Source organism: Malania oleifera, chromosome 5, assembly GCF_029873635.1.
Source record: "Malania oleifera isolate guangnan ecotype guangnan chromosome 5, ASM2987363v1, whole genome shotgun sequence".
In the NCBI taxonomy this organism is placed as follows: domain Eukaryota; kingdom Viridiplantae; phylum Streptophyta; class Magnoliopsida; order Santalales; family Ximeniaceae; genus Malania; species Malania oleifera.
Window position 1 is genome coordinate 112,238,354 of NC_080421.1, and position 243,148 is coordinate 112,481,501.

A 243,148-nucleotide genomic window follows, 5' to 3' on the forward strand; every position below is an offset into this window, starting at 1 on the left:
GATTTACAGCGGAAGCAAATAAACTCGATTCTTATTAAACCAGAGCGCTAATTATTCATGTTACAATCACTTATTTCAAAAGAAGGAAAATTACACAAACGTAAATATCTGAAATCATACTATATTTCTAATTAATCTTTATTTTTCTAATCCCCACCCGCATGCTTGCTAAGCCTGATTTCCGACATGTCCTTCAGAGTTATCTGAAATAAAATATGATTGGGGTGAGACGACGCTCAGTAAGTAAATAAGATTATTATTAGTGTGTGGCTAAAATGAGCTTTTAAAGAATTTCGTAAAACAATATTTAATAATATAACTTCAAGACTGCTTTTAGAATAAATATAAATTTAAAAATTTCTGCATAAAACTTTTGTCATCAATTTCAACAGTAAATTTTTATAATCATATATTATAACTGCTAAATTAAACTTTTAACTTTAAAACTGTAAAAACATTTAATGATAAACATACATATACTTTTCCTTATACGTTTTCCTTAGATCGTCATTTAAGCACCAGAATGATCCTTTTCACGTAAACTTATACTTTTCCTTCAAATCATCAGTAACTTGTATACGTAATTAAATATGTATAAACATATATTATAAAAACCACCCTTAGGCCTGTTTGCCGTAAGTCATGTTTACCCCCATGACTGGGTTGTGCGGTCCGAAGACTGGACTTAGCTGGCTGGCCGACCAAACTAAATCAACGTACGTAAACTTTAAGTGAGATTTTCCTTATTAAGTCCTGGACTTAAACCAGGTGTGCACTCAGGAGAAATCCACTAACATAATAACCACTCTGTAAACAGTGTGGGTGCACTCTGATCCGTATAAACTTTAAGCTGCGGTACCGAGCATCTGTAACTTTGAACTTTCGTTGCCATAAGGGGTTTGAAAATCATCTTATTATCATTTATGCAATTTAAAATAATATCGTGAAAATCTCATATTTACTCATATTTACATAAAAAAATGTAACGTAGAAATAAACTCATGTCACACAATTTTTGTGTTAAAAATATATATATAATTTTATTTTTGAATAGAAAGAAATGCTGAAAATTTACCCGAGAGGATTGGAACATTTCTTAACCTAAAAATAGATGCAAGTATATTAAAGATAGAACTGGTATAATTAAATATGCGTGAAAATAAACTCATGAAAATTTTGTGGAACTAATTGACATAATTAAAATTTACGTACAAAATAAACTCGGGTATGAATTTAAAATAAAAAGAAACTAACATAATCAAAATTTACTTACCTTCTTCTTTTACCGTGTGCTATGAACACAATAACTATCTTTAAGATATGAGATCGGAAAGAGTGGGTGAGTGAGAACTTACTCAAAATTCTCACTCCACCACAAATTCTTTCACTCACTAATCCTTCTCTTCCTTAGAAAATTGTTGTGAAAAATGAAGGTTGAGAGCTCCCTATTTATAGGAAAATTTTGGGGAAGAAATAGAATTTATAAAAGTGTGGGGAGATTGGTGAAATCATAATTTTAAAAATTAAAGAATGGGCAAGGTATGGGTTGAGTGGAGGCTATTTGGGAGTGCTTGCCACCATTCCCACTAAATAAATTTTTAATTAATTATTTACCTAATTAATTAATCCATTACCTAACTAAATATTTTATTATTTTATTATTTTTTTTAATCATTATTATCATTATTATTATCATTGTTATTAATTTTAAACTTGAGTGGAGGCCATTTGGGAGTGCTTGCCACCATTCTCACTAAATAAATTTTTAATTAATTACTTACCTTATTAATTAATCCATTACCTAACTAATTATTTTATTATTTTATTATTTTTCTTAATCATTATTATTATCATTGTTATTAATTTTAAACTATATTTAGTATTTATTTTATTTTATTTTATTTTTGAACAAGAATTAAATTTAAATTTTAAAAACTCATGTGGGCCCCACATGGTCTTGTGGGCCCCACGTAGTCTTGTGGGCCCCACACAATTTCGAGACCCAAATGGATCGTACGTAATTCCAATAACTCTTATACGATTTTATGCATCCTGCATAGTTTTGAGACTTGTGAAAACCTTGATACGGTTTCGGGACTCATGTGGGCCCCACACAGTCTTGTGGGCCCCGCATAGGATACCTATATTATTATTATTTTATCATATATTTCTTCAAATTATATCAGTTAAAACATTGTTTTATGTACTCATTTACGTATATAAACAGTGTCTTGTGGCTCCGGGACTCATGTGGACCCCACATAGTCTTGTGGGCCCCACATATGATACCTATATTATTATCATCTTATTATGTATTTCTACAAATTATGTCTGTCAAAACACTATTTTATGTATATATACTTATTTACGTGTATAAACAGTATCTATCCTGTTTATCCTATGAAATTCCATTTTGACCAGGCCGACCTCCAGGGAGCGACTGAGCCGCAATGGTCTCTGAGCACTCGCTAAGACAAGGTCTTTCTTAGGCATCAAACATGGAATCAAGGATCCTACAGAAAAACACTTCTGTATTGATATTAACTTAATGACTATTTTTATTATTTTATTATTATTGTACTTTAATCATATATATATATTTTTGGGTCATCACAGATAGGGTATATATTTGATGATATTTTGGGTTGTATATAAGTTATGTTTTATGTTTTAAGTCTTATGAGATATGGATGGTTGTGAAACATACTGGTGTTTGTGAATACTGAATGTTTTTGGAGATATGTGTATATATAAGAATACAGGTGATGAATAGTTATTTTGGATTATAGATAGAAATAGTAAACTCTAGTATTATATTTGTGGAGATTATATTTATGTTTTCCGTTGCGTACATGATATTAGTATGTGGATTATTAGGTAAATGAATGGATTAGTAGCACTTCGGCCCCACGTAGAGAGTCGGGGCGTTACACCTTAGGCGGAGAGTTTTACTTCGCCTTAATTAATTATTTTATTAACTTACACATATTCATTTCTATTTCCATTTCACTATCCAACACATGAGTATCCTTGGTACCAGTATCAACATCGCATTTGTAACTCATGGTTGCCCTGAGGATCTCTTTTTTACGCCATACTTTCCCCCATGGTCAAGATTGTGCATATCATATATCCCGCGTCTGTAGTATGACTTGCCGGCCTATGGTCCTGATCCAAACTCAGGGGGCACAACAACTCTACTAAACGGTTCAGTTGACTGCCATGCCACACGCTCTAAGAGTCCGTGTGGTTGCACTATCATCACTAGCAACGGTACCGTGCTCAATATCACAACTCATCATTAAGTTTTCCATAAACATCCGTCAGGGTTATCATTACCACAAACCCGCAATCATTATGTGGTATTGACATTTCATCAATTACATTTCAATGATCGCATTACAGCTTTCGCACATTGCAATGTTCACATTTCCCAGTATTTATAATCATTATTCTCAATTCAATCATTATATTTAAATTTCCATATTGCAGTATTCACGTTGCAATAATCTCATTTTCAATATTCATTTTCCAGTATACATATTTTAAAATTCACATTTCAAAATTCATTTCATAATAATACATGTATATATCTCATTTCACATTATTCAACATTTCCTAGTAAAACATTTCTATACTACATATTTCATCATTTTTCAAAAAATACTCTTTAATATATATCCTCGTTTCAATGTTTCTCAATAAAACAATTTTCATATCAGTATACTTTAATTCATCTCAATAAAAAATATTCTTATCATTTTCTGTGCTCATCTTATCATCTCATAATATCATGTTTCATTTTATCATCTCATAATAAAAAATATCATGTTTCACGTGTTTCAACATTTTTCAATAAAACATATCTTCATTTCATAATCATTTTCCTATAAACATATCAATGTTTCACATATCAGTATTTCTCAGAAAATACTCATTAATATTTATCACTTTTCATCACCTCTTGTATTTCAAATACCAAAACACCACAATTCAATATCATATGCCACACAATTTTATCTGATATTCATATAATAATAATTTCAATCAAAATATCATATACTCATTTTCACATATTAACTAAATCAGTAGTTCTCAAAATAACTGTAATAATTTATTCCCCTTACATGGTTTCCTGAATTATGTCAGCAGGGATCCCGAAATTATACGCTCGGCGCTCACCCGAACCTTGAATTCAATAACTCTAGTTCAACCCCAAAATGCTAAATATTCTAACATTTTCAAATCTACATTAATTAAAAAATAATTAATTTCTGAATAACCCTCTTGTTGTAGTTTTGGGGCTATGCCTACGACGACCCCACAAGAAATCCATTCTGTTAGACTTGTAAAGAATCATCCCTAGATTCTCGTGGTGGTGTCCGATCATCTATTTGACTTAATATTTAAGAAAAATTGAGGTAAGAGCGAGAATTTACCTTATCCCAAGAGATGTGCCTACGTCGCTCCTACGACAAATCCACTTCGGTAGAAATGTCGGTGGCAGAGAATGGAACCCAGGGGTACCTTCCGTTTTTCGATCAGCATTCATTTGATCTAGAAAAATCGAAGAGAGAGAGAGAGAGAGAGAGAGAGAGAGAGAGAGACAGGTGGAGATGAGAGAGAGAGATAGAGTATGAGAGACAAGTTGGGGGGGCTCTGGATTCTGTAGCAAATTTGATGAAACTTCAGGTTATCATTTAACTTTTATATATATTATAATATATTAAAATATTATTATATAAATTAATTAACTATTATTTATTTTTTTAATTATTTAATTATTTTTAAATTATATATATATATATATATATATATATATATATATATATATAAACATTCCCAAGTATATCATTTTCTAGGGCATTACATTCTCCCCTCTTTATAAAAATTTCGTCATCGAAATTTGTTGAATACAACTCCAAGTAAAATTCAAAGTTAATCTAACAAGTTTTGAGTTAATATTTTATACAACTCTATTAGAACTGGTAGCTAACATAAATTGATGAATTATACATTCTGTCCTAATACACCTTGCTTTAGCACTAGACACTAAACGAATTCAATTTCCATCTCCAGTCTTCCAAAGATTTAACCCCGTTATATCCTTAGAAGAATCAATACATAATTATCCTTTAATTATGATATGACCCAAAAATTTTATATTAGTTGTCCAGAACCCACATTTCCTGTTTAGCATACAATTGATACTCTCGTAATGTTTGTAAAATTAATCACAAATTGTTGGTCTTACAAGGCTTAAAATCTTGCTTTGATGATAGCAAATCAAAGAAACTTAACATACTTGGTTAAGTGATGATATTTCAGGACTAAAGTATGTGAATACAAGGTTAAGTACTCACAAGGATCATTGAAAGCTTATACTCCAAAGAAAGATGATCAAATGAAGCTTAAAGAATATTAAGGCATGAATTCAACGATGATCTAATAAAACTTGAAGATCTTGAGAGATTGAATATTAAAGAGAACTTCCTAAAAGCTTAAAGTATATTGAAACTTGAAAACAAGATGAAGTCATAGAAAGACAAGCATGAAGACTTAAGTGCTTAGAATATCAAAGTCTTAAGAAGTCTTTATATAAATACTTCAAACAATTTCAATATGGATGCATGAAACTCTTAAGTTAATTTCTTGGACCTAGATATCAAACACTGGTTCAATACTGTGGGGTCAATAATGACATGCTAGTTTGCCGGATAATGTTGAGGGTTGTGGAATGCCATTTCAATACCGTGGGTGTAGAGACCCAAAGAATTATGGTATTTAAATAATAAAAGAGGGAAAAAAAGGAAATTGTAAAGGGGGTCACAGCAGGTCCTCCTCGATGAATGCGAAGCTTATTGGCATCGTCGATGGGGACACGTGTCTCGTCGATGAGAGTTATCGAGAGGACTATTTTAGGGCCTGAAATTCGTTGACGAAGGTTATGAGTTCGTCGATGAACTCCTTTCTTGACCTCGTCGATGAAGTGACGTATGTCATTGACGAAGGCCAGTGTATAAGTATGTCAAATTCGGATTTAGTGCAGAAATTTCGCATGCAACCCTTTCTCTCTATAGATTTTCCTCCCCTCTACCTTCTCTCTAAGTTTCTGGCTTAAGTTTTCCTCCGTTCGACAATCCAAAGCCGCCACGCTACTCCTGGAAAGATTCTCTTCATATCTGCTAGAGTAGATCGTCGATTAGGTTAACTTGGTAACCATCCCAAAATTTGAGTAAGTTAGTTAATTTTGGTATTATTGAGTATTTGGTGTTTCTGAACTGAGTATAATATGTTAGGAAAGGAAATCATGAAGTTTTGTTGGGGAAAATGTTAATTTTAGGGTGTTGTCCTAGGAACACTACAGGTGAGGAATTGGGTATTTTGTGAGCTTCTTAGTAAGCAAGGTAAGGGGATAAACTAAGTCAGGTTTCTTATAAAAATGTATTTATTATTTTACAGCATTTAATTTTAGGTAAATATGTATATTGTAGAATTATGTTGGAAGTTATGTTGTTGATCAGAAATATGGTTTTCATGTATAATATCAGAAATATGATTTCAGAACAGGTTTTATGATCTAAATATTACCCATTTTGTGTGGCATGAGTAACATTTATCATGGAAATTATAATGATGAAATATTATGTTTTTAGCATAAGTACGTTATTACTGCTGATTACGCGCTTAAATAGCGTAATTAGGCGTTTTAATCCGAGCATTAGGACTTATATTTTAAATTAAATGCCTAATTACTCTCAATATTTTAACAAAGTACCCTATTTATAATTTCTGAGTTTCATTGAACAATTTATGAATTTTTGGTAATTTTTTATCGCAGAATAATTCTCGGGAGCCAAAACCGGCATCAATTCGTAATTCGCACATAACTTTTCCGTCTGAGCTCCGATTGAGACAATTTGAAATTTTGGAGAAAGATGAGAAAGAGATCTACAACTTTTGTTTTCAAGTTCTGAGAGCTACGAGCTTTAGTATGGTCTAAATTAGACTTGTTCGCTGGAGGATAGAAACCTAAAATGAAAGAAACAAATAAAAAATAAAATAAAATAGACTTGAAGTGACCCGGGTCCCTTTTGTTTTATTTTGGAGCTGAAGACCAGCATGGCTGAAGGGTTGAAAGGCTAAAGGGCTAAAGGGTTGAAAGGCTGAAGGGCTGGAAGGATGGAAAGATAAAATAAAAAATAAAAGAACCAAAGAGTAGAGCAGGCCATGCAAAGGCTAAGTGTAGCCATGTATGTGTGTGGGTTTTTATTGGCTGGCACACTGGAAAGCAGGGGCTGACAGTGGGCACATGAAGGGGAGTGAAGGCTGGCAGTGTGGCAGAAAAGAAAAAGGGAAAAGCCAAAAGAAAGGAGGAATGAGGAAAAAAGGAGGAGGATAGAGGCTAGGTTTTTTTTGTAGAGGGCTCTCTTGCCTGCGCACCGCAGCAAAGAAGAAACACAGCAGCATAGCTCCTATGCTGAAGCTCATCATGGCCTTCCATCTCCATTCCAACTCTCTTCTCTCTCCTTCTCTCATTCTCTCTCTTGTCCTTATATTTATTTACTTGTATTATGTTATTTTGATGTTATTTTAAATTTCTTATTGTCATCTAGTTGTAGTATTTTGGTTTAATGTCATTTTAAATTACTTTGTTGGAACTTCTTGTTTATTAATTTACTTCAATTTCATCTTGAGTTAACTTATTGTTAAATTTAGTTTAAAAATTCAACTGAGTTTATTTTTATTGTCAAATCCAAAAAATTTTTTTATCTTGGTTTCATTGTTAAGTTGAGTTATTTATTGTTTCACTCCATCTTTAGTTCTCTTGTTATGTTAATTAATTAGTTGTTTAGACTTCAATGCCATTTTAGTATTTAATGGAACTTAATATTGTTGGGTTAATTTCATTTTGTTTAAGCTTAGTTAATGTGGAATTAATATGTTTAAGTACTTGAGTGAGTGTCAGATTTTGTTTAAGTGTGGTTCATTTTTGCTTAAGATTTTATTTAGGTTGAATTCATTTTCGTTTTTTTTTTTTAGGTTTAGTTTATCCTTGTTAGGCCTTTGTTTAAGTTTAATTCACTTTTGTTTAGGCCCTTGTTTATTTTCATTTAATTGTTGAATGCCTTTATGAGATTAATGTTTGAGGAGTTGGTTATTTTGCTTGTTTGATTTGGTTATCGTTTATTTGGATAGTTGAATGGATTGCACTAGGTTAGCTTAGTAGTTTATGTTATGTTCTTATTTTAAGTTTTAATTTGTTTTAATTTTGCCACGAACTTTCAAAAAATCCTAAGATTTCGAATTTGAACCATGTTCAATGAGATTTGTTTTCTTATTTTCTTCTCCTATTTCGCGCTAGTTTAGAACTAATCTGCATTCCCCGTGGAGGCAATCTGGCCTTTTTTGGCTAATTATTACATGACGTAGCTCCTATACTTGGGATAACCCTAATGCTACTCATTTTTAGAAGTGAGTCAAGTTTTTGACGCCGTTGCTGGAGAGTGCCAGAATTAGTTTTAATCTTGTGTTTCTCCATTTATTTTGAGTTTTCTCATAATTTTAAAACACAAAAAAAAATATTTTCAAAAAACAAAAAAACAATTCTTTTTTATTTATCATGCTTGATTGCTGCTATGTTGGTGACTGTCTGCTATTTGGGTTGATGTTTGATGCCTTGAGTTAGAGACATTTCACATAGGCTATACAAACTATCACCTAATATAGGTAGTAGGCTTCCTATTTCTGTTGTAAGTGTGGACACTGAAATTGATTTGATTGATCTTTTTGAAGAGAATTTTGAGGAAACTATGGTTGAACATCCACCTACACCACGCACTCTAAAAGACTTTTTGCAGCCTACACCATCCTATATTGCTTTGCCAAATAATGTACCGAATTTCACCATTAAGCATGGTATGTTGTCAGTAATACCTCAATTCCACGGGATGGATTCTGAGAGCCTTATAAGCATCTGACCGATTTTGAGTTGGCATGTACTACCTTCATTATTAAAGCAAGAACTGATGAATACATTAAGTTTCGTTTATTTCCTTTTTCCTTGAAGGATAAAGCAAAGATCTAGTTTAATTCTCTAAGACCTAACTCTATTTCTGATTGGACTGACATGCAACGTGAGTTCTTACATAAATTTTTTCCTTTTCAGAGAACCCAGTTCCTATAGGAGCAAATCAGTCAGTTTATGCAGAGAGGCGATGAGACTTTCTAGGCTTGTTGGGAAAGGTTCAAAAGTAGGGTCAGTTGCCTACCGACTGACTTTACCACCAGCATTATTTAGAATTCACGACGTATTTCATATTTTCATGTTAAGGAAATACGTCCCAGATTCCTCCCATATCATCAGTTATGTTGAGTTAGAACTCAGTGATACTTTGGCTTATTAGGAGACTTCAGTGCAAATTCTGGACAGGAAGGAACATGAATTACGCAGTAAGAGGATTCCACTAGTAAAAGTCCCGTGGAGGAATCACGCAGTGGAAGAAGCTTCTTCGGAGTTCGATGAAGAGATACAACAGTAATACCCGCATTTGTTTTGTGGGGAATAGCAATAATCAGGAAGAGATACAAGTAGATATGTAATGTTTCTTTTATGCTGGTTAGTTAGTATATGTAATAACTTTCAGTTGTAGGTAGTATTTTGGTTTTGAGAGAATTTTATTTTATGTGTTTGTATTCTCTCAGAACCCTAAATGTAATCACGGTATTCCTCCGCGCACAAGTGAGGGTAAGTAATAAATAAGTAGCTCATTTCCTTTAAGGGATGGGAATCACATAAATAGTAAATTTCGAGAATGAAATTTTTATAAGGAAGGGAGAATGTAGAGACTCAAAGAATTATGGTATTTAAATAATAAAAGAGGGAGAAAAAGGAAATTGTAAATGGGGTCACAGCATGTTCTCTTCGGGTTCGTCAATGAAATGGCTTATTGGGATCGTCGATGGGGACACGTGTCTCGTCGACGAGGAGTTACTGAGAGGGCTATTTCAGGTCTGAAATTTGTCGACGAAAGTTATGAGTTCATCGATGAACTCCCTTCTTGACCTTGTCGACGAAGTGACATATCTCGTCGACGAAGGCCAATGTATAGGTATGTCAAATTTATATTTCAGCGCAGAAATTTCGCATGCAACCCTTTTTCTCTCTAGATTTTTGTCCCCTCTACCTCTCTCTAAGTTTTTGGCTCGGGTTTTCGCCGGTTCGACAATCCGAAGCCGCCACGCTACTCCTGGGAAGATTCTCTTCATATTTGTTGGAGTAAATCATTGGTTAGGCTAACTTAGGAACCATCCCAAAATTTAGGTAAGTTAGTTGATTTCAGTATCATTGGGTAATTGGTGTTTCTGGACTGAGTAGAATATGTTAGGAAAGGAAATACTGAAGTTTTGTTGGGAAAAATGTTAATTTCAGGGTATTGTGCTGGGAACACTACAGGTGAGCAATTGGGTATTTTATGAGCTTTTCAGTAAGCCAGATAAGGGGATAAACTAATTCAGGTTTCTTATGAAAATGTATTTATTATTTTAAAGCATTTAATTTCAGGTAAATATGTGTATTGTAGAATTATGTTGGAAGTTATGCTGTTGATCAGAAATATGGTTTTCATGTATAATATCAGAAATATAGTTTTAGAACAGGTTTTAAGATTTGAATATTGCCCCTTTTGTGTGGCATGAGTAACATTTATCATGGAAATTATGATAATGAAATATTATGTTTTCAGCATAAGTGTAACGTTTTGCTAATAAAATAAAATCTTTTTCCCTAATTTTAAATCCAATCATTAACCTAAACAGCAGAAGGCCAATCATATAAAATAAATCCATACATAATACAATACCAGAGTGTCAAATCAACCCACGATAAACAACCATCACTGATATTTCGAAACTACCTTTATTGATACCAAGGGTTTACAAAACATGCCACCATAAAAATAATCACTCTAAAAAAGGGCAATACAACAGCCCCTCTACCTGCGAGCCTGCTCCGCTCGCCTATCTGGTTCTCCTGAAAAACAATTCAACATTGGGATGAGTCAACACTCAGTAAGACAAAACATGCTATTACTAGTGTGTGGCCACTAAGATATAGTTTGGTAAAAATAATCGGACTTAAGAATAGTATGAATAATTGAATCTAAAAATGCTGATATTACATAACGTATAATAAAACCATTAACTACATAACTTAACATGCCTATTTGTATGAAATTACTTTTCATATTAATACTACTATTCCTGAAAGTCTGATAGTACTTATAATATCTGAGAAATTTCTCTAGATGACTGTATGTCATGATTTAATCCCTTATGACAGGGTTGTGCAGCCCGAAGGCGGGACCTATCCTGACTGGCCTACCAGGGTAAGTCAACTGAATTCCGACAGTTTGATCGGCCCCTTCAACCCATATTTGATGGAGAGCCTGTCCCGACGTAGGCACAATCGACCTCATACCACTTGCTATCTGAGTAAAGTTGTTGCACTCTGAACTGAATATTTGTAGCTACGGTACCGTGCTTTGCTGTTTGATCCATTAGGGTCTGATACTATATAGGTAACTGATATCTGTAATATACTGTTTTTACTGTGGTTTCTAAAATAACCATAACCCCATAGAATTTATCCGAAATTCTAAATAAACTGATTGAAAATCTGATTTCTGTATAACTGAACTGCTATCTGAATATCTGTATATTGGGGGGTTATAGTACTAATAAACGTGTTATTCTGAAATTACTAAAAATGCATATTTCTGAGTATACTGTATACTGAAAAATTCGTTATTCTATAAACATGCAAATATCATGGTATTTCTGTTAATAATTATAAACATGGTATTCACAAATTCTATAAATATAGTATTATTATCAACTCAAGCCACACAAATAAATATTAATATTATCAAGTTCTGGAAACTGTAAATATATATAATCGGAATAATAATTTTATAAAAATATATAGTTCGTATTGAAATCGTAAAAGGGTTCCCTAGCATAGCATATTTCCCTTACTTGACTACTGGAAAGCCCCTACTGAATATCTGTCCTACACCCGCAGGGTTTCCCACTCAACTCCCTGAAAACAACATTCATCAGAACAGAATATCATTATTTCTTTATCTCCATTATTTCCTACAACTGCCAGAAGGCAAAAAACTGAATAAAATGCCTTACCCTAATTCTAGGGAGAAATTCGACTCGATCCCACCAACGATCCGCCCCAACAGACTTGAAGAGAACTCTGCTAGGAGCGTCGTGGTGGCCTCAAATCTTCGATCCGATGAACAACGGGGCCGAAATTGAAGAGAGATGGAGGAGAGATCGTAGGAGAGAGAGAGGGGAAGATTTGCTTTGATTTCTGTGATTAAACCAAGTTTAGGGTTATTTATACTGCGGCCTTCGTCAATGAGCCACGTTATCTCGTCGACGAGCCTAATAGGCAATTCGTCGATAAACTCTCCCCTTCATCAACGAAGTTTAGAATCGCCCAAAACATTCTCTCGGTATCTTCTTATCGACGAAACATGCCCTCGTCGACGAGACCCTTTTGTTCCCTTGTCGACGAATCCCTTGTGTTTGTCGACGAAGTCTGCTGCCTCCTTCTATTTTTGTTTCCATTTCCCTCCCCCTTTATTATTTAAATAACATTATTCTTCGGGTCGTTACAATAAGTATGTTATTACTGCTTCCAGGAAAATATTAAAATGATACAGGGATTTTCAAACTAAGGATTTTATATAATATGCCGGCGTAAGGGCCGAAGATTTTATATGATATGCTGGCATAAGGGTCGAGAATTTTATATGATATGCCGGCGTAAGGGCCGAGGTTTTATATGATATATCAGAGTAAGGGTCGACGGTTTTTATAATATGTTATGCCGGCGTAAGGGCCGTAAACTTTATATGATATGTTATGCAAGGTTTTATGAAAATAATAACATGATAGATATTATTATGAAATAGCCATGTATCATTATTTGAAAATATATTATATGTTATCAGAACCTGTTGGCTTGGTTTAGGCCTTCACGAAACTCGGTACCGTAACTATATGATTACGATCATGTATATGTTAGTACTACCACTTGTCATAAGGGGTAGTGGGAGAACGACAGTCGAGGAGATTTTATGGTAGTGCAGGCATCCCTCTGGTGTCCGGATTAGGAGGGGCAGACCCATTGTACTTACAGACTTATGTTAATCTAACGTGGTCAGCCAACCATTGCTAGGTCCCGCCTTTGGGCCGCACAACCCAACCATGTGGGGGTAAGACATGACACCAACCAGCTATCCATCGAGGGTATTTTTCATGTACACTTATATGAGATAATTGATATGTATAGAAATTCAGTATGTTATACCATGTTATGATAAATTATGTTTTTCCCAGATATGATACAAACAATTTTATTAAATATGATTTATGTACTGTTATATGTATAACACGAAAATACTCATATTGTCACACACTGATATTAGTTCATTTTCCTTATTGAGAGGTGTCTCACCCTAGCTATATGAACATTTCAAGAGCCCTTGATAGAAGAGCGGATAGAGCTTCGCAGCGTTAGAGTTCGATTGTTCTACCATGTTTGAAGGGTAAGTCATTTTGCTAGGGTCTAAAGAATTTTTGGGTGGTGACCCTATGGTACTTTTTGGATATTCTGAGATGTGTGTATATATATGACAGTTGTAGTAAAAATATGGTATTGTGTTGGATGGATAATTTGATATGTATATGATTTTACGTTTCCCGCTGCTTAGGTGTTAGTGTTGTATTTCAGGTATATCTCTGGTACCTATGGGTCCACGTTAATTATTATTTGTCAGGATAATTATATTGATTATTATTATAGAAAAAAAATAAACGGTAAATTAGGCAGGTCGTTACAATGGGTCAATAATGACATGCCGGTTTGCCGGATTATACCGATGATTGTGAAATATACTGGAATTGTTTGTGAAAATATTAGAAATGTGAAATGCTTTGTTTCTTATTGGAATAACACTCATGTGCCCACACACTAATATAACTTGATTCTCCCTTACTGAGAAGTGTCTCACCCCAACAATGCAAATCTGTTTCAGGTCCTTCAGGTAGCTAGACCTAGCATTGTAGTGAGTTCTGGAGCATAGTATTCTATTAGTTTTTGTAAGTACTGTTGTGAGTACCGAACTGTAGCCGGGATGTCATTTTGGATTATGTTGGATACGTTGGGTTGATGTTTTGTATTATGATAGACTTAGTACTCTGGTATGAATGAATGTAATAGGTTGAAATATGTTCCGCTGTGTTATTTATGTGAATAGTGGTTGTGAGTAGGGTATCCGCGAGCCTTATTGGGTTGGACCCTCATTATTGGTATCATGGGTGTTTGTATGATACATATACATGTTAGGTTCTCATATCACACCCTGGGGCCCCCTTTCGGGGTTTGGTGCATGACAAGAAAAGACAATAGGGGCAAGTGACTGATTGGGTTTGGAGGAAGACAGAAGGGCAACTATGTTCTGCAATAATAAATACCTCATATGTTCTTAACATAGCTTTTATGTACATTTTTTTAATAGACATCATATTATCTCTCTCACATGTTTTGAACAATATTTTAAGCACAAAAATTAAGACACTACGTCAAAGAAAGTCGCTAAGTATGAGCATAACATGTACCTAGTTGGTTATTATTGAAAGTAAATTGTAACAAGTGAAAGTACATTTGTTTCAAATTTATTGAACTCGGATTCATCTTGGTTGTTAAATTCTTAAAATTCATGTTCGATTCAATTAAGTTTAATTTGATTATAAATTAATGCTAAATAAATGTACGAAATAGCAAAACTAAGAAGCTCAATTAGGTTCGCAAGGAGTACTGCAAAACTTAAACTCGGCTCGTTAAGCTTCTCAAATAGTTCGAATTCAACTTAAAATCGAATAGAATTGAATTAAGTGGAGTTAGAAAGCAAATTGAGTGCAAGTGTCTAGCAAGTAGGTTTAACTCACTTGCATCCTTATCTAGATTTTTTTTTAATAGAAAAAAAAAAGGGGATAGTTAGTAACCTAATAGTACATTACGAAAGTCATAAAATTTTTAGCATTCAGACTCCTCTCCATTATAGTTATACGTAAAAAGAAATACCAAAATTCCTTCTATTTCGCATGTATGGAGGGCATGCATCTGTTGAATTACAAACCTGGATGGGCCTTGCAGAAATTGTTCAGGACCATCTCAAATGAGGCCCAATTTCGAGGGGGCCCGGCCTGGCCCACATAATGGCCAGCACTAAGAGCTTTGGGCAGTTTGGTTGGGGGGGCTTAATCAAGTTGTTGTTGACCTAATTAACTGTAATGAGGATGTTGTTGACTAAATTAACTTTGGGCATGATCATACAGGGCGAAGGTCACCTCACTTAAACAGATCCATTGAATTTTGTACTAAAAAGGGAAAAGAATTAAAGTCGGCATTGGTCTTCTTTTTCATTTGCTGGAGTCCAAATCATTTTAATTTGAGAGAAGTGCATTTGCAAAAATGAGCTTACCAGTTTAGTCAGGATTTAACCTGAAGGGAAGGCAGGAGGAGGTAGGGTTAAATAAATAATTGAAGAACTGGGTACAGCCTCTTCTCTAAATAAACTTAATGAATTCTGAAAGTCAATTGTCGCTATAATTAACACAGTGCGTGTGTGTGTATGCTCTGACTAACTCCATGGATGAAAAAGCAAGCTAGGTAGCTTGGAGGCATGATGGAACAGAATGGGCTGTGTCTGGCGAATCATGATGATGGGGTTTGAGTGAGTTAATCAGAGCTTTAATTTGGGGCAACTCATAAGCTCCATCCTAGCTTGTTCATAATATAATATAAAAAAATAGTAATGCGAAGAATCAATTGAATTGTTATTATGAAATGAATATGAGATTGAGATTAACATGTGGTTTATGTTGCGTGCGCCTGTCAATTTCAATGGGGAATTTAAGATGAAAGTGGAATTATTATTAGTTAGTTAATTAATTAATAGACTAAAAAATACAGAGGGGGTCACCCCTCACATCACATTGAAAGGAGACTTTGTTTTGTGAGTGCGAGCTAGGGAGGCAGTCTCGTCCTTGGAGAGGAACACAACGTGGATTGTTTCCCTTCAGAAGATGTCCATATATATATATATATATATATATATATATATATATCACTAATTTTAATGAATATATTTAAGAAATACATATTATATAAAATTAAAAAAATTGTATTGATCTATTATTCATGTCCAAGTTTTTATTGTGAATATTTTAAATTGATATGTTGATTATTTGTAGTGACTTTAAAATTTTATTTAAAATTATTATTAGTTCAAAAATCAATTAATCAGATTTTGGTTAATTATTTTAAATGGTTTGGTGAAACTTTGATTGGGTACAATGGTTTGAGGGTAATGGCCCGAACCATGCCGCACCTAATCTCATTATACCCAATTAACCTAGGTAGCTAGCAACCTAATATATTGAGATGGTGGATGAACTTTCTTGTCAATTAGTTGTGGTCCTAGTTTTATATATATATATCCAAAAAAGCAAAAAATGATCTCCCTCTCTCCCTCCCTCCCCCCTCTCTCTCTCTCTCTCTCTCTCTCTCTCTCTCTCTCTCTCTCTCTCTCTCTCTCTCCATATTTCAAACAATCATTTGATTACAATCCTCTAAAATCTCATTCCCTTATCCTCCAATTTAGTCCTTATAGTCTTTCAAACTCATAAGGTTCAGTTTATTTCAAATGACTTCTTGTCACTAATGACTTGAAGGGTGGGTGAATATATACAAGTATAATTCTTTGTACATTTCTGTGGAGGAATAATTTTCATTCTTATGCTTGGATTGGATTTTACTACAGCTGCACTTTTATTTTAAATAAACAAATTTTGACATTCCATTCTTTATTTTTTAATTATTTTTTTGATCGAGGAACCGTAGGTTGTCGTGTTTATAAAATTATTTATGAAAGTTTCAAAATAGTGAATTAAAGGCTTTTTGATAATAGGAGTTCTTGGATTTGATTCAACACTAAGTTCAATTCTGGTTGGTCTCATTTTTCCCGAGTTTGATTTCACTTTGGATGAGTTGAAGGATTTGTCCAAGTTGGAGTTTCGAGTCCGAAAAAAAAAAAAAATTGTTTCATGTTAGGATTCCACTGAAAAATCTTCATCATATGTTTTTAAATAGTTGATCATATTATTTTTTGACTATTTTTCACCATTACTAGAATATTTTTTATTCACGATTATAATTTAAAAAAATTAATTTTTTTGTATTAATAAACTAGATAATTTAGTTAAAATTCAATGAAAATTATAATAAATATAAATATACCAAGAGTCTATTGGACTCAAGGATTTTTCTTAAAAAGAAAAATAAGAAGGGAACTGAATTTTTATTATATTTTCTCTTTATATTAAATTATTTTAAAAATACATATTTTGTTTAATATGATAATATTTTTTATTTTCTTTCGTACTTTCCTCAATAACAAAATATAAAAAAAATGAATTTCTTCAAAAAAGAATGTTAAAAGTAATATATTATTTAGGAGTATAAATTTTAGGTTTTAAATTTAAATTCTCATAAATTCAAAATAAAAGTTAATATAATTTAATATACATGCAAATTAAAAAGTAAGGTGAAAATATATACACTGGTTTCAAAGAAAAAATACATGTATAGAATGACTCGAGTGCATGCAAGGGGAACGCTAGGAGAGTGCTTGTGTAGGGGCCCCCAAGGGAGGTGTTTTTTTTTTTTTAAGTCCCAACTTGGCTAGTGCTAGCAATTATTAACTAAAATTCTTAAAAGTTTAGGTTCTATTTAGTATTATTATTACTTTCTATTTTTTGTTTCTATTTCTCCGTGATAAAAAAAAGATTATAAAATTATATTTGTTTATGTTTTCAGTTTTCTATTTCTATTACCGATTTTTAGCTATTTTTCAAAAAAATAAAAAGTGAAAAACTGAAAACTAGATTTTATGATTTTTAATTATTTTGACAACCTGAAATTTTAACATCCAGAAATATTTTTTTGAATTAAATTATTCATTTTATACACTTTTAAATAAAAATAAAAATAATAATGATAAATTTTATTTTATTATAGCAATTTATTTAATATGTTTCATTTTTAATTTTATTATTTTAATTATATTTTATAATATTATTTGATTTAAAGATGAAAAGGGATATTTGTAAATTTAAATTTCTATTAGTTTTATAAATATTAACCAAACAGGTTGGTGGTGTCTGGTTTTTTGTTTTTGTTTTTGATTTATTATTTTCATTTCTGCTTTTTTTCTTTAATTTTTGATAGTAATACCAAACGACTCCTTAGGTACAGGTTGATATTATTATTAAAAATTATATAAAAAAATAAAAAATGTTAAAACTGAAATAGAAACTAAAATAAGAAATTGTAACGTTACACTGGTTTAGTTAATATTTATAAAACTGAAATAAATTTAAAAATTAATAAAAAAAATATTCATTTTCATCTTTAAATAAGATAATATTATAAAAATATTATTTAATTTAAATATAGTTTTTATTTTATTTTATAAATAGTAGAAAATAAACAATAAAATAGAAAATTTAGATACATACAAATACATTTTTATAATTTATTTTTTCACTATACAAAAATAGAAATAAAAAATATATAGAAATGATAGCAAGCAAACCTTTACCCTATATTTGGAAAGATCTTAAATTTGAAATTATATTGGGTTAATTAATTGGTTGGTTCACCCCCTCGTCCCTTGCCCCCCCTCTCTCTCTCTCTCTCTAAGTGTGTGTAATTGCATCCATGAATATTAGTAACTATTAGATTCAGCTCCCCTTCCCCGTGAAGTTTCCCATCATCATCAACACTGTGCGATGCATCAATATTTGCAATCATGTTAAAGGCAAAGAAGATCTATACTTGTAATTGATATGTTTGGGGTGGTGGTGGTGGGGGCTTACTGTATGCAAATTGAAGAAATTATTACTGTTCAATTCATCACTCTTCTGCTTGCCCCCTCTCACTACTGATTATGCCTGTGATCTGTTTTGGATAATATACAACTTTTTAAACCTCCAAATCCACTCTTTGCATATACATCCCTCTTTATGCGATTTTACATCCAATCAACTATCCCCTCTCACTCTCTCTCTCTCTCTCTCTCACTCATCAAAATTCATAGATTTGGAGGAACCCAAGATAGCTATGAAACTTCATTTCATAGTTTGATGGTAGATATGAGTTTCAGGCTGAGTAGCTTGATTTCACAAGTAGTTTTATCGATCATAGTTATAAAAATTGACTTGATGGAGGTATTGATTCGACTCATTAGAAATTCTTATCACGAATGCTTGAGCCCTAAGGAATACTTTCATAAAATGATAAGGTAAATATTGAACTAGTTAGTTGCTTTGAGTAATTCTAATAAAGAAATTGTTTACAATTATCATTATTGGAGAGTTAGGAATGCTATTGTCACCGGATGCTGGGGCGGGTGATTAATGTATTTTGAAAAATCATACATGGCTTACTTAGCAATATGTATTTTGTGCACGAGCTATTAGTATATAATTAAAAAAAAAGAAAAGAAAAGCACTCTCGCTCTGTGTTGCATTGGCCCACGAAGGTTATGCCGCCGACAGCCTCCATTTGTCACAATAAAAAAAAATAATATATTTGTAGAGAAAACGCCATCCGAAAGATTCCTTCCATTACATTTCCTCTGATTAGTTTTCCTTATTAGCTCCATGAAAAAGCAAGAAGGAAAATTGGGGGATTAATTGAAGATAAAACTTATATATATTTTGCAGTAAAATATGCGACACACAGCATACGTGCATAGTTACATAGGTATATATTATATAATTGTATAATAGATGATGGCAGACAAAAAGGATTGGGTCCATCGTGGAACTATAAACGCCACTAAGGTCACAATATATATATATATATATATATATATATATATATATATATATATGTAGCTGAAATATATATATATATTAATTAGAACTATGCATGTATAAAGAAAAAAAGAGCAAAAGGTAGGGGTCGAAAAGACTGAGAAGATCGAAAGAAGAAGTAATTAAACTTACAGAAGAGAAGGGTGAAAAAGAAAGTGGTGGGGTGGAGTGGGGGTTTGCCGACAATCACTGTGTTAATGATGTCATGCTAATTTCATTATTTTAATTTAAGTTTGTCAACCACCGGCATTCCCATTCCCATTCCCATGCCCATGCCATGCATCTCTCTTCTACCCACGTACATATTTGTGTATATATATGTATGTATGTATGTATATTTGTCCCCGTCCCTCAACTTGTAAGACATTGGATGGGTCTGCTGTATGATCGAGGTTTCGAATCCGCTGCCCTTAAGATCATACGCATAATTTATTTGAAAACTGTTATGGGCCGGGCAGTCTTCTCATGTTTGGTGTTGCTTAGGGACTTCGAAAGGTTTATTTAAGGTTTCGGGTCATAAAAAATGAAAATAAATACATATGTACACATGCATATGTATTGAAGATGACGAGAGGGTCTCTCATAATAATAAAAATGAGAATGTTTTGATATTTTTCTTTTATTTTCCTAATATTTTTGTGAAGACAGCATAAGGTTGACTAAACCAAACAGCTCAGGTGCATGTCTCCAATGTGAGTGTGCATATATAATCCTTTATGCGCCTTTAATTAGTTAATATATCAATAATTAATCCATCGATAATTGGAAGTATGAATTGGGGCATTAATTGTTAAGGTCAAGGAGGCAACCATGATTATGACATTAATTATTGACATATTAATTAATAATTAATGATAATTAAGGAGACACCCCCTTCCCAAAGAAAAGAACAGGCAAACTTAGAGTTTATTCCCACTTAATTTATTGATAATCTGTTATCTTTTGGGAATTTTATTTTGGAGAGCTTTCAATTTTTTTTTTTTTTTTCTTGAAAGGGAGTTTAGGCGCAACGGTAAGGTTATCGTCTCGCAAAAATGTAAGATAAGACTGCATACTATAGACCCATTGTGATCTGCCCCTTCCTCAGCCACCGCATACGTGGGAGGTATTATAAATAAATAATAAGTTATGGAGAGGTTTTAAAAATTTAAAGATTTAAATTATTTTATTCACTTATTTCTTCATTCATAATTTTTAAATGTTAATTACAACTAAATGACTACTTGTAAAAGTAAAGATTTTTTGATAATAGTGAGAAAAAAATATTAATTAAGAACTAATGGCTCGTTTGATTCGGCGGAATAGTTATTTATTGAATTAGATGAAATATAATTTATATTTTAAAAATTAAGGGAATAGTTATTTATTATATATTTCTAATTATTTCATTCAACATGTGATAATTACTTGTCTATTTCTTATTATGAACTTATAAAATGTTTTATATTGTCATTTACTTTACACAACAACACGTTTTGTAGTATAATTAAACCTATTAAACTAGTCTATTCCTAAATATAAACGTCCCGCAAATCAAACATGACCTAAAATTTTCATTCACTAAGAGATATATAGTTTTAGTCTAATGAAAGTCTAAATTGATAGAGCAACATAACTGAAAGAAGCACTTCTACACCCCATCTATAATGTTTCCTATCTTTCTCAAAATTAAAACTTAAAATCAACAGCACTAGAAATATTATTACTAATGTCTTTTAGGGCTGTTTCATAATTAAAGTTTATAAAATTTTAAATTCTAAGGCATATGTTTGAAGAGGATTTCAATTTCGATTTGAATCAGACTTGGATAAGATGTAATATAAAATTATATTGAAATTTATCAAGTCTTTGCAAATTCAAATCCAAAATTTGAAATTCATAGTCCCAAATACAACGAAAGATTCAAAAAAAAAGAAGATATGCTATGTAGCCTAAACTAAATTAACAAAAATAAAAATAAAAATAGAGATACTGCTAATTGATAATATATGAGAGAGAGAGAGAGAGAGAGAGAGAGAGAGAGAGAGAGAGAGAGAGAGAGAGAGAGAGAGAGAGAGAGAGAGAGAGAGAGAGTTGGCATTGGCGTTGAAGATGCCCTTTGATGGCTTTGGTTGTCGGTAGCATGCATAGCTTGTGAACACCTCATGGAATATTTGCCACGTACTAGTTCCAACAAGAATACAACATTTTATTTGTTTGTTTATGTATTTATTTATGATTTTCTTAAATAAAGACCAACAGACAATGTAAGGAAAAAATAAAAAAGAAAAGAAAAAAAGAAAACATGGCATCAACCAAATCCATAGTAAAACAAGAAAATACCTAAAAGAGTATTATGCCTATCACAAAATTTGATAACCTTCTTAGCTCTATCTACAAGAATTACATAATGTTGAATTTTGACTCATTTCTAGAAAACTTACCATTATTGAACTTGAAATTGTCATGGAAGTCTTCAATGGTAGACTTGTTTTTCAATGGTAGGTAATGAGTTGTTGTAATAATATTATTCTCTAACCTATATAAATCCATCACTTCCATTTGTAAATTCATCCCCAAATTTGCCTACTTCTCTCTTAGGCATATTTTCTCTTCTCTCTCTCTTTTTGTAATATTTTTGCAATAGAGGAATATTAGTTGATAGTGTTCGAGTACGTAGGCACAATTAGCCAAACCTAGTTAAATTCTGGTGTTCTTCCTTTCATCTATTCAGTAGTTAGTTATTGTCAAGTATAGTTGTAGTAATATATTGTCCTAATTACACTTCTAAAGAAAATTATGTCTAGAAAAGTGGGACTTAAGTGGTCCGTTGTGACCCCCCACTTACCTGGGAATTTATCTGGTGTAATTTTGCACAATCATTCACTCTTTATTCACCTGTGTAATAGTAAACTAGGTGAAGTTAGGTGAAATAATCTTGAGTGTCACAACAATTGGTATTAGAGCCAAGGTTATTCTTAGTATGCTCTATGGTTGCAGCTTAGTTTGATCTTCCACATCAGAAAAGTTTTCCTTGGGCTATTGGCATTTCACATTGGTAGCTACTAAATAACATTTATGGCAGAGATGGTAGATAGCACAAAAACATCCACATCAAACTCGTCTATTCTGGAAAGAACTACTGTGACAAATGTCAGATTTGCAGTGGAGATTTTTTACGACACCAGTCATTTTGGTATGTGACAAAGCGAGGTTCTAAATGCTCTCTTTCAACAAGATCTAGACATTGCCATTGAAGAAGAGAAACCAGAAGATATTGAAAAGAAAGAATGGGGGACCATCAATCGGTTAGCATGTGGTACAATTCGATCGTGTCTTTCAAGAGAGCAGAAATATGCATTCTGTAAGAAAACTTCTGCAAATAAGTTGTGAAAGGCATTGGAGGAAAAGTTTTTGAAGAAAAGCTCTCAGAACAAACTCCATATGAAGAAGAGACTATTTCACTTCACTTATATCCCGGGTACCACTATGAATGATCATATCACCAACTTTAATAGGTTGGTTATTGATCTAGTTAATTTGGATGAGACTTTTAAAGATGAAAACCTGACTTTGATGTTGTTGGGCTCCCAACCTGAGGAGTTTGAGTTTCTTGAAGCTACTCTACTCCATGGAAAGGATAAAGTGTCTCTTAGCGAGGTTTGTACTGCTTTGTACAACTATGAATTAAGGAAGAAGGACAAGCTTGAAAGCACAAGTGGAGCCAATGAGGCTCTAGTAGTTCGAGGCCGTTCACAAAGCCAGAATAGAAGAAAGAAAGAGAGATCCAAGTTAAGGTCCAAACCAAACAAAATGAATGTGCCTTTTGTCCCGAAAAAGGGCACTGGAAGAAAGACTGTCCGAAGTTAAAGAATAAAGGCAAACCTGATAGAGGAAAGACCGTCTCAAATGTGGCTGGGTATGAAGATGGAAGCTCAAATCTTTCACTTGCTGTTATGCCGTCAACTAGTTCTTCAAGTATATGGCTACTAGATTCTGGGTGTAGCCATCATATGTGTCCCAATCGGGATTGGTTCTTTGATTTTAAAGAACTAGAAGGTGGAGTCATCTACACAGCAAATGATATCCCTCTTACCACACATGGGATTGGTTTAGTCTGCTTGAGGAATCAAGATGGATCAATCAAAATGTTGACAGACGTTGGATATGTACCAAGTTTGATGAAAAATCTTATTTCTGTGGGAACCTTAGAATCAAATGGGTTCAAAGTAACAGCAGAAAATGGAGTCATGAAGATCATCCCTGGTGCACTCATGGTAATCAAGGGAATTCGGAAGAACAATAACTTGTATCACTATCAAGGTCATACAATTATTGGGAGGGTAGTAACAGTTTCTACTGATGATAAGGAAATAGAAGCAACCAAGTTATGACATATACGCTTGGGGCATGCAGGTGAAAAATCTTTGAGACTTCTTACAAATCAAGGATTATTAAAGGGAGCAAAGACTTGCAAGCTATATTTTTGTGAACATTGCATCAAAGGGAAGCAAACAAGAGTGAAATTTGGTACTGCAATCCTTGATACCAAGGGTATTTTGGATTATGTTCACTCTGATGTGTGGGGACCTTCTAAGACAACTTCACCGGGAGGAAAACACTACTATGTGACCTTTGTTGACGATTTTTCTCGAAGAGTATGGGTGTATACTATGAAAACTAAGGATGAAGTGTTAGGAGTCTTCCTTAAACGAAAAAATATGGTGGAAACTCAAACAAGCAGAAGGGTCAAATGCCTTCGTACAGATAATGGTGATGGAAGTGATCCATTTCTTTTAAAGTCTACGAAGAAGAAGGTATTATACGACACCTCACAGTAAGAAGCACACCACAACAGAATGGAGTGGTAGAATGTATGAATCGAATATTGTTGGAGAAGGTTTGGTGTATGTTATCCAATACTGGGTTGGGTTGAGAATTTTGGGCCGAGACTGTAACATATGCCTGCCACCTCATCAACTGCCTACCATCTGCTGCTATTTGTGGTAAAACACCATTGGAGAAATGGTTTGGGAAGCCTGCTACAGATTATGATTCCTTAGATGTATTCGGTTCCACTGCCTACTATCATGTCAAGGAATCAAAGCTGGATCTGAGGGCTAAGAAAGCAATCTTTATGGGAATCACCTTTGGAGTAAAGGGATATAGTCTTTGGTGTCTAGAAACAAAAAAGATAATCTTTAGAAAGGATGTTACCTTTAATGAATCTACTTTTTTAAAAAAGGTGACAACAAAAAGTGTTGAGCAGAGAGATGGTGCTCCAAAACAGGTGGAGTTTGATAGAAGAATTGTTTTCCCAGAAAATGAAAAGATAAAAGACTCTCCTATAGTAGAAGAAGAGTCGCCTAAAGAAGAGGTTTCAACCCAAGAACCTCCAGAACAACATGAATCTATTGCATTGAGTAAGCCAAAAAGAAAAATTAGAAAACCTACTTGCTTTGTTGACAAGGTGGCTTATGCATCTCCAATTGCAAACGATGATACTCCTGTCACTTACAATGAAGCAATCCAAAGTTCAGAAGAAGAAAAGTGGAGGGGAGCCATGAATGAAGAAATGCAGTCCCTTTATAAGAATCGAACACGGAAACTTGTTAGTCTTCCGAAGGGAAAGAAGGCAAATGGGTGCAAATGGGTATATACAAAAAAAGATGGATTTCCTGACAAGAATAGTGTTCGCTACAAAGCAAGGTTGGTGGCTAAAGGCTACGCTCAAACGGAGGGAATTGATTACAATGAGGTATTTTCTACAATAGTAAAGCATTCCTCCATTAAAATCTTATTGGCTTTGGTAGCAAAATTGGATATGGAACTAGTTCAATTGGATATAAAAAACTGCATTTTTACATGGAGACTTGGAAGAGGAAATCTACATGACTCAGTTAGGAGGTTTCAAAGTTGTTGGAAAAGAAAATATGGTGTGCAAACTTGAAAAATCGTTGTATGAATTAAAGCAATCCCCAAGACAGTGGTACAAACGATTTGACAAGTTTATGATGTGTCAAAAGTACAGAAGAAGCAAATATGATCACTGTGTGTATTTTTGCAAGCTACAAGATAGATCTTACACATATCTTTTTCTTTATGTTGATGATATATTGATAGTCTCCAAGAGTCAAACATAAATTAACAAAATGAAGGCTCAGTTGAATAGGGAGTTTGAGATGAGTGATCTAGGCAAAGCAAAGAAGATTCTAGGTATGGAGATAAGTAGAGATAGGAAATTGGGGATGCTTTGTTTGACTCAAAAAAAATATTTGAGAAAAGTAATGAAGCGTTTTGGTATGAATGAGAAGTCAAAACCTGTTAGTACTCTACTTGCTCCTCATTTCGAGCTGAATGCATCTATGTCTCCAAAAACTGAAGTAGAACGAGAGTACATGTGAAAAGTATCATATTCAAGTGTTGTTGGTAGCTTGATGTATGTCATGGTGTGTACAAGGTCCGATATTTCACAAGATGTTGGAGTTGTGAGCTGGTATATGCATGATCCTGAAAAGGAACATTGGCAAGCTATGAAATGGATTCTATGATACATTCTGTATACGGTAGATGTTGGACTCATATTTGAGCAGGATAAGCAAGATGGTCATAGTATTGTTGGATACTATGATTCTGACAACGCTGGTGATTTGGATAAGTGTTGGCCAGCTACTGGCTATGTATTTACTTTTGCAAAAGTGCCGATTAGTTGGAGGTCTACCTTACAGTCAACAATTACTTTGTCTAATACAGAGGCAGAGTATATGGCAGTCACAGAGGCTGTGAAGGAAGCAATTTGGTTTCAAGGATTGATGAAATAATTGAGAATTGAATAGAAGCACATCAAGGTGTATTGTGATAGCCAAAGTGCTATCCATCTAGCAAAGAACCAAGTCTACCATTCAAGGACAAAGCACATCGACGTTCAATATCACTTTGTTTGAGAAATTCTAGAAGAAGGTGGAGTAGTAATCCAGAAGATTCGAACCACTGAGAATCCTGCTGATATGATGACAAAAGTGGTACTTGCGGTCAAGTTTCAACATTGCTTGAATTTGATCAACATTGTTGAAAATTGAAAGATTGGCGCTATAAGCGCGTTCGAAGACACTATGGAATCCATAAGAGATTTTAAGAAATAAAATTTCGCCAAGATAGAGATTTGTTGAATTATGATTCATTTCTAGAAGCTCACCATTGTTGAACTTGAAATTGCCATGGAAGTCTTCAATGGCGGGCTAGTTTTTCAATGGTAGGTGATGTGTTGTTGTAATAATGTTATTCTCTAACCTATATAAACTCATCACTTTCATTTGTAAATTCATCCCCAAATTTGCCTACTTCTCTCTTAGGCACATTCTCTCTTCTCTCTCTCTCTCTCTCTCTCTCTCTCTCTCTCTCTCTCTCTCTCGCTATCTCGCTCTCTCTCTCTCATTTTTTAATATTTCTGCAATAGAGTAATATTAGTTGATAGTGTCCGAGGACGTAGGCACAATTAGCCGAACCTCGTTAAATTCTAGTGTTCTTCCTTTCATCTATTCAATAGTTAACTATTGTCAGGTATAGTTGTAGTAATATATTGTGCTAATTACGTGTCTAAGGACAATTTTGTCTAGGAAAGTGCGACTTAAGCGGTCTGTTGTGACCCCCCACTTCCCTAGGAATTTACATGGTGTAATTTTGCACAATCATTGATTCTCTATTCACCTATGCAATAGTAAACTAGGTGAAGTTAGGTGGAATAATCCCGAGTGTCACAACACATAATAGCATGCATAAACATGTACACAACCCCATTTCTAAAAATAGATATAGTGTCAATAGCATATCCTAAAATTAAGTCGATGGGAGGAATTTAGGATTCGGGTGTAGAGAGAGAGAGAGAGAAAGAGAAAGAGAAAGAGAGAAAGGACAGAAGATGCACAAGTATTTTATAAGGAAAATACTGGTTAGTCTATATAATTAACTATTTGTTGTATTACATGTTTAATATGCATGTTCTGCTTTATAATATACTTAAAATCATTGAAAAAAAAAAAAATAGAGAAATGGGGAGTCAATGTACAAAGCTCTCGCCTATGTAAAGTCCGAAAAGAAAGCCAACTACGATGCCTTAATAGTAGCCAACCCAAAGAAAGAATGATTAGTTTTAGTCAATTCTATCAAAATTTCAGTCACTAGTATAGAAAAAATAAATAAAGTTAATAGTGTAAAAGAATCCTATGTGGGATGTCCTTATTGAAATATTTTCTAAAATAATGCTACGTGAGCTTGTCCCACATTGGAGAGAGTGGAAAAGGAAAAGTCATTAATAAATGATAAGGTGGAATAATCTCTTAAAATTGGTTAAGAGATAGTGCTAGTATGTACTCTAATGCACCATAGGATAGTGCTTCGCACCGTCCGCACATGCATGGGTTGTAGGACGCTAGTGGTGCATTTAGTTGGCACACAAACACTTAGCACTTGCATGCTTGCATCGTTACAAGATTGTGACCATTGATCATGATCGGATGACTTAAAATTAATCTTATATTTTTTAAAGATCAAGTGGCGCAACCAGGAGACCTTGGAAGTGCGTCCCGGTCGACGTGCCATTGATTGAACATGAATAAATAATTGATTTTCCAGAATGACTCAACCAGGGCGCGACCAGGTCAATGCCTGGTGCGACCAAGTCGAATCTGCTTCGCTAATGGCACAGATTCGAACATATATAACCTTTCAAAAAATGCATAATTCTGTCTATTTAAAGACAAAATTAACTCGAACAATAATAGAAAATTATCAATGATTTATCCCTTTCTCTTTCTCTCAACCTTTCACAAATTATATCTTCTTAAATCCGGGGTTTTATTTTCTGTAGAAATAGAATTTCAGAAATTTGTTTGGATTTTTCTAAAGGTATTTGTGATTAGTTTTTGTTTGTGTATAACGCAAATTGATATCAGATTAAATTCTAAGCTCTATTGTATTGTGGAAACATTTGCAGACTCAATACACACCAATCCGATGGACACAAATAATGTTTTAAGGAAAATAATATTGTAACGTGTCTTGAGGCGTTTTCTGTTTTGCAGCATTTCTCTATTTATTCTTAAGAGTCCTTGGATCGAAGCTGTGGGATTGGTTAGCAGATACATGTGAGGACTTGCATAAAAAATGAGATGAATAATTTTTAAGAGATAACATCACCTTCTTAGTCGTTGCTTCTATCAGTAGTATGTACCAATCAAGGAATCAGTAAGCTCAAACAGTGGAGTTTGTGAGAAACAGGAAGACGGCCAAAATATTTCAAGTGTAATGATGAAACTTTTCAAAGTGATCATGATTTAGAAGAATTACCCACAAAGCTCAAACAGTTGAAGAACCACCATACCTTTTTTTTTTTTTTCCTCTAAAGAGGGAGCTTCCTCTGTCTTCCTTCCTGCTCCTTTTTTCTTTTTTTAAATGTTGTATAACATGATATATGCATACCGTGCACTCTTACTGCTGCCGCTGCTACTACTACTACTACAGCTGTGGCTGCTCTGTCACTCTCGAATTGATTGCTTGAAGCCCAATAGAAAATTCCAGCACCCTATTGCGAAAGACGTTGCTTTGCCCGCGGATTGTCAACTTTATTTGTGTCACCAAAATGTATTACGAAGGCTTTTCATATATTTGCTTTTCTCCTGTGAACATTTTTTAACTTAGTTATAAGCATGTATGCTTCTCGACTTCTGTTCTTTTCCCCCCAAATAAAAATATAAATTTTGATGAGACATCAGCAACTGAGAGTGTTTTAGCTCCATTTTCTCCATTTCCTCACCTTGCAAAGAACTTCTTGCATTAAGAGAGAGAGAGAAGGGGTGGGGGGGGGGGGGGGGGACAAAGAATAAACTTACTGATTGTGACATTTGCTCTCTGTTTCTGAGGGCTCCTTATATTTAATTCCATTCCCTTTTCTCAGCAGCCACTTCATTCCTCTCTCTCTCTTTCACCTATATAAGCTTCAACATAACTTGCTGTTTTGGGAAAAAGGGATTTGCTGGGGGCGTTTTGACTCACAATGGGGAGGCATTCATGCTGCCACAAGCAAAAGCTAAGAAAAGGGCTGTGGTCTCCTGAGGAGGACGAGAAGCTTTTGAGGTATATTACCAAGTTTGGCCACGGATGTTGGAGCTCCGTCCCCAAGCAAGCTGGTACGTTCTACCCAGCCCCTTCATCCATCTTTCCAGCCTCCGAGCATGCATGTTATATACCTCAAGCCCAATTTACTTCTTAGAGCCTTTATTCCTGCATTAATTCTTCATGCAGGTTTGCAGAGATGCGGGAAGAGTTGCAGACTCAGGTGGATAAACTACTTGAGACCTGATCTGAAGCGAGGCACTTTCTCCCCACAGGAAGAGAGCCTCATTATTGACCTCCATGCTCTATTGGGTAACAGGTATATGCTTTCTTCTCTTAATTTCTTCTTCTAAACAAATAAAATGGTACCATTGTTTCTTGGGTTCAATTTGCATGGCTTCCTAATCACCAACAGGTGGTCGCAAATAGCAACACAATTGCCGGGAAGAACTGACAATGAAATTAAGAATCTGTGGAACTCATGCCTAAAGAAGAAGCTGAGACAGAGAGGCATTGATCCCAACACCCACAAGCCACTCTCCGAGGTGGAAAATATTGGAGAAGGCGGCAAGGTCTCAACAGCATCACCCAACGGCAGAGGGAAAAAAGTCTTCAGGGGGTCCAACCTTCTTCCCAAGGCAGTGCATAATTCAAAGCCAGAGGAGGAGATACCATCTTCACAGGTAGAACGAAACCATAACAATAAAGATGAGGAGAAGTTAATGTCGACACTTACAGCTACAGTGCCCAACCAGGTGGACTTGTTGGTTGATAGGTATGTTGATGTAAAATTCCCTTATGGCTACCAAAGCTCCAGCTCTGCTGCCAGCAGCCAGCAGCCTTCATCAAATCATACACCAGGACATTTTCCCCTTCTTCAGCAATTGAATTATTATGCCAATCAAAACCCAACTCTCCCCTGGTTTTCCCTCCTCCAATCAGCAGGAGGCTCCAAAGCACTCGGCGTGAATATTAATTCTTCTGAGATCAATATTATGAGCTCTGGGACTGATACTCCTCTAGCTGCTCTAAAGCCTAATTCCAATAATAATAATATTACTTTACCATCTCATGACATGAATCATCCTCCTTCAATGGGCGGTTCATTTGGTGGTATGAATAATACTAATAATACCACTGGGCCTTGTAACTGGGAAGCTGCTAGTGCTGGTGCTTCCAGCAACAGCAATAGCAGCAGTGGAAGCAGTAATGGCTCTTTCTTTGACCAGAACAGCCTCTTCAGCAATTGGGGCTTGGCAGCAGAAAACTGTAGGAGCACAGCCGACAGAGAGGCCCAAATGGAAACCCATCCAGAAGAAGAAGAAGAAGAAGAAGAAGAAGAAGAAGAAGAAGATAACATGATGATCAAGTGGCCTAATGAGTTCCTCCACAGCCCCTTCTTTATGGCGGCTGCTTTACAAAACCAAACCCCATCACCTTTCTTCAATGAGATTATAAAATCAGATACCCATTTCTTCACCAGTAGTCAGCAGCAACGGCAGCAGCAGCAGCAGCTGCCCCTTCAAACTCCCCATATATGCACCAAGGACATCCAGAGACTTACGGCTGTATTCGGCTATATTTAGCAAAACCATAGGAGGAGAGGCTTAAAACAGTTGCCGTTTCCAGTTATCATTTATCTTACAGGTGTGCGCCACATTTTTTTTACTCCTTGTATATAGGAGGTCTGATATAAACTTGTCTCCCCCTGTGTTTGGAATCTCTGCACTTTGTAAAACAATCCCCTTTTCTGTTGAATGGCTGTGGCAAAACAGCAGAATAAGATTTGTTGGCTCCGGCTTCTCTTTTGGCTTTATTCCCCACATTTCATTTGCATTGCTCTCTTGCAATTCTATCAGTTTTAACATTCGAAAATATTTAATTGCTTTAGATTCATCCATGCCAGTTGACATACATTCTCATTTTCATTTTTTTACCCCTACTGCTATCTCTCTTTATCTTCAAATTAAGGGGAAGTAATTTCATGCACAACCCTCCCATGTACACAATTGATTTGTATGCATGGCAATGCTCTCATAAGAAGCATTTTAAACTAAAGGCGAGAAACTTCCCAAGTCTAGAAGTTGCCCAAGTCTCAATCTAATGTGAAATTAGTGAGATCGCAGGACAGGTAATCTCCTGCACGTATTGTTAATCCAACAGGGCAATTGTAATATTGCATATTTTTTCCCCATGGATAGGTTAGGCAAGAACAGGAGCCTAAACTTCAAGGGGTCCTTTAAAAAACCAAAGTGCGCATTTTAACAAAGCATCTTGGTTGCTTTCTTTCTTTATTTATTTAAGGAGCTTCGAGGCATTTAAATTCACCAAGGCTATGCCCACAGAGAGAAAGAAAAGGAAATACAAAGGCTCTCACAAAATCTTAAAATGTTACCTATATTAGTGCATTTCAGATCATTGATTTGATGCTAAGAATTTGAAAATATAGAGTTATGGTAATTTTAAAGCATCCTCTAGTCCAATTTTGTAATATTCGAGTCCATGGACATGGTGGATGTGATGCAGACAGTAGCAGGAATTTTCTTTTCTTCTCATATCTTTTCTACAAGCATGACTTTTTCTAAAGTTCTATGTTTATTTTGACGAAATGATTGTAGAGAAAATAAATAAGAGTTAAAAGTTGTACACAAATTAGATTAGAAAAGCATTTATGATTAATTATAAGGGTGCTTTGGGGGGCTTTATGGAGTAGTTATGAGTAATTATAAGGGTGTTTTGGGATAATTATGGGTAGTTATAGGAGTGTTTTGAGTCGTTTAAAAACTAGATCAGAGGTACTCATTCTTTACTTTTTCTTTCCCCGGGAGAGACTACAGCAGAGTCTTTTGGGCATGGCATTCCACTCATCTAACCAGGACAAAAAGCACATGAAGCTTGTTGGTTTTGAGTCAAAAGGGCATATTTCTGTGCACTCACGTGCACCCACACAACCCATGTTCCTATGCTATATATACCATTGACCACTGACTTTCTCCCAAGTCACAAAATAGAGGTTACCCTCACAATTACAAAATGTCACCACACAAAAAAGCAAAATCCTTCAAGAAAAAACTGGACAAAGACTATGGCTTTTTAGCAGTAAAGCTATTTACCACTCACCAGACCTGATGATCACTTCCATTAGAACAGACTTGTTGTAGCAAAAATACTGCCTGTGCAACAACTAAAAAACAATACCATTGTCTTTGGGAACATGGAATTTTTGAGTCCTGAACTTGAAATTGCATGGAGTTTGGACTTTGTGCCAAAAATAGAACAAGCATATCAAAATTTCCCAACTAATACCTTAGATCCCTGTAGAGTAAATTTTCAGGGCAGGAATTAAATGTGGTATGATGATTCTATTTTTACTAATCAAAAACCATTACTTCACATTACATTAATCAGGTACAACGGAATTAAACAGTTTGGTTTGGTGTTGTAAAATTATTCAGTAACTTGGTGTTTTGGCTTGGCAAGACAGTGACGATAACTCCTCATATCTGGGACACACCAGTCCATACACAATGCATGTTACACTTAAAGCAAGGAAAATTAGAAAACTAACAAATAGAAACACCTAAAATACCAGGAAAATTGCAGCGAATATGGGCGAATCAAAGTTTCGACTCTCAAAAGATTTCCTTTTTTTTTTTTTTTTTGGGTAAAAGAGGGCGGCACCTCCTTTCTTTACTAGAAAACCTCTCGGCGGAGGAATATTGTGGTATCAAGACTTAACTAATTTATTCAAAACCAATAAACCAAAGACCAACAACCAAACAAATAAATAAGAACTAGACAACTCAAAAGATTTCATATACATCGGCCTTTGATCTGCTCATGAAATTGCAGTTTGGGAATTGCATATTTGTCTCTACTCCAGTGAAGCCAACTTCCATGGCAAATTTGATGATTTGCAGCAATCTCCAGCTTTGCCAAAGTTACAGGTACTAGGGCATCAGATATTGTAGTTGACATGTTGAACCGTTGAATCTCCAAGTTAACAGCTTAATAAAGCATCATATAAGAAGATCAGGACCCTCTCCAGGGAAATGCAACAGTAAGAGAAGAAAAAATCAGCACTGTATGCCACAGTCCTCAATATCAGGTCCTTGGAACCTGGTAGTAAAAGGATCAAGCCAAACCCACAGCAGAGAGAACATGGCAGCAATAAGTACAGACCAGATAATGACCACTGTAGGAATCTGGTGTTTCCTAACCAGTAGTCCCTTCAAGAAAGGGTGTAAGTGAACAACCACAAAAGAAGCAAAAAATAATTTTGCAAATAGGAGACCCAGGGACCCATAACCACGGGTGAAAAGTGAAGAGATTCCAGCAACCATACCCAACAAGTTGACGAGAATCACAGCTGTAGGCAATATAAGAAGTGATGTCCATTTGAATGCATAGAACTCCATAGCATTGTCTTCCCCAGAAATTTCTGTTCTCCAGCTTGAACTAGTACAAAAGCCTACTGCAACCTTGCCCAAACCCTGGAAAACAGCAAATAAATGGGGAGATAATCCAGAAATAACCCAAAACTGTTGATTTCTCCACCACTCTTGAATATTAATACCACTCCACCTCACTTCGAGAGCAACATTTACCAACACCGATAATAAAGTCAGTGCAACCCAAGTGCAAGCTTCATAAGTGATCTGCAAATTGTATGACAACGGAGAATGGTGAGACATAAGTATAAGGGCTTCCCAGATAGGAGATTCTGGGAGAATCATAAAAAGTTAAAAACTCTTAAGGAACTTCTCAGCAAGGAGATTCCTGGAGAATCATAGATGTGTTTTTGAGTGCAGCTCTTTGGGTTTCACAATAAAAAATCTGGAAATTTTAGAAGGGTAAATATCATAAACCTTCCCTGAATTTTTTACCTCATGTACAATGCACTGAAGATTAGGGCTTTCTACATCAGAACCTTGCGTCTGCAGGTCATAACGTCTACCTCTTGGGGAAAGTTTATCATACTTACCCTTAAATTGGAAACCTGCTGGAAGTGTACACACTAACAAGATAAAACTTGATATCAAGAGTAATGATAAATTTTCGGGTAAAAAAGAGGTATTCAAGACATTTGTTTCTATGGTTGGTTCATTGAACTATTGGAACCTACCGGAGTAATGATAAATTTTCCAGTAAGAAGGCAAATGGCTGGTAGAGTGCTGTACATAAGCATGGGAATGGAAGTAAGGGGGTACATTGTAGCATTTATGTAAGCAACTCTCTCTAATAGTTTGAGCTGGCCACCACATCCGTTCCAGATTGGGCAATGCCGACTGAGAAGAATTTCAATAGAGTCAGTGGCCCCCAAAAGCACCTGAGACAGTCGATCTGAAAGATGGCAAATCACAGTTCCTCTAAATGCAGCACAAGCTGGTGTATGATAGACCGATCTCCATCCTCGAGCATGCATCTTGAAACCAGTCAGAATATCCCCCATCTGAGAGCCATATATCCAACCAATCTATACATGTATCACATAAACAACGATTCCACAACTCAGCAAAAATAGCAAAGAGATCAAAGTGCTACTTTGATCCATATTAGCCAGAAAGACTAATGGGTGCAGCAAGCAGCTGACGAAATTGAAACATTTGATGGCCCCATGAAAACTTTGCTTTCAATGCAAGTTGATGTGAAATGACTGGCAAATGATGGGAAAATGTGTGAAGAAGTGCAGGATACACAAATGCAAACTGTTCTTATCACTGCACAAACAAAAAATAAGTGGTGGACATACATGATATTAGGACCTCAACTTTCACAATAAACATGCACAGAGTCCAACACCAGATTAGCATTCATCATGGTCATATTTTGGAAAGCTTATATAACAGACTTTACCAGCACATATAATAAAGCTGTCGGAAAAGACAGATCTAGGATTATAATAAGGAAAAATCACATCTCTGCCCTGCAGTTTTAGACATTAAGAAATTCAATGAATAACCCCTTTTTTCCAGGCATTTTAGGGAATGAGAATTGTTTTCTACAGGTTCTGCATGCATTTCAGAACTAAAAAATAACCATCCACAGATCTCCTTGGAAGCCAAGTCATATTCATTTCCCAAGCTCTCTAACTTCCAAATGACAATCTGTTACCTCTCTCCCCCATGCTGTGTTGTCCTCATAATCACAACTGATTACATGAATTGCCTCTCTTAGGATGTCGTCAGGAGTTGTGCTCCAAGAGAATCTATCATTTTGGTCAAGATTTGATGCAATTAGAGATGGTGATGAGCCATAACGTTTCTCCATGCTCAGAAAGCCAGAAGGAGACTCCTGTTCCTCCATAAGCAAACTTGGGCTGCTTTTATTGGCAACATAAGTAGAAGAATAAAAGGCATTGTTATCACTCAAAATTTTCTTCCCAGGACACCGCCTGCTTCTGTGATGCATCTTTGGTTCAGACATTGGATCATAACCATACAAAGCTTTTCGGTAGAAGAAGCAACCCGTGCCAATATAAAAAGGCCCTTGTATTCCATCAAGGCCCTTCAAGTTGATCTACATACAACAAAAAGAAACGATGACAAGTGGAAACCCTAATATCAAGCAAACAGAACTAGCACAAGGCATGATCATTACTCAGCCACTCCGAAATTATCAATGGTGAATAAAAATGAAGCTGATGATGATGAAAATTGTAATTTTCCCAAGGCATCAAGGAATTTCAGTCCTAAATAGAGAGGTGCAGCAGCAACAATGATTTGCCGGAAAAAGTTAGTCGCCAACAATGGAAGATCATAAATTTGTGCAGTCACATATACAATTGTAAATAATGCGATTTTATATGAAAAGATAACATGCACTTTATCATCACAAATTCCATTTGAAAGACCAAATGCATATTGTTAATGTAAGAAATTAAGCTTTCCATGGATAAATTCTGGGGAGGATCTTCAAGCTCCTTTTGAAGGATAAATTGGGTATACACTATACAGTTGTCTGATTCTGCAGAAAACAAAATTCAGCTTGGTAGTGGTAAAACTAAGGCGAAGAAGGGTCAGAGGGAACTAGAAAATTTGAAGTGTTCAAATTACAACGGGAAGGGCTTAAAGAGAGGTTTTTAAGGTTAACTTTGTTAAGACTAATTTTTTTCTTTTGGCTTTTCGTTTCTCTTGACTTGTTTTGATTTTTTTTTTTTTGAAGATTTTATATCCTCACTTAGGTTTAGTTTCACCTCTATCTCTTAATGTATCTTTTTTTTTTTAATTCCAAAAAAAACCTCTTAATACAAGAAAATATTATTTAGCCCTAGATTATGAAATTTGTCACGTTGAAATTTCTGCCTGCAATTATGAATTAATTGTTAACTATCTCATATTTGCACCCTTACAAGAGGTCAAGCTGGCAGCATGTGCACTAAGGCTTGGCAGGACACATGGCCGGATCCCCCCCAATCCTTGGGATGTTCTAGAGAATCTTGGCTTAGGGGCCTCATATCAAGCTTCTACTTGAGTGTCTTCCATCCTAACCATATGTCGCACTGCACTCATTGGTTGACATGGGATTCTTTTATCAGAACCCTAAAAATACCCAAACCGTTGCTCTCTCTCTCTCCCTCTTTCTGAATTCCCCTAACGTTTAGATTCCCTTTAGCTTACAGAATCCCTCAGCCATCATAATATTTTCACTACCACTATCCATGCTTAAGCTTGTTAGAACATCCATTTCTTCTTGTAAGCAAATTCTCATCCCTTCTTCAAGAAAGCCCTCTACACATGCCAAATGTTGAAGAAATCATCTCTTCTGCTTCGCTCAGATCAAACTAGGGCACTGAAACTACAACTTGCAGCTAAGAACACATGCATCGCCCATACAGTTGAAGCTAGGAAGTACATTAAGTATTACAAACTCACTTCATGTTTTTTCCTCTATTATTTATTTTAATTTTTTGATAGAAAACAGAAATGTATTAAGAAAGAAGAATGTACAAAGAGGATGAGGGTTCCTCCAAAAAAAAAAAAAATAATAAGAAGAATTCAAGAAGAGCCCAAGACTAAGTCAGAAAAGATCCATCAAGCAACTTTGAATGTCAGAAAAAATCATATTGCCAAAACAACCTATGGTAAACCCTCACATGGACATGAAAAACACATTCTATCTCAAATCAATTCCATAGAAGACCCAAAACTTGAAAAATCCCAGGCATTTCACTCTGCCCAGATAACCTAAATAACAGGAAAGATAGAATCACAAAATCCTTAGTTTTATGTCTTCCTAATCCTCTACAATCAACCATCAAGAAAGCCTCCAAAGATCAAGGACTCACCCAACATTCTGCTGACAAACCAAAAGTTTGTCCTTTAAACACCACAAAAACAGGGTTATGCAAAAATAAATGAGCATCAAACTACTATATGGCCTTCAAATTGTAAAGGATGGAGATCCACACAGCCTTACCTTTAAAGGAACTTTAGCTCTCCACAAAGTATTGGCAAGAGGAAGAGATTGAAAAGGCCTGTTTAGATGAGAATAGAACAATTTACAAGATAAAAAACCTGATTATCCGAATACCATAAACTAATATCCTTGTGATCTGAATAACCAAAAAGAATTGAGAAACTTCAGGAAGGAACAAAGTTCCTCAACCTCCTAATCAATAAAATGAGGACAAAACTGGAAATCCCAAGAAACCAGAGCCATCGAAAGAAAGAATAAATAGGAGCATCCATACATAAAGGGAGATGAAAAATGGATGGAAAACAACAGAAAAGCAAAGATCCCAAAGCCAAATATCATTCCAAAACTAAATCCTACACCCATCTCCCACTTTATACCTGCGAGATGAATTTCCGTGGGCTTACATGTGAAACTGTAGCAATTAAATTAGCATACCAATACCACCCATTCTCCTGCAAACTAAATTTACTTTCAATAACCCTATGCCAAAGAGAATCAGTTTCTAAATGGAACTGCCATTACCATTTACCCACTAAAGCAACATTTTTAGAAACCAAATTATCAAGACCCTAACCACCCCCCTCCCTAGACCTGGCAACTAACTCCCATATTACAAGATGATCCCTCTTTTCAGCCACCCCAAAGCAAAGACAATTATGCATAATACATCTGTCACATTTCTAGGGAATAAATTGGGAAATTCTATTTTTTGCAAATAAAATCAGAAATTACTATTTCAGATTCTAGTATTTTCTGTTTCCTGTTTTCTAGCCTAGAGATCTGCTGATTTTGTGGCCTTCTTAATTTGGTGGCCTTCCTCTACTGTTTAACTTGTAATCATGTCTCTTGAAATTTAATAAGAATGGTTATGCTTCTTCTCAAAAAACTTTCATGCTATCAGAGCCTTGTGCTCTTTTTCTATTTTGTTCTTTCTTCTGATGATGTCGTCTAAGTCGGCGATGACTGCTGCCCAAAGAACCCTACCAGCTCTTCCGGTACTTCTGAAACCATTCCGCTCAATCCCACTATTCCTCCCAAGCTTGTATCTGCCGATTACTATTCCTAGAATTCAGCCCTTTATCTCATGGTTACAAAACTCAATGGGCACAACTATCTCAAGTGGGCTCGGTCCGTAAAATTGGCGATCAATGGCAGAGGCAAAATAGGGCATTTGACTGGAGAAATATCAAAACCAGCTGCTGGTGACCCTAATCTAAAAAAATGGCAGTCCGAAAATTCTCTTATTATTGCTTGGCTCATCAATTCCATGGAACTTGCCATCGGAAAACCTCACCCATTTCTTCCCACTGCTAAAGACGTTTGGGAGGCCGTTCGAGATCTTTATTCCGACCTAGAGAATTCTTCTCAAATATTTGAATTGAAAACTCGACTTTAGAGATCCAAGCAGAATGATCGTGATGTTACTACTTATTACAACGAATTGGTAACGTTATGGCAGGAACTTGATCAATGTAATGATGATGTTTGGGAGAATTCGAATGACCACGCTCACCACAAGAAGAGAGAGGAAAACGACAAGGCTTACATATTTTTAGCCGGCCTTAATTGGAGTTTGGACGAGGCACGAGGCCGCATTCTCGGCAGGAAGCCATTGCCCTCTATTCAGGGAAGTTTTTTCTCAAGTTAGACGTGAGGAGTCAAGGAGAAAAATCATACTGCGCAACACCAAACCTGGTTTCAACCTAGAACCTGAGAGATCTGCTCGTGTCAAGAGGTGCTAATTTGGGCGTAAGAAACCGTGGTGCAAGCATTGCAAAAAACCACGGCATATGAAGGAGACGTGTTGGAAGCTTTATGGTAAACCAACAATTTGGAAGCCAAATCCAAATGTGACAGTCGCGTCTACCAAGCCACTGCTGAAGAGACTCAAGAGCCTTCTACCAACTCGGATGTTGTCCCTTTTACCAAGGAGCAATTAGAGCACTTGTACAAATTGTTTCAATCTCCAAAATAGTCCTTAACTCCGTCTTGTTCTTTGGTACATAAGGGTAACTCTCTTGCTACTGCATTTTTAGGTGTTATTCCTAACTCTGTTCATTCTTGGATAATTGATTCTGGTGCAACTGATCATATGACTAGCTGCTCCAAATTGTTCTCATCATATAGTCTGTGTGCTAGCAATAAAAAGGTCAAAATGCATATGGTTCACTCTTGGTAATTGCCGAGATAGGAACTATCAAACTCAATTCGTTGTTAACTCTCCATGATGTGTTCCATGTTCCCAATTCTTCTTGCAATTTGTTGTCCATCAGTAAAATTACCTTTGATCATCAATGTCAAGCTAATTTCTACTCTTATTATTGTGAGTTTCGGGAATTGACCACGGGGAGGATGATTGGCAGTGCTAAGGAAAAAGATGGACTCTTTTATTTTGACAATGGACCTAGCTCGAGTAGACAATGTCAAAGTACTTGCTTAAATTCTATTCCTGTTTTCAAAGATAATGATATCATGTTATGTCATTATAGGTTAGGCCATCCAAGTTTTAATTAAAATACTTGTTTCCCAATTTATTTTGGAATAAAAGTCTATCTTCTTTTCAATGTGAAGTTTGTCAATTTGCTAAACATCATCGGGCATCCTTTTCCACCCAACCCTACAAACAAACTACACCATGATTCATAATGATATCTAGGGCCCATGTAGAACATCTACATATTCTGGAAAAAAATGGTTTGTGACCTTTATTGATGATCACACGAGATTAAGTTGGGTTTATTTGATGAAGGAAAAATCTAAAGTGGAAACAATTTTCAAAAAATTTTACACCATGGTACAAAACCAATTTCAAAAAAATATTCAAATATTGCGGAGTGATAATGGTTGAGAATATTTCATAAAAAAATTGGGCCAATTTTTTCTTGAAAAAGGAATTGTTCATCAAAGCTCTTGTTTCGACACTCCGCAACAAAATGGTTTGGCTAAAAGAAAAAACAAACACTTATTGGAAGTAGCTCAGGCATTGCTTTTTACCAATTGGGTACCAAATATCTTTGAGGCGAAGCCATTCTTAGTGCTACATATCTCATAAATAGAATGCCTAATAAGGTTTTAAGCTTTGAAACAACTTTTTGTGTTTTTCATAAGTTTTTTCCAACAAATCGGCTTTCTTCTTCTTTACCACTAAAGATATTTGATTGTACTGCTTTTGTTCATATTCATAGTCATAATCGAGGAAAACTTGAACCCTGAGCCACAAAATGTGTGTTTGTTGGTTATGCTCCCACTCAGAAGGGGTATAAATGTTTTGAACCCATTTCCAAAAAAATGTTTGTTACCATGGATGTTACATTCTTTGAATTACATCCCTATTTTACGCCTCATCTTGAAGAGGGGGGGGGGGGGGGGAACCAAAACGAAGATTTGGCTATGTTTCATGATTTTTTCCAAACTAAAGACTAGCAAAATGATCCTTCTCCAACTTTGATTATTCAACCTGAAAACCCAAGCTTTATTATACCAGGAGAAAGTGAGTCGAGTTTTTTAGATGCTAAAAAGGCAGGTCTTCCTGCAGTGCCATCTCATGATGTTCATAATTATATAATGACTAACAAAGGAGAAACAGAAAAAAACACCACAGCGTGGGTACCATTTGACATTGTCTACTTGCGACAGAGGACAACTCGAAAGAAAGGGTCTTCCAATCCTTTACACAGTCCAGAATCCGTAAACCCTCCAGGTAATGTCCTCACCAAGCCTTTACCTCATGTTTAGTCCATTTCATCTTCGAGCTCTGAGTCCTCTAGTTCTGAACTCGAGTCTGGTTCCAATCTTGAGTTCGATCATTCTGAACTTCCCATTGCTGTCCGGAAGAGTGTGAGGTCTTGCACCCAACATCCATTGTCCAATTATGTGTCATATGAAAATATCTCACCTGCTTTTCATGCTTTTCCCTCACAATTGTCTTGTATGGAGATTCCTAATACTATGCAAGATGTTCTGAAAGCTACTGAGCGGAAGGAGGCTGTCTTCAAGGAGACGAAAGCTCTTGAAAAAAATGGTACGTGGGAGTTCGTTGATCTACCAAAAGGAAAGACAACTGTAGGGTGCAAATGGGTATTTACAGTCAAGTATAAATCTGATGGTTCTCTTGAATGGTATAAAGCTCGATCGGTCGCCAAGGGATTCGCTCAGACCTATGGCATTGATTACTTGGAGACTTTCCCCCAGTCACAAAACTAAACTTTGGTAAGAGTTCTTTTGTCACTTGTAGCTAATCGTGACTGGCCTCTACAACAGTTGGACGTAAAAAATGCATTTCTTAATGGAGACCTGGAGGAAGAAGTGTTCATGGATGCACCTCCAGGATTTGGTGAAAAGTTTGGCACAAAGGTGTGTAAACTGAAGAAGTCCTTATATGGGTTAAAACAGTCACCAAGAGCCTGGTTTGAGAAATTCACTCAGTTCGTTAAAAGTCAAGGGTATACTTAAGGGCAAGGTGATCATTTGATGGTTATAAGACATTCACAGGATGGGAAGATAGCGATACTGATTGTGTATGTAGACGATATAATTCCCACTAGAGATGACGTACTTGAGATGAACTGATTGAAGACTTCCCTCTCATCAACATTTGAGATCAAGGACTTAGGATCTTTGAGGTATTTCCTTGGAATGGAGGTTGCTTGGTCGAAGAAAGGGATTGTTGTTTCCCAACGGAAGTATGTCCTTGACCTCTTTAAGGAGACTAGGATGAGCGATTGTAGGTCAGCAGACACTCCAATAGATCCCAATCAAAAACTTGGAGATGACAAGGAAGGTGATCCAGTGAATACAACTTGGTATCAAAAGTTGGTGGGAAAGTTAATTTACTTATCACATACACGGCCCAATATTGTGTTTGCTCTAAGTTTGGTAAGCCAGTTTATGCATTCACCCTACGAGAAACATCTTGAAGCAGTTTATCGAATTCTAAGATACTTGAAAAGTACACTAGGCAAGGGTTTACTCTTCTAGAAGACCACACAACAGAACATAGAGACATACACTGATGCAAATTGGGCAAGCTCAGTTATTGACAGGAGATCCACGTCAGGATATTGTACTTATGTCCGGGGAAATAAGGTCACATGGCGAAGTAAGAAGCAAAATGTGGTTGCAAGGAGCAGTGCTGAGGTAGAATATAAGGCTATGGCTAATGGAGTTTGTGAGATGATATGGCTGAAGAGAATTCTTGAAGAGCTGTGGATGCTGGTGAACATGTCAATGAAGTTGTATTGTGACAACAAAGCTGCCATAAGTATTGCTAGCATGTAGAGATTGATAGACACTTCATAAAAGAGAAGATTGATAGTGGAGTTGTTTGCATGCCTTTTGTTCCTACTACTCAACAAATAGCCGATATCTTCACCAAAGAAAATTTCAGACCTAGTTTTGAGCTCTTTGTAAGCAAGTTGGGCATGATAGATATCTACGCTCCAACTTGAGGGAGGGGGGTGTTGGATTTCTAGGGAATAAATTAGGAAATTCTATTTTTTGCAAATAAAATCTGAAATTATAGTATTTTCAGATTCTAGTATTTTCTGTTTCCTGTTTTCTAGCCTAGAGATCTATTGATTTGATTTGCTGATTTTGTGGCCTTCCACTACTTTTTATCTTGTAATCGTGTCTCTTGAAATTTAATAAGAATGGTTATTCTTCTTCTCAAAAAACCTTCAACATCCTCCGAAGCTCATGAGCCATCCTCACAGGAATCTTTAATAAGGAAAGAAAATACCAAAGGGATCAAAGAGAGACATACTAGAATTAAAGTAATGCACCTCCCCCAAAACAACCCCCCTAGGTCAATCTTGACATATAGACACCTTTATCAAATCCCAAAACCTCGCAAACTGAGGATTCTGCCTAAAGGAACTTTTGAATAAACTAAATGAGATAAAAGCCACTGCAAATCCCACACCCTACAAGCGCAACCAATCTAGAAATCCCCTCAGAACTCAAACTAATAGTAGCTACACCACATTCACCTAAATTAGCCTTAAACCTTGAAGAACTCAAAGACCTAGAAAATAGAAAGATTATTGCAAAAAGGGCTCCTATCATCTGATAAGAAAAGAATTGCATCATTAGCTAACTTGTACGAGACACAATAACTCCATCCTTATTCCCAAACAACAAGAATGCTCAAGAAAAGACCCCTACGACATGATCATCCTATCAGCACAACAACAATAAATAAAAAGGAAGGAGATAAAAGGCTCCCTTGCCCCACATCCCTAGAAGCTGAAAACCAACTCTTAGGTTGATCATTGATAACCACAAAAAGGTAAGCAGAAGAAACTAATAAGACTGTCTGTAATCCAAATCCTTCATCTATCAGCAAAACCCTTCTTATCTAAGAAACTTCCAAGAACTGCCAACAAACCCCATCATAGGCTTTTATAAAATACAACTTAAAAAATTAAACCCTGTTCGATACACATCCTACTATCCTCCACAACCACATTAGCTACAAAGACAGCATCCGATATAGCTACCTCCCACAAAGGCCACTAAGAACTAGGAGGTACCCCCTGTCACCTCCTTAGTCCTATTAGCAAGAACCTTAACGATAATCTTATAGACAATTGTAGTCAAGCTGATGGGTCTAAAGTCATTAACTCAAAGAGAACAATACTATGGTATGACGGCCAGTAGCGTGAACGACGGCCATGGTTGGTGAATGACGGCTAGCAACGTGAACGACGACCACAGTTGGGGAATGACGGCCACCTACCATGGTAGGTGAGCCACCGCCAACTACCATGGTGGGTGAGCCACCACCACCTACCATGAGATCTTGCCACAAGCCAGAGGCTATAAATTGAGACCCGCCACCGAAGCTAAACTACACATCTCAACTGTAAGTTGTGTCCTCTTCTGTTTTTCCATTTTTTGTTCTCTGTGTACATGTTAAATAGGGACCCGAGTATGTAAAGAATACACAATTAAAAATATATGAGCTATTTTCCAATTTCCAAGCCTCAGGTCAGTCCGCTAATACTATGTCATCTGGCTCTTTAGCCCACAAAGGTACTTTTTTGACAGCCCTTAGTACCACTCCTCATTTTACCCCTTGGATTATTGACTCTGGTGCATTTGACCATATGACTGATGCTCATCATTTATTTCCAACATACTCACCTTGTGCCGGTAATTTAAAAGTCAAAATTGTAGATGGGACTCTATCCCCTATTGCTGGCAAAGGGAGTATTTGTATTTTTGAATCTATTACTCTTGAATTTGTCCTCCATGTTCCTAATTTATCATGCAATTTGCTGTCTATTAGTCAGTTAACCAAACAGTCTAATTGCTCAGCTAAATTCCTACCCTCCCATTGTGTCTTTCAGGACCTATCATTGAGGAAGACGATTGGCAATGCTAAGGAATGTGATGGGCTCTACTACTTCGACAAAGATAATGTGAATGGATCGTGTCCTCCTATTGTTGTAATTTTGCATCTTGTCCTAGGGAAAGTGAACTTTTGTTATGGCACAAAAGGATGCGACATCCTAGTTTTAAGTATTTGTAGCACTTATTTCCTTCAATATGTTCAAATAAAATTGCCTTGGATTTTCAGTGTGAAGTGTGTGAACTTGCCAAACACCATCGTACTACTTTTCCTAGATCTCAGTATAAACCATCCATGCCATTTAGTCTGATTCACAGTGATCTATGGGGACCTTCTCGTACTCCTAATAGGACCCATACAAAATGGTTTATTACTTTTATTGATGATCACACTCGTTTGTGTTGGGTATATTTATTGATTGATAAAATTGAGGTTCGATCAGTCTTCATGAATTTTCACTCTATGATACAAACCCAGTTACACACAAAAATTCAAATCCTTCGTACTAACAATGGTACTGAGTATTTCAATCACTCCTTGGGCACGTATCTTCAAGAGAATGGTATTATCCATCAAAGCTCTTGCGTTGACACCCCTCAACAAAATGGGGTTGCTGAACGGAAAAATCGACATATCCTTGAATTTGTTCGTGCCCTGTTGTTCACCTCTCACATGCCAACAAAATTTTGGGGTGACCCAATTTTGACAGCCACATACCTCATTAACCAAATGCCTAGTAGAGTCCTATCCCTTGCAACTCCGCTCCAAAAACTCCAAAAGATTTTTCCCAATTCTAGGCTCAGCTCATATCTTCTGCTTCATGTCTTTGGGTCCACTGTATTTGTCCACATTCACGCGCCCAAGCGAAACAAATTGGATCCCAGAGCACTTAAAATGTATCTTTCTTGGTTACTCTCCCACACAGAAGGGTTACAAATGCTATGATCCGATCTCCCAGAAACTCTATGTTAGCTTGGATGTCACCTTCTTCAAACACACCCCCATACTACTCGCTTCAAGGGGAATCCTTGAGTAAAGCTCGACCCTCAAACTCAGACTACTTCGATATTGCTGTTTTCAAGACCACTCCATACCCTATATCCGCTCCTTCACCTAGTACAGAAGGAAACTTGAGCTCAGGGGGAGATGCGGAAATACAAACAAATAAGGAAAAACTTGTCTACTCAAGGAGGCCAAAATCGAAGTCCAACGAGACACTCACTTCCAAAGCACCAAAAGAGTCAAAACTGGTGATAGTTCCAACTCCTCATGAGTCCGACTCCAATCCCGACTAGGTAAAACATGACTTACCCATTGCTCTTAGAATACAATGTCGTTCATGTACTCTCCACCCTATCTTAAAATTTGTATCTTACAATGCTCTTTCTGCCAAGTGTCATGCTTTTACTTCTAACCTTTATAGAATCCAGATTCCTAAAAACATTCAAGAAGCCTTGGAGATTTCAAAGTGGAGAGAGGCAGTGATGGAAGAGATAAGGGCACTAGAAGAGAATGGAACTTGGGAGGTGATGACTTTGCCAATGGAGAAGAAACCAGTGGGTTGTAAGTGGGTGTTCACAGTAAAGTACAAGGCAGATGGCACAATAGAATGATACAAAGCCCGCCATGTGGCAAAGGGGTTCACTTAGACATACGGTATTGACTACACCGAGACGTTTGCATCAGTAGCAAAGTTGAACACTATACGAGTTCTCTTGTCCCTAGCAGCAAACCTGGACTGGCCACTCCATCAGTTTGACATCAAGAATGCTTTTTCGAATGGTGAGCTAGAAGAAGAAGTGTTCATGACGCTACCACCAGGATTTTGCAAGGAGGGAGAAGAAACCAGAGAGTGTAAATTGAAGAAATCCCTGTATGGACTCAAGCAATAACCGAGGGCGTGGTTTGATAGATTTGCAAAGGTGATAAAGAATCAAGGATACCGACAGGGGCAGTCAGATCACACTATGTTCTTCAAACAATCCAATCAGGGAAGAAAGGTCATCCTGATTGTTTACGTCGATGACATTATTCTCACTAGACATGACACAGGAGAGCTGGAGAGATTGAAGAAGATCTTAGCCACAGAGTTTGAGGTAAAAGATCTGGGTCAAATGCGATATTTCCTGGGAATGGAGGTTGCCAGATCAAGGAAGGGAATTAGTGTCTCCCAGAGAAAGTATGTAATTGACCTTTTGACCGAGACTAGCATGCTTGGTTGTAAACCAAGCGATACTCCTTATCAAGGCAGGAAAAAAAACGGAAGGCGTAGCAAAGCCTGTGGATAGAGAGAGATATCAGAGACTAGTAGGTAGATTGATCTACCTCTCTCACACTAGACATGACATTGCTTGCGCTATAAGTGTAGTCAGTCAACACATGCACTCACCAAAGGATCACCTAGAAGTAGTATATAAGATTCTTAGATATCTGAAAGGCTCTCCAAAGCGAGGACTATACTTCAATAAAGGTGGCAAGTAAGAAGGTAGAGATCTACACAGATGCAGATTGGGCAAGATTAGCAGAAGACAAAGGTCTACTACTGGCTATTGTACCTATATTTGGGGAAATCTAGTAACATGGAGGAGTAAGGAGTAAGAAGCAGAGTGTGGTAGCCAAAAGTAGTGCTGAGGCTGAATTCAGAGCTGTTGCACAAAGGATGTGAGAAGGGCTATGGTTACAAAAACTTTTGGAAGAACTACACATCACAGTAGAGCTCCCCATCGCGACAACAAAGCCGCCATTAGTATTTCTCATAATCCTATTCAACACGACAGGACTAAACATATAGAAGTGGACAGGAATTTTATAAAGGAGAAAATTGAGAAGGGGACAATTTGCATGACCTATATCCCTACAAAAGAACAATTAGCAGATATTTTCACCAAGGGATTACAAAGATCTAGCTTTGAAGAGTTTATTTGCAAGTTGGACATGATCAATATCTATGATCCAACTTGAGGGGGAGTGTGGAATGACGGCCAGTAGTGTGAACGACGGCCACGGTTGGTGAATGACGGCCAGCAGTGTGAACCACGGCCACGACTGGTGAACCACGGCCACAGTTGGTGAATAACGGCCACCTACCATGGTGCGTGAGCCATCACCACCTACCATGAGATCTTGCCACAAGCCAGAGGCTATAAATTGAGACCCCCCACCAAAGCTAAACTACACATCTCAACTGCAAGTTGTGTCCTCTTCTGTTTTCCATGTTTTATTCTCTGTGTACATGTTAAATAGGGACCCAAGTATGTAAAGAATACACAATTGAATATACCATTGATTCATTCTCATTCTCTACAAATACCTTAGGTGATCAAAGTCGAACTCATACTCTTGGGGACCACCCCATTAGCATGAAATAACACATTTGCCCCAACCACATCCTAAGAATTTTGAAAAAAAAAAAAAAAAAAAAAAGCTAAGTAAACCCATTCAAACTTGGAGTTTTCTCCCCATCTCCCTTTCCATGGAAAACAAAGCCTGCTTAATCTCCGCCTACTCAAAAGGTCTCTCTAACCAACCAAAAAAATCATCAAAAATAAGACACAAATCCAACTCCTCAATAATAGGCCGTGATGCAAGGGCAACATCAAGGTTCAGCAGCCATGGAGAAATTAGAAGAGAGCAAGGAAGGGGAAGGGAGGAGACACTAGGGGAAAACTCACATTCAATTCCAATTCAAATTCATCAATAACTACCTACATCCTGGCTTTCACACACTAGTTATAAGAAAGCCTTTAAACACATGAAATTACACAAATACCCTTAAAACTACATTGCATTACTAGCATACCCCTAGTACACAATTACTACAAACAAGCCCCCAACATAAATAATCCTAGTACAAGCAAACTACACCCACATACTTAAACAACTGTCTTTGAAATAGCAGCTGGATCCTAACCACATCACCCACTATGGTTTCCTCTTAGCACTGGTAGTTTCACTTAGATTGTGTCTCAAAATAGACATGCCGCTTGATGTATTAATAGATTTCTATTCACCAATGCATGTGAAGACATTTTTCCATATGTACTGGAGGAATCCCTAGCAAGGATCAGACCGTTGTCCTGTGCTCTTAGATTACAACCCAATGCAATAAGACCTTACCCATTTTAGGTTTAAGAGCATGCCGATAACACACCCCTCATTTAGGGATAGTGTAAAGGATTGGTGGGGGAGTGTCAAATTCAAGGAGGAGAGGATCTTAAACTGATGAAAAAAAATGGAATAAAGTGTTTGAAAATGTTGAAGAGTGTTGAAACTGTAAGAATACTATTTCGTATATTAATTTTTAAAAACTGTACAATATGCCCTACTATATAACATGTAACTAGCAGCTAAGTTAAGGAAATAGAATCCTAGAATAAAGGAATATACAAGAATCACTGAAACCCCTATTGACCAGCACCCCTTCTGTACATGCCTAAAATAAGATAGTCAAGAATCATTCCTTAATTATAGAGATCAAGTATGACTCCCAAACTGTAGGGATTTCAACACTCCCCTTCAAGTTGGATCATAGATGTTGATCATATCCAACTTGCCAATGAAATCCTCTAAGAGTTGTCGAGGTAGTCACTTGGTGAATGTGTATGCAATCTGCTCCTTAGTAGGGACATATGTCGTGCAAATAGTTCCTTCTTCCACCTTTTCTTTAATGAAGTGTCTATCAACTTCCACATGTTTGGTTCTATCATGCTGGACAAGGTTAAGAGAGATACTGATAGTTGCCTTATTATCACAGTACAACTTGATAGGTAACTCTAACTCAGCATGTAGTTCTTCCAATAGCCTCCGCAGCCATAATCCTTCACATATTCCTAGAGCAACAACTCTAAATTCTGCCTTTGCACTGCTCCTTGCTACAACATTTTGTTTCTTGCTTCTCCAAGTGACCATATTTCCCCATACAAAGGTGCAATATCCAGTCGTAGATCTTCTATCCTCTGTAGAGCCAGCCCAATCAGCATCAGTGAATATTGCCACTTCCTTTTGTTCACTTCACTTGAACAAAAAGCCTTTCCCTGGAGATCCCTTTAGATATCTTAGGATCCTGAAGGCTACTTCATGGTGTGCTTCTTTTGGAGATTGCATATGTTGAATTGCTACACTTCTTGCGAAAGCTATGTCCGGTCTGGTATGTGATAAGTAGATTAGTTTGCTAACTAATCTTTGATATTTCTCCCTATCTACTGGTTTCCCAACATCTTCTGTTCTTTTTCCAACTTCAATAGGTGTGTTGCTTGGTTTGCAACCTAGCATGCTTGTTTCGGTCAGGAGATCAAGGGTGTATTTTCCTTGTGAAACACTAATTCCCTTCTTTGATCTAGCTACCTTTGTCCCTAGAAAGTATCGCATTTGCACCAAATCCTTCACTTCGAATTCTGTGGCTAGAACTTTCTTCAATCTTCCCATTTCCTCAATGTCATCTCTGGTGAGGATAATGTCGTCTACATACACAATCAGAATAGTCTTCTTCCTATTTTTTTGTTTGAAAAACATAGTATGGTCGAACTGTCCTTGACAGTATCCCTCTCCTTTTATCACCTTTGTAAATCTATCAAACCATGCCCTAGGAGATTGTTTGAGTCCATATAAGGACTTTCTCAGTTTACAAACTTTGTTTTCCTCGCCCCTTTTACTAAATCCAAGGGGTAAAGTCATGTACACTTCTTCTTCCAACTCACCATAATGCATTTTTTATGTCGACTTGTTGAAGTGGCCAATTAGATTGGTTGCCAAGGATAGGAGAACTCGGATAGTGTTCAACTTTGCCATGAGTGCAAAGGTTTCTGTGTAATCGATGCCATAGGTCTGAGTAAATCCATTTGCAACCAAGCGGGCCTTGTATCTTTGAACTGTCTCATCTGCTCGGTATTTTATAGTGAATACCCATTTGCAGCCTACTGGTCTCTTTCCTCGTGGCAAATTCATAACCTCCCATGTTCCATTCTTTTCCAATGCCCTTATCTCCTCCATTATAGCCTCACTCCATTCTGAAATTTCAAGTGCCTCCTCAATGTTCTTTGGAATTTTGACCCTGTCAAGGTTAGAAGTAAAGGCACGGTATCCCATGGACAAGGTATTATAGGACACAAATTTTTCAATTGGATGAAGGGTACATGAACGAGGATGTTTTCTGAGAGCAATGGGTAGATCAATATCATCAGATTTATTAGGAGTAGGTTCTATTACCTGTTCTGAGTTGTTGGGAGGTTCTTGGTTGGGCTCTTGGTTGCTCGAGCTGCCACCAGTTCTGAATCTCTTGGTGCTTCGGGTATGAGTTTTTCATTACCACTTGGCTTCGGCCTTCGTGAGTAGACTAGTGTCTCCTTATTATTTTGTTGTTCTATCTCTCCCCCTGAGTTTAAGTTTCCTTCTGTGACTGGAAATGAAGTGGAGGAGGATGGTAGCTTGGTGAGAGGAAAGTCAAGGAAAAACATGTCACCATTGCAATTATTCCGAGTCTGAGATTCGCTCACATTCTCCCCCTGAATAGAAGACTCGGGATAGAATGGAGTGGTCTCGAAAAGGTGACATCAAGGCTGATAAGAGACGACAAGAAATAGGGTCATGGCACTTGCAACCTTTTTGGGATGGAGAATACCCAAGGAAGACACACTTGGTGGCACGAGGATCCAGCTTGGTGTGCTGGTGAGGATGGACATGCACAAAGGCAGCGCAGCCAAATAAACGAAGAGGGAGATTGGAGTCCAGCTGAGAGGTAGGGAAAAATTCAAGAAGAGTGTCTCAAGGGGTGTAGCATAGGACAGAACACGATTGGGCATTCTATTGATAAGGTAAGTAGCAGTTAGAACAGCATCACCCCAAAACATTTTAGGCATGTGGGTAGTAAGCATTAAGGCTCGTGCTACCTCAAGAATGTTTCTATATTTGCGTTCGGCAACCCCATTTTGTTGAGGGGTGTCAACGCATGAGCTTTGATGAATTATCCCTTTTTCTTGAAGGAAGAGACCCAAGGAGTGGTTGAAATATTCCGTGCCATTGTCAGTACGCAAGATTTGAATCTTGGTGTGAAATCGTGTTTGGACCATGGCATAAAAGTTAATAAACGCCGAACGTACTTCAGACTTATCTTTTAACAAGTAGACCCAACAAGTATGAGTGTGATCATCAATGAATGTTACAAACCATTTTGTGTGAGTGCAATTAGAAATCCAGGAAGGTCCCCATACATCACTATGAATGATTGTGAAAGGTTTTGTGGGTTTGTATATGGATTTTGGGAATGAAGTTCTTCGGTGTTTTGCGAGTTCGCACACTTCACATTGAACATCAAGAGACATTTTATTCGAACATAGCAAAGGAAATAAATGACACATTTACTGAAAATTGGGGTGACCCAACTGAGAATGCCATAACATTAGGTCACTATTCTTAGGCGTAGAGATAGAATTACAAATAACACTTTGACACTGATCACTCATTTTGGCTTCCTTGAAGTAGTAGATTCCCTCATACTCCTTAGCACTGCCAATCATCGTCCCCGATGACAGGTCTTGAAAAACAAAATGGGATGAAATAAATTTAGCAGAGCAATTGGAGTGTTTAGTGAGTTGGCTGACAGACAAAATATTACAAGATAATTTTGGAACATGAAGAACAGACTCTAAAGTAATCGAGTCAAAAATACGAATACTCCCTTTTTTGAAAACAGGAGCAAGAGATCCATCAGCAATTTTGACTCTTAGATTACCAGCACATGGGGTATATGATAAGAAAAGGTGATAAGGGTCCGTCATATGGTCAGAGGCTCCAGAATCTATAATCCAGGGTGTATAATTATGAAAGGTGTATAGGGTTTGTGAGAAATTACCTTTGTGTGCCAAATTACTAGATGGAGTTTTTATGGTGACTGACCCGTGTTTGGAGAGCAGATAGCATCTCCATGATTTTCTGTAGTTGGTCATGGCTGGAGGTGTTGCTGCTGCCACTATCAGAATGGTTGCTCACCACTTGTTTCCTCTTGGATTGAGTCTCAGAACAAGCTTGATAGCATCTAGTTTTGGTGCTCTACCGTGGTTTCCAATCAGCTGGCTTGCCATGAATCTCCCAACAAGCTTTCGACAATGTTCACACTAGAGGCGGCCCTTTGGTTGCTTGGAATTTGGCCCACTATAGGTCCCACGAAATACAAATGCTGAGCCCTCTAGTACCGTGGTTGTAGCTTCCTTCAACATGACTCTGCAACTTGCCTCTTCGCGCCTCACTTCAGCAAACACTTCTCGAGTGGATGGTAGAGGTTTGCGGCTGAGAATCCTTCCTCGTACATCATTTAAATCTCGATTAAGGCCTGCAAGGAACTCAAAAACTCACTCCTTTTCCAATCTCTTCTTCAACAGCGCACTATCCTCAACACAGCACCAACATCTCCATGTAATAGTCTGTCACCTCCCTCTTGCCTTGTTTCATTTGCCATAGGCGTGTCTTAAGTTCAAAGACTTGGGAAACATTCTCCTCGTCAGAGTAGGTTTCTCGGACTGCATCCCACACCTCTTTTGCTGTGGGCAGGAACATGTATGTTTTCCCTATAGTTGGCTTCATGGAGTTGATAAGTGATTACGCGCTTAAATTGCGTAATTAGGTGCTTTAATTCATGCATTGCGAATAATATTTGTATTTAAATGCCTAATTACTCTCAATATTTTAAAATTATGTTCTATTTATAATATTTGAGTTTTATTAAGTAATTTATGAAATTTTGGTATTTTTTCTTGTAGGGCAACTATCGGAAGCCAAAAACCAACGACAATTCTTCATAATCTTGGCGTAACTCTCTCATCCAACCTCCGATTCAGATGATTCAGGATGCCATAGAAAGATAAGAAAATGTTCTACAATTTTCATGTTTTGCATTTTACGAAATAATGGATGCATCAAGATTGAAATCAGACGTGAAGTTAGCATATGCCGTTTTATGGATTATTTCAACAATTCTTTGTAATATTGGTGTAACTTTCTCATACGAGCTCCGATCGAGATGATTCAAAATTCTGGGAAAAGCTGAAAAAGAGCTCTACATCTTTTGTGTTTTAAGCTTTGAGAGTTACGATCTGTAAGAGGGTCGAAAGTGGACTTGAAAGAGGAGGGCAGTTCATGTACCTTTGTAAAAAAAAAAGAAAATAAAAATTAAAAAAAAAATGAGATGTGACCCAGCCATGCAGCCGGGTCATCTCATAAGGGCAGTGTGCGCTGGGTACATAGAATGGAAAGACAAAAGAATGGAAAGAAAAAAAAAAGAAAGGAAAGAAAAGCAAAAGGAAAGGATTGAAAAAGGAAAAGTCAGAGGAGGGTTTCCTTGGGGGAGTGCCATGTCCAAGAAGAGAGGAGGAGGGAGCAGCGTGCGCTGGGGGCTGAAGGGAGAGAAGGGAGAGGCCGCACCATAGGAAAAAAAAAAAAAAAGATTTTTCTTGGGAGACACACAAGGGAGTCCAAACCACAGAAAATTTCGTTGAAAAATTATTTTTTTGGGAGCTTTCTTGTGGTTTTCTTTTGGGGGTGCTACAAAGATACACATATAACCAGCAAAGGAGAGTTGGAAGCACGAAAAAAATACTATCTTTTCAGAATCGGAAGGCGGTGAAAAACGGCAGTGTTCGGGGTGTTCGTAACGCGTGACGGCGGTGCGGCGAGTGTTGATCTTTTCCGTACGCTCCAAATTGAAGAAAATATGGTGAAATCTGTTATGTTGGATTTAATTTTCGGAATGAACTAAATTTTTGAATTCTAGGAGAACGATGTAGCCAGTTTCGAACTATACTTGCTCTTTGATGCTAATCTGAAGTAGTTTTCATTAATGTTTGTTTGAGTTATTCTGTGCCTAATGCTTTTAATTAACTGGTCATTAATTAAATGATTTTAGTCTCGTGATTTGCTACCGAAAGGGGGGATTATAGGATAGATCTTGGATAATTCAGCGTAGGCAAATATAGAGATCGAAAGACTTGTATGAACCTACGTAGCATTAAAAATCGAGGGTCTTACTGCGTTCTTGCGTTATTAATTTGCATACTCTTATGTTAAATAATAAACAAGAATAGGTTCCGATTGACTATCGAAAGAGGCTTTTGGAAAAAATTGGCGATTTGCTAACAAACAGAGAAAATGAAGTTAAATTAGCTAAATGAGTAAAGCATAGTGCGAAACTAGGTGAAATCGGTTTCCTAGAAGTTTTCACCATCATCAATTTGACACGCGGTATCCAGTTTTAAATTCTATTGAATAGTTTATTTAAAGTAGCTTTGTTTAAATTTTGCAGTCTAAAATTATTAATTTTTCTAAATAAAATCAAGGTTAGTAAAATTTCAGTACTTGGTAAAATTAAGACATCAATCCCTGAGGACGATACTCTACACATCATTATATTATAAAACTACGATACTGTGCACTTGCAGTTTGCACCGGTCAATAAGCCATGAGGTAATCAAGAAATTCTCCAATCTCCATTGCTGGAGTGCCACAACATTCGTTGAATCAGGTTTCTTTGAGTCACTAGTAAGATACCTGAGCTTTCCTTTGCCGTCGACTGTGATTTTCACGGACTGCGCCCATTCTTGGAAATTCTTCCTGTTGAGTTTTTCTACCGATAGTTGGACAGAAGAGCCATCTAGTCCATTCGAACTGATGATGGCATTGGCTCGACTCTTTTGAGTCTTTGAGGTTGTCAACTCTCAACTGTTGATGGAGTTGTCCCCCATAGTTAGCTTGGTTTAGGAAAAAACCAGCTCTGATACCACGTTGAAACTGTAAGAATAATGTTTCGAATATTAATTTTTAAAAACGGTACAATATGCCCTACTATATAACATGTAACCAGCAGCTAAGTTCAGGAAATAAAATCCTAGAATAAAGGAATATACAAGAATCATGGAAATCCTTATTGACTAGCACCCCTTCTGTACATGCCTAAAATAAGACAATCACGAATCATTCCTTAATTATAGAGATCACGCATGACTCCTAAAATGTAGGGATTTCTACAAAGAGATTAAAAAATAACATCCTTGCTAAACTCATTGGGTTGAAAGAGTGTTGCTTTCTAGATGAAGAGGACATATCTAGAAGGTTGTGCCTTTGCAATGGCCTGGAGATGTTACTTAGGGAGGATATGAGTTTGTGTAATTGCAGCAAAAATCAAAGGTTGTTTTTGCTACTATGTGGACCTTATAGCTTGAGAGAAATGCAAGAATTTTCAAAGATTTAGCTACCTCTCCTTGTTTAGAGGTTAGTGAAAATTTTTGGTTAGGAGATGACCAAACGTACTAAGGCAAGTTTGGCAACTAGGGAGAATGTGTCCAAATAATCTAGACCATACACCTAAGTATATCCCTTAGCAACAATGCGGGCCTTCAATTGAACCACGAAACCATTTGGATTGACCTTCATGGTATACACCCAGCAACAAACAACCACAAACTTATTAGGAGGAAGAAGTACCAACTCCCAAGTATCATTAACCTATAGCGCATACATCTCTTCAATCGTTGCACTCCTCCAACTAGAATAGGATAGGGCTTCATAAATAAATTTTGGAAGATCAACAAAAGACAGAGTACTGACAAATAATAATATGAGGGTGACAAGAAGTCATAACAAAATTAGAGATTAGATGTTGGGTATAAGTGCATTTACCAATTTGAACAACAATAGGAAGATCAACAATTGGGAAATAGGATCATTTGACGAGGGAACTAGAGGCATAGAAAGGAAGCTAGAGGAGGCTCTCCTCCCTTGAGTTGCTGCATGTACACTTGCAAATTGGGATGATCCAAGCAACGAGAAGGAGTCAAACTAGATGAAGATGTAGGAGGATTGGGAAGAGATAATAGGTTAGGATCTGAAGGCTAGGCGGAGGAAGGGACTTCATTGATGTAAAGGAGGGCTACAAATTGATATCCCTTTTGAGTACAAGAATAGACCAAAAAGATACATTTGATAGCACGAGGATGGGACCCAACTTATCCGTTCCTAGAGCTAACTGATGGACAAAGGACACACGACCGAATATATGAAGAGGATATGAGAACAAAGGAGCCTTAGAGAAAATAACTTAAATATGAGATTTTACCACCAAGGATAGAGGATGGCAATTAAGAGCAAGCAGTGAGCATGACATCACTCCAAAAACTTTTGGGCCATGCTTGAGTTACTTCAAGAATATGTTTGTTTATTTGCTCTACAACTCCATTTTGTTGTGGAGTGTGGGCACAAGATGACTCATGGATCATACCAAAGTTGGTCATATAGGTAGTGAATTGAGTTCTGAAGTACTAATTAGTATTATAACTACGAAGTATCTTTATCACATATCAAACTATGTTCTTATTTGAGAATAGGAGGAAGAAAAGATATTAAACAACTCATAACAATCTTTCATTAAATACAACCATATCATTTTGGAGTAGTCATCGACAAAGGTAACAAAGTACTAAACCCCAACTTTGATGTGACATGACTAGGACCCTAAACATCGGAATGAAGTAACATGAAAGGGTTAGCAGCCTGTTTATTGACTTAAGAAGCATAGGGAACACGATGATGCTTTCCTAATTGACAAGACTCACACTCAAGATTAGACACAAAACTTAAAGTAGGAACTAGTTGTTTTAACTCGTCCAATGATGGATGACCAAGGCGACAGTGGATTTGATGTGGTGTAGCAGCATGGTATAGCATCGACAGTGCATGCAATAGGAGGAGAGAGCAACTCAAGGTAGTAAAGTCCAACAGCCTCATGTCTTGTGCCAATCGTCTTCCTTATCTTTAGACATTGAATAGCAATAGAATTAGGAAAGAAGGTCACAAAACAATTTAGTGATTTGTAATTAGGGAGATTTAAGAATGTACAAACCAAAAGAAAAAGAGATGGAAAGAATAGGATTTATTATTCCTATCCCCATAACTATAATAGTGGACCACTCGTAACTTTTGGTAGACCTGAATATTAGAGGGTAAAAAAGAAGTTGGTGACACTTGTCATATGGTTAGTAGTCGCGGAGTCGATAACCCAGGGACTAGTGGAAGAGATACTAGATGACATACATACTAAAGGATTGCTCTTCTGAGCAAAAGATGGTATGTGATGAGATGCTTGTTGGGATGCCTACTACTACAGGAACCTTGAATACTCTTCCTCTAAGACAATTATTGTACATTGTTCACCCAAGTGACTAGTGAGGGAAACAAACACTTGGGTTTTGGGGACTCCATTCCAACCAACCCACACACAACCTCAATACAACATCAAATAAAAAAACATCGCAAACAAACTTTTGAAAATTTACGAATTCCATCCAACACATACAACCTTCGACAACAAGAGCAAACAGCAAGCACATGATGAACGAATACACAGCAAACACCACTATTTCAGACCCCAATGAACTCAATAAACATTGACAATAGCTTCGGGGAGTATCAAACAATCATTCCCAGGGTGCCTCACAAGGTACTAAAAAAAGTGTGATCTTTGGACAAAAAACATAACCAAAAACTTCAATGACATGTTTATAGAGGAATTCAACCACAGCAGGAAAAATTCAGGCCAAAAACATGCCAAAAATAACCTTCACGTGCCGGTGCATGGGGTCGGCCTGCCTGCCTTCAATCGGTGCATGAGGGTGTGTGGGATGGCTCCGGTGATGGGATTTCAGTGAGAGGCAGATTCGCAATGTCTATGGGTGGCTATTGTGTCAATTATGCAAAATCAATAGGGTTTTTTGTGTTCCTGAACTGGCAATGTAGTTCAAGAAATTTCTGGCTACTGCTGTAACTTCTGGTAGTCACATATTTTAGTTTTGCAATATGTATAGATGCCTCTCTGCTCTCAGAAAGCAAATAGATAGGCTCCATCCCTTTTTGCAGAATCTTTCCAGGCACAAAAAACGGAACCTATCTGTTTGCAAGAAATTTGATGTGCATGAAGCCCCCAATCACCCTCAAGAGCAAAATCCCCGAGCTTGTATCCAGTCCACATGATCGAGAGCAAAATAAAATGTTTTGGGACCCACCATAATTCTTTCTTGTTCAGAACCAATAAGAAGATATGCCTTCCATAGAATTCAGAAAAGCATATGCGTAGGTCTGCCCATGAAGTCAGAAGCAATGCTGATTATTCTGTTCTAATTTGTTTATTTATTTCTTTATTTTTGGTAGAGTGGCAGTGCTATACTATTAAATAAATGTAGAACCAGTCTATCATCATGAAATAATGAGCACAAACAGATTGAAGCACATACACATGAACAATTCATCCATCAAACAAAAAACATAATTGTTTTATTCTTAAGTGTTGTCAGCAAAGAATATGCATCGTGTAGCTTTATCCTGTAAAATGTAACAGTAGAGTTACTCACATCATAAAAGATTGTATTGGGGCTTGTATATTGATCATTTGCATCAGTGCCATCAAACCGTTGAGGAAATTGAACATAACATATCTTCTTCTTGTTGATGGGGTCCATCATAAAGCACATAGCTTCAAGGAATGCTTTGCTGCTGTTTATATAGTGATTGCAGTTGAGATTTAGAACGTAAGCCCCATTTGTAAGAACAGCTGACACTCGGACCTAAAGATTCAAATAGTGAGAACCTTTTTCTGCTGTGAATCAATTTCTTACCAATAATCTAGAACTTCATAAAGTACCAGAGCATTCATGGCACCAGCCTTCTTGTTATGCTGGAAACCAGGGTGTTTTTCCCGAGATACATAAACCAGTTGGGGCAAACTTTCACCATCACTACCATAAGGTCCACTAGAGCCAATCAGTATCTGAAAAATTAAATTTAATTGTACAGTTTATAAGACAACTGCCACAATGCAGTACAGTATAATTAATTTTAAAAACTGTTAAGACATTGTTGGTCCACATCCTAACAGCTCAAGATTTTAGGTAAAGCGGTAATTTCACATGGTATCAGCGCCATGGTTGCCAAGAGGTCCTACCTTCTAGTGTTATTGCAAGTGTTTATTGTAAGTTTGTTAAAAAATTAAGTTCTTCCCAATAATGGGTGATATTCATTGTTTGTTTATCTCTCTACACATGCAATAGGGCTGCATCTGCTGAGGAGTGTTAAAGGTTTGACATAACAAAACAAAAAAGAGGATATGCATACTTGCACAAGCACACTGAGCAAAGTACCTGCATCATGCCTGGATGATTTCTGGGGTCATTTCCAGGCCATGGGGTGCCATCTTTCAGAGTCCAGCCTTCAGGGGGTGCATGCTGAAACTTAGTTACAAGGCCATTGAGTCCAATTTTAAACTCTTCATAATGCCTCTGCAAAAGAGTCATGAAGGCTGCCGATTGAAAAATTCTGACGTCTGTGTCTATACAGACAAGCAAGGCATAAATTTATGAGGAAGAACAATATGTGATAATTAAGTTTAAATTCTGGTTTGGTGTTTAGCATGTATGGCTAGCATCTAATAGAAGTGTTGCGTGCCTCACATGAAAATTTTTCATCTAATGCAACAACTGTAAAACCTGGCTTGTTACTGTTATATATGAAAATTTTCATGCATGGCTAAGCATTTAATAGAAGTGTTGTGCGCCTCGCATGAAAAAATTTTCATCTAATGCAACAATTGTAAAGCCTGGCCTGTTACTAACAATACATGACTGAGACTCAGACAGACATAAGATTGAAGGGGAACTTGGAACATACAAAACAGAAGAAAGAGAAACAGAGGAGGTGGGATTTATTGTCTCTATTCCCTTAATCACAATAATGGACCCATCAACAAGGGTGACACGAGGTAAGCTTTCAGAATACTGGAGAGACCTATTGTGTAGTCAATAGCGGTTGAATCTATAATCCAAGGACTAGTGCGAGAAATACTTGTTGACAGGAAAGCTAGGTTACAAGGAGATGCAATGGGAAGAGAAGCTTGTTGGGATGCTTGATACTACTGGAACTTGGAATACTCTTCTTCCAATGTCGATAAAGTACATTGCTCCCCACTTAAGTCTGAAAGTATGGAATCTGTGGTAGCTGCATTAGCGATGGCAGATTACCATAAAGATCCCTCCCACCACGACCACTTGAACCACCTACAGAACTTCTATGGCTATTAGGTTGAAAACTAAAATCAACGTGTGTAACAAAAGCAGCCTTCTCAGCGCCAAGGTTGAGTCACAGTATGCAAGGCCTAAAGAATGTGAGCTGGAGGAAACACAGAGAATGAGATAATAAACATCAGAAAAAGGATGGCAACTTTGCACCCCAAGGATCTGGGATTGGGCTACCTCAAATTCAGGTTTCCCACAAGGACCCAAAGAACTATCATCTGCTCCCTCTACTTTCGCATCCCATGAACATCAACAGTTATGGGTTGCATGATGTTTAAGTTCCTCGTTGATGAGCTTCATACTCCTATTTCCATGTTGTAACTAAAAGTACTCCAGGGATAAACTATAAATATGGATACGGACGGATAATCTTCCTAGATATAAGAGATTGACATGATCCCAAATCTTCTTGCATACATCCAGATGCATGGGCATGGGTTCCATTGAGTTCCATAATATGGAGACAACCAATGCATCTTCTTGAATCCATACTTCTTTGCTTTTGTGATCATAGGGCCTGGAGTTACCTCAGCTTGTCAAATAGATCTTGCCAGCCTTAGACTATTGCATGTAATTCTTTCCATCCAACTTTTCGATTGTTATATGCAGCAATGATGAAGGAAACATGCTTTGTGGGACTCATGGACCCTATCCCAACACTCACAAATGAGATCACTATAAACAAGGTTAATAGCTGAAGCAACCACAAACAAGGTGAACAACTCAAATGGCCACAAACAAGTTACAAACAAACTAAATGCTGCAAACCCAAGAAATTAACAGTGGCACGACCTCAAGAGACTAACCAACAACCCTAATAGTACCAAACAACCATTAACAAAGTGCCACGAGTGAAAGATCGAAAAATATTGGATTTGAACAAAATAAGGGACAAGGAACTTGATAGTATGGCGCATGGAAGTATTTAAGACACTAAAAGAAATTGTACCATAAACAGCCTTGAAGAACCTCACGCACTGGCGTTGTGGGTTGAATTACCATCTGTTCGTTGGCACGTGGGGGTCTTCCTCCAGTGATGAAACTTCACAACCAGATTGGAGGGTTCTATGGCTTATATGGGGTTGGTTTTGCAAAATCTGAAGGGGTTCTTGAGATTCTGAATAGCAACATGTTTCCCAGCAACTACTGGACTTGTTTCTAATCTCTAATCGTGCAGAACTGCAGATGATCCTCCTATAGTGGCAGGTTTGCATAGGATGATCAGGCTCAAAATTTTGGCAGTGGCTGGTTTAGGTTGGATCTTGCTTTGATACCATGTTGCAGTATAGACCTAATGACAATGGTAAGTCTCTCCCTCTATTTATAATATATGTCAAGTACATAACAATGACCATAATATCCTTACTAACTAACGCTTACTAACATAACAATAGCACATAGTAATAATGCTAAATGACCAAAATAACCAGTAACAGTCACTAGCGCTTATGCTCCTCAAATTGGCTCAGCGGAAAACCTCAAAATACAATTTTGGGGAGATATGGATAATATTATACAAGGGATACTAAGAAAATATTTAGAGGAGCGGATTTGAAGGATCACATCGGTCACTATTTTAATGACGTTCTTTGTTTATAAAAAAGAAAACTCAGTGTTTGGGTAGCATGCTTCATTTTAAAGTTTAATTTATGTTCTATTCTTATGGTGTAGGATACACACTTGTAGCAGTTTATAGAATGCGCCAATGAGCAAATACTTTTTGGACAAAAAAAAATCTTTGGTGTTTTAATTTCCTCTTATTGATGTCTATAGATTATATACCTTGTATTTATGGGATATGCGATAACAAGTACATCCTAGATAGAAACACTAATATAAGTGTGAGGCTCCTCCATAAAAGATTTGGGCTTAATCTACACAACACTCATGAAATCTAGGATGTAAGCACAGAGTCATAATGTGTATGCTGTTTAAACTTTATTTTACAATTGAAATGTAATACATGTACTAGACCCTGCTATTAAAACAGTCATGGTTTAAAGGTTAAGCTCAATTTCACTCTAATACAAGAGCGCTGGAACCATTAAATGAGGATTCAAAAGCAGTGTCATTTTCATTATGTGTGATATTCTATCTTTGCCAATTACCTAATTTTTATAAAAATAAGCGCCATTTCATTAAAATCATATGAACTTTTACCTTCACTTTGCTTGTCCTAATTGCTTTAGAAAGGGAGTAGAAATGAGTCATTATTATTATGTTCTCTTCTTTTTGAGAAGTTGAGCATTTGGGAGAATATACTCACACGAAAAGTAGGAGATAAAAGAGAGAGGAAGTCAGATTCTATTCCTGTATGCTAGTTACCACTACATAGATCCTCCTAGTTCCTTTGCTCCACTATGATCTATGTGTGTATGTACATGCATCATATGCACATTGCAGCATTGTTTTAATTTTTAATTTTTTTTTTGTTTTTATAATTTTTTATTAGAAAAAGAAAATTCATTGATAAATTAAAAATATGCAAACAGGAGTAGAAGACAACTCCTTAACAAAATCTAGGATGATCCAAACAAAAAATGAAGAAGACAAAAACAAAAGAAAACAAGTGCATGCTAACAATTCAGCCAAAAACAACAATCGCTAAATATCCGAAAAAGTCACCCCCTTAATGTTCCCTGGACCCACACACAAAACAGAAGCCAAATAATGACTCTTCTCCCAAACCAGCAATAGAATACTTTCTTCCCATAGAAAATACATGTAATGCACTAATATGGTCCAGCCAGACCCCAAAAAACTGCAAAAAAGGAACACTTACATAATGCTGCTCTTTCCTTTTACCTACCAAAACTCAAAAGAGACTGCCAAAAAAAATCCTCCACTGCCTCTGAACAAACCCAGCATTCCCCAAAATAATCAAATATCGTGTTCCAAACCTTCCAGGAAAAATCGCAATGCATAAAATGATTATATATAGAAAGAAAGGGGAAGATAAAAAAAGATAAAAGTTGGTAGGCTGCCAAGTTTTGACATTCTGGGTAGCCGGTGCCGACAAGGTTGAAATGGAGCAGCCACAGCAAAGATTGACGGAGGAGCAGCCGGCGCCAAAAAATGTTGAAGGAGCAGCAGCTGTCTACTCTTGACTGGGTATGGATCCATCAATTCTCCCCCTCCATACCCATAGGAGGAGAATAATATGTTAATCTTCAATTGACGTCCATCCCAACTATATCCCTATATAGCTGGAGCTTTTCATAAGTCACCCCCTTTGTTAACATGTCTGCCGGATTCTATTTAGTATGAATTTTGACTAGCTTTAACAGTTGTTGTTCCATCACTTCGCATATCCAATGATAGCGAATGTCAATATGTTTTGTTTAGGAATGGTACATTGAATTCTTGCTCAAGTCCAGAGCACTCTGACTATCACAATGTACCTTGTATTCTTCCTGTTTGACCCCTAACTCTTGAAGAAACCGCTTTAACCACAAAATCTCCTTCCCAGCTTCCGCTGCGGCAATATATTCTGCTTCTGTTGTGGATAGGGCAACACACTTTTGCAATTTTGACTGCCATGATACAGCTCCCCCCCATCAAGATCACCAGCCATGTCTGCATCAGTGTAACCCTCCAAGGTTGGTTCAACTTCCCCAAAACATAAGCATAATCCCGATGTACCTTTCAAGTACTTGAGAATCCATTTCACAACTTCCCAATGGTCTTTCCCTGGATTTGAAAGAAACATGCTCACAACGCCTACAGCGTGGGCAATGTCTGGTCTCGTACACACCATTGCGTACATCAAGCTTGCAACTGCTGATGAGTATGGGACTATTGACATTTCTTTCCTTGATGAGTGAGACAACTTCTTGCTTAGCTTGAAATGATTAGCCAATGGAGTATTTACTGGCTTAGCACTTTTCATGTTGAACTTTTTGATTACCCGTTCAATATACTTCTCTTTTGATAACCATACTTTTCTGGCTTTCCTATCGCGACTGATCCTGATGCCTAGGATCTAATGAGCTGGGCCTAAGTCTTCATTTCAAATGACTTAGACAACTCCATCTTTAACTTGTTGATCTTGCTTGCATCCTGACCAATGATCAACATGTCATCAACATAGAGTAGTAGTACGACAAAACTACCATAAGGAAATATCTGAACATATGCACACTGATCTGCTGCAGTCCTCTTGTATCCATGACTCACCATGAAAGAGTCAAATTTTCTATACCACTGTCTCAGTGCATGCTTAAGGCTGTAGAGACTTTTCTTCAACCTGCAGACTAGGTGTTCCTTCCTTCGAACTTCAAATTCTTCTGGTTGCTCCATGTAGATGTCTTCTTCCAAGTCTCCATGTAGGAAGGTTGTCTTCACATCCATTTGTTCAAACTCTAGATTTAACTTGGCTACTAATCTGAGTATGACTCGAATTGTTGTCATTTTCACTACTGGCGAAAATATCTCGTCAAAGTCGACGCCTTTCTTCTATTCGAAACCTTTGACAACCAATCTGGCTTTATGCGTCACTATTTGTCCACTACCATCTTTCTTAAGCTTGAACACCCATTTGTTCCTTAGTGCTCTCTTCCCTTTGCGAAGTCTTACCAGCTCATACGTGTGATTCTTATGTAAAGAATTCACCTCTGCTTTCATAGCTTCCATCCATTTGGTTTTGTCAGTATGAGACTGGACCTCTTGGAAACTTTCTGGCTCCCCCTCATCAGTGAGTAAAAGATATTCTCATTTTGGATATCTTCTCGACGGAATCAGAACACGACCTCTTTCAGATCTTCTGGGCTCAACTTCTTCTGGAGGAGGAGATACTTCATCATCTGACTGATGTGATGATTATGCAATTTCTGGTGAAGGGGGTTGTTGCTCCCCCTACTCAATACCGTCTACATTTGTTTCCAAAGGATCATCCTGCAATTCTCCATGGTTTGTGGGAGAATATGATGGTGTAGGATCTGTTACAATGATTGGAGCACTGGAACTAGGCTGGTTAGACTTTGTTTGTAGTTCAAAATCCTCAAACACCTAGTTTTCATTGAAAACCACATCTCTCGATCTGATGACCTGCTTCCTCTCTGGATCCCACAATTTATAGCTGAATTCATCATCTCCATAGCCAATAAAGATACATGGAATGGACTTCACATCGAGCTTTTGCCTCTGCTCATTAGATATATATGCAAAAGCTTTGCACCCAAACACTCTTAGATGAGTGTAAGAAATTTTTCTTCTAGTCCATTCTTTCTCTGGAATTCCAAAATTAAGTGGTGCTGACAGTGATCTGTTGATAAGGTAACATTTGGCACGAATAGCTTCCCCCCAGAATGGCTTAGGTAATTTAGCCATACTGATCATACTTCTAACTCTCTCTATAATGGTCCGATTCATTCTTTCAGCTACACTATTATGTTGTGGGGTACATGGGACCATCTTTTCATGCCTAATACCGCATTCAGTACAGTATATTCTAAACTCGTTGGAAGTATACTCGCCTCCATTGTCTGTCCGGAGGCACTTCAATTTCTTCCCTGTTTGCCTCTCTACCATAGCATGAAATTCCTTAAAATATTTAAAAACCTGGTTCTTTGTTTTCAGAAAATATACCCACACCTTCCTTGAAGCATCGTCAATAAAGGTAACAAAATACCTGTTGCCGCCGATTGATTCTACTTCAATGGGTCCGCATACGTCAGAGTGTACCAAACTCAATTGCTTTGACCTTCTCTTCATAGAGGAACTAAATGAAACTCTATGTTGTTTCCCAAATAAGCAATGATCACATGGGTTGGAGGCATTACCTTTTATGATTTTGATAAATGCCTTCTTCGCCAGTGTAAGGAGCCATTTTTCACCCACGTGTCCGAATCTCTTGTGCCATAAGTTTGGTGATGCTTCATCTTCCATTGCATTGATAGCATCAGTACAAATCTTCACTTGCGTCTTGTACAATGTGCAGCAAATATGTCCTCGTGCTATTGTCAAGGTACCTTTTGACAATTTCCAAGCGCCTTTCCCAAAGTAGCTTTCATAGCCCTGTTTATCAAGGGCTGCCCCATAAATAAGATTGAGCCGAAGGTCTGGGACATGTCGAACATCCTTTAGTGTTATGGTGCAACCAATATTGGTCACAATCTGCACGTCTCCAATTCCCACAATCTGAGAAGAACTGGTGTTCCCCATATTTACTATACCAAAGTCTCTAGATTTATACACCGTGAAGAACTCTTTGTGGGGAGTGGCATGGTAGGAAGCTGCTGTGTCTACCACCCATTCAGTGTCGTGGTTCCCAATATGACAACATGCATCTTCATCAATTGAAAATACTGATATATCTTGGGTTAAGGTGACCGAGTTCTCACCTTCCTCCTTCTTTTGTTGCTGGCTACTTTGACCATGATCCCGTCGAAATTTTCAACAATCTTTCTTCATGTGGCCTTCAATGCCACAATAGTAACAAGAGATTTTTCCTCTCTACCAATTTCTACCATCATTGGATCTACCGCGATCCTAGGACCTACCTCTAGATTTGCTTCTACCTCTGCCTCGACTTCTGGTACTGGTACTTCCTTGAGGTCGGTCTTTGGTTTCAGCAACAAAGGCTTGTGACTGATCTGCACCTGTCTCTTTTCTCCTGGCCTCCTCGTTGAATAAGGCATCTTTTACCATCGCCATGGTAAGTTTGCCGTCAGGAGCTGAATTGCTGAGAGTGATAACCAATGTCTCCCAGCTGTCCGGTAAGGAGCTAAGGAGCAGCAATGCTTCTACTTCATCGCCAAGATCCATCTTCGCAGATGAAAGCTGATTTACTAGGTTTTAGAACTCACTAGTATGTTCAGCTATAGAGGTCCCGCTCTTTAACTTCAGATGAACAAGCTGTCTCATTAACATGGCTTTGTTGTGAGCAGTCTTGGCCTAGTACATGTTTTCCAGCTTCTCCCAAAGATTATAAGCATCAGTCTCTTGTGTGACGTGATGATATACCTTATGGTCAATCCATTGTCTGATTCGACCAATGGTCTTCATATTCATTTTTCTCCAATCATCGTCTTTGACGGAATCTGGTTTCATACCTTTATAATCCAAAGGATCTGCCAGATCCTTACAATTAAGGAGATCCTCCATCCGAGACCTCCACAGAGTGTAATTAGAGGCCGTGAGTTTGATCATAGTACCCAAGTCTGACTCCTCCATTGATTTTAAGTAATTAAGCACTAACTTGCTCGCACAGAAAAATTAGGGCAGAATCTCGAGAAACCGAATGTATGGTTGCGTCCAAAACAGAAAACCCTAGAAATGGCTTAAGTCATTTGAAAAACAGACCTGAAATGGCTTCGAAAAGCTCGGTCAAAGTTCGGTAAAAAATGGTCAACTCTGGTCAACTATGCTGATGTGGCAGTGGGGCCCACCTAATGACGTGGAAGTGGGGCCCACTTGCTAACATGTCACTGTGAGGCCCACATATGCCGTGGACTGTACGGGCTGCTGACATGGCTGTGGGTCCCGGTTGCTGGCCTGACACTGTACGACTGCTGACGTGTCACCAGGCCCCTGCTGATGTGGCCACTGACTGTGCGGCTGACACGACGCTGACGTGGCGCGCTGATTATGCAGTTGAGACGACGCTGATGTGGCCTGACGCTGGCTGACGCGGCGCTGACTCAGCGCTTACATGGCCGCTGACGTCAGCGTCTTCAACCTCCTGATGACTCGCCGGTGCGTGACCGCGCGTGGAGTGCCTTGCCGACCCTTTGGTAGCGCGTGAAGGTGCGTGGGTGCGCGTGGAAACATCCCTTGGACGTTGGTGGCGGGTGTAGGCGCGTACGGCGTCTTCTGAAGTCGTTTGGAGCTCCGGTTGACACCGTTTGCTTCGTCTCGACGAGAGGAGTTTGATGGTGGCTTCAAAATTAAATTTTGAGCCACTGTACAAAGGCTCAAAATCCGGGAATTTTTCTCCGATTTGGCGATTCTACTCCAACCAAGCTCTAATACCACTTTGTTAAGTTTTACAGAGTAATTAATGGAAAAATAAACAAAGCACACACACACAAATATTGACACTAGAGTTACGTGGTTCGGCCAAATTCCGGCCTACGTCCACGGGAGCGATAAATTACTATGTACTGGGAAAAATTACAGAGGAGGAGGAGGATACAATAATCACTCAACTCTTACAGTTCTCACTCTACACAAATCTCTCCTCTCTCATGCACACTGATATATATATATATATAGAAAGAAAGGGGAGGATAAAAAAATATCAAAGTTGGTAGGCTACCAAGTTTTGACATTCTGGGTAGCAATTGATGGATCCATACCCAATCAAGAGCAGCCGGCTGCTGCTCCTTCAACATTTTTGGCGCCGGCTGCTCCTCCGTCAATCTTTTATGTGGCTGCTTTATTTCAACCTTGTCGGCACCGGCTACCCAGATTGTCAAAACTTGGCAGCCTACCAATTTTGATCTTTTTTGATCCTCCCCTTTCTTTCTATATATATATATATATATATATATATATATATATATATATCAGTGTGCATGAGAGGTGAGATGGTGTAAAGTGACAACTGTAAGAGAGCTGTAAGAGTTGAGTGATTATTGTATCCTCCTCCTCCTCTGTATTTTTCCCAGTACATAGTAATTTCTCGCTCCCGTGGACGTAGGCCGAAATTTGGCCAAACCACGTAACTCTGGTGTCAATATTTGTGTGTGTGTGCTTTGTTTATTTTTCCATTAATTACTCTGTAAAACCCAACAAAGTGGTGTCAGAGCTTGGTTGGAGTAGAATCGCCAGATCGAAAAAAAATTCCCAAATTTTGAGCCTCTGTCCTGTAGCTCAAAATTTAATTTTGAGGCCACCACCAAACTCCTCTCGTCGAGACGAAGCAAACTGTGTCAACCAGAGCTCCAAACGACTTTAGAAGACGCCGCACGCACCTACACGCGCTGCCAACGTCCAGGGGATGTTTCCACGCGCACCCATGCGCCGGCAGTGGGTCGGCAAGGCACTCCATGCGCCGGCGAACAACCGGCAAGTCATCAAGAGATTGAAGACGTTGACGTCAGCGGCCACGTAAGCGCTGAGTCAGCGCCGGGTCAGCCAGCGTCAGGCCACATCAGCGTGCCACGTCAGCGCCGTCTCAGCCACATAGTTAGCAGGGGTCCGGTGGCACTCAGTAGCCGTATAGTGCCATGTTAGCAGCCGAGACCCACAACCACGTCAGCAGTCCGTACAGTCCACGGCATTGGTGGGCCCCACAGTGACACGTCAGCATGTGGACCCCACTTCCACAATAGCAAGTGGGCCCCACCGCCACGTCAGCCTGACACGTCATCACTGCCACGTCAGCATAGTTGACCATTTTTCACCGAGCTTTTTGAAGCCATTTCAGATCCATTTTTTGAATGACTTAAGACATTAGTAGGGTTTTCGACCGTTCCGAATGCAACCATACATTCGGTTTCTCGAGATTCTGCCCCAATTTTTCTGTACGAGCAAGTTAGTGCTTAATTACTTAAAATCAATGGAGGAGTCAGACTCGGGTACTATGATCAAACTCACGGCCTCTAATTACACTCTGTGGAGGTCTCGGATGGAGGATCTCCTTAATTGTAAGGATCTGGCAGATCCTTTAGATTATAAAGGTATGAAACCAGATTTCGTCAAAGATGATGATTGGAGAAAAATGAATAGGAAAACCATTGGTCAAATCAGACAATGGATTGACCATAAGGTATATCATCACGTCGCACAAAAGACTGATGCTTATAATCTTTGGGAGAAGCTGGAAAACATGTACCAGGCCAAGACTGCCCGCAACAAAGCCATGTTAATGAGACGACTTGTTAATCTGAAGTTAAAGAGCGGGACCTCTATGGCTGAACATACTAGTGAGTTCTAAAACCTAGTAAATCAGCTTTCATTTATGAAGATGGATCTTGGCGATGAAGCAAAAGCATTGCTCCTCCTTAGCTCCTTACCGGACAACTGGGAGACATTGGTTATCACTCTTAGCAATTCAACTCCTAACGGCAAACTTACCAGGGCGATGGTAAAAGATGCCTTATTCAACGAGGAGGCTAGGAGAAAAGAGACAGGTGCAAATCAATCACAAGCCTTTGTTGCTGAAACTAGAGGCCAACCTCAAGGAAGTACCAGTACTAGAAGTCGAGGCAGAGGCAAAGGTAAAAGCAAATCTAGAGGAAGGTCCCAGGATCGCGGTAGATCCAATGATGGTAGAAATTGGTAGAGAGGAAAAATCTCTTGTTACTATTGTGGCATTGAAGGCCACATGAAGAAAGATTGTCGAAAATTTCGACGGGATCATGGTCAAAGTAGCCAGCAACAAAAGAAGGAGGAAGGTGAGAACTCGGTCACCTTAACCCAAGATATATCAGTATTTTCAATTGATGAAGATGCATGTTGTCATATTGGAAACCACGACACTGAATGGGTGGTAGACACAACAGCTTCCTACCATGCCACTCCCCACAAAAAGTTCTTCACGGTGTATAAATCTGGAGACTTTGGTACAGTAAAGATGGGGAACACCAGTTCTTCTCAGACCATGGGAATTGGAGACGTGCAGATTGTGACCAATATTGGTTGCACCATAACACTAAAGGACGTTCGACATGTCCCAAACCTTCGGCTCAATCTTATTTCTGGGGCAACCCTTGATAAACAGGGCTATGAAAGCTACTTTGGGAAAGGCGCTTGGAAATTGTCAAAAGGTACCTTGACAATAGCACGAGAACGTATTTGCTGCACATTGTACAAGACGCAAGTAAAAATTTGTACTGATGCTATCAATGCAATGGAAGATGAAGCATCACCAAACTTATGGCACAAGAGATTCGGACACGTGGGTGAAAAATGGCTCCTTACACTGGCGAAGAAGGCATTTATCAAAATCATAAAAGGTAATGCCTCCAACCCATGTGATCATTGCTTATTTGGGAAACAACATAGAGTTTCATTTAGTTCCTCTATGAAGAGAAGGTCAAAGCAATTGAGTTTGGTACACTCTGACGTATGCGGACCCATTGAAGTAGAATCAATCGGCGGCAACAGGTATTTTGTTACCTTTATTGAAGATGCTTCAAGGAAGGTGTGGGTATATTTTCTGAAAACAAAGGACCAGATTTTTAAATATTTTAAGGAATTTCATGCTATGGTAGAGAGGCAAACAGGGAAGAAATTGAAGTGCCTCCGGACAGACAATGAAGGCAAGTATACTTCCAACGAGTTTAGAATATACTATACTGAACGCGGTATTAGGCATGAAAAGATGGTCCCACGTACCCCACAACATAATGGTGTAGCTGAAAGAATGAATCGGACCATTATAGAGAGAGTTAGAAGTATGCTCAGTATGGCTAAATTACCTAAGCCATTCGGGGGGGAAGCTATTCGTGCCGCATGTTACCTTATCAACAGATCACCATCAGCACCACTTAATTTTGGAATTCCAGAGAAAGAATGGACCAGAAGAAAAGTTTCTTACACTCATCTAAGAGTGTTTGAGTGCAAAGCTTTTGCATATATATTTAATGAGCAGAGGCAAAAGCTCGACGTAAAGTCCATTCCATGTATCTTTATTGCCTATGGAGATGATGAATTCGGCTATAAATTGTGGGATCAGAGAGGAAGCAGGTTATCAAATCGAGAGATGTAGTTTTCCATGAAAACCAGGTGTTTGAGGACTTTGAACTACAAACAAAGTCTAATCAACCTAGTACCAGTGCTCCAATTATTGTAACGGATCCTATACCATCATATTCTCCCACAAACCATGGAGAATTGCAAGATGATCCTTTGGAAACAGATGTAGACGGTGTTGAGTAGGGGGAGCAACAACCCCCTTCACCAGAAATTGCAAAATCATCACATCAGTCAAATGATGAAGTATCTCCTCCTCCAAAAGAAGTTGAGCCCAGAAGATTTGAAAGAGGTCGTGTTCTGATTCCGTCGAGAAGATATCCAAAATTAGAATATCTTTTACTCACTGATGAGGGGGAGCCAGAAAGTTTCCAAGAGGTCCAGTCTCATACTGACAAAACCAAATGGATGGAAGCTATGAAAGCAGAGGTGAATTCTTTACATAAGAATCACACGTATGAGCCGGTAAGACTTCGCAAAGGGAAGAGAGCACTAAGGAACAAATGGGTGTTCAAGCTTAAGAAAGATGGTAGTGGACAAATAGTGACGCATAAAGCCAGATTGGTTGTCAAAGGTTTCGAATAGAAGAAAGGCGTCTACTTTGACGAGATATTTTCGCTAGTAGTGAAAATGACAACAATTCGAGTCATACTCGGATTAGTAGCCAAGTTAAATCTAGAACTTGAAAAAATGGATGTGAAGATAGCCTTCCTACATGGAGACTTGGAAGAAGACATCTACATGGAGCAACTAGAAGGATTTGAAGTTCCAAGGAAGGAACACCTAGTCTGCAGGTTGAAGAAAAGTCTCTATGGCCTTAAGCATGCACCGAGACAATGGTATAGAAAATTTGACTCTTTCATGGTGAGTCACGGGTACAAGAGGACTGCGGCAGATTAGTGTGCATATGTTCAGATATTTCCTTATGGTAGTCTTGTCCTACTACTACTCTATGTTGATGACATGTTGATCATTGGTCAGGATGCAAGCAAGATCAACAAGTTAAAGATGGAGTTGTCTAAGTCATTTGAAATGAAGGACTTAGGCCCAGCTCATTAGATCCTAGGCATCAGGATCAGTCGCGATAGGAAAGCCAAAAAATTATGGTTATCACAAGAGAAGTATATTGAACGGGTAATCAACAAGTTCAACATGGAAAGTGCTAAGCCAGTAAGTACTCCATTGGCTAATCATTTCAAGCTAAGCAAGAAGTTGTCTCACTCATCAAGGGAAGAAATGTCAATAGTCCCATACTCATTAGCAGTTGGAAGCTTGATGTAAGCAATGGTGTGTACGAGACCAGACATTGCCCACGCTGTAGGCATTGTGAGCAGGTTTCTTTCAAATCCAGGGAAAGACCATTGGGAAGCTGTGAAATGGATTCTCAAGTACTTGAAAGGAACATCGGGATTATGCTTATGTTTTGGGGAAGCTGAATCAACCTTGGAGGGTTACACTGATGCAGACATGGCTGGTGATCTTGATGGAAGAAAGTCCACATCAGGTTTTTTGTCCACCTTTGCAGGGGGAGCTGTATCATGGCAGTCAAAATTAAAAAAGTGTGTTGCCCTATCCACAACAGAAGCAGAATATATTGCCGCAACGGAAGCTAGGAAGGAGATGTTGTGGTTAAAGTGGTTTCTTCAAGAGTTAGGGGTCAAACATGAAGAATACAAGATACATTGCGATAGTCAGAGTGCTCTGGACTTGAGCAAGAATTCAATGTACCATTCCCGAACAAAACATATTGACATTCGCTATCATTGGATACGCGAAGTGATGGAACAACAACTGTTGAAGCTAGCCAAAATTCATACTAAAGAGAATCCGGCAGACATATTAACAAAGGGGGTCACTTATAAGAAGCTTCAACTATGTAGGGATATAGTTGGGATGGACATCAATTGAAGATTAACATATCATTCTCCTCCTATGGGTATGGAGGGGGAGAATTGATGGATCCATACCCAGTCAAGAGCAGCTGGCTGCTACTCCTTCAACATTTTTGGCGCCGGCTGCTCCTCCGTCAATCTTTGCTGTGGCTGCTTTATTTCAACCTTGTCGGCACCGGCTACCCAGATTGTCAAAACTTGGCAGCCTACCAACTTTGATCTTTTTTATCCTCCCCTTTCTTTCTATATATATATATATCAATGTGCATGAGAGAGGTGAGATGGTGTAGAGTGAGAACTATAAAAGAGCTGTAAGAGTTGAGTGAGAGTTAAGTGATTATTGTATCCTCCTCCTCCTCTGTATTTTTCCCAGTACATAGTAATTTCTCGCTCCCGTGGACGTAGGCTGGAATTTGGCCGAACCACGTAACTCTGGTGTCAATATTTGTGTGTGTGTGTGTGCTTTGTTTATTTTTCCCATTAATTACTCAGTAAAACCCAACAGCAAAGCAGTTTCAAAACTATTAAAACATAACACACACCTGGGGAGATAGCTTTTAAAGTTCAAAGGTCTCCTAATTGTTGATTCTATTAAGCACAACCAACTAGATAAAGGCCTTGATTTTCAGTGGGACTTTCGCCGTCCAAATGGGTTTATAAAGAGGAAAGGAAGAATCAATATAAACAAAAAAATCACAAAAATATATGCAAGACTAAACCTTCCAAGGAATCCAAAGACCAAGACCAACTATCTACTTCCAAAGAGAGCCAACAATTATTTAACAAGCCTAGCAAAGAGGATAACTCTTCTGTTTCCCTATCATTCAAGGACCTCCAAAACAGAAAATCCCAAAAAGGAAAAGGGCCACCCAAATCAATAATAATAGAAGAAACGGAATCATTCTTCCCTAAGCTCAAACCAAACAAATGAGAATAAGAGGTGAACAAAATAACATTTCCCAACCAAGGATCTTTACAAAAACAAATATTACACTCTATCCAATAGAAATTTAGTATGGGGAATAAAGAGATGTAAATCTGAGAGATAGCTTTCCATAGACTTTCGAAAAACATCTAGATCCCAAATTAGTATCCCACCCATTCTCATCAGGACCAAACTTGCTTTTAACAACTTTATGCCACAAGGAGGAAACCTGTAGCAGAAACAACCAAAGCCATTTGGCTAAGAGAGCCATGTTCTTAGACACCAAATTTCCAAGACCCGAACCACCCTCCTGTTTAGACCTACAAACCACCTCCTAGCTCACCAAATGATCCCTAAAGCCCCCCTACCTTCGAACACAAGAAATCCCTCATAATTCTCTCAATCTTGTCAATAACCCCCATAGGAATTTTCAAAATGTATAGAAAATACAACGGGATACTAGAAAGACAAGCCTAAATGAGAGTAATTCTACCTTCTAGAGAAAAAAAGCACCCTTCCACCCATCCAAACGCTTAGACACTCTTTCCACGATCGGATCCCAAAAACTAATAGATCTAGGATTACCCCCCAACGGAACCCCAAAACAGGCAATCCCTCACAATGCAAGCCACCTCTGTGGCCAAACCCTTGAGAAGCTTAACAAGTACATTAATTGCCTCTATACCACTTCCCCATGTTGATCTTAAGCCTTGAAATCTTTTCAAAAATGTGGAGAAGACCCAAAATGTGCAAAAAGGAAGGCCTATGATCCTCTAAGAAGAATATAGTGTCATCAGCATAGTGGAGGTGTGAAACCATCACCTCCTCCCTCCCCACTCCCAAATTATGTGAGGAGTAGAGGCATACTAACAGAAAATTCCAACAGAACTTCTGTACTCCTTGATGTGGCATGTTATCATGGGTTGTCAATTTATTTTAAGAAAGAAAATTAGGACCCACGACATAACACATCTTGCACCACATCAGGAGCATGAATTGAGCAATCATTCGAGTATGTATAACATTTCCTTCATGCAAAACAGATGCTTTTAATTACAAAGTAGGATTATGAAGGAAAAAGAAGAGAGATACCTTCATAGATCTTCTCTGCTTGCAAAATGTTGGACTTATATTATATTTCAAATTGTCAACCTTTCCTGAGAAATATATTTCAGGACAACGAGGCTCAATGTTGAACTTCTTGCAAAAAGGTACCCATTTTCTTGCAAATTCACATGTTTGAGATAGAGTTTCCAGCATCAGTAGAGCAGCCCCATCATCAGAAACATAGCATGAAACCTTCTCAGCAGGGTAGTCTACAGAAAGAACAGAAAGGACAGTGTTTGAAGTGACAAGAGGCGACTCTCTCAAAGGATCCACAGTATAAATAAAGACATCAATAGAAGCTAGCTCACTAGGTTTTCCTGGTTGATTATATCTGAAAAAATGAAGCACTAAATTTTCAGTTACAAATGAATCAAAAGATCAGGATTGGAAACAAAAGAAGATAGATGTTCAAAGTTGCAAATGAAAAATAAGTTAGAAAATTATTCAACTTCAGAATTGAATTCTTTAATAAGAAAGATAGAAGAAAATTCAAAGCAGTACATCACCATGGTGGCCAAAATAAATGATTTTTTAACACACAAAATTTTTAATGGATCCATGGATGGAATTTAGTTGATCACCCAGAACATGCACAACACGGAAAGCTGAGCAGATGGTTTCTACTTGTCATCCCCCTGGGCACAATATTTTCCTGAAAACAAGGAAAAGATTTTTAGAATGGCAATTTCTTCACCTCAAGCACAGGCGTTCAGGATATGTTTCCCTGTTTACAGGTTGCCACTTGAGGAGCTGGTCAAAAAACCATGATATAGAAAACCAGACTTCACAGAGTACTGAAGCCAGCCACAGCCCATGTGCATTATGAGCAGGATGGGTCAATCTATATCGGAGGAAAAAGACTAAAACAGCAAGGCGGAAGAAGATTGTGGCTCTATATGGATTGATCTTTGAAGGTGCAACTGGCACCTTCCTTGAAAGCAATCGTCGACTTTCATTATCTCTGCAAACAAAGAAAAAAATGGGTCCATATTAGATTATAAAGCCATAAACTGAAACTTCAAAAATTCTTGAGATGAAGTCTACAGAATAAGAGATTTCAGCCACAAGACTCCTACACTAGACCATACATTCAATTCGACCATATAAGCTTCTTACACAGAAAGCATAATTCCACATCTGTCGCAAAAGTCCAAAATTCGAGAATAATTATATTGACATTCATGACAGTGTTTACCAGATTGGTCAGTGAATCGCACAGCCAACTGGTTCATAGTTAACCAGCCCCATAAGCTTGGTTTATTGATATTTTAGATGCAATTTTGATACATAACTATGCAAAATAGAATAAGAAAGTTTTTTAGACTATTTTCAATAATAAAAAATACATAGAATATGTAGTATATGCTTTTTTTGAATGAAAATAATAAAATTTTAATGTAAAATATACTTTTTAATAAAAAGAATTACTTGCAAACCGGTCAAACAGACCAAAATTTTCACCAGTTTAACCACGTTTTGGCCAGTTTTTTTCCACTTTTAGGGGCATAACAGGACTGAAGGGCAACCTGGTTCCTAGCTTGACTGGTCCAACCAGCTGGTCCAGTCCAGTTCTGGAAACAGCAATCCATAACCTAAACAGAAAGATGAGTAGTTTAAGTAACCTATAGATCATATGCCGTATATGTCCCTCCCTGCTCATTGCATAGGCTGCAATGAGTAAGATCGTACAGCATTCTGGCCAATACACTAAAGCAACCGCATAAAATTCACAAGTGTGAGAAGACTAATCCTGCCATTCAAAATATATAGACCATAATTGGATGTTCTAGACTTTATTATGCATAAACTATATGCATGCTTTCAAACTTTCAAAAGACAAAAAGAGTCAAGTACTGTAAATAGCTTCAGCCCTCTTCCTCATGCAAGAGATGCTCAATTGATCCAGCATGTAAAATGTCTCAACCTTCTGCAAAACATGGGAATGCTAATGTATATATATATATATATATATATATATATATATATATATATGATACATTGATACCTAGACCCATAGACTGAAACTAAACCAATTTTATTAATATGAATGGCATGCAAACATTTACATTGGTGCCCAATATCAAAATAAAATAATAATAAAGAAACTTTCTGCTTCTCCTAGTTATTTTGACTACTAGCAGTGCACAAATTTTGATTCTCAATTTGTCATAAAGCATGTACTATTGCACATAAGAAATTGTCCCCCACCACCACACCCCCCCCCCCCCCCCCACAAAAAAAAAAAGCAAACAGTTAGATTACTGCTTAACCTAAAAGTTTAAGCTATTAAGTTGTAGACCAACAATGTATATCAAGCTTTAACACTCCCCGGCATGTGCAGCCCAAAAGCACATGAAGAGATAAACAAACAATAGATAACACCCATTGCAGGGAATTCAATATTTTTTAAACACCACATGACAAACGTGGGCAACAAAACTAGAACCCAGGACCTTCTAATAACCAGCTTTGATACCATGTCGGATTACCACTTTACCTAAAAGCTTAAGCCATTAGGTTGTGGGTAAATAATGTATATCAAGCTTTAACACAAACAAAAAACAAAGTGGGAGGACCCAATAAATTGGAGGGTACTAGCGTACTATAGCTGAACTAGGTAACTGTGATCTTACTGAAAAAAAAAGAAGAGTAACACGCAATAAGATGACTCCCACATCATCAGGGGGCTAGGGAGGACAAGGTGCATGCATTCTTACATTCATCTTGAGAGAGATTGTTTCTACGATTTAAGCATGTGACCTTAAGGTTTAGCTGTACACCCTTACCATCGAGTCAAGGCCTGCCCTTTCAATCTAATATTTAGAATTTCAATGATAAAGTTTAACTTTACCCCATTACTTCTCCATATATCATATACATATTGATAGCTTGAAAATTGAACCCTCACCCCCCAAAAAAAGATAAAAAGATAAAAAAAGAGTTGCAGCCAGTGCAAAACGGCCCCACCTATCACGAGTCAAGATTGTTCAGGACATTATGCTTGCCTACGACCGCTTGTGTGCATGAGATGGATTACCATCATAGTATAGGTTTTGTTCTTTGAGTGCATTTATATTTTAGTATAAAGTGGAAGTATGAATCCTCAAACAAGTTGATGTTTCCTAGTACCAAAGCTAAAATAGCATATAAAGCATTTTGGCGGAGGGTGAGTGGTCATCGGTCTTATAAAACTCAATAGCTTTTGCAAACATTTTTAACCTACTTCTCTCGCTAAACGCACGTTGCTTATAGAGGTGTTTATAAATAAATTATGTTGCTTCAATGTCTACTACTTGCTAGCCATTTGCTTTCATGAATTGCTTACTACTTTCGCTTACTTTACATTCAACTGTTGTGAATGTATTCTGTCAGTAAACCGTGGTAATCTTTGGTTGCCTAGCTAAACAATAGTGCTTTAGCTAGTGCCGGATGACCCTTCACAAGGTGTGAAATATTTGACCCATAATAGTTGGTATCAAAGCTTGGTTAATTGCTATGTGAATTTAGTTGCCTTCATTGTGGGATTCTATTAAGAATTGGTGAAAGACCATGTCGACCAATACTGAGAGAACTGAAGCGCTAGAGGTGCAGGCTAATACAACCAACAATGTGGCCGTGGAGATTATCAAACTTGCTGAATGTGTTGATGCTTTGGAGGGATCACAAAAACATCAACAGAGTTCTACGGTGGAAATGTTGGAGGACCTCCACCATATGGTAGAAACTTCACAAGCTTGGATGGTGGACTTGACTGCAAAGATAAACTTGATGGTTCTTGCTACAAGAAACTCCAATGCTACGGAGTATAGATGAATTAGGATGCAAGAACCCAAAATGTTTGGGGGCACTTCTTATTTTATATGGAGCAATACTTTTGTGCAATGAGGACCAAGTTAGAACAAGTGAAAGTAACCACTGCAATAATGTACTTAATTGATCACGCTAAGTTGTGGTGGCGTACCAAGTACAATGAAATTGAGAATGGGCATTGTGTAGTTGATTGTTGGGCAAACTTGAAGAGGGAGCTCAAGGCCCAATTTTTTCTTGAGAATGTTGAGCACAATGCTTGGCATAAACTAGGGCAGCATTGCCGTCCACAATGAGTGTCGTGGAGGGCATCCCTTGCACCTTGTATATGATTCTCATTTTGGGTGAGAATAAGCATTCCTCCCATATTTGGACAAGATGTCGATTCTCAGCTTTGGTGGGAAAGGGAATTTTAAGGGAAGTGGCATGGGCTACGTGGCATGGGCTACCTCAATATACCACATATGAAAAGCAAGGAATTATGTTCTCCTTGACAATGAGCCTTTTACTACTGAAAGTATTGTTTATAAAAACTTATTTGATTGCAAGCATAAATTTTCTAGTTCCAATGCTTTTGACAAACTTAAATTTTCTTCTTGATGCTTTGTTTCTTTTGTTGTTTTGGTATTTGTTCGACTTAGGCTTAGCTAAGTTGTTGTTCTCTATCTCTTCTTGTATGTCCCTCATGCTACTAATTTACTCCGTCTTATCTTCTGAAAAATAAAGAAAAAGAAAACTACAAACCCATGTTTGGAAGCTTGGAGTTCAAACTTTAGATTTCAAATTGTATGGACTATGGATTTGGATAAATGAAGTACAAAATTTTATTGAGCTTTATCCAGATCCATACAAATCCAAATTTAATAAGCCTGAGTTCACGCTCCCACACACAACTTAAAAACAACTTGATCACCATATTGTCCATAGAATGATGCCTTCTCAATAATAAGCATTGCACAATTTTACCTAATCAACCTATACTCATTTTCCTCATATATCAAACTCATTTTTATACTGAAAATAATATATATATATATATATATATATATATTTCATAATTAGACATACTCATTTTCTTCAAAGATGCCAAAATCTTCTCCATTAATTTCTTATCATCATGACAAAATGTCCTGAGTTCATAAAAAGCCTGTTTTGTGGGATCAATATATTCTAGGAGAAATAAGCATACAAGGAAAAACAAACAAAGAATCTTCAAATTATACTAAATCCTAGGACTCCCAGTTTATGCTGTAATTTTATCATTGCAAACACAATAGAGGCAGAGAGGAAAAAATCACGCATTGAAACATAAAAAATGCAGCTTTATGCTTTTATTTAGAATTACTTCAATTCAGTACTGAGTTCCTATATGTTCATGCCAGTGATTGGACACTTGGACTCTCTAAAAGAACCAGAACAGTCAAAAGTTAACAGATCATCACACTCAAACTCAATTTTTATCTCCCAGATATCAAAAAAATTCCATTTGCTCAGGACATCTAAAAACAGCTAACTACCTCCCCACTTTGCCTAGTACAGAAATTTAACTTGATTTCATTTGCCCAAATTTCATTTAAAGAAATAAACAGAAAGAAAAAAAAAGCAAAAACAAAAGACTCAGCATTTCATTTCCTTTTCTCTTTCTTTTCCTAAAGTTAATCGGCAAGCAAACACAGATTCAATCTTTTGAAAAAGAAAAGTTGTAGAGGGGTACAGAAAGCGCCTTTTTGTAGTGAAACTCAATGGTGTAAGATAGTAGCAGGGTGCTAATACCTCCGGCATCGGGTGGCGACAGAGACACGGTTGCTGCGTGTGGGAACTCATCGAAAATCAACGTGGGTTCAGGGCCTCGCCGGACTGAGTAAGAAGATGATGACATTGCCGGAGAAATTGCAATTGTCAGACTCGGTTGATAACCACGCACTATGAAGCACTTCGACAACATCAAATGAAACTAAGAAATCAATTTCTATCTACGTATATCACAAACACAGACTAGTTCAGTTGTGTAATCCTGAGGTTGAAATGGAAGTGCTTAGATTCACGACCGGGTTGAATGCAAAACAAGGGAAAACAACACAAACTAGGATCAATTAATTTTTTTTTAATGCAAAACGACCATGTTTTGAGAAGCAAGTGTTAGCGCTTAAATCATGGTCATTGATATTTAAAGTGTATAGGTGTCAACAAGTTGAGGATGTAGAGGAGGATGGTCTTCTGCTCCCCAGAAAGAAGAGGTGCCACAACTGCAAAGGAGTACAATGGGTGATGTGCTACCTTCTATTGTGTTGCCTAACTCAGTATTAGCTTCATATTAGCAAAAAGAAATAATCTAACATTTCTATAATTAAATCAAAATAACAAATAAAAATAATTTATCACAAGCAAATGGTCCTTTGCTATGGAGAGACTATTTGGAGTGCTTGTGAAATAACTTTTTCTTTATCTGAAAATTATAATTATATAGATCAAATGGATATGTACAAATACTCTGGGCATACCTAGGAGAGGAACCCAAAGCTTACACACAACCGGATAAGAGCATATACAACTCAAAGGCAACATAGGCCATCAACAAAGACTCCCAAATGCATCAAAACCTGGGCATTCCCAGGGTCTAGTAGCCACAATTAACTACAACTCAAATGCATAAGAAGGGGAATTTGTCATAAACTATTCTAAAAGTGTGGGTTTGGATCACTTTTACAATAGCTTTCGGAAGAGTGAAACATCCCTCAAATTCCTTTTGTTACGAAAATGCCACAAGCGATATACTGTAATGGCCACACAAGCTCTTTTAGCAACTGCCTGTACACTTGTGCCTTTGGCTTCCTTAATCAATGATTTCAAACTAGCTTTCACCGTAGACATGACTCTAGTCAAGCCCAGCCAATTTCTGATAGAGTTCCAAACTGTGCAAGATAATTTGCATTTGAAAAACAGATGATCAAGAGTTTCCGTCTCCAAACCACAAACCACACAAGTTCTGTCAATCCCATCCCCACTGATTTTATCACTAGTTAGCAGTTTCCCTTTAGCAGCAAGCTAGAGTACAAATGATTGCTTGGGAGCACACTCATTCTTCCAAATCATCTTGGGCCAAGGAACTCTCATCCATTTGTCTCTCCAAAAATTATAAGCTTCTGAACATTGGAACTGTTCACCCTTGTCCCATTGCTTCATCAGTTCTTCAGCCTTACTTTGAAGGCAAGAAAGGCCTCAGACAAGGAAATCCCCTTTCACCCTTATTGTTTGTAACTTGTATGGAATATTTGGTTAAATTGCTTAAATCTCTGGAGAACTGTCCAAAATATAAATTTCATCCAAAATGTGGACATTTAAAGATGACTCATTTAGCCTTTGCTGATGATTTGATCCTATTTTCTAGGGGTGATCCCTCCTCGGTAAAGAAGATAATGGACTGTTTGAAGATGTTTGCTGATTGTTCAGGGCTGAGAGCTAGTCTTCCAAAATCTAACCTATACTATGCAGGAATTAATGATAGTTCATTGGATACAATCAAAGAACTCACTGGATTTCCTATGGGTGATTTCCCATTTAGATATCTGGGCATTCCTTTGGCCTCTAGTAGGCTAAACTCGATGCGTTACTCCTCTCTCATTAACAGGATTGGCAACTTGATTGGCTCTTGGCCTAGACATTCATTATCCTATGCTGGTACATTGGAACTCATTAATTCACTGGTGCAGGGAGTTGAATGTTTTTGGTTGTCTATTTTGCCCATCCCTCACTCGGTGCTGAATCATGTGGCCAAACTATGTAAATCATTTTTATGGGGAGGTAGTAGAAGGCCTCTGGTTGCTTGGAAAGAGGTATGCTTACCAAAGAAGGAGGGTGGACTTGCGGTGTTTGCTCTCAGAAACTGGAACAGGGCTCTCCTCACAAGAACTTTATGGAACATCCATGACAAGAAGGACTCCCTGTGGTTCATGTGGGTGAGCCATATTTACTTGAGGGGGAAATTCTCTTTCTAGCGTACTTCCTGACCAGTTCTTGAACCAGATATATGTTCTCAATCATAGATCTTTGGCTAATGAAAGCTGACTGAGCCCTGTCCACCAAAATCTCCAGCCACGACTTCATCCTACTGGCTAGTATTTTAGCAATTGTTTTGTAAACCACATTGCAGCATGAGATGGGTCTATAATCATGTACTGAGCATGCATGTTGTGACTCTGCAATTAAGGCAATTGCAATTCTATTGATCTGCTTAAGTAACTTCCCATTAATAAAAAATTCTTTAACTTCCAAGGTGAATTCCTTCCCAATTATGTTCCAAGCCTTCTTAAAAAGGCATGATGTATAACCATCTGGACCTGGGGATCTTTGATCACCAATGCTAAACAAAGCTGATTTAATCTCCTCATCTAAGACCTCCTCCACCATTACCTTAGCTTGATCATCATTTAAGGTAGGACCCAAATTAATAACATTGGGATCTAAAGGAACATTATAATCTTCAGAACCCAGCAGCTTCTTAAAGAAATTCAAAAATTCCTCTGCCACCTGTAATTGAGATCTGGTACCAACTCCATCATCTTTAATGACTGCAGAAATATTATTCCTGGTTGTATGCTTTCTCATTAGAGAATGGAAGAAGCTTGTGCTCTTATCACTATTCTTTAAGTAGTGACATTTAGCTTGTTGTGCCAAGAAGCTCTTATTAGCTTCTTCCAGCTTCGCAACAAGTTCTCTTTTGCTTAACAACAGCCTTTGTAAACCATCATCTACAGGACTATCATGAAGGAATTGTTTAAGCTCCTTACAAGCTTTCTTAGCCCTAGTTGAAATATGCGAAAAGTGTAAATTGTTTAGCTCTTTCAGGGGACCTTTCAAATTTTGTAATTTCCTAGCCAATCTAAAAAGCTTGCATCCTTCAAATCTGGTGTTCCAAGCTGCTTTAACCACCTTCTGAAAGTTGTCATGTTTTACCCACATATTAAAAAATTTGAAAGGTCTTTTTCCCAATCCATCTTCTTTAAACATAGTCACAACACAAGACACATGGTCTAATAAGAGACCAAGAAGTTGGAAGACAGCGTGAGCTGCCCAGCCTTTTAGGATCCATTCATTATTAACAACAGCACGATCTAGCTTACACCAAGTTCTACCATTTGTCTAGGTTAAGAAACATCTAGAGGATCTCATATCTGACAGTTCATTCTCATAAAAGCATTCAATCATTTCTCTAACTTCATAAGCTGATATTGGATTCCCATTCTGCTTCTCTTTTTCCTGCATGACATACTTAAAATCACCCAGCAGCATCCAGGGAACCCTTCTGTTGAGCTAAGATAAGCTATGCCACAGGGACCTTCTTGAAACTGTGGCGTGGAGCCCATAAATAAAACTGACTTGAAAGCAATTTAACGAAGTAAGAGAAGTAATCAGACAATGTATTACCTGGGAGGTCTTGCTCACCACATGGACTTGAGCTTTATTAGGATTCCATACCACTAGAATTCTCCCAGCAACATGCTCTTCAAAATTGTTAACACAGCACCAGCTAGCCAGCTTCTTTCTCATAAATTCTTTCAATTTTGCTTCATTCAACTTCGTTTCCAGAATGCCAAAAACATCCACCCTATTCTTATTGATGAGGCTGAGAACCCCATTTTGCTTCAGGGGTTTTGATGTTCCAACAAGCTATCTTCATCTAGCTTTAGAAGGGGGCTTTAACCCCTTTCCAAAATTAGTGGATTGAACTGAGTTCCTTTACTTTTATTCTTCTTAACCAGCTGGAATTCTCCAACCTTCTCCTTCCCTTTGGCCTTATTTTTAATCTGGTCCTCAATGGAGATTAAGACTTTATCTTTGACAGTCCCACCTCTGCTTTCAATCCCCACTGATCCATTAACTTCATCTCCTTGTGCCTGAGTTTCACCTGTTTGCCCTCTAATATAAGTATTGGATATACCTTCGCTAGTCAATGGATCATCCTCTGAAGGGTCAAATAAACTGTCAATATTAGTAGCATCTCCTGTTTCTTTCAGTGCCCTTTCTGGGACCTCATCAGAATTCTAAGTTTGAGCAACCTGATTGCTGTTTTCAGCCTCCCTGGTTTCCCTTTCCTTTGTAACCAAAGTTTCTTTATCCCTTTTCAATCTCTGACCTTAGTTCATGAACAGGCTTCTTTGGTTTATACTGGATCCCCGAGGACTTTTTATACTCCTCCCTAGGTTTGAAAACCCCATCAGAGTGTCCGATTGTTTTACATTTATTGCAGAATCTCAATCTAGGAAACCCTTCATATAACAAAACCTTAACTCTGGGTTTGATTTCCTTAGCTACATCCACTTCCACCATGACCCTAGTGTAGGAGATTCTATCCTTGTTGGTAGTCAGCTTGTACATGTATAGTGGTTGCCCAATTTCAGAACATATCCTTCCAATAGCCATCGGTGTCCAAAGCTCCAGGGAAAGAACCTTCAACTGAATCCACACAAGTACAATGGTCCTATGTTCATAACCATACTGAAAATAACTCGACATTTTTTTCAGGAACAAAGTCCTTCCATAAATTGAATACGGGCCATTCTGAAGGATAGTATTAAGGTCCTCCTCCCTCCGGAACTTGAAAATGATCCACCCTTTATCATGCTGAATCGATTCTACTGGAACTTTCCAAGCACCAACCAGAGAGTTGAAGGCAGCCTTACCTGGAAACTTCCCTGTTAAATAGCCCGCTAGGTGTTTGCTTGCAATTCCCACTGAATCAATCAACTCAGCACTTGGAATTCGACCACCTTCACCAACGAGGGTGAATGACGGATGTAAAGATTCGAAAATTTTAATAGTTAAATAATAGAAAAGAAGGATAAATTTAAAGATGGTAAAGTAATGCTCATCGACGAATGTTCTAACTTTGTCGACGAACTCACTTTAAGATTTATAGACGAAGTTCAAGTTTCGTCGACAAAAAGATACCGATAGAGGGTTCTACAGACTCATAGGTTTGTCAACGAACTCTTTACCTTCGTCGACGAATTACCTTATTCACTTCGTTGACGAAGCCACGTGTCTCATCGATGAAGTCATGTGTCAAGACACCTATAAATATGTGAAAAATCAGATTTTGACAAGAATTCAGTTACATTTCCCTTTCTCTCTCTAGGAATTTGGTGCTCTCTCATTCTCTCTAGATTTTCGACTTCATTTCTCCTTGATTCGATGATCAGCAGTTACCACAGTGATCCTGAGGAGAATCTCTACAACCTAATCAAAACAAAATGTTTATTTGAAAAGTTTGTGCCCCATCCCAATTTTAGGGTAAGTAGATTATTTTGGTATTTCCAGTATTACTAGGTTTATCTGAACCCAAATTTTGTGTTGTATGAGAATATACTGGTGTTTTATGAAGTAAAATTAGGGTATTATGATTTCAAGGTTAGAGTGTTTTTGGAACCCTATAGGCATGGGTTGAGGACCTTAGCGGTTATTTTTCTAGGAACCCAGGTAAATTATAGTTTAGGTAGTTATGAATAGGCAGATTCAGAAAATGTGAGTATGATGCTTTTTTTTTTTTTGGGAAATTCAGTGTTTTACTGGGGAGTTTGTATATATGTAATTACAGGATCTTGAGATTGGTCTGCCGAGGCCATGAGGGTTGAATTGGAGGCAAACCTCCCAGTCAAATAGGTAAGGGAAATATGTTATGTTAGGAATTTTGGAATGTTTATCAGTAAATTATATGTTTTCTAGATTATTATTTAGTACGCAAATTATTTGTATATTAGAAGATACAATTTTCAGAATATGGAATATTTATTTATTTAGTTGTGTGGCATAAGGCATTATCATATTAGTACAGAAATCCTACAATTTTCAGATTATTATAATTTATAGTATTTATGCAGAAATATGTTTTAACAAATTTTACAGAATTATGAATTACAGTGTATATACAGACAAATATTTTATAGCATTTATAGATTACCATGATTCCCAGAAGTTTAAAGTCATAACACTATTATATTATAGTTTATACAGTTCAGATATTACATATCAGTTATTACAGCTATTACAGTTCAGATATTATAGTAGTTTTAGAACAGTTTTTGGTGTTATGGTTATTTTGGAATCATGATGAAACAGTAAGATGTATATATAGAAAATAGTATTCTACAGTATCAGACCCTGATGGATTAGTTTAGATATCAGCAGAGCACGGTACCATTGCTATTACAGATTAGAGTGCAACCACACATCTTAGATAGTGTGTGGAGGATTCCGTCAACCGTGCCTGAAGAGATTGCAGGCTCCCTAGAAGACTGGGTTGAGGTGGTCGGTTTGACGAGGTAGATACCAATACCGTGCCTTTGAGAGATTGCAGATGGTCAGACTAAGGATTGGTAGAGTTACAATTAACTTATCCTAGTAGGCCAACCAGAGTTAAGTCCCGCCTACGGGCCGCACAACCCTATCATGAGGGGTTAAATCATGACGTATAGTTTTCTAGGGTAAATATCACAGATATGTATATGTATATAGATTTACAGAATATCAACTGATATATTACAATACTAAAAGTATGAAAAAGTAGAAAATTGAAATATTACAGTTGTATATTAAACTATAATAGATGCAAGTTAAACTGTACATTGTTTACCAGTTTTTACAGTTTTGGATATTTATCAGTATAGCATTTATGGAACTCAGTCGCCACACACTTGTAATAACATATTTCCTCTTATTGAGCGTTGTCTTATCCTAGTGATTTAATATTTTTCAGGTGATCCGATTAGACGAGCGGATCATGTTCGCCGATGGAGGGATAATTGCATTGCCTTGGTTGTGGGGTAAGTGTTTTCAGGAATATGTGTTTTGGATAGTTTTCTAAGGTTTTTGGTGGATGTTACTGGGAGATGTGTTTTTGTGTATGTATATTTTGAGAAAATTTTTGAATTTTGGTATTGTAAATACAGATGTACAGTTTTATGTTTTCCCGCTACGTAGGTGTGCAATATGAACAGGATTTCCTCAGTGCTCATTTGGGGTCTAAGATGTTATAGTAGATAATCCAAGGGTATCAAAGTAAATTAAGTTTTCATATATAGTAAATTTTAATTGAAAAAAAAATGGTATAGATTTTTGGGGCGCTACACGAAAGTGAACCACAGTTCTCTGGGTTTCTGTTGTTTGTGAATAGCTCTACCCACGCCAACCTTCTATTGTTTCTCATAACCGTTTTACCTTCCTGGTTTTCCTGACAAGCTTGCTTATTCTCTCCTTGTTCAACCAAATTAAATATAGGTCTCTGTGCTTTCTCTCTGACCGAAGCAACTACATTGTTTGAGTCCTTCGAACCCATGGTTTCTAGTTCCTCAAGGTCTTCATCACCCCATAACTTCCTATTACTTGCAGATTTCCCATTATTTTCCCCTACCCTCTACTCGCAACTGCTTTCAGATAGCCCCATTTCTTCTATTAATTTCCCACTCACTGTCAGTGGAATCTCTTCCACCTTCATACCCAGTTGATTGCAGCAATTGGTTCCTCGCTCGAGCCAGAGGTGGAAGGATTGGTATGTATTCCCATTTACATCTATAGTTGTTCCATCAGATTCGCAGAGATTTGCCTCTCCTTCAACTCTTTCTGAGCAATATTCAACACCTCACCAGAGAGACGAGCAAACTCGACCATAATCTCGTGTCTCTTCTTTTTACTCCATACATCTTTTTTCCCTCCTTTAATTTCGATAAATCTCAGGGCATCTTCAAATAGTACTATATAAATGGTTCTCACTTTTAAAAGTACACTCACCCTATGTTTGGAAAGACCTTGAATTTGAAGTTGTATTGGATTTTAAAAAAAAATGTAGTATAAAATTATAGTGTAATTTGTCCAAATCCAAACCTAAAGTCCGAAATCCATGCTTTCAAATGCAATGCCAAATATAAGAATGAAATTAATTAATATGAATGTTGGAATCAAACATTTCATCTTAGTTTGCTCTGACATAACAAAAATGGCCCAAATTCATCCATGTAACATGGACTTGGATCAAAGTAGTTTCATTCTAAAATGGCAAAGACCATAAAAATGTAGACAAAGTAATTTCAGTAGCATCTTATATATTCCTGGACAACCCTAATAAGTTCAATTCACCATCTAAACTATGCATGGTTTTAAATCACAGTAGCGGGTAGCATAATGTAACGATAACAGGTGTAAAGGGAAGCGGGAGTAGCGGATGTTACATAACGAGAAGCGGGTGTAACGGCCATGAATTTTTTTGATACACGCACAACCTTGTGCATATTAGCGTACTTGCATGTTTTAAGTTTTTAGTCATTCTTAGAAAGAGTTTTTTTAATTTTGGATCCTTCAGTTCAAGTAACTACGTTATTCGGTAAGGGCAACAAGTTTACATTTATTTTAAACCACCATTGATAGAAAATTACTTGTGTGTATGTGTGTGTGTGTATTTATACTTCTCATTGTTCTTATCTTGGATAAATTCTTATGTGTACTAAATTAATTACTAAAACAAAATACATTATACACTCCATTAATCTATTAGACACATAAGTCATACGAATAATATAAATATAAAATAACTAGAAAAGAAAGAAGATTGAAGTTGAAAAATATCGAACATAAATATCACATTACTAATATTATCAAAAATATATATTTTCCTAACAAGTTAGTATTTTGAAATTGTTAATTAATGCATCTATTGTGAGTATTTAAAGAAATAGTAAATTTTGTATCCTTGTCATCCTCATTGTAATATTTTCCCCCTCTTGCCACTTGGTATATTGAGAATGATATATGAAAGAGAGAAAAAGTGAGAAGAAAAAGTAAAAAATAAAATATTTTTTGGGTGTAACAGTCCTGTAGGAGTTACATAACGGCCTTTACGTAACGGTCGCGGTCTGTAATGGCTGCTACGGCCGTGATTTTTCTTCCCACCGAATTTTGCAATGTGTAACGGTATTGGTAACCCAAAAAACCGTTACGTAACCGTGTTACATAACAGTCGCAGTCTTTATTTAAAACCATGAAACTATGTATCTTCGGAGTATGTGCTACTTGAGCAAATAAAGAATCAATGGAGAGCAAAACTTTGATCATACAGTATTTCGAGCCATTGAAGTTCCTCCTCCTCCACAGAATCAAAATCATCAACATGGTGGGAGGCATCAAGCAGATCCTGTTGGCTTTCATCAGTATTATGTGACAAATGAGATAGCTCCTCCCTTGCCAGCCTCCACCGCCAAAGCCTTTCCTTCCATGCAATAGACTTGAAGCTCATTGTACTCCTTCAACATGAAACAAATTAAATCTGCGGCATATATACATGCACCCACCAGGTTAGTTTCGGATCATCTCTATACTTTTTATCGTGCAAGCCTCAACCTCTCACATAAGCTAATAAATTGTGAAAAGAGAATGCAGTTCCCTATAACCAATGCAATAGTTCATGACAATAAAGCTGGAAGGCATTAGAAAAACATAACAAGATTTTAAGAAAGAATAGTTGCAGAACACATTTTGAATGTAAGATCCCTGAAAACACACATGTCTAGCTCCTTCCATTACTGCTACATTTTCAATTCTTTTTTTAAAATTTTTTATTGCTTGAGATTCAACTTCAATTTTCATAGATGCTGATAAATTTTTGAAAGAAATTGTGATTCCTATTGCATGCCAATGTAGCAGATTCATGACTATAAAAGAAGAAGGCAAAAGACAAATTAAATTTAACTATAGCATACCAACAAATAGTTAAGAGCACAAATGTTTTGAATGGGAAAAAATACAGAGTGAGGAAAGCGCAAAAAGAAAAAGAAGGGTTCAGTTTTCTTACAAGTTGAAGTTGGTAAGAAATGGATGATGGAGAATAAGGGAGGGTCCTCATAGTGAGGTTATGTAAGAAACATTCTATTGTGAGTGAGGTGAGGTGTCGAGAAACAATGTAAGTTGAGGTGACAACACGATTGGGTCGGTCTTCCGGCCCCTTCTCTTGCTCCTAACGTGGAGAGAGTCTCGGATAACCATACACTTAATTTTGCATGCATTCACTATAGTACATGTATATATAGGGAGAGAGAGAGAGAGAGAGAGAGAGAGAGAGAGAGAGAGAGAGAGAGAGAGAGAGAGATCAAACATCCTCTCAACAAAATCTAATGCCACCATTTTGATAACTTGGTTTTAGAAGCCACAAACTTGAATTAAAAAAGAAAAAAAAAATTGAAGGACCTATAAACAATAATGAAGAAAAGTCATAAAATCAAGCAAATTGTTATTAAAAAAAAACATTTATCTATTGGACGCTTGTCTATGGCATGCCATTTCAATTACAAACTCCTTCCTCTACTTTATTAATGTTTCTTCTTTTTTCGAAAAAATATCATATAAGATTCAACATATCTTAAACGCTAGTAAATTTTGGCAAGAGACTGTAATTTCTATAACAATGGAGCTCATTCTTGACAACATAACCAAAAGGCACAAGAAAAAAATCAACATATTAACCATGTGTGCAAAACACATTCTGAACCTAAAATATGTGGAAATATATAAGTCTGTCTATTAATGAATTAACAAACGGGCATAAAAATTCATAGCGCTATCACACATAAAAATAATTGATTATGTTGAAAATGAATAATAGCAAACAAAGCAACTATAAGACTTTATTTGGATCAAGGATTTTACCTATGAAAAGGAAATGAATGGAAAATAAAGAGAAAACTCATTTTTTCTTACATTTTCCTTCTCTGTTAAATATTATAAAAAATGAAAGTTTGCTTAATATGACTAAAAATTATGAAAACTTAATATTTAGTGATGCGTAAAATCAAAATTTTGCTTATAAATTTGATGTATTTTTCATTTTATTTCTCGTTTTTCTTGATAACCAAACATGAAAATGAGATTTCCTTAATATTTTCCTTTCATTTCTTTAATATTTTCTAAATTCCAAACATAATTTAAAATTAAAAAAAGAAAGAAAGAAAGGTTTAGCTTTTTTTACAAGTTGGTAAGAAATAAGGCATGAGATGACGAAGAATAAGGGAGGGTCATCGCGTGTTGTGAGGGTTATGTAAGAAGCCCACAATTGCAGGTAGACATTAGGCAATGGAGAAATAAAAAGTGTATATTAATATAGCCAAATAATTTTATTTGGCTATATTAAAAAGTAATTGTGCCATCTTAATGCATTATTTTTAAAAAGGCTGAAGTTTTCATTACTAATGTAAGAAATTCATAACAATAAAATAGAATATTTGCTTTCTCTATGTTGTTTATGAATAAGTTTTATACTAAAGAGTAGGAGAGAAGGGGGGTTGTTAGTGAAGATAGGTAGTCAATGAGCAAATTCAACGACTTGAGTACGGTTCATCTAGTCATCTCTATTAGGTGTAGCTAAAGAGACTTCGAGCACAAAAATTAAGTCACACATATTATGAAATAACAAATTTAATTGTTGAGGACATATTTAGTAACTATACTTTTATAACAAGAGGCGACAAAAAAAAATTGTATGTGTTGTCTTTTAGGAATAGTGTATATAATATATAACATGAGTGAAAAATGTAACTCTTCTTGTTATGTACTTAATGTGCTAATCTTCCCATACATGGCCAGTCCCAAGTCCGAGTAGATAAGGAGAGTCGCGTTAAGTAGCTGCCAGTTAACATAACACTTGTTAGATCATTTTTGACGCCCCGAACCCAGTGAGGTTCAAGGTGCGATTTTCTACAAATAAATTAATATATGTAGCGGAAGTAATTTAAAACCTCAAATATTTTAAATTAGAGTACCAAACAACCATATTTACATGAATATCATCAAATAACAATATTTACATCACGTGGAATATAAAAACATCTTTAACTAGTATTACACAAACATTTATTCTAAACTATATTCTCTAATCCCACCCAAATGTTCGCTATGCTTGATGTCCAGTACGTCCTGCATAGCTATCTGAAATATGAAATAATTATTGGGGTGAGATGATGCTCAGTAAGTAAAGACTAGATTATTACTAGTGTGTGGCTAAAATGAACTTTACAGTATAAAAATTTATTTAATAATTTAACTGTTAAAAACTATGTTTAAATAGTTGTAAATCATTTTTATTCAAATAGACGTATGCATATAACTATATATAGTTTCCTTTATACCTTTCTTTCACATCATCATTTAGGCCTACTAAACAGGCTTTGTTCACAAATATGTGTATACTCTCCTTTACTGAAAATCATCATGTAGATACTTTAAATATGAACATGTATAACTATATAACTATATATATATATATATATATATATATATAGCATATATATATATATATATATATATGCATACTTTTCCTTCAATCATTATTTAGGCCTAATAATTGGTCTTGATTACATAAATATATAAATATATATAAAAAAACTCCTTTGGCCTATGAGTGTCAGGTTTACCCATATGATTGGGTTGTGCAGTCCGAAAACTAGACTTAGTTGGTTAGCCAAATTAAATCAAACATTATGTTTGTAAGTGAAATTTTCCTATCACATCCTGATCCGGAACCAGGTACGCACTCAAGACAAATCCACTGTCATCCATCAACACTTACACAACAGTGTGGTTGCACTCATACATATCTGTAAGCTACGATACCAAGCATTCATCACATTCTAGCCATCGGGGTTCTTAAAACATACAATTATAATTTATGCAATAAAAACAGTATCATAAACATTCCATCATTTCTCAATATAAAACTCGTAATAATATCTCATTATTTTTCATGTAATAAATATATCATTGTAAAAATCACATACTTGCTCTTTATATAATAAGATAAACTCATGTCACACGATTTGCATGCTAATCATTATTATAATTTTATAAATTACTTGAGAAAATTCATAATATTTCGTAACAAAAATATACTCAGGTGTATTTAAATAAAAACCGGTAAGATCAAATACATGTATTTTAATTTGGCTCAAATATATTTAATAAAAACAGAGATGATCAAATCCACATACTTTAATTTAACTCAAGTATATATTTAAATAAGATAGAAATAATTAAATTCACGCACTTAATTTAAATCGGGTATATTTATGAAAAAAAATTTGACATAATTTAACCCACTTACCTTGATCCATTTCTCTAATGTGAATAAATAATAAATTCCTAAAATAAGTTTGGAAATAGTGGGAGAGTAAGAATTTAAGTGTACCAAAAATTTTCCGTCCACCACTAAATCTTTTTTCCCACTTTTTCCTTCAATTTCTTCTTGAAATTTCATATAAAAATAAACTTAAAATATGATCCTATTTATAAGGGAATTGAGGTAGGCATTTTTGTAATTTATTTGGATGCACATGCATGATGCAGAGAATGGAGGGAAAGAATCAAAGATATGCATGCAGTGGGGATTTAAAGCAAGAGGGCTGCCAAGTGCAAAAAGAGGGGGTGTTTTTGCATGACGTAGGGGTATGGGCTTGCATGGGCAATGGGAAATTTTTAATGCAATCAAACAAACAACCAAAAGTAAAATGAGGGGGGGTGTATGGGTGCAGGGGATGGATATGGGAAGGGGAAATGAGAAAGAAGAAAACGACAAAGGAAAGAGCCAGATAAAGACGGAGGTGTTGGGCTTTTGTGGAGCCTAGTTGTGTCTTAATTTGGATGCCGACCTGACCCCTATTTAATTAGAGATTTCTATTCTAAGGCTTAGTCCATGGAGCGAAGGCTTGGGCCGTAAGGGCCAAACGCCCCCGAGAAAAATTTTGAAGCCCATTCGGAACGGAACCTTAGGCGCAACATATAAAAAGGATTGCTTTCGGGTGATTAAGGTTTGTGTGGTTGTACTTGCGAGAGAGCGAGAAGGAGAGCATTGTATCGCTACACTCTCTGTGTTTTCTTCCTGATAATATTGAAATCCCTGCAACTCCGTGGACGTAGGCAAAATTGCCGAACCACGTAAATATTGTCTTGTGCGTGTGATTGATTTCTTTCTTTGGCGTTATTTTTCTCTATTTTGTTTCTCACAGGTTTTGGGAATTTGTTGTCTATTCCCAACAGGAGGAGGGGCTGTAGTGATTTAAAAAAAATAAAAATAAAATTAATTAAATAATATAATATAATATAAAATAATCATATATATATATATATACATCAAGAAGCATCATGATGAAATCGAATTTCAATTTCAACTAAGATCTTGAGAGGTCCCCTAGCGCCATCTCTTCTCTCTCTCTCTCTCTCTCTCTCACGCCACTCTCTCTCTCTCTCTCTCTCTCTCTCTCTCTCTCTCTCTCTCTCTCTCTCTCCTCGATTTTTGGACGAAACATGCGTCGATTGAAGAACGGAAAATATCCTTGAGTTCCATTTTTAGTCACCAACATTTTAATCGGAGCAGATCCATGGTTTGAGGATACTAGACACCACTCCAAAGTTAAGGTAAAGAAAATGAATTATGTTTGTCATTTTAGAATTTAACCGGTTAACGAGAGCGTGTGAGCCTAGGGATGTTAGCATAGTAATTATTCCAGGATTTAGCTTACTAAACTAAAATATATGATTACAGGATTTTGAGCTCCGAACGCCGCATGTATCGGTTTAGGATCCTTGCAGACACATTGTAATAACTCGAAAAAAAATTAATTAATTAAAATTATTAATCAATTAATTAGTTAAATATTATTAAATTAATGTATTAAATAAAAAAATAAAGGAAATAGAAAAAATTTTAAATTAAATTAAAATTATTTATTAGTAATTAATTAATTAAATATTATTAAATTGAATTAATTAAGTTAAGTAAAATGGGGATTTTATATATATATATATATATATATATATATATAAAATTTAAGTTAAAAGTAAGTTAAAAAAAAAAAAAGGAGATAAGGAAGAAGAGCCTTCACCTGCGAATTTCAGAGAGAGAGAGAGATGGATCCTGCGCTTCGTCACTCCTCCGTCTCCGCCTCTCTCTCTCCCCTCATTTCTCAATGAATATTCGATCGATTGGGAAATGGAAGGTGTTGTTGGGTTTCTAACTCCGCCATCGACATTTCTACTGGAGCAAATTTGTCGTGGGAGCGGCGTAAGCACCACTCCTGGGAAAAGGTATAATTCTCTTAATTTCTTAATTTCTTGTTAAATTTGCTATTAAATCGACGATTAGGCACCACCATAGGGTCCTAGTCGTGATCGTTGTCATTTTGACATAAGTAAAGTTCCAATTGGGGTTTTCTAAGCCCTACTCCAAAGCGAGAGTGAGATTTAAGAAATTTGATAATTTGGTTAAATTTAATGGTATATTAATTTATTTAGAATTTATGGCCATAGGAAATATTAAAATAATATTTATTTAGAGTTAATTTAATGGAATTAAAATTTTTGATTTAGGGTCCGGGTGAGCGCCGCAGGTATTTTTCGGGATCCCTGTTGGCGTAGTTCAAGAAATCAGGTATGGGGGGAATTTATATATTAAATCAGGTTTTTCATGAATTAAAAATAATTATGTGTTATTTATGTATATATGTTTTTATGTGGGTTTAAAATGTCAACCATGAAATTTATGTTTTTTGAGTTTAGGATTGTCGATATAGTTATGTAAATGTGAAAGTGAACGAATGAAAGTGAAAAAAATTTTCTGATGAATTAAATAAGAAATGAAATGAATTTTGAGCATATAAATGTTAAATATGGGTTGACTTATTTTATGAGAAATATGTATGAATTTTACTACTAAATTGTGTGGCATGAGAATCTGTGCAAATTATATGTTAAATGTATGAGATGCAGGTTAAGTAAGTAAAGCAATGAAAATATAAATATGATATGGACAATGTTACATGTGTATGTTAAATGCAACCATGTAAAGGTACGACAGCTGAAAGCCGGGTTAGCAGATTCTAGCGCATTTCTATGTGGACTAACTGTAGCAGATTCTAGTGCATTTCTATATGGACTAACTGATGACGGCTAAAGAGCGGTTGTAGTACAAAGGAATGAAATGAAAATGTCATGAAATTAAATGACAAGGAATGACAATGCAATGAAATGAAATGTGAAATGTGAATGATACAAATGGGAAAGAGTCACTTAAAGTGAAACACAAAGAAATGTTAAGTTATAAATATGAAAGGATTTGAATGATTGAATAATGATAGAAAGAATGGTGTATTATGATATTAGAAGTATTTATGTATGTAGAACATGTTACGTTTGGGCGGGGCGCACTCTTCTCCTGAGGGCTTGCTGAGTAAGGCGAGTGCACTAGTAGCTTCAGATGTGGCAGTAGCTGCATAACGTACTAGGGCAGAGGGAACCTACTTGTATAGGCGGGTAGATTTCCCTATCCTTAGGGCCTTTGCCGGTAAACTATTGTTGAACAGTGTGAATATGAGATCAATGTAACACTTGAGGGCTTACTAAGTAAGGTGAGTGTCCTAGTATGCTTTATTAGTAACTTTAGGGTTACCTAAATATCAGAGCAGAGGGGTGCTACTTGTATGGGCGGGTAATCACCCCTATCCTCGGGTAATCTTGTGGGTTAAATTTTTTTCATGTGTTTGATTAGGATCAGAGAATGGTTTCAAAAATTGTGTTAATGATTTTTAAATGCTAAATATTATGTTGTTATATACCTCATGTTAGCCACACACTGTGTTTAATATATTGTTTCTTCTCTTACTAAGATGTGTTTCACCCGAATATGAAATTATCTTTTTCAGGATTTTCTCGAGATCGAGCTTAGAGAGCTCAAGATTTTATAGCATTTTTGGTAAATAAAAAGAGAAAATAGTATATTTTTATGTTAATTTTGATATGTATACTTTATGTTTTATGATTTATGTTTTAAGTTTTATAAGATATGGATGGTTGTGAAACATACTGGTGTTTGTGGATAATGTTTTGGAGACATGTATATATTTGAATACAGGTGGATGATTAATTTATTATGGTTGGTAGTTAGAATTAGTAAACTCTGGTATTATGTTATATGGAGATTATGTTTATATTTTCCGCTACGTACATGTGGATTATGGATTATCAAGATTTTATTAGATATATTAATGTATTAAATAAACAAATAAAGGAAATAGAAAAAAATTAAATTAAATTAAAATTATTTATTAGTAATTAATTAATTAAATATTATTAAATTGAATTAATTAAGTTAAGTAAAATGCTGATTTTATATATATATATATATATATATATATATATATATATGTATAAAAGTTAAGTTAAAAGTAAGTTAAAAAAAAAAAAAGGAGATAAGGAAGAAGAACCTTCACCTGCGAATTTCAGAGAGAGAGAGAGAGGGATCCTGCGCTTCGTCACTCCTCTGTCTCCGCCTCTCTCTCTCCCCTCATTTCTTAACGAATATTCGACTGATCGGGAAACGGAAAGTGTCGTTGGGTTCCTAACTCCGCCACCGACATTTCTACTAGAGCAAATTTGTCGTGGGAGCAGCGTAAGAAACACTCCTAGGAAAAGTTATAATTTCCCTAATTTCTCAATTTCTTGTTAAATTTGCTATTAAATCGACGATCAGGCACCACCATGGGGTCCTAGTCGTGATCGTCGTCATTTTGATATAAGTAAAGTTCCAATTGGGGTTTTCTAGGCCCTACTCCAAAGCGAGAGTGAGATTTGAAAATTTTGGTAATTTGGCTAAATTTAATGGTATATTAATTTATTTATAATTTATGGCCCTATAAAATATTAAAATAATATTTATTTAAGGTTAATTTAATGGAATTAGGATTTTTTATTTTGGGCTCGGATGAGCGCCGCAATTATATTTCGGGATCCTTGTTGGCGTAGTTCGAGAAATCGGGTAAGGGGGAAATTTATATATTAAATCAGGTTTTTCATGAATTAAAAATGATTATGTGTTATTTATGTGTATATGTTTTTATGTGGATTTAAAATGTCAACCATGAAATTTATGTTTTTTGAGCTTAGGATTGTCGATATAGTTATGTATATGTGAAAGTGAACGAATGAAAGTGAAAAGAATTTTCTGATGAATTAAATAAGAAATGAAATGTATTTTGAGCATATAAATGTTAAATGTGGGTTGACTTATTTTATGAGAAATATGTATGAATTTTACTACTAAATTGTGTGGCATGAGAATCTGTACAAATTATATGTTAAATGTATGAGATGCAGGCTAAGTAAATAGAGCAATGAAAATAAAATATGATATAGACAATGTTGTCTGTGTATGTTAAATGTAACCATGTAAAGGTACGACAGCTGAAAACTGGGTTAGTAGATTCTAGCGCATTTCTATGTGGACTAACTGATGACCGTTAAAGAGCGGTTGTAGTACAAATGAATGAAATGAAAATGTTATGAAATGAAATGACAAGGAATGACAATGCAATGAAATGAAATGTAAAATGTGAATGATACAAATGGGAAAGAGTCACTTAAAGTGAAACACAATGAAATGTTAAGTTATGAACATGAAAGGATGTGAATGATTGAATAATGATAGAAAGAATGGTATATTATGATATTAGAAGTATTTATGTATGTAGAACATGTTACGTTTGGGCGGGGCGCACTCTTTGCCTGAGGGCTTGTTGAGTAAGGTGAGTGCACTAGTAGCTTTAGATGTGACAGTAGCTACATAACGTACTAGGGCAGAGGGAACCTACTTGTATGGGCGGGTAGATTTCCCTATCCTTAGGGCCTTTGCCGGTAAGCTATTATTGAACGGTGTGAGTACGAGATCAATCTAACACTTAAGGGCTTACTGAGTAAGGTGAGTGCCCTGGTATGCTTTATTAGTAACCTTAGGGTTACCTAAATATCAGAGCAGAGGGGTGCTACTTGTATGGGCGGGTAATCACCCCTATCCTCGGGTAATCTTATGGGTTAAATTTTTTTCATGTGTTTGATTAGGATCAGAGAATGGTTTCAAAAATTGTGTTAATGATTTTTAAATGCTAAATATTATGTTGTTATATACCTCATGTTAGTCACACGCTGTATTTAATATATTGTTTATTCCCTTACTGAGATGTGTCTCACATGAATATGAAATTATCTTTTTCAAGATTTCCTCGAGATCGAGCTTAGAGAGCTCGAGATTTTATAGCATTTTTGGTAACTAGAAAGAGAAAATGGTATATTTTTATGTTAATTTTGATATGTATATTTTATGTTTTATGATTTATGTTTTAAATTTTATAAGATATAGATGGTTGTGAAACATACTGGTATTTGTGAATAATGTTTTGGAGACGTGTATATATTTGAATACAGGTGGATGATTAATTTATTATGGTTGGTAGTTAGAATTAGTAAACTCTGGTATTATGTTATATGAAAATTATGTTTATATTTTTCGCTGCGTATATGTGGATTATGGATTATCAGGATTTTATGAGGTATAATGCGTCGGACCCGGGTTTAAGGGTTCGGGGCATTACACACATTCTCAATGAACAGGTAAGGGGAATAAATTTTGTCAGACATTTGGGAAATTAGTTGATTAATTTAAAACATGAGAATATGAAAATATTGTATATGATTTTCTAACTTATCAGGCGAATAAAAAATAGTGATTTTGGATTATCATATATTTTTATGGGCAATTATTATATTATGAAATATTACTTAAAATTTGTATGGCATGAGAAATGGTTTTGTTACTGTATAATAAACATGTGGGAATATTTTATGATGAAATGTGATTATACTGGTTTATGAGAAATATTGAAAATATGACAGATATTGTGAAATGATGAAATATGATTTTATATTAGAATATGTGATGACAGTTTTTATACTGAAATACAGACATAATATTTTTAATACTGAGATATGTGATGATGATATTATACTGAAAAATAAAATAACAAAAATGACAGTTTTTATATTGAGATGTGGAAATAAGAACCCTGATGGACTAGTGATATACATAAGAGCACGGTACCGTTGCCAGTGAATGAGTTAGTGCAACCACACTACTCAGGGAGAGTGTTGGTATTGGAAGTCGATTGGGCTTGTGGAAAGATGTTGACTGCCCCTGGGTCCGGACCAAGCTGCGGTAGGCCAATCGTACTACAGACACATACAATTTGACTTAAGTTGGTAGGCCAGCCATGGTTAAGTCCTGCCTTTGAGTTGTACAACTTGGTCATGTGGGGTTATTACATGATAGTGATATAAGAATGTCCACTCAGATTGGCTTCTCATTTCAAACATGATGATTCTACATTAACAGACATGTTGTGTTTCATATACAAAGAAACTAATTGAGTACAAGCATTTTTTTTGAGAAAAATATATGATTGCTAATGTGTGTGTCTATATATATATATATATATATATATATATATATATATATATGGTTATAAGTACAATTTTCATGATTTTTCAGTTAAATTAATTATTAAATGAATGTGTTATGATACATTAAAACTCATGTTGCCATATAGTGACAATAATTTATTTCGTTTTACTGAGAGGTGTCTCACTCCCATAATCTTAACATTTCAGGAAATACTAGAAATCAAGCCTAGGGAGCTCCAGGGCAAGATTTGGGAGGTGTTATTTAGAGTAAGTACTAGTGAGATACTATTATGTATATAGGCAGATATGTTTTGTCTTGAGGATATGTAAAAAATATTTTTGAGGAGTTATTTATGTCATTATGATGGTATTAGAATTCTGGTATTGTGTTTGTGATTATATGTATGTTTCCGCTGCTTAGTTTATCATGAGAGATGGACAGGTCAACCCGATACGCCATTTTGAGTTGGGTTGTGATTATGGTATGATATCAGAGATATATGAATATTATTAAAAAAAGAAAAAAGAAAAAAGAAAAGGGGGGGGGGGGGGGCGTTACAAGGGCGCTGCCTTCAAATTGAATTCTATCATATTCAATTTGAATTTGATCTCTTCCATCCATATATATATATATATGTGTGTGTGTGTGTGTGTGTGTGTGTGTGTGTGTGTGTATTATAATATCTGTTATATACATATCATTATCCTTATATATAAATATTAGATTAGATTAGATTATATTATCATTAATTAATTAATTAATAATAATAATAATAATAATAATTATTATTATTATTATTATTATTATTATTATTTTTCTGGATTATTATATTCTCCCCTCCTTATAATAATTTTTTCCTCGAAATTTGCAAACTTTAAACTTAATGGGAATCAATTGAATTATTTAAATAAGTACCTAGCTTAGTGTCGAACCTCGTCAAAAAGATGTAGGTATTTCTGACATATTTCTTCTTCAAATTCCCACGAGACTTCCTCAATGGTATAATTGTGTCAAAGTACCTTTACTAACGGAATCTTCTTGGTACGTAACTTCTAATCCTTTCTGTTAATCATCCCAGCCGAGAGTATGTAGTTTAGAGGGGGGTGAATAGACTCCTTTCTTGGAATGCGTATTTTTCTACAAAATAGAGTGCTTGACAAGATACAAGTAACTATATCACAATATATGAAATATAAATCACACATAAGACATAAATAAAAGAGTGAAGGCAAAGAAGAGCTTAACACAACGATATTAACGTGGTTCGGCACTAAGCCAAGGATTCCATAATCCACTATAGACATTTTTTCCCTGGCAAAGCAAGCCTTACAACTCGGGTACAAAAGCCTACAATTGGGAACAAATCCCTACACGCTCTCAAAGAGCCTTTACTTCGATTCACAAAGAACCTTCACCAAACCGGTTCACAAAGAACCTTACAAAGAGATGGAAGATTACAAATCGATCAATGCTCCTCAAATGAGCAAATATGAAAAATAATTCAAACCTCACACTGCTCTCTTAAGGAATGATTCAAACAAGATGAATGAGTAAGAGCGATTGAGCACTTTGTGAATGAATGACTAGAATGCAAGTGCAAAGTGCTTGGTTTTGGATTCAAAGATATTTTTCACTAAGTGCTTGTAATAAATAATCAAAACCATACTAAACAAGTCTATGGACTTGTATTTAAAGCCAAAAATCGAAGCTAACCATTATTGGACCGTTGGGAGTGAATCCCAAGTGAAACTAGCCATTTTCTAGCCGTTGGTGTTCTATCACCGTACAAAACCGTCGAATGTTTTTCTGGGCACTCTAAAATCGTTGACAGTATCTTGCATATGTCAATGATTACCCAAAATTAGAAAAAGTAATTAACATAAAAGTTGTGGAATTTTTTCTTAGCTTTCCAAAGACACTAGGATTGTCTTATTTGGACTTTTTTAGCAAAAGTTATGTCCCAAATACCGAAAGGTGTTTAGGACTCGAGGCTACACTACGTTAAACAATGATTGCTATGTTTTTCCTTGTCAAAAAGTCTTTTGATGAATTAAAACATTCTTGGACAAAAATATATGAAATATATTAAGTTTAATAAAGTTTAAACTTGTCTAAATGAATTTTCCTTTGAATATAAGATATCTTGTTAATAAAAACACATTTGAAAAATCATTTCTATATCTTATATGCTTAATATGTCCTTTATAAAATATTCTTGACTTTCTTAACACTTTAGGACATAAAGCTCATTTTGACACAAAGGGGACCAAGTATGAAAATGTTTATAAAATCAAGACGTTGAAAACTTATCCTTTTGAAAAACATATTTGAGTTTAGGATTCTTTTAACAAACACTTTGATTTTAACTTTGAAAACTATGAATTGGGTTTTTGACTTTTACTGTAATCCTATAAACTCAAGTGTCCTAATATGTATGCATTGGCTAAACTCTTGCTCAGAAATCATGTAAGAAACACACCCGCAAGAGTTACAAAATTTTTCTAACTCACACAATCTTCCGGTTTTGCTTAGGTCTTTTTCGAGTACGTGACCTTTTGATCTTTCCTATTTCAATCGTCAACTCAGTCCGATCTTTGCCTTTGATCCTATACTTCATGTATGAGTACCTGTACTAAACATAATCTTTAAAGATAGGAAAACACTAGTGTTGGCCTAACCAAGACTTATGACTCTTGATTTTGATGATAACAAAGTAAGGTTATCTAATGTTCTTCAAAGTTGTGATATTTCATATATTGAAACAAAAGCATTCTTCATGAACACAAGTGATTAATTCTGAAAGCTCAAGAGACCAACATGGAAAGACTCAAAGATCACAAGAACATTGAAAGCTCATATCAACGCAAGTGATCAAATGTGAAAGCTCAAAGGAAAAATAAAGCTTAGGACTTGAAAGAACTCAAAGCAACAAATTCATGAAGAATCTCAAAGAGTTCAAGAGTTGAAAAGAGTCAATAAGACATGTTTGTAAGTATTTCAAGTATATTTTGAGTATGAAATCTTTTTGAAGCTCATTAGGTATAAAGAGACTTAGATACCTTATTTTAAACCTTGGAACTTATTTTTCAAGAAAACAAATGAACATTCCAAGAATTCAGAAGCAAAGAGAGTTGATACAAAAATATTTTAAAAATCAGAATTTTATCTTGACAGGAGCCTAACTGAAGATAGTCAGTAGGCTGACAAATTAAGTGTTTTTTAAATACATAGACAGAAGGTTGTCAGGCTATTGCCTAGACCTTCACAGGCGCCTGACGAGGTTTTTTGAGAAGCCTGTTCAGGTTTTATTAGGCTACTGTCACCCTTCTGCCTGTTTATTAAAACTGAGAAATTCAGTGACAGATGCCTAACCCCAAATTGACAGGCGACCGCCACCCTACTGTCTGTGTATTTTAGCAGTGTAATTTATTGATAGGTGACTGACAAGAATCCCTCAGGCTACTGCCACGCGATAGATTTTAAATTTCATAACGGGCATATTTTTGAAAAATAGGTTGCTTGGGGCTCAAACTTGTTCAAAACTTGGACACTACTCTAAGTAAACTTGGGAATCAAGTTAAATACTTTTCTAACTTTATAAATACACCCAAGATCAATTAATTCAAAAAAAAAAAAAAAAGGAATCAAAATCAGCATACAAATTCTCTAAATTGCTCTCAACACTCAAAGGCTCTTTTACTCTCATCTTGTGTACGAAATTTGCTGAGGTTTTGCTCATTCTAAGTCACCAATCTTGTGCTACAAATCTAAATTCTTTCATCCATTGAAAGTATCATATGGTGATACACTCTTGGAGCTTCAATTTGAATTACTTTGAAGTATATAACTCTGAATTTGTACTAATCAGCTCTTTTGAGAGCATATCTTGTACACCTTCTTTTATCTTGTCTTGCAGTGATTTTTGACAATTCCAAGGTGTTTGGATTGTTGGTTAAGCGTGGGGTATCACTTAGAGAGGCGGGCTCTAGTCTAATTAAAGGAGTGACCGAGTGAGGGGATATCACTTAGAGAGGTGGGCTGCTCTAGCCTACTAAAGGAGTGTGTAACGGTGTTGTTCTGCATGACAAAGGAACTAGTTTAGTGAATATTTTGGTGGTTTGCCAAAGGTGAGGATGTAGGCTGAGGATAAGCCGAACCTCGTAAAAATCATAGTCTCACTCTCTCTTTCCCTTGCTTTTTATTTTCAACACATATATTAACTACGTGGATGTTTTAAATTCCGAAATCATATACACTACGTGGATTAGATATTAAATAAAGTTAAGCTTAATTCATTTTTAAGATTGCGGAAACCAAAAGGGAGTGCATTGGTTGATTCATACTTTGCGAAAATCATAAGGGAGTACGTTGATTGGTGAAACACCCAAAGACTCTTTAACTAAAAGTTTATTTAACATCTTAGCTGTTGAGAATAGTGTGGATGTTTTGTTGAAAATCAAATAAAGAAACAAATTACATTCTCTATAGGGCTTACAAATTCATATACGTAGGGCTGCAAACAAACTAACCATCTTGAATTCTTGAAAAAACTAAAAGAATTGCATTGCATATTTTGATTGAATATTTTATGGATTTGATTGATTAGTTGTGGTTGATTGATTGTTTAATTATGTTGTAGATTGTATAAAAATAATTAAGCTTTTATTGTGTGATTGCTAAATCAATAAATCAAGAATTCATTGAAAGAATTAATTTAAGTTAAAGAATTCATAAAAAGTTTTAAATGGAATTTTAATAACCCAATTCACCCCCCTCTTGGGATTATACCTTTGTTTTCAATTGGTATCAAAGCGGGGTTATAGTAAAATCTTAATTAGTAGCTATACAAAGATGTTAATGACACACTTAGGCGTAACTCCCTTTGGAGAAAGACAACCCTCAACTAGGCCTCCTATCTTTTGTGGTTTAAATTATACATTTTGAAAACAATGGATGAGAATTTACCTTCAAACTATGAATTGGAAAGCTTGGGAGGTTGTCATGTATGGTGACCTAATTCCCCTCAAACTAGTAGATGGAAAACAAGTCCTTAAGGAGGAAAAGGACATGACTGACTTAGATCACAAAATGCTGCAAGTTAATTCAAGTGCTATCAATGTTTTGTATTGCGCTCTAGATATTAATGAATTTAATAGAGTCATGGCCTGCAAAATAGCCAAAGAAATTTGGGATAAGTTAGAAGTAACCTATGAACGAACGGTAAATGTTAGAGACAATAGAATTGACATGCTAACTAGTGAATACGAAACTTTCAAAATGAATCCAAATGAATCAATCTCTAGTATGTATACTAGGTTCACCCATGTTATAAACTCCCTCAATGCCTTAGGAAAAACATATTCAATGTATGAAATGATTCCAAAAATTCTTAGAAGGCTACCACCAATATGGGAACCAAAAGCCACTGCAATAACCGAAGGAAGAAATTTGAAGAACACCTCTTTAGTTGAACTTATAGGTTCTCTCCTCACATATGAAATGTCAATGAATGAAAGGAATGGTAAAAACAAAGCCCAAAAATCTATAGCCTTCAAAGCTTCAAAAGAAAACTCTAGTAGTGAAGTAGAGATGGATGAAGATGAACTAGCCTTCATATCTAATAAACTTGCAAGAATACTAAGAAAGAAGAATAAATTCAAAAGAAGAAATACACGAAAATCAAAATTTGAATTAGATGAAGAAGAAGAAGAAGAAGAAATTAGCAAGAAGAAATCAAGAAATAAAATTCCTACATGTTATAATTGCAACAAAACTGGACATATAAAACCGGAATGTCCATCACTTAAGAAGGATTCCAAAAAGAAAAAGGTAATGAAAGCTACTACTTGGGATAGTTTGAGTACAAGTAGTTCAGAATGTGAATCAAGTGACCAAGAGGTTGCTTATACTTGCTTTATGGCTTGGGACGATGAGGGAAGCTCCTTATCCAAATCGGTTAATGGTTATAGTAGTGATTCATCTAATGAATCCAATGATGAAAACATGTCATCTTATGAAGAACTTCAAAATGATTTATTCAAAGTACATAAGATGTTAGTCAAAGTAACTAAACAATACACATCATTGAAAAAGAAGAATGATGGAGTGATGAAGAAGCTAGAATCAATTAAGATTGCTGCAAGTGAAAAAGATTTGAAAATCAAGAAATAGAATACAAGAATGAAAAGATGATGAAAGAAATAGAAGATCTAAAAATCCAAACTTCTATGGAAAATAAGAAAGCCAAATATATTTCTGAATTAGAGGATAAAATCAGAAAAAATGGCTCAAAAATTAGAGAAATCACAAGAGAATATTGATGGCAATAAAGATATTGAGACAAATGATCTCAAAAGTCAAATTTAAGATAAAGAAAAGATCATTTACAATTTCACAAAAGGAAAAGAAAATTTTGAGAAAATGATAGGATCACAAAGAATGACCTTAAATAAAGAAGGCATAGGACTCAATGGAGTTGAAAATACAAGAAAGAAAAACCTCTATATGGGGTACTTTACAAAAGCCTCCAAGGACTGTGCAAACACTTCTTCAAATGCTTACACTCACACCATATGCTAACTATGTAAGAAGAAGGGACATATAAAGTTTGAATGTCTATTTAAGAGAAAGGGTGTGAAAACTAAACATGTAACGCCCCAACTTGGGTCTTTCAGGGAGCACTATGTCTCTCTCCTCCACCTGGACCAAACAACAGGGGGCGGACCTTATCAGACTAATGACTGGCCTCACAAACCAACACGTGTCCTTTTCAGTGTGTTTTGTCCTCACTCACACACTTCCTGAGAAAACTTCCCAGGTGGTCACCTATCTCAAGATTGCTCCAAGCCAAACACGCTTAACTATGAAGTTCTTATGGGAAAGCTCCCGAAAAGAAAGGTACACCTTGTTGATATGGGTAGTAACATCTAATCCTTTTTAAGTCTTTCATCCATGGGGTATCACATTCTCCCCCACTTATAGAATGCAACGCCTATATTTCCAAACCCAGGCGATGTGAATCTCATCACACTTTCGGCTGGGTGTTGGCTCTGATACCATTTGTAACGCGCCAACCTGGGTCTGCCAGGGAGCACTGCGTCTCTCCTCCTCCACTTGGACCAGACAACAGGGGGCGGGCCTTATTAGACTAATGATTGGCCCCACAAACCAACACGTATCCTTTTCAGTGTGTTTTGTCCTCACTCACACACTTCTTGAGAAAACTTCCCAGGTGGTCACCCATCCCAAGATTGTTCCAAGCCAAGCACGCTTAACTATGGAGTTCTTATGAGAAAACTCCCGAAAAGAAAGGTGCACCTTGTTGATATGGGTAGTAACATCTAATCCTTTTTAAGTCTTTCATCCATGGGATATCACAAAACAAGTATGAGAAGTAAAGGAGACATCCCTTGTTAGACCAACTGGACCCAAGAAAGTGTGGGTACTAAGATAAAATACTATGACAAAATCCTTAAAATTCAATTGATATCAAATCTATGGAAAAACATATAAGGATATTGAACAAAATTGAAATAGAGAATAAGGATAAAAAATTTTCAAGCTTATTAAAGTTGATCTTATTGAAACTGATGAAACAAATTGTTGGCCTCAATTAATGAATAATTCATACAAACCTTAAATTAGAAAGTATTAAGTCTTAAAAAGAAATCTAAATATTGGGAATCCATATGAAAGAAAATGTAAAGCAAGCTTATTGTATGTTGATATTTGAGAATAAGAAACAACTTGAGCAAAATTGTAGTATAATGCAAATGATAATGATATGCTCCCTACTTATGTGATGTGCTGATATGCTATATGCTACATGAAAATGATTGATGATTTGTGGTTCACTATATATTGAAAACTTGAGCATGAAATTATTGAACTTGATTTTGAAGCATTAAATTTTGATATGATATCCATGAGCTATACATGATATAATATTAGCTTTGGTATTTATAAAGTATATTTGTATCCATGAATATTTTAATTGGTATCACAATTTAAAAGCTCAATTGATTTCACAATTTAAAAAGTTCAATTAGAATTTGAGCATGACTAGCATAATTGTATCTGTAACGACCTGCTACTTATATCATTTCCTGTTAGTTTCATTTCTCATTTTTTTTTTAAAAAATATATATATAACATATAACCAATCTATCTGAAATACTGCTGAAGATATCTCAGGCCAAAACGAGCACTGAGAAAACTTTATACACCATACATTCCTATGCAGCGGTTCACAAGAAACTATAAACATTTTTATACAATACCAGAGAACTATGATTCCAAAAATGCAAATATACATATCACAAAGTTCCCTGTGACATCTTCAAAAACCTAGGTCCTACCCCAAACTACTGATACCATAGAAACACCTACCCTTCCAGTAAGGGTAGCGTAAGCAGTCCTCGACCCGCGAGCCTGATCAGCTCGCCTAACTGGATCTCCTGAAAAATAGTAAGTCACTGGGATGAGACAACGCTCAGTAAGAGGAAATATGTTATTACTAGTGTGTGGCGGCTGAGTTACACATTTAATATACAGATATAATATTGATACTGTAAAATAAATATGCTGGTATGTTGTACAAAACTCTCATAATGTAATTTAAAATACAATTGTATATCTGAGTTTTCTATTCATACATACTACTAATATTATAGTATAACTGCTGCTGTGTGATATATTTGTATATAGGAACTTCTGCTAATACCCTGGGATCTATATGTCATGATTTAACCCCTCATGATAGGGTTGCGCAACCCGTAGGCTGGACTTACTCTGATTGGCCTACTAGGCAAGTCAATCTATATCTCTATCATCTGCCAATTTAGCCCACTGCAAAGAGCAACTCAGTAAATCAGGTAAGAGGAATAAATTATTATAGTTATTTTTTAGAATTACTGATTTAGGTAATACGTGAAAATGACAATATGTTATTTTGCCTGAAATTATTATTATATGAATATCAGATAAAATTGTGTGACATATAATTAATATTGAATTGTGGTGTTTTGGTATTTGAAATATAAGAGGTGATGAAAAGTGATAAATACTTATGAGTATTTTCTGAGAAATGTTGAAATACGTGAAACATGGTATATACTATTATGAGATGATGGAATGTGCACAAAAAATGATGAGAATATTTTTATTGAGATGAATTAAAATATACTGATATGAAAATTGTTTTATTGAAAAATGTTGAAACGAGGATATATAAATATATTGAAGAGTATTTTTCGAAAAATGATGAAATATGCAGTATAAAAATGTTTCACTGAGAAATGTTGAATAATATGAAATGAGATATATATGTATTATTATGAAATGAATTTTGAAGTGTGAATATTAAAAATGGGAATATTGCAATATAAATTCTGCAATATAAATATTGAAATGTGGAAATTGAAATGTGAACATTGTAAAGTGTGAAAGCTGCAATGGGATCATTAAATACTAGGAAATGTGAACATTGCAAAGTGCGAAAGCTGTAATAGGATCATTGAAATATGATTGATAAAATGTCAATACCGCATAATGATTGCGGGTATGTGGTAATGATAACCCTGAGGGATGGATATGGAAACCTTAATGATGGGTTGTGATATTGAGCACGATACTGTTACTAGTGGTGTTAGTGCAACCACACGGACTCGTGGAGCGTGTGGCGTGACAGTCGATTGAACTATTTAGTAGAGTTGTTGTGCCTCCTGAGTCCAGATCAGGGCTATAGGTCGGTCAGTTGTACTATAGATATGAGATATATGATATGATATTTTGGTCTAACCGGGTCGACCAACCACGGTTAGATCCAGCTTTCGGTGTAGTGACCCGAAGAATAATAGCATTTTAATAATAAGAGGGAGGGAAAATAGAACTAGAAATAGAAGGAGGCCGTAGACTTCGTCGATGAGAAAATACCGAGATACGGTTCGAGCTGCTCTGAATTTCGTCGACGAACACAAGGCCTCATCGACGAATTTTGTGAAGGGTTCGTCGACGAACACAGGGTCTCGTCAACGAACTTGGCCCTATAAATAGTGGAAACTTGGGATTTTATCACATTTCTCTCGCCCCTCTCTCTCTCTCCTCTCTCTCTCCTACGACTCCCTCTCCCTTCTCTCTTCATTTTCGGTCTCACCGGTCGCCAGATCGACGATCCGAAGCTACCACAACGCTCTTGGCGGAGTTCTCTACGCATCTACCGAAGCGGATCGTCGGGAAATCAGAGTTGGAAATCATCCCAAATTCAGGGTAAGGCCTTTTAGTCTCCTTTTGGCCTTGTGGCAGTTAGAGAAAATGTTATAGACGGAAAAATACTGATGTTTAGTTCTAAAAAATATTGGTTTCAAGGTGTTTTATAGGAGGCCTTGCGGGTATCGGACTAGAGTACAGTAGGGACTTTTCAGAGATAAGGTAAGGGATATATGCTATGCTAGGAAATTTCTAAAAATTATGCAGTGTATTTATTTACGAAAATTATGTATTACAAATGGTGTGGCTTGAGTATACGTATGTAATATGGGAGTATGTTTTATGAACCATAGCTTCATGATTTTATGTATTTCAGTGCTATGATTATGTGAATTACAGTACCATGATTTTACAGATTTTATTACCATGATTATACGAATTACAGATACAATATTATGATTATGTAATTCCAGTACTATGATTTATAGAGTTTAAAGCATGCCATGTTTTCTATTACCATAACATACAGAGTATACAGATAGAGCATTTACAGAGTATATATATAGACAGTTATACAGAGGTAGCATCGAGATGCTACAGTTACAGTATTTACAGAACAGAAAGAAAGCGTTATGGTAATTTTGAAAACATGATGAAAACAGTGAAAGAGTATATATGAATATGTATATAGTATTAGACCCTGTTGGACCATATAGTTTACAGAGCACAGTACTGTAACTACATGCAGTATATAGTTTACAGAGCGCAACCGCCTATTCAGATAATAGGCTGTAAGTCGATCGTATAGTGCCCTTGACGTGGATAGGCTCCCATCAGATATTGGTAGAGGTGGGCAGATCGACCGAGGGAGTATAGTGATTTACCTAGTCGGCTAGCCAGTGTAGATCCCACCTACGGGCTGCACAACCCTATCATGAGGGGTTAAATCATGACATACAGACATCCACAGGGGAAATTTTACAGTTATTATTATGTATATTATGATTTACAGAAACAAGAGAATTACTTATGTATGTTAGAAGTATTTTGAATATTAACTTAAATACAGATGTGTTAAATGACATGAAATTGGTAATGAATATCATGATTTATACTGTATTCATAGATCCAGATGTACATGATTATATGGAAACGGATTTTTATGATATGATGACTCACTTGCCACACACTAGTATTAGCATATATCGTCTTACTGAACGTTGGCTCATCCTAGTGTTGAAATATTTTTCAGGTGATTCGGGTAGGCGAGCAGATCAGGCTCGCAAATAGAGGGCATCTATAGTGCCCCATCAGAGAGTGAGTATCATTTTTTTTGGGAATGATTTTGTGTAGCTCTAGCTAGTTGAGGGCATTTTTAGGGATACAGTTATGTTGTATATATTGCAAAACATTTCAGAACTCTGTTATTGAATGTAATGGTTTAGGTTATGTTTATATGATTCTGCTTCTCGCTGCTTAGGTTAACACAATGGTATCAGAATATGTTAATTGCTATTATGGAAAAAAAAAATCATGTTAATTAAGCAGGTCGTTACATTCGGGCTGCATAACCTCGACCATGGGGGGGAAGCATGACATAGCGAATATCCTCAGGGCAACCATGAGTTACAGACATGGGTATATTGGTTACCAAGCACACTCATGAGTTAGATGAAAGCGAAAAGTAAATGAAAATGGGAATGAGAAAGAAAATGTGAAATGAAATTGTGTGAGTTAACATTATAAATAATTAAAGGGAAATAAAACTCATCGCCTAGGGGCTCATTGAGTAAGGTGAGTGGCCTGATAAGTATTAGTTGTGGCCAAACCCGAGTTATTCAGGTAAGAATACAAACGATATTAGAACAGAGGGAAGCTGCTTATATGGGCGGGTAAGCTTCTCTATTTTCAAGAATTTCGATGGTAAACATGAGTTGTGTACGAATGATTTTAGAGATGAAATTAAAAGTTTTTGAAAGCTTGTGTTGTATATCTATATGACTGTATATATGGAATGACATATTTTCTCAGAAAATACAATCACTAATATGTTTATGTATTATGATATAATGAAACTCATACTATCACACACTATAAATAATTTATTCCGTCTTACTGAAATGTGTCTCACCCGAATTATCCAAAATTTTCAGGAAATAGAGACAGACCAAGAGATAGATCTCTGAGATAGTGTGGAGCGGATACCTTGATATACAGGGTAAGTTTGGACTAGAGAGGGAGGTATAATCCCCTAGGGTTGTATTGTTTTTGGGTAAGATAGAAATGTGTGTATATGTATGTTGAAACTCTGGATATTGTATTCTGGATGGCATGTATATTATGTCTTCCGCTATTAGGTTGTGTATGTGAAATGCCGGTTTACCCGGTACCTAATGCGGGTCGGGTTATGTATGGTATCAGAATTGTTGACGTGCTTGATGTATGATTATTTAATATTTAAAAAAAAAAATTGGTATGAAATCGGGGCTTCACATTCTCGATGGACGAGATCGGAGATGGTAGAGGTGGAGATCACCATCTTGGCACGGTAGGCAGAAAGAGATGGCAGAGGTGTCGCCGCGGGTGGGAGTCTCTTCTAGGGATTGAGGGTTTTAACTACTAACTTGTTTTGAGCTCTTCAGTCTGTAATTCTTCTTATTATTCAAGCCTTTTTCCATAGTGGTCTCTTTGCTACTTCTACAAATTCAAGTCTCTAAATCCTCAAATCTTCAGACCTCTTTTCTTAACCCTAAGAATTCTTTCTCAACAATTCATTTTCTTTACATTCAGTCAATGTTTGTGTCTTAATATGACTTAATATGTTAATTTCAGTATTTGTCCACCATTTCACCTTTATTTTTGACTTTTTGTACTTTAAACCTATATATTTTAAGTTATCACATCAAAAAGGTTTTTTTCATTCATAGTTGGCTCACCTCTTGTTTGCTCTTAATTTTGATGAAGTAAAAATTAATTTCTTTGCTGTCAAGATTGAAGTTAATATCTGAATCACTATCCTTATAGGGTTTCTTATATTTTTCAAGAATATGGATATTCTCATGGCATCAAAAACAGTTTTATAACTTTAAAAAATTATGTGATTTTATTTAGTGATTTGATTGAATTTTTACTTTTAATTATAATTTTTTTTGGTAAAGATAAGAAGTGACAAAAGCGTCATGGTATTTGTGGTGGCAGTCTGATGAGTTGACAGCGGATGCTGCTGCAAATATAAGCATCCAACTTGGGAGAGGTGCTAGCTTAAATTAATCTTAAAGAAAAGGACGGGGAGCTTGAACACGTGTGCGCCTCAGAAGGAGCAACGTGGCCCTACCCACCGTCCTTTGGGGTCAAAGGGGTAAGTGTCCGCCGGTGGCCTCCTCATTTTCTTACTTTACTTTATATCCTATTTTGAGTGAGAGTCTGACTGACTGACACACTCATGGTTAAAGTTAATTGAAAACCTGTATTATACTAAACTAATATTGACCAAAACTCCTTAGAAACCGATTTAAATTTGAATTAAATATAAAAATTAAATATAATTATTAAATGATTATGTTAATATATGATTGGTATATTTAACATTTAAAAATCAAAATGGTCAATAGATTCTCAACAACCCTTGTAAAAAGTAATTGCTAAATATTTAAAAAATCCATTAAAAATAAAAAAAAATCATAAACAAATCGCCGAATGTTTAGTTCTCTAAGGGATGATATATTTGGTTCAGTTTCGATTTCGATTTGAGAAGACTAAAAGCTGCAAGGTTCGGTTTGGTGTTCGATTTGACTTATAAATGAACCGTAATAAACCGATTACACATCTACTCTCCCAAAAAACTATTATTTTTTATAAAATATAAGAAAAGAATTGTGTTTTTTTTTTTTTGACAAATTTTAGGTGAGATTTGTAAAATTCTTAAAAGTTCAGAGGAGATCTTGAAAATTTTTGAAATCTTACGGAAAATTGTGATCTTTTTGTCAAATTTTGAGGGAGATATGTTTTGTCGTAAATATATCTGCTATTTTCTCATTTTATATTTAAAAAGTGACATAAATATAGTTCATTCTTAAATTATCAGGTTTTTCTATAATTTTTATTTTACTTTTATATTTAATAAATATATTTGTGAAGAAAAAAATAATAAATAATTTTGTATTATTTTATTAAAAATAATTAAATCATGAGTGATGATAAATTAAGCTTACTCAGAATATAACTATCAATTAAATGCATTTACTCATAAAGTAGAAATTTAATTAAATTTATGAACCCAGACAAAATTTAAGTGACTTTTTGCATTAAAGAGACATATAGCATTCTACATTTTATAAAATTGTATCCAATAATAATTTATTTCTTATTTTTAAAATATTAAGTGAAAAACAAAAGATAATTTTTTTAATATTTATAGGGGAGAAATATCATTAGTATTATATCCTTTTACTATTACTTTCTAACTAAAAAAATAAAAATGTTAAATAAATGAGTAAATGAAAAGCACTAATGATATTTTTATAGTATTAATAATATTTTAACCAATCTTTTCTTTTTCTTTTTTTAATAAAAAAGAGATATTTGAAGACAAAAGCAAATTTTAATCTTGCATCAATCCACGTGGTGGTGTAAACTCATATCATTAATAAAGAATTGATTACTTAATAACATACCCGAAAGTCAAGTGATGATGTTGAACATAACATTTTACTAAAAAATTTCTCTCTCTCTCTCTCTCTCTCTCTCTCTCGGGAAGGATCATGAACCATTGCGACCGCGTAAAAGACGAGGACACTTGTCGCCACGATGAATCACCTTCTCTATATTTCGTCCTCTGCACTCTGCACTCTGCACCACCCTCCATCCCCCACCTCATCACCTCTGCCCTCTACTTTCAACTTCCGTGGTCTGTGCTTCCCTATATATTTTTTTAAAAATAATTTTCCCTTTGATAACTTTTTTATTTTTATTTGACAAAATATTATAATAGAAAGCGAGGAGCACGTCCTTGGCGCGGTCAAGTCCGCGGGTTTAGGTTCTTATTTAATTACTTTAATTTGTTCTTTCAATCAATGCACCCCCATTCATCTCTTTTTTTTGTTTTGTTTTTTTAAAAAATTCGGAACTGAAACTTGAACAAGTCCTTTAAATTCGCAATTCAGTGCTTAAGATACTATAATTTCTTAATTAAAGTGTTAGGACTCGAATTTTAGAGGGTTTTATTGAAATTATAACTGGGATATGTTATGTATGCATGACCCTCCTCCTTTTGTTGGTGGCCTGGTGGTGGGATGAACACGTTTGGATTAGATTGGTCAGTGTAAATCACTTGGCCTCCTCCTCCATCCCCTTCCCCACCTCTACCTGCTAGCTAGCTTAGCAATTGAAAGGGACAAGAGGGGCGTCCACTCTCTCCATCCATCCATGCACCATTGATTGAATTATTGTTGTAGGCTAATAAGCTAACCACACATACCAATTGAGGCTCAAATCCCTGGCCTTTCATTCCCCACCACCACCACCCCGGCAAAGTATCAAAATCTTTACCCTCCATTGTCTCCAAGTCCTTCAACATGAACATCCACTTCGATCTCTCCGTTCATAAGAACTTGTTCAAATTTGTGCTTAATCCTCAAGTTTCTTAATAAACTACACATCCAAGCTTGAACAAAGTCCAACTCTGCAACGCAATTATTTTGAAATATTTGATCAGCTGCTCATTCTATGGTTGTTTGTATATAGGCTCGAATGAACTGAATTAAGCCCAGTTAAAAACTTATCAGCTACTATACAAATTTAAAAGCCCAAAGAAAAACAGAGGTAATAAAAGATTTTGCTTTATAACTCACTTAATCTCACGCATTTAATTCTTTTCTCATTCCTAAACTAGTTTGACAAATCAAACACTAACCCTCTACTTTGGTGTGTAAAGTCATTCACCAGGAGAGGTTGTTATTATCATCAGTAGGAATGAAGGCCATTGATATGCCGACATGAATCAACCACACCACACCAATGCACTCTATATTTTTTTTTATACACATTCCTTTCATGAGTTTATCAAATAACTTTGCCATCAAATTCAACTCAAATGCAATTGATGCTTTAATGAACAATCTCGATTCAAATGTGAGTACTCAAGCTCAAGTTTTTTTTTTTAAAAAAATTATCCACTAGTTTAAGTTCGCCTTCTGATCTCTGTCCCTGTCCGTCTCTAACTTGAAACCATAAACATGGCGGAGCCGAAGGGGCAAAAAAGTAATCAGATGGCAGTACCACCGATATACATAAAGGTTGGTATATATAATTAAATAGGGGACCCGTCGTGTGGGGGCGAGGTGATCGAGGTCGAGGTCTCTCCGTTAAAAAAGAAACTGGCCTTATCATCATATGAAAAACGAATGATTCACAAAGCCCCAATAAGTCCACCTACGCACTCGTCATCCATCCCTCATTTATTATTACAGAGTGAGGAAAGCAGATAGCTAGCTAGCTCCCTATTAATTCATTCCCTCAATATCACTATTCTTCCTCCTCCTCCCTTCTTTCTTCTTCTGCATAGCCTATTAATTTTGTCTCTTAAATTAGTATGTGTTCAATTCGCTCCTCCCTTCTTTCTTCTTCTGCATAGCCTATTAATTTTGTCTCTTAAATTAGTATGTGTTCAATTCGCTCTTCTTCTATTAGTTTTGCAGGTCGTAATTAGACTAGAGACATCTATTTAGACGCACAGCCTCATATGGCGTTTGAACATGAAACCACAGCTACTACCCTTCTCTACTCTTCGTCAGTACTTATGCAGGAAGATGACGATGATCAGGAGTATTGCAGCAGTAGTGATCCACCAATTGCTAATCACTGTCGTCATCGCGATCATCACCAGCATCATCATCAGCAGCAGCAGTTGCTGGCAGGTTTGTACGAGTATGATAATGATCATCGTCACCTTCCTGATCACCCCCACATGTCCAGGCTATCAATCTGCAGTAACAGCAGTACTACAAATAATCCCATGTATTCTAATGGTGATTTGATCTGCCAAGACGACCAAGACGAAGAAGACGACGACGACAATAAGACTGTGGGGATGTGCATGTCCATGCTGTCCATCGAAAGCTTTGATGCTGATGACGAGGAATGCTCTGATGAAAAAGAGGGTGATATTAATATTAATGAGGGACTAGTTTTGTGGGACTCCGACGATGAATTACAAGTGGGCTTTTGCTCCTTGCCGGCGACGCCTCCACGACGAAGGCCAATAACCAGGGGAAGAGAAGGTAGCGGAGGAGGAGGAGGATACGTTATTAATTCGCAGCAGGTCAAAAAGGAGTATGGCAGCGAGAACGAAGGTGATCATCAGAAGTTGGGTGTTCTTCTCGGACAACAGGACGCAACTGCTAGGAAGAGGAGGAGGAGGAGGAGGAGGATCACGAGTGAAGGATGGGGCGTAGGAGGAGCTCATTTCATCATTAATAACAGTGGCGCTACTAGTACTTTTACAACTGCTAGTTATAAGGAGAAGAACGTGCATGGACGGCTGGATGAGAAAGAGAAAGAGGAAGAGGATGAAGATGATGATAAAATGGAGATAGGCAGTGGTGGTAGGAATATGATTAGTAATGGGTGCATGATGAGCAACAAGGAGGAGGATAACAAGGGCAGCAGCTGCTTTACTACTACTACTACTACTACTACTACTGGGACAGGGGAAGAGAGTACTGAAGGGGGTGGGGGATTGGTGGTGATAACCAGGCCTAAGGGAGGGAGGAGGTGTCTGTGCATGGACTTGGAGGAAGTGAAGGCCTGCAAGGATCTTGGGTTTGAGTTGGAACACGAGCCCATTGCTCGGTTTCCCACCGACCAATATCCTAGTCCCACTTCTGTCTCTGCCTCTGCTTCCCCAATCCACCAGCAGCAGCATCTGGAGTACTACCCCAACACCAGCAGTGGCGCCAATTCTCCAATCCTCTCTTGGCGCATGATCTCCAGCCCTGGTTAGCCATCCTCTTTATCTCCTACCTACATACCTTTCTGTCTACCTGCCTATTTCAATTCTCCATTCTAGTCTAGGTTGAACTAGATCGAATAGCTTTTTTAATTTTAAATATTGTTTATCAAACTCAGAAGGATGGTGAACAATTATGGAACAGCTTTATTGATTGGAATGAATACCATGCCCACTCTAAGAATTGATTAAAAATATGCATTCACACAAATTAGGAATATGGCATTGATTTGATGTATTCAATTCAATTTCAGGTGACGATCCACGAGATGTCAAGGCACGGCTGAAGGTATGGGCGCAGGCAGTGGCCCTTGCATCGACTTCTCGCCAAACCACCTAGAGGAGGATTGATTTACATTTGAAGATTAAGAGAACTTTTTTTCTGTTCTTTTCGTATATAATTTGGGAAAAAGAAAAAAAAAAAAGGTTCCTCTTCTGCATTTACGTTTCTTGCCCTTGTAAATGTATGGATATGATAGGCAGTAAGGAGACGTGCTTGGTGTAAACTTGTAAGACTGTTAAGAGTTCATTTTGGGAATGATTTTTGAGGGGTTCAGCATTCAACCTTTGTCCTCTCCATTGAAACAGCGTGACAAATTTAAAGCTCTCTCCCATTCTGTACATCAGCGCATGGCTGACCCTTTAGCTCGTATCTGTCCTGATGTATATTTTTGTGAGCTTGAGCTTTGGGTTTGAAATCAATATGAACTTGGACAAAATAGTATAAAATTGTATTGAATTTTGTCTAAATCCACAAAAATCAAAACACAACTGAACTGGATATTTGTTCCTACTTTTCAATTTTCATTCCAGGTTCTTGGTTTTTGTACCTAATTTTTGTTTTAAAAATTTTTTACACTGATAACAAACAGCTCCTTGGCTTCCTAAACAGTAACAGTAATTCTTGGATTTTTTCCCCCTTTTTTCATTTCCTTAGACAAGAAGACCATGCGTGAAAAGGATCCACATATAAACTGCATTGGCAAAGAACAAATCGGGGCAAGATGCTTTTAATGATGAGGTGCACTAGGCACAAGTAAATGATCTTATTATCTTTGTCAATGAGTGTTTTAAGTAACTTGAAATGAAAATTCAAAGGATACAGCAAGAGGATGCCACATGAGGGGCCAACGGATCAATTCTCACTTGAAGACTAGGTTATGGCAGGTGTTATCACAGGGGTATGGACAGTCGATGGCTTCAATAGGTGCTCGATCGAAGTACCAGTCTCCAACAGACTTTGCAATCCCCTGCAAGTTCATCATTTGGTCATACTATAATAACTAAAATCTATTTATAATTTTTCATGAAAAAAAGATGCAAGCAAAATACACAAGGTGAGAACTGCCCGCCTGGACCTCATATGTACAAACTTGTGGAGCATTTTTCATAATTGAACTACAGTTTTCATAAATTCTTCTATCCCAAAGGCATTCGCTGACTTACTGTTAATCCTTCTTTCAATGTTGAGTTTTTCCCTACACCCTTACTGCATGTACCTTCCAATCCACCAAAAGTCATCAAACTCACAAATCTAAGCACCATCCACATTTACAATCTTTCAAATGTCCTACATCCTTCTGAAATATAATTAAAAATTTGTCCACAAGCATCATGTCTAATTGCTTTATATGCTGCTCTGCATCCAGCCATGTGGTCTCCAATTATCCACTAACCCCATTCATGCATGGGAAATAAAAAAAGAAAGACAAATACTTTCTCATCTTCTCCTATACAGAAATCTACTCTCAATTGCATGACATAATAAACACAGTATTTATTGTTTGTTGAGTTTCTATTGCATTTAGTCTTATAATGGGATTAAATGTCACATTGCAAGTGGTCATTCTGCCTCAAACTGCAGATAGCATTGGATAATATTGTGTGACAACTATTTAATAACCATAAAATCCATTTATATAGAAATCAAGGAAATTGGATCACTTGTCAATAATCTATATTATATTTCTGATGGAGTCTGTTTCGAAACTACATGAATGTTAAATTTGAGTGTACCTCATTTTTAATACGAGGTGAATCATCAGAAAACCATGTGTCTTGTCTCTCCGTTTGGCAATGAGCAAAACATGAATTTATAAATAAACCATTCTGTTCAGATTGTGAGAAAACTTGTACAGCAGTGAGCATTTGACTCCTGAACTCTGCTTCACAGGACAAAAAGACCCTTACAAATTTATGTTTACATTTTACAAGTATGAGTAAAAATAGAAACCAAAGCATCACAATAATAGTAATAATAATAAGCATAAAATATCACCTTGGAGAAATTGGATCTGTGTTGCATTACAACGTGCATGGTTTGATTTGCATTCATTCCAATATCCATGAGGATCAGCTGATGATGGAGCCAAACTAGACTGGAGCTGATGACAATCAACATCCACCACTCATAACAAAACTCTATTATTCAGGAAATTTAGTGGATCAATCATAAAGTGAGAAAGAGACATGATAAAGCAGAGCTGAAATGAAGAAGGGGCCAAAATTTTCAACTTTTTTCTTTCCTAAGATGCCTTTACTGAGAAATATGGTAATATTAGTTTGCTGAGTCAAGATAATTTCTACAGAAGATTGGCTGCTTGAAAAGAGCCATGAGGAGACTGAGACAACAATGAATAGTATGGTTAATTGAACCTGTATAGCATGTTGGAATAATGCCAAGAAAACATAGAAGTTGTTCTGTATCATTCCAAAAATTAATTTTGGGAAGTCATATTCATTTTAGAAATATTTACTAATTTTAGACATTTTAGGAGGAATATTGGAGAAAAACATTAAACTTAATGGTCAAGAAATTCATAGCACTTAGTAGGTTTCAGTATCTTTGATGTACTACGCAAGCTAAAAGAAAAAATTGAAAAAGTAACGTGTAGAATTAAAGCATGTAGTGTAAAATGAGAAGAGCTTCAAGCATGTTGAGCCATTGTATAATACCGCTAAAACTAAAAGGAAAGTTGTGATGGCTATAAGACCATGCTATATGAATCAAAATGTTGGCAACTAAGAAGCAACATATCCAAAAATTAACAGACTGTTTGGGATCCATGTTGTTGCCAGTTTTCTGTGTTGGCTGTCACGTGATTTTGAAAGCAACTTGTTCGGCTTCATTTTCAATCTCTAAAAAAAATGTTCTGCCGCAACATGCCACAATTTTGAAAACCACAAAATGTGGTTTTCATCCGTCTTTGGGATCCCATCTCATTTGTCTTTTTCCTTTCTCGTCTGAAACAACTACAGGCGGTGATCTCAAATTGGCTGGCAGCAACCCCATTTTTTCTGGCAAAAGCTTGAGGTCTAATATCTTCTTTCCAAGTGGCTCAGATGGAGAGGGTGACAATGATGAACTTGAGAGTAGGTTGAGGTCACACACCACCTTCATGCCGCTGTATCTGTGCCACCAGCAATATTACTCTGCTGCACCGCTCCCCTGCTGCTGAGTTATCATTGTCACTCTCGATTGCGTTTTCTGCATGGTTAGGTTGAGTTTGACGTGAGCGGGAAAAGATTCTGATTCACCACCATCATCACAACGCTGTCCAAGAGATCCTAGAGCTTTTCCATCTTCCACTTGCTCTCTCTCTCTCTCTCTCTGAAGTGAACCCCCATCCTCTTTTTCACTTCACTTAGTCCAATCAAACAAGTTTCCAGTTTTGGTTTCTGTTTTTAAAAATTTTGACAATGTTGCCAAACACACCCTTTTAAAGTTGCAGAAATGATAATGATAATGCTCATGTAGATGAATTGGAAGATAAGGTAAGAGAAGGGCATTTAAGATGGTTTAGGCACTTGCAGTATAGGCTGGCTGGCTAAAAGTAAGGAGTAGTTCATTCTTGTTAGTGCAGTAAAAAAGGGGGGGGGGGGGGGGCACGTGCAGGGCCGGGAGAGGAGGAGGTTAGGCCTCTAATAAATTAGTCCAAGATATTGACTCAGAATTTGACAGAAATCCAACCTTGGGAGGATATTGCCCCTAAATTGCAATGGAGGAAGAGGATTCATGTGGCCGACCCCTCCTAGTGAGACTTGAGCCTTGGTTGACATTGTTGTTCTTGTATATTATTTTTCAGAAAATAAACACAATAAAATGCAGAAACATTCAGCTTTTATTTTTAATTTTTTTTTATAAATTCCATTTTCAGTTGGTGGATTGCAATATAGAAAATCCATAAATGACATTTATTTGTTTCCAAAATGTGATCTCTCATCATGAAAATTCTTGAAACAATTTTCAAATATGCTCTCCAACATATTTTGTGTTATTTAGTTTTTAAAGGAACTGGGGACTATAAAATCACAATGCCAACTCTTCCCAATTTACATAAGTAGGATAAAAATTTGACACAATGGATAAAAAACTTACCTGCCATGCATCATATGCTGCATTCAGAATAAAAAGTGGGGTCTTGACATTTGCAATCAAATTCTGAGGGAAAAAGCACTGAGAGAGAGAGAGAGAGGGAGAGCAAATTTTAAATTTCTTCACATAATAATAATGTGCTTAAATTACTAGAACGAAAAATCAAGAGCACAATTGGGTTACCGAAGTTGAATCAAGGTGGCTGGTACAAGAAGCTGGCAGATTCTTTTGCACTTCCTAAAATTTCATTCAAATATTTTCAAATCAAAATAGCAAAACATAGGAAGCAAGCAAAACCTTATCTACAAGCCGACAGTTTGACAATAGCTTGAAGAAACTGTTTTTACCACATTGATTCATAATTTAACCAAACTACAAGGATTCAGATGTTCAAACTCTTCTGCAAGAAGATAAATTTATTGAATATTTCAAGAAACTCAAAACTAAAGAACTTGTACATGTCATATGAATGCCAACAATAGATGCCCATATTCAAATTTTGGGATTCAGATATTCATATGCAATATGAGATTTTCTAATTGATCAATGCAGATCTGCATCATCCAATTTCATGAACTCATCATTGGTAACCTTAATATCAAAACTAAGGGATTTCTATCTTTAGGTAAATGGATCAGTGCATATGGTTCTTCAAAGGGTGAGGCTAGTTGATGAACAATTCCTACAACTAACTAAAACAAATAAGTCATTATCCAGATGGCAAGAACTGTGTAACAAGTTAGCATGGCTATCAATCTTGACAAAGGATCCATTGTAGTAACCCTACAGGTTTCAAGCACATAGAACACATAAAAGATGGTAAAAGAAATTCCAGAACAAGACTTTTGAAAAATTTAAAGCCCGTTGAAACTTGAAAGACCTTCCACAGGTCTGGATGAGCATATACTTAAGATACGTACTTCAGAACTAGAATGGATGCAGGTGATTATTGTTAATATTTGCAGCAAATCAATATAATCAAAACCATATAATTTAAAGACTAATGAAAGTTACCTGTAAGCTAATTACACCTTCAAACAAATTCCTCAGAGCGCGCCCGCCAGATACATCAACTCTAATTTACAAAATGAAAAAGGAAAAAAAAAAAGAAAAGGAAAGAATTAAATTTCAGCCAGAGAAATGCATCAATAGACTTCTTTTCCAACAATAAAGTATGATCAGTATTACGCATCAAGGAATAATCCAGCATCACTCAGGCATTTCACTTTAGTGGTTCGCGGAAACATATTGCGAAACTCATCACAGTGTAGTATGGATGCTAGGCCCCCCGCAGAGCATCCAGAAAGAAGAGCCTGAAATACTAACTAGTTAACAGGAGCTCTCAAAATTAACTGACCTAAATGAATTTGTATAGTGCGAGATCAAGAAACCTGGTTAGCAGTCTGCATGCCCTCTAACATTAATTCCTCCATACCAGCTAACCAGATCTTTTGTCCTCGAAAACTAAGTTCAGCAGCCTAAAATAACAAAAAAATCACCATATATAAATACAGCAATGAAAGTAATGTTAAAGATTTAGAAATTTGAACATAAAACCATTTCTCAATCCACTCCCTCCTTTCTTTACTCAACCAGAATAAAAGATAGTAATAGACTATCCTAGCCAGAAGAAAAGTTCAATAAAATTCTGTCAATATAATTTTTCTTTTTTTTAAACTTAGAAACTAGGATTTATGCATTTAGAAGTTGGAAAAAAAAGATCTAATTTGTCACTATGTCGGAAGTGCAAGTTCTTCTAATAAATTGTATTGGACTAACATTGGCGTACAACAACAACAACAACAACAACAACAACAAAAGCAAACCTTAGTCCCACTAAGTGGGGTTAGCTATATGAATCCTTTTCTGCCAATTTTTGCGATCATGAACCATTTCTTTTGATAGATTCAAGGATATTAAATCCTTACTCACTATCTCCTCCCAAGTTATTTTAGGTCTAGCCATTACCCCTTCTACTGCCCTCCACAGTAACTAAGTCACTCTTCCTTACAGGTGCACTATAAGGCCTACGTTACAAGTGTCCATACCATCTGAGTCGTCCCTCCCTTATCTTATCTTCTATAGGAGTTACACCTAACTTACCACGAACATGTTCATTCCTTAATTTATCTTTTAATGTTATACCACTCATCCATCTAAACATTCTCATCTCAGCAACTTTTACATTTTGGATATTATTTTCTTCATTGCCCAGGATTCCAATTCATATAGCATAACTGGTCTTATAGCTGTCCTATAAAACTTTCCTTTCAATTTTAAGGGTATTCTACGATCACATAGCACACTTGAAGCACTTCTCCATTTTACCCAACCTGCTTTAACTCTATGCATTACATCATCTTCAATTTCTCCTTCAGCTTGCATAATAGATCCAAGGTATCGAAATCTACAAGTGCTATTTATTTCTTCATCATCAAGTTTAACTTTGTCTCCAATATTCCTCCTATCATTACTAAAATTACATTTCATATATTCTGTTTTATTTCTACTTATCCTAAAGCCTTTAGATTCCAAAGATTCTCTCCATAATTCTAACTCAGCCTCTACTCCGTCCTTAGTTTCGTCAATTAATACAATATTATCTGCAAACAACATACACCATGGAACCTCCTTTTGAATACTCTTAGTCAATTAGTCCATCACTAAAGCAAAAAAATAAGGACTCAAAGCAGATCCTTGATGTACACCTATGGTAATTGGAAACATTGGCATACTAGGAAACAAAATAATAATGACCACTGAAAAATTAGTAAGTAGGCACAATAAAAAGGATCAAATGTTGGACATACATGCAAAAGATGAAATGTTAAGGCTACAAGTTTCATGACTATACTCGTCAGTCTCCATATTAGAAAGCTAAAGAAAACTAGATATGTTATGTAAAGAAATTTTTAACAGTAGGAAATGATAACTCATATTAAACACCAAATTCGTAAGCAAGTCAAAACAGTATTCTAAATTGAAAACCTAAATATGTCAAATATAATATTAATATAAAAATAAACTAACACTTATTCAGTGCTGATAATTTTAGAAATGAGGTCCTCTCTCTTTAAAGTTCAACCTAACAAAAACTCTTCAATAACTGGGAAATCTATTAAATCCTTGTACCCCATAAACAACAATTAAAAAAAAAATTTATCGGTAGGCAAAATTCCACTGGCCTCATTTTGATTGTCCCCACTGAACGATGCGCCATCACAGTAACGGAGCTTGACCCTGTTCCAGTTGAAAAAATCTGCAAGCAGAATATAAATATTATATACTGATGCACCAATGGAGATAAACAACCTAAAAAATTTTACCAGAGAATTTATATGATAGAGTACACAAGTATGCAGATTATGCAAACACCTGGATTTTCTTCGAATTTATTGCTTAGTATTCCTGTGAATGGTAGCTGCTTCTCCATATAGATTGATGAACCACGACGTGTTGTTTTCCGGTAAACACAATTTCTGATGGTATTACACCATCCCCCTCCCTGCATAAAGACACCATAAAGTGTAAATTCTGATGGCACCATATTTACTACATTAAAAATGCACAAGTAACCAGTTCGGTAGAAAATCAGAGTCACTACATTCTTAAAAACAGAGACATGAGAGGCAAACTACCCCAGGTACTTGTACACATAGGATCATATTGGCATGGTAGAATGAAGATTCTGAGCTGGAAAGTTGGAGGTTTGGGTGGTCTTGATAAACATTGTCAGATTAAAGATATTATAGTCAAGGCTGCCCTTGACATTGTTATGATCCAAGAATCTAAATTGGAGATGGTGGATGGTTTTCTTATTAGGAGCATCTGGGATTCTAAATTTAAAGACTGGGTGTGGTTAGCGTCTATTGGTTCCTCGGGGGGCATAGTTATTATTAGAGATACCAGATTTGCAAGCAAATTGGATGTTCTCATTGGTTCTTTTTGGGTCTTTTCACCAAGAAGTCATAGGTAAGGGTCAATGGTGGTTTACCTTAGTTTATGGTCCTAATGATCCTTGACTGAGAAATATATTTTGGGATGAGTTAGCTGTGGTTCATGGCATGCGTTCCCCTAGCTGGTGTTTGGGGGGCGATTTTAATGTCATTAGTTTTGAAAATGAAAAATTGGGAGGCTCTAGAATTGCTTCAAGCATGAGTGGTTTTGGTTATTTATAGGAATTGTGACTTGAGAGATATTGCTCTTTTAAATGCTCATTTTACTTGGTTTGCTGATGGCTCTAGATCTGTAGCTACTAGGATTGATAAGTTCTTGTTTACTACTCCAAGAAATACTTGGAATATTGAGACCTTTTTTTTTTTTATGTTAGATCTAGAAAAGATAATATTCTTGAGGAATTAAGGGCGACTGACAGACTATTGGGGGATGGTCTCATTTATGAGGACGTTGCTAGAAGACATATCCAGTTGTTCAATGAGTTTGAGCAGGTTGTTTTACGGGAGATGAGCTGAAATCTAGGATGCGTAGGGTTTGGAGGGGGATTGTAATTCTAGACTCTTCCATAGGGTGGCTAATGGCAAAAGAAGACAGAATTTAATTAAAGAGCCTTAGGATGATAGAGGAGAGTCTGAAAGGTTATTAGGAATTTGGATTGTATTGTGGGTTTGATTAGTGATTTCTATAGGAATCTCTTTTCAGAGGAGGATAAGGGAAGAGTTATGATCTAGGGGCTGGATTGACGTCCTATACCAGCTGATAAAGCAATCTGGCTAGAGAGATCCTTTGAAGAAGAAGAAGAGTTTAAAGTTTTGATCTTTGAAATCCATAGAGAGAAGACCCCTGGACCAGATGGATTTTACTATGGATTTCTTTCAAGATTGTTGGGATATTTTGAAGGGAAACCTTCTCAAAGTTTTTCGTGAATCTTTTGATAATGGGATAGTAGGAAGGAACATAAATTCTACTTTTATTACCCTAGTGCCTAAAAAGGATTGTGTAGTTAAAGTCATAGATTTTAGATCAATTAGCTTAGTCAAAAGTGTCTATATGATTTTCACTAAGGTGTTATCCGAGAGATTTTAGATCCTTGATGTTGCTTTGATAGCTAATGAAGTGGTTGAAGACGCTGTCCATAGAAAAAGAGGGGACTAGTGTAGAAATTGGATTTTGAAAAAGCCAATGATAGGGTGGATTGAAGTTTCTTGGACAAGGTTATGGATAGAAAAGGTTTCGGTTTGAGGTGGAGGAAATGGATTAGAGGGTGTTTATCTTCTACGACCTTCTCTGTGTTAGTTAATGATGAGGCTAGGTCTTGGTTTCATGCATCTAGGGTGTTGTGTTTTTGTGGCTCATATACTTGATGGAATGCATAAACAAGGAAGAAAACATAGTTGAAAGTCACTTGTGCTGAGGAGTAGTAGCAAACAGTAGACTGTTTGATCCAGAATTCAAACAATTACATTATGTTTGAAACAGTCGACTGATTAGCCCAATCAGTCGACTATTTGGCTTAGGGCAGCGAGGCTGATTTCAAAATTTGAATGTGAACGTTAACATGGTTGGGTGTTTGGAGGGAAACCTTCGAAGTGTTTATAAATATACCATTCTGAGTATATTTTGTAAGAAAAGAGAAGAAGATCATTGTGAATTGTATTGTATTGTGTACTTTGACATTTTCATAGTGAAAACCTTTGCCGATTGCTCCTGTGGATGTAGGCATTGCCAAACCACGTAAATCTTTGTGTTGTTGTTCTTGCTTTCAGATATACTGTGTGTGTGTTCCATATTTGTTCTTCATTATTGCTGCGTTTAAAATCTGTTGTGCAATTCTGAGTTCATTCACAACAAATTGGTATCAGAGCATTGTTGTTATGGCATCGGACATTTCATCTACAAAATTTTATGTTGTCAAATTTGATGGAATTGGAAAATTTGGTTTGTGGCAAACGAAAGTGAAAGATTTGCTTGTGCAGCAAGGGATGGTGAAGGCCTTGTATAGTGTTCAACTGGAAGGTATGGATGAGGCTAATTGAAGAGAATTAGAGGCAAAGGTTGTTGCTACAATACGATTATGTTTGGCCGACGAAGTACTCTATTACGTCATGGAGGAAGATTCTCCTACGGTTGTTTCGAAAAAGCTTGAAAGCGGGTACATGTCCAAATCCCTTACTAACAAATTATTTCTTAAGTAGCGTCTTTATTGGCTTAATATGGTAGATGGTTCAAACTTGAATCAACACATCAACGCATTTAATCAAATCAGAAGTGATATAATGCGTGTTGATGTAAAATTTGAAGAGGATGATAAGGCGTTGATGCTACTAAATTCCTTCCCAGCAACTCACACATATGAGAATCTAGTTACCAATCTTACATGGGGGAAAGAGACCCTAAACTTAGTGGCAAAGGGGTACTCACAGAAAAAGGGAATAAATTATGATGAAATCTTTTTACCTGTGGTCCGACATACTTCCATTAGGGTAGTGTTAGGATTGGTAGCTCATTATGATCTGCATTTGGAACAAGTGGATGTGAAGACGACATTTCTCCATGGTGACTTGGAGGAACAGATTTATATGATACAACCAGAGGGATTCAGTGAACCAGAGCAAGAATACTTGGTTTGCAAGTTAAAGAAGTCTCTTTATGAGCTGAAACAGTCTCCAAGGCAATGGTACAAAATATTTGATTCCTATATGATCAAGATTGGGTACAGAAGATGTGAGTATGATTGCTGCGTGTATGTAAATAAGCTTGATGATGGCTCTCTTGTTTTCTTATTGTTGTATGTCGATGACATGTTAATAGTTGTAAAAGATTTAACTGAGGTAAATCAGTTAAAGGAACTGTTGCACAAAGAGTTTGACATGAAGGATTTTGGTCCAACCAAGAAAATACTTGAAATGAAGATTCGTCGGGATAGAACTGTAGGGAGGTTGTAGTTATCTCAGGGCGGTTATGTGGAGAAGGTGTTGGAAAGGTTTAGCATGGCTGATGCTAAATCGGTATGTACACATCTAGCGAGTCACTTTAAATTGTCCATTGTTGAATTCCCAACTACGGATGATGATATCTGGGACATGTCAAAGGTCCCCTATACTAGCGCCGTGGGGAGTTTAATGTATGCCATAGTGTGTACAAGATCAGAATTAGTAGATGCAGCGAGTGTGGTGAGTAAGTTTCTTTCTAATCTGGATAGACAGCACTGGGAAGTTGTCAAATGGATTTTTAGATACTTATGGGATACTTGTAGTTATGGCAACATGTTCGGCAAGCAACAGGATAGTCCATTAGTTGTGGGGTTTGTTGATGCTGATTATGTAAGGGATATGGACGACAGAAAGTCTACAACGAGTTATGTCTTTACCCTTGTGGGAGGACCTATATGTTGGAGGTCCATGGTACAATCCTTGGTGGCATTGTCTACAACTGAATCTGAATATGTGGCAGTTGCCAAAACTGCAAAGGAAGCCTTTTGGTTTACCGGTTTGGTCAAATAGCTAGGTATACAACAAAGTGGGGTTGTGCTAAGTTGTGACAATCAAAGCGCTATCTACTTGGCGAAGAATCAAGTGTACCATGCTAGAACCAAGCATATTGATGTAAGGTTCCACAGGGTCTGGGAATTGATTACTTCAGGTGAACTTGCATTGGAGAAGGTTCACACAACTAAAAACGCAGCGGACATTTTAACAAAATCGGTTACTATTGAAAAGTTCAAGCATTGTTTGGACTTATTTCATGTCTTCAAGTGCTAGAAGGGAGACGATCCCAACCTAATGTTCCAAGGTCAAGGTGGAGTAACAAGCTATGTTTTCAGGTTCTCCTAAGGGGCGTATACTCACCAAGGTAGAGATTGTTGTGTTTTTGTGGCTCATATACTTGATGGAGTGCATAAACAAGGAAGAAAACATAGTTGAAAGTCACTTGTGCTAAGGAGCAGCAGCAAACAGTCGACTGATTGGTTGGAATAGTCGACTATTTGATCTAGAATTCAGACAATTACATTTTGTTTGGCTCAGGGGCAGTGAGGTTGATTTCAAAATTTGAATGTGAACGTTAATATGGTTGGGTGTTTGGAGGGAAACCTCTTAAGTGTTTATAAATATATCATTCTGGGTATATTCTGTAAGAAAAAGAGAAGAATATCATTGTGAATTGTATTGTATTGTGTACTTTGACATTTTCACAGTGAAAACCTTTGCTAATTGCTCCCGTGGATGTAGGCATTGCCAAACCACGTAAATCTTTGTGTTGTTCTTGATTTCAAATATATTGTGTGTGTGTTCCATATTTGTTCTTCATTATTGTTGCGTTTAAATTCCGCCGTGCACTTCTAAGTTCATTCACAACACAAGGGTCTTAGATAGCGGGATCCCCTCTCCCCTTTTCTCCTTACTATTGTAGTTTATGGTTTGAGAAGGATGATTGAGAGAGGAGTTGAAAAAGGTCTCGTTGAGGGGATTAAGGTAGGAAATCATGAGTGTGTCATTTTGCATCTCCAATTTGCAGATGATACTATTCTATTTCACACAGATAACATGGGTTGCTTCTCTAATTTCCTAATTATCCTTCAGGTTTTAGAGATATCTTCTGGTTTGAAGATTAACTTTTGCAAGAGTGGTCTGGTGGGACTTGGCATTAATGTTGACCCTTTTGTTAGGTTTGGGGGTTGTGACCAATTATCTATATAGGTGTTCCCATACAAGGTAATCCTAATGCTGATTTTTCTTATGGGATCCTGTTTTTGAGGGAGTGGCTAGGAGACTGGATGGGTGGATAGGAGCGTTCTTCACCTTAGGGGGTCAGATAACTCTTATCCATGCGTGTCTATCATCCATTTCGTTGTACTATCTCTCTTTTTCAGAATTCCTGTGAGAGTAGCGTGCAAGCTTGAGAAATTAATGAGGGATTTCTTGCAGTCCAGTGGGGTAGAGAGTCAAAAGAGATCACCTTGTAGGTTGGGAGACTATGAGTAGGTCTAAAAGGGAGAGAAGTCTAGGTCTTGGTAAGTTGGTGTCCAAGAAAATTAGTGGGGTAATGGTTATGTCACTTCCCTTTAGAATCTAATTCTCTGTCATAAGGTAATTCACAGTAAATTTGGTCTACCACATAATAGGTGGAATGCTAATGTTGGGGTTAATATTATTTAGGCAAGTCCTTGGAAGTTTATATCTTAGATTTATGATTATTTATTTTTTAAAATCCAGTACATGGTGGGTAATGGGGAGCAAATTCGTTTCTGGGAGGACCTTTGGACTGGGGAGATGCTGTTGGCTGTTGCTTGTTCCCTGTCTTTATTGAGTCTCTATTCTTCATGATAGTCCCTTTTTCAATGGGATAGTCTCTCTTGGAATTTCCATTTTAGGAGAAATTTCGATGATAGAGAGATTGATGAGTTGGCTCTTTTAACCAGCTTGCTTGATTCTTTTCACGCTCATTTAGGGAATGATAAAAGGTTTGGAGTTTAGATCCTTCTAGGGATTTCTCTTGTAAATATATTTTCTCTTATTTGACTTAAAACCCTGATGAGGATCCTTTTGGTTTGTACTCTTTGAATGGAAAGTTAAAGCTCCCTCAAAAGTAAAAGCATTTATTTACTCTGCAGCACTAGATAGAATTAATACTAATGATATGCTTTAGAAGAGAAGGCCTAGTAAGGCCCTGTCACGAATGTTTCTGTCCTTTATTTGAGCAGTAGGGAGGCTTGCTCATGCTTGTTTCTTCATTGCCCCTTTACTTGGGTTGTCTAGAATAAATTCTTTGGTATACACGGTGAAGACTGGATTTGTCCTTCCACTTCGAAGGATTTTTTCTCTATCACATTTAGAGGTTTTGGAAAAGGGAAGGATAGTAAGGCCATGCAGCGATGCACTATTATGGATGTTATTAGGAGTGTTCAGTTGGAGAGAAATGCCAGCATTTTCAATGGGGTGGCCACAGGTAAGAATTTGGTTTGGAGTAAGAGAAGTCTATCTTGCATCACTGCAGGTGTTGGCAAATGGCTGTTTTCATCATGTTTTCCCAGAAGGCCTGCAGCGGGACTGGTTGGCCCTGCTTCATTGATTTGGTGTTCAGATTTTTTTGATCCCCTGGTGTAATTTTTTGTTATTGTTGTAAAGGGAGGATTTATTATGCTCCCATTTTTTCTTTTCTATCGTACTTTTTTTCTTTTGTTGTACATTCTTATCTCTTCTAATAAATTTCTTTGTTATTCGAAAAAAGAGAATAAGCACATCATAGCCAAACACCAAACAGATGCATCATGGGAAGATGTTCAGAACCTTCCATTGGGATATATGACTCATCCCCTGCCTGTGCTATCTCAAGTGCATGGCAGGAAGCATCAAATTGAAGTAAATAAAATTGTTTAATGAGTTGAATTTACAATTCAGCATCAATATTGAGAGACTAAATTCAAATGCATCAGTGGCTGAGAATCAATCTCAATCAGAGTCATATACCTATAATGAATTTCCATACTTTCGTAGGTCAAAGAATAAATGCAAGTGAATAGAAATGGGAAATTTTCATTCCCCCCCCCCCCCCCTCCCCGGCATATAACAGGCATGGCCTCAGAAGTTCAACATCTTATATCCATATATTTTTGGGGAAACTTGAAAAAACACTTGAAATACAGATGATCACAGGAAAAAAAATGAATGAAAATCAATATGAGGGAAAGATATGTAGCACCATGATGCTGCAATCAATTCTTTAGACTGGAACAAAGGAGGAGAGAATTGTTTTGAGTGTAACAGGTCTGGCAACATCAGCAACATTCATCAATCAATTATTCAGACTACATTAAATTTTAAGGCTCCATTTTGACCTCAGTAGGCATGCTCCTTTCTGTTTCTAGATCCAAGCAGAGGCAAAAAGGCAAGTGTTTATAGAATATAAAACTAGCATCTATTTATACTCTAGAATCCCATTTGATTGAAGTTGTATCACAGACCTCCAATTGAATGAGCCAACTATTGGCACCTGATCCGTTCCCACGATCTAAATGGTAACCAGGCAACGTCCCATCCAAACAAACTGTAGCATTGGAATACATAAAATTGAGAATTGAATTAATTCTTGCAGTTTAAGTAACATATTGGCATATTGCTAAGAATCTAAACATTTGTTATTTAACTGACAAATATGCGCGTGCGCGAGATAAGGTCCGAGAACTACTAGAGATGAAGTACTAAGTAAATATTAACTTGTGAAATTGATCATTGACTTGATTGTGATTTATAACAAACAAAAGAATGAATATAACATGCAAATATGATCATTCTTGAATAAATCTCAGCCAACTAGGCAACTACAAGCAAATCAAGTCTAAGTCATGAATAATAATTGAATTAAAGAGATTCCAAAGAATGCTATCCACAAACAAGATCTCACTCGAAGAAACGAAGCCTGAAAGAGAAAGTCTACATAAAGAGCATCAATTGAATAAAATACGCGTGCTCTTTAATGATCACTTTTAAGTATAATCAAAATCTGAGACTAGCAATATCATCAACATTAACAATGATATGCAATGAAATAACAAATGCAAAGCTTTTCTGGAAAAACAAGCTTATAACAGAGTCAATAAGTTAATGAAACTGAGGAGTAGCCGGAAAATCCAAGACAGGCAGCATCATTGAAGCGCTATTTGTGACCGAACCAAACAGGCAATGCACAATAGATATGTGCATCAAATTCATGCATTATGTGTACTGAGAGAGGGAGAGAGAGAGACCAGCTCCTTTTGAAGCAGCTGCTTGAATAAGAGTGAGAGGAACCATGGAAGGTTTGGGAGCAGGTACTGTCGCATTCAAGCCATCTTCCGATCTCAAGATCGTCAGTTCTATGGAACTGCTGCTACACAAACACCAGGCCGCCGCCGCCGCCGCCGCCACCAGTACAGCCGTCGGCAGCTTCATTTCCTTTTTTTAGTTTGATTTTCCGGCTGCTCCGTCCCTGGCTCAGCCACTCATGGCTTTTTCCTACTTGCAACGCGTCTTTCTCTTCTCCGTCCTCTCTTTATTCCATTTTTCTTTTTTTCTTTTTTTTTAAAAAAATAATAATAATTTCTGCCTTTCAAGGAGAGAGAGTGGCTTCTGTTTCGTTCTTGAGGCTTTGATTCCGCGATTGTAGGGTGTGGCACAGCAATACATAATTGCATCTTTTTAACTGTCATTTTTCGTTTTAACTTAATGGTGAATTTCCCTGTTTATTATTTTAATGACAATTTTAAATTTATCAAACATTTGTTTATCAGAAGTCAAGTTTACTGTTTATTTAAATAATTTAAATTTTATCTAAATTTAATTAAACATTTTTTTTTTTGTAAATTGTTTTATTATTTAAATATAAAATATTTTTATTCACTAAATAATTTATTTTCAGGCTGCCTTTTCTTTCCTAAGTCTTCCTTAATTCTACAAGTTATTTTTAAATACAAGAATTAAAAGTCAAGAGTGTTTAGATAATTTTATTAAAATAATTTAAATTTTAAAATTTAAAGAACTTCCCATTATCTTCTCAACTCATTATTTTCTTAAAAATAGTAAAGTTAAAACCAGACGGTTCACACATGATATGATCATAAGTCATAACTATTTTCAATTTGTATTTTCTCTTTTTTTTTTTGGTCTACTATGCTTCAAAAATATCCATTCATGACTTAGTTTTTTGTCAAAAGTTGAGGAACATGTTCTTTGTACATGTTCACAATAGTATAATAATCTATGTGAAAGGCAAAACAAAAGACTTTGTCTTATAAACCCACATTGTTAATTACACTGACAAAAACTTACCAAAACATTCTGTTATTAGATAAAGAAAAAATATATTTGTCATAATAAACTTTATAATTTCATATATAGGTATTTATTGAGTTTTTTTCATAGATGAAACACATTTATGAAGTACGTGAATTTAAAATTATAAATTTTCATAAAATTCAATACAATTTATATCAAATTTTTTATCAAATTCATACAAATTTAAATCTAAACCTTAGAGTTTATATTTCCCAATACAACTTTAATAATAGCATAAATAAAATAAAATAAAATGAATAAAAAATCGCCTACTCCTTTTCTAGGGCTTAGGTGGAATGGAGCCCAATTCATATGAAAAATGGTGCTTACAAAATATCAACATGCTGCCAAAGCAGCTCCGGTTGAAACTCAATGAAGTCGACCTTCACTGCTTTCTTCTAGTAGGTGTGACAAAGGAGAGCCGCTGCTGAAAACACGATTCATGTAGCTTGCCTTTCGCCAAATTAAGCAAATTAAGCACCTCATGAATTTGTACACAGATTTCTTACTCGTATAAGTAAATGAAGTGATAAGAAAATATTACAAGGCATCATGATCATGAAACCAAGCCTCTTGACAAAACCTCCCCATCACTTTCACCAAATTGGTACTGCTCATATACTTGAAGCAACAATTCCCTACATGGCACAACTGCTCTGAGCTTGATGCAAGCCAAAAAAGCACCAGAAAGTTTTCGATGAAGACTGTAGGCCTCATCAGGTGGTGGAGTGAGCCTGTGCCTGAGCATCGTGGCCCCAAGGTTTGAAATGCTTTGAGTAATATTGGTGTGGCGAAAATCATACCCACCGGACTTTGAAAAGGGCAATCCCACAACAAAGCCAGCCTGAACATGAGCCTCTAGCATTATTTCTGATTCCATTCCGGTCAGAAATCCAAGCCTCCGAGACATCTCGATAACCGTATCTCTGTCGCTATTTGCGCATGCCTGGACCTGATAGCAAACACGCACAAAAGCTTTCAATACATGAAATTCAAAATCTGAACAAAGAGTCCCAACCCATGGTCAAAAGCTCACTTCCCCAATGCTACAGATAAATGTCATGATTTACAAAGCAATATCAGTTCAGGATTAATGATAATGAGGTAAAAAAATATTAGCCATTCAGAGTGATTCGAACAAGGATGGTAATATTTATTTAACCCCCCCCCCCCCCCCCCCAAAAAAAAAAAAAAAAAAAACTTCGATCAAAGAAAATAGAGGGAAAATGAAGAGTTCATCTTTTACAGCATCTATCTGCTCATGAACCAAGGAATATAGCATCCTTGATGACAAACATTCGTGAGCTGGCTACACCTACATAGTCCCTGTCTCATGTTTTGCTGCTTGTCGCATAAAACCTTACTATGACAAGGACTTCTTAATTATCCTCGATCTTAAAAAATTATGATTAGTTTCTTCGAAGACCCATGGATGTGAGATGGGCCAGATACTGGCACAATAGAATATATTCTAATTTCCAACCACATATACGCATAAAAAAACAAAGGAGAAAATATAATAATGTGGAAATTTGTAAATTCAGTCCTCCATAATCTTTACAAACATTCCAAACCAGAAGGATAAAAAACACTGAAAGAAAAAAGAGAACTGTATCTTTTTTTTCTCTGTCCCCGTTTTTATCATTTCTACAACTCCAGCCGAAACAATATCACTGCTTCGGTTGGCATTTCCGGCCATTGCAGCTCTTTACAAGGAGATTCCCCTCTCTGCATGTGTTTGCTCTCTCTCTCTCTCTCTCTGGTGGTGGTGGTTGGCCAAGGTGGACTCACCCCTCATTTCATTAAAATCGATAGACTACAAAGAGGATATAAACATATATGATGCATCTCTTAACCATTTTTAGTTCATATATTAGCATCATTGGAAAAGCCCAAAAATACAGAGTATAACAATATTATTTTCCCCTAAGACAGAATATGCCTTTTATTAAGCAGAAGATGGTGCTGTTTCAGTTTATAAAAAATGGAGGCTAAATGCAACTGAGGAGAAATGGTGTGGATTTCATCCCTAAAAATTAAGCAAGAGTTTAGAATAATGATACCGAATTTTATAAATTTATGAGACACAAGTTTATAGTGTGGGTTCATTAATGTGCATATACATGAAAGGAACAACATTTTATAAATTTATATCCAAGGAAGGAGCAATAGTGGAAGGGAATATACAAAATTAACACCATTAATAGGAAGAAAGAAGAATGAATATTGCTCAGTATGTTTTAAGTTTTTAGGAATTCATTTCCGTAGAAAAAATTTCTACTTCTCAGGTTGGCTGCTTCATTAGACAAGATGATCTTAAGCCTATTTGATGGCAACTAAAAAGTAAGAAGGAAAAAGTTTCACTGCATTTTGTCTAGAGTGAATAGAAGCATAGGTCATTTATGGCTCTTGTGTGTGAATCAAAAGCTTTATTATGCCTCCAACCCATTATATGATATTCCCTCAAATCCTCTTTGCACACGCTATGCAAATCTTTAAGGCTTTTTCTTTGTCATTGGTCACAAAGGAGAAAAAGAAAAATAATTGCAGATGTAAAATAATACATTCAGCGATTAGAGAAAGCAACCATCTGGTGGTGGAAGTGGTCATTTAATAATAGGTTTTACTATATACCTTTGTTAAGTCTGTGTGTAATATGTAAAAAAAGGCTAAACTTAAAAGAGTTTTTAAGGAAAAATAAGGCGAGAGAACAAAGGATCTTCCCTTACCCTTATTATAGTAAGGATAAGCTTAATTATTTTTAAATAATTTCCATTACATCAAATGGAATAAGCCTAATTATTCTCAATAAAGTGGATTCAATTTTAAACAAACACAATTTTTTCAACCTTAAGGTTATGTTCGTTCTGCGGATTCCGACAATAGAATGGAATAAGGTGAGGAAAGAATAGAAATTATTTAGGGATTTAATTATTCACAAGAAAATCACTCATGCAAAAGTTTGTCATTCCATCCGACATGGAGTACGATATGAATGGAGATTCCCATGGTGAAGTTTGTGAATAATCATTCCTTTTCTTTTCCATATGATGGACTGATAAAAAAAATTTTGTTGTCATTTGCTACATAATAACAATATCTTTGTTTTTGGTAAGCTATCGAATTTGTACACTCTGACCATTCTATTCCTTAGAATAGAAATTTGTTAACCAAATGTAACCCAGCCAAAATTTGATTGACAGGTTTTAGAACCCATAAAAATTTTATTAATTCAAAATCAAATTCAAACCCTAAATTTGGGACTCTATAAAGCAAAGAGACCTCACCATTCTTAAATAGTCATCAACAAAAATTTTAGGGTAATCACGAGCTGCTCCAAAGTCTATTAGATTAATTGATCCCGTGGCCTCATCGTACAAGAAATTACTCCAATTAGGATCAGTCTGCATTAGAAAGAAAAATTGAAACTGGACAATTAGAAGGCATAGCACGAATTCTTGAATACAACATTCATACAAGAAAAAGGCACAAAAAAAATGAAATGACTGTTAATGCTTGACCTACACTGTTGGTCCAAAACCAAACAGGATAAGCTTTTAGGTAAAGTGGTCAGCTTTGATATAACATACTTGCAATCCTTCTGGGTTCTAGTCATGTTGCCTGGATTTACTGTATGGTTGTTAAAAATTATCTATTCCCTATGAAACCAGGCGCACGTGCAAGGGAGTGTTAAAGGCTTGATATATACTGTTGGCCACAACTTAATGACATAAGATTTTGAGTAACGCGGTTATCAAACAATGATAATATGAAAAAGGTTAAAATCATGAATAAACAGGTCAGGTGTCTTCCTTAAAGAATGTCTCATCAATAATTATTGAAGTTAAGAAAACTGAATTAAGAACTTCCTCAATCGTATACTTGGTCAGCCAGTTAAAGCATAAACCTTGTTGATAAGGTATGTGACTAGAGCTAAAATCTGACTCTGGTGGTGCCAAGCCCACAAAAGAAATGGCTTTAGTCTGCTGCCTTATTTAAATAGTTGGGATTTGGTAAATCAAATCCAACCTGTCACAAACAGGTTCATTCAAGCAAGATGGGTGGTCCAACCAAAAACATCCTGTTATTTTTTTTTTCCTTCCGATAAAGCTTAGGTCCATGATGACACGGGCCCACATAGGAGGGCATCAGTGGGTGCAGCAATAGCCCACATCATATAGCACAACTCTTTTTCTTGATAACTGTGTAGCCACAGGCTGACAATCCATCGAATAAAATTATCATTTTATTTCCACTTTTACTGCAATAGTACAAAAAAGACCTTTAAGTCTACCGATCTTCTATAGTTTGGAAGAAGTACTTAGTAATTGAGCAAATTGCTGCACGTTATGGCTAACAGACAAAAGTAAACTGCTCTACCTTCAAGTGGCAATACACACACATGGAGGGAGAGAGAGAGTGACAGAGAAAGAAAGAGGATAGGCTTATGTTTTGCAGCAATGGGACAGCACAGAGATGCTATCCCCAGTCTACTCATGGGGATATTCACAAAAAGGAACAAAAACATTTCCATTACTTATGCCATGCATAAATGAAAATTGGTAAGAACAGGAGAAGGCATCAAAGGTATAAACAAATAATTGGCACACATGCCATTGTGTCACGAGCTAAGCTTGTTCAGGGAATTATGCTTGCCTGTAACCGCTTATCTCGTGTGCTTGGGGTGGGTTTCAATCTTGTAAATACTAGTGTAGGATTATTTTCTGCTAGTAGTTTATTTGTATGTCAAATAAGGCAGTATGACTCCTCGGTCACTTTGATGTTTCCTAGTGCCAGGATGATAATTACATAAAAACCTCTTTAGGGGAGGGTGAGTGTTCATCAGTCATTGTAAAACTCACTAGCTATTGTCAACGTGTTTAGCCTACTTGCCTCTCTCGCTAAACACACGATGTCAACGGAGGTGTTGTTAATGAATTATATAAATTCAATGTTTACTGCTTGCTTGCCACTAATTTCATGAATGCTTACTATTTCCACTGCAATTTGATTGAATGCTAATGAAAGTGTTTCGTGGATGAATGTAGATAAACGATAGGCTGGCTAGTTAAACAAGAGTGTTTTAACTAGCGCCGCACGACCCTTTCACAACAGTGTGAAAATAGTCGAACCGTGACACTTCGTATCAAAGCCCAAGGTTGAGTTGCTACGTGAATTTGATTGCCTTCGTTGTGGGGTTTGGAAAGCTTTGGTAAGTGACCATGGCACCAAACAATGTTGAGAGGATCAGCGCGCTTCAAGCACAGGTTGAGGCAACAACCAATACTGTGGCCGTGGAGGTGGCCCACATGAGAGAACTTGTTGATGAAGTGATGGGATCACAAAAACATCAAGCAAGTTTGATAGGCGACATGTCAGAAGACTTTCTTTATACAGTTGAAACTTTGCAGTCACAGATGGCTGATCTGGATGCAAAGGTCAATCTGTTGGTTCTTGCTATGGGGAACTCCAACACTCCGAGAGTTAGCAAGACCAAGGTACCAGAACCCAAGACGTATGGGGTGCCCGAGATGCCCAGGAGTTAGAGAACTTCTTGTTTGATGTGGAGCAGTACTTTCACGCTGTGAGGATGGCCTCAGAACAGGCAAAGGTGGATACAGCAACCATGTACTTGGTTGGTGATGCCAAACTATGGTGGTGTACCAAGTACAAAGAAATTGAAAATGGAAGCTGTGTAATCGATAGTTGGGTAGACTTGAACAGAGAGCTCAAGGCTTAATTCTTTCCTACGAATGTTGAGTATAATGCAAGGAGAAAGCTGAGAGATCTCAAGCATACGGGGTCAATCAAGGAATATGTGAAACAATTTTCTGCTTTGATGTTGGATATTCGGGATATGTTGGAGAAAAACAAGTTGTTCTATTTTCCATAGGGGATGAAATCGTGGGCAAGAACAGAACTTCATAGGCAAAGGGTTCAAGACTTGTCAATTGCACAAGCTGCTGCAGAACGCTTGACTAACTACGCTGGTGATGATACCTCTTCGTCTAAACGGTTTGGCGGAGAGGGAAACAGTGGAAAGTCTTTCAAGAAAGGCAAACTCAAGAGTGGGGGAGCCGACTCTAAATCATCAACCTCAAAGGAAGCTTCGCCGTCTCAAGGGTTCAAAACACCCAATGGAAAGGGGAAGAGTAAAATTTTGTGCTACTTGTGTGGTGGATCTCACAGAGTGAGTGAGTGTCAACACAAGGGATTACTCAATGCCTTACAAGCTTCCACTTCGGGACAAGTGGTGGAAAGCGAGGAGGAAGAAGATGATGCCCCGAGGGTAGGTTCAGTGTGGCTGGTGAGCGCATTGGAAAAGTAGGCAAAAGCACCGAAAGTTATACGAGCAAAAGGGCTAATGTTTGTGGACTTGAGGATCAATGGGAAGAGTACCCGCGCTATGGTGGATACGGGGGTTACTCACAATTTTGTTTCGTAGTTGGAAGCATGGAGACTCAACTTATCCTTAGAGAAGGATACAGGACGCATGAAAGCAGTTAATTCTGTAGCCCGGCCTACTCTGGGAGTAGCCAAGCAAGTGACTGTGAAGCTTGGACAGTGGGAGGTCATGCGAATTTCACAGCGGTGCCATTGGATGACTTTCCATTCATTCTAGGAATGGAGTTCCTAACGGGGATGAGGGCAGCGTTGATGCCTTTGGCTGGTTCCCTGTGTCTGATGGGAGATCACTCGTGCATGGTGCAAGTCGTTGCAACAAAAGGAGATGACGGGAGGTCCCTTTCAGCCCTACAACTCAATGAGGGATTGGGTCAGGGTAAGCAGACACGTCTAGCCACGGTGGTGGTAGACAAAGAAGTCGGCCAAAAGCTGGAGCCTACGACCATCCAAGCGGTGTTGGATGAGTACAAAGAGGTGTTGCCGGATAAGCTGCCTCACAATTTGCCTTCACGACGGACTGTGGAGCATGAGATCGAGTTGTTATCAAGAGTGAAATCACTGCTAAAGGGCCATGTCGGATCGCGCCTCTTGAGAGAGTAGAATTGGGGAAACAACTTGATGAATTGGAAGCGGGATGTGTTTGCCCTTCCAAAGCACTGTTGGGAGCATCGGTGATGTTTCAGAGGAAACATGAAGAGCATTTATGGAAGGTGTTCAACAGGCTGAGGGGAAACAGTCTGGATGTGAAGAAAGAGAAGTGCTTTTTCGCTCAGTGGAGCAACAAATTCCTTGGTCATGTGGTTGAATAAGGTCGTATCCGGAGGGGTATGGAGAAGGTAAGGATGATTTAAGAACGGAAGATCCCCACAACAGTGAAGGAGTTGCGTTCCTTTCTTGGCCTTACTAGATATTGCTGGAAGTTCGTTAAGGGGTATTCGCGGAGAATGACTCCAATGACCGAACTACTGGGGAGGTATTGTTGGCCGCACACGCGGGATGATGTGGTTGATTATACCAGAACTTGTCTCACTTGCCAACAAGTCAATGGGGAGCGGAAGAAGTATGGTACTTTCATGGCTGCACTAAAGTACTGTTCGGCAGAGGAGACGACACAATTGTTCCTTGTGACTATTATGAGATATTGGGGTGTTCCCCAAGTTATTGTTTGTGATCGAGACTTGATGTTCACTGACAACTTCTTGACAGAATTTTCAGGATATTCAGGTCACATCTTGGCATCTCTTCGAGTTATCACCGATAGACAGACGGACAAATGGAGAGATTCAGAGAGCTGCTAGATGAGTACTTACGCCATTTTGCCAACGACAACCAGAAGAATGACGTGACACTACTTGATGTGGCTCCATTCTGTGGCAATGCCCAAAGGAGCTCAACAATCAACAAAAGCACTTTTGAGCTTGTTACAGGCCAACAGCCATTGTTAGCTCACACAGTGGGCGAGCCGTACAGACGAAAAAGTCCCAAAGCATACATCTTCATCAGAGAATGGAGACAGAATGCAGAGTTTGCCCGAGCCTATCTGGAGAAAGCTTCTAAGCAGATGAAGAAGTGGGCAGATCAGGGGAGAAGACCGTTTCATGTCAGTTGCCTCAAGCCGTTCAATACCAACACCAATGACCTGAGCAGAAGTCAGTCCAACAGAGCAGAGTTGAAGACAGTGCAACCTGATAGACGTGAAGTTGAAGAGATCCTTGCAAACATAAAGTTCATATCCTCAAGGAAGAAGCGGCAGAAGTTCCTAGTGAAGTGGAAATGCCTTAATGACAAAGAAATCAGCTGGATTTCTGCGGAAGATATTCAACCCTTCGTAGACAAACTTGAAATGTACCTACCGCCAAAGTCTAAGAGGACATCGACCGCATAAGTGGGGGAGAATGACACTAGCTAAGCTTGTTGAGGGCATTATGCTTACTGTGACTGCTTATCTCGTGTGCTTGGGATCAGTTTCCATCATGTAAATACTAGTGTAGGATTATTTTCTGCTAGTAGTTTATTTGTATGCCAAACAAGGCAGTATGACTCCTCGGTTACTTTGATGTTTCTTAGTGTCAGGATGATAATTACATAAAAACCTCTTTAGGGGAGGGTGAGTATTCATCAGTTATTGTAAAACTCACCAGCTATTGTCAAAGTGTTTAGCCTACTTGCCTCCCTTGCTAAACACACGATGTCAACGGAGGTGTTGTTAATGAATTTCATAGATTCAATGTTTACTGCTTGCTTGCCATTGCTTTCATGAATGCTTACTGTTTCCACTGTCATTTGATTGAATGCTAATGAAAGTGTTTCGTGGATAAATGTCGGTAAACGATAGGCCAGCTAGTTAAACAAAAGTGTTTTACCTCGTTGTGTAAAAATAGTAGGACCGTGACACATTGCATATATATATATAAAGAGAGAGAGAGAGAGAGAGAGAGAGAGAGAGAGAGAGAGAGAGAGAGAGAGAGAGAGAGAGAGAACTACAAAACTATTGCAGAAAGCACCATAGCAAGAGAGAGAATGACAAGAAGCACAAAGATCAGAAGAGAAAGAAACTGGTTTTCAAAATCAAGAGCATGACATGCCTTCAAAACCCCACATTAGATCAGAGAGCGAGAGAGAGGAGAGCTATTATGGTTTTACGTGGGTCAAGTAATAAAATATGATCACATTATCTCAAACCTACTGCACTGCTATTTCTACCCAATAATCTTATCCTAGGGTAGCTTGCAAGTTGAACTATAATTAAACCTTTTTTTTTTTCTTATAGAAGGGGAAACATTATCAAAAAGCGAGTGGAGAAAAAGACACAAAAGGAGGAGAATAAAAAATTCTTTAACGAAGGAAAATAGAAATCAAACTACATCATCTTAATAAAGCACTCCAGTCTCTGGTCATATCTTGAAACAGTACCCCCTAAAACAGCCAGCACCATAAGACCAAAGTGAAGCCAACTAACAATATGAATCCCCCTGAAAAACTCTTCCCAAAAAAAATTCTAGCATTTCTCAGCTGAATTCCTCACCACTCAGCAGAAAGAGCACATGTCCACAACTTTTTAGCATCCTTCCCTTTTCCAAAACCAGCAAAAGCAACAACCATCAAATCTTCTACTTAGGAGAAAAACTCACATTTCACCAAGCACCCAAGAAAACAGAATTCTACGAATTCCAAGCAAAGGAATAATGAATAAACAAGTGAGACACATCCTCAAAACTTTTTCCACACATAAACATATCTAACAAAGCTTTAAAGGGCCTCCTACTCTGCAGTAGATAGGCGGTGTTAATTCCATTGAGCCATGTTAATTCCATTAAGAGCCACCAACCAAACAAATGCCTTTATCTTTAGAAGGAACTTTGGCCTCCCAAGCACCCTGATAGAGGGGAAAGATCACATCAATCTTAGTAAGATGAGAAAAGAAAGATTTACAAGAATATTACCCTAGAGTGTCCAAAGACCAAATTCTACCATCACTCCTACAGGAGTACTTACACCCTCCAGTAAAATGACTAAAGAAAACAGCTCCTCCACCTCTCTATCATTCAAATCCCTTCTATAAGTGAGAGCCTCAAGAAAAGCATCCGTCTCAACAGTAAAAATGAGGAAATCACATCATTACGAAGGGAAGTAAGGTGATATAACTGAGCAAAGGAAGAAGATAATGCTACCTCCCCATGCAAATTTCTTCCTAAAACCTAATACAATTATCTCTCCCCAAATAGAATTTTTTCAAAGGAAGAAAAATACAATAAACTTGAGAACTACACCTCAAAGGACTTTCAGAAGAGCTTCTAACACTCAAAATTAGCATACAACCCATTCTTTTGCAAGCCAAGTTTACTTTTTATTACTGTGTGCCAAAGAGAATTCACCTCCAAGGAAACCTCCAGCTGTTTAGCCAGCAAAGAAGGGTTTTTAGGCACCAAATTACCAAGTCCCAACCCACCTTAGACCTACACATCACCTCCCAATTAACCAAATGCAACCCCCCCTCCCCCACACTTGAGCAAATAAAATCCCTCATAATCTTCGCTATCCTTTGAACTACACCTTCCGGGATCCTAAAGACAAATAATACATCAGAATATTAGAAAAGGTGGTCTGAACAAGAGTAATTCTACCACCTGAAGAAAAGAAAGTTCCTTCCCAATCATCCAATCACTTTCAAACTTAGTTACCAACGGATCCCAAAAGGTTAAAGAACAAGGCTTTTCATGCCAAAGAACTTCTAAATAGATCAAAGCTGCCACTCTATAACACTACACCCAGCTAGGGAGGTCATCTCCAAAATCCTCCTAGGACTAACATCAATGGGCTTAACACCGCCTAGATTATTTCTAAGACTAGAGACTCAAAAATTTGCAAAATAGGGAGAATGTTAACAAAAGAGTCAAAATGGTCCTCCCAGAAAATCATGGCATCATCTGCAAATTGCCAATGACACACTACACCCCCTCCATACCCACCTTAATACCTCTACACCCCATATCTACAGCCCTATCTATCATTCTACTCAACTCATCCACCACAAAGGCAAAAAGAAGCAGGGATAACAAATCCCATTGCTTAGCTTCCCTAGAAGGAGAGAACCAATCTTTAGGCTGCTTATTGATGCACGCCAAAAAATAAGTACTAGACAGCCACCCTGTAATCACTGAAAAAATTTCCTTGTAAGCACCCTATACCCTAGCATAAGCCTTCACAAAATCTAATTTGAACACAATGCCACTCTTCCTATAACGAAGATCCTCCGCTACCTCATTAGCAATCAAGAAAGCATCCATGATCAGCTTCCCTCCCACAAAAGCACTTTGTGCTAGGGAAATAGTATAAGAACAGAACAAAACCTTTTAGTAAGCATCATAGCTATAATTTTACACAAACTAGATACTAAAGTAATTGGCCTAAAATAAGAAAACCTTAATGTACCTATTCTACTTCAACAGTAAAGAAATTAAGGTAGAATTCACACTCTTCCCCAGTTTACCATTCCCATGAAACTCATAAAAAACCTTCATTAAATCCCCCCTCCTCACCACACCCAACACTCCTAAAAGAAAACTATATTAAACTTGCCTTGCCCATGAGCCTTATCCCTCTCAAGGCTAAACACTACCACCCTAACCTCCTTAAAAGGCATCTCAAACCAAGACATCTAAACATCCGAGGCAGGGCTCCACTCCAACCCTCAATCATACGTCTTCCTAAACTTTATCCTATATATCTAAAAGAGGCGATGGAAAACTCGTGTGGCTGTTTCACTTTATCACCCATGTACATTTTATCCACCCATAATGTTTTTTGGTTGAGTTGAAAACCAAACCTGTAGAGATCCAAAGAATTATGGAATTTAAAATAATAAAAGGGGGAGAAAAGGAAATTTTAAAAGAGGTCACAGCAGGTTCTCGTCGACGGGGACATGTGTCTTGTCGACGAGGAATTACCGAGAGGGATATTTCAAGGCTTGAAATTCGTTGACGAAGGTTATGAGTTCGTCGACGAACTCCCTTCTCGACCTCATCAACGAAGTGACGTGTCTCGTCGACGAAGGTTAGTGTATAAGTATGCCAAATTCGGATTTCAGCGCAGAAAACTTGCATGCATCACTTTCTCTAGATTTTCGTCCCCTCTACCTTCTCTCTAACTTTCTGGCTCGGGTTTTCGCCGGTTCAACAATCCGAAGCCGTCACGCTACTCCTGGAAAGATTCTCTTCATACTTACTGGAGTAGATCGTCGATTAGGCTAACTTGGAAACCATCCCAAAATTTGGGTAAGTTAGTTAATTTCAATTTTATTAGGTTTTTGGTGTTTGTGGACTGAGGAGAATATGTTAGGTAAGATAACACTGAAATTTTGTTAGGAAAACATTAATTTCAAGATGTTGAACTGAGGAACACACGGGGGTGATTTTGGGTATTTTGTAGACTTTCCAGAAAGTTAGGTAAGAGGATAAACTAAGTCAGGTTTCTTATGAAAATGTATTTACTATTTTACAGCATTTAATTTCAGGTAAATATGCATATTGTAGAATTATGTTGGAAATTATATTGTTAATCAGAAATATGGTCTTTATGTATAATATCAGAAATATGATTTTAGAATAGGTTTTATGATCTGAGTATTACCCTTTTTTGTGTGGCATGAGAACATTTACCATGGAAATTATGATGCTGAAATATTATGTTTATAAAATAAGCATGTTATTACTACTTTCAGGAAAATATTAAAATGATACAAGGAATTTTAAACTAAGGATTTTATATGATATCTGGTGTAAGGGCCGAGGATATTATATGATATGCCGGCGTAAGGGCTGAGGTTTTATATGATATATCGGCGTAAGGGCCGAGAGTTTTTATGATATGTTATGTCGGCGTAAGGGCTGTAAATTTTATATGATATGTTATGCAAGGTTTTATGAAAATAATAACATGACAGATATTATTACGAAATAGCTATGTATCATTAATTGGAAATATATTATATGTTATCAGAACTTGGTTGGCTTGGTTTAAGCTTTCATGAAGCACGGTACCGTAGCTATATGATCACGATCATGTATATGTTAGTGCTACCACTTGTCGTAAGGGGCAGTGGGAGATCGGCAGTCGATGTGGTTTTATGGTAGTGCAAGCGTCCCTCTGGTGTCCGGACCAGGAGGGGCAGACCCATCGTACTTACAGACTTATGTTGATCTAGCGTGGTTAGCCAACCATTGCTAAATCCCGCCTTCGGGCCGCACAAACCAGTCATGTAAGGGTAAGACATGACACCAGCCAGCTATCCATTCAGGGTGTTTTCCATGTAGAGTTATATGAGATGATTTATATGTATAGAAATTCAGTATGTTATACTATGTTATGATCAAATATATTTTTCCCAGATATGATACAAACAATTTTATCAAGTATGATTTATGTACTGTTATATGTATAACACGAAAATACTCATGTTGTCACATACTGACTAAACCCAACAATCCCTTGTCTCAATTCTTCTTAATTATTCTCCAACAGGGATCTTCCCAAGGTCTTGCTTCTTTTCCTACATCACCAGGTTCAATCCAAGACGAGTTTTTGAGCTAACCCAACTTAGTCAAATGGTTGACTAAGCCAAGCACCCTTTTAATTATTTATTTTATATTTTTTTTTTACCTTTTTTAAGAAAAATCACAGAATCAAAAGTAAAAAAAAAAAAAGGTACAAATAGTTGTCCCAAAAAAAAAAAAGACTACATAAAAATAAATTTCCACAAAAACTACAAAATTTCAACCATATCATAAAAACTTAGATAATCTCAAAATTTTCAAAAAACTTCGTGAAATTTAAAAAAAAAAAAAAAATCATAATTTTTCAAAAGTCCCATAAAATGCAGAAAATTAATATTTTCAAAAAAAAAATCAGAAAAACTAAAATTTTTTATGAAAGGTCAAAATTCCATAAAACACAAAAATTGCTGGAAATCCAAAAATTCTTAAAAGATCCCAAAAATTGAAGAGAAGTTTAGAAACCCGGGAAAAAAAAGAAAGAGATAACTCACTAGGATCCCATTCATGCACTTGAGCATTTCCTCCCACTTTTTGGACTTACTATTACATGCTTTAGTTGGAATGCGCACACACAGACACACAAAATATAAATAGCTCACAAGAATGGTTATAGATAAAGCATGAAATTAGAAAAAGGTGCAAGGTCTTTGGGAGAGAGATTTTGCTTCCTCATCTCCTAATTTACCTTTGTGATTGGTAATCTAGAGTAGTACAATTTGACTATGTCGACAACAACAATTGGGGGAGGGGGATTAACAAAATTGTATATGGAAGCTTTAGACCAAAGCTCAAGAAAAAACAATACACTACCATACACAAGTCAAAGAGAGTGAAAGTTAGAGCAAAGAACCTTCTCCACCTTTATTAATAATATATACAACAACAACAACAAAACCAAGCCTTAGTCCCACTAGGTGGGGCCGGCTATATGAATCATTTTCCGCCAATTTATGCGATCATGGACCATTTCTTTTGATAGATTCAAGGATATTAAATCCTTACTCACCATCTCTTCTTTAGTTATTTTAGGTCTACCCCTACCCCTTCTATTGCCCCCCACAGTAACTAAGTCACTCTTCCTCACTGAAACACTATGTGGCCTACGTTGCAGGTGTCCATACCATCTGAGTCGTCCCTCCCTTATCTTATCTTCTATAGCAGCTACACCCAACTTACCACGAATATGTTCATTCCTTAATTTATTTTTCAATGTTATACCACTCATCCATTTAAGCATTCTCATCTCGACAACTTTTACTTTTTGGATATTATGTTTCTTCGTCGCCCAATATTCCATTCCATATAGCATAGCTATTCTTATAGCTGTCTTATAAAACTTCCCTTTCAATTTTAAGGGTATTCTACGATCACAGAGCACACTTGAACCACTTCTCCATTTTACCCAACCTGCTTTAACTCTATGCATTACATCATCCTCAATTTCTCCTTCAGCTTGCATAATAGATCCAAGGTATCGAAATCTACAAGTGCTATTTATTTCTTCATCATCAAGTTTAACTTTGTCTCCAATATTCCTCTTATCATTACTAAAATTACATTTCATATATTCTGTCTTATTTCTACTTATCCTAAAGCCTCTAGATTCCAAAGCTTCTCTCCATAATTCTAACTCAGCCTCTACTCCATCCCTAATTTCGTCAATTAATACAACATCATCTGCAAACAACATACACCATGGAACCTCTTTTTGAATACTCTTAGTCAATTGGTCCATCTGCAAACAACATACACTATGAAACCTCCTTTATTACTAATATATATGACTCAGAAATTTAATCTCTTTTTTCTTTTAATACTTTTCATTTACAGTTTCTTTGTAATAATTTATATGAAATATATACATAATTTTTTAATTATTGTGCTGAAATTGATACGAGCCATGTGCGTAGCACGGGCACAATTGCAAGTATAAAAGTTAGGTTAAGGGCAACTCAGCTCCATTTTCAAAACTGATGTATTTTTTGTTCACAGGTTGAATCTTCAACATGCCTCAAAGGTAAATTAAATCCAAGAAAAATCTGCTAGCCACATTCTCAATATACTTTCCAATATCAGGAACTGCAATTGCCAATAACTTTAGCGACTGACATCAAATGACCAAAAGAATCACTTCAACAATTGAGTTGCATACTATCTGTCTACCATCAATTAAGTCCTCTTATCAATCACTATGGTCCTCAGTTTCAACATGAATTGGCTTATTGAAGTTTGATTCTCTTGAAGCTTTTATTCAAGATAGGTGATGGAAATAGCCAAGTCGAATAACCTGAAATGGTTAATACATGATAAGTGACAATAACTTCTCTCCAAACTCAATGCTAGGGATTTAGTTAAATGGAACCTAACAGGCAATGGGAAATTCTCCTCGGCTTCTGCTTATACTTTATTAGAGGCAGGGATCCTAAAGTTGACTGATAGCAGCATTGTAGACCATGTAAATCTGAAATTAAATCTAGAGCTCATTTGTTCTTCACTTCTCCTTGTTCTGGTCATATTTGCTCAAAGTGAACAGTGAATGGAGCATAGTGGGATCTGTTAGTGATTGGTATGCAAACTTGACTTGGCAAAAAAGTTTTGTTAGCTCAAGAAAAGGAAAAATAACAATTTTATCATGGACTATAGCAGTTTACTACATATCAAAGATGAGGAATGACTTGATGTATGCTGGAATTGCCCCAAATCTGAATTTCATCATTCAGCAAATTTCAACGAAAGTAAAAATCAATTCAGCTGATTGTCGATGGTTGCTGTTAAGGCCTGGTACATTGTTGGGCCACAACTTAACACGTTAAGCTTTTAGGTAAAGTGGTTTCTAACATGGTATCAGAGCCAGATAGCCAGGAGGTCCTAGGTTCTAATCTTGTTGCCCGCTTTATTGTCTATTTGTTATGAATTATTTATTCCTTAAAATGGGTGTTATTTATCATTTATTTCTCTCCACGTGCTGTTGGGCTGCACATGCTGGGGAGTGTAAGGGCCTGATATACATTGTTGAACAGCTTAAACTTTTTGGCAAAGTGGATTCCAACAGTTGTTATATGTAGTTCTGTAACAAAATGAACTGTGTCTAAGGCTGTTTTTCCTTTTACCCTCATGGATAATATACGTAGCTTATTTCCTACCAAGAAACAATTGAGTTGCATACACTCCCAAAGCTGAGTAAAAAGGATGCCAAATTGAAGAAATTTAAGATAGAGATCAGAATTAAGAAGGGGAAAGTTTAAAATTTTGTAAAAAAAAGTAAATATATAGACTACATAATATTATTAGTAACCTTGCCTGCATGAAACGGAAGGCAAACAGTTCCATCAAAGTAAGCTCCAGCAATTTTTTCCCAACATAATCACGAGTTTCCTGGCTTAATAAAGCCACTTTATCAATTGGAATTCCTGTAATAATAGAAATTCTGTGTTAAAAGATACATTTTTTTTTATAGCAAAAGAAAATCTATCAAGAAAGAGAATGTACAATCATATCAAGGATACTAAATCCTCAAAAAAAAAAAAAAAAAAAAAAAAAGAAGTAAACTGAGAAAAAAAAAATTAAAGAAAAATAAGAGCAAAACAAAAGAAACTGCTAATATCAACCCAGAAATCCCCTTTACCTTCCCGTCATAGTTCACTGAACAGTTCAAATTACCTAGTTCCCTTTGACCCTTCTTCACCTTTGATTTTCCCCCTTCAAGCCTAACTTCATTCCCTCCATGACCAAACAACTTAAGGCCCAATTCATCCAACAGACACTTAGTTTCAATGTCTTCTCCAGAGATTTCTAAGGCTGGAGTAGACAGAATCCATCCTTAACCTTATGTTCAACTTTAGTAACCTCATCATTAAACATATTATTTTCCTCTTTAACACTTCTAAGGGAGGAGGCAGCACATTAGATAAATCCCCTAGGCAATCAATGGAAGAATCATAAATACTGCTCCCAAATATGATCCAAAAGTAATCCTTTTTCGCATTCAAAATCACTACTCCCTACACAATCCTCATCTGTAACATCTCTCCATCTCATAAATTAAAGATTACACTATGGAGGTGGCACATTCTATTGGACCCTAATCACAACAAAATTGTACATAAGAAATAACATAATTCTTAGGAAAAAAAAATTTAGAAAGAATAAAATATATTCATTGTGGAGGAAAGAATGCACAAAGAGAAGAACAAGATCCTCCAATAAAAAACGAAACCAAAACAGACTAGAAAACAATCAAAATAAAACTGCTTTCCAATCTCTCTAGAAAGGCACCCCGGTAAAACATCCAGCTGCAAAAGACCACACAGAAGCTGCCACCTCTCCAGATTCCTGACAAAGGAAAAAGAATCCTGCAAGCAGATGGACCTATCAGACTCTTCGGATAGGTACTGAACCCAATCCAAAACCAAAGTACCAAAAAGCGTCTTCCCTGAAAGATATGAGCATTCCTTTCCATCCAAATTCCCCATAAAACTGCAAAGATGACACAAGTTCACAAGATTAAACCATGACACTCTTCCCCAAACCTGTAAACCGGATATGTAAATAGTATATCCACCAAATCTGGGACCAATTCTCCACAAAAACAGCAAATAACTTATTCCAGATCCTCCAAGAGAAAGAGCAATGCAAAAATAGATGTGAAGCTGATCCGGAAAAATCAAAGCATAAGAAACAAACAATCAGAGATAGTGCCTTCAAACGCCAATTACTTTGCAACAAATTGTTGGTGTTAACTCTATCAAGTACTGTTAAGATTTGATTAAAACGAATGACCTAAATTGAAGATAGATCTCTCCCTCTATTTATAATACAAATTAAATACATTCTAATGACAATAATACCCTTACCAACTCTGACTAACTAACATACTAACACCCTCAATAATAGAAATACTAAAAGACATAAATAACCTCTAACACTCCCCCTCAAGCTGGAGCATAAATGTCATATGCTCCTAGCTTGTCACAAATCAGCAAGTTGCATGTTAGACTTCACATAAGCAGTTGTAATGAGAAGCACAAGTTTCTCCCAAAGAAAGTGGCAATCAACTTCAATGTGCTTCGTCCGCTCATGAAAGACCTGGTTGGAGGCAATAAGAAGCGCAGCTTGATTGTCACACATCAACTTCGTAGGCTAAGAATACAAAAAACCCAATTCTTCCAATATTTTCTTCAACCAGACAAGTTCACAAGTATTGTGAGCCATAGCTCTATATTTTGATTCAGCACTTGACCTTGCTGTCATAGTTTGTTTCTTACTCTTCCAAGAAACCAAATTACCACCAACCAAAATGCAGTACCCAATGGTGGAGCTACGATCAGTACGCAATCCAACCAAATCTACATTTGTATATCCATGAATATAAGTGTGACCCTAATCACGATATAAAAACCTCTCCCAGGTGCACCTTTGAGATATCTCAAGATGCGAATTATTGCGTCCCAAAGACTTGTTCTCAGAGAATCTAGAAATCAACTCACAACACTTGTTCCAAAATATATATTCGGCCAAGTAACTATGAGATAATTACTTTTTCCAACAAGTCTTCAATACTATCCAAGATAGGTAGCAAATCACCCATATTCGGCATTAACTTGTTGCTAGGACCCAAGGGTGTATCAGCCGGTTTAGATCCCAATGAGTCAGTTTCATCCAACAAATCAAGAACATACTTCCTCTGTGACACAATAGTTCCAATGCGAGATCTAGATACTTCTATACCCAATAAGTATTCCAACGGTCCCAAATATTTGGTTTGAAACTTAGTCTGTAGAAAAAGTTTGAGACTCTGAATACCTTTATTGTCATCACCTGCAATAACAATATCATCCACATAAACCACGAGAAGGATCCTACTCCATTAAATATGATGATAAAACATGGAATGATTCACAACACACCATCGAAGACCAAACTCAAGTACTACAACATTGAAATGATCAAACCATGCTTTGGGAGACTGTTTTAAACCATATAAAGTCTTCTTAAGCCGACACACTAAGCCTGACTCCTCGTAAGCAACAAACCTAAGTGGTTGCTCCATATAAACCTCCTCCTCAAGTTCACCATGAAAAAAGGCATTTTTCACATCTAACTGATGCAGAGGCCAATGACAAGTAGTAGACACGGAGATGAACATACATATTGATGTAAGTTTGGCAACTGGAGAAAAAGTATCAGAATAGTACAAACCATACATCTAAGTGTATCCCTTAGCAACAAGACGAGCCTTTAGACGAGCCATAGAACCAACATGGTTGACTTTCAAAGTGTAAACCCAATGACAACCAACCACAGACCCGTTGGGAGGAAGAGGTACTAAGTCTCAAGTACCATTATCATGTAAAGAGTTCATCCCTTCAACCATAGCATCCCTCCACTCAGAATGGGCTAAGGCTTCCGAAACAAATTTAGGAAGGGTAGTAGATGATAGAGTAGTAACAAAACAATAATATGAGGGTGTAAGGAGTCAAAAAGAAACATAGTTGGAAATGGGGTGTTGAGTAAATGTGCAGTTACCTTTCCAAATAGCAATAGGAGGACCAACATCATGGGAAGTATGATCATCAGACGAGGAAACAAAGGCGTGGTAGTAGAAGCTAGAGGGGGCTCTCTTCCTTGGAGTCGCCATCGTGAATAAACTTGCAAATTATGATGATCAAGACGATGAGAAGGACTCGAACTACATGGAGACGCAGATGGTTGGTTGGATAAGGATAGTAAAGTAGAATCAAGAAGATTAGACAAAGGACAAGACTCGTTGAGCTCAGAAGCACTCAGTGACTGGGTGTAGTAACGTGTAGACTCAAAGAAGGTAAAATTGGCAAAAACAAAGAAGCGATGCAGCACATGACTATAACAACGATATCCCTTTTGAGCATATGAGAAGCCTAGAAAGACACATTTTATAGCACAAGGATCCAACTTATCCACCCCAAATGTTAATTGATTAACAAAGGACACGCCCAAACATATATGGAGAAAGAGAAAATAAAGATGAATTAGGAAAGAAAATGGAGTAGGGAATTTTACCACGAAGAATAGAGGATGGCATTCTGTTGATCAAATAACAAGTTGTAAGCATAGCATCACTCCAAAACACTTGAGGTATGTGCATTTGATAAAGTAAGGTGCAAGTGATTTCAAGAAGATGTCTATTTTTCCATTTCATTGAGTGTGGGCATAGGATGATTGGTAAACAATACCAAAATGAGTCAAATAAGTAGTGAATTGTGCACGGAAAACTATTTTGCATAATCATTTCAAAATATTCGAATTGGCAAACCTAATTGAGCCTTTATTTCAAAACCAAAGGCACAAAATACATGAAATAACTCAGAATGACTTTTTATTAAATATAACCAAGTCATTCTTGAATAATCGTGTAGAAACCCGAACCCGAAAAATAAAAGAAAGAAATAAGGAAAAAATAAAGGAAATCAAAAGAAAAGGAAGGAATTTGGTTAACAGGGCCAAAATTGTCGACAATTTCAAAGAGCATGAGACCAGATAACATCCCAATTGAAGTTTGGAAATGCTTGGGTGATAACAGAATTATATGGTTAACTAATTTATTTAATACATTTATAAAAACTAAGAAAATGCCAGATGAATGGAGGAAAAGCGCTTTAATACCTATATATAAAAATAAAGGAGATATTCAAAATTGTAATAACTATCGTGGAATTAAACTTATGAGTCATACGATGAAACTATGGGAAAGAGTTGTTGAACAAAGATTAAGGTTAGAAACGAAGATATTAGAAAATCAATTTGGTTTTATGCCTAGGAGATCTACCACAGAAGCTATTTATCTTTTAAGAAGATTAATAGAAAAGTTTAGGGAAAAGAAGAGGGACTTGCATATGATATTTATTGACCTTGGGAAAGCATATGATAGGATACCTAGGGAAGTTCTATGGTGGGTTTTAGAAAAAAAAGGGTATATGTTGTAAGTATACCGATGTCATCAAGGATATGTACGACGGAGTAATGACTAGTGCAAGGACTATAGATGGAGAAACTAGAGAATTTCCAATTACCATAGGTGTACATCAAGGATCTACTTTGAGTCCTTATCTTTTTGCTTTAGTGATTGACCAATTGACTAAGAGTATTCAAAAGGAGGTTCCATGGTGTATGTTGTTTGCAGATGATATTGTATTAATTGACGAAACTAGGGATGGAGTAGAGGCTAAGTTAGAATTATGGAGAGAAGCTTGGGAATCTAGAGGCTTTAAGATAAGTAGAAATAAAATAGAATATATGAAATGTAATTTTAGTAATGATAGGAGGAATATTGAAGACAAAGTTAAACTTGATGATGAAGAAATAAATAGCACTTGTAGATTTTGATACCTTGGATCTATTATGCAAGCTGAAGGAGAAATTGAAGATGATGTAATGCATAGAGTTAAAGCAGGTTAGTTAAAATGGAGAAGTGCTTCAAGTGTGCTATGTGATCGTAGAATACCCTTAAAATTGAAAGGGAAGTTTTATAGGACAGCTATAAGACCAGCTATGCTATACGGATTGGAATGTTGGGCGATGAAGAAACATAATATCCAAAAAGTAAAAGTTGCCGAGATGAGGATGCTTAGATAGATGAGTGGTATAACATTAAAAGATAAATTAAGGAATGAACATATTCGTGGTAAGTTAGGTGTAGCTCCTATAGAAGATAAGATAAGGGAGGGACGACTCAGATGGTATGAACACTTGCAACGTAGGCCTTATAGTGCACCTGTGAAGAAGAGTGTAGACCTAAAATAACTTGGGAGGAGATAGTGAGTAAGGATTTAATATCCTTGAATCTATCAAAAGAAATGGTCCATGATCGCAAAAATTGGCGGAAAAGGATTCATATAACCAACCCCACTTAGTCGGACTAAGGCTTGGTTTTGTTGTTGTTGTCAAAGAGCATGAGAAAAACCGTCACCGATTTTGGGTCAATTGGGCGAGTCAACTACAAAACCGGAGACGGTTTTGTGGGTACAAGGAAAACGGTCGACGGTTTTCTCCTGGGCTACTCACGTATAAATAGAAGTAAGCTCATTTTTTCTAGGAATTTCAAATTTCCCCTTTTTGGGCTCTGCTAGGGTCTGGGTTTTCTTCACTAAAAGACTTGTACAGGTTCTTACTTGGTCTCGGTTCACTCTCTCTCTTCCAGGCTAGCCGGTACTCGTAGTTTTGCCGGATCGAAAAAAGCTAGGGTTTCGGGTCTTTCCGTCTATTTCGGTTCCTTTTTCAGAATTAGGTAAGGAGATTTGTTTACGTCAGTTATTTTTGAAATCTAAACCAGTTAAAATGTAGTTTATGGTTATAGGTATGATATGTATACTTATTTGGAAAATTTCACCGGGTGGAATTGCCGGTTTTTCGGGTTTATGGTTTCGGGAAAATTAGGGTTTTGGGGTATGGTCTCCATTTTTCTTAAAACTCATATATTTGCATTAAACTAAAGGTTGGAGATGCTTGAACCCTTGCTTTTAAATTAAATTATATTTTCCAAACCATTTACTATACTATCGCGTATTAAATCAAATGAGTGTGACATGAGATGTTAAATGGGAATTTATTGAACTTGTGGAATATTTGGTATGAAATATGGGAACTGAAGTTCCAAATTGTTTTCAGGAAACGTGAAAAACGAGGTGTTAGTTAAATACTGAGAGCTATGTGTGCCAGGGTTAAACCGAGAGCTATGTGTGTTAGGTTTAATACCGAGAGCTATGTGTGCCAGTTAATACCAATGAATGAATGAGTTTGTGAAAATACTGGAATTGCTTAATTGTATTGTGGAATGGAAACAGGTTACCGTGCTTTTGTTATAAATTGAATATATGATTTATGAACCACCTGAAGAACTTCTTACTATGAGAGCACGGTATCGTTGCTAGTGATTGATACAGTGCAACCACACAGTACTTGAAAGTGTGGGTATCTGGACAATCGATTTGGTACGAAGGGCTCTGGTGTACGGACCAGGGTGGGGTTGGCCAAATCGGACTTGTAACTACGTGAAGTGACTAGCCTGGTGGACCGCCAGTGTTAGGTCGGGTCTACGGACCGCACAACTCATACCATGGGGGAAGTAAATGGTGTTCATGTGATGTTCCAAAAGAAGGATGAGTTCGATATGCATATACATGATTTAAAAATAAAATGAGCAAAGTTACAGCTTTGAGTACCTAGCTGAGGGATTTTATAGTGTATGGGCCTGTATCCTAATGAGTCGAACTATCTTTTGCAGGGTTGAAAACTTTTTAACTGCGTAATTAATTTCAGTTAAACTTACTGTTGTTTTCTGTTAGAATAAACTCATGTGATCACACACTGATGTAATCTGATCCACCTTACTGAGAAGTGTCTCACCCCAATATACAAATCTTGTTTCAGGTCCTGCAAGAAACAAAACCTAGCATTCTAGAGGGTTCTGGAGCGTAGTGTTTTGTGAGTTTTTGTAAGTACTCGTGTAAGTACTGGAATATGGCCCGGTTGTATTTTTGGGGTAGTAATAGAAACACTGGAGGTATTCATGTAATAGTGTTGACATAGAACTCTGGTATGGTAATTTGAGAATGAATGTTTTCCGCTACTTTGTTGTATGTTGATTATGGATAGGGTAACCGTGAACCCTTCTGGGTCAGACCCTCATGTTATATGTTATCAGAGAGTATTTTTTCTGTTTTACTAGCACTCCGAGCCCACGTGGCGGGTTGGGGCGCTACATATCGTCCACAAAGATTACAAAGTACCGAAAGCCTAACTTGGACACAACCCTACTAGGACCCCAGGCATTTGAATGAACTAACATAAAAGGACTTGCAACCCATTTATTGACTCGGGAAGCGAAAGAAACATGCTAGTGCTTTCCAACTAACAAGACTCACAATCGAGACTAGATACAAAACTTAAAGTAGGAACAAGACATTTTAACTTTTGTAGTGAAGGATGACCCAAGCGACAATAAATTTGAAAAGGTGTGGCAGCAACAATACAAGTCGTAGAAGGAGATAGCAGCTCAAAGTGATAGCTCAAAGTGATAGAACCCACTAGCTTCATGCCCTCCGCCAATTGCCTTCCTCGTCTTTAAATCTTGAATAACCACAAAATCAAACAATGTCATTGAACAATTCATGGATTTAGTAATTTTTCTAACGGAGATGAGATTGAAAAGAAATTTGGGAATATATAAAACAAAAGAAAGAGAAATAGAAGAAGTGGGATTTACAATCCAAATTCCCCTGACTGTAGTAGTGGATCCATAAGCAAGAGTAACACAAGGTAACTTTGCAGGATATTGTATAGTAGAGAAAAAGCTAGGTATACCTATGATATGATCATGGCAGCGGAGTCTATGACCCAAGGACTAGGATGAGAAGTACAAGATGATAGGCAACTGTGTGATTACCTGTTTGGGCAAGAGATGCAATGGGAAGAGAAGCTTGTTGTGAAGCTTGATACTACTAGAATTTGGAACACTCTTCCTCTGACATGGATATAGTACGTTGCCCCCCGCTCGGCACCAAATGTGAGTAGTTAGTGGTGGCTGCATTGGTTGCCCCCAAAGGTGTCAAGTCAATGGTGGTTGCATTGGCAGCACGTGAAGATCAGGCATGAAGATCCCAACACTGCTCAATAGTATGATTATTCTGTCCACAATGAGTGCACTTGTAAGGAGTACCTCTACCTCATCCGTCTCTACCACTACGACCACTCAAACCACCGCGATACCTTTAGCAATTGTTTGGCAGACAATTAGAATCACCCTAAGTAGCAAAGGTTGTTCTCTCAGAGCCAGATGCAAAAGTGGGAGAATGCGTGCTAAAGGAAGCATGAAAGATATAAGTAAACATCGGCAAATGATGGCAGCTTGGCACTACTGAGTATCTGGAACCGAACTACCTCAAACTCAGGTATCAAGCCTGCTAGAACACAAAGAACTATCATCGCTCCCTCTACTTTTGCATCTCACAAACGTCAGTAGTTATAGGTTGCACAACATTAAGCTCCTCATGAATACGCTTCATCACTCCAAAATAGTCTGTAATACTCCTATCTAGGGGTGGAAAAACGGGTTCACGGGCCAAGTCCGAGTGGATCGTAAATGGATAGAAGTTAAATGGGCCACCACCATGTAAACCCTAACTCGCCCGTTTTTTAAATGGGCGGGTCATGGGTTACCTATGTAAAAAATGCAGAAAGACACTCCCTCACTCCCTTTATATCTCTTAAAAAATCAAACGGTAGAGCGAGAGACAAAGAAGGAGATTTAAAGCACTATAAAGAAAGAGAATAACAAAAGGAGTTCCCTTTCTTTCTTAGCTCTTCTCTATAAAGAGAGATAGGGACAGAGAGAGAGAGAGAGAGAGAGAGGAAAAAATAGTACTTACACCGCCCTCCATTTCCCTTGAGATTTCGAAACCCTAGCTCGGTGATCCTGAGAATCTAAGGCTTTTGTTGCTTTCGGATGTGAGAGGAAGCTTCAGATCCACCATGGCCGAGATTTCCAGCGACGAAGTGGGGTTTTGTCCGGCAATGCCAGAGGTGAGACTGTGGAGCTGGGGTCGTGGATTTGAAGCCCTAGAGATTTCGAAACCCTAGCTCAGCGATCCTGAGAATCTAGGGCTTTTGTTGCTTTTGGATGTGAGAGGAAGCTTCAAATGCGCCATGGCCGAGATTTCCGCCGATGGAGTGGGGTTTTGTCTAGTGATGCCAGAGGTGAGACTGGAGCTGGGGCCTGTGGAGGAGTGGAAATGCAAATAGGATAGCAGAAGGCAGCTGCGGCTTGCAAGAATTAGGATTTAGGGTTTTATCGTATTTGCACGGCAATAGGGTTAGTGGGTTAAAGGGTTATGGGGTTTATATATAGTAATAAGAGCAAAATAAATAGGTCACTGACCCGAACCCGGGTTGGCTCGTTTATAAACGAGTTGGCGTGTATAAAACTTGAACCTGTTTCAAACGGGTAGGTCACAGGTCACCTGTCGGGTTTTGACTCGTTTTGCCACCCCTGCTCCTATCTCCTTATTGTAACTAAAAGTACTTCTCGGGTAAATCATACATACGTGTAATGTTACTCGAGTATAAAATTTTGACATAATCCCAAATCTCCTTGCACTTATCTAGATGCATACACATCCATGCATTCTGTGGCTCCATCAAAATCAATAAAAGGGAAAAAATCAAGGCATCTTCCTGAATCCACACATCTTTTCTCATAAAAGCATCAAATTGGAGCAAGTAGTCATATTTCCCTAATCCTGCTAAATAAATCCGAGCAACTTTAGACCATCAAGCATAATTCTTTCCATCCAACTTTTAAGTCGTTATTTGTGGCAGCGATGTAGGAAACAATTCTTTGGGATTCATAGATTCCATCCCAACACTCACAAATCAGCAACCACACCAAAACAGAGAGAAAAAAAAAGAAAGAAATATCAAAACTAATCAATACAATCACAAAATATGTGAAGCACCGACACAACCATGGACAAGGTCAACAACTCACCGATGGATACAGCACTACCACAGCCTCACAACCATGGTCTTAAATTTCCTCGAAATTGTCAAAATTTCCGTCGAAATTTCCAATTTCCATCACCCTCGAAATCAAAATAGCAATTGATTTCCATATTGCATAATTTCCATTGAAATCTCAACAAATCATTCGAAAATTATCAAAATCTCAAAATTTTAACGAAATTTGTCGAAATTTTAACTATACGATGAAATTTCGTCAGAATTCAAATGAGAAATTAAGGAGTGAACGGAAATTTCTATCCTAATTTATTTTATTGTAACAAAATGTTATTACAAGTGCTTTTGAAATTATATGAAAAAATAAACTTACAGTAACATTTTATTTAACCATTCATGTCTAAATTATCATTATTTGTGTAATAAATAATATTTAAATGATTTATGAATTTCATTTGTATTAACTGAATATGTTTAATGTACATTATCTTACAAATATGTTTGATACACATACTATTTTACAACTTTTCCACCTTATAAAAAACATAGATGTATTTAATTTGCAATATATTAGTCCTAAAATTTATATTATTATGTTTGTCAACCATTTCTAAAGCTTCACAAAGAATTCCATGTTTTACTACTAATTTACATTATTTTTTTCAAATCGAAATCGAAATTGACATCAAAATCAAAATTTCTGTCGAAATTTCCATACTTTGGAGCTTCGAAATTTGAGTCGAAATCAAAATTTAAGACCTTGCTCACAATTGAACATTTGAACGCTGCCATGGCTCCAAAAAAACACACAGAATCTTTCACAAAACTTGAACAAAAATTAATAGAATGCCTCAAGTGCATAGTCGAAAAAGGATTGAATTTTTGAGCAAAAAACTAGCCTAACCGCTTGATAACATAGTTTGGAGAAGGAATAAGAGCATGGCAGAAGAAAAAATAGTGGCCGGAACTTCACTCACGTGCCAGCGCTTGGGGTCGGCCCTATTGGCATTTGGGCGGTGCATTAGGGTCAATGGGGGGTCCTCCATTGATGGGGTTTTGTGGGGTTAGTCATTCCGCCGGGGGGGGGGGGGGGGTTTCTGTTTTTGGGTGTATATGGTTGTTTTTGTGAAATAATATGAGATAGACGTGGATTTGGGAAGGACAGCCGTGGGAATGGTATTTTCCAGCAAAGACTTAGTGGAATAGGGTTTAGGTTGGATCACGCTCTGACACCATGTTAATATTTGATTAAAATGAATGACCTAACTTGAAGATAGGTCTCTCCCTCTATTTATAATACAAATTAATTACATTCTAATGACAATAATAACCTTACTAACTCTCAGTGATTAACATACTAACACACTCAATAATAATAATAATACTAAAAGACATAAATAACCTCTAACAAGAACAGCCAAGGAAATGTCTTTATCTTAGAGGGGATTTTAGCCTTCCAGAAGAAACGATGAAAGGGAAAGGATTTAAAGGAACTGGTCAAATACTCAAAGAACAATTTTGAAGAATAAAAATCTAAGGAATTCAAACCCAACGCTGACTCTCCCTCTCACAAGGGAGATGACAGCCCTCCAACAAAACCAACAAAAATGAGAGTTCCTCCAGCTCCCGATCATTCACAGGCTAACGAAAGTGAAATCCCAAGAAGTAGACCCATTTGAGTTAAGGAAGTAATGAGATTATTATGCGCTAAGGAGAGACAATTTAAAATGAGGAAATGAAATGAAAAGCACGTAACTCCCCATCCAAGCATCATCCAAAAAGAGGGTCCGAAATCCATTGCCCACAACATATTTTATACAAGAATAATCAAGGGGTAAGTCTAAACAATACTTTTCTGAAGACTCTTCCAAACCCGCTAACGAAATGAAATTTTGAAGAACACCCTACCTTGTATTGATACTTACTATCTTGCTATTTGACATGTTCATCTTAAGGCCCAAGATCTGCTAAAAAATATTTAGCAACAAAACGACTTTTAGCAAAATTGTCCTCAAGGACCAGGGTGTCATCAACAAAGTGGAGGTGAGAGATTTATACTTCCTCCTTACATGCAAAACACCAAAAACTCCCCTACCCTGAGTGTGAAGAAGCATCCTACTAAGGATGTCAACAACTAAGGTGAACAAGAATGGGGAGAGTGGATCCCCTTGTTCAAGACCCCCAGAGGCCCTAAAGCACTCTCTAGGTTGATCGTTGACGATGATCGACAGATGAGTAGAGCTACGGGCACCCCTTGATCCACTTTCTCCAATGGTCCTCAAACCTTTTCTAACTAACACCCATGGTCTTAAATTTCCAAGAAATTGTCGAAATTTCCGATCTCCGCCACCCTCGAAATCGAAATGGCAGTCGATTTCCGTCTTGCATAATTTCTGTCGAAATCTCAACGAATCATCCGAAATTTATTGAAACCTCGAAATTTTAGCAAAATTTGTCGAAATTTTAACTATGCAATGAAATTTTGTCGAAATTCAAACGAGAGATTCAAGAGTGAAGTGAAATTTCTCTTTTAATTTATTTTATTTATTTCATTGAAACAAAAGGTTATCACAAGTGCTTTTGAAATTAGATTAAAAAATAAACTTATAGTAATATTTTATTTAACCATTCATGTCTAAATTATCAATATTTGTATAATAAATAATTTTTAAATAATTTATGAATTTCATTTGCGTTAACTGAATATTTTTAATGTACATTATCTTACAAGCATGTTTGATACACATACTATTTTACGACTTTTCCACTTCATACAAAACATAGATGTATTTAATTTGCAATATATTAGTCTTAAAACTTATATTATTATGTTTGTTAACCATTTCTAAAGTTTCACAAATAATTTCATGCTTTACTACTAGTTTCTGTTATTTTTTCAAATCGAAATTGAAATTGACATCGAAATTGAAATTTCCGTACTTTTGGAGCTTTGAAATTTGAGTCAAAATCGAAAATTAAGACCTTGCTAACACCTTATCTAAAAAACCCCAATTGATAATGTCGTAGGCTTTCTCAAAATCCACTCTAAATAGAATCCCCTTCCTACCCCTCCTCCTCACATCCTACACCACCTCATTAGTCACCAGTACTGCATCAAGGATTTCTCTATCATGGATGAATGAAAATTGTGTGATGATGATGTGTCCCACAAGACAAGTCAAAGTTTGTCGGCAAGAGCTTTTCATACGATTTTGTATAGGCTGCTAACTAGGCTTATCAGTCTAAAGTTCATGACTCTTCTAGCTCTCTCCTTTTTGGGAATGAGGGTGACAAAAGTGAAATTGCACTAACATTGGCCACACCCTTGTGATGGAATTCATCAAAATAATTTAGGATATCAACTTCCAACACTCTCCAATTATATTGAAAGAAAACCATCAAAAAGTTGTTTTGGCCAGGGGCTTCGTCTTTACACATATCAAAGATAAATTTTCTAATTTCTTCAACCTCAAAAGGCCTTTCCAGCCACGAAGTAGAATTCCCTTGGATGGGACTCCAATCTAGGCCTTCCACCATCAATCTATTCAATATCTCTTCTGAAAATAAAGCTTTATAGAAGTCCATAATCTCAACTCCAATTTGAGATTGACCCCTAACCATTTGGCTAGAATCTAAGATCAGCTCCTTGGCAAATCCTCCTCATCCTCCCATTAGCCACCCTATGGAAATAACCAGAATTACAATCCCCTTCCTTTACCCATTTCGCCCTTGAATTTTGGTGCCAGCACATGTCCTCTCTCAATAAGAGGATTTCTAACTCATTACTAAGATTAGCCCTCGTGCTTGATCCTCCTCGAGAAGGCCACACTCTTCTAACCTATCCAATCCAACAATTTCAGAGAGGATACTGTCTTTAGCAACTATGACATTTCCAAAAGTCTCTTTATTCCAATCTTTCAACTTAGATATTAAGAATTTCAACTTCTTCATGAATTTAAAGCCCTCCCACCCTCAACCTAACACTCCCTCCACCAACCTCTAACCCTCTCTCTAAAGGAAGGATGAGTTAACCACATGTTCTCAAAATGGAAGCGGATAGCTCCACTTCATAGTGTTAGACTCTAAAAGGAGAGGGCAGCCAATGCAAGCCGATCTAGGGAGAATTTTTTGAAAATGAGGAAACTCGTTCTCCCGCTCATTAGTAAATAGAAATCTGTCAATGTAGGAGCAGGCCCGCCTATCCCCAAAAATCTCCCAAGTGAAGTTGCCTCTATTGATACAAATATCTCTAAACCCACAATCTTGAATAAAGAAGTCAAAATTTCTCATACTTGTGGAGGTCCTAGGATTCCTTAGGATCTCTAGACGCTTTAAAGTTGGATCACTCTAGAGCTGTGAGACGCTGTAAAGTTCCCCTACCCAACCCAATAAGGGCTACACAAACCAAAAACGCCTGCAAGCTCCTCAAGGAATTGACTTCTTAAAGACATAGTGCTCGGCCCATAAATAGAAGTGAACCACCAATCTCCTACACCTCTAATGTCAAGGACGACACACAAAGAATAGGATCCCTTAAGGATTTTCTTAAGGGACACTATTCTAGTATCCCAAACAATAATTTGACCTAGACACGCCTGACGAGGGAAGACAACGTAATCTTTATAACTACTTTCCCAAAAGCTTATAATCGTGAAGAATCAAATTCCCCTAGCTTAGTTTCTTGCAAGAGCAAAATACTAGGTGTGACGTTAGAAACAAGCTCCTAAACCACTCTCCTTTAACATTCCAAGAAAGGGTCTTCATTTTACACACAAAAGGGCCCTATATGACTTACCACCCTTGTCAAACTTGACTGATGAAGCCAACCTCCCCAACTCTCCATAATTTTATTGGCCATTTTACTACTGAATCCCCCTTCCCTCAACCTCATTTCCTTATCTCTAGAGTTAACCAAGGCTAAATCCAACTCTTCCAGGAGTTCATAGGCTTCCAGGTTATCCCTATTATCTTCCATTAGGTCTAAGGACAAGGAAGATCCCTCCTCCAATGGCTCCCTAGGGCACACAGTTGTACACAACATTTTTTGACAACATAATAGGTGGGTACCGTGGGTTACAATCATCAACAACATGCCTGACTTGCATATCTTCTAGAGCCTCATGTCCACATCAATATGTGGGTGAACTAGGAATGAGTTTGGCACTGAAGGAGACTCCAAGTTTTCAATAGAGATAGTTTAAAGGGATCTAGGGCTTTGGCTCTGAGGAAGATGAACCTGGTTTGCATTAGCAACTTCTTGAAGGAAGAAATGCAAGCTCTACCAAAAGATGGAACCTTAATAGTGGGACTCTCAAAATTTGTGCATCAATGGTGGTCCTTGAACTCGTCTTTCCAAGAAGCCTAAGGCTGAAATCCTCTTCTTCATCCTTCAAATCTTCTTTCTTCAGTAGGACAATTTGTTTGCCCTTGTTCTAATTAGAGCCTCCCACTCCCAAATGAGACCTAATCCTTTTGCAAGCTGCTAAGAGTCTCTTCAAAACATCCTCTTTTGAGTTGATTCTAGTTGAGGACAAGGGAGACTTGCTCCCTCCCTTAACGAGGTATGTCCAACTAAAACACTTCAAAGTGGGTACCAATTTACGCTCCCTTGGGAACCTAATGGTTTGAAATGTGGCCCATTCCCTAAGTTTCTTCCCAATTCAAATTTGAATTTTTTTCCGTGATATACAAAACCCTAGCCCCGTACATACTCCCAAACCTTTCAACATACCCAAAATAGGGTTTCTTCTCCTCTTAGGTGGTTTCAGCCTCGAAAACATAGATTTTCTAGTCGGTAAATTTGTCGCATTACCGATGTGGTAGCACCATAGTAGACATCTCATTTTGTGACTCTAAGTTGTTCTTCTTGACTTTGAATAATCCTTTTGTTGCTTCTCAGAAAACTTCAAGTCAAAAGCCTCCTTGCCATATGAAACGCACACTGAACTCAATGCCCCATTGTGAGGTATTTTTTCTAGCAAGATGAATCTCCCGAAGGCGTTCACCCTTAGTCAAAGCACCATAATATAGCTTAGAGCTCTATGAATTCTTGCCCAAGGGCGCAGAGTCTTCATGAAGAGGAGCAAGTGAAGTTCCAAGTACATCCATCTTCGATCATCTTTAAAAATGGAGATTTAGAACTAACATCTTTTGGTTCTCTAAATGATTCATCGATTACCCCCTTTCTCCTCAAAAGGAAATCATTTTTTTATGGATCAAGATACTAAGGTCCATGTGGCTGCTAGAGACGAGCAAAGGGAAGGTTCAGAAAAAGTAAATGCTTTCTATGTATGAAACAAAGGTTCAATTAAGGGGTTGTCTACTAGAGCTGAGTTAGCGAAGGATTTTGGGTAAGATTTAGGTTTATTGTGAGTAAGCAAGAAGGGAAATAAGAGGAGAAGACAAAAGATTTTGGGTGAGGAATAGAGTTTTTACGAATATCTAAGAAACAAGTGGAGGTTTTCTAGGAGTAAGTGAAAGGGTGAAGGGAAATGAGTAGAGAAATGAGGTTTGTGGAGATCCTAAAAGAATATTAGTTTAGGGTTCGAGGAGAGAGTTGCCATGGACGTGAGCTCGATGGAGGGAGGCAGATGAAGTCAAAGAAGAGAACCATCACAAGAGCAGTGCATTTGGAATGCCTCATCCCTTGTCACATTGCAATTTTCCTTCATTCTTTCACAATGTATCCTTTTATGTTATCGAAATAATCTAGAAAAAGAAAGGTTCCATTTCTTCTTTTGTCGTAGATCCGGATGGTCTTTTATCTTCCTAGGATTCTCACTTTCAGAGATCTGTGAATGATAGCGATACAGAAGAGTTATCCTCTTTGTTAGTCTTGTTGAATAACTGTTGGGTCTTTTTTGAAGCTGATAGTAGATCTTGGTATTTGGATCCTTTGGGGTTCTATTCCTGCAATTTTTTTTGTGGTTTCTTGACTAGTACTAATTTTTACTTTCTGCTCTATATAACTATTTGGAAGGCCTCCTAAAATCAAAGCTTTTCTATGGTTGGTTGTGCTTAATAAAACCTTGTTGCAGATTTGAAGGCCTTGGAAGGCTCTGCTTCCAAATGTATGTGTGCTTTCTTTGCCGTATTATGGGGCCTGTGGATGGAAGAAAACGTGCGTATTTTCTCAGGGAAGAGGAATTCATTTCTGTTGATTCTGAAGAAGATTCATTATTTGGCTTCTCTTTGGTGTGTGGACAGTGGGAAATTCGGAAGGGTGTGTTTTTCAGATATTCAGTGCAATTGACATTCCTTGTTGACTTGTTGGGGATGCTGATTTTTCTGGGTTGTTTTCTGTGCCTTTTGGTTTTTTTTTTTTTTCCTTTTTTCCTTTTTCTGGGGCAGCCTAAAGTTTGTTATGGAGGTGCATTATTCTCCTGTTTGTACATTCTTAATCTATCACTATATTTCTTTTGATATCAAAAAAATAAATAAATCATCCAGTTTAGATATAACCTCCTCCTGATTTCTCCTATGAACAAGTAAAACTACTTCATTAGCCACCAAAAGAGCATCCACAACGTCTAAAACCACTTTGGGCCTGAAAATTAGTATCTCCCATCACTTAACTCAACCTATCTGCAAGCACTTTCGCAACAATTTTTTACACATTTGTAACTAGACTGATGGGACAGAACTGAGCAACCTTTGAAGTCTGATCCTCCTTAGGCACCAAAATAATGAAAGTAGAATTCTTCTGCCTAAGACTCCATTAAACTAGAATTCATTAAAGACCTTCTAGATTAGCCATAGCCACATCCCAACTTATACTAAAATAAGGCCATATAAAACAATTTGAACCCGGAGCCTTATTCCTATCCACCCCAAACACTACATCCTTAACTTCCATCTCCTCAAAAGGCCTTCCCAACCAACTCATGTGATCACCAGTAATAGGACAACTCCAAAACCTCAATCATTGATCTAGTCTCAACATCCTCGGTAAATATATTGGAAAAAAAATTCAATGATATCATTTGCAATTAACCGACAATGACAAAAAAGTACTACGCCTCTCAACTCCAAACTCTTTTTCAATATTTTTCCTCATCTTACCATCAGCCCATCTGTGAAAAAACTTAGTCACCTCTCTAACCCATTTAGATTTAGTCTCTTGCCTCCAATTCCTCATTTCCCTCGATATCATCTCCAACTCATTTTTCAACAAAACCCATTTTGCATCCTCCAACTCAATTAAAATTCCTTCATCTTCTTTTCTATCCAAAAAATAAATCTTGGCTAAGGCGTTAGTTTTCCTAACCCTATTATCTCCAAAAACTTCAACACTTCACTTCTTCAGAACTACTTTTAAATGTTTGAGTTTTCATGATGTTATAATCCTCACAGCCTCTTACAGACACCTCAGCCCAAGAATTTTTAACTAGGGAAAAAGGACTCATGATCTAACCACACATTTACAAACCTTAATGGTGTAGGGCCACACTTTACCTTGCTAGATTCAAACAAAATATGGAAGATGAACCACAAGAAGAATCTCACAAAAATCTCCCAAAATCGTCACATTGAAGATGAACAATCATGGAAATGTTTTTGCACTAGTTCATTGCACTTATGACCTATTGGAAAAATGAATTCACATTTATAAGTCAACTTTCTAAAAATAGTACTGGTTCTGGTGCAGGTGCAGGTGCTGGTTCAGGTTCAAAAGGAGCGACATTCTGTGACATACAACGGGATTGGCACGCTTTGTTAGTTTGGTTGTTGTTTTTAACTTCCGGTTTTTCTCTTTTTGTTTTATTCCTTTTTCTTTAGGAGGCGAAGATTTTTAATTCTCTTTTTTTTTTTTGTATATTTTTCTTTATCTAATTGAAACATCTTCTTAATTTCTTACAAAAAAAATTTCTAAAAATAGTGAAGGAAGAAATCACATTTATAAGCAATTAAATATGTTGGTTTTGACTTGGTCCGACTTATATAAAGAAATTTTGAAACATGGATGTACATCAAAATTTCCTTATTTAAGAAAATTAGCAGCAACAATGTATATGGTATGCTTACCAGAAACAAGTTCAGTAGTCAGGATTCTTTTACTTGAAATATCATCTACAACTAGTGGCACATAAAAACCTTTTGTCCCAGATAGCAAAGTACGAAACCTTTTCTGATTTGATGCCTCCAAATCATAGTCACATTCACGAGATAATTCTTCTTTTGCCACCTGCAAGAAGTTCCAAAAAGAACATAAGCCTGCATTTTTAACAATACCATTCAAACATTTCTTGATATTTTTAACTCTATGGCTCTATCTAGTATCCTTCGTTCCTTTTTAAATAAATTTCATCTATTAATGCCTGTTCTTTGCAGAGTGTAGCATATGTGAGTAAAATGCTACAGTTGGAATGCCAGAGCAGCATGCTCAAGAGTAGTTTCAGTGTAACAGCCCCCTATACAACAGGTGCATGCATGCATATTATATGCAAGGTATTACTAATGATTTGCCTCTTGAATTTTCTAATACTTTTTCACAACCAACAACAACCTCTAAAGCACCAATGCTTCAACAAAGGGGGAAGTGTCATGTATGACACGCATCGGACACTTCCCAAGAGTATTGGACTTGATTTTATTCCTGGACACGTGTTGGAGACACAAATCCCAAGTGTCCGGCACTTTACATGATGCATTGGTTATTAATGTATTAGTATAAGTAAAATAGTAAAAATCTAAGGATCCATTTTGCAATATCATCAAATTTTTAAGAGATTTTAACATTATATGTGCACACACACACACACACACACACACACACACACACATATATATATATATATATAAAATAAAAAAAAGATAAATTGTCTAAATTAAGCAAACTTGTAACTTGCATCAATCACATTACCAAAAAAATATATATTTGCAGCAATCAATGAAGAGTCCAAACACCAAATGGATCAAATTTATCAACATTACATGCAAATTCAATGATGCTTGAATACTATTTTCTTTAAAGGCCATATTTGAACTTAAAAAAATTTGTTATTTTTCTTGTAACAAAAGAATATTTCATTGATAGAGAAACAATTTACAAGATGGCAAATGAGAAATTTCCTATGAAAAACTGTGCCAAACCAGAAATTAACTATTAAAACAACAAAGAGAGAGGAGATCAACAAGTCAGCATGTTCCCCCAACCTCTTTGTAAATCCAGAAAACTTGCCCCTCTGAAAATTTCATAACTGAAACACCATAATGAAGCCAAGTACTGAATTTTTTCCCAAACCACCACCCAATTTAATTTTTCCCAGAAAAATTCTACACATTATGCTCCATCCATATTCCCCACAAACCTGCAAAAAAACTCCCTTCCATAATGCTAACCCCTATGCTTCTACCAAAGCCTGTGAAAGAAATGGCAAACAAGAGTTGCACCAAAGGAGGACATACCCTCCTCTATCCCATAATACAAAATCTTATTCCTAATCCTATAAGCAAATTCAAAATGCAAGAGAATATGAGAAGCTGTCTTGGAAAGAAGAGGCTTCAAGCCTTAGAGAGAGATGAGATTTCAACCCTTTGACAGACTGACAGAGAAGACAGGTAGGAGGCTGAGATGTCCGGTGAACAAGGATGGGATGTTCAGCAAAAAAGGATGTACCAATGAAGAAAGCTGGGAAGCTGGTTTGACAGAAAGGATGAGGGAGGATGGGGTCACGAGTCAAGCTAGTGCTCTGAAGAAGCTCGTACTCTTGACTCTCTTCTAAGTTCCATCTGCCGCTTCTCTCTCTCTCTCTCTCTCTCTCTCTCTCTCCTTTTCTTTTAAGTGGCCAAAGGAAGGAAGCAAAAATGCAATGTTTGACATAAAAAATGTGTCTTGGGCATATCTACACCATGTCCAAAAATAAAAAACAAAAAATTAATTTCAAATGTCAGACGGGTCAGGGGCATGTAGGCGCCCAAGACACGTTGAACACTGACACCCTAACCCTTTTGGCGTGTCATTGTTTCCTAGAACAGCCTCCCTAAGCTTTCATGTTCACTACTCAGAATTCAGGGCAACTGCTTTGATCTTAAATTGAATTGTATTGATTTTAGACACAAGGACACAAATTTTTTTGGACTACTTAAACGGAAGAAATAGAAAATACTAAAGGCTGTGAAATTCTTGCTTGTGTGATTCGACTCAAGGGCCATACCAAAGAAACTTTATTTTTATTCTTTTGACAATAAAAGAAAAAATTTGCAATGGGCACCAAGGGGATGCAACAAACCCAAGAAGAGAAACAAAGATTACAAGGAGAACAAATCAATAATGTTGTAAAGTTAGATATGGAGGCGAGCAAAAGAAAAGAGGAAGAAAGAAAAAGGAGGAGGCGACAGTTTCCAGGAGTTATGTTCAGCTTCAGGTCTGCCCTTTTATATGTTAATGATAGAAAGCTTGGAAGAAAAAAATACCCCTACTTCCACCACATAATTATAAGAATAGCCTATTTTTTCTAAGACTACCCCTCAAGCTGGAAGTGTATAAATATCACCAAACTCCAGCATGTTACAACCACTAGACAAGGAAGACTTATATAAATCCTTTGCAAAAACATTGCCTAACTGATCCACAGATTTCATAAATGGAGTCCTTAAGGCTTACACCCTTCTTCAATACAACATCCCTTAAAAAATGACAGTCAACCTCAATGTGCTTTGTCCTCTCATGAAACAGTTAGTTTCTAGCAATATAAATGGGAGCTTGATTATCACAAAACATATCAATGGCCTTCTTAACCAAGAATCCCATCTCTTGACATAAGAGACTTCAACCACATAAGCTCACTCACAGTGTGAACCATTGCTCGGTATTCTGCTTCAATACTAGATCTAGCAACAATAGTTTGTTTCTTGCTATGCCAAGTAACAAGATTACCTCCCACAAATGTATAGTATTCAATAGCAAGCCTTCGATCATCAACGGAACCAGCCCAATCTGCATCAGAGTATCCCATGATCTCACAGTTTTTATTACATTCATATATCAAACCCCTACTAGGAAAGCCATTGAGATACCCTAGAATCCTACAAACAGCATCCCAGCATGGTTGTTCGATATTTTCCATAAACTAACTCACCAACCCCACATCAAAGGATATGTTAGATCTAGTAACAGTCATGTAGATCAACTTGCCAACCAACTGCCTATATCGACATTTATCTTCAAAGTCTGGTTCAACATCCCTAGACAACATCACATTGGGATGCATGGGAGTATCAACCGGTTTAGTTCCCAACATACCAAACTCACTTAGCAAGTCCAAGGTACATTTTCACTAAGATAGATTTAACCTTTTGTTACACTGTACAATCTCAATGCAAGAAAGTAACGTAGAGTACTCGAGTCCTTGATTTGAAATTTTCTTGAAGCCACTACTTGACATCTGCAATCCCACTTTGGTCACTGCCAATGATTATGATGTCATCAACACACACAACTTGAAGAAACCACACTTTCCTTGTTTTGGGGAACAAAGACTGAATTATCAAAGTAGCACTGAATGAAACCAACTGCAAAGACCATCTCACTAAATTTGTCAAACCAGGCTCTAGGAGATTACTTAAGACCATAAATGGCCTTATGCGACCTAAATACCTTATCATTGTCCCCCTGAGCAACATACCTAGGAGGTTGCTCCATGTATGCATCTTCCTGCAAATCTCCTTACAAGAAGCCATTCTTCACATCCAGTTTGTATAAGGGCCAATCAAAATGAATTGTCAATAAGATTAATACACGAACATAATTAATTCTATCAACAGAAGGGATGGTCTCAAAATAATCAACACCATATGTTTGAGATGGTCACAAAAAAAAAAAATACAATACCATATGTTTGGAGTACACCCTTTGGCAACCAACCAAGCCTTAAGCTATTCAATAGAGCCGTCAAGAAGATATTTGACGGTGTAGTCCCAATGGCACCTAACCAACTCCTTACCACAAGGAATATTCACCAAATCCCATGTCCCCCGAGTAGTTAAGCCATCCGTTTCTACATCCAGTGTATGCTCCCACCTAGGGTTAGCAAATGCTTAGCATGCCAAGAAGGGACAGAGATAGAGGTCATTGAGACGGAAAAAGAACGCATAGAACTAAAAAGGTGTTGAGCTGAAACAAAATGAGCAATGGGATAAGAAATAAATGAATGTTGAGTACATAATCGAGTACCTTTCCATTGTGAAATCGGCAAATCCAAATCACACTTGGATGGAACTCCAAAACTAGAATTTGACACAATGGACAGCAGGAGAGGGGACAGCATGGTGGTGGCAATTTCTGTGCCTTTTTTCCGTTGTTCATAAACCCTTCTTTGGGTCAAAAACTGATGGAGCTAGAGGAGGATCAAGATTTTTCTCTAAAGGGATAAGGGTAGGGATTGGAGGATCAATGCACAAGGGGAAGCTAGAAATCATTGATGGACTCAAAATATAGGTTCTCAAGTAGCCAAGAAAGACATATTTAACAACACGATAAGAGAATGTGTCCTGACCCGTATATGGAACATGAAAAAAACATGTGCACCCAAAGATGCAAGGCACAACAGAGAACATGGATGTTTTTGCATAGATGATACAAAAGGGAATTTGTTCCCCTAGAACAATAGGAAGGCATCCTATTAAGCAGAAGACAACCACTAAAGAGAGCATTGGTCCAAAGGGTTTTAGGAATATGCATATGAAAGAATAGAGACCGTGCTATGTCAAGTAAATGTCTATTTTTCCGTTTAGCTACTCTAGTTTGCCGAGGCATGTGCACATGATGTTTGATTAAGAATTCATTTGGCCAAGCAAAAATGTCTAAAGCTCATTTTGAACAAAATCAAGTGTAGTATTAGGTCAAAAAATTTGAATACCAAAGCCAAAATGGGTTTATTTCCTCATAAAACTAAGTATATACATTAAGAAATTCATACCTATCTTTTAATAGATAGATCTAGGTCATACACGAAAAATCATCCACAAAAGACACAAATTGATAACTAGTCAAATTCTTGACTCTACATGGACTCAAATATCTGAATGAATAAGAGAAAACAATGATTTAGTATGAGGATCAACTCTAAATGGAAAACGTTTCCCTAATTAACTAGCAGAACACTCAAAATAGAATTGACCATAGGAAAATCTTGTTGCAATTTTTGAAGTGATGGATGACCCAAATGAGCAAGTCATTGTCCAGAGAAACATCATGGGTAGAAATTGAAAAAGTTGTATGACAAGAACTGGATCTACCACCACTACCATGGAAATAGTATAGACCATCCTTCTCAAGCCCTCCACCAATCATGTCTTTGTCTGGGGATCCTAAATAACACAATGAGAAGGAAAGAAGATAACAGAACAATTATGTGATTTAGTTAATTGACTAACCAATAACAAGTTCAATGGAAATTTAGGCACATAACAAAGAAGATCTAGGAATAAAATGAAACGTAAGAATGTTGCACTGTAGACACCCTATCTTGTTTAGGGTGAAGTTAGCCATAATCTAGTTTAATTTGGAGTTTATGAGCAGTCAAGGATGAGTTTAAGTCCAGAGTAGTCAATTAGAACATTATTTTCCCTCTCGATGCTACAATGTGCAAATTGCGCATCCAAAGTACTTTGAGGCCTCAATTTCATGTTTTAGGGTCATTTTAAGTTAAAATGGGCTGTTATCCCTATTATAATTGAAATTCAATGGAGGATAAGTCTGGTGTATTGCCCAAACGCCATGGAAGGATGAGGGGAGCACTCTTTTCAAAGGCAAGGGGCAATCTCGAAATTTGGAAGCTAGGGCATGCTAGTTCTCTTTTTCCTCATAAAAAGGAGGCTATGCTCTCAAGTTGGAGGCCAAGTTGAGAACATACATTTAATACAAAGGGGAGATATGAGAGACATACTTTCAACATCAAGGGAGGCAAAAGTAGAGAGGAGTAAGGCACACGTTCAAGGGAAGAACCCTAAAGGAGCACTCGTCGGAAAGGACAATAGTTCACATTCAAGAGAGGGAAGATACATCCAAAACATGCATGCCCATCATCATCATCGTCACGATTATCACAACTATACCTTGGTCATCATCAAATCGAGAGCATACATGTTTAAAGATCACACAACTTCTTTTCCAAACCACACATGCTGAAATCATGCATTAAGCCATTCATATACAAACATCAGGATTATCTTCAGCAACTCAGTACTAGCAATAGGAAAAAGCCCAACGTGGTTGTATTTAGTGATGGCAACGGTGGACACCATAGCCGCCTAATGCAAGAAGAATAAGAAGAATAAGACGAAGAAGAGGAAGAAAAAGGAGTCAAAGGCAGTCTCGAGCTAGTGTGGAGGACAAGGGCGAACTTAGTAGAAGCGACAGCTCAAGCTTTGTTAATGGGCCAAGGCTGCAACATTGGACATGCAAAAGAGAGACAAAGGAAAGGAGAGAGAGAGAGAGAGAGAGAGAGAGAGAGAGAGAGAGATAGAGAGAGAAACATGGCCGGAGTAATATCGATGACAGCAAGTCATGGCGCTAGCGAGGGTGGCCAGGCAAAACCCTAGTGGTCGAATGACAATAGCAGAGGTGGGTTGGAATGCTAGGGTCACAGAAAACCCTAGGCCGAGGATATGAAGATGAATAGTCTTTCATCACGTGTACTGCATATGCATGCTTAAGTGACGGACCAGTTGACAGGTCTAAGCCGGACGGTTAACCAGTTTATTTTATTTTTCTATTTAATTATTTAATTCAATAAATCTATTTTAGGTTTAAAATCAATATAAAATATTTTTTAATTGTATTAAAATATGAAAAAATAGGAGGTAGTCAATATAAATATTTGTTTAAACCATTTTTTGAATTATTTTTCTTTAATTTGGCTGTTTCTAATTCAAAAATTTTTTTTTTTTAAGTTTTCACCTCACTCTTTGCATAGTAATTTTAGGGGACTCTTGTGATGTTTAGGGATTTTAGGTTAATTTTTATTTTTTAAAATATTTTTTGTTAATTTTTCTTGTATTTTCTTATATTGTTTGCCTTGTTATGAAAAACACATAACAATTGCAGAAAACATACGAAAAATTTCCAAAGAATTCTTAAATATATTTTCAAGATTTTAAAGTGTTCCAATTATTTTCACCCTAATTTGGGTATGAGGATCATAGAATGTAAAAAATTGAGCCTTGGGGACACCCAATAGGTTAATTTGTGTGCAATTATCTATGTGTGAATGCTAAAATGATTGATTTGTGCCAAAATACAGTTCAATGATACTCCTAAGAGTTGTTTAGAGAGATTCGTGCTAGTTTGAATAACATGCATGCCTTCAACGATATGGGTTACCATCATGCTATAATGTGATTGAGACTTGTTGTCAATTGATGCTTGAGTTTTTATCTGAATTTAAGAATGGCCTGAATGCTTGGAAACCTAAAAATATTAAAAACTAATTAATGAATTTGACATCGAATCCTCGAACATGTTCTTGTTCTTTGTGTGGTTCTTGAGGTGAGGGAAGCCTTACAACATTGATGGGTTATCCAATATTTGTAAGGTAGAACAATATGTAAAGGCATGGTAAATAAAGTCAATTTAACCATCCTCCTTAGATTTGAAACCATATTGTTTGTGTAAGACATGATTGTATGTATATTTGAGAAAGGATCTACATTTAACATGCTTTGACATAATCAATTGTATAATTTGTGTGATAGAACCATTTTGACCAAAATCATAAGATTTAATCAATAAATTTGATGATGGATTCCCTAAGTACATATTATTGCTCTTCATGCGGTTCTTGAAATGAGGGAAGCCTCACAACTCTAACGGGTTACCTGATGGTTGTGAGGTGGAACAATACTTAAAAGGAAAGTAACGTAACTAAATAAAGGTTCAAACACTAGTCTTGATTAATGTTTGAACATCCCAAACTTACCATACCATTCGAAAGGATGGGTGTGTAGGTGTGCTAGTACTTTCCCCTCACATGACCAAACTCCCGAACACGGCTCTAAAACTAAGAGTAGAGACTATTGGTTCTTTGGACCTCAAGATTAGCTAGAGACCAATTAATCAATAGTAATTAGGTAAACTTAACCACACCTAGACAAAAAAGGTTAGTGGAGACTGTGAACCAACAAAAAACAAGATAAAGGACATTTAACACATCTTTGGATAGCCAGCCCGATCGAGGCGTTGGATCCTAGTCCCCACGTGTTGACTGCTATAACCAGGTGTAACCAAACCCTCAGCAAGAGTAACCTTGGAGTGTAAAGTAATGGGTTTTTTGGACTGAAAAAAAATTAGAAACACTTGTCATACGAAAGGAGGCACCAGATTCAAGAACCCATGTTGAGGAGGATGAAAAGGCAAGAAGCCCGACTATACCTGAATGGACCACAATATATTAGATGTAGAAGACTGGATTTTAAGTTTTGAATCATGTGGAGAAGAGTGTTATACTCTACTCTAGACAAGGTAGATGATCTACCCAACCCCCTAGTGGAGTGGCCAAGTGCACTAGAAGTGTCAATCATAGAATCAATCGTGGCAAGAGAATTATTGGCCCAAGTAGGTTTCCCATGGAGGTCCCAACATCGATTAATTGTATAATTCTCCTTGCTTCAAAGTGTCCAAACGCAAGAATTCCCACAATGAACTCCTTGTCCTGATACACTACTTTTGCCACCACTGCCATCCATACCTGTTCTCGTCCTTCTAACACTTTCGCAGCCACAGTTAAACGTATTGCTAACAGAGCTAAGAACAAAATCCATAAAAATTCATCCTTTTTCAATACAATAAATGAGAAGAATCTCCCTGCAAATTAAAAAAGTATGAATGCTGTACTATCCGAGTGATTTGCATTAAAAGTGTTCCACTCAATCTTCACAGTAGAGTGTCCACTCGTCTCAGTCCCTTCCCCTCTAACCACATAGGATATGTAGCAAGAAGAAATCACGTATCAATTGATGGAAGAGCACGAACAGGCAGCAAGTAATCAAACAGCAAACAAAGAGCAGCAATTTGTCGAACAGTAGCCAGTAATCACTCAACAAGGACAGACAGCTGCAAATCTTCCCAATACTAGTCACATGATCGCAGCCTCAGAGGAACACTGACGAGGCAGAGGACTTGTGTGAAGAGGCTGATAGATCCAAAGGAGCTCCTCGCTGTTACAGATTCCCTGCTTCAAATACTCAGATTCCTGGTGGGATTCAAACAGTTTCTAGAGGCCTAGGGCAGGTTCAAACAGCCCCTGAAGGCCCAGGAAAGATTACCGACAAGGGCACAGAGCCCTTAGGCAAGTATAAATTTGTCAGAAAGTCTATCGTGGTCGACAAGGGAACCTTAAAAGGAAAATTTGCCTTCCAAACAAAACAGTTCAACCAAAAGGGAAAATAAGAAGCGTCCAGCCTTTTCAACAACTAGGCAAGAGAAGATTTTGTGGAAAATGAACCAAAAGAATCCCTATTCCAAATCCTCAAACCGCCACCCATTTGAGGAACAAAAGAATCCAACTCTCGCAACAACATGATCATATCCTCAACCTCTCTCATTGAGATTTCTGAGAAATGAAAATCTCAAGAAAGAAAGCCCCTATCAAAAGAATAAAAAAATATTAATCAAGGCATTATGCAAGAGAGACGATGTGAAAAGATGAGATCGAACAAAGATTCCAATGAATCCTCACCCACCCAAACATCTGCCTAGAAACGAATATGACTCCCCCACAAGTAAGAAAACAAAAGAAATGAGCTATCTGAGAAATAAATATACAGGAGTTAGCACAAGAAACAATGCCATTGCACCTAGTATCCCACCCATTCCCGTGCAATCCATACTTGCTTTCAATGACCATGTGCCATATGGAGTCAACCACGAAGGGCATAACCATTTAGCAACTACCGCGATGTTTTCAGATACCAAGTTCCCATGGCCCAAACCCCATAGAAATATGTCTTCTAACCTTCTCCCAATTGACTAGATGATCTCTCTTCTCTTCCCCAATACCCGACCAAAAAATCTCTTAAAATCCTCTCCAAGGCACTAGACACCCCCACTAGAACTCCAAAAAGGTAAAGAAAATAAATGGGCATGTTGTAAAAAAACAGCACTAATAAGGGTAATGCAACCCTCTGAAGAAAAATAAGCCCTCTTTCAACTTCCCAATCTGCTACCCTTCACCTCCTAAAGTCAAAAGGTTTGTCCAACCTACTAGCAAGGTCTTCACCAACAAGACACCAATTGAGTCCCTCAAGGATTAGCCTATGCTCAAAAACCTTAGTATACAACCTTCTGGCAAGCTCCATAATCTCCTCCCCAATAAGTTTGGAGTTACGCACCACACCTCCCGAATCTAGAGAGAATGCTTTTAATGAGAATGAGCTTACTTCCATTTGAAAGATAGTTCCTCTTCTAAAATGCGAACTTCTTGTCAAACCTTTCCACCACCAGGTCCCAAATTCCTTTATCCTTGAATTTTGCTTCAAGAGGAAGCCCAAGTACAAGGTGGCATGAGTTGAAGTGCAGCAAAAAGGCAGCATGCTATTTTAGTGGATTACAGACCAGCTAAAATATGTTAAATAAGCAAGATATGTGGAATGTTTCTCAAGCATTTCACCATGCAAAGGCAGAAAGGCTGCTGAACTCAACTATAAAAGGGAGCAAGTCAGGTGGTAAACACTTAGACTACTTCTGTTCATATTGTAGCTTCCCACAGGCAGTCACAAGGTTATAAATAATAATAAATGTTCATTGAATTAGTACTTTATAATGCACAACAATGTGTTACCTCAGCATTACTTAAAACTAGGCTATGCACCATTACCTTCATAGCTCTTTCAATATAAAGTCCTTCAGGGATTAGATTTGTATAATCCAAAAGCCGCTTTACATTCTCAATGTCACTTTCAATGCTATCTGCAACACCAGGATACTGAATTTTCATTGCGACCTGCAAACCATCTTTAGTGACAGCTTTGTGCACCTGAAAATGGATTTGAACTGTGAGGCCAAGATAAGTCTAAAAATTACATGGCTTCTGGCTAACAGTATATGTAAGAGCCTACATTCAGAGATATACAGCAGAGAAGAAAGCAAGTAAGCAACCTGAAACAAACAATATCACACAAATGAAAGATAGGGAATTATGCTTCCAAATCTCAAAAGCATAATTATTTTATTTTTGTTTTTAATTCTGTTTCTATTTTTTTCGAGTGAACTTCTTGTCCCTTTAGGTTGTAACTTCTCTTTCTCAATCTAATATACCTTCTTTTTTATCAAAAAAAAAGGTAATAAATTTGATAATTATACAAATGGAAAAATCTAGTTTTTATTAAAAGAAAAAATTAAATTTGGTAACTGAAGCATAGACAGGTGGAGGAGGAAGAAGAGGTGGCGCTGACAACAGCGGAGGAGGAAAAGTGTTAACAGAGGAGGTGGAGGACTAGGAGGGTGCGAGGTCGCAGAGGAGGAGGCAGGCGGTCGTGAGGGTGTTGACAGAGGAGTAGGAGATATCAATGGAGGAGACAGAGGCACTGCAGAGGCGCAGCTGCGCAAGAATAAAGCAACAGAGGGAAGGAAATGAGAATGTTCAAGAGGGAGAAAGAATAGAGTCAAATGACTAGTATGCCCAAAAGTTGTATGTTTGAGAGGGAGAAAGAATAAGAGTCAAATGACTAGTATGCCCAAAAGTTGTTTAATATTACAAGTTTGCCACTGCTTGCAATAAATACTAATTTGGTTGCAATCCAAGCACTACTTATTGATACAAGAACACATTTGTGGTTTTGAATGAGAAGAATGAGACGAGAAATTGATAGGTGAGGGATCCTATGTTGGCGATACAATGGATATTCTAGAATATGACTTTGGTGTGGTCTCAATTGAGTAGATTTGCTCAGAGAAAGAAATTTGGACATCTCAATTGCGCACTGCCGATCAGGCTGACTTGGCTTGGCATATTTCTTGAGTTAGGAGTCCAGAAATCTTCGGACCCATATCACATCCCAGATCTAATAAAATAGGATGAATCAAGATGATCTTTTGTAAATCTGTAATTATCTTGAATATATTAACCATTTCTTTATTTTCTGATCGCTTGCGATTTTTGTTCCCAAAGGTTTGAAAGGAGGTTTCTGGAGAAGTTTCATGGAAGGGCTACAGGATTTGGTAGGGGGAATTGTATCGCATGAATTTAATCTTGAGAGGGCTGATATAGAAGAGGCAAAAAAGGGGAAGATTTTGTGGAGCGAGATCCTTAAGGGAAAATCTCCTTTGAAACCGTCTGTGAATGGATGGAGGTGCACAAGTTGTGGGAATAAAGAAGGCTTCCGTCATGAAGCCAGTCCAGTAGCAGGCAGCACAGTGCAATTGAGGAGAAACATGATGCTGGCAGTTTGGTGAGATACAAATCAACGGTTTCCTGTGAGTGAACAATCAATGAAGATGGTGATGTTTGGACGAGAGAATAGTGGGCTTTCTAATCCTTGTAATGTAGTTTTATTGGGTAATGGATCACATCAGGTTGTTGGGCCTAAGAATGGTGGGCTTCAGAGTAGTGGATTTATGAGTACAGGAAGTGTTTTGTGGGCTTGTGGGAGAGGGCAGGGCATGCTTTAAAGATTTCAAAAGACTTGGCCCATTTGGTGAACTGTTGTGGCCTTTTTACTGAAAGGGTCCAGGTTAATCAGGTTGAAGGGATTAAAGAGATAGTTTTCTTATTTAATAAAACAGGCGAGTAGTCCCATATATGACCTGAAGGGGACTCGCGTGTAGATAAAGGGATTTCACCCTTTGATAAAATGGATGCCATGCAAATGGATAAGAGGAGAAATTATGATTTGGAAACTTCTCATTCAATTGTAGCAGGTCTTTTTCCAGAAGTTCCTTTGCAAAATCAGAATGTTGGAATGTCAGGAGCACGGGCTGAACAAACTGTCAGGGATCTCATTGCTGATGAATCTAGTTTAAATACTGATATTAATGCTCATGTTGGGGAGCTGTATAATTATTCTTTAATGAAGTGCGTAAGAATTCTCTTGAGCAGTAGATGCAATCATATGGAGGGCAGAATGAGAAAGCGTTTCCAGTGGGCTGTGCCCAGAGGTAGTGAGTACTTCTTGAGAAAGAAAGGATGAAAAAGAATGTAAAAAGGCAATGGAAATGAAGGTGTAAGCGTCAATCAACGAGGAAGGAATGGAAAGGAATGAAAATTCTGCTTCTTAACAGTTGTATAGACTCAACACTCAAGCTTGCAGGAAGGGAAATTTTGAAAAATAGATGATGCTGGAAAGTGTTATGTTCAGAAATCTCAGAATTGTGGTAAGTCTGAATTAGATAAAGGAGAAATTATTCAGAGAAGGAAAAAATGAAAATTGTGGGGATTTCTCAGACTGTGAGTATGAGAGTGACTTTATTTTTCATAGTGGTCTTTTTCTGGATTAGATTTGTGAAAATATGGAAAAAAAGAAAATTGTGGGGATTTCTCAGACTGTGAATATGAGAGTGACTTTATTTTTCATAGTGGTCTTTTTCTGGATGAGATTTGTGAAAATATGGATTATATTTCCAATTCTTCAGAAGCTCTTGGGGATATTTCTTGTGCGGCCCCTTCTCCACTTGAAGGTTAAGAGGATGTTTCTATTTTTGAAGAGAGGGAATGGATGTAGACTTGGCCGTCACTAATCATTGTATGGATGGGATATTACGTTCTCCAGTGGAGGAAATTAGCACGCAGGATACTGGTGCTCAAAAAATCCTAACTGATATGGGGGTATGGCTGGCTGACCTAGGAGGGAATGAAGTCCAATTGGATGGTGCTAATAGAAAAAAAAACAAAAAAACATAAGAAGAAGAAGAAGAAGATCAGAAGGCAATGAGAATCAGCAAGATTACAGAGTTCCATCAATTATGAAGGGAAGGCCTTAAAGAAGGGTTTCTAAAATTAGGGTTTGTTAGTTTTTTATATCTTATTTTTTCTTCCTGCTTTGAGGATCTCTTGTCCTCTTCTAGGTTGTAATCCTCTCCTCTCTTTCTTAATAAATTTCTTTGCTATCAGGGAAAAAAATCCAACCGGGTCTTTCCAAATATGATAGGTCTAGAATCATGTGAATCGATGGATTCAAATCAATTCGTAAGATTCATGAGGTCAATCAATAGATTCAGCAATGATTTGGTTGTTTTTTGATTCACTAGTAAGATTTGAATCGATTTGTGTGGAATTGATACAAATCATATGAATCGAATCATGAAGCATAAGATTTTGATAATCATGGTTCGGGCAAATAAGCATACAAATTGAGCCCCTTCTTTAAAAAGTTTAAAACACAAAACATAAAAAAGCCCCATTATGTTGCACAAGTAGGATCAGTATAATCCTAAGTAGGATCGCAATTCTATGATCCTAACAAACCTGATACAATCCTGCTGTAATCCTACTTAATTCCAGTTTTCGATACGATCTGGATTTATTAGGCAATATCCTATGAATTGGACTGAGATTTTGATAAACATGACCACCATATGGTTGTCTAAAACTTGCAATAAACTTGACTATGTTTGCAATGTTAAGTATTTAGATATTAAGAACTTGCAAAGGAGGAAAAGGAAGAAACAAGTGCACACTTGGCAATAAACTTGTATGTATATGTAAATAAATATAAATAAATGCATATATATACGTGCATATATGTGTGTGTGTGTGTGTGTATGTGTGTGTGTGTGTGTGTGTGTGTGTGTGTGTGTGTATGTACATACTAGTAAATGAGTCCTGTGTGTTGCACTTGACTGCATGTGAATAATATTATGTAATATATTTTTATAATTTTAATAAATTTTAGGTATATTTTTAAAACAACTTAATGACATATTGTCATAATTTAGTTTACAAATATTTAATTATAAATATACAGAATTATTAAAATTTACATTTTGTTTCAAACTATAAAATAAAATCATAAACATAAGATACTATTACGATACCATGTAGATATAGAAACCAGAAAATTCTATCAAATATAAAATATGATATGATAGGAATGCTTCAATCAACATTATGAAAAATATTAAATCCTAATATTTATAATATATAGATTAAAACATAATATATGGATATACATTTATTACTATTTTTATTATTTTGTAATGACTCAATATATGGCTTCTTTATGTGAAAAAATTAAGAAATTTATAGCAATTTCTAAACCGTGATTACTACATCAAATCTTTGTAATTATTATTTTTCTATTACTTAATGATCAATTAATAGCCGACCCCACCTAGTGGGACTAAAGGCTTGGTTTTGTTGTTTGTTAATGATCAATTAATAAAATTTTTAAATTTCAAATTAGTCTAAATTTTATAACTTGGAGATACTTCCAAGTCTATAATTTTATTTCTATAATTTATTTTAGAAACTATATTATTATTTATCTAAACAACTTCACAATAATTCTAGAAGATCTTAGAGAAGTTCGCCTATTTTATTTTGAGACACCATTTATTCAGTATTCAAACTACCATTATATTTATTATATTTTTTAATTAATTGATTTTTATGTTCAAAGCTTAACCTATTTAAATTTTTTATTTAAATTTATCTAATTTTTTTCCTAAATTTAACTTTTTAAGAATTCATTGTCTTTAAAAAAATAATAAGATATTTTATCCATAAAATGATACAAACTGTTTGTATTTTTTTAATAATGATACACTACTAGTTTTATTGTTTATTTTAGCCACATTAAGTTTTTTTTTTTTCAGTTTAAAAAACATTTAAGCTATCCAAAATAGATTTTATAAATATATTTTTTCTGATTGCAATTGAATTTACTTTCTTTTGGGAATATTTTGTCTTACTTACAATAACTTCTAGACATTCTAAATGTAATTTATCTAATTTTGGTTGAATTACTTTGTAGAAATTTACTTTTTTTTTTTAAGAAACATTTTATCTTACTTTCAAAAGAAAAGGATCTTTTCACGCACAAAATGATTTAACAATTTACATTTCTATATAAAGTATTAAAATTTACTTGTTTTAAAAATGCTTTGTCTTACTTTCAAAAGATTAGGATACTTCTGTCGATATATTGATTTACACTATTTATAGTTTTATATTTCTATATATAATATGGAAATATACTTCTAGTCTTCTATTAGGAATTTTTAATATCACTTTTAAAAGATGAGGATACTTTAGTCCACAAATCGATTTGCACTATTAATACTCATATATATTGTGTGTATATATATCATAGTAGTCAAAAGCCTGCCTGAGGCACACCTAGGCCCAATGAGAAGTGGGCCAACGAGGCTAGCACATCATTAGGGTTGAGACAAGGCGACCTTCAAGAGGCACAGGTAGGCACAGTGAAGCGCACTGAGGCCCCAGGCGCAGTAAGTCGCGCCTGAGATATCTGATCTTTTACCTTCATTTTTTTTTTTTTTTTTTAAATCTTTTAAGAAAGAAAACACCTTCACTCGAACCAGACTCCAGAGCCAGAGCTTTCGAACCAGCCCTAGCCCTAGCCAAAGGCTTCATCTTCAACTCAAACCAGCATGTCCAGGCTTCCTCTTTGAACCAATACGAAACCAGCAAGTCCAGACTTCGTCTTCACGTCAGTCTCCGAGGCTTCGAGCCTTCACCAGCAATAGTGCGTCATCAGGCTGCTTCAAACCAGTAAGTTGTCTTCTTCTTCTTCTTCTTCTTCTTCTTCTTTAGTATTTTGCAGGGCTCAGTGTTTCGCAGCCTGCTGCTGCTTCTTCTTCTTCTTTGTGTTCCTCAGGGCTCACTGGTCAGTATTTTGCTGCTGCTGCCTGCTGGTGGCTGGCAGGCTGCCCTGCTCTTGGCAAGTTATTCATTAAGCCACTAAGTTAATATTATATAATATGTAATTAATGATGTAGTTTAATGCAAGTTTATAATTATTATATAAGTTAATATTATATAATATGTAATTAATGATGTAGTTGAATGCAAGTTTATAATTATTATATAACATTTTTTTGCTGAATTTACTGCTGTTTTGTTTGGAAATACAGTATACAAACTGTACATTTAAATTCTAATATTACTATTGATGTGTTTTCATATATCAATTACCCATCAAATAGGCAATGTACACAATTTTAATAATTGTGTGCCTTCGCCTTCGCCTCGTACCCATACCATGTCCATGTCTATGACTAGTTTAGATTTAAAAAATAAATAAAAAGAAAATTAATTAGTGAAAGATGAGAAAATGAACTGTTTCCCACAAAAATTACAGGGAAAAAAAAAGAGACAAATAGAAGAAGAAGAAGAAGAAGAAGAAGAAGAAGAAGAAGGAGAAGAAGAACAAATGAATGGCACACAAAACTCAATCCACAAGATTCTCATGCCATATTGAGAATTGAGGAGAATATTTATGCACAGAACATTACCTCCACTTTAGAGAGGCCATTTCCATGACTCTAACGTGTGACCTTTGGGTTTGGGTGTCCCACCATTACCATTGGGTCAAGGCTCACCCTCAATACAACAAATAAATCAATAAACAAATATTTCATTGTTTCCCCACTGTTAAAACTTACTTAGAAAGGCCCTCAATGGCAACAAAATGATACCTGCAGAAATTATGTGTAGCTGAAAAAGTAGCTGTTTGAGTGCCACAGTTTCAAGTAAAAGCCTTGAGCTTCATACACAAACTTAAAATCAATATGTCAGGTGCTTCTTTTTAAAAGTTTTATGGACTGAAAATCAATCCTTTATAGACAGCTCCACACTATTCTATATCCCCAGAAAACAATTTAAGGTAGTGTTTGGAAGTTGGGAATCAACTCTAAGAATCGAAATCGGAATGGTTGATTCCCATTCTTAACACTTGTTTTATGGTAATCTCATTATGATTCCCATTCCATGCAGGAATGGGGTTTCCCCTTTTGCTTACTTTTTTATTCCTCTCTCTTACTCCGGAATCAAATCATGATTCCTGAAAACACAATATTTATTACCTTACTCATTACAATGCATATACATGCATGCATACATACACGTGCACCTACATATTATAATATGATATTTTATATAATATAATATAATATAATATATATTACATAAAGTTAAAAAATAACATTTATATTACTATATAATCAAATATAAATATATAATAGTACATTAAAATTAAACCATCATTATTAAATAATTTTCATTATATATACTAATATTATAACATATAAAAAATTAATAGAATAGTATTAAATATTTTTAAATTATGATATAATAGTGGTATGATTATTGATTTCTCATATTATTATTTACAGTCTTAAAAATAAAATAAAATAAATACTTATTATTTCATCCATTATAAATATATAATAATAATAATTTATGAATGATATCTTCTTTTGTTATCACAGAGCTGCAGATTTTTGGAACCCGGTAGTGGAAAGGGTGATGAAGAGATTAGATGGTTGGAAGGGAGTCCTCTTTTCTCTAGGGGGTAGAATTAATTTGATTTAGGCTTGTCTTTCTAGCATTCTGTTATATTTCCTGTATGTCTTCAAGATTCCAATGGGGATTGCTAGCAAGCTCAAGGGGATCATGAGAGAGTTTTTGTGGTCCGATGGGGAGAGTCGTAAGGACCCTTTAGTGAGTTGGAATGAGGCTCGTAGATCTGAAAAGGAGGGGGGTTTGGTCATGGTGAGTTGATGTCTAGAAACACCCTTCTTTTAGCTAAATGGCTATGGCATTTCGCTCAAGAAGAATCGTCCCTTTGGCATAAAGTAATAAGAAGTAAGTTAGGGTTGGATGAGAACAGGTGGCATACCAATGCCAATTTAAGATACTCTTTGGGGAGTCTGTGGAGAGATTCATTTCTCAAATTTATCCTTTTCTCATCCCTCACAGTAAACTTGAGGTGGAGGGGTTCTCATATTCATTTTTGCAAAGACCCTTGGCTGGGAAATGCACCATTTTCTACATCTTCCCCTCGTCTATTTCATCTTCATTCTAAATAAAATAAACCGTTTCTTTCTTTGTTGGCAAATTGGGTAGTCCTTTGGTATACTGGAATCTTCATTTTAGGAGACCTCTAAACAATAGGGAGATGGTTGTCATCTTTGTTATCTTTATTAAGGGGGAGTAATTTGTCTTTGGGGAGGGATGTATGTTCTTGGTCTTTGGACCAGTCAAGTGTGTTTTCTTGCAAATCCTCTTTTTTTTTTTTTTTTTTTTTGAACTTTTAATTCATTCCAACTCTTCTCTCTTGCTATACTTCACCATTAGAAAGGTTAAGGTTCCCCCTAAAATAAAGGCTTTCACTTGGTTGGTTGTGCTTAATAAGATAAATACCAATAACTTGTTGCAAATTAGGAGACCTAAGAAGGCTCTCTCTCCCAATGTATGCATACTTTGTTACAAGAACTCTAAGACGACTTCTAACCTTATTTTGCAATGTGAATTTGCTTGGAGTATTTGGACTGTGCTTTTTGACGTTATGAGAAAGTTGGGTTTGTCCTCTCTCAGTGGTAGACCTTTAAGAAATATCCTTTGCAGGTTTTAGGTGACGAAAGGACAGAGCAACTTTATGGAAGTGTAGCTTTTTCTTAGTATTATGGGGTTTATGGATGCAACGTAATAATAGGATATTTTCTGGGAAAAATCAAATCAGATGTTGGTTTGGACAAAGAAAAAATATTTGACCTCTTTGTGGTGTGTCAAGTATTGATTTTTTAAAGAGGCAAGTTTTTAGGAGCTGCAAAGAGATTAGAGGAACACATTAACTGGATGATTTTTTTTTTCTTGGGCATTTCTATGTTTTTGTTTAGTCTTGGAGAGTCTCAGTTAGCCTCAAGAGATTTCTCATTCTCCCTCTTGCAAATTTTCTTTCAATTAATGATATCTTCTTTTGTTATAAAAACATATATAATATCATATATATCGCAAAAATTTTAAAAATAATATTAATATAATATTATACATCAAATACATATTTACATAAATCTAAAAATGATGTCATTAAATATGATAATATAATAATATTTTTAATATAAAATATTATAACCATTATTACTAATATTTGTCCTATATATGATAATATTATAGCACATAGAAAATAATAGAATAGTATTAAATTATAACATACTATGACATAATTGTGTTATGATTATTGATTTATTATATTATTTATAGTCTTAAAATAAGATAAAATATTAATTGTTATTATCATTAATACATACAAATATATAATAGTAAATTTTAATAATGAAAAAATATAAATATAAATATATATATATAAAATACTATTGTGTAATAAAATATAATGCTATGATTGCTTTATCATATCATTATTTTATATTAAATAAAAAATTATGTTATAATATTATAATATGTGTTAAGAGGTTATTTATGTCTTTTACTATTATTATTAAGTGCATTTGTATGTTAATTAGTGAGAGTTAGCAAGGGTATTATTGTCATTATAATGTATTTAATTTATATTGTAAATAGAGGGAGAGATCTATCTTCAAGTTAGGTCATTCATTTTAATCAAATCTTAACATCGTATCAAAGCGTGATCCAACCTAAACTCTATTCCCCTCAGCCGTCACCAGGAAAACCATTCCCGCAGCTGTCCTTCCTAGATCCACCTCCACCACACATCATTTCACAAAACCAACCATACACCCAGAAATAGAACCCCCCGAAGCCTAATCCCACTAAACCCCATTGTCAAAGCCCCCACACACAGGCCAAATGCCAGCAGTGCTGACCCACGCACTGGCCAAATGCCAGTAGTGCCGATCCATGCGCCAGCACATGAGTGAATTTCCGGCCACCTTTTCCTTTTTTTTCACTCTGCCATGTTCTAATTCCTTCTCTAGACAATATTATCAAGCTGTTGGACCTGTTCTTTGCTCAACAATCCAACTTTTTTCGACCATGCACTCGCGGTATTCTGTTAATCTTGGTTCAGAGTTTGTGAAGACTTCTTTGCGAGTTTTTTTGGAGCAGTGTTAGTGTTCGTATGTTCAATTGTGAGGTTGTGGCAGTGCTGTATCCATTGGTGAGTCATTCACCTCGTTCGTGGTTGTGTCAGTGCTTCACATAGTTTATGATTGTCCTAATTAGCTTTGATTGTTCTTCTTGTTTGACATTGGTGTGGTTGCTGATTTGTGAGTATTGGGATGAAATCTATGAATTCCAAAAATTTGTTTCCTATATCGCTACCACAAATAACGACTCAAAATTTGGATGCAAAGAACTATGTTCTATGGTCCAAAGTTGTTCGGGTTTGTTTAGCAGGATTAGGAAAATCTAACCCCTCGCTCCAATCTAATCCTTCTTATGAGAAAAGAAAAGACGTGTGGGTTCAAAAAAATGCCTTGATTGTTTCCCTCTTATGGAGTTTGATGGAGCCACAGATTGCACAGATGTGTATGCATCTAGATACGTGCAAGGAGATTTGGGATTATGTCAAACTCCTATACTCTAGTAACATTACATGTATGTATGATTTATCCCAAGAGTACTTTCAGTTATAACAAAGAGATAGATGTATTGCATATTATTTTGGAGAGATGAAGCGTATTCATACGGAGCTTAACGTTGTGCAACCTATAACTACTAATGTTCATGAGATGTAGAAGCAGATAGAGGAATGATAGTTCTTCGTGCTCTAGTAAGGCTTGAAACCCAAATTTGAGGGAGTCTAGTCCCAGATACTTAGTAGTGTCGAGCATCCATCATTTTCCGATGTTTATTGTCGTGTCCTTCGTGCTTCCTTTACCATGCATTCTTATGCTCTTGCATCTAGCTTTGAGAGGACAGTCATTGCTACACAGGGTGATTCTAGTTCTCTACCAATCAACCGCAAAAGTTATTGAGGTGGTTCAAGTGATCGTAGTGGTAAAGACGGACGAGGTAGAGGTAATCCTCACAAATGCACTCATTGTATCCTCACAAATGCACTCATTGTAGACAAAGTAATCATACAATTGAGCAGTGTTGGGATCTTCACGATAAACGTTCACGTGTTGCCAATGCAACCACCACCAACTTCACACCTTTGGGGGCAGCCAATGCAGCCACCAAAGAGTGGGGGACAATGTACTATATACATGTCAAAGAAAGAGTATTCCAAGTTCTAGCAGTATCAAGCATCATAACAAGCTTCTCTTCCCATTATATCTCTTGACCAAACAAGTAATCCCTCAGTATGCCTATCATCTAGTACTTCTTGTCCTAGTCCTTGGGCCATAGACTCCGTTGCCACTGATCATATCATAGGTATACCTAACTTCTTCTCCACTCTTCAATGTCCTGCAAATTTACCTTGTGTTACTCTTGCTAATGGATCCACAACTATAGTCAAGGGAATTGGGATTGTATCCCACTTCTTCTATTTCTCTTCCTTTGATTCATATATTCCCAAATTTCCTTTCAATCTTACGTCCGTTAGCAAAATTACTAAATCCATGAATTGTTTAGTGACATTCTTCCCTGATTCTGTGGTTATTCAAGATTTGAAGATAAGGAAGACGATTGGTGAAGGACGTGAAGTTGGTAGACTCTATCACTTTGAGCCGCTATCTCCTTCTACCACCTGCATTGCTGCTGCCACACCTTTTCAAATTCATTGTCGCCTTGGTTATCGGTTATCCTTCATTAGAAAAAATATCTTGTTCCTAGTTTAAGTTCTGTGTCTAATCTCAATAGTAAGTCTTGTCAGCTGGGAAAGCACCATCGTGTTCCATTTGCTTCCCAAGTCAATAAATGGGTTGTAAGCCCTTTTATGTTAGTTCATTCTAATGTTTGGGGTCCTAGTAGGGTTGTGTCCAAGTTGGTTTTCCAGTACTTTGTAACCTTTGTAGATGATTATTCAAGAATGGCTTGGTTATATTTAATAAAAGATCGTTCTGAGTTATTTCATGCATTTTTTGTCTTTTGTTCTAAAATAAAGACTCAATTTGGTTTGCTAGTTCAAATACTTCAAAGTGATAATGCTAAAGAGTATTTCAATGTACTATTCACTACTTATATGACTCAGTTTAGCATTGTTCATCAATCATCATATGCCCACTCTCCTCAACAGAATGGGGTTGGAGAGAGGAAAAACAGACATCGTCTTGAAATCACTCGCACCTTACTTTATCAAATACAAGTATCTAAAGTGTTCTGAAGTGATGTTGTAATTACTACTTGTTATATGATCAACAGAATGCCATCCTTTGTAATTAGTAGTAAAATTCCCTATTCCATTTTCTTTCTTAATTCACCTTTATTCTCTCTCCCTCCTCGTATATTTGGGTGTGTGTCCTTTGTTCATCAACTAATTCCTACAATGGATAAGTTGGATCCTTGTACATTAAATTGTCTTTCTAGGCTACTCATATATTCAAAAGGGATATCGTTGGTATAGTCTTGTGCTGAATTGTTTCTTTGTTTTTCTCAATGTTACCCTCTTTGAATCTACACCTTATTACTCCCAGTCACTGAGTGCTTCTGAGCTCAATGAGTCTCTTCCTTTACCTAATCTTCCCAATTCTACTTTGCTATCCTTCCCCATCCAACCATCTGAGTCTCCACGTAGTTTGAATCCTTCAAATTGTCTTGATTATCCTAATTTTTAGGTGTATTCACGATTGTGGTTGTAAGGAAGAGAGTCCCCTCTAGCTTCTACTACCACGCGTTTGGTTTCCTCGTCTAACGATCATACTCAACATGATGTTCATCCTCTTATTGCTAGTCAGAAAGGTTAAGGCATATGTACTTAACATCTCATTTCCAACTATGTTTGTTATGACTCCTTATCAGCCGCCTATTATTGTTTTGACATTGCTCTATCATCAACTACCCTTCTTAAATTTGTTTCGGAAGCCTTAGCCCATTTTGGGTGGAGAGAGTTTATGATTGAAAGACGTATGCTTTACACGACAATTGTTGGCCTAACAAGGCTTAATCTCATTTTGATGATAACAAATCAAGGTTACATAACATGTTTGTTTAAGTTTAAGTTTCAGGACTTAAGTGTTTTTGTGAAACCAAGTGAGCATACTTGAAGAGCTTGAATGATATTTACACTTAAAGCTATGAATCATGAAGGATATAAAGCTTCAAGTCATGTGGGACATGAAGTTCATTGAAGCAGTGAATAAAGCTCAGAAGAATCTTGGAAGCTTCATAACGTGAAGACTCAAGAACTTAGATTTATCGTTTGAAAGTCTCATGTAAGTACTACAAATTTCAATATTGATGATTGAAGCTCTTAGGATATATCATGGACTTAGAGACCTGTTTTACACATGGAAAATATTTTCTTAAAGTCTAAATTAAGTTTTCCAAAGTATGAATTTAAGTTTGGAACCAAAACATTGAAAAACTAAGTGTTGCTGAAAGGTCAGGCAACTAATAATATTTCATTAGGCGACTGAAGTGCTACTAACTTCAAAAATATACAAACAGAATGGGCACAGGTGACTGACCTATTGGGACTAGTCGACTGACCCAATTCTAACTTTTCGAATGCGCTATTTTTAAAAGAGCATAGGCGACTAACCCTTCGTGTCTAGTCGACTGATGTGTATGTTTAAACTATTAACAGCGCTGATAATGTTTCCAAAACTTGCATGATTGGTTTCCAAATTGAGAGAAAACTTGAGGAAAACTTTTTGAAACCCTAGTGCACTATTTATACATCATATTCTCGCACATTAGGGTAACAAGAGTAACGGCACGGCACATATTCTATGCAAACTTTTTGGTTATACTACTGAAATATTTTTCTGAAGAGGCTGTTATGTTCTTGCTGAAAAACTCACGAAAATCTGATTTGTTCTTCTGAAACTCACACTCTTTAATCAGATTTCTAGTGATATACTTTAGAGCTTCAACTTCTTTTATTTGAAGTATTGTGATTCTAACGTGCACTAATCTACTCTATTGAAGAGTATTCTTTTGTACAAGCAATCTTGCTTTGTTTGTGTTGTTTTTAACGATTCAGAGATTTTGAATCGTTGCCTAGTGAGAGGATTGTTCTTGTTAGAGAGGCGAACTCCACCTTGAATGGAGAGAGGCTTTACTTCACTTGGTAACGAAGTTGGAAAGGAAATCCTCACAGTGGGTTGCTTGAGGCAAGGACATAGGCTGCGGCCGAACCTTGTAAAAATCCAGTGCTCAGGTCTTCTTCCCTTACTCTTTTAATTTTTGCAAGATATCAAATGCGTGTATGATTTTATATTCTTTGATGACTTGCTGAATAATTGAGAATCTACTGAAAATTGAACTTGCTGAATATGGGAACTTGTTGATCATAAGTTTTGGTTGTGATTGAATATATATCAATTGTATGATTGAGTTGTTAAACTGAAAATTCAAACAAGCATATAACTCTGAATTCGTGAGTAAATAAGCTGAGGTAAAATAGTTGTAATTGATTTTCTGATTAAAGCTTAAGTGCTAAAATAAAAACAAGTTGATTTACTGAAATCATATTGCTGAAAATCTGATTTTGATAAGGTCATAGCCAGTGCACAAGGTTCCCACTTTGAGTGGGGTCTGGGAGAGGTGGATGTTGGCAAGCCTTAGCCCCATTTTTGGAGAGGCCGCTCCCAAGTCTCAAACCCGAGGCCACCCGTACCAAGGTGGAGGCACTTGCCATCGCACCAAGGCACGACCTCTGAAAATCTGATATTGACATTAATTATATTTCTGAAGCATAAGCTGCAATATAATGAATCATTGAATTTGTTTCTTGAATAGATCATTGAGAATTGCTGGAAATCAAACTCAGTAAAATTGATTAACTGAATTACTTGAAGTTTGATTTTGTATTATAAGTTTAGATTTCATATACAAATTCATATTCATATCTAGGACTCCCGATTGGTATAGTACGGTCGCTGCTTAGACATCTTGTTTGTATAATTAGTGAAGTTTAAAATAACTAAGGGTTAAAGTAAATAGAAATTCCGCAAATAAATTTTTAATAACCCAATTCACCCCCCTCTTGGGAATACATCCTAATTTCAATTGGTATCAGAGCGTAGGTTGCAGTAAATCCTAACAAGTAGCTACATAAAGATCCCTATGGCACACTTAGGCATATCCCCTTTTGGTGAAGGTCAATCTTCATTGAGACCTCCCATTTTCTGCAGTGTAAACTACACCTTTTGAAAACAACGAATGAGGATATTCTTGCAGACTATGGACTATAAGGTATGGAAAGTAGTCACACATGGTGACTTGATTCCCACAAAAAATGTAGATAATAAAGAAGTCCCTAAAGAAGAAAAAGAATTGAATGACACAGACATGAAACAACTACAAATTAATTCTAGTGCAATGAACGCACTATATTGTGCCTTAGATGCCAACGAATTCAATAGAATTATGGGTTGTAAATGGGCTAAAGAGATTTGGGACAAGTTAGAGGTCACCTATGAGGGAACAATAGATGTTAGGGACAGTAGGATTGACATGCTCACTAGCGAGTATAAGGCCTTTAAGATGAACCCTGAGGAATCTATCACCAGTATGTATAATAGGTTCACACATATAATAAATTCCCTTAATGCACTAGGCAAGAACTACTCTACCTACGAGATGATTAGGCAAATCCTTAGAGAACTTCCTCCTATTTGGGAACCTACTGCCACTGCCATAATTGAAGGTAGAAATCTGAAAAATACTTCCGTAGATGAACTAATAGGATCACTTCTCACGTATGAGATGGCGATAAATGAAAGAACTACTAAGGGTAGTAAACAAAAGAAGACAATAGCCCTAAAAGCCTCAAAAGAGAGCTCTAGTGAGGAAGAAGACAATGACGCTGATGACAATGATCTAACCCTATACACTAGACGTCTAGGAAAATTTTTTAATAAGAATAAAAGATTTTCTAGAAGATTCAAAGGGTCAAAAACAGATAAGGGTGAAACAAGTAAAAGAGAAAACAAAAAATGAACCCCCTACCTGTTATAACTGTAAGAAAGTAGGGCATATTGATGTAGGATGGGTAAGGGTGGCCTAGTCCTACTGATTCAACCCTCACAAGCAAGCATACACACTCAAACGCTTTAAATTAAGAATTCAGTTATCCAAACATAAACACAATAAATTACGTTATATTTCACATGTTCAAGGATTTTGAAAAGGTGTATGATGTTGTTCAAAAATAAGTCCCAAGAGTTCTTTCACAAAGGAATCAAATTAAACACGGAAAAGATATTATTTCAATATTTCAAGAATGAAAGTTCTATGTTTAGCACAGCAATATTCCCAAAATTGATTTTAAAACTAGCAAGTAATAATATTGCAATCAATGGATTCAAATGCTATTCAAGTTTTGGAATTCAGAATTTCAAGCAAAGGGTTTATCAAATATGAAAGTGCATAATTTGAAACTAAGGTTTAGTAATAGCGGGGGCTGTATGATATAACAGGGGTTCAAACAAAAACTGAAGTTACCACGAGAATCTATGGATGCTTGACGTTGTTCAACACAAGTCTTAGACCACGTCAGAAAATTCCTTGGAACAAGCTTCGAAACACCGAGACGAACGCAGCAATGTAATGGAAGGGAAGTGGCCATGTGGGGGCTATTTTGGTGTGGCCATGTGGATACGTTGGAGGATAGTTAGAACTCGTCTGAAGATCTTCGTGCACACGTTGAAATATGGATATGTATGCAGCAAATGAAATGATGGATTGGTGACCTTGGGGTGTAACTTGGTGATGGCTGTGTGGGTGATGGAGGGAAGTCGTGAAGGTGGGATAGGGATGGAGTTGCCGGATAGAATAGTGGTCTCTCACCACCTGATCTCTGAGGAGAATGATGTAACCTCTCACTACACAATCACAAAGATTGGACAAAGCTTAAAAAACTTCAACAAAGGAATTTCCTTTCAATATCAATACTTTTCTCTCTACACATAGTTCTTACAATGAAGGGGTATATAGATAGCTAGCATGGGGGGACAAAGCATTAATAAGCTTGGCTAGCATGGGGGGGCAAAGACATTAAACAACTAACAATTCCCACACAAGAATGGGAGACACAAATAATAAAGACACCAACTTACTAGACACATTAATTACTTTTACAAGTTACTAACAAAATAAATGCTCCAACTTTCTAGACACAATAAATACTAAGCACAACTTACTAACATTCCAACTCACTAGACATACTCACACAATTTCTTAACATACATATGCAAGCAAGTTGTCTTACATGTTTACAAATTAAATACAAACAAAAGTCAAAGGGAGGACCAATTCGTGTGGGCCGAATGGAGCCGTGTGGGGCCAAGATGGGTTTTGAACTCGGGCTTGCTTCGGCATCTCTACTCGGGTCTTTCTCACACTGAAAAGTCTTCAAAACAAGTCTTCGAATAATCCATTCAAAATCTACAAACAATTATGAACTGATGTAGACATCCGAAGGTCGTTCACGTCTCATCATGTTGGCAAAGGAAATGTGGACATCAGAGGGTCGTCCACGTGTTAGCATATCAACAAAGGAAATGTGGACATCGGGAGGCTGTCCAAGTGTCACAACATCAGAAAATGACATAGGTAGGACATGCTGATCCTCATCACATATAAAACCCGATTGTCCACAGATCAAGAAAGACGCCAAGAAGAAGAAAAAGAAAGCAATGAAAGCAACTTGGGATGATTCAAGCTCAAGTGACTCCGAAAGTGAATCAAGTGATCATGAGATTGCTAACTTGTACTTCATGGCGAGAGACAACGAGGTAAATTCTTATTCAACCTAATCTGCTGAATCTAGGGATGAATCTTGTAATGACTCATGTGAGAGTATGCCTTCTTATAGGAAAATTCAAGTTGAACTGTTTTCATTACAAAAAAGATTCATAAAAGTGTCCAAGAAAAACATAGCACTAAGAGAACAAAATGAAACACTAATGAACCAACTAGAGTCATCAAAATCAGATGAAAAAGAAAAGGACTCAATTATTGATGAACTCAAGAGTAAAATCAACTAGATGTCTCAAGAACTAGTTAAGTTACAAGTGAATGGTAAAAGTGTAAAAGACTCGGAAATTCGTAGTCTTAAAAGTAAAGTTGATGATCAAACTAAAATCATCTACAACTTCACTAGAGGAAAAGAGAACTTTGATAAACTTGTTGGAGCTCAAAGAATGTCCTCGGATAAAGAAGGAATAGGTTTCAATGGAATTGAGAACACAAAGAAAAAGAACCTCTACATGAGGTACTTTGTAAAAGCCTTTAAAAATTATGCTAGAACATCTTCAGTCAATACATATGAACACACTACGTGTTTCTTATGTAAGGAGAAGGGGCACATAGAGATTGATTGTCCATACAAAAGAAAGGATGTTAAAGTCAAGAAGGTATGGAGAGTAAAAAATGAAAATAATACAAATTCAAAAAGACCTAAGAAGGTTTGGGTACCAAAAGTAACACCTTGAATCCCTTAATGTAGGTATGCTTTAGGTCCATACCAACAAAAGACAAATGGTACTATGATAGTGGTTACTCAAGGCATATGACTGGAGACAAGTCCAAGTTCACCTCGTGGACACTAAAGGATGGTGGTGGATATGTCACCTTTGGAGACAATGCTAAAGGCAAAATAATCGGCATCGATAAAGTCGATAAGGAACCCTCCTTGGAGATTGACGATAATTTATTGGTAGAAGGGTTAAAACATAATCTGCTTAGCATTAGTCAACTAAGTGACAAAGGTTTTGATGTAACTTTCAAACAAGACAAATGCATAGTTGAACACAATGAAAAGCATAACACCTTGTTTATTGCTAATCGGGTTGATAACGTATATTGCATTAACTTTGAAAACCCGATATCTCAAGTTAAATGCTTCACAACCATGAATGAAGCTAGTTGGTTGTGGCATAGGAGATTAGGACATGCTAGTATGGACCTGTTGTCCAAATTAGCAAAAAAGAACTTAGTCAAGGGTTTACCTAGCACTAAGTTTGTAAAGGACAAGGTATGTGATGCTTGCCAACTTGAGAAGCAAACCAAGACAAGTTTTAAGAAGAAGAAGCATATCTGTACTGTTTGACTCCACCAGAACTCAAAGCCTAGAAGGAAAGCAATACGCATTCATCATAGTTGATGACTACTCCAGGTTTACCAGGGTGCTTTTCTTATCCTCCAAGGATGAAGCGTGCAAGATTTTGATCAACTTATGCAAGAAGCTTCAAAATGAAAAGGGGTATGGCGTTCTAAACATTAGAAGTGACAAAGGTAGAGAATTCAAAAATAAAGACGTTGAAAACTTTTGTGATGAACATGGAATATCTCACAACTTCGCAGCACCTTGTACATCTCAACAAAATAGAGTTGATGAAAGAAAGAATAAGTCACTTCAGGAGATGGCTAGGACCATATTGAATGATCATAACTTGCCTAAATATTTTTCAACTGAAGCAGTGAACAACGCTTGTTGTGTGATGAACAGAGTCTCCCTTAGGACCAGCCTAGAAAAAACCCCTAATGAACTCTGAAAAAGAAGAAGACCAAATATATCTTACTTCCATGTTTTTGGATGTAAGTGCTTTGTCTTAAATGGTAAAGAGGACCTAGCAAAATCTGACGCTAAATCAAATGAAGGAATCTTCCTAGGATATGTTGTGAATAGCAAAGCCTTTAGAGTCTACAACAAAGGGACCCTTTCAGTTGTAAAATTTGGTTCATGCAGCATTTTATGAGGCTAATCCATTTTCTTCTAAACTTATTGATGTTGATGAAGTAGAAGTAAGAAGAAGTTTAGAAGATCTAGCAATTCAAGAAATAAAAATGAGAGTAATGAAATCGGCACACCATTAAATGATGACTCTCACGGTCAGTCTAAATTGCCTAAGGAGTGGAAGTTCATAAGGAATCACCCCAAGAACCAAATTATAGGTGAACCTTCACGATAAGTGTCCACTAGATCATCATTAAAGAATCAGTGCAATCATTGTGCATTCCTATCTCAAGAGGAACCCAAGAACATAAATGAGGCAATTAATGATGAATCATGGATAGTAGCCATGCAAGAGGAGTTAAATCAGTTTGCGAGGAATAAGGTTTGGAAGTTAGTTCCTAAACCCGCTAATCACTTAGTAATTGGCACTAAATGGGTGTTTAGGAATAAGAAAGATGAGAACGGCATTGTAGCCCGTAACAAGGCTAGATTGGCAAGAATGGAAGCAATTAGAATGCTACTAGCATATGCATCTCATAAAAACTTCAAACTTTATCAAATGGATGTGAAGAGTGCATTATTGAATGGATTCATAAATGAAGAGGTATATGTTGCACAACCCTGGGGATTTGAGGACTTTCATTTTCCCAATCATGTATTTACGCTAACAAAAGTCTTATATGGATTGAAACAAGCTCCTAGAGCTTGGTACAAACGATTCAATGACTTCTTGTTAGAAAATGGATTTTCTAGAGGGAAAATGGATAGCAACCTCTTCATAAAGTCTAAAAATAATAATATGCTCATCATACAAATTTATGTTAATGACATTATCTTTGGTGCTACAAATGAGGATTTATGTAAAGACTTCGCCAAATGCATGCAAGATGAGTTTGAAATGAGCATGATGGGCGAGTTAACATATTTCCTTGGTCTTCAAATCAAACAAGCTAAGAATGGCACAATTATAAATCAATCAAAGTATATAAGAGACTTGCTCAAGAAATTTGACATAGAAGGTGGCAAACCATTGGGAACTCCAATGAGCACTTAGGTCTTTGGTATCCTAAAGACACGGCCTTTGAAATGATTAGCTATTTGGATGCAGATTATGCCGGATGTAAGATAGACCGAAAAAGTACAAGTGGTACTTGCCACTTCTTAGGACGATCTCTGGTATCTTGGTTTTCCAATAAACAAAACTCTATGGCATTGTCTACTGCTGAGGCTGAATACGTAACAGCAAGTAGTTGTTGTGCGCAAACTCTATATATGAAACAACAACTTAAGGATTTCAATTTGGAATATTCGGCTGTACCGATCAAATGCGATAACACAAGCGCCATAAATATTTCCAAAAATCCTATTTCTCACTCTAGGACTAAGCACATTGATATTAGACATCATTTCCTTAGAGATCATGTGCAAAAGGAAGATATCATTCTTGAATTTGTAAATACAGATTAACAACGGGCCAACATTTTCACAAAACCTCTTTCAGAGGATAGGTTTATCTCAATACAACGAGAATTAGGCTTATTACATAGGTGATTTAAGAAGGAGATATTAATGCGAATGAGTGGTGGATCTAAAATAATACGTAAGTCAAAAATACTGAAGGCCAGGCGACTGACCATTCATCATCAGTCAACTGAACCTACACTGACTTGTGAAATACACAAGTCAGGCAACTGACTCTTCAAGCACAGTCGTCGACTGACCCGCGGCTATATATGTATCTACTGTTCATAAAAACCCTAAATTTTTACACCTCAATCAACTGACCGTATATCTCCACTCTCCCAAAGTCTCTCTCTTTCGTTCCCAAGTTCTTTTTCACAAAAATCTCACCGATTAAACTTCAAAATATCCTTCCATTTTCATTTTCATCTCATTTTTGAAGGATTTAACTAGTTATTTTCCCCAAAATCATGCCTAGAACCAAACACACGGCAACCCAAGGTCCCACCTCCGGAAGGGATGATTCAAACGACATTGAGCGATGGTTGATGACACCCCACGCCAAACAAGTCTATCAGGAACATTTTCAATCTACTAAACCCGTCTTCAGTAAGGTTTTAGATATTGAATTTTTTAGAGATGATTTTCCAGATATTTTGTTGATGTTCAATGCTTTGGGCTGGGAACGGTTCATAACTTATCAAGCTAGAGGCATGTATCCAAATCTTGTAAAGCTTTTTTATGCAAATATGGTGAAAAGAGAAACTATGTGCTCCACCCAAGTTATGGATAAATCTTTTGCAGTAACCCCACAAACTTTAGCCACCAGACTTAGAATCCAACATAGGGAGTTTGAATGTCCACAAATTGGTTCATCTTGGATAATGGCTCAAGACTTTAACCCTGAGGAGTTTTTACCATTGATTATAACAGAAGCTCTCATATATTTTGGTAATCCTCCGTTGTATCGTCAGCTTAATCTCCAAGCTAAAATCTTATAGAAACTCATCACTTATAATATATTGCCTAAGATAGGGTCACATGACCATATCTCCTACCTTGATTGTTTTGTGATATGGTGTCTGTTAAAAGAGAAGAAGTTTGATTTACCTAGCATAATATTAAAATTGATGATTACTAGAGAAGAGGCTAGAAGGGTAATTCTGCCATATGGAGGAATTCTAAACCAAATTTTTGACCATCTCGGCGTTACCACACCATCCACCTTATTTATAAAATGTACCCACTATGACATCTTTTCATCCACTACGGTCAAGCAAATCAGTTACGTTAAATATGAAAGACATGGTTGGTTGCCAAAGGGTAGACGTCCACGTAGAGAACCTCAACAAGAGCAAGAACCCGAGCAAGATGCACCACTAGCAGACAACACTCCCTCATCGTTTGTCACGTATCAACATCACATGGATTCGCAGCTAAGTGCAATTCGTGGAGACATGAACACAAACTTTAGTGCACTTCAGATTGGCTTCACTTCCCTTGACCAGCAGCTTGGACGTATTGAACGATATATGGAAGGTTCCTCTTCATCACAAGGCAAGGCTCCCATGGAAACAAACTCAAGAGCTGATGATGATGATGATGATGATGAGGGAACAGAATCAAATGAAGGACATGAAGATTAGCTCTATTTTATTTTTGATCTCTCTACACTATATTTGGGTTGTAATATTTGACTTAATACAGCTTTTGACACTACTTCCTCTGTTTTTTCTACTTCTTTCTTAAATGTTTACTTTGGATATGTAATCTTTGCATGCAATTGTGGATTATATTGAATATCATTTGCATGATGACTGATGTATATCAGGCATGATCATTTTGATGAATGAATATACTTGTGAACTAAATTCTGATTTAGGTCCTATGTTGCAATGCATGTTAATTTTCTTCAGTTACCCTTTTTGTTGATGTCAAAAGGGGGAGAAATATTGGCAAAATGAGAAGAACACGAGATAATAATAGCATGTTGATATTAACCATGTATGCATCATGATGGTTGCGAGATAATAATAGCATGTTGATATTGAGCATGTATGCATCATGATGGTTGCGAGATAATCTTGTTGAACATTGCAATAATAGATTTAGGGGGAGTTATACTCATTATACTCATCAAAACATGATATGAAAGCATGATATATATTGAAATTTCTGAGAGCTTGAAATATTCTGATATGAGTGTTGAAAACTCTACTATTCATGTTATGACCTGTTAAGGATATGCTTGTTGTAAGGAGGAGCCTTTTTAAGGCTTTCTCATTTTTTGCTCCTTATTTGTCATCATCAAAAAGGAGGAGATTGTTGGCCTAACAACGCTTAATCTCGTTTTGATGATGACAAATCAAGGTTACTTAACATGTTTGTTTAAGTTTAAGTTTTAGGACTTAAGTGTTTTTTGTGAAATCAAATGAGCATACTTGAAGAGCTTGAATGATATTTACACTTAAAGCTATGAATCGTGAAGGATATAAAGCTTCAAGTCATGTGGGACATGAAGTTCATTGAAGCAATGAATAAAGCTCAAAAGAATCTTGGAAGCTTCACAACATGAAGACTTAGGAACTTAGATTTATCGTGTGAAAGTCTCATGTAAGTACTTCAAATTTCAATATTGATGATTGAAGCTCCTAGGATATATCATGGACTTAGAGACTCATTTTACACCTGGAAAATATTTTCTTAAAGTCCAAATTATGTTTTCCAAAGTATGAATTTAAGTTTGGAACCAAAACATTGAAAAACAAAGTGTTGCTAAAAGGTCAGGCGACTGATGATATTTCATTAGGCGACGACTGAAGTGCTACTAACTTCAAAAATATGCAAACAAAATAGGCACGGGCGAATGCCCTATCGAGACCAGTCGACTGACCCAATTCTAACTTTCAGAATGCGTTATTTTTAAAAGAGCACAGGCTACTGACCTTTTGTGTCCAGTCGACTGATGTGTATGTTTAAACGATTAACAGCGTTGATATTGTTTCCAAAACTTGCATGATTGGTTTCCAAATTGAAAGAAAACTTGAGGGAAACTTTTTGAAACCCTAGTGCACTATTTATACATCATATTCTTGCACATTAGGGTAACAAGAGTAACGGCTCAGCACATATTCTATTCAAACTTTTTGGTTATACTGCTGAAATATTTTTCTGAAGAGGCTGCTGTGTTCTTGCTAAAAAATTCACGAAAATCTGATTTGTTCTTCTGAAAATCACACTCTTTAATCAGATTTTTGGTGATTACTTTCGAGCTTCAACTTCTATATTGTTTTATTTAAAGTATTGTGATTCTAACGTGCACTAATCTGCTCTATTGAGGAGTATTCTTTTGTACAAGCAATCTTGCTTTGTTTATGCTGTTTTTGACAATTTAGGGATTTTGAATTGTTGCTTAGCGAGAGGATTGTTCTCGTTAGAGAGGCGAACTCCACCTTGAACGGAGAGAGGCGTTACTTCACCTAGTAACGAAGTTGGAAAGGAAATCCTCACAGCGGGTTGCTTGAGACAAGGACGTAGGCTGCGGCCAAACCTTATAAAAATCCAATGTTCAACTCTTCTTCCCTTACTCTTTTAATTTTTGCAAGATATCAACTGCGCGTATGATTTTATATTCTTTGATGAATTGCTGAATAATTGAGAATCTAATGAAAATTGAACTTGCTGAATATTGGAACTTGTTGATCATAAGTTTTGGTTGTGATTGAACATATATCAATTGTATGATTGAGTTGTTAAACTGAAAATTCAGACAAGCATATAACTCTTGAATTCGTGAGTAAATAAGCTGAGGTAAAATAGTTGTAATTGATTTTTTGATTAAAGCTTAAGTGCTAAAATAAAAACAAGTTGATTTACTGAAATCATATTGCTGAAAATCTGATTTTGATATTAATTATATTCCTGAAGCATAAGCTGCAATATAATGAATCATTGAATTTGTTTCTTGTTTATATCATTGAGAATTTCTAAAAATCAAACTCTATAAAATTGATTAACTGAATTGCTTGAAGTTTGATTTTGTATTATAAGTTTAGATTTCATATACAAATTCATATTCATATATAGGACTCCCAATTGGTATAGTACAGTCGCTGCTTAGATATCTTGTTTCTATAATTAGTGAAGTTTAAAATAACTAAGGGTTAAAGTAAATAGAAATTCCGCAAATAAATTTTTAATAACCCAATTCACCCCCCTCTTGGGAATACATCCTAATTTCAACAATGGTACTTGGGACTTGGAACATCTTCCTCCTAACAAGTTTGTGGTTGGTTGTCATTGGGTTTACACTGTGAAAGTCAACCCTGATGGTTCTATGGCTCATCCAAAGGCCCATCTTGTTGCTAAAGGATACACTTAGGTATATGGTCTAGATTATTCTGATACTTTTTCTCCAGTTGCCAAAGTTACATCAGTACATCTGTTCATCTCCTTGCCTACTACTTGTCATAGGCCTTTGCATTAGTTATGAAGAATGCCGTCTTGGATAGTGACCTTGAAGAGGAGTCTTATATGAAGCAACCACCTGGGTTTGTTGCTTAGAGGGAGTCAAGCTTAGTGTGTCAGCTCAAGAAGGCTCCATATTGTGTAAAACAATCTCCCAGAGCATGGCATGGTCATTTCAGTGTTGTAGAACTAGAGTTTGGCCATCGATGGTGTGCTATGAATCGTTCTGTGTTTTATCGTCATACTTCACCGGGTAAGATCCTTCTTGTTGTTTATGTGGACAAAATTGTTATTACAAGTGATGATGATAAAGGTATTCAAAGTCTCAAATTTTTTCTACAAACTAAGTTTCAGACCAAAGATTTGGGACCATTGAAATACTTCTTGGGTATAGAAGTATCTAGATCTTGTGCAGGAACTGTTTTTGTCAAAGAGAAAGTATGTTCTTGATATATTGGATGAAACTAGATTGTTGGGATCTAAACCGGTTGATACACCCATGGATCCTAACAGCAAGTTAGTGTTGGATATGGGAGATTTACTACCTAATCCTAGACAATACTAGAGACTTGTTGGAAAGTTGAATTATCTCACAGTCACTTGGTCGGATATGTCTTTTACAACAAGTGTTGTGAGTCAATTTCTAGATTCTCCAAGGACAAGTCATTGTGATGCAGTAATTCGCATCTTGAGATGTCTCAAAGGTGCACTCAAGAGAGGTCTTCTATATCGTGATTAGGGTCACAGTTATATCCATCGATATATAGATGCAAATTGAGTCGGGTCGCCTTCCGACCGGAGATCCACAACAAGGTCTTGTATCTTTGTTGGTGGTAATTTGGTTTCTTGGAAAAGTAAGAAACAAACTGTGGTAGCCAAGTCAAGTGTTGAATCCGAATATAAAGCTATGGCTCACACTGCTTGTGAACTTTTCTAGTTGAAGAACATGTTGGAAGAATTGAGTATTTTTTATGCTTAGCCTGTGAAGTTGATTTGTGACAATCAAGCTGCTCTTCATATTGCCTCCAACCCAGTCTTTCATGAACGAACGAAGCACATTAAAGTTGATTGTCACTTTGTTTGAGAGAAATTTGTGTAGAAGCTCATTACTACCGCTTATGTGAAGTCAGACATGCAACTTGCTAATTTCTTTACCGAAGCGTTGCGGGGTGCTCGTGTTAAAATTATTTGTAACAAGCTAGGGGCATATGACATTATGCTTCAACTTGAGGGGGAGTGTTAGAGGTTATTTGTCTTTTAGTATTATTATTAAGTGTGTCAATATGTTAATTAGTGAGATTTAGTAAGGGTATCATTGTCATTAAAATGTATTTAATTTGTATTATAAATAAAGGGAGAGACGTATTTTGCAGTTAGATCATTCATTTCAATCAAATCTTAACAATATGAAATTTTTATTTACATTTTATAAATTACATATTAAAATATATAATTATATTATAATATTATTATTCCACATCAAATTAATTGAATAATTTTTTTATACTATAACAATTGATAAACTAGACTCATTTCCGATTCCTATGCCTATATATACCAAACACTAATACAATTTTGATTATGCTTCTTTGAGTCAAACCAAACATAAGAGAGGAATCTAAGATTCTGTTTCCAATTCTAATGGATTCCGATTCCGATTTCAACTCTGAACCAAATGCTACCTTAAGGTAGTCGACACAATAATAATAGAATGCAAGAACACAATTAACAAAACAAGAATAATATACCACATAGCTAAAAACAAGGAATCAGAACATATCATATCACCTGGCCAATGCTTGCAGCAGCCATTGGCTCATAATCAAAACTAATCAGCTTAGACGTCCAGTCAGAACCTAATTCAGCATCCAATACTTGATTGAGCTGGCTCCTTGGCATTACATCTGCACCTTGACGAACAATATCCAATGCAGCCAATATCTACATGTAGGTAAAATATTCCATAAACAAATTAAAACCAAACAATTATTGCATACTTCAACATCAAAAGCAGAACAGAAGTTCAAAAAATCCCAGTCTGTCAGCATGAGAAAATAAGTACTGTCAAAAATAGACTTCAACTACTTCTACACCTGGCAACTGCACTGCGAATCCCAAAATCAGTCATAGGATGATTGCATTGAGCATAGAGAAGGGTATCACGATCCATTTCTACTCTGAACATAACTTACGCAACAGTATTATTGCCAGTTACATCTTTAATGAGAACCCTAAAACTGCCACAAAATCCACCAGGGGCCATCCATACAAATTACTTACCAATGTTTGTAAGCAAACAGGGGCCATCAACATGAATGAAGTCAACATATTTTACTAATTAACACATCTAGGTTGTCACTCAAAGATTCATTATTTGATTAGAAATAATATTTAAGAATAACAAAAGTTAAAGTCAGAACTATTTCATATAGAGATCCAATATCATTGAACTATTCACTTTATTTTTCTCATTTTCTAGATCTTATAAAGGAATTCCCAACAGCAACCTTGCGCTTTTTCCCCCTCAATGAACAACACACTTTTCATTGAGGAAAAAAACAAAGAAAAAAGACTAGAGATACATTCTAAAACATCAAAGATTGGCCTCACAACTTATCAATGTCATTGTGCATTCAATCCAGTTAAACACGGACCATCATTAATAAAAACAATAAATAAATAAAGTCTAGAAGCTACAGGGTTGAGAAGTTTAGTATCAGGATGCAAGGTACTAATAAAGCAAAAGGCACATAAGTTCAAGGAAATTTAAAGCAATGAAATGATCAATATTAAAGAGACACCTTCGGAATAATTAAGCAAACACTCCAACAACAAATAAATGTATAGAACAAATTCTAACACACGTAACAAAGAAATATAATACCGGAGCAGGCACAAGGGTTTCGTCCTGTATGCTCAACATCTGCCCTAACTTGAGGGCTGCTCCGCGCATTCTACATAGTGCAAGAGCTAGTCTTTCTGCATTTTTTTCAGAAAGAAATGGGGAAAGAGCAGATTGCTTGTCTTGTAAGTTTGGCGTACCAAAGACAAGCCTCTTGGCAGATTCCTGAAGCGTTCCCCATGCAAGACCAGCTCCTAGACCAGCAAATCTTAAAAAATTGATAAAATATGAATTAGGAAAAAAAATGGCCATAAACTGGAAAGCAGTTACAATTGTATTCAACATTGAGGCACTAAATTAACAATCCCATCTAAAATTCCATGTAGCAATTCTTCAGCTAATATCTTGCAGAATTTTTCAATAACCTAAGCAAACGGGAGGAATCATATGATGGATCCCTAAAAGGATCACATGATAGTTTCAGTTTCAGAAAAGAACAAATATTGATAGGTACATTGACAAAATCAATGTCATGAATAATGCAACTTAACAAAAAAATTGACTTTCCAATCACATTTAATGTTATACTCAGTGTTTGATTGAGAATGTAATTTTTTCGACAAGTTAATCAGCAATGGATCAATTAGCACATGAAGGTTGCTTCAGATATAGTTTTAGTTAACAAAAAATGGGGTAGGGGAAAGTTCTCTGTGTGTGTGTGTATGTATGTGTGCACGCACATGCATACATGCACATCAAAATATCAAACAATTAAACATCAAGGAGCAACCAGTTTTGATATCCTTGATAATCCCTGAGAGAGGTGACTAGAGAGGCCATTGCCCTTTTAAGGAGCTGGTGTGGATGAAGTAAAGAAGTATTCCTATTTAATGTTTGAACAATTTATTTCTCAAGATGCTGGGGAAACATGTTTAAAAATGACCATAGGCCACACATAAATCAATTTCAGCTGCGTTAAATGTCTTGCTCTACATTGTTTCAAGGCTGAACCAAGGGAGAGGGATGTCAGTCTGACAGACACAACAACCTTTCATAGAACTAAAAGCCACTTCCTTCATGTAGCACACTAAAATGAAACACAGGCATCAGCACTGATGCAGAAAGGAGGCAATCATTCATGCAACATGGAACAAGCCCTTAGAGAACAGTTACTTCATCAACAACTACCTAAATCATGGCTTTCACACACTATTTATAAGAAAGCCACTAAACACATGAAATTACACACATAACCCTAAAACTACATTGCATTACAAACATACCCCTAGAATACACAAATACTACAAACAAGCCCCCAACATAAATAATCCTAATACAAGCAAACTACACACACATAATTAAATAACTAACTAACTAAGCACATTTGGGTTTCGGACCCAATAAAGAATTCACCCTATTCTTTGACATAGGCCTCCTTATTGGGTCGAAATGATCCATCCAAATAGCTGCTTCTAGTCCTACATCAATTCCCTCCTTCCAAAAAGATCTCAACTCAGTCGAACTGGGGAAAGTACCAAGCAATCCATCACCATGAATAGAGTCATCTCATTTCACAAGAAAGGAACCAGCAGTACCCTTCAACTTGGTGGGTGGAAGAATTCGTGATGGCATCAACTTATACTTCTTGTTGTCAATGAACAGGATAAGAATTCTCATATCCATCATGTTCACCTTCCTATCAAATAACCATGGTTGGCCCAAAAGGACATCACATAGCATTGCATTGCATTGTGACAAATTTTGAGAGGAAGGATATCGCCTTGCATTTTATGCATAATGGAACCAATCTTGAAGGTAAGTAAGCAGCAATCATGGACCTTCAGGTTGGTTTTATTCACCCAAGCAATTTTGTACGGTTTGGGATGAGGCTCAACTTCCAAATTCAACTCTTTTACAGCTTCTTTAGAAGCTACATTTGTGCAACTACCAAGATCAATAACCAAAGTACAAAGTTGTTTCTAGCATATCACTTGAGTTTGAAAGATGTTGGTCTGCCTCCAATCCTCTGTCTCTTTAATCTTGTGGGAAGAGAGCATATGTTGAAGCACTAAATAGGTTCTCAACTTGCCATCATCATCTAAGTCACTTGGAATTTCTATTTTAGCTTTAACTACCTGAGTATCATCTTCTTCTTCTTCTTCCTTTTTCTGCAACAACAATGAATTTTCGGTTAGGACATTGTGCAGCTCGATGTCCAAAACCTTGACATTTAAAGCATTTGAGTGATGGTTGGCTCTTAGAAGTTGTTTTGGAATGCTCAGAAGTCATCCAAGAGGTATTAGTCTAAACACCTTTACCTAATTTCTCAACTTTCTCTCAAAACACTAGCACTCTTCTCAAACTGAAGGGCTGATGTAGCTCTACGAGGATTGCATTGCATGTACTCCTCAATCTAAGTGGCAACCTGTGTTGCATCCCCAACTGTAATGAGACAACATGCAGCAAGTTTGGAGACAATAGCTGGCTTCAACCCTTTTCTATACAAAGCTGTCATAACGTTGTCTTTCCATTCTATACCAGCACGAGTAGCCAAATGATAGAATCTACTAGTGTACTCCATTGGTGTCTTTTCTTCTTGCTTCAAATCAAAGAGCAGGAGATGAAAACGCTACTGATAATTGGGAGGCACAAATTGCTCCTACATGGCTCACTTCATCTCATCCCATATTGTAATCTCACCAAATCTCCCTCTTCTAAAGATCTTCCATTGTTTAATCCACCAAATTCGAGCAGTTCCCTTCAATTTTGATTCAGCAAAGTACAACTTTCTAGCCTCATTCATGTCATACCATCGAAAATAGTACTCCAAAGAATACACCCAATCATCAAATTCATCAGAAGAACCATCACCATTAAAATCTGAGACTTTTAGTTTAATTCTCTTAAATGATTATTTCGTCCTTCACAAAACTCAAAAGCATGAGGGACAGCAGCTATTCCACCATCTTGTTTGATAGGAAATTCCATGGGCCTCTTACCTAAAGCTACAACTTCAGTTGTTAGCCTATTCAAAGCACCACTAATATTTTTTAAAGCATTTTCCATATTTTATACCCTACCGATAACAACTCCACCTTTGCAAACAATTCAACATTGGTCACCATGATGCAATTATATGAAGCAAATCACAAACTTCACTTCTAATTATTTAAGAACAATCTTCAAGTCACCTTTAATCTTAGTATCAGCAGAAATGAAACAAATTCACTAGAAAAACTCACAAATGCAGCAAAAAAACTTGATTTTTTTTTTTAATACTGGCAGCGGCAATTTCAGGGCTTCATGCCAAAATTAACGTGCTTGCTTGCAATATGTTGTCACTTGTCAGTGATCAAAATACCATGCTGCATATCAAATTATCGTGTAGATCTCCCACTCACAGTCGCCGGCGCATGGAGCGTGTGAGTTGCCGGCAACGACTTTCCTGTGATGATTTTCCAGGGAGTGGTTGACCGAAGGGTGATGATTCGAATGGTGGGGTGGCAGCTGAAGAATTTCAGTGGTGTGTGGAGCTTCACGGCTGGTTAGATGGCGAGGAAATTTTGAGGGGAAGGGTGTCAGGGGTTCTGTTTTTGGTTGCGTGGGTGGTGCTGCAGAGTCTAGGCTGGAAATAACACGACTGGAATTTTCTGAAAAGTTCAGAAACTGCATGACTGCTTTTCAATTTTTTTTTAACTGAAATTTCAGAATAGAGAAGAATCAGAGAATTGAAGGGAAATAGAGAAAGGAAAAGATAGGAAGAAGAAGAAGAAGAAGAAAAAAGAAGAAGCTGCAGATAGGGAGTGAGAAGTTACAGAACAGAGGAGAGAAGGAAAGAAGAGAAGAGGAGGAGGAAGAAGAAGATTACAAGGAAAAGATGGAGGAATTGAAATGGAAGAAATAAATCGTGGTTGGGCTCTGATACCAAATGATGCAGGGGCAGCATCTAGGTTCTGCAGCCATGAGAAAATTTAGAAGAAATAGAACAGAGAAAGGAAAGGGAAGGGAGGAGAGAGGAGATACCAAGGGGCTCACGTTCAATTCCAATTCAAATTCATCAACAACTGCCAACATCATGGCTTTCACACACCATTTATAAGAAAGCAAAATTACACACATACCTCTAAAACTACATTGCATTACAAACATACCCCCAGAATACACAAATACTACAAACAAGCCCCCAAAATAAATAATACTAATATAAACAAACTAAACAAACATACTTTAACAACTAACTAACTAAGCACATTTGGGTTTCGGACCCAATAAACCATTCACCCTATTCTTTGACATAGGCCTCCTAATTGGATCAAAATGATCCATCCAAATAGCCGCTTCTCATCCTACATCACCAAGCAAACCCTCTTCACACCCACACTTGACCAAAGAAACTCATGCTCATTCATAATCTTCTCTAACCAAAAAAACACAAAAACAACCTCAAAAAAATGCAACTATAAGGGACGAGGGTGCGCAGACTAAAAATTTTCATTCTATGTGAAACCTAAATGAGAGGGAGAAGAATTATCTTGTTCTTTTGTGGAATGTGCTCGACTCTTTTCATGACGAAAGAGAAGAATTTGGTCTCTAGTGCCAATTGTGTATTATCATATGAAATTGTAGATATAAAAGCATGAAAGATGGGGTCACAGTGTCACACCGAGTATTATTTCTTGTGTGTGCATGGGTAAAGTATTCTAGAATATTTGCTTTGGTTCATCCCAAACGTAATTGTTGAGTTATGACTCATATTCAGAGGGGTTATCCACTTGAAGCCTACTACAAGTGGGAGGGCTCAAGGCCCCTAAGCCCAACATGCACAAAATCGCCTAGTTACTTAAACTAAGCCCAATTGGGATGCATTATGGGGGTATGCCACCTGATGGTACGAGATAGTACATTTGAGTCAAGATGCAGTAATTGCATTATCATATGAGGGTATTTTAGGGTTTTTCATATGGGGCTATATATACAGCCAAGGGTTGAAACCCTAAGGTACTTTTCGTTTGATGGTAGTGGAAAATGTGCAAGGGCTTTGTGGATGTCAGCACATTGTCGAACAATGTAAATTCGTTGTTCTTCTTCTCTCTTTTGATTTTCTTTATTTGTTGTAACTATTGTGTGTGCGTGCATACTTTAGGGCGTGGTATCACAACAATTTGTATCAAAGCACCAAGTTCGTGCTAGGTTTTCTAGGCTTGCATCTGGATCACTGCAAGATTGAGCGATATGAAGACTAGATTTGAAAAGTTCAACAGTAAAAGGAACTTTAGTCCGTGGCAGATGCATCTGTGGGTTCAGCTGAACGTTTACAAGGTCCTAACAAGAAAGAAACCAAAGAAGATGGATAAAGATGATTGGATGGAATTAGAACAGATTGCCTTCAATACTATCTGATCTTGTTTAGCAAAATTTGTCGTATTCGATGTGATGGAGGAGAAAATTGCCAAGGGTTTGTAGACAAAGTTGGAGAGTCTATATATGTCGAAAGCACAACTAACAAATTGCTTTTGAAAAAGTTATTGTGGTTTTTTTTTCTTTTTTGATAATAAAAGAAGATACACTAAGAAAGAGAATATACAATCATAGGGAGGATACTAAGAATCCATTGTTGCTTCTTAGTATGCCCAAGGGTGGGGATCTAAATTAGCATACGAATTAGTTCGATCATATTCTTAGAAATTGCTCAAAGTGGATGTGAGGGTTGAAGACGAAGATAAGGCGTTGATGTTCTTTTCCTTCTTCATTTGAACAATTATTTATGACACTACTCTATGGGAAATCCACTCTAAACTATGAAAAGATTTATAGGGTTCTCAGGTCAAATGAGGCTAGAAGAAGACTCAACAAAAAAGGACTATGAACCAAACGGCTTGGTTGCCAAGACCGAGCATGGAAGAGGGAGATCTGAGGAGAAGTATAAGCAGAGAGGGGAAGATCAAAGTCAAGATCAAGGACCAAAAACGTTAAGTGCTTCAAGTGCAAACAAAAGGGGCACTATAAGCGGGATTGTCCTCTTTGAAAGAAAGAGGAAGATATGAAAGACAGACCTTCAAGCTCTATCCCAGAATTGAAGGAGAACCTGCTTTCTCTAGGTTGCCTAGAAAAGACTTTGCATGGACTTTCAACAACACCTGAAAGTGGAATCCTAAAGGTGTCAAAGGGTGTTATGGTTGTTATAAAGGGTAAACGAATTGATAACAATTTGTATCAACTAATTGGCAGTACAGTGTGGTGCAGCAGCCACTTTATCGAATATTGACATAGTTGACACTAAGCTTTGGGATATGCACCTGGGACATTGAGTGAGTGGGGTATGACGAAATTCCATAAAATAAAATTGTTGAAAGGGTTGAAGGTGTGTAAAGTAAATTTTCTAAGGAATTATGTTTTGGATAAACAGCGTAGAATAAAATTTCAAGATGTCTTCCCAAAAGAGTACAAGCATTCTAGATTATGTTCATAGTGATGTTTAGGGGCCTGCAAGGGTACTAGCTAGGAATGGAGTTTAGTATCTTGTTATCGGCATTGATGATTACTCTAGGAAGCACTGAGCTTACTTCATGAAGGAAAAGTTAAAGGTATTTCACAAATTCAAGTTGTGGAAGGCAAAAGTTGAGAAACAAACGAGGAAGTCGGTGAAGTGCCTTAAGTCAAATAATAGGTTGGAGTACAAGTCTTATGAGTTTCTGAACTTTTGTACATCTAAAAGAATTGTAAGACATTTTACAGTTCGTTAAACTCCAAAGCAGAATGGGGTGACTAAAGGATGAACAAGATCCTGCTTGAGAAAGCTAGGAGTATGAAACTACATATAGAATTGCCCAATAATTTCTAGGTAGATGCTGAGCATAGCTCATTACATTACTAATAGGTCACCTTCTGCAAAACTAGATAGTAAAGTGGTCGAGGAAGTTTGGACAGTTCAATATATTATTAATAGGACACCTTTTGCAAAGCTAGATGGTAAAGTAGCTGAGGAAGTTTGGACAGGTCAAAGAGGTTACTCTATATTGAGAATCTTCAATTGTCCAGCATATGCTCACATTCCTAGCGAGCTTCGATCCAAACTAAACCCTAAATCCAAAAGGTACATTTTCATCGGCCATGGAAAGCGGGTTAAAGAGTTCAAGTTGTGGGATCCAGAGAATAAGAAAGTATTTATGAGTAGAGATGTAGTGTTCAATGAGGCATTAATGTTGAGGTATAATAAGAGGGACACGGCAGTAAAGTTGACAAGAAGGAGCTAAAGGAGCAGGTAGAGCTTGGTAAACTTCAGGACCAACAACCAAAGGTACCCTCAGTTGAGCAACATGATAAGCAGCAATCAGATGACTACGATGTAGCTATAGGCAAACCCAAATGTGTTACCGATGCACCTCAAAGATATGGTTTTGAGAATATGATATCCTTTGCTCTAGTTAGTGGCAGTGGAGATCCATATTCTCTTTAGGAGGCAATTTTTGACCCAGAGAGAAATACGTGGATGGAAGCTATGATGAAAGAGGTGGAGTCTCTTCATAAAAATCAGACTTGGGATTTGGTGGAACTTCCTAATGGAGGGAAAGCAGTGACTCCAGTAAGATGCAAATGGGTATTCAGGAAGAATGATGATATTTCAAAAAGAAATGATGAATGATTTAAGGCCAGACTAGTGACAAAAGGGTACTCTCAAAGGGAAGGAATAGACTATGATCAGATATTTTCTCTGATATCCAACTTACCTCTATTTGAGTTTTTTTGGCCATGGCAGCTCAGTTTGATTTGGACTCAAAGCAGTTGGATGTTAAAACAACATATCATCATGGTGACTTAGAAAAGCAAATTTATATGGAGCAGCCAAAAGGTTTCACGAAACCTGAGACAAAGAATTATGTTTGCAGATTGAGGAAATCATTGTACGGCCTAAAACAATTGCCAAGATAGTGGTACAAGCGCTTTAATTCATACACGATGAGTATCAGATATACCCGCTATGAGTATTGATTGTAATGTTTACTTGAAAGTCTATCTAATGGTTCATTTATCTTTCTACTATTATATGTTGATGATGTGTTGATTGCTACAAAGAATATTCGTAATATCAATGGTTTGAAATCCTTATTAAATAAAGAATTTGAGATAAAGGATCTTGATGCTGCAAATAAGATCCTTAGGATGGAAATACGAAGAGACGAGAAAGTTCGGAAGCTTTGGGTCTTTCAAAAGGTTTATATAAAGAAAAGTATTAGAGAGATTTAGCATAAGCAACGCTAATCCAATGTCTAACCCATTGACAAATCATTGTAAGCTATCTTCAACACAATGTTCACAATCAGAGGAGAATGTGGAGGAGGTGTTAAGGGTACCAAAGCCCAATGCAGTGAATCGTTTAATATATATCATGGTTTGTAATCATCCAGATCTTGCAAATGCAGTTAGTATGGTGAGTAAGTTTATGGAAAATTTAGGTAAGGAACATTGGAGTGCTTTAAAAAGTGGGCCCTCAAGTACTCGAAAGGCAATGAAAATTTTAGCATCAAGTTTGGTATAGGACAGAATTCAGCTTTAGTACAAGGATTCGTTGATTTAGATTATGCAGGAGATTTGAATGACAGAAGGTGCACCACAGGTTATGTGTTCACTATGGCAGGTGGACCTATCTAGTGGAAGTCCATGTTACAGTCAGATAGTGCAACACTGAGGCAAAGTAGAGGGCAATGATAAAGGCTGCAAAGAAGGCTACATTGTTGAAGGAATTGATAACTGGACTAGGCATAGAGCAACAAACTATTCATTTGCGTTGTGACAGTCAAAGTGTTATTTACTCGGCAATAAATCAAGTATATCATGCCAAAACAAAGCACATTGCAGTAAATATCACAAAATACGAGAGTTTATTAGTACTAACGAGATTTAGTTGGTTAAAGTGGTTAAAGCGGCTACACAAGGAAATGTAGCTGACATGTTGACAAATGTTGTTACTCAGTAGAAGTTTTTCCATTGCTTGAGCTTACTCAATGTTGCTAAGTGTTGAATCAATGACGTGCAACTTCAGGTGGAGATACAAATCTGAAAGCTTCGTTGAGGTAGAGATTGTTAAATTATAGCTCATATACAAGGGGGTTATCCACTTGAATCTTGTCACAAATGGGAAGCACTCAGGGGTTTGAGTCAGGGCGTAATATAATTATATTATCATATGAGAGTATTTTAGAATTTTTCATATAGGACTATTGTGGAATGACAGCAAGCAGTGTGAACGACGGTCACGATTGGTGAATGACGGCCACCTACCATGGTGGGTGAGTAACCACCACCACCACCTACCATGAGATCTTACCACAAGTCAGAGGCTATAAATGGAGACCCCCCACCAAAGCTAAACTACACATCTCAACTACAAGTTGTGTCCTCTTCTGTTTTTCCATATTTTATTCCCTGCATACATATTAAATAGGGACCCGAGAATGTAAAGGATACACAATTGAATATACAATTGATTCATTCTCATTCTCTGCAACTATACATACATATTGTAGGTAAGGGTTGAAACTCTAAGTTCATTTGATAATAACAAGAATTGTATAGGAGCTTCATGAACGCAGGCAACGAACCTAGTAAATTTGCTATTTTTCTTCAATTTTTTAACTTTCTTAATTTTTCGTAATTGTTGTGTGTGCGCATGAGCATAATGTCGTAATAATAATATTTCTCAATTGTAATGTTGTGTTTAAGCGTCCTTCACTCGCAGCATCAGCAAGCAAGTTGCAAAGACAAGAATTAGGGTTAAAGGAAAGAATAGGGCCGAAAGAATCGCACATGGAAATGAATGGACCACCGCAAAAGGACAAATTTAATGCACTCACCCAAGGGCCCTCGAGAAAGGCGTTGAAGGAACTCTCCTCTCCCTCGGCCTCCGCCTCTTGGGCAGCGAAGTATCCCGGGCGGGCAAATTTACATTAAGAACATCATCGCTACCGCTGGCATCCTGACGGGGCAAATTTACATTAAGAACATCATCACTGCCGCTGGCATCCGCCGGAGATGAAAAACCCTGAGCATGATCGCTTTTATCAACATGCGTGGAAGTGCGAGGATGGAAAGCTTCCTCATCCGTTGGGGCAGATTGATGAAGAAGGTAGTCCTTATTATTATTAGGTGTGTGAAGCTGAGCGGGGGGCTCTGAGTCTGAGACGACGTCGTTGTGGGGGGAATCCGCGAAGTAGACGACACTCTGGGTGGTTGAGGATCGGGGAAGTGGTGGGTTAGAGAACTCCCGAACCCTGCCTCTGGTGAGGCCGGAAATGTCAGCGGCGGAAAGGAGGGCTTTCTTCAGGAGGGCTTCGAAATCGCCGTGTCGGGCGCTTTCTAGAGCCGGCGAACGTTTGAAGATCTCCCCGGCGACCAGGGATGCGCCATTAACGAGCTTGCCCAAGTCCTTGAAGGAGCCCATCGCCCCATCCGGATACGCATACGCCGCGGGCAGGCGTGCTATTAGAACTAACGATGGGTACGGACTATACACGTACGTAACCCGTAAGGCCAGGGTGCTATATTTTATAAATATTTTACAGCAAAAATAAATAAAACTTCGAATATTTTTATTACCATTGTACTAATTAACTTAAAATAAATATTTTTAAAAATTCTAAAATACACAACCATAATCAACTTGTATTATACTAATTTTAAATCTAAATTACTTTTTCTATTCTGACCTACACACTTATTACGTCTGATTTCTAGTACGCTTTTAAAGATAATGTAAAATAATAATTAAAGTGAGACAACATTCAGTAAGTAAGAGAGATTATATTAGTGTGTAACTGAAATGAACTTTATTGTATCTTAATTACGTACTAAATATCATTTAAAACTGTAGCTTTAAAACTACATTTAAAATAAAAACTAAGTTATAAATTACAAATAAAAACTAATTTTTAAATTACTGCATAAGATTAAACCATCAACAATAAAACTTTTACAACCGTAACTATTAAACTATAAAATCTATAATTGTAATACTTATATATATATATATATATATATATATTATACATATACTTTCTCCGCTACTTGTTTTGTAAAAATATCTCTTAGGTCTTTTAAGTATAAGCCTAGTTCTCATAAATAAATATATATATATACATATATTTTCATATATATATATATAAATACTCTCTTTTATACATACTCTATAAAAATCTTTCTTTACTCTGATACCACAATTGAAACTTTGCCTTCGGGGCTTACGTCCATGGCAACAACAAGTACCTATCAAAGCACTCGCTGCAAATGGGGGGTGACTATCCCAAACCAGTAAGCCCCCAGGCGGAGAGTTTTATTTCGCCACAATCATTCATAAGTGAGAGTTCCCAGTGATGGGGAGACATTAGTTGTCATTTGCTTTGATACCAACATTTTAATTTTAAAAACATCTCTTAGGCCTGTTAGAGCATTCACTATGAGTGGGAGATCGGTTGTCCCAAACCAACACTAGTGGGAGATCGGCTGTCCCAGCAAGCCCCAAAAGAGTCGGGGATTGGGAGATCGGTTGTCCCTTTGTTCTATAAAACAATTTTATAACCTCTAAGTCGCTGATGCTTTTTGGGAGCAGCTTATTGGTTTATTGGAAGGAGTAGATTTTCCTATAAATCATTTGTATAGAGAAGGGAATAAAGTGGCTGATGCTTTTGCTCGATAAGGTGTCATGGGGAGGAATAGTTTGTTTACAAATAGTAGTCAACTTCCTAATGCCTAAAAAATAATTATTATAAGTGGATGTAGTGATTTTAAAAATAATTAAATAATTAATTAATAATTAAATAATATTATAATAATGTTATATATATATATATATAAGATTATATAATATAATATTGATATGATATAAAATTAACCTTCCTGAAGAAACAGGAAGGTTGATTTCCAATTGAAATCATAAAAGATCACAGAGACGCCTCCCCTGAGGCCAATTCTCTCTCTCTCTCTCTCTCTCTCTCTCTCTCTCTCTCTCTCTCTCTCTCGTCTCTCTCACTCTTCGTCTCCTCTCCCTCTCTCCTCGATTTTCTCAGCTAAACGGGGGTTGATTGAAAAATAGAAAATACCACTGGGATCCTATCTCCGCCACTGACATTTTCACTAGAGTGGATTTGTTGTAGGAACAATGTATACACCACTCTTGGGGTAAGGTATAATCCCTCTTTTTCCTCAATTTTTCCTTAAATCTCCAGCCAAATTGACGATCGGACACCACCGTAGGATCCTAGGTTCGATCCTCGTCATGTTTGTTAGAGCAGATTTTTAATTTGGGTGTCCTAGGCATCACTCCAAAGTTAGGGTAGGATAGTGGAAATAGGTTCGTTAGTTATTTTTAAAGATTAATTAGTATTGGAAGTGTGTGGGCCTAAGAAATATTAAAATTATTATTATTCTAGGGAGTTGAATTGATTGGTCTGTGAAAAATGTGAATTTCAGGGTTTTGAGCGTCGAACGTCGTGAGGCGTAGAATTTAAGTATTTTAGCAAGATCTCAGTAAGTCAAGTAAGGGGAATAAAATATAACAATATTTGTTAAGAATTATTGACTGAGAAATTATGTGAAAACGAAATATGATATTTTTCCTGAAATCATGTCTATATCCCTGCCAATCAACTGAATATCCAGAATAATTATCATATTCACATTTTTCCCGAACACACATATTCATACTTTCCTAAACTATAAACTATTTATTATCTTTATTAGGGTTCCTGAGAAAGCACCTCCTGGGATCCTCAACCCACGCCTGTGGTGTTTGGAAACCCAAACCCTGAAATCACAACACCCCAGTTTAATTAACTCAACTTCAGCAATTTTCATCTAACACAAGATTTAGGTTCAGAAAAGCCTACTAACTATATAAACCATAAAATAATCCACTTACCTTAATTTTGGGATGGTGCCTGAACTACTCAAATCAAAATTTTGCTCCAGCAAAGTTGTAGAGAATTTTCCTGGGATCATCGTGATAACTTCTGATTGTCGAAACGGAGAAAATCGGGGCCCGAAATCGTAGTGATAAGTAAGGGGAACCAAATTCTAGAGAGAGAGGGAGAAGGAGAGAAAAAAAAATTGTTTTTCTCTCCAAAATCCAACTTTTTGCGTATGTATAGGTGGCTGGTCACGTGGCTTTGTCGACGAGACACGTGGACTCGTCGACAAACTTATGAAGGGAGTTTGTCGACGAAGATGATGAGTTTGTCGACGAACCAAAGGGTTTGAACTTCCCCTCTCGGTATCTTTTCGTCGACGAGACACTAAAGCTCGTCCACGAACTATATAAGGGCATTCGTCGACGAAACCAGGGGGTTCGTCGACAAACCCTGATTTTGTCCCTTTTTGGATTTCCTTTTTTCCTCCCACTTATCCCCCTTTCTCTTTATTATGCAATTGCTATTATTCACAGGGTCTCTACAGTGAGCCTGGGGAAAATGCAAGTATAGTTATTAGTCTGAGTTTGGGTTGATTGATTTAGGAAATATACATTATTTTAGGATTCTGAGTTTGATACATTGTCGGCATGAGGTTAGAGTTGGAGTCAGACCTCCCAGTCAGTTAGGAAGGGAAATATGTTATGCTAGTTAAATTAGAAATTTGACCAGTAAAATATAGCTTTGGATTATGGGTTTCAGAGTATGAATTTTTAAACTTTTCAGAGCATGAAATTATAATGTTATAGTATGTGAGTTTTATTTAATTGCATGGCATGAGAAATACTGGTATATTATAGAATTTTTATACGAATTTATAGAATTATGATTATATAGTTTTTACAGAATTATGATATTTGATTTTCATAGTACCATGATATTCAATTTTTAGAACCATAACATACAGATATTACAATTTATATAGATCAGTTTATTACATCGCTATAATTAACACAATTTATTACAGATTCATGGTAAAATAGTAAAATATATATAACAGTATTATATAGTATCAAACTCTGATGGATCAGATCAGATTACAGAGCACGGTATCGTAACTATTACAATTCAGAGTGCAACCACACATCTCAGATAGAGTGTGGAATTTATGAGTAGTCGATTGTGCCTTGGGAGAGACGAAGACTCCCTGGTAGTCTAGGTTGAGGCGGCCAATCTAACGACAGAGGTTTTCAGTTGACTTATCCTGGTAGGCCAGCCAGTGTTAAGTCCAGCCCACGAGTCGCTTAGCCTGATTAATAAATATATTGTTCACGTAGACTCATTTGCCACACACTGGTAATAACATATTTCGTCTTACTGAGAGTTGTCTCATTCCAGTATTTATAAACATTTCAGGTGATCTAGTTAGACGAGCATATCATGCTCGGAGATAGAGGAGACCCTTGTACTGCCCTGTCTGTAGGGTAAGTGATTTTGGGAGATGTATTTTGTGTAGTTCCTAGGGGATCTGGTGGATGATTTTGGGAGAGATGTGTATGTATGTTTGGAAATTACTGAAACTCTAGTATTATAAATATGGCGATGTAATTTATGTTTTTCGCAGCATACGTGTTTTGTTTCTATGAACAAGAATTCTCGATGTCCACGTTGGGACGGAGACATTATAGTAGAGTTTATAAGGGGTATTAGAGTAATATAATTTTACAGTCTAAATATATATAAATGAAATAGTATGAATTTTTGGGTCGTTACAGAGTTATAGAATGATAGTGTTCTATATAGAACTACAGTATGACAGCATTTTATATAGAGTTACAGAATGACAGTGTTCTATACAGAACAACAGTGTAATAATGTTTTATATTGAGTTACAGTATTTTGTATAAAGAATTATAGTATGATAGTTTTATACGGAATTGTGAAAATGAAATCATGTTATTTTATTGTTTTATAAATCACATTATATGATTTAAGAACCCTGATGGACCAGAGCTAAGCACGGTACCGTAACTTCATAGGTACTAATGCAGCCACATTGCTGTGAGAGTGTTGGTGGTATACAATCGACTTGGCCAGTGAAGAGTAGAGTTACCCTCTAGAGTCCGAACCAGTTGGGTAGGCAAATCGTACTTACAGTTAGAGATACAAATATAGATACAGTTTGACTTAGCCTAGGGGTAGGCCAGCCATGTTTAAGTCCAACCTTCGGACTGCACAACCCGGTAATGCAGGGTTAATTCATGATGTTATATGATTATCCATTCAGGGAGGTTCTTTTATGCATATATGTGAATTTACGTATACTGGGAAATTTATTAAGTCAGAGCATGTTTTGAGAAGAAAATAAGTATTTTTAAATATATAGGTGTGAGTACAATTTTACATGATTTCTCAATTAAAGTTAAGTTAATTATTGGATGTGTTTTTACTACACCAAAACTCACGTTGCCACACACTGACAATAATCTCTTCCGTCTTACTGAGAGGTGTTTCACCCCATGATTATCCGATATTTTTTAGATGCCATGAGGAGCATAACAGTAATCAGAATAGCGCAGAGTGGGATATAAGGTTTTATTTAGAATATATATTTAATTAAATCATGTTTTTGATGTATTCAGATTATTCTTTTAGGGATATGTAAACTGTGATGTTGGAAATGATATTGTTGTTGTATTGGGATAGTTTAGTAATCTGGTAATTAGCATTTGAGGACTTCCGCTGTTTTTATCAATGATTATTATAATATAAAATATTCAGGTTATTTCAGGTGGTATCAGAGAAATTGAACGAAATTTTTCGGGTCTCCACATCCGCCGCTCCCCCTTTTTCATTATTATTATTATTATTATTATTATTATTATTATTATTATTATTATTATTATTATTATTATTATATAATTGAATGTGTGGGGTGTATGGGATATATATATATATAAGGATGGTATGGGTCTATTTATCACCACCTATGTAAAATTTGTTTAGTTACTTTTAATTCATTCAAGTGCATGCATGGCGACCTATATTGTACTAATATACTGATACGAAATTCATGCAAGTGCATGCAAGAACACCTATACTATTATTATTATTATTATTATTATTATTATTATTATTATTATTTATCCCTATTATCATATACATAATATATAATGAATCAACCATGCCAAGGCATTATATTGTAGTGGCTTGCATAAAAATAAAAGTTTTCAAGCATAAGATTATTATATTTTATTATGCTTTCAATCAAATATATTATATTCACCTATATTATTATTATTTATCCCTATTATCATATACGTAATATATAATGAATCAACCATGCCAAAGCATTATATTGTAGTGGACTGCATAAAAATAAAAGTGCTCAAGCATAAAATTATTATATTATATTATGCTTTCTATCAAATATATTATATTTATAATATAAGCTATATTTTTTTTTACGCTTATCATAAGATTATCCTAAGATTCATAAAATTATTCACATTATATATATATATATATATTATTTTACCCTACTCTACTAATGTATATATATTTTGGGGGTCATCACACATGTGATCTATGGCTCTGGAGCCAAGAAGCCAAGCACCACGATCAACATCACAAGAGGAGATAACTAAACCAAAACCAAAGTTACCTATATCGGAGATCGGTTCCGCAAGTTTGGAAGACTTGGCCAGCGGAATCAAGGACAGGTGGGGTTTGGCTGATACTATGGCCACCTTGCTCGTATTCGCACCACTGAGTCCTTTTTTTTCTTTGCGTGCAACTCATACCATCAATTAGGATAGCCAATTTTTTTTTAAAACAATCCTCACTTGTGTGACGTTGGTTGCCACAATGGGAGCATTTTGTTCCACCAAGAACAGTCCATGACTTAGAGATTGTAGTGGATTTTCCAGTGAGCTGGCTGGAGATCGCATCAAAGGGTGAGGTGGCTGAACTTAGTTTCAGCCCCTTGGTGACTAGAACTGTGCTGGAGGTATTGTCGGAATTGCCAGCGCTCACGATTGCCTACCGAAGAGCCTCCCTGCGAACATGAGCATAAACTTGTTCGATGGAAGGAAATGGGCGCAACTGAAGCACATCGCTGCTGATGTTGTCAAGGCGATCATCAAGACCATCAAGGAAGGTGTAAACACGATCCTCTTGGAGTATGTTGTTGTAGTGATGGATGTCGATGGCGCATTCCATCGGATTCGGATGGTGGAAATCTATTTCCCGCCAGAGTCCTTGTAGTTCGGTGTAGAACTTCTCAAGAGAGTTGTCGGTTTGTCGTAGGCAAGCCACACATCGTTAGAGTTTGTAGACTTGAGAAGTATCACTACCATCGAAATAAGTCGTAGAAATGGCATCCCAAACTGATTCTACAGTGGGAAATCAGATGAAATTACCAATGAGTGCTAGATCCAAAGAATTTATCAACAATCCTTTGACAATGGCATTCTGGGTACACCATTTTCAAAAGGATGGATCTGACTGCGGTGGTGGTGAACAGTCACCATTGATATAACCTAGTTTGTCTTTGACGGAAATGTATATCTCAACAACCTGTGGCCAAAAAGCATAATTGGTACTATCCAACTTGATACGGATTGGTGCAGTAGCAGTATCAGTGGTTTGGGTCAGGATTAAAGTTTTACTCAAAATTTCAGTCATTTTTTGTGGTTAAGTCGTCTAGGATGGAGGAAGGCGGAGATCCATTGGCATGGAAGTTTGTATGGGCCATAGAGGAACCTTTCCCTTATAACAATCAACCTGGCCAGAGAGTAGAAAAAGCAAAAAACAAGAAGGGTATAAATCCAGTTACGTCGTTACAGATAATTTGAAGACGCTGGCTAACAGCACGTGTTCCAGCAACGGTGATGAGATCGTCGTTGCTTCGAAGGGGCAAGAGAGCCTTTTGAATGGAGTTGGATGGAGTCAGTGCCAGAGAGCGAGGAGGAAGAGTAGCGTGCGGTGGAGGAGTCGGAATAGCAAATACCAGAGAGATCAGCGGCGATCTGGTGGCCGGTGATGGCAAAGAGCTAAGGTCGCCGAAGCGTCTAAAGGGTCAATACGTGTTTATTAGGTGAGGTTGCCAAAGCGTTTGAAGGTCAGACGTGTTGTTCACAATTGTGGTGCTGTCGAGGCAGATCGGGAAGGTTATTGGTAGGGTTGTGTCGAGGATCCAGAAGATTAGAGAAGAGACTAGGGTGTGTGTCATTGTTGTCATTGCAGTGATCGTGATTCCGAACACCTCAGTCGATGAGGCGATGAACAGGGAAACAATTTTTAATCAACAGATAATCAGAGCAAAGGTCCTCCGACCTGCTCCGATACCATGTCATAAATTTTGCAATGATTCATTTCCCCTCTCATATTATTTTACATTGAAAGAATACATTTAAATAGAAAACTTCCAATCCTATTTTGGTAATACAGATATCACACACAATTACTACATATCACAGCAATTAGGATTTACATCTACAACTATCTTTCCTAAATTAATCTCTCACAGCTCATTCCAACAATTTTGAGTCCTCTAATTTCCAAATTGTACATTATCCCTCCTACTGGAAATTGAAAACTTCCACTACCAACCTGCTCCATTCGCATGCTTTTTTGCAAACTAGTTTGTGGTTTTCTCTGCACCGACTTTGAGAATGAGATTTCTAACACGTGTCTCTTTGCTGTAGTTTTGCTACACCCTTCTTTCTCTATTGCTCACTTCGTGTTTTCCAGCTTCATTTATTCAAGGTTTCTGTCAAGCACACACATTAATTTATAGCAAATAATAGAGCAATCACATTTGCGAACTTTTTTTAGAATTTTGATATTTGAGAAATGAAACAATACAATGAACATAATGAGACTCAATGCAGAAGACTTCCTCAGTAGGACAAAAATACATCTATCCTGAAATCCTTGATCACAGATTCCACAACACAGAAATTATTTTAAGAAATGAAAACAGCTAATACTCATCTGAAAACACAAGATTGGTACATAAAATTTGATGCTTACAGATATGGATCAGAGGAATTGCATTGAACACAAGGCTATCACAAACGACCACTAAAAGAATCAAAAGAAAGAGAGACAAGATTAGATAAAATTGCATGCAGCATTTATTCTATAATGATTCAATTGGGTTACGTTTCTTGGGCACTCTTTGTTCTCAATCTGACGTAGTTGGTTTTTTTTATAGATGACAATTGAACATTTTTCCTTTTGGTTAGACAACTAGGGAGCATTTATTCTACAATTATTCATCTGGGTTACATTTCTTAGGCACTCTTCGTTCCCAATCTGATGTTATTGGATTTGTTGATGGATGACAATTGAACATTTTTTCCTTTTGGTAGATAACTAGGGAGTGGAATAACAGGATAGTTAGGTAACCCTGATGAAATGCAACGTGGGATGAGCACTTACAGCTAGGCTATCTGTTGGAGTATAGCCTCTCACATTGAAAATATGGAGTTGAAATCCAAGAAAGAAAAGTTCAAGACAGAAAAGGAGGAAAAGAAGACTTAGCTGTTATGGTTGTTATGATTATTTTATGTTATATTGTTGGTTGTTATGATTATTTTATGTTATATTGTTATAATTTTCAATGTAGTATAAATATGACAACCCTCTCTGTATTTGTACACTTGATGAATTAATTTCTTGTTCAATTCAGAGAGAAAATACTCTCTGGTTTTTCTTTTAGTTTCAGCTCTCTTTACATGGTATCAGAGAATATTTGATTCTTTACTGCCCTGTTGCTCTAGAGGTGCTGACGAGATGGATGGGTGAGACAAGATTTGAAGTTGTCAGCCATTTCATGGAAGGGATGTCAGTTGTTTCTCAATTTTTCTCTAAGCTGTGATTCCCTGTTAAACTCTTTTGGCCTTACCTTCTTCTTTTTGATTCTTGCTTCCGCATACATTTTTTTTTTCTTTCTTCTGGAATTTTTTGCTCTAAAATTCTGCTCTGGAATTTTCTTCAATTCTGCTCTACATTTTACTGTTCTTGATTTTCTTGAAAGTCTTTTGTTTCTTGCAAAATGACTGACGCAAATCCTCTCAATTCTTCAGAATCCTCTCGTCTCTCAAATGATTCTAATACAAATCCTTCAGATGATTCTTCTAGCCCATGTTATCTACATCCTAGTGATAATCCGGGTTCTCTCTTGGTCTCAGAAATCTTTGTAGGAGACAACTACATCGCTTGGAGTCGATCGATCACTATGACTCTAATTGTCAAAAACAAGGTAGTTTTTATTGATGGCTCGATTACTGCTCCTTCTACTAACCAACGTGTTCATCATATTGCTTGGCTCTGTGCAAATAATTTGGTACTTTCTTGGCTCATGAATTTTATTTCTAAAGATATTAGAAATAGTTTGCTCTATGTAGCGTCTGTTGTAGATCTTTGGAATGAGTTAAAAACAAGATATTTGAGAAGCGATGGCCCAAGGGTTTTTCATCTTGAAAAATCTTTAAGTTCTATAACTCAAGGTTCTTCATCAACCACTGAATACTTCATTGCTTTCAAAACCTTATGGGATGAGTATGTTAGCTACAGGCCATTTCCAACTTGTACCTATGGAAAGATGGCATCATGCACATGTAATCTTTTCGATTTTTTACTATTTCAATAGCAATCTGACTATGTGTTAAAGTTCCTCGTTGGGTTAAATGATTCTTATACTTTAGTCAGGAGTTAATTACTTCTTGTTTCTCCATTACCAAGCATGGCTAAAGTTTTTTCTTTATTGCTTCAAGAGGAGAGCCAAAGACAACTATCCAATTTTGTATGCCATGAAACACATGCCTTATCAATCAAGCAGAATACTCAACCATCTGTTCAGTCAAAGTTCTCAAAAGATAAGCAGAAGAAGTCTTTCTTGCACTGCACTCACTGTGGATATAATGAGAATCAAAGGTTTTCTTTAACTTATAAGGAATTTACTAAACTACTAGCACTTGCAAATTCAAATCCATCCCCTACACCAGCTGCGAATCTTGTTACTTCTCATTTCTCTGGTAAACTACTACATTCTTGTCATTCAGTTTCTTCAACTTCAAAACATAATTTTTCTTGGATTTTGGATACTGGTGCAACAAATCACATGATTTGTTCACCCCTCTTATATTCTTCTACACCCAAGAAAATTAATACTTCCATTAATCTGCCTAATGGCAACTCTATCCTAGCTACTCATATTGGTACTGTTTACCTCTCGAACACATTATTTCTGCATAATGTGTTGTGTGTTCCAAGTTTTTTATTCAATCTGCTATCTATTTCCAAACTAACAAAAGAATCTAATCTCTATGTATCTTTCTTTGATTCTTATTGCCTTTTATAGGACCGAAAAGCAAAGAAGATGATTGGAATTGCATTTGAGAAGCATGAACTTTACCACTTATCTCAAACTACCTCAAAAGAGGCTACCTGCAAACAACCACAGTTTAATTCATCATCTTTTGTTTCAGCCATTCCTCAACCTTAATTAGATCTTTGGCATTACAGATTGGGTCATGTTTCTGACTTGAGATTACCTTTTATTAAACAACTAGAATCATCCATATCTCTTGGTTCCACAAATGTTTGTGATATATGTCATTTAGTAAAGCAAAGAAAACTTTGTTTCCCTATATCTCAAACTACTTCTAATAAAATGTTTGATTTGATTCATTGCGACATATAGGGTCATTTTGGTATTATTTCACATTTTGGTTACAGATTCTTTCTCACTATAGTTGATGACTTCACACGATGCACTTGGGTTTACATGCTCAAAGCAAAGTCTAAAGTCCCTTCTATACTTAAAAGTTTTTATAAAATGGTAGAAACACAATTTAATGTTCCTATAAAAAACATTAAGGTCAAATAATGGACCATAATTTTCTCTAACTCAATTCTACAATGATCATGGCATTATACATCAAAGAAGCTGTGTCGAAACTCCACAAAAAAATGGAGTTGTGGGGAGGAAGCATCGACACTTGTTAAACACTGCCAGAGCCTTAATGTTTCAAGCAAATATACCTTTAACTTTTTGGAGTGATTATGTGTTGACTGCTGCACACATCATAAACAAAATTCCCACTCCCCTTCTCAAAAATGAAACACCATTTGAAATGCTTTTTGACAAAGCACCTAATCTCTCCCATCTCAAAGTTTTTGACTGTCTTTGCTTTGCCTCAACACTTACAAATCATAGACATAAATTTGATCCAAGAGCCACAAAATGTCTTTTCTTAGGTTACCCCTCCGATATAAAAGGCCGTAAGTTGATGGACCTCAATACAAACAAGATATTCATCTCGAGAAATGTAGTTTTCTATGAAAACACTTTTCCTTTTAAAGCTCTTTCACCTATCTTATATTCTGAGACACACTCTTTTCTATTTCCTCCAACCAACTCTACTTCAGATTTCTTTTATGATCAGAGAAAAAATAGTCAAAATTCTCCTTCCCTCGTTCAAACAAATCAGAATCTACCTTCTGATTCATCTTCTTTTCACAATGCTCGGGATTGTTCCAATAATAATCAATCCTACCAATCTACTTCAGACACACAGCAACAAAGAAAATCTTCAAGAATTAAATGACCACCAGTTTTTCTACAGAACTATTGTTGTGGTAATGTTTCTACTACAAATCAATCATCTGCTTGTACTAGTTGTTCTGTTAATTTAGGTAATCTCTATCCTATTTCTGATTTTCTCTCTATCAATCGACTGTCCACATCCCATAAAGCTTTTCTAGCATCCATTTTAGCTTCTCAAGAACCCAAAACCTACAAACAAGCTAGCAAAATACTTGAATGGCAAGTTGATATGCAAAATGAAATAAATGCCTTAGAATTAAACAAAACTTGAGAACTTGGTACTCTTCCCAAAAACAAACAAATCATAAGCTGCAAATAGGTATTTCGATTTAAGCACAAGGCAGATGGTACTATAGAACGACACAAAGTTATATTAGTAGCTAAAGGCTACGCTCAATAAGAAGGCTTAGATTTCTTTGACACATTTTCTCCAATAGCCAAGATCACATCTATAAGGTTGATTCTTGCTATAGTAGCAATTAAAAATTGGCATATTCACCAACTAGATGTGAATAATGCTTTTTTTATATGGTGACTTACATGAAGAGGTTTACATTGAATTGCCCCCTGGATTGGCTGCTAAAGGTGAGCACAAAGTTTGTAAGCTTCTCAATAGCCTTTATGGTTTAAAACAGGCCTCTAGACAATGGTTTGCAAAATTGTCCACTGCTCTACTTGATTATGGCTTTACCCAAGGAAATTCATATTGTTCTTTGTTCATTAAGAAATCTGAATCCTCTTTTATAGCGCTCCTAATCTATGTCAATGATGTTCTACTAGCTAGTGACAGTTTACTAGAGATTGAATTGATTAAAAATTTCTTACATGCCAAATTCACAATTAAAGATTTTAGGGAACTCAAATATTTTCTTGGCTTGGAAGTGGCTAGGTCTAAAAATGGCATATCAATCTATCAAAGAAAGTATGCCTTACACATACTTCAAGACACTGGAACTCTTAGTGTTAAACCTGCTGCCTTCCCAATGGAATCGAATCTTAAACTCACTGCAATAGATTCTGATCTCTATGAAGATCCTTCTGCTTATAGAAGGCTGATTGGAAGATTATAGTACCTAACAATCACTAGACCTGACCTTGCATATTCAGTTCAAGTTCTGAGTCAATTTCTTGCCAAACCAGCTGTTAGTCATTACCAAGCAGCTATGAGAGTACTCAGATATCTAAAAGTCACACCAGGACAAGGTCTATTTTTCTCTTCATCAAAATTGCTGCTCAAGGCCTTCTCAGACAATGACTGGGCAGGGTGTGTTGATACCAGATAGAGTGTAACACAAATTTTGCTATTTTCCTAGGCAACTCATTGATCTAATGGAAAAGTAAAAAACAAGCCACCATTAGAAGATCTTCTACAGAAGCATAATACAGAGTGCTTGCTTCAACAATATGTGAGATCCAGTGGCTCCTATATGCCTTGCAAGACTTAAACATCAGCCATCAACAGCCAACACTACTCTATATAGACATCAAATCAGCATTATATATCCATTGCTACCAATCCAATTCAGCATGAGAAGACAAAGCACATACAAATTGAATGCCATCTTGTTAGAGAGAAGCTACAACAAAATATGAAAAAGTTTAATAATGTTTCCATGTAGTATAAATATGTTATGGTTATTATGATTACTAAGAATGCAGAGGTGGGGAGTAAAAAAGAGAGTGAAAGAGCAAGAGCAAGATGTTAGTAAACAATCTACTTGTGTGTGGATGTTGTTGAAATGGTTTAGCTTAAAATTACCTAGAATGTTGAGGACAATGGATGGTGTAAAGAGAGAGCTGAAACAACTGAAAGAAAAACCAGAGAGTGTTTTCTCTATGAATTGAACAAGAAATTAATTCTTCAAGTGTACAAATACAAAGAGGGTTGTCATATTTATACTACATTGAAAAGCATAACAATATAACAAAAAATAATCATAACAACCATATCAGCTTCTCTCTAACAACCACAACAACCACAATAAGAATCTGATTTTATCTAAGCATCAACCACGATCACACCTAAACAAAAACCTGTTTATTTTAATATGTGCATGTGTGTCAAGCCTGATCAAGAAAAATATATGTTCACCAATCCAATTTTCAGCAAAGCCACAATAAATTCAGTAAAATATAAACATGTCAATCACACAATCACAAGAACACATTTACATGGTTCGACTCAAAAATTGGCCTACATCCACAGCAGGAACTCACCTTCGGAGACACTCTATTAAATACGGTGGAAATAAACACATATACACAGATTTACCTTCGGGGCTTACCGATCTCCTTCGAAAATCAGCCCAAGAACGACCCAAGAAAACCCCCTCTTCGCACCTGCGAAAAACCCTAGGCTTCTTCCTATCTTTCTTCCTGATTTCCCTAAAAGAAACCCTCCCAAGAAACTAGATCTATGCATTACCTTCCCTTACCCTTGCGTGAACCTCCGCTAGAGGTTAGAGATCCCCCCAACGCCGAACCTCCGCTGCCGTCTCCTTCTCTCGTGTGCCCCTCACTCTCCTGCGCGGCTGAAGGAACCCTTGGCTGCAGGTGCCTCTCGCGCTGGTGAAGACTCGCGGCTGAAAAGAACTCTCGCTGCAGGTGCTCTCTCTCGGCTGGGAAGGGGAGACATCTCTGCTGTGCATTATTCTTCTGAAGTTTCCAGAACCTAAAAAAATGAATCCCCACCCCTGCAGTTTAATTTACAACAAAACAGAAAGAGCAAATTACAACAATGCCTCCCCATAACAAAAGAAAAAAAAAACAGCCGCTGGATCTCCTTAGAAATGGACGGCCTGGATTCTTCAATCAAGCTTGACACTAACAGAAAAAGGTCAGGAGGTAAGCACATTAATGTTCTATTTTGACTGCTACTCCCCAAAAATAGGCCAAGAACTACAAAGTCATCTCTTTAGCAAGACTAGATTGGACTCAACATCTCATCATACACCCCCAGTTATATAAATATAAATAATGTTCATTCATTTGGCATGTTGCCTGCTAAAAAAAGTACACAGATAAAAAATAATAATAAAAAAAAGGAAGTTTCTTACACTGGATTGAACTGCCTAACCAACAGAAAAGTTCAATGTTCTTACATAAGAAAATGACAAAATCTTTTGACTGTTTCGATATTAAATGAACAGTCATATTTAAGTTAATTTCTGCAGCAACGCAAGAGTTGAATGAGATTTTGTGGATTAACATTGATACCAAGCATCAATTTCCCTTCAGATACCCCAAAGTAACTTGGTGCTTGTTGCTAGCACTACCAATAGTCCCCACAGGAGCAGGAACCATCACGGAAATGATGAAACCTGTTGGTGTCTCTTACAATTATTTCTCTGTCCACCACTTTTGACACAAATTTGATTGCTGAATGGCAATCGCCGCAAACTCTTATATTTTTCTTGATTCGAATAGTGGATCCAGGAGGTGTGTTCAGAAGTGCAAATGCTAGAGCAAGCTTCTCACTATGGTACTGCAACTTCACTTCCCTCTCTTGATCGTCTACAAACAAAAGCACATGGCTGGTGTCAGGGACGTAACCAATCTCCCTGATCTTCTCACTTATCTTCTCCCACATTTTATGGATCTCCTCTCTCTGTGGGTGAGCATCATCATTTGCCACAAACATGTGGACCACATTCTCAAGCTCCACCCAACTACAAGCAGGTTCCTTCTTCACACCACTCTCTTTCATCATCTTTCTTACTTTTGCAGCATCACTCCATCTACCAGCAGAGGCATAGATATTAGAAAGCAACACATGGGGACCCGAATCATGGGGGTCAAGCTCAAAAACACGTTCAGCAGCATAAGTACCCAGTTCCATATTCTTGTGCATCCTACAAGCACCAAGCAAGGCTCCCCAGACAGCTGCAGTAGGCTCAATTGGCATTTCCCTAATGAACCTCTCAGCTCGATCAAGAAGACCCGCTCGACCAAGAAGATCCACAATTGTCACATAATGTGAGACCTGTGGATCAATCTTGTACTTGTGCATCAATTCAAAGTAATATTGTCCTTCATCGAGAAGCCCAGCACGGCTACAGGCCGTCAAAATACCGAGGAAGGTTATTTCATTGGGTTTGACTCTGAGCCTAAGCATTTCTTCAAACCATTTCATTGTTTCCTTCCCAAGCCCATGTTGAGCAAACCCAGTAAGCATTGAATTCCAGGAAACCACATCTCGGTTTACCAATTTATTGAAGACAATTTTTGCATCCTCAATGCAGCCTGATTTTGCATACATGTCGAGAAGGGTGTTGCCAACAAAAGCAATTAGCTTTCCTCCGGATTTGATCATATGCGCATGCACCCATTTGCCTTGCTCTAGAGCTCCTGTGCTGGCACAAGCACTAAAAATACTTGAATAAGTGAAATGAGTAGGCTCGAAATCATCCCTTAGCATTTTCGAGAAGAACAGAATGGCGTGCTCTCCTTCACCCTTCCTGGCGTGCCCAGCAATCAAAGCATTCCAAGATACCTCGTTCTTCCACAACAGCCCGTCAAACAGTGATTGGGCTTCCTCCATGAGGCTGCACCTTGCATACACGTCCACAAGGGAACTCCCCACATAAACATTTGAATGGTAACCGTACTTGAGGCAAAATGCATGAAGTTGCCTACCGTGCCAGTGGCTAGGCGCTGTCCCTGTCCCAGAAGCTTTGAGAAGGCTGGAAAGAGTGAATTGATTGGGTTTGAATCCATGGCGGAGCATCTGGGGGAACAAGACAAGTGCATCCTCAGGCCTATCATTCTGCGAATAACCAGTGATGAGAGCAGTCCAAGTGACCATGTCTTTTGAAGGCATTTGATCAAACAGATTGCGAGCGTCATCTAAACAGCCGCACTTAGCGTACATGTTGAGAACAGTGTTTTGAATAACAATGTCGTTGCTGAAGAAGGCGGAATTGAGCAGGTGGGCGTGAACAAGTCGTCCCTCTTTGAGTTTACCCAACAGGGTGCATTTCTTCAACAATTTATTGTACAAGGTTCGATCGGGTTGAACAGAGCCACGGTCAATCAGATCGAGAACATAAAGCCCCGTTCCTGGTGTTTCCCCCGGAACAGCGGCCTTGCTCTTGCGAAGAAGGTCTTTGTCTTGCATGATGCAAGACGGGTCCCATTCCACCGCTTCTTCTTCTTCCTCTTCATGGTCTGCACAGGAAGTTGCTGCAGCTGCAGAAGTTACAGTTGGTGCATTAACAGGCAGTGGACCACGAAATATAAGGAATCTTCTTGCAAAGGGAATACTGCCACTGCTAGTGAGAGTGCTAGCAGTATTAGTGGACAATATATACCTAATCATGAACCGTTGAGTTGGAGTTGGGTCTGGGTTGGGCAATTTCCACCCATGGAATAGGGTGATTTGAAGAAGCCGTTTGTTTCTGGCTGCAACAGAAGAAAGAACTAGGAAGAAAAAATTTAGGGTGATTTGCAGCAAATAGAAAGGAGGGAAGGAGGACAATCAAATTTTATTTTTGCTCAAATTAGACCACACAAAGCGCATAGGATCCCATAAGACGTGGCAGACTAGGTGGATTATCGAGTAAAAAATCATAATCCATATTCTAGTCGTTTAAATAGCGAATTAGGTGCATTCGGGGCAAATAATTCATGACTAATGACAAATAATTCGTCTTTCTCAAATATAATTTTATTATTATTTTATTAAAAAATTATTTTGTATCATAATAATTGAAGTTGTGTACGATAACTTGCGATTAGTTTGTATATTAACTAATTTTAAGTTAGTATAACCATGTTATAAACTGAAAATTTAAACTTTATTTAAAGCACCTATTTTAATTGTCTTAAAATTAATATATATTTTTGACACAAAAAAAAAACTTGCTTCAATATTTATTTAATACAAGATTTTTTTTTTATCAATATCAATATCAATTAAAATAAATATTTATTGTTAACATTGAAATTGTGAATAGTAGCTTTAATATTTATTCAATACAAGATTTTTTTTTTTATTAATATTAATATCAATTAAAATAAATATTTATTGTTAACACTGTAAGTGTGAGTAATAGCACTATAACACTGATTATTGAATAGTGAACACTGTGAGGCTGTGAGTTGTATCCCACTGTCCTGTGTGGCAGCATGCGTGTGCGTGGTCTTGGGGTGTGGGCACTAGGCAATGGGCTAGGTGGGTTGGGGCTTTGAGGATTTTTTGGGGGGGGGGGAGTGTTGGGATTAATGGTTAATCA

The 243,148-nt window shown here is 36.8% G+C and overlaps 6 protein-coding genes across 11 annotated transcripts; 2 read left to right on the forward strand and 4 right to left on the reverse strand.

Moving 5' to 3' along the window:
- Positions 1-30,004: 30,004 nt before the first annotated feature.
- Positions 30,005-31,907, forward strand: LOC131156188 (transcription factor MYB61). The gene is made up of 3 exons (XM_058109673.1): positions 30,005-30,185; positions 30,301-30,430; positions 30,527-31,907. Exons 1-3 carry the CDS (start codon positions 30,053-30,055, stop codon positions 31,695-31,697), a joined length of 1,434 nt encoding a protein of 477 aa, XP_057965656.1. The 5' UTR covers positions 30,005-30,052; the 3' UTR covers positions 31,698-31,907.
- A 1,569-nt stretch (positions 31,908-33,476) lies between these two features.
- On the reverse strand, positions 33,477-88,013 carry LOC131156189 (probable cellulose synthase A catalytic subunit 8 [UDP-forming]). Of its 2 annotated transcripts, XM_058109674.1 has the most exons (10): positions 86,776-88,013; positions 78,126-78,505; positions 77,853-77,875; positions 77,530-77,753; positions 61,051-61,188; positions 60,555-60,680; positions 60,265-60,477; positions 36,226-36,630; positions 35,237-35,587; positions 33,477-34,769 (listed from the first exon to the last, which is right to left on the reverse strand). In XM_058109674.1, exons 2-10 carry the CDS (start codon positions 78,173-78,175, stop codon positions 34,188-34,190), a joined length of 2,112 nt encoding a protein of 703 aa, XP_057965657.1. In that variant the 5' UTR covers positions 78,176-78,505; positions 86,776-88,013; the 3' UTR covers positions 33,477-34,187. The 2 variants fall into 2 exon arrangements, with proteins under 2 accessions (XP_057965657.1, XP_057965658.1); XM_058109675.1 differs by having other exon boundaries at positions 77,530-77,875; positions 78,239-78,505; positions 86,776-87,994.
- Positions 88,014-120,197: 32,184 nt separating this feature from the next.
- Positions 120,198-122,438, forward strand: LOC131156361 (uncharacterized). Of its 2 annotated transcripts, none has more exons than XM_058109986.1 (3): positions 120,198-120,456; positions 120,557-121,863; positions 122,129-122,438. In XM_058109986.1, exons 2-3 carry the CDS (start codon positions 120,609-120,611, stop codon positions 122,212-122,214), a joined length of 1,341 nt encoding a protein of 446 aa, XP_057965969.1. In that variant the 5' UTR covers positions 120,198-120,456; positions 120,557-120,608; the 3' UTR covers positions 122,215-122,438. The 2 variants fall into 2 exon arrangements, with proteins under 2 accessions (XP_057965969.1, XP_057965970.1); XM_058109987.1 differs by lacking the exon at positions 120,198-120,456 and adding an exon at positions 120,477-120,525.
- A 444-nt stretch (positions 122,439-122,882) lies between these two features.
- LOC131155712 (pectin acetylesterase 6-like) lies at positions 122,883-138,338 on the reverse strand. 2 transcript variants are annotated; one of them, XM_058109057.1, is made up of 12 exons: positions 137,951-138,338; positions 137,168-137,250; positions 129,625-129,754; positions 129,435-129,508; positions 127,641-127,727; positions 127,438-127,562; positions 127,264-127,324; positions 126,433-126,486; positions 126,253-126,330; positions 124,153-124,258; positions 123,891-124,036; positions 122,883-123,124 (listed from the first exon to the last, which is right to left on the reverse strand). In XM_058109057.1, the coding sequence occupies exons 1-12, from the start codon at positions 138,132-138,134 to the stop codon at positions 123,017-123,019; spliced, it is 1,236 nt and encodes a 411-aa protein (XP_057965040.1). In that variant the 5' UTR covers positions 138,135-138,338; the 3' UTR covers positions 122,883-123,016. The 2 variants fall into 2 exon arrangements, with proteins under 2 accessions (XP_057965040.1, XP_057965041.1); XM_058109058.1 differs by lacking the exons at positions 122,883-123,124; positions 123,891-124,036; positions 124,153-124,258 and adding an exon at positions 124,783-125,361 and having other exon boundaries at positions 137,951-138,299.
- Positions 138,339-139,144: 806 nt separating this feature from the next.
- On the reverse strand, positions 139,145-224,986 carry LOC131155203 (protein ABC transporter 1, mitochondrial). 2 transcript variants are annotated; one of them, XM_058108166.1, is made up of 8 exons: positions 224,252-224,986; positions 214,443-214,668; positions 213,347-213,499; positions 185,776-185,934; positions 174,986-175,145; positions 155,774-155,883; positions 142,304-142,420; positions 139,145-139,968 (listed from the first exon to the last, which is right to left on the reverse strand). In XM_058108166.1, the coding sequence occupies exons 1-8, from the start codon at positions 224,836-224,838 to the stop codon at positions 139,573-139,575; spliced, it is 1,908 nt and encodes a 635-aa protein (XP_057964149.1). In that variant the 5' UTR covers positions 224,839-224,986; the 3' UTR covers positions 139,145-139,572. The 2 variants fall into 2 exon arrangements, with proteins under 2 accessions (XP_057964149.1, XP_057964150.1); XM_058108167.1 differs by lacking the exon at positions 139,145-139,968 and adding an exon at positions 140,514-140,832.
- A 14,888-nt stretch (positions 224,987-239,874) lies between these two features.
- Positions 239,875-242,407, reverse strand: LOC131155204 (pentatricopeptide repeat-containing protein At3g24000, mitochondrial). 2 transcript variants are annotated; one of them, XM_058108169.1, is made up of 2 exons: positions 242,225-242,379; positions 239,875-242,102 (listed from the first exon to the last, which is right to left on the reverse strand). In XM_058108169.1, the coding sequence occupies exon 2, from the start codon at positions 242,029-242,031 to the stop codon at positions 240,187-240,189; it is 1,845 nt and encodes a 614-aa protein (XP_057964152.1). In that variant the 5' UTR covers positions 242,032-242,102; positions 242,225-242,379; the 3' UTR covers positions 239,875-240,186. The 2 variants fall into 2 exon arrangements, with proteins under 2 accessions (XP_057964152.1, XP_057964151.1); XM_058108168.1 differs by having other exon boundaries at positions 239,875-242,407.
- Between the last annotated feature and the right edge of the window lie 741 nt (positions 242,408-243,148).

What these genes read in the sequence shown, in the direction of transcription:
- LOC131156188 (XM_058109673.1), top strand. Translation starts at nt 30,053, where the DNA reads ATGGGGAGGCATTCATGCTGCCACAAGCAAAAGCTAAGAAAAGGGCTG. An exon ending in CTCCGTCCCCAAGCAAGCTG is followed by an intron (nt 30,186 to 30,300) that starts GTACGTTCTACC and finishes TTCTTCATGCAG; the next exon opens with GTTTGCAGAGATGCGGGAAG. An exon ending in CATGCTCTATTGGGTAACAG is followed by an intron (nt 30,431 to 30,526) that starts GTATATGCTTTC and finishes AATCACCAACAG; the next exon opens with GTGGTCGCAAATAGCAACAC.
- LOC131155712 (XM_058109057.1), bottom strand. Translation starts at nt 138,134, where the DNA reads ATGAAGCTGCCGACGGCTGTACTGGTGGCGGCGGCGGCGGCGGCGGCC. An exon ending in AGCTGCTTCAAAAGGAGCTG is followed by an intron (nt 137,251 to 137,950) that starts GTCTCTCTCTCT and finishes CCAATGCTACAG; the next exon opens with TTTGTTTGGATGGGACGTTG. An exon ending in GCATGCAGACTGCTAACCAG is followed by an intron (nt 127,563 to 127,640) that starts GTTTCTTGATCT and finishes TTAGTATTTCAG; the next exon opens with GCTCTTCTTTCTGGATGCTC.
- LOC131156361 (XM_058109986.1), top strand. Translation starts at nt 120,609, where the DNA reads ATGGCGTTTGAACATGAAACCACAGCTACTACCCTTCTCTACTCTTCG. An exon ending in GCGCATGATCTCCAGCCCTG is followed by an intron (nt 121,864 to 122,128) that starts GTTAGCCATCCT and finishes ATTCAATTTCAG; the next exon opens with GTGACGATCCACGAGATGTC.
- LOC131155204 (XM_058108168.1), bottom strand. Translation starts at nt 242,232, where the DNA reads ATGATTAGGTATATATTGTCCACTAATACTGCTAGCACTCTCACTAGC.
- LOC131156189 (XM_058109674.1), bottom strand. Translation starts at nt 78,175, where the DNA reads ATGACAAGTAGAAACCATCTGCTCAGCTTTCCGTGTTGTGCATGTTCT. An exon ending in AGCAGAGAAGATCTATGAAG is followed by an intron (nt 61,189 to 77,529) that starts GTATCTCTCTTC and finishes ACTCTTTTGCAG; the next exon opens with AGGCATTATGAAGAGTTTAA. An exon ending in ACACAGCATGGGGGAGAGAG is followed by an intron (nt 35,588 to 36,225) that starts GTAACAGATTGT and finishes ATACATGTATAG; the next exon opens with ATTGGTTGGATATATGGCTC.
- LOC131155203 (XM_058108166.1), bottom strand. Translation starts at nt 224,838, where the DNA reads ATGGGCTCCTTCAAGGACTTGGGCAAGCTCGTTAATGGCGCATCCCTG. An exon ending in AAACCCTTGTGCCTGCTCCG is followed by an intron (nt 213,500 to 214,442) that starts GTATTATATTTC and finishes ACCTACATGTAG; the next exon opens with ATATTGGCTGCATTGGATAT. An exon ending in ATATTGAAAGAGCTATGAAG is followed by an intron (nt 175,146 to 185,775) that starts GTAATGGTGCAT and finishes AACTTCTTGCAG; the next exon opens with GTGGCAAAAGAAGAATTATC.